Source organism: Peromyscus eremicus, chromosome 4 (assembly GCF_949786415.1).
Source record: "Peromyscus eremicus chromosome 4, PerEre_H2_v1, whole genome shotgun sequence".
NCBI classification, from domain to species: domain Eukaryota; kingdom Metazoa; phylum Chordata; class Mammalia; order Rodentia; family Cricetidae; genus Peromyscus; species Peromyscus eremicus.
Window position 1 is genome coordinate 2,865,584 of NC_081419.1, and position 286,857 is coordinate 3,152,440.

General features: G+C 47.7%; 4 protein-coding genes, 2 non-coding genes and 1 pseudogene across 17 annotated transcripts in view; 4 read left to right on the forward strand and 3 right to left on the reverse strand.

The window, feature by feature from the left end:
• Positions 1-4,549: 4,549 nt before the first annotated feature.
• On the reverse strand, positions 4,550-135,842 carry Cfap77 (cilia and flagella associated protein 77). Its single transcript, XM_059259920.1, has 6 exons — positions 135,412-135,842; positions 66,856-66,955; positions 65,344-65,569; positions 41,969-42,074; positions 33,306-33,407; positions 4,550-5,526 (listed from the first exon to the last, which is right to left on the reverse strand). The coding sequence occupies exons 1-6, from the start codon at positions 135,604-135,606 to the stop codon at positions 5,404-5,406; spliced, it is 852 nt and encodes a 283-aa protein (XP_059115903.1). The 5' UTR covers positions 135,607-135,842; the 3' UTR covers positions 4,550-5,403.
• Trnaa-agc (transfer RNA alanine (anticodon AGC)) lies at positions 38,545-38,617 on the reverse strand. The gene has a single exon. It is a non-coding gene; the product is annotated as a tRNA-Ala (tRNA).
• Positions 43,654-43,863, forward strand: LOC131908686 (cytochrome c oxidase subunit 7C, mitochondrial-like; annotated as a pseudogene).
• A 6,237-nt stretch (positions 135,843-142,079) lies between the features above and the next one.
• Positions 142,080-170,581, forward strand: Ttf1 (transcription termination factor 1). 2 transcript variants are annotated; one of them, XM_059259921.1, is made up of 12 exons: positions 142,080-142,180; positions 147,818-149,217; positions 150,584-150,810; positions 154,898-155,083; positions 156,158-156,236; positions 158,544-158,674; positions 159,364-159,598; positions 163,619-163,708; positions 164,714-164,779; positions 167,020-167,105; positions 168,286-168,463; positions 170,551-170,581. In XM_059259921.1, the coding sequence occupies exons 1-12, from the start codon at positions 142,097-142,099 to the stop codon at positions 170,567-170,569; spliced, it is 2,781 nt and encodes a 926-aa protein (XP_059115904.1). In that variant the 5' UTR covers positions 142,080-142,096; the 3' UTR covers positions 170,570-170,581. The 2 variants fall into 2 exon arrangements, 1 of the variants encoding a protein (XP_059115904.1); XR_009378678.1 differs by lacking the exons at positions 167,020-167,105; positions 168,286-168,463; positions 170,551-170,581 and having other exon boundaries at positions 159,364-159,591.
• Positions 150,907-151,038, forward strand: LOC131910162 (small nucleolar RNA SNORA17). Its single transcript, XR_009379023.1, has one exon. It is a non-coding gene; the product is annotated as a small nucleolar RNA SNORA17 (small nucleolar RNA).
• Positions 170,582-197,357: 26,776 nt separating the features above from the next.
• Setx (senataxin) lies at positions 197,358-250,530 on the forward strand. Of its 7 annotated transcripts, none has more exons than XM_059259922.1 (27): positions 197,360-197,486; positions 198,998-199,115; positions 199,976-200,159; positions 203,769-203,979; positions 207,484-207,593; positions 209,719-209,938; positions 211,325-211,444; positions 213,469-213,640; positions 213,940-214,027; positions 214,416-218,486; positions 219,937-220,036; positions 222,862-223,035; positions 225,936-226,168; positions 227,249-227,416; positions 228,205-228,361; positions 231,425-231,526; positions 231,692-231,807; positions 232,963-233,034; positions 235,334-235,483; positions 236,599-236,706; positions 239,007-239,194; positions 240,181-240,273; positions 241,544-241,708; positions 242,172-242,336; positions 244,766-244,864; positions 246,863-246,950; positions 249,499-250,530. In XM_059259922.1, the coding sequence occupies exons 3-27, from the start codon at positions 199,983-199,985 to the stop codon at positions 250,210-250,212; spliced, it is 8,061 nt and encodes a 2,686-aa protein (XP_059115905.1). In that variant the 5' UTR covers positions 197,360-197,486; positions 198,998-199,115; positions 199,976-199,982; the 3' UTR covers positions 250,213-250,530. The 7 variants fall into 7 exon arrangements, with proteins under 7 accessions (XP_059115907.1, XP_059115911.1, XP_059115912.1 ...); XM_059259923.1 differs by lacking the exon at positions 197,360-197,486 and adding an exon at positions 198,294-198,364; XM_059259924.1 differs by lacking the exon at positions 242,172-242,336 and having other exon boundaries at positions 197,358-197,486.
• A 12,704-nt stretch (positions 250,531-263,234) lies between these two features.
• Ntng2 (netrin G2) overlaps positions 263,235-286,857 on the reverse strand; it is a 58,672-nt gene continuing 35,049 nt past the window's right edge. Inside the window, exons 3-9 of one of the 5 annotated variants that reach the window (XM_059259010.1) lie at positions 276,471-276,643; positions 274,066-274,092; positions 269,784-269,858; positions 267,978-268,079; positions 265,867-266,034; positions 264,382-264,516; positions 263,235-263,765 (exon numbers count right to left, since the gene is read on the reverse strand). In XM_059259010.1, coding sequence (XP_059114993.1) covers positions 263,533-263,765; positions 264,382-264,516; positions 265,867-266,034; positions 267,978-268,079; positions 269,784-269,858; positions 274,066-274,092; positions 276,471-276,643 — 913 coding nt within the window. In that variant the 3' untranslated portion in view covers positions 263,235-263,532. Of the gene's footprint in view, positions 263,766-264,381; positions 264,517-265,866; positions 266,035-267,977; positions 268,080-269,783; positions 269,859-274,065; positions 274,093-274,987; positions 275,015-276,470; positions 276,644-286,857 lie in introns of all 5 variants that reach the window. The other 4 variants (XM_059259011.1, XM_059259012.1, XM_059259013.1 and 1 more) reach the window with 4 other exon arrangements.

A 286,857-nucleotide genomic window follows, 5' to 3' on the forward strand; every position in this document is an offset into this window, starting at 1 on the left:
TGAGACCAAGTGTCAAAGAAGAAAAAATTCTCTAGCTATTCCAGAGATGGGGAGTATATGAAAGATACCAGTTTGGGATCTAGGGATTATATACTGTAGGCAGTGGGGTGGGGGGTGGTGGTCAGCACAAGAGATGGGGTCCCACCATGATGGAAACTTGTTCTGGTCTTGCTGCTGAGTGGCACTCCAACCCCCACAGTTTCCCTTGACATTTCCAGGTGTTCTTCGGGCCTCTGCATTCCTTGGGAATGCAGATGGAACTTCCAGGAGTTCCATCTCAACACTCCCGTCCCACAGGCCCACACCTGCTGGCCCGTCCTGCAAGATGCACATCTGCTTGGCACCCCCTGCCCCCACCTCAGAAGGCAGGCCCCAAAATTCTAAGCAGTCCAGGTTGGATCCAGACCTCATGCCTCCCTGGGGCTCCTAGAATCTGTATACATACCAGGGCCAAGAAACCAGCTGGAGGGAAGAATGCTCCCAAATTCTAACTGATGGTGTTGAGGGATGGCCAAAACAGGGAGGGGCTCAAGGCGTACCTTCATGACACCTGTCCTCACACGGAACTATTGGAGGGGGTCCTCGGATGGAAAGCTAAGTTCTTCTGATTTGCATGCACCCCTAGTTTAGAAGTCATTTTAGAGGCAGATTCTGGGATGATATGTAGAACTCCCTTATTAAGTGAGTTCTAGTTTCTGTGTGTGTGTGTGTGTGTGTGTGTGTGTGTGTGTGTATGTGTGTGTAGGTGTATGTGTGTATATAGGTGTGTATGTGTAGGTGTGTGTATATATGTGTAAGTATGTGTGTGTCTGTAGGTGTATGTGTGTGTACTTGTGTGTCAGGTCCTTGGGGGCCACCCACCTTGTTTTCTGAGACAGTCTTTCACTGGACTGGTGAGAGCTGGCCCAGCAGGCTAGGCTGTCTGCCCTGAAAGCTCCAGAGATCCACCTGGATTTATCTCAACACTGGGATTAGAAGCTAGCAGACCCATGGGCTGGGTGTGGTGGCACACACCCCTTTAATTTCAGCATTTAGGAGACAAAGGTAGTCAAATCTCTGTGAATTCGGGGCTAGCCTGGTCTACACAGTTCCAGGACAGAGCTGTAGAGACTGTCAAGATGCAGGAGTCCTTATGCAAACAATTTTCTGACGTTGTCATCTCCCTACCCTGGGTTCTAGTGGCCATGAATCTGCCACCTGTGGGATTTTTGGTGGGATTGTGGTAGAGGGAGGTTAACCAAGTCAACAAAATGAATTCCGAGTCCCTGCAGGCTGGGGCCTTCACGGCCTCTATCCTGGATCAACAGGGCAGGCAGCTGCACCCCGACCCCAAGCCAGGTTCAAGTGGGAACAGGGCTTTGGCTAATGTGGCAGGATACTTGAAGCGGTGAAATCAGACCAGACCCAGATGTGGGGCTTTGACAAGCTCAAATAATTGATGAGGTCGGAAGAATCAAGCCAGCGGAGCCCAAGATGCCCAGGAAAGACTCTCCACAGACTCTGCCTCTGGCTCTCCAGTGGGTGGCGCTGTAGGACAAGGAGCTGAGGGTCTTCACTGAGTTCCCTGATCCTGAGCATGACCCATGGGGACAGCACCCAGGCGTCGTCACGGGCCCCACAGTGGCACAGTGTGCAGGGCAAAGGACAGCTGAATAAAGGAAAGACTTCAGGTGTGTGCTGGCCTAGCCCAACCACTCACTGCCTCAGCGAGGTCCTGGGGAAAGCCAGCCTGGTACTGCTGGCTCTTCTGTCTAGGCCACATTAAGGCTAACCCCACCCTTAATAACTTAAAGCCCAATTTTTGGGGAGACGGATGCTTAGGAAAATTATCTGGCTTCTGATACAGCTGCTCCTCTTGCTGAAAGCTGGCCCAATCCCAAGTACCTTTTCCTTGCTCTTTGAACATGGGCTCATCCAACATCACCCCCAGTGTGTTTTAGAACAAGAAACCAAAAACTCACGTTTATCCAGTTTATTGTGTTATCACATCCTACACATTCTTTAAGAGTCTGCTTTCTAACTCAGGGGTGATGGAGCAGGATCCTGCCTCACACTCAGGCTCAGAGGTTAGGACACTTGCTCCGGATCATGCTGCCCAATTTGCTGGCTCTGTGGCTGACCCCTTTCTCTGGCTCACCTCTGCATCTCCCTAGCCAAATGAGATGGGAGTCTTGTTTCCCTCTGGGAGTGAGAACAGGGTTCAAGCACATAGGTGGGGTAGGGCCCTTCACAGTCTTACTGCACCAGGTTCCCAGGGGGTGGGTTGCTAATGGACTACAGCATAGGTGTGTGTGTGTGTGTGTGTGTGTGTGTGTGTGTGTGTGTGTGTGTGTGATATGTGTGCGTGCATATGTACTGCATGCGTATGTGTGTGTAGGTGTGTATGTGGTGTATGTACCAATATGGAAGCCTACTCAGATTTGTGTACAGAACCCCCCAGGCCCAGGGGAATCTCCAATCAGTGGCCACAGTACAGACATCCCTGAACACCTACCAGGTGCCCAGCCCGTGACCCGTGGGATTTGGCTGTGGTCTAAGATCCCTGATGGCAGTGGTGTCCTCCCTCTGGAGCGAAGACAGACAGTAAGCCAGTAAAGAAACTGGAGTCTTTATTTAGTGGGGTCGTGTGCTGCAGAGAATCCACACAGGCAGGTGTGGATTTACCTGGGGCTGTGGGAGGAGGAGATAAGATCTGAAAGACAAGGAAGAGGCAGGTGACAGTGTGGACCTCAGGTGCAGCAGGGAGGGAAGAAAACAAGCATTGAGCCTGAGGCAGAAGTGAGTGGGGGGGGGCAGAGGCGGGAGGTGATTCAGGGACCGCTCAGGTAGGAAGAGACTCAGTGATGGGCCTGGGGACCTTCCCTCTGGACCTTGGCTTTTCCTTCAGAAGCCACAGAACTTGAAAGCCTGCTCTAGAGCAAGACTTCTAAGGAGGTGGGAAGCAGGGAGCGGCTGGGAGTTTCTGAACTTCTCTGAGTTGGGATGTAACTCAGGTGCAGGGAGCAGAGCTGGAGGGAGAGAAGGCCACTGAGGCTCCAGCTTTGAAGAAAACATCGGCAGGATCCAGGTGAATCAGAGTTCCATATTTTTCTTTCATTTCTTCCTTCCTTTTTCTTGTATTTTTTTTTTCAAGTCAGGGTCTCACTATGTAGCCCTGGCTGTCCTGGAATTCACTTCGTGGACCAGGTTAGCCTCGTACTCACAGAGATCCTCCTGCCTCTGCCTCCCTAGTGCTGGGATTAAAGGTGTGCGCCACTATGCCCAGCTTTTCTTTCTTTCTTTCTTTTTTTGGGTGTGTGTGTTGGGGTGGTGGTTCCTAGATAGGGTTTCTCTGTGTAGTCCCAGCTGTGCTGGAACTCACTTTGTAGACCAGGCTGGCCTCAAACTCACAGAGATCTGCCTGCATCTGCCTCCTGAGTGCTGATTGCTTCTTTTTTTCTAAGACCATGTTCCACATAGCCCAGGCTGTCCTTGGCTTACTATGTAACTTTGATTTTTATGCCTCTATGTCCCAAGAGCTGGGATTATAGATGTGTGCCTCTGTACCTGTTTCATGCCATGCTGGGAATGGACCTCAGGGCTTTGTACATGATGGGCAAGCCCTCTACCAACTGAACTACACCCAAGCTTGTGGTGGATGAGATGTGAGAGATGAAGGGACCTGAGCAAAGTAAGGTTTGAGCTTTAAGAGCTGGATGCATGGTGTCACTTATGACGTGTGAGGACAGAGGAAGCAGATTTGGGGAAACAGAGTGTTCTGTATATTCAGGGTTAGTTAGAGGTGAATACATGTCCCAATTCAGGCACGAGGCAGGCAGGGGCACAGGTAAGTCCTGAGAACTTCAAGTTGCCTGGGGCTCTGCGGTGGTTTGAATAGGAATGACCCCCATAGGCTCATATATTTGAGTGATTGGTCATTAGGGAGTGGTACTACTTGAGAGGCATTAGGAGGTGTGGCCTTGTTGGAGGAAGTGTGTCACTGGGGGTGGGTTTGGGGTTTCAAGTACTCAGGCCACACCCAGTGTCTTTTTCTTCCTGCTGCCTGCAGATGTGGATGTAGAACTCTCAGCTACCTCTCCAGCACCGTGTCTGCCTGCATGATGACAATGGACTAAACCTCTGAACTGTAAGCCAACCGCAGTTAAATGTTTTCCTTTATAAGAGTTGTGTGGCAGATCCAGGGAGGCTACATAGCAGGGGGGACCCTAGGATGACTGTGGCTTATAATAAGTTTTGGTTTTACTCAATAATTGGGCAAGCTACCGTAAAACATTTTACTATTAGGATAAGAATTTGTACTGTATCAAGCTGATAATAGAAAATAAAATAAAATTAAATAAAAAAAAAAAAGAGTTGTGTGGTCATGGTGTCTCTTCCCAACAACAGAACACTGCCTAGGACAGGCTCTTAGAGTCCCCAAAACTGGCCTGTCTGAGGGAGGGCATGGTGTAGAAGTTGGCATATCTTGAAAGTCTCTGTATAGCAACACCCACATCTGAAATTAGTTTCCTTCCCTTTACAGTTTGCTTTCAAATAAAGACTCATGGCGAAGAGGGCAAGTCATCTTTTATATTTAAAATAAATCAGTTTGTAATTTGTGAGGAGAAGCCAAAGGCACCGGGGAAAGATGGGATTCAGGTACTGAGGTATTCCACCTCTGGAGTCCTCCAGTCTCCTGCCCCCACACAAGGCGCTCTCCTCTGGAGGGGTGAGCGACATCCAGGTAGTCTTAAGAAGTCCATGCTGGTCTGTGTGATTGACAGGGCCACAGCACTGAGGGCGGGGGCTGGCCCTGAGTAATGAACTGCAGGCTCTTTCTGCTGTCAGGGGTCCCAGAGAGAGAATCCCACCATGTCGAGACCCCAGACATCCCCAGAAGGGCAATTAAAACTCATGTTTGGAATATGAAATGAGGGCTTTCAAAGCCTGCCGGGGTTACACTTTCTGCAGGAACATACAGGTCGCTTTTGGCGCCTGGTAGTCAGGGCTGTGAAATTGACTCATAGCCTGGATTTGTTTATTTATTTTAAAACTTCCTTGTGATTTTGGTTTATCTAGTAAGGCTTGCAAAGAGGCAGAGTGGGTCTCCTGGAAAAGGAAGAGGAAGTGGAGACAGAAGGAGAAATGGACGAGGAGAAAGGCAGAAAGAGGAGAGGAGGAGGTGGAGGTGGAGGAGAGTGAGGAGGGGGGGGTGGCTCCCTAGGCAGAGGGAAATTGGGGGTGAGACAAGACAGAAAGGTTGGGGGGCTCGGGGTTCTTATAAAAAAATAAGACTTGAATCTGAGGTCCCTGTGGCAAAGAGCTGTGTCAAAATGTGGGTGCACCTTCTGGGGTCTGGAGGAGAAATATGAGTTCTTCGGGGATTTTTCTACTGCACCAAGGAGGCTCCTCCTGTGGGGAGAACTAGGGGTGGGTGTAGTTGCCCATCCGCAGGGTGCCCTGGCGCACGGCATACTCTTCCTTGTGGGCCTTCAGAGCTCGCTGGCGATCAGCCTCAGTGGGGAATGTAGCAAGATGGGGACCCACCTGTGGACAGAGGGAAATGACAGGTGCTTGAGGCTCAGTTGAGACGGTCCTGTGCTCCCCACCCCTCCCCAAGCCTCAACCCCAGAGCAGTAATGGAAGCAGCTATAGGGGGGCGGGGGGAGGCAGAACAGTGCTGGCCCTAGCTCTGGGCCTGGGAGAGACAGGCAAAGGTAGCAAGGACAGTGGCTGCCAGGTGGCAGCAGCTCCTAGGTTGTTCTTTCCAGCTTATTGCTAGGGAAGAGGTGTGTCCAATAGATGTCACCCCACAGTGACCGCGGTTGACAATGACTAGGACCTGGCAACCTTCACATGGTGATTTTCTACCATTTAGCCCCCTCTAAAAAGAGCCAGGAAGATGGTTCAGGGAATAAAGGCGCTTGCTGCCAAGCCCGAGTTCTACCCTGAGGAACACCACATGACGGAAGATGAGAACTGGTTCCAGTGAACTCCTCCACAGGTGCATTACACACAGGTCCTCGAACACACAGACACGCAGACACACAGGCACACACACACACACATACACAGAGAGAGAGAAAGAGAGAGAGAGAGAGAGAGAGAGAGAGAGAGAGAGAGAGAGAGAGAGAGAGAGAGGTCACATTCTTTCCCCAAGGGGACAATCTAAGTTCTCCTCTCCTGTGTGGACAAGACCCTCAAGAGTCCCAAAGCCAGAGTGCAGGGACATGTCGCCTCACAATGTAGGAAAATGACAAACAGAAGGCATGTGGGAAGGCTGGGCATGTGGCTCATGCTTGCCTAGCATTCGAGATGCCCTGGGTCTCATTCCTGGCACCAAATAAAACCCAGCCTGTAATCCCAGTACAGGAGAGGCAAAGGCAGAAAAATCAGAAATTCAAGACCATCCTTATCTACACAATGCGTTTAAAACTAGCCTGGGCTACAGGAGACCATGTCTTGTCTCAAAGTAAAACAAAACAAAATAAAATGTAAGAGGGAGACAAATTTAAGAAGTGACAACTTCTGCACTTAAGATTGTGTCTTGGGACACTGGGGTGTAGCTCAGGCTGAGAGTATTGGCTTGTGCAAGGCCCTGAGTTCATAACCGATGTCACAAAGTGCAAAACTTTAAAAGGGGAGGGACCCCTGCAGAGATGCCTCCGCAGTTAGGAGCATTTGCTCATCTTGCAGAGGACCTGAATTTAGTTCCCAACACCCACATGTTCACTCACGACCTGTAACTCCAGTCTCAGGGGATCCAACACCCTCCTGTGGCCTTCTTGGACACCAGGCACACACATGGTACATAGGTATACATGCAAGCAAAACACTCACACACATACAAATAAAAACTTTAAATCTAAAACCAAAAAGAGGCAGGGTTTTATGCTACCAGCTGCTCAGCTTGCTCTTGTCTCTCCAGAAGCAGTGGCAAGCTGAGCACCTGCCTCCTCTTCTGCTGCCCCTGGACTGGTTAGTTCCAAATGCGGGGAGACCCCACCCACCAGAACAACGTCCCCAACATGGCATTCGTCCTTGGGATACCCTCAGGACAGGAAGGGTGTAGGCTCTGGCTGTCCACTGATAACTTCTATGTGTTTTCTCCCTCTCACTCATTCACATCTATTGAACACAGCTCTGGGGCAGACACAGGAGCATAACCGTGATCAAGGAAGACTCAGATGTGCCCTTCTGGAGCTGACAGTCCTGTAGGAGAGCAAGTCCCAACAACTTCCAGCCTACTTCTTTACAGTCAGCGAGGGTGGGTGACTACAATGATAGACAGCATCCTGAATCCAAGACTTGGTGGGTTCAGAGGAGAGGGCCTGGAGAAGAGACCTGGGGAGAGCCAGAAGAATGTGCAGGGCTTTTCTAGGCAAAGAGAGGGCATGCCTGCCTACCCATCTCAGTTATATCAAGTTCAAGATGGGATGGGGTGGCTGGAGTAGAGGGCCAACATGGTTTTGTACTGTCAGGAGCACTGGTGGCTTCAGGATAATGCAGGGCCTCAGACGTGAGGTCCTCATCAAGAACCCAGGCCAATGTCAGCCTTGTAGGTGTGTGTCTGGGTTAGAAGCCTGTGTGTGTGTGTGTGTGTGTGTGTGTGTGTGTGTGTGTGTGTGTGTGTGTTCCACTATGGGCTGGTGCTTTCGGAAGCCAGAAGAGTTTGTCAGATCCCCTGGATCTGGAGTTACAGGTGGCTGTGAGTCCCTGGGAACTGAACTCGGGTCCTTGGGTCCTCTTAAAGAACAGCAAGCTCTCTCTCTCTCTCTCTCTCTCTCTCTCTCTCTCTCTCTCTCTCTCTCTCTCTCTTTGGTTTTTTGAGACAGGGTTTCTCTGTGTAGTTTTGGTGCCTGTCTTGGATCTCGCTCTGTAGACCAGGCTGGCCTCAAACTCACAGAGATCTGCCTGGCTCTGCCTCCCGAGTGCTGGGATTAAAGGTGTGTGCCACCACCGCCAGGCTATCAGCAAGCTCTTTTAACAGCTCAGTCATCTCTCTCTCTCCAGCCCATCCAACTTCTATTGTGACAAGGTCTCCCGCTGCACCCAGAGCTCACCAATTAGCAAGACCAGGGGTCTGCCTGCCTCTGAAACCTCCCCTGCCCAGGGCTGGGGTAACACACATATACAACCACAAGTGGCTTGTAAACAGTGCTTCTGGGAATTACAAACTCGGGTCCTTATGCTTGGCAACAGGCACTTTACCAACTGAGCCCACTCCTCAGCATCTTCTCACAGCCTTCCTGAAGCAAAAGGTGAGAGAAAAAAACAGGAAGGAGGATGCGGGGAGTCTCCGGCTTGGAGCCCAACATGCAAGGAAACGAGTCCTCAGGGCAGCGCTGGTCCAGGGCTGGCCCCACGGGAACAGACGACAAAGAAACCTTTCCCTTCCAAAAGACAGCTGAAGCTTCTCAGGAAAGTGGTCCAGTGAGTCTCTGGGCCTTGGGCACCCAGCTGAGGGGTCATCCAGTAGCTCATTCTGAGGTCTCCCAGTCTCCAGGAGGCCTTATAATCATAGAGCCTCTGTCCCTAGTGACTGGTTATCAGTCCATTTTGCCTTTTAAAATACAAGCATTTTATTCCTAAGTGTGTTTCCATAATAGTAATAACTTATGCACAGTTTTACAAAATGCTTAACATTATGCAAAATAACTTTCCATGTTGTTATAATGTCACTGTAAAAATAATTCTCCTTCTTCCAAGAAGAGTGTTCTGTGGGGACATGGTGGCACATTCCTATAGTCCCAGCTGCTGGGTAGGCTGAGGCTGGAGTACAGACCTGAGGCCAACTGGAAAAACTGATGAAACCTTGTTTATTATTATTATTGTTGTTGTTGTTGTTAAATAGTTATTTACTCTTATTTCTTTTAATTTATTTATTTTTAGTTGCGTTGGTATTTTGCCTGCATGTCTATATGAAGGTGTCAGATCTAGGAGTTACGGCTAACTGCCATGTGGGTGCTGGGAATTGAACCTGGGTCCTCTAGAAGAACAGTCAGTGCTCTTAACCACTGGGCCATCTCTCCAGACCCTACTTACTCTTATTTTATGTGTATGGGTGCCTTGCTTGCACGTATATGCATCATGAGCATGTAGTACCTGTGGAGGCCAGAAGAGGGTGTCAGGTCCTTTTGAACTCAAGTTATAGGCAGTTGTAAGCTGCCCTGTGGGTGCTGGGAACTGAAACCTGGTCTTCTGCAAGAGCAGCAAGTACTTGTAATTTTTTTTTAATTATTATTTATTCATGCATGTGAGTTTTTGCCTACATGTATGTCTGTGCACCACATGCGTGTGCCTGGTGCCCTTAGCAGTCAGAAGAGGGCGTTGGATCCCCTGGAACTGGAGTTACAGAGCTGCCATGTGGATTCCTCTGGAAGAGCACCCAGTGTTCTTAATCACCGAGCCATCTCTCCAGCCCTGCAGCAATTCCTCTCAGCTGCTGAGCCATCTCTTCAACCCCTCAACCTTGTTTAAAATAAATAAATATGGATGATGAGATGAGTAAGGAGTAAAGGCACTTGTTGCCAAGCCCGATGACCTGAGTTCCAACTTGGACCCCCACAGGAAGGTGACAGGAGAGAACCAGCTTCACCAGGTTGTCCTCTGACCTCCACACGCATCTCCATCACACACACAATAATAAAATTTAAAACCACGTGGGGCTTCATAACACTGAAAAATAAAAGATCATTCTGAAAGAAAAAAGAAAGATGTGGCATGGCTGGACACATCTAATTCAGCACTCAGGTGACAGCGGCGGGGGGCAGAGTTCAAAGCCAGCCAGGACAGGAGATGGCGTCCTCAATTGCTCCCCACCTTGGTGTCGAGACAGGGTGTCTCGCTGACCCTGGAGCTCACCATTTCAACTAGGCTGGCTGGCCGGTGAGCTCCGGGGATCCACCTGTCTCCACCTCCTCAGCAATGGGGTTACAAGCACCTGCCACCACACCTGGCTTCTTCATGTGTGTCCTGGGGATTCCAATGTGGTACTCAGGCTTGTTCAGCAAGTACTTTAGCCACTGAGACATCTATCTCCCCAGCCCAGAATAGTATTTTGTTGGTTGGTTGGTTTTTACAGTTTGTGTGTGTGTGTGTGTGTGTGTGTGTGTGTGTGTGTGTGTGTGTGTACGAGTATGGGTGCACACAAGAGGCCAGGCCAGCTGACTCCAGCTTCCAGGGATCTGCCTGTCTGTTCCTATCTTACCATCACCTGGCTTTTATACACAGGTTCTAGAGGTCTGAGGCAAATATCTTTACCAGCTGAGCATTTCCCAACCCTGACAAGAAGACACAGAGGAGGCCATGAAATGACAGAATAGAGGTTGAAATGCTGGACCTTGGCCCAGAAATGCCAGCAGCCACCAGAGCCTAGAGGAAGAGGTAGGATGGGCCCTCCCCTAGAACCTCTGGAAGAAGGCCATACCTTGCCTTTGGATTTCTCTTCTCCAGAACTGGGAGAGAATACATTTCTATTGTTTAACCTCCAAGCTTGGGTTGATTTGTTATAGGAGCCTCAGAAAAGAACACATGCCTCAAGGCGGTCCTGGGCACTCCTGCAGGAGACGGAAGCTCCATGGACCTATTCAGCTGACTCACATCCTATAGAGAAGCCCTGTTAGAGATGTTCTTTTGTGGGGCCCAAGGAGATAACACAATTGGTATACTGGCTAGTTTTGATTGTCAATTTGACAGAATCAAGAAATCACCTGGAAAGAGAGACTCCCAGAAGGGATTGTCTAAATTGCTTTGGCCTGGGGGCATGTCTGTGGGAGATTACTTGATGTGGGAAGGCCCAGCCCACCGTGGGCAGCACCATTCCCTAGGCAGGGGATCCTGAACTGTTTAAGTGTAGAAAGAGAGCTGAGCACTAACAAGCTTGTGCTCATTCTCTCTCTGCCCTTGACTGTAACTATGACCAGCAACTTCAGGTTCTTACCTTAATTTCCCAGTAATGATGGACTGTCTGTGAGCTAAAATTATTTCTCCCTTAAAATTGCTTTTGTCAGTGAAAAAAAAATTTTTTTGAGACAGGCTTTTTCTGTGTAACAGCCCTGGCTGTCCTGGAACTCACTCTGTAGACCAGACTGACCTTGAACTCACAGAGATCTGCCTGTCTCCGCCTCCAAGGGCTGCGATTTAAAGGTGTGCACCACCACTGCCCGGCTTGATCATGTATTTTATCACAGAAACAGAATTGAAACTCCACAGTTGGCAAACTGCTTGCCTTTTGAGCATAAAGATCTGAGTTGGAGACCCAGCACCTACGTACAAAGCCAGGGGTGGTGGGATGTGTCTTTAATCCCAATGCTAGAGAGAAAGAGACAGGATCTGGGGCTGACAATCTGGCCTGCTTGGTGAGCCCCAGGTCCCAGTTAGAGGTTTTGTCTCAAAAGTTAAGGTGAGTGGGGGGGGGGTGCGGGAGAGATGGCTCAGCAGTTGAGAGTACTTGCTGCCTTTGCAGAAGACCATGAGTTTGGTTTCTAGTACCATATGGCAGCCCATAACCAACTGTAACTCCAATTCCAGGGGATCCAGTGTCCTTTGCTAGCATTCAAGGGCACAGCACACATGTGATACACTTACATACATATAGGCAAAACACTCATATGCATAAAATGAGTATATATATAATAAATATAAAATAAATTGAAACTTTAAAACACTAACACCCACACATAAAGACATGTTCATTTTGCAAACCCCACTTACCAAACAATCCCACTGAAGCAGAAACATGCATCAATCCATCCATCTAGAGTACATTTATTAAGCACTAACTGTCTACTGAGATAGTTAAGCTTACACCTCTTGGTTGCTGTTTTTTGATTTTATTGAGACAGGGTCTCTCTACATAGCCCTGCCTGTCCTAGAATTTACTATGGTAGACCAGGCTGGCCTTGATCTCAAAGAGATCCACCTGCCTCTGCCTCCTGAGTGCTGGGATTAAAGGTGTTGTGCCACCATGCCCAGCTAAACTCACCTGTCTTACCTGTCATCAATCTGAGCTGACTGGGTATGTGGGTTATGGGAAGTTCTTTTCAGAGACTGGCCACAGGCATCCCTCACCTGCTCTGCCCTCAGTAGCACCAGGCTAACTCTGGGGCAAGCCACAGCACACCACTATGGGCCAGTCCCTGCACTGGACTCACCTACAATGGGAGCTTGGGTGAGCATGCACACATAGCCCCAAGGGTTCCTCAAGGCGTGGTCTTATTTCAGCATGAGGCCTGGTCCTGGAGAAGTGTTTAAACAGGGTGGACCCAATAAAGAGAGGAGGGGTTGGATAAAAAGGATATAATTCATGTGACCTCGGGTGGTCGGTGAAGGTGGACCTCGGAGTATTGGGAGGGGAAGGTAGACTCTAGGAGGGAAATAGTGTCAGCAGAAGGAAGAGTTAATGTATCCCTCCTGGGCTTGGAACAGCCTGAGGAGTGAGGCTCAAGGGACCTGCTCAGGGGTCAGCCTGGTGGCTCTTCTGGAAGCCAATTCAAGTGAATAGAAAGAGGAGGAGACTGAGGGTGTGGCTCAGCTAGTGCTTGCCTAGCATGCAGGAGGTCCTAGGTTCCCCCAACATTGCATCAGCTGGGCATGGGGGCACACGCCTGTAAATCCTAGCACTGGGAGGCAGAGGCAGGAGGATCAGAGGTTCAAGGAAGGCTTTGGGGTTAAGCTCTTGTCTTTTTCAACGGCTCCCCTTACAAAGGAGCCACTTTCCACCCTGGAGGATCCCGTTAAGCATCAGCCTGAGAGCCCCTGTATGCCATGACCCTGAGGCCCTGTGGAGTCAATGATGAAGAACGGTGGAGTAAGGAATTCCTTCTGAGATGCTTCTAAATTAAGCCATCTGCAGTCTGTCTCTGCCTGGAGCTAAGAAACTGTAATGGCTTTGGCAGGAGACAGCTTTGCTGAGTGGAGCTCTGAGCCACTGTGAGGTCAATGCAGGTAAATAAGAGGTCTGCATGGGAACTGGCAAACTGGTAACCCTACCCCTGGTCAACAAAGGGGTGGCCCTGCTTAAAGGCAGGGTACTACACAAATCTAAACATTTCTCAAAGATGGACTTGCGAGTCTTTGCCACAGTGCCCACAAAGGAAGACAGGACAAGCCTTGCCCATGCTGCCCAGCGACACAGTTGCTAAGCACACAATTGCTGAATTACAGTTTACACCAGAGCTGTTAAATGAGACCTAACTTTATGTGGATAGGCAGGGTCTCTAGAGAGGATGAGGAACATTGCCCAGGGGAAGGGAGAAGAGAAATGTCCCAGACAGGAGAGATTAACCCAAGGTCTGAGGTAGGATGAATTTGGGCAAATGAAAGCAAGTGTGGCCTGGATCAGTGAGCCCAAGCAGGGAGCTGAGGGCAGATACCAGGGTAGATTTGTCCCCAGTGTGTGTAGGGGGCAAATTCCCTCACAGGCAGTGAATGCCCTTTGTTCTCTGCAGCTGGATTGAATAAAAGATTCCCAGAAACGGGGGGGTGGGGGGGGTGGGGGTGGTGGTGGTGGTGGCAGAATCCTCGGGAAAACAGTACACTACAGGTAGAGAACTCCTGGCTCTCCCGGAAGCAAAAAGCAGATCTGAGTCTCCAGTGAGCCTGGAGAGGAGGAGCCCGAGCCAGCCTGCCCAGTGCCCTCTGGGCTCCACCATGCCCTGCTTCCCCTGGGCTCCACCTGCAGACAGCCACACTCTTCTAATAGGCTCCGAGGAGCAGGTTCCAAACCGGGTGCCTCCTCCCTTGTGCCGTTGATGTTGCCGTAATGTTGTCCTCGGATTCACTGTTCATTCTCCTGCTTCTGCGAGTTAACAGTTGTTCTTTCCCCAGTCTCTACAGCTGTCTGCTTGGCCAATTACCCTTTCATCTGAATGTTTTTCTACTATCAGCGCGCCGACAACAACATCAGCAATTTGCCTCTAGATCTCTTCTGGCTCCTCTTGCAAATTTCGACTATTTTTACCATTCCCTTATTTATTTATTCGTTTGTTTGTTTTGTTTTGCCATCTGGACCACAGCTTCCCCTCCTCCTTTCCTCCCAGCACCCACCCCCCCACCCCCCACCCCCACCCCCACCCCCCACCCCCCACCTGCTATCCACTCCTCCTCCTTTTCTCTTCAGAAAAGGGCGGGCCTCCCATGGATATCAGACAGCCGTGGTACATCGAGTTGCAGAGAGACTAGGTACCTCCTCTCCTGTTAAGGCTGAATGAGGCAACCTGGTAGGAGGGAAGGGTCCCCAAAGCAGGCAACAGTCAGAGACAGCCCCTGCTCTTGCTGTTAGAAGTCCCACAAGAAGACCAAGCTACACAACTGTAACTTATATACCATCCCCTTTTAAAAAATGCTTTCTGAGAATATAATCGCATCCTCTTCCCCTTGTCATTCTCTTTTAACCCCCCTCAATATCTAGCCCAGGCTAGCCTTGAACTCACATTATACCTGAGGATGACCCTGGACATAGGATCCTCCTGCCTCTGCTTTCCAAGTTCAAGTACAGGTGTGCACACCACCACACCTCATTTAAAACATTTTTTTCCTTGGGCCAAGTTTATTCTGTGAGAGAGTATATATTACAGACATGTGGACTGAGATGGCCGGATCAGCGGAAGAGACTTGAGTGCAGAGCCACAGAGATGAGGTAGAGCTGGCCAGGGAAAGGGATGTGTGCCCTGTGGTGATGGAAGCACAGGCGGAAGCAATGAGCAGCTGGCTGCCAGAGTGGAGGCCTCCATGGCCAGCAGACCCAGGGACATGGGATCTGGAAGTGACATGCAGAGAGGGACACACCACTCCAGGCCCATCGGATCAGCAATAGCAGTGTCTGATACTAAACACAGGGATGTTTTAGTTGGTTGCAGTGAGGAGCACTTGCAATCCCACCAATCGGGAAGCCGAGAAGTATTGAGGTTTGAGACCAGCCTGTGTGGTCCAGTGAGACCTCATCTTAGCAAAAATGGGAGGCTGGCCACACGGTGCAGTCGGTAAAGTGCTCACTGCCCAAGCATGAGGACCTGGATTCAGGTTCCCAACAGCCGCACAAAAGCCAGGTGTGATGGCTAGTGCCTATAATCCCAACACTGGGGGAGTGGACACGGCAGAGCCTGGGTGCTCACTGGCCGGTCAGTCTAGCTGAAATGGTGAGCTCTGGGTATAGTGAGAGACTGTCTCAAAAATAAGGTGAAAAGCAGCAGAAGTTGACCTCTGCCCTCCATACAGGGACATACACAGACATAGGAGAGTGTGCCTCCTCCCATATGACACACACACACACACACACACACACACACACACACACACCACACACACACACAACACACACACACACACACACACACGAACTTTCATCTGCTAGTGGTTAGTGAGGGACTAATTGGGGCCACTTTGGGAAGAGTTGGGACTCTAAGATAGGACTTGATCACAGCCCATGAATCAGGGGGTTCACATCACATGGGAACCTAGAGAGACGTTTCAGAGTGTCCACTAAGAGTTATGTATGAGGCAGCTTCATGGTGACCATGGAATGACCACTGGAACCTGGAGCACACCCCCTTGATGGACCACGCCAATGAAGCCTGACAGACTGAGGCTGTGGTTGCTCTGCCTGCCTATGTGAACACTGCAGAGGGCCCTCCAGCATGGCAACCCCTCGCCCCATACAGCTCTTTAAATGCCAGTGAACTAAATCAAATAAAGCCATGGATTCAGCTCATCAGTGGCCCCATCCATACTGCACAGGCTGGGTGCCCGAGTGGCCAGTAGCCACTGCAGTGGGTAGGATTCTCCAGAGCAGCCCAGCTCCAGAGTTATCGGAATCAACTTGTAGACGCTTCAAAGCCCTGAGGTTGTAAGAAAATTATCACAGAAAATGGCTACAGACTAGAACACAAGCAAGACGACATCTAAAGATCTATTTTTATTTTATGTGTATGAGGTTTTTTACTTGCGTGTATGTCTGTGTACCATGTGCATGCAGAGCTGGCCGAAGCCAGAAGAAAGCGTCAGATCCCTGGAATTGGAATTGTTAGTCACCATGTGGGTGCTGGGAATTGAACTCAGGTTCTCTGGAAGAGCAGCCAGTGCTCTGAAAGACTGAGCCATCTTTGCAGCCCCACTTTAATGTGAAAAACGGAAGACACATAAAGACATGCCGTGTCAGTCAAGTGCATATGGTTTTTGGCTGCCTGAGTGTTCCTGCTCAAGGTCAAGGGCAGATAGCATTTTGCTTTCTCCTCCTCCTCTCTTGCCTGCTCCATTCTTTAGCTTGAGCCTCTGCTACAGATGGGGAGTTTAAGCAGTCACAGTGGAGTTCCTCTGGGGACCAAAGCAATCAGGATTGGCCATAAGCCCCAAAATGGTATCTTACAGCTACTTGGATAACTGTGCCAGAGACAAAGTGGTGGTGGTGGTGGGTGGTGGTCGTGGTGGTGGTGGTGGTGGCGGTGATGGTGATGGTGGTGGCGGTGGCGGCGGCGGCATGTGTACACGCCCCTCCCACACTTGCAATGGCCAGGAAAACTCAAACCCATAACCATGCTGCACACTCCTAGGCCAAGCAGCATCTCCACCGAGCCCACTAGACTCCCAGGCTCTGACCCATACCCACTGTTGCCCCCCCAACACTTGGCTCCTCGCCTTAGCCACACACACAGTCTCCAGTTGGATACCAAGCTTTCCAGAGACAGGTCTGAAGCCCGATAAGGCAGATGGAGGCTTGAAGGAAAAACAGCCAGAGTAGGAAAGAGGAAAGAAAGAGAATCCGCTGAAGAACTGGGGGGGGGGGGGGGGGCGGGGAGGGGGTGACAGCCACTGAGGTTTAGTTGAGTTTTTTAAGTGACAACTGCTCCGGTGACTGGGAGAGAGATCCTGCTGTAAAGATTGAGGGGCTGTCTGCTCTAATGAGAGACACTTGAAAATTATGGATCAGTCCCAGGCCAGTAATTTCTGTCAAGTTCAGGGCAGCTGGAGGTCAGAGGCCCCAGTAGAACACTAGTCTGGGCAAGACCTCTGTGGCGAGCAGGCTGGAGCCTCCCCTGTGATGTAGCAGGTTGTGGTTTAAGTAATTAATGAGGAGAACAATCTCTCCTGAGACATCTGGTCCCCTAAATTGTTATTCTGCTACTGGCTCCAAAAATAGACAGAGCAAGGACACAGAAGCCGACCCTCCCTGCTGACACACGCTGGGGCTTCAAAGCACATCCGACCGGGGCTGTGCAAGCAGCCTACCGCCTCCCAACAAGGGCTCGCAGCGCCGAACCACACCGTCCTGACTCACGAGTGGAGATGGGTTGGGAGAGGAACCACCTTCACTCGACAGGAGAGGGGACTGGAGTGCAGAGACAGACACCAGCCTGAACAGGTCCCGCTACTAAGTGGCAAAGTCAGAACAGGAAGGCAGGTCCATGTCTACCCACTCACCAGGCCGGGAGAAATCATGGGCAATTGTGCCTTTGAAAATGAGACTCTGGGGCCAAAGAGGTGGTTCAGTCAGTAAAGTGCTTGCAAACACAAGGCTTGAATTTGATCCTCAGTACCCACATATGAGTTGGGTGTGGCAACACTCCCCTGTCATCTCAGCACTGGAGAGGCAGAGATAGGCAGATCCTTGGAGCTCACTGGCCAGACAAAATCAGTGAGCTCCAGGTACAGTGAGAGATGCTCCCTCAAATAAGGTCAGTGAGATTCCTCTGCAGGGAAAGTGAGTTGGATCCCCAGAACTCACGTAAAGATGGAAGAAGAGATCTGACTCCACAAAGCTGTCCTCTGACCTCCCACCCAACACGGACATCACACATGTGCACGCACAGTAATAAATGAATAAAATAATTTTAAAAGCACAGAGTTGGAAAACGGAGAGAGAGAAGATGAAGAGTGATCGAGGAAGACGTCGATGTTGACTTCTAGCTTCCACATCCATGTGCACACATGTGTCACACAAACAAATGAAAGTCTACCAGGCTCCCTCCATCATGCCTTAGGATTGGCTAAGGCCAGTCTGCAGCAGATGAAAACAAAATTGGACAACAAAGCTGTTTGCTCTTGCTGGCAGATAAACACTTTGGCAGCCTCAGTCACAAGGTAGCTGTCTGTGGCTACACTTGCCACAGACGTTCAGGTCAGGTCACACTGCCACTCTGGCACATGAGGCCTACTATGTAAGTGAGATCTGAGGGCACACCCAACTCCTATAATCACAGGTCAGCCAGCACCCTGCTCTGGTGCCCACAGGACAGGGTCTGCACTGCTTGTTCATTTGTTTCAAGAGACTTGAGGGGTTTGGAAAACAGCTCAGACAACATTCACAAAACCCCAAAATGCATGGGTTCTTTTGTTCTCTCTCTCTCTCTCTCTCTCTCTCTCTCTCTCTCTCTCTCTCTCTCTCTCTCTCTCTCTCTCTCTCCCCTCTCTCTCTCTCTCTCTCTCTCTCATAATCCCAGGAATGAGAAGCAGGGACAGGGCTTGCCAATCAGCAAATCTAGCCAAATCTGCGAGTTCTAGGCCAGTGAGAGAAGCTGCTTTGAAAAGAGAAGGAGAAAAGAAAGGTAGACTACCTGAGGACTAACACCACAGCCGTCCTCTGCCCTCTACACGCATTTGTGCACACATGCGTGCACAGCCCCTCACAGACATGTACACACACACAAGAGGGAGAGACTGGAGACCTGACTATTTTCTTAGCACTCAAGTGTAGAAATCAATTATTTGGGCATATTTATAGTTTGTTGTTGTTGTTGATTTACCATCATCTCTATCTCTCCACATCTCCAAAGACACATCTAGCCCAGTAACAGTCACTCCCAACCTCCTCAGTCACCCTCAGCTTCCTGGCCCTGTGGACGGGTATGGTTCGCAGTTCATACACCTGTGGTTCTTGGGGATGGCATTTATCCCTTGGCATGATGTTTTCAAAGTCTGCCCAGGTTGGAGGCTGGACATACCTCATTTCTCATGACTGAGCTGTACTTCTTTGCATGGACAGGACGTTGTTTCCTTTGCTTGTGTATTAGATGGATGCTTGAGTTATTTCCATTATCCACTTTTTATTTATTTACTATCACAGATGCTGTTAGGAATACCTGTGTACAAGTCTTTGTGTGGCTGTATGTTTTAATATCTCTTGGGTATACCTAAGAATAGAGCTGCTGTGCCCTGTGGGACTCTGTTTAAGCCTCTAGCAAACTGCCAAAATATTTTTGCAAGGTGAGGTGGGGCATTTTTATTTCCACCAGCAACATTTGGGTGCTCTGGTTTCTTCCCAGTCTTGTCAACACTTACATTGTCACATTCATTGTAGCCATACTCATGGGTGCAAGGGCAGCTCATTGAGGCTTTGACCCACTTCCCTGGTGGCCAGTGATGCTGGCCATCTTGTGTGCTGATGGGCAGTCTGAATGGCATCTTCAGACTGTCTTTGTTCAGGTCATTTGCTCATGTTGAATTTGGGGGCATTTATCTCTTTATTATTGAGTTGCCATATAGCCTCATATATCCATAGGTGCAAGTCTCAGACAAGGCATGATTTGCTGGCCCATAACTCACCATGTAGCCAAGAATGGCCTTAAACTTCTAATCTCCAGTGTGGATTCACAGGTGTGTACTACCAAGCCCAATTTTCTTTTCTCTATCTTGAAAATAGTATTGGAGTGATAACAATTTTTTTTTCTATTTTGGTTAAGTTCAGTTTATCTGTTTTTCTTTAGTGATATATATGTATATATATGTGTGTGTGTATATACATATATATATATATATAGTTTGTTTTGTTTTCTTTCTTTTTTTTTTTTTTTTGGTTTTTCGAGACAGGGTTTCTCTGTGTAGCTTTGCACCTCTCCTGGAACTCACTTGTTAGCCCAGGCTGGCCTCGAACTCACAGAGATTCGCCTGGCTCTGCCTCCCGAGTGCTGGGATTAAAGGCGTGTGCCACCACCGCCCGGCTTTGTTTTCTTTTTTTTTTTTTTTTTGGTTTTTCGAGACAAGGTTTCTCTGTGTAGCTTTGCGCCTTTCCTGGGACTCACTTGGTAGCCCAGGCTGGCCTCGAACTCACAGAGATCCGCCTGGCTCTGCCTCCCGAGTGCTGGGATTAAAGGCGTGCGCCACCACCGCCCGGCTGTTTTCTTTTTTTAAGACAAGGTTTCTCTGTGCAATCTTAACTGTCCTGGAACTTGCTCTGTAGACCAGATTGGCCACTAACTCACAGAGATCCACCTGCCTTTGCCTCGGCCTCCCAAGTGCTGAGATTAAAGGCGTGCACCACCACTGCCCAGTGTAGCGAGTTATATTTTATTTCCTTTTGCATGAAGAATCATCTTGATGGAACATTAAAAGAAAGAATTTAGGAATACAACTAGTTAAGAGATTTATTTAAATGGCTCCTCAAAGCGTTCCCCAAGGCAACAAAGATGGATGTAGACCCTCCCTCCTTAGGTAGCTTCAAGTCACCTGGCCATGGGACAATCAGTGTGTATGTGTGGGGTGCTGGGGGGGGGACTCATCTCTCTATGGCAGGGTAAAACATAATGAATCAAGAGGCAGCCAGAGGCCAGTGGGGCCTGGAAAAGGCATGAATATGGACTCCCCAAGCCTTGTCAGTTACAGAACAGTCTTAGTTTGGTATGGGTGCAAGAACAAAATCAGGACCCAGGCATGCTTTCATAATTATCTTAAAGGAGAATGATGTGAGCCTTTTTAAAAAATGTATCTGCCTTTTAAACTGTCACAGTTGGGCTGGAGAGATGGCTCAGTGGTTAAGAGCACTGGCTGTTCTTCCAGAGGTTCTAAGTTCAATTCCCAGCACCCGCATGGCAGCTCCCAACTGTGTATAATTCCAGTTTCAAGGCCCTCAGACAGACTTACATGAAGGCAAAGTACCAATGCATATGAAATAAAAGTAAATCATTAAAAAAAAAAAAAAAAGAGCCGGGTGGTGGTGGCTCACGCCTTTAATCCCAGCACTCAGGAGGCAGAGCCAGGCGGATCTCTGTGGGGGGAAAAAAAAAACCTGTCACAGTCTTGAACAGGCTTTGGAGCAGGGGTGGAGAAGCTGTGGCCATGCCCTTGTAAGGAAAGACTGAGTTCCCCTGAGGAGGTCTTGAGCGCAGCCCCCAACCATCCCAATGGTCTTTCCACCCTGCGTCTGTCCCAGCGTGACTTTCCTGGTGCCTCCACCACTGCTTCCCTCCACAGGAACCCCAGAACCATCCATTGCCTTGGCCTTGCATCTTGCCTGCTCTTTGAAACATCTCAGCCCAGGAAGAATGTCACACTGGAAGTTGCCACTTGAGTGGGGGATAAATGTGACACACAGAGACCCCTGTCTGTCCCCATTTCTATCTCCACCTCAAGCCCCCCACCTAACACACTCATGCACACACACACACACACACACACACTAGCATACATGCTTGCACACACACCCTGGGATGCAAATGATAACCACCCACCCATCACTGTGAAGCTTGACAGAAAATAATGAGAAACACTAAATCTTTTATAAGGTCAACACTCGCCTCAGCCGAGTAGCTGTCAAACAAGAAAAGAATTTAGCGCCGGAGCCACGAAACTTCCATCGGCTCATTAAACCCAACAGGGCCCGGGCCTGGCGTGGCGGAGGAGACGAGGGGCCTTCCGTTTTGTGTCAGTAATTTGCGGTGGAGGAGGCAGAAGAAACAGCCAGCGCCAAAGGGGCCTGGGGGGCGACTGGGGAATCGTTAGCGCGCCAGGATCGGCCGCAGCTCCTAATTGGAAGCATTGGGCATTATCAACGGAGGATTTGCCTCAGCTCCCTGACAGCTCGTGGGCCCAAAATGATCGCCCACTTGTCAGCGTAAAAGACCATTAAAAACAAACCGTTTTGATTTAATTGGAGGCGGTGCACTGTGGGACCAGGTGAGGAGGCTCGGCAATCGGCTCACCCGGGCTGCACCCCTCTCCCTCTGCGAGCTGGGCCAGGCCCAGGAGCCAGCGTGGGTTTTTTGTGTGTGGTGTGTGTGTGTGTGTGTGTGTGTGTGTATGTGCAGACTTTCCGTCTTTCAAAAACTGTCTGAGAAAGGAGTGAATGGGAGACAGAGAGAACTTCACAGCTGCAGGGAGGTCTCTTTTCAATGGGCCTGTCAATAAACACAGTGACAAGCTGAATTGCTGAGAAGTGGCAGGGGTGGGGGGTGGGGGTCCCCCTTTTCAGAGGCTGCATGATAGGAGTCTGTTGGCTCTATCCTTTGGGGGGGGGAGTATCCCCAGGCCTCCAGCCCCAGGGGCTTAGCCAACCAACAAACGGTGGGATATCCCAGTGGGTACCTCAAATTCAGCTGTAGTTTGCCTACCGTTTCAGAATCTCAGAACATAGAAGGTCATGCTGGCTTATCAGTAGACAGCAAGGCTTTCTTTGTCAGCTCAAGAAAGCTAGAGGGTTAGGAGAGGAGATATTCTGGAAGAGACCTTTCTGAGGACCCTCTGTGAATTCGGACAGCCTCAGAGAACTGGACTGTCTCAGCATCGTCCCCTTGGGAGAGAGAAGGGTCATCTGGTCAGCCATCCTGCATGGTCCCTGTAAACAGTCACTCACAGAAAGACTGCCTAAGCACCCATTGGCCTCTCTGACCAATGAAGGTACCTTCACACGGAGGTACACAGAGCATTTGCCTGGATAGAGTCTCGGAGTAGAGTCACCCCGAAGCCGGGGCCCGTGGATGTGCTGTGTTGACTCTCAGATCCACAGGCATTCTCTCACACCACAGGCACTTCATAAATACTAACTGGCTCTTGTCAGTTCTCGAAGAGGAGAGGGGCATTAATCTCACTCCATCTCACAAAGCACTGATCTCATTTATTGCTTATAGCTTCTTAGACAAGACAACGCACACAGGCCCATGCAGTGCTGGAGAGGTGTGCTAGGGAGAGCCTGGGAGGCTCACAGCTGATCTCTTCCCAGACACCACTGCTCGTTTTGATAAAGGATCAAATGGGGGGAGACACTGGATCCCTGGTGAGCTTCAAACTCCAGAGCTCCAAATTTTGCTGCTGAATTTGGTCAATGGGGATTTCTTAATTACTTTCTCTGGAAATTTCCCTGGTAATGCTTTCTCAGGTGGTTATCTGAATGCACGGTTCCTCGGTTGACAGAGTCTTTGATTTTGTACTGTAAATTAAGTCCTTTGCTGTCCTGCTCATCCGGCGCCTCCCTGAACCTTATTGAGTATTCATATAGGCTGTTGAGAAGCTCCCGCAACACTGTGAGGGTGACCAGGGCCACACTCAGACATTCGGTGCCTCAGCCTGCAGGTATGGGTCTTGATGTCACTACGTCTCATACTGGAATAATGATGAGGAAGACATTCTTCCGGTGTCTTTAAGAAGAATAGAACTTTTCCATGGTCAATGATGCTAACCATGCCAAGTCACAAGTAGCAATATCAGAGCAAAGTGTCCTCAGCTAGACAGGAAGAAGGTCGACACCATGTTCGGGACAGTGTCTTGGGGAAATGTCATCAGGTGGGACTCTGCTGAGGGTCTTGGGAATAACTTTACCATTAAGTGCATTCAATAGACATTTAACTAATATTTGCTGTATAGACGAAAGGATGGATGATGGATAAATGTACACTGACAAATGGATGGAAAGATGGATGTATGGGAAGATGAATGGATACATGAATGTGTGAGTGAATGGATACCTGGGCTCATGCATGCATGGATGGGTGGATGAATAGGTGCACAGATACCTGGATGGATGAATGGATGCATGGATACATGAATGGGTGAATGGATACATGGATGGATGAATGGATTAGGAACCTGCAGTGAGACAACAGAACCCTTAGAATTCATCTGCTTTGCTCAATTAAATAGAAGTGTAAGAAGTGTTTCATTTTCTCCAGTACTTGTACCTGTCTCCTTCCCGGTGACTTGAAGGAACCCAGTGGATTGCACGTGAGGGGAAATAAGATATTCCAGAGTTGTACAAAGGAGAGCCAGCCCAGAGTGGAATTCAGATGTTCTGGGGCCCCTGAGTTGAGCATTTTCTAACTCTTGTTCAAGGTCTGCTATGTGGGGCACAAAGGCGCACACAGCTTCACATCAGCCACACTTCCCACAGCAGGAGAGACAGCACGAGCATACTGTGGGGAACGATGAAGGTACTGAGGCAGGCTAGCTGACTTCCAGCCTGGGCCCCATCACTGTCCAGCCGTGAAACCAGGAGCCTCAGTTTCTCAAATACAAAGGCAGGGTCACATGGTCCTTCCGTCCTGTGGGGTCACTGTCAGGCTCATGACTTGGCACCTGGTACCTGGCACTGGCATTCAAGGCAGGGAGGCTGCTACTATTGTGACTATGAAATGATACCCAAATCCAGCAGACTCTCCTGAGCACTCTCCAGGAAGCTTTCCCCACGGCGAATGAGTCAGGGCATGTGACAGCATCTTCAACCACAGCTTTGTTCAGAAATGTGTGGAAGTACTGTTCCAACTGACAAATCATGGCAAGGGCTAAAGGTGGAGAAGACATTGCTGAAGGCCAGAGGTCACAGTCTGGGTGGTCCCCTATTGTTCCAAGGCAGGGCTCTACTTTTCATACTCAGAGCTCTGCCCCCAAGAGCAGTCAAGAACCTGCCAGCTGTGGAAAAAGTAACTGCCTTGGGAAATTTGCAAAGCTGTCATGTTCAAGGGGGAGCCAGGGATTCAGGGGGCTTCAGAAGCCAGAAATATAACCAGGAGGTGGGAGGCAGAAGGAGACAGATCTGCACTGAACTTGAGAAAGAAGTTGCCAAGGACTGATGGGTCCCTTCAAATCACAGGGAAAGTACCAGTGGGATGGTACTGGAGGCAGGGCCTCTGGGAGGCCATTAGGGTTAGATGAGGTCTTGGACAGGAGCATCAATGATGACACTGGTGGTCATCTAAGGACCCCCCATCTCTGTCATCCCCCCCCCATGTTTCTCATATTTGGATGCAGTAAGAAGGTGTGCTCATTGGAACATGCCTGCACTGTAGACCGTGTTTCTGGCCTCCAATGCCAGCGGGCTACATCTGCTGCTGAGGCTGCCCAACCTGGGGTACTCTGTGATAGCAGCCCTGAGCAGACTGGTCCTTAGGGCCTGTCACTAGCAGGCCTGGTTCTCTTTGGAGAGCCCAGCTCGCTGTATAACAAACACACTGTGGTCACTCACCCACCCACCCCAGTAAACAAATCGCTCAAACTACCGAGCAGTGGTGCTGACCTTGACCCAGGGTGTTTTGATAACTGCTGGCCAAAGCACAAGTCTGGAGGTTGCCCCACATGCGCTGGATCAGGTCCTGGGATCTTTACTCGAGCCCAGGTGTAGCTATGCTCGAGAGTACCTGTGGGAGGAGGTGAGCAGGCCTAACAGAGACCAGAGATTGTGCTTCGCCGTGACCGTCCCCTAGCCAAGCTTTGTACGCACTCATTCCTCCTGATGGCTGTGCTCACATTGCAGTGAGGTTGGCAGCCGTGAGGCAAGTTGGACTATAGAGCCGGCTTGTGGCTTCTCAGCCTGCAAATTTAGCCATTTACCACAGTTGGTCTGCTTCCCACTTGCAACAAAGCGTCCCGAGTCTGGCATCGACGGCCTCTTTCCTATTTAGCCTCGGGGCCAAACTGCAATTTAAAAGATGTCAGAGGTTTTATCAAAGTCTATGGCTTTCAGGGCAGTGGGAAGTATGGTTTACAGCAAGGGCTTAAATCAGCCAGAGCAGGGCTGGCCACGACCCTCTGGACACTCATCAAAGCCTTACTGCTGAGTGCCTTTTCTTCCCCTCTCCTCCCCAGGCCCTGCAGTTAGCACCGCTGACCCCTGACCTCAGCTTCAGGCCCTCAGCCTTCATCAGCTCTTGCAGAGCCTGACCCTGGAGGCTGCCAGTCAAAGCCCAAGCCTCTGCTGGGCACCTTGTTGGCTATTAACTTGGGCATGTGACTGTAAGCCTGTGAGCCTTGGTTCCCTATCACCAAAGCAGGGGACTCTTTCCTGCCACAGGGTTACTGAGAGATTGCCATGAAATGGGACAATTCACAGAGGCACCAGGCTGGTTGGTACCTAGAAAGATCTTGGCATGGGGGGCCAAGGACATAGCTGTCATCGCATCCTGGGGAATTTGTCTTCACTTACTGTTTCTCGATCTGCTTCCATCCACAAGTCCTTGGTTAAATCTCCCACAATTATTTGTGTTGCTCTAAAATACCATTTCCCAGGATACCTTTGAGTAGAGCAAGGGAGGAGGCTGTGGTATCTTCCAGGGTGTTCTCTGACGCCCTTGAGGATGCATCTTCTCCACAGGAAGCCAGTGAAGGTGTGCTTGCCCTTGAAACAGCTGCATACATCTCACCAGCTTATCCACAAATGCCAGGTTTATCCCCCTAAATCATGGAACACCGTTTACCTGCTAGAACCCACCATGGGCGTCAGGCAGCTTTAAGGCTCCCATTTCACCAAGCACTTTGGTGCTTGTGGACAGAAGATGACAAGTGAGACATGGAGGAAGACACCTCAGAAAGGACAAGCTCCTCCTTGTGTCACAGGCTCCTCCCTGAGTCCTCCTCAGCTTAGGGAAGGTTTATTCCCTTGGAGATAAAGAAGACATTAAGAAACTCCAGGTCTCCCCATTCCCAAAAGTCAGCATGAGATTCTCACTGTCTTTGGCGGTTGGAGATCTGCAGCTGGGCTGAGTAGGAAGCTCAGCTTGCCTGGCACAAACAAAGTCATGAGTTCAAGCCCCAACACCGCATACCAGGTACGGTGGGGCAAACCTATAATCCCAGGGCTCAGGAGGTGGAGGCAGGAGGATTGAGAGTTCAAGCCCAGGGGTTAGAGAGACCCTTCAGCCGTTAAGAGCACATACTGCTCTTGTAGAAAGCCCGAGTTCAGTTCTCAGTACCCACATCTGGCTCATACTTGCTTGTAACTCCAGCTACAAGGGATCTGATGAGTTTAGTCTCCGCAGGCACTTGCACTCACATGTACATACATAACCACACAGACACATATAATTAAAAATAAGTGTGTGAGGCCTGCCTTGGCTACATAGTGAGTTTGAGGCCAGCCTGGGATGCATGAGTCCCTGTCTCAAGAAAAAAGAAAAGAAACATAAACATATATTAACAATGTTAAATAAGCTATCTGTATTTTGGTTAGTTTTCTTTCTTTTCTTTTTTTCTTTCTTCCTTGTTTCTTTCTGTTTTTCCTAAGACAAGATCTCACTGTGTAGTTCTAGCTGTCCTGGAACTCACTCTGTAGACCAGGCTGGCTTCGAACTCACAGAGTTCCACCTGTCTGCCTCCTGAGTGCTGGGATTAAAGGTATGTCACCAAAGCCAGCTTCTGGTTGGTTTTCAACATAAATATTTTCATACCCAGGAGGGAAAAAGAACCTTCTGGATTAAGTTGAAAATGCCCAGGCACTGGCAGGATTCGGGGGCCAGGCCTTCAGGTGGCAGCACAGGGCCTGTGGGGGGCCGGGCCCTCAGGTGGCAGCACAGGGCCCGTGGGGTGCCAGCCTCGGCTCCCTCTTGGTGTCTTTTCTCCAGCACCACTGTAGCAGGCATTCCAGACATTTCTGCCACTCCAGGTACCTGGCCACCACTCTCTCCTCTGCCCCAGCCCAGCTCTGTCCTTCCTTTCCTGTCCCATATCTTCAGCTCTGGCTGTTTGTGGACATCAATGTCACCCCCTGAGCAGGAAACCCCAGAAAGTGTCCGATTATGTAAAGTCTCCATTCCTGTTCCCTCCCAGGCAGCTCTTCTGCCCGGATCTGTTTATAACAGGACAGCTGTTTGTAGGGAGGGTGGTCGGCTGCACCAAGCTTCCAAGTCATTCTCCAGTCTCCCGATTCCACCTGTGAATGTCCCCTTCCTGCACTTAGTGCCCTTGCAGGTGACATCAGAAGATTCTTACTCCAACTTGAGAGTGACAGGTTCCTTAAAATATTCCAGTCTGAGGCTCAGGGAGGGCTGCAGATCTGCCTTTTGTCCTTCATGCTTGAGTCTTGCAAATGGGATGCCCAGGTTAGACTCCCAGGTGTCAGGGAGTGGTCCCTCTTTGTGTTAAGTTCTTTGAAGAGGTGGGGGCAGTAGGGTGGACTGGTTTGGAGACGCTCTGGGGTTTAACAGAGAGTTAACTTTGCAGCCAGCTATGATTTGTAGGAGAGCTTAAAGGTGGCAGAGAAAATCCTTTTCTTACATTCAGCAGCCTCTCCTAATCGGCTGCTTCTCCGGGTGGCCCTGCTTGGCTGACTGCAGATGCGTTTTCTTCCCTCCATCTCTAGCTCCCGTTAAGGAGCCAGAGGCCCAGGAGACCCAAGGCAGGGTTAGTCTTCCACAGAAAGAGGAGGCTGATCCCAGCGTCCAGAGCATAGGAGCTTGTAAATCAAACTGTTAGCTTAATGGCTTGGGCCATTATTCTAAAGCAGTGGGGCTGAAACCGAAAGCCAAATGAAAATATAGTCAATTTGTTCATACTTTAGTGACTGAAAGACTATGTAATGTTGGTGGAGATCGGCACTGCAGACAGACAAGGACTGGCAGGGAGGATGCAGTGTCTGGCCAGAGATGGGGCTGGGATGTGCCTTGAGCAAAGCCCTTTCTTTTTGTATGTGTTGTGTGTTGTAGGTGTGCATGTGTGCATGTGTGTGTGTGCTGTGTGAGTGTGTGGGGGGGGATGTGTGTGTGTGTTGTGATGTGTGTATATGATGTGTGCATGTGTGTGTGAGATGTGTGCATGTGTGTGAGATGTGTGTGCGTGTGTGTGTGTGTGTGTGTGTGTGTGTGTGATGTATGCGTGTGTGCGTGGGGGGGGATGTGTATATGTGATATGTGCATGTGTGTGTGAGATGTGTGTGTGTGAGTGTGTGTGTGATGTGTGTGAGTGTGTGTGTGAATGCACGCATGCAGTTGCCTGGATGATATGGTTGTCATTATAGGAGCTGTCACCACCTCCTCAGTATGGGGTTGCTGGCTAAGTAAACACTGAGTAACTAGGGACAATACCTCTCCAAACTTCCCCCACCTATCTGTGTATCTTCCCATTTGTCAGTCTTATCTATCTCGTGCTCATTCAATGGCTGGTAACTCCATGGCATTGGCAGTGGCCAAAGTTTCTGGCTCATTCACCACCATGTCCTCAGATTCTTACCAGGACCTGGCATGAAGTATTCAAGGCAGAAACTTGTGAATGAATGAGTGAATGGATGAATGAATAAATGAATTGATAGGTGAGTGAGTAAGTGAGCAGATAGATGGATGAACAAATGAATAGATGCATGCATGCGTGCATGCATGAATGAATGAATGAATGAATGAACAATCACCTCCATCCTTGGAGCAAGTATTGCCAGCTTACTGTGAGCCAGGAGCTCTGCTTAATTCTACACACACACACACACACACACACACATCACACACACACATCACATACACACACATATCACACACACACCACACACACACCACACACACACATCACACACATACACACACACCACACACGCACATGCACACACACACACATCACATACACACATCACATACACACACACATCACACACACATCACACACACACATCACACACATACACACACACACCACACACACACACACACACACACACACACACACACGTGCCCTTCCAGAGACCTTCATTAGCACATTTGACAGAAAAGGGTATAAGTCTTAGACAGGCAAAGCCACCTGACAGAGCAAGGTACCATCACTACTTGACTGCCTGACACTGGAGGCCCTCTCTCTCTCACACACACACAGATACTAGACCAGCTCGTTCTCACCTCCCTGCCACTGGCCTCCATCTTCCTCTGCTGTCCCTAGCACACACTACAGACAGCACAAGAGTCCCCATGACTCTGGGAACAGGGAGCATCAGCCCGGTGACTCTTCCCTTAGGGTGGGAGATGATGACTTCATGTCCCCCACACGAGAACTCAAGGAAGAGTCTGAGCTAGTCTCCTAATGGGGTCCTTCACCTCCAAGAGTCCTCACTCCCCCTCCCACATGGCTCCATGGCCAGGTAAGAGAAACCATGGAGCCTCAGTCCTGAGCAGGCCTCTCAGGCCTGAACCTACTCTCTCCTTTTTGGATGTGGAGATCGAGGCTCCAAACTTCCAGCCTCTCGGGAGCCCTCACAGTATGAACATCCCGGCTGGAAGGCTCCCAACCCGCTGCTGGTGTCCCTCCACCCTGGCACTGCTACCTCCTGCCAATTGCAGGACACAGAGACCAGAAAGAAGCCAGGGCCACCAGAGGCCCTGCCTGCCAGGACCACGACAGGGATGTGTCGCTGCCTCCCTTGGCCTTTCCTCACCCTGTGGTCCAGAGGTCTTCGCGGCTTCCCTCGTGGCTGGTTGAGAGGAAGCAGAAAGCCAGCCTGTCTGACACGGTGACCCAGCCGCGGGATGGCTGCCCCACCCTGCCTGCTGCTTTTCCATGTGAAAGGTGTTTAATTATTTCTGACAGAGTTCAGCCTCGACATCTGTTCAGGAGCGGGGAGGGTCCATTTAGGTTATCCATCACCGTGACAGGTTCAACTTTTTTGGAAGTGCATTTTCCCATCATAATGGCGTTAGGGTGGGGGCGGCAGATCAGCAGTGACATGCGACCCAGACAAAGACCCTCCTGGGGCTTCATGTACCATGAAACGACAGCAGGCCTGACCTGGCCCTCCAGTGCTTTTTGAGCACAGGCCCTGAGTTGGCAGCAGAGATGTGGCGGTGCTGGGGCATCTGTGTGGGTAGGAGGGTTTCGTTGTGCCTGTGGGAGGCTTTGAAAATCTTTGGTCATTCTGGGCTGGTTACTTATTCACGCATTCGTTCCAAGGGTTACCACCACCTCTTCTGTGCAGGCACCCTGCTTAGCTCTGGGGCCATGACTAGGGCCTTGAAGCTTGGCTTTTGTGGACTCACACATTAGGAAGGAAGATGAAAGTCTGTCTAGTTAATCACCTGACTGCCAGGTTGCTAAGCTCTTCAAAGGGAAGCAGCGAGGCCTGAGGCGCCCCTTGGTGATGAGGGGGGACCTGGCGGGGTTGCCACAGAGGCAGGAAGGAGTCTCAGGAGCACTTGAACTAAGGCAGCTCTATCCTCAGCATCCATACGGGTGCACTGGTACCTACAAAACTGTGCTCATCCACCACTTTGTGCTGCAGGCTCAGACAATACTGCTATTGGCCTATGTCCTACAGTGTCAGCTCTCAGGGGTTTAAGAGTCTCTGCTGGGCAGATAACACACCTGATAGAACCTGGCGCATATACTATGGTCCAGGGACTGTGTGACGGGTGACTGGGACACTAACTTGCAGGATCCCAGGGGTGTCCTTGGAAGACACAGAGGAAGGGCTTGGGGCTGGTCCTTGCCCTTCTGTCTCATAGTTAGTGTGTTATCAGCACGGGCAATGAAGGCACAATCCAAGGATGCAGGCTAGCCACTCTAGGGAGTCTGGAGATGCACCAGATGCAGACTTCACCTGCAAGGCAGGGTTAGGGTGTTTGTTCTGAGGATAAAATGACATTACCTACACACACTAGCCATACATGACACCTGCCACCAGAAAGAGTTGTCATTGCTGGGTTACTGCTTCTCCTAACAGTACCTCAGAAGTCCTAATGAGTAGCAGAGCTCCTCAGACCCCGAGACAAACCCCCTCTCTTGCAAACAGAAACACTGAATTATTTCTACCCTCGAGCTCCTGTCAGGGCTAGCTACTGTAAAAATAGAGGCCACCTGGAGGGCATCTTGTGCCTTTGGGAGCTGGGGGTCCTGGTGCCCCTCTGGCAATGTCACCCAGATGCCTACATGCACTTGGTCACTGGCATAATAGAAAGGAAAAAAAAAAAAAAAAAGGCCAAGGAGGAAATGAAAGAGAGGAGGGGCCCGGGGGAAGGTTGTGAACAAGTGAATGCAAGTAGAGAGATCTGTGTGGGACGTTAAGAGAGACGGAGAAACGGGAGGGAGACTTTGCTGTTGAGGCTCCGGCTGACAGGTGCTAAGAAGTGGCAGTGTGGTGGTGACTCCTGCCACCTCCTGATCAGTGTTCGGTCATGTTCTTTCGGTGACATTTGCCGTGAGCTCAGCAGAGGCCTGGGCTGATGGGCAGCGGGGCACATGGTCACTGACATATGTCGATGGAGGCCACTTGGGCAGGACACGAGAGGCCACATCCAGCGGGCCAAAGCAGCTTTCCCGCTGAAGCTCAGCGGCTTGTTCAAGTGCATTAAGCTCAGGAAGGCAGCCACCCCTTCACTGTCTAACTCGCAGTTTCGGGCAGCACAGCCGGGCCGGCTGGCTGGGAATATTGCTCGTGCAGCTGTCTTGATGGGACCAGGGACATCCCTCATGACCTTCAAGAAAGATTCCTTCTGCCTGGGTTGGGTACACACAGCCTATGCAGCCTCTTCCTTGTCCTGGACCCAGCATTTTCAGTCCCTCCCATTTCCCTTAGTCTGTACAATGCTACTTCTCCCAACCCCACCCCCCACCCCACCCCCACACACACCCACTGTCATTGTCCTGCTAAAAATTGCTGAATGTGTGTCTCTGCCTGGGTGTTACAGGAACACACGGGTGAAAGAACACAAGGTCAGCTCTAAAGCCAGAGCACACGATTCATTCAGTCAGCACCCACCCCACTTCTGGGAGGAACCTCAGGTCATTTCCTGCCTCTCAACGGGGTGTCATCACACGGGGATTAGCAGTGAGGGTCCAAGCTTGTTTCCCACCTGGGTACATCTTTCCCTTACACGAGGACCCTGTCACTAGAGTGATGCTTCTACCCAAGACAGCCTCTGCTTCTGGGTAGCCAGCCATCCCATGTTGAGATGGCCTGAGATCTCCCAAGACTCTGCCTCTTCCCAGCATTCTCCATGTTTCCTGTCTGTAAAACAGGTCAATATCAGCAGGTTGTCCCATGGGTGCTTATCAAGAGTCTTAGCTGAGGGCTGTTGGGATGGGGAAGCGGAGACAGGAGGATGCCCAGAAGCCTTCTGTACAACCAACACGAGAGTCCACCTGGCTTCAGGGGAAAGACAAGGAGCCACATGCAAGCTTGTTCTCACTGTAGACATCTGCACTCACATACATACATACACATATGCATACTCCCCCCACCCCTGTACACATGCTAGATACACATTTAAAAAAAATAGACTCTCTGATGAGCTAAGTGGGCTCAGAACCTGGATGGGGGATAAGTTCACGACATCAGGTCCCACCTGCTGCTGTGTTCCGAGCATCAGAAGCCCGCAGAACCCTGAGACAAGTGCGCATCAGCTAGCCCAGCTTTGGTGCAGAAAGAAGGAGATAAGAGGACCACTGACCTTCTGGAAGTGAGGCATGTGCCAGAGAGCATCCAGCTTCACGGGCGGCTTGTACTTCCTCAACTGACTGCTTCTTGTCTCATATAGCTTCCCCAGGATCACCTGGAGGCCAAAAAGGCAGTGGTGAGATGCTTGCCCTGTGACCTGGAGGCTTTGGAATCACCATGGAAACAAACCCTCTGAGCATGTCCGTGGAGTGGTCTCTAGATTGGGCTAATTGAGGAAGGAAGACACACATTGAATGTGATGTCTGCCATCACACAGCCTGGGGTCCTGGACAGAGTGGATAAAGAGAAAGTGAGCTGAGCAAAGACATTCATCTCTCCCTGCTTTCTGGTTGGTGCAATGTAACTCTTCCTCCATCCTTCTCCACCACAGATGTATCAGTGTAACTCCACCTCCATCCTTCTCCACCATAGATGCATCAGTGTAACTCCACCTCCATCCTTCTCCACCATAGATGTATCAGTGTAACTCCACCTCCATCCTTCTCCACCACAGATGCGTCAGTGTAACTCCATGAAGAAATGTATGATCCAACAGGGTGTCACTGTCCCATGGAGCAGGTCCATATGATGGCCCACCCAGGAGGAGGAAGCGGGGGTGAGTGTCTTGGGGGAGAGGGAACATGAGCTCCTTTAGAGCCTGGGAGGTCTCTACAGGGTTTCAAAGGTGGGGGAAGCCCATCCCTTCTGAACCCTGATTCCATGTCCACCAATAGGTACCAGCAGGCCCATAGTCAGTGCTGTAGTTCATGGTGTCTGTTCAGAACTGAGGTGTGTCCTTCCAAACTCAGATGGTGCAGTCCTAACCATGACGTGATTGTGTGGAGATGACGCTCATGAGGGGTAACTGAGGTTAAACAGAGTCAAGAGTGGGTCCCCATCCAATGCAGCTGGAGCCGTTAAAACAGAAACTTTTGGTTTGGTTTGGTTTTCTTCTTTTTTAAAATAATTTGTGTTGCTGGAGAACTTTTCTCTCCAACTCCCGCCACCAAGTCCGGCCAGTCTCAGAGCCCACTTATAAAATAAACACACAGACTCTTACATTATTTAAACTGCTTGGCCATTAGCTCAGGCCTGTTATTGTCTAGCTCTTACTCTTATATTTAGCCCATTTCTATTAATCTTTACTTTGCCACGTGGCTTGTGGCTTACCGGTACTTTACATCTTCCTTGTCCTGATGGCGGCTGGCAGTGTCTCTCTCTCAGCCTTCCACTTCCCAGAATTCTTTTCCTTGTCCCGCCTATACTTCCTGCCTAGCCAATGGCCAATCAGTGATTTATTTACTGACCAATCAGCAACACACTTGACATACAGACCATCCCACAGCACTTCCCCTTTTTCTTTTCTTAAAAAGGAAGGTTTTAACTTTAACATAGTAAAATTACATATAACAAAACAATTATCAAGCAAGAATTACAGTTACAATATTAAAGAAGAGATCCTATCTATCTTATATTTGTAAGTTTAAGGTTTTATATCTAACTTATCTTTTATTATAACTAAGGAAAATTGTAAGTATCTAGTCTTTAACCACATCAAAGACCTCAGAAGGATATATTACTACCTGAGAAATGGAGAAGGATATAAGCAACTTTTAGGAGTCTTGTAGGGTAGACAGAGACAGCTGGCAGCCTGGACAGTCATTCAAAGTTCTCTTGTAAAGTTGGGGCATCTGTCTTCAGCCCACAGGCCTAGAGTCTCTTATTCATTTTTCTCTGTGTCCTGTAGAATGTCTGGCAGTTTTCTCTGCAAAGCAGGAACCTGAAGGACCATTTTGTCAAGCAAAGTTCAGTGGTCACCTTTGTATGGGCCCTGCATGTCCAGTTGATCAGACAGTCCAGGCAAGAACAGTTTCTTGCCCAAATGGCTATTTTTGTCAAGGTGAAGATAAATTCCGTATGGAGTGTCTTCGATGCCCATCCTCCTCTCTGAAGTAAATCGGTGCTGTCAGGAGCAGACATGTCTCATTGTCCAGAAAGTCTAAATTTTTAAAACATTTTAAATGCCATATTCTGTAGGTCTTTGAAGTGTTTGAAGACTACCTATCTATCTGAAATATAACTATGTATACCTAGAAGACTTAACTAACATGGCTACAAATATGATTATCATAGATGACTAATTATTAATCTATTTTTTAATTATCCATTATAATTTTAAATGAGTTACATAAACATAATACCTCAAACAAGAATAGAAATATATATACAGTATAACAAAATTAAGTTTAAATTTGTATCAATAAACTAAAATCTATAGCAATGTAAAACATTTTAAACAAGTTGTTACTCTTTCAAAGTAGGTTCATTAATCTACCCTTTCATCCTATCATATCTAAACTATCCCCTTTTTTTCTTTAGAAAGAGATTGTATTTATAATCAACCTGCTTTAAATAAAAATATTGTTTTTTCTCTGTCCCACACCAGAGGGCTCTTCTGATTTGGGACACAAGAATCTCTTAACCATTTTTTTTTTTTTGAGCAATATGTCTGGGTTTAGAGGGGGAGTGAGCCAATTCCATCTCTAAAGCCAGCTTGGTATATTTGGGAATTTGGGCGTAGCTTCTCTTACTACTTCCTGCTGGAGGGGGGCGCTGTATCTTATGGGGATACAAAGAAAATTTTTAGGATTATGGAATAGTCCATGAGAGTGTATCGTCTGAGCCAGTTGACTTGAAACCATTCTGGATGTTGAATCATCTGGGCCATGGTGTCATTGGAGACCTTTCAGGGGGTCTTGGCTGGTCAAACCTGATGTATCTTAATCTGGAACAAATCCATAGTCTCTGGCTTTCTGTGGAAACAAGAGCAGAGACTCTTTTCCAAAGCAACATATCCTTATATCCAAATTTTGAAGTCAAGATACCTTTAAAATATACATTTTGGCATAACTCAACAGCTTTTACAATCAAATGTTTTTCTGTAGTTACGAATATCAAAGAGAACATAATCCAGATTCTCTGTGTGGTAGTCATCTTTACGTGGCTTATTTTTTATACTACCTTTACTGTCTCTTTAAAGACTTTATTTTTTAAAACTATGTATTTGTTTCTATAACTCTATATATCACTTTTTTTGTCTCTTTCAAGCCTACGTATCTTTTACATACATTGTAAACTATTACATCTGAATCTGTCTTATTGTGAATCTCTTGCCTTAAACTGCAGCAGCTGTGGCTGCTGGCTCCGCCCACCTCAGCTTCCCAACATGGCGGCAGTCCGCTTTCCGCCAGCTCTGGGAGCCGTAACTCTCAGAAATAGTGGGTCTACACTTTTACCAAAGTAGCATGTAGCCCAGAAACTTCTTTTTTTTTGTTTTGTACTAGCAAAGGCTAAATCCACCACATAGCTTAATGTGTTATTTGCAGAGGCCTCATTCCCACCATACTGCAGGTCGAGAGCGCACGCTAGGAACCCGCCAGTAGCTCAAACCGGCAGCTGCCGCTCATTTGAGAGAGACAATTAGGAAGCTGTTTTTAGTTCCGTTTTAGAATCTTTTTTCTAAGTTTTTAGGTGGAAACTCTTGCCACCACGTTGGACGCCATTTGTTGCTGGAGAACTTTTCTCTCCAACTCCCGCCACCAAGTCCGGCCAGTCTCAGAGCCCACTTATAAAATAAACACACAGACTCTTACATTATTTAAACTGCTTGGCCATTAGCTCAGGCCTGTTATTGTCTAGCTCTTACTCTTATATTTAGCCCATTTCTATTAATCTTTACTTTGCCACGTGGCTTGTGGCTTACCGGTACTTTACATCTTCCTTGTCCTGATGGCGGCTGGCAGTGTCTCTCTCTCAGCCTTCCACTTCCCAGAATTCTTTTCCTTGTCCCGCCTATACTTCCTGCCTAGCCAATGGCCAATCAGTGATTTATTTACTGACCAATCAGCAACACACTTGACATACAGACCATCCCACAGCAATTTGTTTGTTTTTGTTTTATATGCATTGGTGTTTTGCCTACATATATGTCTGTGTAAGGGTTTCGGGTGCCCTAGAACTGGAGTTACAGACAGTTGTGAGCTGCCATGTGGGCGCTGGGAATTGAACTCAGGTCCTCTGGAAGAGCAGCCACTGCTCTTAACCACCGAGCTATTTCTCCAGCCCTTGTTTTGTTTTTTTTGAGACAGACTTTCTCTGTGTAGTCCTGGCTATCCTGGAACTCGCTCTGTAGACTAGGCTGTCTTTGAACTCACGGGCATCTGCTTGCTTTTGCCTCCCGAGTGCTGGGATTAGAGGCATGTGCCACCATCACCCAGGCTTTAACTAGAGCCTTAGAACAAGGGGGTGGATGATAAGTGTTCTCTCTCCAGCATGTCAGGACACAGTGGAAGGTGGCCACCTGCAGCCAAGGAGCGAGACCTCAGCAGAAGTCAGTCCAGCAGGCACCTTGAACTTGGAGTCACAGAGCCGGGAGATGTTGGAGTAGTGAGGTGGGGGATGGGGAGGCACAGGCACCCGATGGGTTCCAGCCTCTCTAGGAGGCCTCCTGGGCCTGCCCCTCTGCTCCTTTACTGCCTTCCTTCCTGTAGTCTTTGTTGTGTCAGTTCCCTGGGGACAAGCCCTGGGGTAGGCTAGGGCTTGAACCTTGTCTGGCCTACATCTGAATTCTTCACGTTTCTGTAAATGTCCTGGGCACTATTGGTGGCATATGAGCCCAAGTTGTACAATGGCCTTCTCCCTGTTCCTAGAACTCTTCCAACTGTTTTAGCTCAAAAGGGCAGAGCCCCAGGCCATGGCTTAAGGTGACCTAGGTGGAAGCACATGTCTGTGACAGCCAGAGAACTGAGGGAGGGAAACAGGCCGTCTCCACAAACTCATACGGCCGAGCTGCACTGTAATGTAATGTCCACCAGGAACTTCCGGGCCCTTAGGCCGGATATTCACTCTGCCTTTTAGAACAAGACTGAGACTTTAAGTCAAAGCAGAGAGGCTGTCTAGTCAGAGGTGGCCAAGCTGGCCTTCAGGATGCAGCAGACAGCCCTGTGGTCTTTCTAGTGCTCCATTTCCTGACTAGAAAAGGTGGCCAGTGCCTGTCAGTCATGGTTCTTGTAGGAGCTGCTCATGGGTGCTTCGAACACAGTAGCTAGCCCAAGGTTCACTGTCACCAAGAACTTCATTGGGGGTCATTGCTGTCCAAGATCCTGGGTCCCCTCAGCAGCAATGCTGGTTTATAGCAGAGCCAGGTTTCCTCTGGGATGTGGGTGGTTTGGCCTTGAAAACTTATCTCTTTTTTTGGAGCTGAGGATCGAACCCAGGGCCTTGTGCTTGCTAGGCAAGCGCTCTACCACTGAGCTAAATCCCCAACCCGAAAACTTATCATCTTTTCAAGCCTGGTAAATTGTGATCAGCTCAGACAGCAGCCCCAGCCCCTGGCAGCTTCGCCGGCATGTTCAAGACAGCACGATACCTACAAAGACTTGGAGCAGGGTGCTGGAGGCACAGTTCAGCGGGTAAAGCGCTGGCCAGGCAAGTGTGAGGACCTGAGTGCAGATCCCCAGTACTCACATAAAAAGCTGGTGTGGTGGTCCATGTCTGTAACCTCAGCTTTGGGGAGCTGGAGATAGGCAGATGCCGGGCCTTGCTGGGCAGCTAGTCTAGATGAACCAGTGAGTTCCAGGTTTAATCACAGACTCTCTCTCAAGGTAAGACTGACTGAGGAAGACAGTGTTGACCTTTGGCTTCTACATGTATGTCTGTAAACCTGAATGTGTCTCTCTCTCTCTCTCTCTCTCTCTCTCTCTCTCTCTCTCTCTCTCTCTCTCACACACACACACACACACACACACACACACACAGAATGATAAGAGAATTCTGAAGCTGGCTTGCCCTTTTCTGTGTGCCTGCTCTGTGTTAGGGCATAGGACTCAGGACATTATATCCCAAATTACTACCTCAGCCTCTGGAAAAGACATACCCAGCAAGTTCCTCCAGCACAGCTACCCTTCATCCTTGAGGTGGGACCCACATCCCAGGAAGGATGCTCTGCCCATCTGCTGCAGGGCCCTGAGACCTCTGAAGGGCTGCTTTACTACTGGAGGAAAGGACCACCTTGTCTCTGAAAAATGCAGGGCACAGAGGAGAATCCGAACACATGTACCTTGCAGGATCACCCTCTGATCATAATCTCTTCCTCTTCCCCAGGACGACCCACCACATCCTCAAACCCAATACGAGAACACACAGGCTTGTTTCTTTGGCTCTTCTTTGCAAAGATTCCTGAGTCAGGGGAATTTTTATTCCACATGCTTTTTTCCTGCTCATTTAAAGAATTTTAAATATTTTATTTGACACACACACACACACACACACACACACACACACACACACACACACACTTGGGGGGATGTATCCATGTGTACAGCTGCCTGCAAAGGCCAGAGGCGCTTGATCCCTCTGGAGCTAGAATGATAGGTCATTGTAAGCCACCACACCTGGGTGCTGGGAACTGAACTCAGGTCCTCCGGAAAAGTAGTATGCTTTCTTAGCCCCTGAGCCATCTCTCCAGCTCTGTTCATCTCTTTTATCACACAGGCCTCAGCTTTGAACCCAGGATGAAGGGAAGATAGTTTTCCTCCCCTAGGCTGGTTCAACATGGGCGTCTGCTTTAGCAGGAGGGGCAGAGAGGCTCTGAGCCATGGGAACCAGCTGTTGATTAAAGTGTAACACTCTCCTGTGGAGCTACAAAGCAGCTTGGGGCAATAATGCCTCCTCCACACTGTCACACAGCGTGGTGACTCCTGAGGTAGTAACAGACTAACCAGAGGCCACTTTAAAAACAGTTCAATACTGGGCTCTCTAATGAAAACCAGGCCGCCGGGAGACTATGTGGTCCCTTCCCGGGAGGCTCCCCTGAGCCCCAGTGTGGCCCTAGAACCATTTTTGCTGTTCTCCTAGTGTTCGAGAAGTCAGCAAACGAGGGCTCCAGCTGCAGGAAGAGCCTGCACTTGACCAGAGAGACGTCGGAGTCTCCATCTCTGTCTCTTTTCTCCTTGAGTGTGCGCACGCGTGTGGGGGTGCACACACACATGCGTGCACACACCTGCGGGTGTCAGAGGCCTGTGTTTGGCGTCTTCTTCAATTGCTCTTCACCTTGTATTTTTTAGAGAGAGTTTCTCACTGAACTTAGAGCTCCCCAGTTAAACCCCAGGGATTCTTGTCAGCCCCCTTCTTCGTCAGCACTGAACACTCAGCTTTTTTTTTTTTTTTTTTTTTTTTTTTTTTTTTTTGGGTTTTCGAGACAGAGTTTCTCTGTGTAACTTTGCGCCTTTTCTGGAACTCGCTTTGTAGACCAGGCTGGCCTCGAACTCACAGAGATCCGCCTGTCTCTGCCTCCCGAGTGCTGGAATTAAAGGCGTGCGCCACCACCGCCCGGCTGACACTCAACTTTTAACGTTGGTGCTGGGAATCCACACTCAGGTCCTGATGCTTTCCTGGCAAGTATCAACTAAGCCATCTTCCCAGCCTCCGCTGCTTCATTTCCCTGAATTTCAGCATCTCCATGAAGTGAAGCAAACTAAGATCCTAGGGTGAGATGCTGACCTGATGGAATTCTCAGATGCCTGAGGACAGGACATGGGGCTCTTGCCAGCTCTCAGGGAAGGAAGTAATGCTCAATGCTGTCTGTGATTGTTGCAACATCCAAGATCTGCATGTGCTGCTTTGTTCTGCTCTCAGGTAGGATCTCTCCCACAGCCCAGGCTGGCCTCAGACTTGTTAGGCGGGCGAGGCTGGCCTTGAACTCCTGATTCTTCTGCCTCCACCTCCTAGGTGCCGGCATGATGGGTGCATGACACTATACCTGGCCGGTGCCCTACTCCCAGGGAAATCTAAAAAGCACAAAATCTGACTTGGCAGTCTGGATCAACTGAGGAGGCACCATGAACTCTCTTGAAGTCTGAAGTTTAGAATATTTTAAAGGAAGAGCCTTTGAGTACTTTAAAATGCACAGGGCAGCATAAAGAAAAGCAGGGAGTATTTTTTTGGTAAAATCTCACCAAAATGACTTCCTGCCCATTGCTAATGACTCACATCAATCGTAACTGGAGGAGTTTGGGTGCAACAGGGACCCTGGACCCCACTTCTCTGTGCTGCCCTGCCTTCTCCACACAGCTTTCCCTGCCTAGGATGTAGGATAAGGATGCCTTCTGGGATCCCGTATGAGAAGATGTGTTCCTCATGAGAGGATTACTCACTACTTAGTAACAAAACGCTTTCCTACTGTTTAAGAAAACATTTCTTTAACACACCCTTATAGACAGGTTTCCTACCCTGTCATACCAGCCAGTGTGGAGCACATGTCTGTCTAGGCTGGTGGAATGGGAGCCTAGTTTCCTCTGTAGGAAGGTCGGACAGGAGTTCAGGAAAAGATCTCCATGTAAGAGTCAATGTGACTAGGTCCTAATCCCAGCTGGGAGGTGACAGGACCTGCTGACTGGTGTCCAGCCATCTTTTTCACCATCCAGAATTAGGTGCAAGCAGAACCAGACCATCACTGAGACCAGTACAGATCTGAATTTCTCTGCAGCAGTATGTGCCTGCACCCCTGCCTCCTGCCCCAACCACATACTGACTCCCAACCACATACTGACTCCACTGATGCTGACTCCTCTCTTCCCTCCCCAAGCTTCAGCCCCTCAGAAGTGGGGGCAGGACTACCTTCTGTTTCTTCTCCAGTTTGATGGCTTGCTGAGTGGCCTTCTGCTCCTGTACCCACAGCTGCTGGTACCGATGTTGTAACAGGTCAAAGAAGGGTGTGGATGGCCTGTGGGGAGAAAGTTTCACAGAGCTTGAGGCCTGGGGAAAACTAGGGCACCCACATACGGAACAGACACCCCCCTCTCCACAGAGCACAGGCCCCACCGTCTGCAGACCACATCATCCTCCCTAGAGCCAGGAAAGGCTTCCTGTAGCACCCAGAAAACCCAGAGAATCAGATCGCATGCACAAAGTGCTCTGCAAACAGGGGGAGGCTCCACGTGTTATGTGGATAGTACAAAGATTCTGTCCTTAGACTGATGTTGATTAGGGCTCCTAGGTTCCCCGGATCCCTTTCTGCTGTGCCTCACCCACCCAGGGCTCTGCCCTCGGTCTGCTGAGGCTAGTATTGCAGAAGACTCCTGCCAAGCAGGTGGTCTAGCCTCAGTGTCTGATTTCCCTGGGAACTGCTCGGGATCTTCATTCCCAACCTTGGGGTCTGATTGTTCTGGTCCTCATCAGCAAGAATGCTGCCAAGTTGGATGAGCAAAATGCTCCCCACCCTTGGGGGTCTCTCCTCACTTAAACTCTGTCCCTGCTCTGGAGATGTTGGCTCCACATTTGTCAGTCCCACTGGCCTGGTGGAACTAATCTCAACTTTACACAAGGACCTATCTCTTTCTGAGGCAGCACTAGATGTCTTCATGGCTTGCAGCCTGGAACACTGAGCCAGTACTGAGTGCTCTGCAGGTACTGTCTGCAGGTGCTGTTTCCAGGTGCTGTCTGCAGGTGTTGTCCTCAGGTGCTGTCTGCAGGTGCTGTCCTCAGGTGCTGTCTGCAGGTGCTGTCTGCAGGTGCTGTCCTCAGGTGCTGTCTGCAGGTGCTGTCCTCAGGTGCTGTCCTCAGGTGCTGTCTGCAGGTGCTGTCCTCAGGTGCTGTCTCCAGGTGCTGTCCTCAGGTGCTGTCCTCAGGTACTGTCTGCAGGTGCTGTCTTCAGGTGCTGTCCTCAGGTACTGTCTGCAGGTGCTGTCTTCAGGTGCTGTCTGCAGGTGCTGTCTGCAGGTACTGTCTGCAGGTGCTGTCTCCAGATGCTGTCTGCAGGTGCTGTCTGCAGGTGCTGTCTGCAGGTGCTGTCTGCAGGTGCTGTCTCCAGGTACTGTCTGCAGGTGCTGTCTGCAGGTGCTGTCTGCAGGTACTGTCTGCAGGTGCTGTCTCCAGGTGCTGTCTGCAGGTACTGTCTGCAGGTGCTGTCTGCAGGTGCTGTCTCCAGGTGCTGTCTGCAGGTACTGTCTGCAGGTGCTGTCTCCAGGTACTGTCTGCAGGTGCTGTCTGCAGGTACTGTCTGCAAGTGCTGTCTGCAGGTATCATCCTTTATCATTTTAGTGATGAGGAGGAGAAGCTGGTCCCAGAGCAGTGTGGGGCAGCACTCCAAGTGAGGTTGGTTGAGCCACAAGGCTCAAAGCTAATGTAGATCTAAATCCCCCAAAGGGGTTGGGGCACTGCTCCCAGGTTGGGGCTGAGCTCTAAACAGCTTGCAAGACAGAATGTGCAGCTGCTCTGTATAGCAAGGTCATGAAGAAAGCAGACTGTGGTGGTGCAGCCATTTCTTCTGCCTCCCATGTCTGTGCCCCTCACAGAGCAGCACCATGTTGGACCAGAGTATCTGGAGGCTCACCACCTCCGTGGTCTGTCATAGCCACTATGAGAATGGCCGAGGGGGAAGAATTTGCCATTTTCAGTGGAAAACAAGTGATATTGGTTATGATGACTGTGTACTTGGATCTGGATTTGGTGCTCCTTTCTTTATAGGGAGGCACCAACTACTTAAAATGAGGATATTTAATTTATCCCTTTAACAGAATGAAGATCGTGTAAGAGATGTGATCTGGAAATTGGATTAAACTTTTGAACTCTAATTACTAAATAAAATCATTAATAAACAAAAAGTGTGAAAATGGACAGTGGCCATGTACCAAGAAAAACTCTGATCCTCAAGTTCAGTACCTGCTCAGGAGGCAGGCCTGTTGCCTATACTGCCTAGCCAGACAGGAAGTCATCCCACTGCCTATGGTGACCAGCCAGACAGGAAGTCATCCCACTGCCTACGGTGACCAGACAGGAAGCCATCCCACTGCCTACGGTGACCAGACAGGAAGCCATCCCACTGCCTACAGTGACCAGCCAGACAGGAAGTCATCCCACTGCCTACAGTGACCAGACAGGAAGTGATCCCACTACCTACGGTGACCAGACAGACAGCCATCCCACTGCCTACGGTGACCAGACAGACAGGCAGCCACCCCACTGCCTACAGTGACCAGACAGGAAGACATCCCACTGCCTACGGTGACCAGACAGGAAGTCATCCCACTGCCTATGGTGACCAGCCAGACAGGAAGTCATCCCACTGCCTACGGTGACCAGACAGGAAGCCATCCCACTGCCTACAGTGACCAGACAGGCAGCCATCCCACTGCCTACAGTGACCAGACAGGAAGTCATCCCACTGCCTACGGTGACCAGACAGGAAGTCATCCCACTGTCTACGGTGACCAGACAGGCAGCCATCCCACTGCCTACGGTGATGAGACAGGAAACCATCCTAACTGCCTATGGTGATGAGACAGGAAGCCATCCTAACTGCCTATGGTGATGAGACAGGAAGCCATCTCACTCTGTCAATTTTGCAGAAAATAAAGCTATCAACTCGCTCAGGAGATGGAGGCAGGAGAATCACAAGTTCAAGGTCACCTTCAGCTATGTGAGTTTAAGGCCAGCATGGGTTACATGAAACTTCATCTCAACTCCCTATCCTCCAAGAGTTAATTTTTAAAATTTATTTAAAAATAATTTTCAAGTTGGGTGCAGTGAGGAAGCCTGCTAGATACTGAGACCCTGTCTCTAAAAATATGTGATAATGGGGCTGGAGAGATAACAGGGCTTAGCAGTTAAGAGCACTGAGTGCTTTTGCAGAGGACCCAGGTTCTGTTTCCAGCACCCACATGGTGGATCACAACTATCTGTAACTTCAGTTCCAGATTGGATGTCCTCTTCTAGCTTTCAAGGGCACCAGGCCCTTGATACATAGCCATACATAAAAACTTAAATATATAATAATAATTAGTTAGACTAATCAATAGAAGTGTGGGTGATGCTCATTAGTGGTGGCTGAACCGGCTAGAAGGCTAATAGGAAATGCCTGGCCGATGGTCGCTTCAGCCTCAGTTCAGAATGGCCAGGCCTCAGTGCTATCACCACCACTGTGGTAAACAACCACAGCATGAGGGTGCTCCTCTAGGCTGGGGGCATTCCAATGGTGGAGTGCTTGCCCAGCTTGTGTGAGGTCCTGGATTTGAGCTCCAGTACCACAAACCAAATAAATGATCATTTCAACCCTGCTAGCGGCGGCGGCCAGCAGAGACTATTCCAGAAGCCATGCCCTGGGAGGTGTGTGGAATCTTCTGGCACACATGTGGAGAAAAGTGACCAGCCCTCCAGACCAGCGTTATCCAGTAGACTCGCCACCCAGAATGCAAGCTAGAGTCTCCTGGGGCCTCGAATGAGGGGAGAGGTGACAGCTCAGGACCAGACTTGTGACCTCCAGAGCTGTGAGGACTGGAGCTAATGCTGTCTACCTCCACCCCGTCTTCTTCCCTAACCTCCCTCACCCCTTTGTGGCAACTTGTTAAGGAAGCCCCAAGATGCTCAGGAATATGCCCTGGGAACTGCTGTCTGGGCCTGAATTGAAGTCGGAGCCAGAAACACTAGAGACAGTAATTCAGGTTTTCTCTCACTCCTGAGACTCACGACCTGGAGGGCCCAAGATGCTGAGCTGCATACAGACACCCATCTGGATGGTCATAGTGCCGATAGTTTTCCAAAGCAGCCAGAGAGGGCATCAGGAGCCGCTCAAACCTGAGATGAGAGGTAGAGACACAGGAGAAGCAAGCCCCCATGTCTGCCCAGCAAGGTCCAGAGGCTGCAAACCTCTGCCCCTGGGTTTGTTGGATCTGGTCTGTACGGCAACACTGAAAGTCTGAAATCATTGTCAACGGTTAGAGATACAGATGTCTGGGGCTCAGTTGTTGATGCTCAGTCTGTGTAGTGCTTGCTGTATAAGCATGGGGACCTGACCCTAATCCCCAGAATCTGTGTAAAAACAGCCGATGTGTTGGCATGCACTGGTGATCCTAGAACTAGGGGAAACGGGGGACCAGCAGGTCCCTAGGGCTCTCAGGCCAGCAGCCTAGTCTTCTTGACAAGCACTAAGCCAGTGAGAGACCCTCTCTCAAAAAACCAGGGAGACCTCTGAGGAATGGCACCCACGGTTGACCTCTGACCTCCACATGCAGGTACACACACGCACACCTACGTACACACACCCTACACATAAATAGGACAGTCAATGTTTCAAAACAACTTTTCAGATTGTTGTGAAAGTGTGTAAGTTCTGCCCACATAGGCCCGCATTCCCAGTTGGTGTAATTGGCTGGCACTGAGTCCCAGCTGCCGTTAGCCCTGGTTCTGTCTTCCCCGCTGCCCTGGCACTGGTGAGCTGTAATCCCTGACAGGCCCCTTCTATGAGTGAGACTGTGTGGCCTTGGAGACAACCAGATAGTTAGCCAGGACCCTAAATATCCATCCACTTCTCCAAACTATTGCAACTTGGCATGAGGGCACCAGAGGACCTGGGAATCTGGCTAAGTTGGATTCCATTTGAGAAGCAGCCCAAGGCTTTGATTCCCATAGACAGACAGTGGCTCTTTGTTCCTGCCTCCTGTACCCCTGTGGTGACTTTTATTACTTAATTATTACACGCCCCATGCCTCTGAGCAGCCTAATTTATAGCTGTGCTTTCTAACGACACTGTGTGCGTAATCTGGAAATATCTACCCCAAGAGGCTGCTCCCAGCGAACAGCCCTCTTCCCCGCAGCCCCGCGTATCCATCACTTCACACCAGCTCTTCAGCCCTCCCCTAGCCTGGCTGACCGACTCAGCGTCCTGCTCTGGCCAGCCCAGCAATTCTTATTCTCTGGAAAGAGGCAGTGGGGGCTGAGCCAAGGGGAACCTAGGATGCCGTGAGTTATGGCAGGCAGCCCTGGCCTAGGCCCTCCATGGCCACCCACAAGCTGGCTAGTTTCTGTTCTGGCTCATTAACGTGGATAAACAGGTGCAGAGGCTGGCCTGGTGTGGAGAAAACTCAGGCCATAAATTGGATGTTATCACCCCTGCATGGTCTCCAGTTTCAGAGCTAGGACTGGACTCGCAGCCATGGTCCACCAGGTTCAGCTTTCTCTTCAACTCCTGGCATTCACCCTACACTGCATGGCTTCCCCAGACTTCCAGCCCTTCTGGGTGGAGTTCTCCTTGCCAGCACATGCTCGTACATGCACACATGTCATCTCTTCTCGTATGGGCCTCAATTGTGGGGTTGCCTCCTCCAAGGGCTGGTTCCCAGCTACCCTGCCCTAAACAGCCTTGGCTAGGTGTTTTCCACCTGAGCATAAGCCCGTTCATCCCTTCTGGCCCCAGTGGAGCTCCAGAGGGCAGAAACAATTCTGTGCCTGCTGTGAACTGACGTGCTCCACCCTGCATAGACATGTGGAGGGTAATAAAGACCTGAGTTAAATCCCCTAGAACCCATGTTAAAAAAACAAACAAAAAAACACTGGGTGTGGTGGTGCACACTTTGAATCCCAGCACTAGGGAGGTGGAGACACGTCCCAGGCTGATGGCCAGCCAGCCTGGCTGAATCAGCAAGCTCCAGGCCACGGAGAGACCCTATGTCAGAAAATTCAGTGGACAGCACCAGAGGATCTTCCACACACACGTGCACGCATGTACCTACATGGACAGATGGACACACACACACACACACACACACACACACACACACACACAGAGGCAGGAAGAACGCAAGGCAGATGAGAAAAGAAAGGGAAAAGAAATCTTAGGCAAATTTTTGACAGATACATTTTCCTTAGTTTGCTCGGTACAAATTAGGCTGCATGTGTGTTATAGCAAATTACCAGATTAAATGGTGGAATCTGCCTTCAGGGAGGACGCCATCCTCCTCACAGGCGGCGTGGTGCCAGACACTGAGCATCTTAGACAGAGCAACCACCAAAACAAACCCAAGTTCTTCCACTCAAGTCTCACACCTCAAGAGGATCTCAGTTTAAACAGAAAACAAACACTGTCAGGTACACAGGAGAGAGCCTTTGAGAGTTAGAGCTAGGTGAAGACTGTTTATTCATTTAGGATTTTGAGACCGAGTCTCATGTAGACAGGCTTTCCTCAGACTCATTCTATAGCTGAGGACGACTTTGAACTTCCGATCCTCTGGCCTCCACCTCTTAAGTACTGGGCATGCCTTTAAAGGGATGAGGCAGCATGGTGGGTTTGAGCAGAGCTGGGTCACCAAACCCAGGACTTCCTGCATGCTAGGCAAGCACTCTGCCACTGGGCCACATGCCCGGTACCCCTCCTCTCTTGACCTTTCCAGGAGGTGTTGTTAGGAACCAATTACCCTATCCCCCCCGCCCCAGTCACCATTGTTGCTTTGTTACAGCTCACTTATTTATTTGCTTGGTTTTTTTTTTTTTTTTTTTTTTTTTTTTTTTTTGTGTGTGTGTGTGTGTGTTTTGAAGTTCAGCTTTTTATTGTAGCTCTTTCTAACTCCAACATGAATGATTTTGCCACAGGCTGAGGCCCCTGCGGTAACAATTACAGCTGCCCTTCCTGCACACCTCTCTTTTGAGGAGCGGGAGGGGTTCACACAGAAAAGCTTAATTATTTATCCTCACTAAATGTGCACAGGAAAGGGTGGTATTGGGGCAGCTGATGCCCAGAGAGGTCAAACGGCTTGCCCAGGGCCACACAGCACATACTAGCAGCGAAGCTGGGACTCCCAGCCTTCCAGCTACAGATGCCACAGCCCAACAAATTGCAATCTGTGTTCACCAAGGGCAGTAGTTAAGGATGAATGAGGCTGGCCAGCCAGCTACACCTGGAGGCCAGGTCCAGGGAGTCTGGCTGCTTTCACAGGAGACCCCAGACTTGCCCAGGCAATGCTTCTATCACCAGACACTGTCTCCTGGTCTCCAGCCCACCCCACACAGGAGCTGAGGTTTTAGGGGAGCTTCCCAGCTGTTCCCAGCTGACCCCTGTGGCTTCCTGCTGTCCTCAGGATGTACTGCCCCATTTCCTAAGGCGTCTCTGGCCACCTCTCAGCTGACCCCTGTTTTCCTGATCCCCAGGGCTCCTGAATATCCTCTGCTTCCTCCTCCCAGGATTTTCCTTTCCTTTGTCTGGCACCCGCAGCCCCTAGGCTGTCTTCATGGTCTGTACTCTGCACAGGGTGGTGTGAGACCATTCCCAATGACATTCTCAGTAAACAGCAAGTATCCCTGGAGACCTTTGGACTCTCTTGAGTGCAGCTGCCCAGCCCATATCCAGAGCCCAGGAAGGGGCTGTGAGAGAAGCAACCCTGTTCTCAGGGAACCCTGCAGACAATCTCATAACAGGGATGGCCTGACATTCTTAGAAAGGGTGCAGGGACTCAGGGCAAGTATCGATGTCTCATCCATGAAATCCTCATGATAGCAAAATTTGGGGTCTCTCTACCCCTGGGGGCTGGCCTTGCCTTTTTGAGCATAAACCAGGGGCTGGAGACATGGACACCTGTGGTTCTCAGCCATTCATGTTAGATCTTGAAAAACTACCCAAAAGCCATCTGGGTGGGCTATTCTATTCTGTATCTCCAGATAAGGCTTGGGACCTCCATCCCAAGCTCAGGGGCTGAGGCTGCAGGGGTGGCGGGGGAGGAGGGCAGCACAGGCCTTGGGATGGTGGGGTCTGTCCAGTTACCCAGGTATTTGAAGCTCTTCTGAGAGCAGAGGGAGAAGGGGCAGAGGAGAGATGCAGCGTGAATCCTAACTGGTCTTAATAATAAAAACCCAGAGCCAGATATCGGGGTGCTGGAAGATCAGAGAGGCAAAGGAGCCAGCCACAGTCACCTTTTACCTCACCAACTCCTCAGCCTGAAAGGGGGCTGAGCTCCTGTCTCCGCCCGCCTTATGATTCCTCTCTCCTCCCAGCCATATCACTTCCTGTCTCCACCTCCCTAGTGCTGGGATTAAAGGTGTGAGCTTCCACTACCTAGCTCTGTTTCTCTTTTAGACTGGTTCATTCTCATAGTCCAGGGTGGCCTTGAACTCCTGATCTTCCTGTTTCCTCCTCCAAGTGCTGGGATTAAAGGTGTGTGCCACCACTGCCTGGCCTCTATGGTTAACTAGTAACTAGCTGCGCACTCTGATCTCAAGGAAAGCTTTACTTGTTACAGCACAAACAAAATATCACCACAGAGGGAGCGGGTGGTGTACACAGGTCTGGGAGGGGCAGGAAGAACTGAGCCAGGTCCACATCAGAGTTGGAGAGCTTGGTGAGACTTGGGGTCCCCCAGGAAGGGGAGGAGACTGACTGCAAGGAGACGTCAGGGCTTCCAAGGAACGAAAATGTGCTCTACTTTCTCTGGATAGCAAGGCTTATAAATGTACTGATCCACAATGGGGCGTCTGCACTGGGCCCTGCTGCTTCCCCTGGCTCTGAAGTCAGCTGGGGACCGGCCCATGGATTCTCACACAGCCTCTGCTGTGGTGGCCGAGCCACTGCTAAGAGTTCTGACAAATCCTTTGCTCTAACCTGGAAGGAACCTTCAGAGAAGTCCCTTCCGGCCCTGATGCTCCACTCTTAGCCACACCATGTCACAATTAAGTCTAATGGTGCAAAAAGTGGGGAATAAATGAGACGAAAACCAGCTCTGGCTCCCGGTGTGCCTTGAGAAAGTTCAGATTCGCCCCATCAAATCCATCCTCAAAGCTTTGCGATTGATACCCCAGACCAAGGCTTGATCTCCAATGAAGGCTGGGGGTGAGCACACAAGGGAGATGGAGGGGATCGTTTGCAAACGTTAGGTTGACATGGGTGCAGTGTGGTGCGGGGTGGGTACAAATGAGGCCTGACAGCTCTGATTCGCCCGCCGCCTCCGCGCAAGAGCTCTGTGGATCAGAGGGGCCCTCTCATAGAAGCTCATCTTCATCCGCGATGCTCATTAAAACTTTGCCGAGCCCAGAACTTGGCGGGAGCCAGGAAAGTGAAGACGCCTTCTGAGGGACTTTAGGTACACATTTGTTGAAAGGTGTTTAAGAAGGAGATTCGGGTCTGACAAACTGGATTCAGTGCAGCGCTCCGTTCACAGCGGGCTAAAATAATTGGTCATCAGTGACTACTAATTCCGTTTAGTAGCCAGAGGCGATTTTTTTCTTCCTAGAAAATCAATGACAGCACGGAGGTCTGTTCAATGTGATTCCACTCCAGATGGGCCCTTCTTTCACGCTTGACGCCTCTTCCAGTGGAGACAGCTATTTTGTTAAAATAAAATTAAAATCCGTCCCTAATATGCCAGCGGCTTGCTGCTCCTGGGGAGCCAGGAGCTGTTGGCATGGGCATTCACACAGCCTCGAGGGGATGAAGGAGTGGACAATGAGCCAAGTGTGGTGGCGCATGCTTGGAACTCTAGCTATCGGGAAGACAAAGCAGGGAGATTGGTGCAAATTTGAGGCTAGCCTGGTCTACATATGGAGCTTGAGACTAGTCAACATAGCAAGATCCTGTTTCAAAAATAATTTAAAAAGAAGAAAACCGGACAGTGTTTTCCATCTGGGCCTCGCACAGTCCATGAGCCTTGACTGTGAGCCATGCATGGTGGTACACACTTTTTCTAGCACTCAAGAGACAGAAGCAGGTGGATCTCTATGAGTCCAGGCCCAGCCTAGTCTACATAGTGAGTTCCAGGACAGCCAGGGCTACACAGTAAGATCCTGACTTAAAAATAACAACCACAAAAGCCCGTAGCCCAAGGCGATGCCATCTAAAGAGACCTCTTGTCCTCTCTCACTCTTGGGACTTACCCCAGGCCCAGGGATGGCAGCGTCCAGGGATGGCCCTGGTATTCTAGACAGCACCACATTGCTACCTAGCATGCCTTTCTTCTCGGCAGAGCTGAGGCTACAGAGGGCTCATGGTGTGGCTCCCGAGGGACTGTAAGGACGTCACTGAGGACTTAGCTAGTGTTTAAAACTCCGGCAACAAGCCCGCCCCTGCGCTGGTCTGCATTTTCTTCCATTGCAAGGTCTGGGTAGCCGGCTCTGTTGGTGAAGTCTGTGAAGTCATGAGGACCCGGGTTTGATCCCTGAAACCGTGTGGAAAGGTGGGCATGGTGGTACATGCTTGTCATCCATCTGAGGAGGTGGAAATAAGACTATTCCTGGAGCTCACTGGCCAGCAAACACACACACACACACACCATAGACACTACACACACTAACACACCACACACATAGACACTACACACACACACACATACACCATAGACACTACACACACTAACACACCACGCACATAGACACTACACACGCACACACATATACCATAGACACTACACACACTAACACACCACGCACATAGACACTACACACACACACACACACACACACACACCATACATACTAACATACACACTCACATATCATACACACCACACACACACTAACACATACACTCACACACCACACACACTCTATGCACACACACCACACACACTAACAGACACACACTCACACACCATACACATAGACATTCCACACATACATACACTCACACACCACACACCCTCACACACACACCACACACACAGGCACTCCACAAACACATATACTCACACACTCATACACACACCACACAATACTCTCATACACACACACATACACACACTCACACACCATATACACATTCACATACCACACACACATACATACACACATACACAAACCACACACACATGTACACACACCACATACATACACACACATATACTCACATACACAACACACACAAACACATATGCATATATGCACACATACACACATGAGAACACACACACACGTGCGTACACACGCATACACACATTTCCATGAAGAGCACTGCAGCAGTCCCTGCAGTGTTAAGATCTAACACAGACCTCCATCCTGTACAGCCCTAACCTGGCTTCTCCTGCCCATAATATCTCGCAACCCTGTAGCAAAGCGTCGCTCCCAGGATGGTGGCGTTGCTACGGCCCACTGACATTACTTGAGTTTGCCCGATTTCACCTGCACAGTCTCATCTGCAGGTTCCACCTCTGCAGGTTCAGATGGCCACAGACCAAAAGTACATTTTTGTCTGTTTGATGTTTCCACATGTCAATACGTGTCTGAGGGGCAGAGGCAAGAGCCTTGGCAGGAGAGCATGGTTCAAGGCCTGGGCAATACAGTAAGACCATTGCCCTCATTTAAAAAAAAAAAATTTATCTGGTGCTGTTGTTAGACGAGACATGAGCTTGGGTTTGGCACAGTCCCCACCACTCCCTATTACTGTACCCAGGGCTTCCCCGTTCATCCGCAACGTCATGGCCTTGTAACCTGGTCTCTGCCTCTTTTTTTTTTTTTTTTTTTTTTTTTTTGGTTTTTCGAGACAGGGTTTCTCTGTGTAGCTTTGCGCCTTTCCTGGAACTCACTTAGTAGTCCAGGCTGGCCTCGAACTCACAGAGATCCGCCTGGCTCTGCCTCCCAAGTGCTGGAATTAAAGGCATGCGCCACCACCGCCCGGCTGGTCTCTGCCTCTTACACAACATAAATACTTCACGTTGCTCTCTTCCCAAAAGCTCAAAGAACAGTTTAGAGATGAAGTCACATCCATTTTTCCGATGTGTGCAGAGGCTGCATTAATCACACTGAGGGATTTGGAGGCGACCCCAGAGATGGCACCAGTGACTTTAAAGGAAGGCAGAGAGAGCCAAGCTGGTGTGCTGCCTTGTCTCGTGTGGGAAGGAAGCCCTTAGCCCCATGATTTGGAAAGGGACCCTTAACCACATGCTGTTCACATCGCCCCACCTCAGCTACCACAGAGCGGGCCCTGGAGTCGGGGGAAGGATGGAGAGCCCTGAAAGGTGGCTAAGCAGGATGAGGTAGAGTCTGTGTGTCCATCTGGCCTTGGAGGCAAGTTACAAAGTCCCAACACACTTTCAGGGACCCATGAAATGGTTTTTTATTTCTTTTAAAAATCAGCCTGGAATCTATCTCCCCTTACCCCAGCAGAACCAGAAAATATTATTGCAGACTTATGTGAATGGGAGAAATGGCTCCGGAAGGCAGGGATGTCCTGGGGCCCACAGAAGCCCTCCTATAGGACTGAGAAAGAGGATGGCCACCCCTCACTCCTCCAACGCATGCCAGTCCACTTTATCAGCCTGGATCAGAAGTCACCTCGTTTCTGCTGTCCAAACCGGTGACTCTAAGGAGAGAATATGAAGTATGCAGAGAGAAGGTGGGACTGGGAGATGCCTGAGTCGGTCACGTGCCTGTCTTGTAAGAACCGGGACCTGAATTTGAGCTCCAGAGCTCAGGAAAAAGAGCCAAGTGTGTGGAGCTCGCACTTAATCCCAGCACTGGGGAAGTGGAGACAGCGGATCTTTGGGGCTCTGTGGCCAGCTAGTTAACCTACTCGGCCAGTGAGAGGCTCTGCCTCAAGAAAACAAGGTAGATGGTGCCTGAGGAACGACACCCCTGGCCTCCACGTGCACACTGTCACCCTGTCACACAAACATGCACATGCATGTGTGCCTGTGTGTGTGTGCGCGTGCACGCGCGCGCGCACACACACACACACACACACACACACACACGGATGCCTGTGTCTCAGGTGGGACATTCCATCCAAGGAATCCACAATGTCCCAGGGTACGCTCCACCCCCAGACCTATGATTTTGTGAAGGTTGCCACTCTGAGCGATTCCCTACAGAGGACTCTAACCCTGCTGGCCATCTGTTTCTTTTTTCTTTTTTTTTTTTTTTTTTTTTTTGGTTTTTCGAGACAGGGTTTCTCTGTGTAGCTTTGCGCCTTTCCTGGAACTCACTTGGTAGTCCAGGCTGGCCTCGAACTCACAGAGATCCGCCTGGCTCTGCCTCCCGAGTGCTGGGATTAAAGGCGTGCGCCACCACCGCCCGGCCCCATCTGTTTCTTGTAGGAGCTGAGGAGGGCTGGTCAGCCCCGACGCCCAGACTCCTGCCTTATGCCTTGGCTTTCTGTTGTACAACAGGAAAGGGCGGTGACCAGGCCCTGGCAGGACTCTGAGAGCTAATTAGATGCCAAGATCTCTGGGCTCACAGATTACTTCTTAATTGTTTGTGGGTTTAACATAAGAGCTAATGATGGAGGGGGAGGTACCATCACAGCGTAGCCCTGACTTCTAGATCGTCTAGGGGGTCATTTGCAACTTGTTAACATTCGTCATCAGGGTGATTCAATTAGCAGCTCCCTGGCACAGGTGTCCACCCCCAGGGTGGCAGAGGCCTTGGGCTGAAGTGGGAAGGAAGGTAGCTGAGAAGCATGTTCTCCAGAGGGCTGGGAAAATTCACCATGGGGGCTCCTGGCACCTGGGGGCAAGAGGAGAAGCAGCCTATCACCCCTCCAAGAAGGGAGGGAAGGGTAGAAAGGGCAGTGTGCAGGGGGAATGGAAACTGGTTCTCACCATGCAACTCACAGCAGTATGACTTTTCTGTACCCTGTGTTGCAAGGGAGCAGCAGCCTCTGGATGGTGTGGAGAGGAGGATGCTGCAGAGGGAGAAGAAGCCCGCAGCTGGGAGCTTGGTCCCTCGCCCACTTTGCACTGGCCTCCAGCTCTCAGGGAAGCCTAACTGGGAAAACCTGAAGCAGGGCTGGCAGCCCAGGATGCAGAAGCCCCGGGAGGAAGCAGCCAGCCTTGTTAGCGCTGACCTTGGCACCCAGCAGCTCCTGATGGATGGGGTTCGGCCTGGACAGGCCCCATGGGAGCCGCAGGCGATCCATTACAGGCCCCCTGGTCCCCATACCGCAAGCAGCAGGCTGGGGATAAATCTCTGTCTGGGCAGCCGGAGAGCCAGAGGGGAAACAGCACCGTATGAAAAATGTCTCTGTCCTGGCTCTAGCTACAAAGCTCATGAGAAAGGAAAGGAGGGAGCACCCCAAAGAGGGAGGAACCCCAAGTGCAACCTTGTCTTAGGCCACTGCTCAGTCTGGACCCCATTCAGCCTGAGTCCCTGGAGATACAGATTCGTGGAAGCCTGCAACCTTGAGGACAAGCGACTCCTGCCCCTGCTGGGCAGCTGGACAGATTCAGATGTTAGCCAGAACTACCACCTCTGGAATCCCCTGTGACCTTTCATGAGAGAATAGAACTCCATGCCTGTTTCCTGTGCTCACTCCAGGAGCTGGCCAGAGTTTCAGTGGCTTTGCTCCAGCGAGAGCTGAGTCCTCAGAAGTGAGCTCAGGGTCGTGCTAAAAACTGTAACCAGTTGTTCCCAGCACATCTGGCTGTTGGGGGTCGCACAACTGCACCAGGCCACTCCCATCACCACAATCGCAGCTCAGATGAGGAGCAACGTTCTCCCCTGGGGTCTTGCTCTGCCTCTTGGAAACCTGTGTGTACAGTCACCATGGAGGAGGCTTGGCTTAACCCTGGCACTATCACCAACTGGCTCTGTGGCCTCGATGTTTCCTCACTGACAGGGAGGTCAGTTCCCATTCATTAGAATTGGGAGCAGTCAATGAGATCGTGTGTTGGAAATGCTCGCCACTGCACTCAGGGGTCACATAGGGAAGACAGCGGGAACACCAGCCGGGAATGTGGCCCGCAGAGTCAGTGGTCCTCGTGTGGGTCTCTGAAGCCCCTCCATTGTCTCTGTCATGGCCTCGAGGAGTTGAGTTGAGGCCAGATGTGGTGTCTTCTCGGCATCTCTTCCCAGTCAACTGCAGGACTCCATTCCTGGCCCTCCCTCCTTGCCTCACACACCATCCTGGCAGCTCCCCTCTGGCTACTGTCCTGTTAGCAGATCTTCTCCTAAATGTTAATGCCATCGTTATTGTCTTCTTTTTCTCCTCCTCCTCCTCTCTCTCTCTCTCTTTTTTTTTTTTTTTTGTTTAAGAGGTCTCATATAGCCCAGGCTTGCCTTGAACTCCTTATGTAGCTGAAGATGACCTTGAACTTCTGATCCTTCTGCCTCCACTTTCCAAGTGCTAGGGTTACAGCCATAAATCACCACCATGCCTGGTCTTATCTAGTATTGGAGGTGATCAAACCATGTCAAACAAGCGAACCACCAAGTGAGCCATCGTCCCCAGCTCCACCTGGCATTTTTTAACGTGGCGCTCCAGGTATGATCCGAGCAGCAAGGGGTCACCTCCCTTGTTTTTTAATTTCTTCCTCTAATGCAAGCCAAGGGACACAGTGTCTGAGGCAGCACCATGCTGCGCACCCGTCAGCAGAGTCTGTGAAGTGACAGGAATGCCTGGCTGTTCGGTCCCTTCTCAGAGTCTCAGGCAGACAGACTCTCAACTTTCAGTCACTGTCCCGAAGCCTGAAACAGACCGGGACCACATTTTTCCTCCAACAAAAACTTAGCCAGGACCTGTGTGTGCCAGCCAGAGACTAAGGCTCTGGTGTCGTTTTTCTTTCTTTGCTGTGTTGGGGAGGGAACCCCAAGTGTCACTCACAATAGGCCAGTGTCCTCCAGACTAACAATGACCGCCTCAGTCTTCTGGGGCCTGAACAACCAGAAGGGAAACTCAGCCGGAAGCTGAGGTGCAGCTACTGTGGTGTGAGGCCAGCTGGATCCTGGGAAGGACGCGCGGTTGCTCTCTCCTCCCAGCTCCCAGCTGGGTCTTCCCAGGTCTCCTGGCTCCCTCTTGCGGTCAGCCAGGCCCCTCAGCAGCCACAGAAGCCTGCCTACGACATCTAAGCATCTCCCCCCCTCCCAGGACTTTGGGTGTCTGGCTTGGATCTGGGTATTGGCTCCTGCAGAAGCAAAACAAGGCAGTGTGATGGATGGGCCCACCATAAATTTGATAAATAAATCCGCTTGGCAGAGAGATTCACAAGGCCTGTCAGGCGGGCAGCACTTATTTAACTGCTATGAAACTTCTTCCATTCTTCACTCTTGTCCCTCAGGCTGGCGATGCCTGAGGACAGGGTGAACAGCACTACAGAAAGTTGGAGGTAGTAGTCACTGCTTCTCATTCCTCCACCACCCCAAAGCTTTCAGCTCCCTGATCTGTCTGTCCAGATCAAACCAGCGGGATGAGCCAAGGCCTCTGTAGAAGTAATGCATTGCTACAGGCTCCATGTTCGGATCCCAGTGTGGTCATGTGATCATGCATTCACTCAGCCAACATTAACTGAAGGCCTCTTCAGCTAAGAGCTCTAGTCAGAACTGGAGATGGCGAGATGGGCAGAGGCAGGCCTGGAGTAGCCAGTGTGGTGAAGCCTTGGAATGTTGCCTCACAGAGTCTGAGTCTGTTGGATGTGGAAGTCAGGAGAGGAGGAAGAGGAAGGGGAAGGAAGCGACGAGTGTGGTGTGGTCCCTAGCCCAGGACTGAACTGGAAGGTGGGGAGCCTTTAAAAGGTAGAGCCTAACTGAACATCAAGTAAACCTCTCCCCGTCCCAAGCTGGTTAGCAGCAATGTGCCACATTCAGGGGGTCGGGGGGACCTCACTGAGCTCCGTTATGTTTAGATGGAGTTCTGAGAATTTTCAGGAAATCTAACCTGCTGTCCTGACCCCAGGGAAAGTCCAGTGTCACCCTCTGCCATGTCACCTCTGCCTAGTGTCTGTTAGTGCCTCTGTCCCTGTCACCCGCATTCAGGCTACACCAGTTCCCAGCCCCACTGCAGAGCAGACCCAGGCAAGCGAATCTGCCATTCCAACCCTCTGTCCCCTCTCTGAAAACATGAGAAGCTAAAGATTCTAAAGGGAGACACACACACACACACACACACACACACACACACACACACACACACACACTGACACTGTACTGTCACTTAGTGAGGATGTAAATAAGGGTTTCCAATATGGAACAGTGACAGACAGGTGTGTGTACAGTTCATCTGTCCTGTGATCAGGGTACCCTTTGCTGGCTGAAGGATGATGGACCCCACTGGTGACTCTCCCTGAGTGTGGCATGAGGCGGAGCAGTAGGAGAGCCTCAGCTGTCTGGACTCCACCAGCTCCGGCTCAGGCTGTTCCCTGGCTCCACATCTCTGACTCACTGTTACTGAGAACACAGGACCAATTAACAGCAGGAACAATTAAGATATGCGGGAGCATGGGCACCCCCTCCCAATAAGCCCTTATTAAAATACATTAATAATTAAGCAGGCCTTTAATAGCTACAATTCTGGCCTGCAGACATGTCTCTGAACAGGCCTCAGGATGCAGCCTGCTTTGAGAGCTGTGTTATGGCCTTCTGTACTGGTGATGAGGTTTGACAATCCCACCCTGGCTGGAATGCTGCCATGGGACAGTGAAGCAGAGCTGGAGAATTCCCAGTGTTTCCCAGCTGACTGCAGAGGTGAAGCCTTCCCAGCTGGGGCCAGACCCTATACAAACCCTGTACCCCTCATGTTTCTCTTTGAGATAAAGCCTGACCCTCCCTCTCAAGGCCATGGGGTGTACAAGCTGACCCTGCCACAGAGGAAAATGGCAGTGGTTAGCTTTGTGTATGCAAAACACTCTGATGTCTAAGTGTTAGAACAGCACTTCAAAGGACAAGAAGGGACCATGGAGAGCTAAGAGATCAAGAATAGACATGGCAGGACAGCTGTGATGTCTGCACTTGGGGACAGGGGTGAGGGGTGGAGGCAGGAGGATCAGAAGTTCAAAGCCATCCTTGCCTTCATAGCAAGTTCCTGGCCAGCCTGGGACACATGTGATGCTGTTTCAAAACATCATATTAAAGCAATTATCAGTCCTCACCAGAACAAGACCCCTAAGACAGACCTGAGAGAGGCCAGGCTAGCAAGGACGGGATACATGGAGGGCATGGGTTCTGCGCAAAGCACAGCCAGTGGGGTGGTAAGACCCAACTGCCCATGTCTCTCATTAGTCTAGAAGCACAGGAAGTCCAGTGTTTATGTGCAGTTCTGCCTTGTTTCTTTTTAATGAAGCAACTCATTCAAACTTTTGACACTGTGTGTGTGTATGATATGGGTATGTGATGTGTGTGATGTGTGTGGTGTGTGATCTGTGTGTGTGATGTGGGTATGTGATATGTGTGTAATGTGGGTGTATGATGTGGGTATGTGATGTGTGTGTACGATGTGTGTGATGTGGGTGAATGATATGTGTGTGTGATGTGTGAGTGTTATGTGGGTATGTGATGTATGTGTGTGATGAGTGTGTGATGTGGGTGCACACTGAAAATGCCATGGCACAAACGTGGAGGTCAGAAGACACCCTCAGGTGTTGGTGCCTGCCTTCTACCTTGGTTGAGACAGATCTCTCGTTTGCCACTGCTTACACCAGGCTAGCACACCCTGGAGCCCCTCCCTCAGTTTCCTCTGGTCTCTGTGGGAGGGTTGCAGGAACAGATGCTTGTCAGGTTTACATGGGTTCTAAGGTCCAAAGTTGGGTCTTCACTGGTGATTCCCAAGCCTTCTCTCCAGCCCTCTCTCCTTTTTAAAACTTACTACACGAGACAAAGAAACCTCTCTGCCTTGTCCCTGTCCCTCCTCCTCTTGTGCCCACAGATCATGTGGCCCTGTCTTCCAGGCGCCTGCTCAGAGTTCTGCTTTTTTAGGGGGTCCAAGACTGATGATTACAAGGCACCTCTCCTACTTAAAAGTAGGAATCTCACCACCGAGGAAGTAACTGAGGGATTCCAAAGTTGGGCTTGATGCCCACGTGGCACAGGAGGCTGCATGAGCCTGAACTTGGGGGTGTCTGGCAAAGAGGGGTACACCCGTGGGAAACATAAAAGGTAGGGTCTGCATTCAGCCTTTGCACTCTCTAGGATTTCTTGCGGTTACCATGGCTTAGCACGCTGTTTCCCACTTGGTGTATCTAATGTGTCTGAGACTTTGTTTTAACGCATCTTACAGGAATGTAGGTACTGATCATTTACTTCATTATTTATTTATTGGGCCAAATCACTCCCACAATTCTTTTGCCTTCCAGTATAATCTGATTTGGTTTTCAACATGCTTTTAAAGTGAAGAAATAAATACAGCGGAGGCTTGTTAAAGGTGATCACCAGGGAATGGGCCTTGAACCCATAACTTTAAAGTAATAGCCCCATTACAGGGCGGGGCGATGGGTTTTTAACTGTTCCCAGGCATTTAAGTCAGAAGGGTGAGGGGCTTACCACACAGTCTGGGCAGCTCCAAGTCCTTCCTGAGGCCATTTAACCTCCATTTACAAAGAAATAAAGCGAAATTGATGCTGATCAGGCCGGCTGGGGGATATTTCTGATCCATAAAAGCCCTCTGTCTGCAATTTGTGGAGTGGCCCTGTCACATGGGAAAGGCCTCCCTGATAAAGATAGAGCTTTATGGCCCGATACTCACGGCTAACAGCAACCTAATGCCACATTTTCATTTCTCTGCAATTAATGTTAATGTCGACTACGAAATTGTCATTAAATACCATTTTAAAATCCATTCAATTTGCATATGCAAAGCTCATTTACCATCACAGGAGATGCAGCAGGCACTTCATCACGTCTTTGCCCTGGAATTGTGGCCACTCCGTTTTATAGCAATTTAAGATTTTTATATTGGGAACTGATGATAATGCATGGCCTTTTTGAAACCAGCTGACTTGAAGGATGGAAAGCTGAAGCCCCCAGGGACCAGAGGTTCTGGGTGTCCATGCCATGCCTACATTAGAAAGAGGGAGACCCTAAGGAGGAGCCTCAGATAAGGAGCCTGCCACCTGACTGGAAGCCTGGCTCCATCAGCGGCAATGCTGTGTGACCTTGGAGTGCTCTCCTCACCTCTCTGAACTCTCTACTTCTCCTGTTTTCAATAAGAGCTCCCAGTCAAGTGATTGCTAATGTATGTTCTAATATTAAATGTTTCAAATAGAAGTCTACTTAAGAATCTGAGCCAAGCTCTGACTTGTATGAATTTGAGGAGGTCAGTTAACCCCTCCCGAATTCCTGTGGGTAGATAGGACCTCTACTAGTCTCCAGTGAATGTCTAATGAAGATTTATAGAAAAATGGGGAGAGAGAATGAGGTTACTGGTATGGCTCCCCTGTTACACAGGAGGAGGGAACAAAATTCCCAGTGAAAAAGATTGTCAAAACTCAAGACACAGCGATCACATTCTAGAAGCCCATATATAAAACAGGAGAAAGTAGGAAGAAGTTCAGAGAGGTAAGCAGAGCTCCCAAAGTCACACAGCAGGTAGTTCACTGAGCTGAGCTGAACCAAGCTGGCAGGCTCCTTGTCCAGTGCTCCCTCCTTTGGGGACTTGGGAACAGAGACAGAACTGGTACCAGAGGCTGACTCTTGACCCAGACCCCTGATACCAAACTGTCTTGAGGATTACAGGATGGGCTACCATGGTAACTCTACAGTCTGCAGATGAGGAGGGCACCTTCACGAGGTTGGACTGCCATGATCCAAGAACCCAGGTGATCAGTCCAACCCAGAAGCAACTTTCCCACATGTCTCACCATTACCACATCGTAGTGGTGTTTGCTCCACCTGTGACCTTGGGCTATAGGGCCCGAAGGAGGCCGTGCTTCTTGTTGTTGTACATGACCTCTTAAAAAGAGAGGAGAGAGGGGTCACAGAATGGGCGGAACACTCCTTAAAAATTTCCTGCTTCACTGAAAGCTATGCTGAAGACTCAAACCTGTAGGCTGAAGATAGACGCCCCAACATTACAGAGGAACTTAGGATGACTGTCCAAGCAGCCAGATGTCTCTGTCATTTCTAGAATTATGAAAGTTGCTTGCAATGTACTTCCTGTTTACTCAGATAATATTATATCCTTCTGGGGTTTTGATGGAGTTGAAGACTAGATAGTTATAGTTATAGTTTTCAAATATAAGATAGATGATAGAATATTTTCTTTAATTTTACCAAATACAAATAGACTAGATATTATAACTGTAATTCTTGCTTGATAACTGTTTTGTTATATATAATTTTACTATGTTAAAGTTAAAACCTTCCTTTCTGATTAGGCAGAAAAGGGGAAGTGCTGTGGGATGTCTTTCTTTATGCTGTGAATATGTGTGGCTCCCACTGGATAATAAATAAAGCTGTTTTGGCCTATGGCAAGAAAGCTTACAGCCAGGAGGGAAATCCAAGCAGAGAAACAGAGAGAAAGGCAGAGTGGGGAGAGTTGCACCACCAAAGGAGCAACAAGATACCAGCACACCAGTAACGCCATGGCCATGCGGCAACATATAGATTAATAGGAATGAGTTAATTTAAGATGAAAGAGTTAGTAAGAAGCCTGACCATAGGCCAAACAGTTTGCAATTAATATAAGCCTCTGAGTGATTATTTTGTAAGCAGCTGTGAGACCTTGGGTGGGAGAGATTTGTCCAGACTGCTGGGCAAGGCAGGACCTAAGAAACTTCTGTCTACACCACATTCCAGGTTCTAAGGGTGGTGTGCACAGAAATGCACTTCTAATGGGAGGTTGGCATGCTAATGATAAGGGGCTGCTGGACTGGACTCTGAAGAATGAGAGTGTTTTTGTTTTTTTTTTCCTGGTGAGATGGTATGAACTGAAGTTCCCAGGAAAAGCTGCTTGGGTATTAAACATTCTACAAGGCTGATTGACTGACCTTAAGGATTGCAGAGAGTTGGAATTTTGCAGGCCCAGAGCCAGATTTTCTTGGGCTATTTTTAGCCCCCTTTTTAGGCCTTCCTTGCCCACCTGTGTCTGAGCTAACAGCCTTTCGTAAGGTACACACAGAACCCCTCTTCCACCAACCCAAAGACTAAGAATGTCGCCAGATGGCATCTGAGGCCTAAGCAGAGGCTTCCCTGCTAGGGAGCTGGTGGACTTTTGGGGGTGAGTTTCAGTTTGGGAAGAGAAGCAACAGGAGGGACTGTGGCTGACAGTGACAGGAATGTGCCCATCCCTGCGGGTTAAAATGATAGGTCTCGTATTGCATGATTTTACCACAATAAACACATAAGAGGAAAAAGAGATTCCAGCCAACCAGCAAGCAACAAACAAAACAGGAGAGGAGTGGTAGAGCCAGTTCCTGGGGGCAGGGGATTGGGTTCCCTGAACTGCCGAGCTTGAGCCCATGGCCTTGCCTGGAGTCAGGGTGACATGGGTACCCATAATGCACATGAGCTGATGTAGGGGAAAATATGGAGAGAGTCACTCTGATGGAGGCCAGCGTGAGTCTGCAGAACTAGGGAGGTCTGAAGCGACTGATCTGAGCTCCAGAGTGGTCATGTCTTTGCTGTAGAGTCTATGGCACTGATATTGGCAGTGACCCCTGTGGTCTATGTGATCATAGGACCAGAGAGCTCGTTTCTCGGGGTAACCCATGCTTCCGGGGTACAGGCTAGATTTTCTGCATTTGTCTGACGGTTTGCAGCAGGAGGGCTTTCATTTCATAAGTCAAACACTAATAATACAGTTTACCATGGAATAGTCAACCCAACAAGATTTACTTTTATTTTATGTGAGTGAGTGTTTGCCTGCATGCATGTATGTGCACCGTGTGTGTGCAGCGCCCACAGAGACCAGAAAGGGTGTCAGGTCCCCTGGGAACTGGAGTTACACATGGTTGTAAGCCCCATGTGTGTACGTGCTGGGAACTGAACCTGGGTCTTCTGCAAAAGCAACAAGTGCCCTTAACCACTGCCGAGCCATCTCTCCAGCCCCCAATCTCCTCGCTCTTGGGTTACATTTTGAATTGCATCATCTTAACTGCGACACAGCTCATGTGTGCCGAGGGCTCACTGTGTCTAGCTGCTATAATTGAGTCTTCAATGAAGTTAAGTCTTAAAACCTCTTAGCAAGGAGGCAGCAGGCACTGCTGTGATCCCACTGTACAGGTACGGGAACTGAGGCAAGGCTCCTGGCTAGCCACGGTCCAGACTCAAGTCCTCATACTTTCGCGGCAGGCACTTGGCTGTCTGAGCCCTCTTTCCAGCCCCAGTTGGTAGATTTTGTTTTGTTTTGTTTTGTTTAAGACAGGGTCTTATGTAGCCTAAGCTGGTCTCAAACTTATTGGCAACATAGACAAGAATGACTGTGAATTCCTGTCCTCCTGCCTCTGCCTACAAAGTACTCTGATTCCAGGCATGTGCTACCACACCTGACCAATGACCTTTTATGAGAAAAATCTTTAGCCAGTGTACAACTGTTCCTGTTCCCTGGTGGTCTTGTCACCCTCATTAGCTACAGAGAAGGTAGGAGCTGAATTCCCTGACCTTACCGTGAACGGATCCCAAAGGTCACGTTGGGAGGGGCAGGGGGTGGCTCCTTCTGTCGCCGCTCTTCCTGGTCGCTGATTCGGATGTCATTAAGTTCACGATAGAGCATATTTTCCCGGGCAGTCACCAGGCCAGCTTTGACAGCCCCACGGTTCATGGCAATATAGTTCCGGGTCAGCTCATGGGGGCATGTGGGTTGCTGCTTAAACACATTCCAGTGCCCAATGGCTGCAGGCAAGGAGACAACAGGAGGGTGGGTGTCAGTGGGAGGAGAGGGTACAGGGTTCCCATCACTCCCATCACAGGGGACAGTGCTGCCTGGCCCTGGCCAGCAAGGTCTCCCAGAGACCCCAAAGTGGGCATGTGATGGTCAGCTTTAATTGTCAACTTAGTTTCAAGGAGAGATTGTCTATATGGGGTTAGCCTATGGGAGGTTGTCTTAACTAAATTAATTGATGTGGGAAGATCCAGTCCACTGTGGGTGGCACCGTTCTTAGGCAGGGGGTCCTGGACTATATAAGAGTAGAGAAGTCAAGCTGAGCACAGGCAGGCATGTGAGCAGGTGTGCATTCACTCTCTCTGCTCTTGACTGAGGATGTAACATGTCCATCAGCTTTATGCTTCTGCCACTGACTCCCATGCAGTGAGGGGATCCCCTGTAGCAACCTGGGATTGTGAGCTAAATAAGCCCCCTTACTCCTTAAACTGTTTGTTGTCAAAGTTTTGTTCATTTGGTTGGTTATTCCCTAGACAGGGTTTCTCTGTGTAGCTCTGGCTGTCCTGGAACTCGCTCTGTAGACCAAGCTGGCCTAGAACTCAGAGATCTTCCTGCCAGTGTTGAAACTAAGGGTGTGTGCCACCACTGCCTGGCTTTGTTGTCAGAATATTTTTTTTCTTTTTTTTTTAAAGATTTATTTATTTCTTACGTACACAGAAGAGGGAGCCAGATCTCATTACAGATGGTTGTTAGCTACCATGTGGGTGCTGGGAATTGAACTCAGGACCTCTGGAAGAACAGCCAGTGCTCTTAACCTCTGAGCCATCTCTCCAGCCCCTGTTGTCAGAATATTTTGTCACAACAAAAACCAAACCAGTTTGGTTTGACTTTGGCTTTGACTTCCAATGGGACCTCGGGGGTTGGCCCTGAGACTGTTCGGTGCTTACTTCTTGGTAAAGAACAAGGACAGCCACACTGGGGGAATCTTTGATGGTCCCCTACCCCTCACTCCTGAACCCCCCATGGCTCCCCTCTTTGGCCGTGGTCTTACCACTGGGACACCAGCTCTTTCCCTCTTTTTTTCCCTCTGTCCTTGCCAAACAGCTTTACCCAAGCTGGCTGAAAGTGGGGTGTGAGTCTCTCATCCAAATGAGTCCTCTCGAGTTGGGGATTTAGCTCAGTGGTAGAACGCTTGCCTAGCAAGCTCAAGGTCCTGGGTTCGATCCTCAGCTCCAAAAAAAAAAAAAAAAAAAAAGAGTCCTCTCCAATCTCTGTGCTCCCAAGGACATCCACTCACCTTCAGGAACCCCTCCATCCAGCCCCCGGATGTAGAGTCCGTAATTGAAGTTGATGCCAGGCAGGCTGCAGCTTCTCTCCCGAGGCTTACCAAGCTCTGCCTGTCGGGAGAAGAGGACTGAGGTAAGGGGCGGAATCTCAGACTTAGCGGAAGTGAGCACAGTCTCCCCCGGCAGTAGGGGGCTGATAGGGCTCTTCCTGTGAGGGGCAAGCAAGCTGCACGTGGAGTCCTGAAGCATCTACACAGCAGAGCAGCTAGCTGAGTCTGGAAGTCCAGACCCATTATCCTGGAACAAGAAAAAAGTTCAAGAAAACTGAAGGAGGTGACAGGACACTGTGGACACTGCCTACTTGCTGAGGACAGCCCCAACAGTGCACAGGTGCCCGCAGGGAGCCACTTCCTCTTGAGTTCTCACCTGGAGGCGGGCATGGGAACTCACTGTCACCCTCCTGGCATCTGGATAGTGAACCCTACCTTCTGGGTGTGCAGAAAGCTCTTCCAGGATGTCATCGCTATCAGCCACAGACCTCCCCCCATTTTATAGACAAATCACCCACAACTCCTAAGGGATGAGGAGTCTGTCCAGGACAGGCAGATTTACACACACACACACCCCATTTATTTTAAAGCTTTTTAGACATGTGAACATTTTTAGACATTCATCACATCTGTAGATTGTTAAACAAACTTGGCTGCTAACAATATTTGATTTGCTGGGAGGTGGTGGCGGTGCACGCCTTTAATCCCAGCACTTGGGATGCAGAGGCAGGTGGATCTCTGTGAGTTTGAGGCTAGCCTGGTCTACAGAGCAAGTTCCAGGACAACCAGAAAACCCTTTATCTGTGGTTACACAGAGAAACCTTGCCTTGAAATACAATAATAATTTTTGACTCTAATCTTCTAGTGGGTGGGCATAGCTTGACTAGCAGGTGTCTGCAGGGACTCAGTATTTCTGATTTTTCTCTAGGTGGGCAGTTGTCTTGACAATGGACCACTCTATGCTTTTTCCTAGGACTGGCTTCTTTCTTAATCTCCACACCTCTCTAGAACGGAAATTCCCTGAGGCTGGAGGCCCTGCCCTGTCAAGCACACAGAGCATCTCCTACACCTTCTTCTTCACATGTGAATGCTCTCCTCTGGTTCCTCCCATGCCTGCGCTCATTCACTTCTCACAACCATCTAGGGCAGTGGTTCTCAACCTGTGGGTCACAACCCCTTTGGGGAGTCAAACAACCTTTCACAGGGGTCGCCTAAGACCATACATTTACATTAGGATTCGTAACAGTAGCAAAATTACAGTTATAAAGTAGCAATGAAAATAAATTTATGGTTGGGGGTCACCACAACATGAGGAACTGTATTAAAGGATCGCAGCATTAGGAAGGTTGAGAACCACTGATCTAGAGGCTCAGGGCTCATCACCCCCACTTTTCAGATGGGGAGCGTGAGACTGCATATGGCCATGGATAGGAGGGGCAGAGTCTGGGGGGAATCCCAGTTTTCTGTCTTCAGCCCATGAGCTGAGTAAATGTCAGGGCCATGTGGCTTTCTGGTGCTGTCAGTCTGTGAACTGTGGACACACTCTTGCTGGTGTATTCCTGGTCACAGGCTGAGAGTACCCCCTAGTGGCTGGGATTATGTCTCCCAGGATCTGCCCATGTTGGGCCGTTCTGAGGACCTGGCAGCTCCCAGCTTACGAAGTGTTCCATGGTGTCCCCCAGCTTGTTGGGGTGTGGAGGAGCAGAAGTCAGGGAGTGCCCTTCAGGACTGCTCACAGCTCTGGCTAGCTGTCTAGGACCTCACCTGCAGCCCTTGCTGCCTCTGAAACTTTGGCTGTAGCCCTGCGGCTGAGGCAGAGTATCCCCACCATCAGCTGATGGACCATTAGGTGTCCTGGCTCCATCTCCTATACTCCTGGTCGCCATTTACCCTTCCAGCCCTCTCTCCACTGCCACACCCTCATTCCCAAACTTAAAGTGTCCTCCCCCTCATCTGAGTGTCTGTACTTTCCTGAAATGGGATCTTTTGTAACATAAGCTGGCCTCAAGCTCACTGAGACAAAGATGATCTTGAATTTCTGATCCTCCTGCCTCCACTTCCCAAGTGCTGGGATTCCAGGCTTGAGTTGACATGCCCAGTTTATGTAGAGCTGGGGATCAAACCCAAGGCTTTGTGCATGCTAGGCAGTATCATTCTTACATCCTCTCCCACTCATTTGGGGCTTGGAAGTACCCTTCTTCACTGCCAGGAACATACATACTAGGCCCTCTTGTATACGGGTCATACAGTCCCTGAGGCTCCTCTTCTTGGTGACACATGGTAGGTGTGCAATAGATGCTTAAGATAAAAAGCTCCTTGGGGGGGTGGAGTAATAGCTTGGTGCTTAAGAGTGTGTACTGCTCTTGTAGAGGTCCCAACCAACATTGGGAGGCTTGCCACTGCTTGTAATTCTAGCTCTAGGGGGATCTGATGCCCCCTTCTGGCCTCTATGAGTACTGCAATCAGGTACACATACACAAATACAGACACATACATTCACATAAACAAAAATAAATAGGTTTTTTTTTTTTTTTTTTTTTTTTTGAGAGATGGTTTCACTATGTGGCCCTGACATGCCTGGAACTCACTATGAAGACCAAGTTGGCTTTAAATTCATGGAAAGCCAGGCGGTGGTGGCACACACCTTTAATCCCAGCACTTGGGAGGCAGAGGCAGGCGGATCTTTGTGAGTTCAAGGCCAGGCTGATCTACAGAGCAAGATCCAGGAAAGCTACACAGAGAAACCCTGTCTCGAAAAACCAAAAAAAAAAAATTTTTTTTTTCACAAAAATCTACCTGCCCCTGCCTCCCAAGTGATGGTATCAAAGGTGTATACCACCATGACAGGCTAAAAAATAAATAATCTGTAAAAGCCTCTTGGGAGAAGCCTCTGGGATGGCAGTCTGGACAGGTTCCTTGATGCCTTTCAAGGTCATGGTCTCCCCAAAGCCCATAACGGTATCTCCCACAGCATGCTGCGCCTTGACAGCATCGCTCTGCAAAGGCAGACACACAGGGCCACATGCCACGAGAGTCCGTCATGTGAATGCCCAGAACAGGTGTCCACAGAGGCAGGAAGGTGTGAGGCTTCTGGGTCAGGGTTGGATGGTGAGTGAGGGATGGTGGGGCTGACTAAGGAACAGTTCCCTAGGAAGAGAGAAAAGCGGTTAACCCAAGAGCCGTACATCTTACACACGGAGAAGAGGTGAACTGGGTGCTATGACAATTACATCTCAAACAAAGCCATGGGCGAAGTGTGAAGGAAAGTAGTTAAGTCAGCAGTTGCCCGGTGTTTGGCTAGCTCCACCCCGTCTCCTGGAGGCTGTGTCTATGGGGGCAGTGATGCAGTGTGTGTGTGTGTGTGTGTGTGTGTGTGTGTGTGTGTGTGTAGGGATGGGGGGGATGCATGTGTGCTTGTGCGTGCATGTGCATGGAGGTCGGGGAGAACCCTAGGTACCATCCTTCAGGACACTTTCCACCTTGGTTTTTTTTTTTTTGCCACAGAATCTCACTGAGCCGGTAGGTTGCCCATTAGGTTGAGCCTGGGGATCCTCCTGCGGCCTCTGCTTCCCCTGCACTGGGCCCCCAGATATGTACCACCACGTTCACTCTGCATGAATTCTGGGGATCAAACTCAGGTCCTTGTGCTTGGAGGGCAAGTACTTTACCAGCTGAGCTATTTGCCCAACCCCTTTTGTTTGTTTGTTTGTTTGTTTGAATAGTCACATTTTTAGAACAATATATATGGATTTTTAAGAGCGTGAAACAACTCAGTTGATCTTAACATGACTTGAAATATGTGATCACATATTTATAGGTTACATTTGGTTTCCCCCAGTACCCAGCAATACAGTAGATGCTAGCAAACACGGCTTGGATAAGGGCATGAATGAACCAGGCCTGTGGTAAACCAGGTGCTAACAAACTCACACATACTGTAGCCAGCTTTTTTGGACTGCCAGTCCCCAAATCATGACACGGAGACTTATTATTAATTATGAAAGCTCAGCCTTAGCTTAGGCTTGTTTCTAACTAGCTCTTATAACTTCAATTAACCAGTTTCTATTAGTCTTGTGGCTTTTACTCTCTTCCTGCATGTCCTGATTCTTCTGCCTTTCTTCTTCCTCGAGACCTCTCTGTCTCCAGAAGTCCTACCTAACCTCTTCCTGCCTAGCTATTGACCATTCAGCTCCTTATTAAACCAATCAGTGACACATCTTCACACAATTTGAAGAAATAGTCCACAACAACACACTGGATAGCATAAACATCATTAGTTCTTTCTAGATGCTCTAGAAAGGCTGGGAAGCCCCAGATCTAGACAGCAGCCCATTAGGTCTGGGGAGGACCTGCGTCCCTAGTCAGCGAATGGCTACCCTTCACTTGAAGCCCCACAGGAGGAGAATACAGACCCAAAATTCTCCTCTGCTTCCTCGAAGGGCACAAATTCCACTGTGAGCACCCCGCCCCAGACCTGACTGTCTCCCCGAGGCTCTGTCTGTCAATACCACTGGAAGTTAGAATTGTCAGGAGTGAATTTGAAGAACACAGCACACCTCCCCATGGAGTCTCTGTTCTTCCCACAAGCAGCTGGCCAATCCTTTCTCTACCTCTTCTTCCACATCTCAAATCTCAGACCCCAATCTCCCTCCAGAGCCAGGGGTTCTGGGTTCTAGGCAGGCACGTTGCTGTGTGGTTTGGTTTTAAATTCCTTCCACATAGCTCACTTTGGGCTATAGATGAAGCTCTGGCCTCTCGCTTGTTTATGAAAACTGGTGTCGCCAATGACTGCTGGGAAGTTAATTAAAACATGGCTTCTCTGCAAGGCCTTGCCTCCCTCAGGGTAGGTGCAGGTGGGCCGACTTCCAGCTGGAAGAAGAACAATGGACAGATCGGGAGCTGAATGCCACCTTCAGCAAGGGGCAGGTGCCTCAGTCTCCATGCTCTGCAGACCTGTTGCCTGGGGCTCAGCAGAGAGGGACTTCTGGCCGCCAGAAATCACCTTGGGGCGGAGCTTGCTTGTATTTACTCCACAGATCTTCAGTTTGCTCCTTTTTTACACCAAGCCCTGTGCTGTGAGGTCTGAGATCAAAGTAGCCACATAGCTTTGCTCTTCAGAAGTGAACTGTCGTACAGAAAGGACTCAATGACAGTCAAGAGCACCAGCCGTGCAATGAGGAATGCTCAGACGCTTCACCTTAAAACCTCCAAGGCTAAAAAATGAGACAAGTTATTTGTGACACGTGGTCTGACAAAACTCGTGTTCATCCTATATAAAGAGCAGTCACAAATCAATACAAAGGAAAAACATGTCTGTAGAAAAACGAGCAAAAGATTTGAATAGACACTTCATTAAGAAGATGTCTGAATAGCCAAGGCCCACACATTAAGATATTCAACCTTGGCAAAGCATAAAATAAAAGTTCAATGGCACTGTCAAGATCTGAAGCAATCAGAACACTCATGATCTGTGGGACTGTGAGCTGGCACAGCGTGGGAAACCTGGTATTAGCTATTAGAGCCAAGCGTCTGCCTAGCCTACGATCTGATCGTTATGTCGTGGATAGCCACAGTGGCTCGTCCTCACTGTCAACCTGGCTGGATTTGCGGTTCCCTGTGAGGCATGCTTCGAGCGGCACCATCCTGTGGGCAGCAGACCCAAACTGAATAAAAAGGAGGAAGCTAGCTGGACTCGTGACTCAGCTTTCTGACTGCGGATGCCACGTGACCAGCCACCTCACGCTCCTGTCACCATGCTTCCCCACCATGACGGACGGTGCCCTCAATCCAGGAGCCAGGACAAACCCTTCCTCTTCTAAGTTGTCCCCCCCCCCCCCCCCGCCCCAGGGTATTTGGTCACAGCAACACGAAAACAGCAGACACAACACTGGAGAAGTACGTGTGTGCACACACTCCGAGACATCTGTAAATGATACTAACAGTTCTGCGCAGGTTAGCGCCAGAAGCCCTACCTCACCCCCACCGAACCCCGACTGCACCCCCGCCGCACCCGGGGCAGCTATCACAGGTATCACAGGACAGCAGCAGTTTTCCTTTCTTTCTCTTCTCCTTTCCTTCCTTCCTTCCTTCCTTCCTTCCTTCCTTCCTTCCTTCCTTCCTTCCTTCCTTCTCTCTCTCTCTGTCTCTCTCTCTCTGTCTCTCTCTGTCTCTCTCTCTCTGTCTCTCTGTCTCTCTCTCTGTCTCTCTGTCTCTCTCTCTGTCTCTGTCTCTCTCTCTCTCTGTGTCTCTCTCTCTCTCTTTGTGTGTGGGGTCTGTGTCTGTGTCTGTGTGTATGTTTTGAGACAGGGTTTCTCTGTGTAGCTCTGGCTGTCCTGACACTCGCTATGGAGACGATCCAGCTGCCTCTGCCTCACAGCCATTCCCAGACTGCTCTTGATACTGTGAGAAGTCCAGGCTGAGGCTATTGTCTGACATGCGGACTAGTGGAGAGAGACGTGGAAAGGCCACTTCGGAAAACAGCGCTTAGATCGGCTGGACGTGGGATGGTTACGTCTTACTGAGTCTGATAAAGTGGTCAGGAAAAGAGAGACACGTGTTTCAAACTGGCATTTTCTGGAGAATCCAGCAGGCATCAGGGAAGGCAGAGGAGCCCAGGGCAACACAGGGGCTTCCTGGAAGCAGAGGGCCCAGCTAGTGCTCTGCAGCCTGACAGAGGGGACCCTGGGTCCCTCCCTGGGCTGTTGGACACCAGCTGAATGTGGCATGGTGTGCTGGGGGGTGGGGTTCTTGACCCTGAATGCTAGACTAGGACAAACAGGTGGTGACAGGTGTCTGAGACCAGCTGCCACTGTGCTGCAAGGAGACCTGAGGCCTGGCGGTCACCTGCTCTTCCATGGCAACCTCACTCTGACATCTGTGGAGCTGATGCCACTCAGTCACAAATCTCAGCTTTGATGGGCCATGTGGGTCCCCAAACAGCCTGCCTCTCATATTAGGAAAGGACAAGAGATGGCCACTTGCAAAAGAGGTCTCTGGGCCAGCAGTCAGGCTGGGCTGTGGAAAGGTCCTGCGCAGGCAGCCTGGCAGCTTGTTGGGCCTTGTGGATGTTGGGAACACCCTCCCCAGACGAAGAACTGGCATGCAGTCTTTAGTGAAGAGAAACAAGGAAAAGAATAAACATTTATTATCTCCTGTGTGCAAGGCGTGCATGGTGCCCTGTGAACTCGGAGAATGCCTTATGTGGGGTTACTCTTCCCATTTTACAGATGAGCAAACTGAATCTTAAAGAAGTCTGGATGCGGGGCTGAAGAAATGGCTCAGTGTTTAGAGCACTTGCTGCTTTTGCAGAGAGCCTGGGTTCAGTCCCCAGTACCCACACCAGGCAGCCCACACCTGCCTGAAAGCCTAGCTATAAAGAATCTGTCCCTTCCTCTGACCTCCTAGGGCACTGCATACGTGTAGCATACACTCACACACAGACACGCATACACATGAATGAAAATAAAATCTTAAGAAAACAAATGGAAGTCTGTATCTGATCCAGTCTAGTAGTAAAGGGGTGAGCTGGATTAAAGTCACCTCTCTGTCTTAGCACACACAGCCCCTCACCCCTGTAAGGGAGGATATGTCTTTCCCACTGGACAGATGGGAGACAGAGGGTCAGGAAGAGAATAAAACTAAAAAAAAAAATCCTATCCGTCTCAAATCCTGCCTTCCTCATTCTTACAACTGACTTTTAAGACAGCTCACCCAAGTCCTTGAGGCCTGCAAGAGGCACATCTTGGCTTTGCACGTCAGAGAACTGTGAACTATCGGAAGCCACTTCAGCATGGCTCCCTAACCTTCATCCCTCATCCCAGGGGTGTTCACTGCAGGGAGCAGAATCCCAGCCCCAGACTGGCCACCCAGCCCTCCCCAGCCTCCTTCAAAGCACTCTCTCCCAGAGTTTCCTCTGTCACTGAGTGGCTTGGCTGGAATACAGCTCTGGGTGACAGCTGTCCCCATCAGCTGACAGCTTCATTAAACCTTATTAACATGTCATCCCTCTCCGCCTTAGTCCCATCCTCTGCTCTAATTAAAACCATCTCTCTTCCCGTCCCAGGGGGTCCTGGGATTCTCCCAGTCCTTCTACAACAGCAGCTTAACTCCAATTCCCCAACACAAGGATCGGAGCTCTGAAAAACCACCCCCCAGCCCTTGGTCGGCAGCCCCGGAACTGCCTAAGGCTGGTGGCCCTGTGAGAACCACAGGCACCTCCCCCAGGCAGATACAGGTGACGTTTCCCACGGGCAACTGCCTCACTCTGAAGTTCCCTGGGACCTGAGAAGTGGCTGCGCCTTGAAGCCCAAGCACCTCATACCCTTTTATATCCTCAGTGAGTGTTCATTTCCAGTCAAGTATGTGAAAACAGGTGCCGTTGGCCGGCGTTGGCACTTGGGTAGTCCAAACTGAATTTGCTCTAGACAGATGGGGAGATGTGTTCATTTTCCAAAATGGCACAAATGTGTTTATTTATGACAGGGAGATAGATGCCTGAGTTCCAGACCCACCTTAGATGTCCATCCCAAGAGAGCGAGCCCCCCAAAGCATCAGCCGCCCTCACTTCCTGGTTACCACATACAGTATAACCTGTTAGCTCCTTAGCCAGCATCTAAACCAAACAGACGCTTGGTCTGGAACTGTAAAGCCTCCCCTTCACTATCCTGCATCCTATTAGAACTGAGAGAGGTGAAATCCCAGTTACTGCCCAGTAGTTATTAAATAAATATCCGCATACCGTCCCATTTCTGCATACATATGCACACACATACCCTGTGCCTGTGCTCAGGGTAGTTCATTACTGTAAAACAACTTAAGATCTTCCAATGAAAAGCACAATATAAATGCAAATTGTGATCGCTATTAGCATAGGGATATTTATTTATTTCCATAATGAGAGCCTCAGATAAACAATCACGGGAAGTGAGGCACATTATGCATCAAAGGACCCAGGCAGCCTGGGCTTTGAGTGGTATGCATTGTCTGAACACTGCATAATGATACCAGAAGCCACACACCGGAAGAACACATCCACATATGATCAAAGTTGTGTAAGATAACATCAAACAAACCAAAAAAAGGCTCAGCAGGACTCAGCATTTTACATACATCACCACCATCCAGACATCATGTTTTTTTGTTATTTTTTTAATGCTTTTCTCTTTCTTTCTCTTTCTTTCTTTCTTTCTTTCTTTCTTTCTTTCTTTCTTTCTTTCTTTTTTAAATACAGGGAGGAACAGAGAAGCACAAATGCTGTGTGAGGGTATATGGCTAGAGATGTCACTTTTCTCATTAAAAAATAAGAAAAGGCAGCTCAGTTGGAAGAGGGCTTGCCGAAGGTGCACGGGCCCTGGGCTCCATCGCCAGCACCCCATGAAGCAGCTGTGGCGGTCCACATCCCATAATCTCAGCACTGAGGAGATGGAGGAAGGCAGGAGCAGGACGTTGGGTCCAGTTTGGTCTCCAGGAGACTCTCTCAAAGTAGCAACGTTTTTTAAAAGGACAAAAAGCAGGATCTCTTATGCATGTATTTTATTTTATATTATATATATATATTGAGACCAGGTGAGACGCTGGTTTCATCACCACACTGCAGCCCAGCGATGGGAGGACCAAGGTGGCCAGAGTGGGCTCCATGTCCCTGGAGTTGTCTATGCCCCACCCCATATCCTCACCCACTACGCCTCCTCAGCAGAGAAGTTCCTGGACCGAGCCCAGCAGGCGTGCTCAGTCAGCAGGGATTGCCTGCCCACTGGCTGCTCACATCTCCACAGTGCCTCTCCAGCCCAGGTTTGGGACAGCAGGCACACGACTGCTCCAGACCCCTAGGTCCAGCCCAGCCACCCCATTCAAGCCCTTCCCTGTTTCTCGTGGCCCTGGGCTGCCTGAACCTCACGGCCTGCCTACCTGGCTGCCCGGCTGTTCCCCAGAGCAGCCAGCCTCCCTCTGTGCGCCCCCAGCTCAGCTCTTACATCTGATGTATGGCCCTCGCCCCGTGAGGCGGTCACGGTGACAGAGCCCTGGTGCTCTCTCCCCTCCCCCTCGACAGCTTGAAATCAGGTCTTTCATTTGCATTTACATGATCTCGCTGTGCAGCTTATGAGATCGAGAGATTTATTTGCTACTTAGCTTGATGCTTGATTACACACTCAGAGAAGGCAGCGGCTGGGAGAGTGTATGGATGCATCTGCCCAGAGCCGCAGCCTCTGGGGGCCGGTAACTCAGCAGCAGGTTTAGGTGGATGAGGGGGGCACAGATTGGAGGGGAAATGCTAACAGGAGACAGTGGAAGGAACTATCACCATAGTTTTTAAGGCTTTTTCTTTAAGTAATGAAAATGGCTAGATGTCACTCGAGATTATGAAGAGACTCAGTCGTTCCTAAGAGGCCTTCCATTGTCTTGGGTAATGAACTTCCAGAAGCTTCTCTCCCAGGAGGAATAGGAAGCTCTAGAAAGAGGCACATGTGGATACAAGGAGTCGATGAGCAGGTCCCCTGCTCATATCCACTCATAAGAATGTCTGAGACCAGCAGCTCCCCAGCCATACCTGTATGTCCATAACCTGGTCATGACGCAGACCCAGGAAGACACATTCTCTACCTGGCCTCCACCCATGGAGACACAGAATAATGGCAATGCAATTCTGGGCAACAGGCTCTTATCAGAAGAAACAGAGGAATAAAGCAGCCACACACACACACACACACACACACACACACACACGCACACGCACACGCACACGCACATGCACACGCACGCATGCACGCACACACGCATGCAATCTCATGTGCTTGTGGGTTATGAGCAGGTTGGGTGAATTCTAGTCCCCAACAGGCACACTCCTGCTGTCCACAGCTGGGCGTACTCAAGGCAGAAAAACTCATTTTCCTGGCAGTCTGCGCCTGGCATGGTGAGGATGGAGTTCACGGCTGCCAGCCTGTCCCCTGTCACATCATCCAGATCCAAGAGGAAATCATCTGGCAAGTTCCTGGGACACGACAGTTTAGTGATTGAGAATGAGCTGAGGCCAAACCACCCGAAGTGCGGTTCTGGCTGCCTGACTCCTTGTGACTTTGACCAAGTTAACCTCCAAGCAGTCAGATACTTTACCCATGAACCAGGCTCAGGGGTGCTTTCAAGCCAATCAAGTTCTTAGCAGAGGACTTGGTGGGTCCTGAATAAAAAGTCGTATTTACACTGGGTGGCGAGGGCACATTCCTTTAATCCCAGCGCTCGGGAGACAGAAGCAGGAGGATCTCTTTGAGTTCAAGGCCAGCCTGGTCTACAAAGCAAGTTCTAGGACAGCCAGGGTTGTTACACAGAGAAACCATCTCAAAAAACAAACAAACAACAACAAAAATCTTATGGGAATAACCAACTGACATCTACTTTGACTTAAGACCCACTCCACAAGATGAAACCCATACCCAACACTGCTTGGATGACCAAGAACCTGAGACTAGATAGTCCAGGGACCAAGAGTAAAACCAAATACTATTGTTGTAAAGAAGAAGGAAGAGGCGAAGGAAGAAAGAAGGAGGAAGAGGAGAAGAAGAAGAAGAGGAAGAGGAAGAAAGAGAAAGAAAATGGCTTCTAACAACAATCTGTTGTGCTCCTGGATCAGAGCCTTGCTCAGTCATCATCTGAGAAGTTCCCATCTTGCAGCAGATGGGAACAAATGCAGAGACCCACAGCCAGACATTATGAAGAGAATGAGAGAGCCTGGAACACTCAGTCCTAAATGGGATGTCTCCATCAAATCCTTCCCTTCAGGGCACAGGAAACTGTGGGAGAAAAGGCAGAAAGAGTGTAAGAGCCAGAGGGGATGGAGGACACCAAGGAAACAAGACCCTCTAAATCAACATGATCAAGGCACAGATGAATTCACAGAATGAAGCAGCATGCACAGGGCCTGCATGGGTCTGCACAGGGCCTGCATGGGTCTGCACCATGGAATCCAAGAGCTGAGAGGAGAGTGGACACATGCCCCCATCCCTAACCCAGAATCAATCTCCAACTGATCACCACTTGCAGATGAAAATTTAGTTTCCTCCAAGGCAGTCTCACTGGGGAAACAAACTATTCTTAAGGGCAGGCTGGATGGATGCCCAGCAGTAGATGGCCAACAGAAAATGAACTCAATGGCATCTTTGGAGGGTCCTTGTCTCATAATGTTATATCAGGGCTCTCTTTTTGTTTTAAAAAAAAAAAATCGTTATCTTCTGATTTTTTTATTAATATACATTTTTCTTTCCTCTTTTTACCCTATAAGTCCTTTGCATATATATTATATGTCTGAGTTTAGATTTCTATTGCTGTGAAGAGACACCATGACCATAGCAACTCTTATAAAGGAAAAACATTTAATTGGAGTAGCTTTCATTTTCAGAGGTTTATTCCATTATCATCATGGTGTGACATGGTGGCATGCAGGCAGAGATGGTGCTGGAGAAGTAGCCGAGTGTCCTACATCTTGCAAGCAAAAGGAAGTGAACTGAGACACTGGGTGTGGTTTGAGTTTATATGAGACTTCAAAGCCTGCCTCCAACAAGGCCACACCCACCCTAACAAAACCACACCTCCTAATAGTGCCACTCCCTTTGGGGGGCCATTTTCTTTCAAATCACTGCATTATGGCTTCCAGTTTAGTGTTTCTATGGAGTCCCTGAGTATGCAAATAAGTAGGCCTCTGTTTCTTATGCTTTCTCTTAGGCTCATTTCCTTCTGTTTGTTTTTGTTTTTTGTCCAGTTCCAATGTGTTAGTTTTTATTTTGTATTATATTAATTATATTATATTATTATCTCATAGAAGCCTGTTTTTTATTTTCTCTTTTCTTTCTTTTCTTTTCTCTGTGCATCCTTGGCTAGAATTCACTATGTTGAAGGCTGGCCACCATCAGCATAGAGTCATGGGTACAGCCCAACCACCCCCCTGTTCCCTGTATCACCCCAGACACTGTAGATAAATGACTTCCTCTCAGAGGACTACTATCCCTTGTGGCTCAGAGGAGTTTAGGGGTAATTCAGGTGGATAATGAAGAGAGAAGACATGGGGGGGGGGGCTCATGATGAAGCCCCTCATCCCGACCTAGCCAGGAACGCTCAATGTCATGCTTTGCACATGACAGTCTCCATACCAGACTCCACTTGAAGGCCTTCAGAAAAAATCAATTGATATATGTGGGTATGGTGACACACACCTGTAATCCCTGCACTCAGGAGCCTGAGGGCAGTGAGTTGAAGCCTAAACTACACAGGGATAACCTGTCCCAGAAAGCCAAGGCTTGGTGATGGAACCTAGTGGTAGAACACTTGTCTGCCATGGGTAATACATTCCATCCCCACTACAGAAAGGAAGGAAGGGGAGGGGAGGGGAGGGAAGGGGAAAGAGAAATAAGAGAAAAGGAAGAAAGAGATCCTGGCTGGAAAACACTGAGAGTGTGCAGCACACAGTAGGTAGACAGAAGCCAGGAGGTGGGGTCCTTCGGTGTCCTTCCACTTCAGTGTGACACTATTTTCACAGAAGGAAGAAACCCTTGGAGGTGGCTTGGATTTAGAGACCAATGTGGAAAGGGAGGTCTAGGTGAGGAGGCACGGGCAGGGTGAGGTCTGAGGAAGCAGCGCCCGGCATTTGGTCAGCTTGGCCACCAAGGGTCAAAGCTGGAGGATCCAGGAGAGAGCAGATTTTAGAAAGAGACTCCCTATAAAAAGAATGGGGGAGGGGGGTGTGAAAGAAAGAAAAAAGCCGAGGATGATCTATGTACATTTCAAAACTTAAAACAGAAATCAAAGAGAAAGTGAGCTGTTTTAAGTTTTGACAGCTGCAGGGATCATCCTGTTTGGACACTGTATTTATGTTTTCGTTTTCTTTATAGATTCATTGAAAATCGCATCATGTAATCGGGAAGGAAAATGTTCGGTGTCCCCCCCCATCTCCTCACAAACCCTTGTTCCTTCCCTAGAACAGATGAACCGCCGGCGCTGCCGCTCCTGCTTTGATGTATATTTCATAAGAGCTCATTGATTGTAAGTTTTATTTCCATGTCAATAAAAAAGTGGTATTGTAATGAATGGGAAGGAGTTTAACACAAAACGGCAGCTGACCCGTTCACAGAGTGTAGTGAAGTTCAGAAAGGGGAGAGAACACTGGCTGATAAGGCGGGGACAGTGGGAGCGGGGGCCAGGTCGGGGGAACCTGTGGTGGCTGGTTTTAACCCAAGCTGGGGAGGCTCAGAGGCCAGAGGCCTGCACCTTCTTCTTTGCAGCCTGTGGGATTGTTTTGTGATGGGATCCTCTAGGGATGATGCATGGCCCTAAGGAACGTAATGGAGGCAGAGACGGCCACCACAGAGGTTGCATGGGTCACTGTGCGTGTCTCCTGGGTGGGAGTGGGGGCAGCTTCTAAGACATCTCTTGGTTACTTGGAGGAGGAGGGTTGTGGGAATGAGTTCCAGGATTTGAGGGCTAATCCAGGAAAAAGATATGACCACATTGCAAGAGTGGGGAGCCCCTCCTAGCTTACACTGTCTAGCATTGAGGGAACTTCTGTCCACTAATGGGGGAAAGCACGTTCCCCCAAGGAGAGGGGCTCAGGCTGGCTGTGTATCTGCTGTTGTGGCGGGGAGTCTCTGAGCCTAGTGTTCCCATGAGTGTTGGTAGCTAGGGCCTTACAATCCTAAGAATTGGGCTAAGGCTGCAGCTCAGTTGGAAGAGAGCTTGCCTCGTATGCACAAGGCTCTGGGTTTGATCCCCAGCTCCTCATAAATCAGGTGGCACACACCTGTGTTCCCAGCACTTGGAAGGTGGAGGCAGGAGGAGCTGAAGTTCAAGGTCATCCTCAGTTACATAATGACTTTGAGGCTAGCCTGGACTATATGAGACCCTGATTCAGGAGACAAAATAAATAAACAAAATAACCCAAAAAACCTAGAGACAAACCAGAGCCTTAGTCTACACAGGGCTGCCCTACCATGCCAGTTTCTTACAGCAGACCCACAGGCAGGTTCTAAATGGCTAAAATCCTGCTTGCTTGAGCAGCTCTTAAAATAATTGAAAGTGTAAAACTTTGAGTTTGGTGCCTGAAGGCTTTTCAGCTACGGAGTCTCAGGGAGGAATAAAGCACAAGGGATGCGTCTTGTGCAGCAGGGAGTCAGGAGCTGTCGGAGCCACCACCCCGCTCTTAGCTGTAGCCTGCCTACACCCTCTCCTGCTCCCCTCCAACCATGGCTCCTTTCTGGGTTTTTCAGAAAGCTTGAACCATTCCCCAAGTAAAGTCTGTAGTCCTCATTCATCCCTGGGGCTCCCAAATGCCTCACTCAAATACCACTGCCCAGGGAGAGATGCTCAGCCTTTAAAAGGACTTGTTGCTCTTGCAGGTTCAGTTCCCAGCATCCATACAGTTGTTCACAACCATCCATAACTCCAGTTCTTGGGGGTCTGACACCCTCCTCTGACCTCCCTGGGCACTACATGCCTGTGGTGCACATATATCCATGCAGGCACACACTCATACACATGAAAATTAAATTAAGTTAAAAATAAATAAATACCCTAGATAACACTGTTAGGGGGTGCCCCTGGACTCTGCACCCTGCTTGAACATCCAGCCCATGAAGTCACACCCCAGTAGCCCCACACTTCAGTCTCTTGGGCAGTGGTTTCTGCAGCTCAGGCTCAGCTGCAAGAGTACAGGGCAAGCCCCTTTCTCTTACCACAGGATCCCAGAGCCTGGCACATAGTAGGTATTCAACAGCCTTCCTGGAGGACTGGTGTGACTGAGGGACATGCTCAATGCATTGGCTAAGACTTTGGAAGCTCGTGGACAAAGCCCACTACCTCCCAGGTCTAGATCTTCTAAAATAAGATGCATTCTTCAGGTTACGAGGGAGTCAAGCTTGGTTTGCCCTCCTCTTCACCGGTTCTCATACAACACAGGCTGGCCTCCAACTCTATATAGACAACGATGGCCTTGAAACTCCACATCCTCCTGCCTCTGTCTCCTGAGGGTAAAGTAAAGGTTTCCGGGCAGAGAATGAGCAGCAGTGGCATCTTCTTGCCTTGATGAACGAGGCTGACAGGGGTGGATGGGGGTGGGTAAGAGTGTGTGTAAGAGTGTGAGAGTATGTAAGTGTGAGTGTATGTGTAAGTCTGTAAGTGTATGGGGGTGTGGGTGTGGGGGAAGCTAATAGGAAGGGCAGCTCCTATTAGCTCCAGGTGAGCATGGCTGCCTCACCTGTCTTCTGCCTCAGCCTTCCACCGGTAAAATGGTAAAATGTAAAACTTCCAACTGATCTCCAGGACCCCATGGACGCTGTCACCCTCTTTCTGGAGCTTACCTGAACCCCCATGATCTAGAGCCCCATCTTTTGGGTCTCTATCACCTTGAACACATCACCTGCTTCATTCATTCAGGAATTCTGAGCTGCACTGTGAGAGAGTCTGTGAGTGACCAGATCTGGGGCCTGTGGCAACACTCTCATCCCTTAGTTGGTGAGTATCTGAACATAACCACAGACCTTAGCACTGTCCAGGCTGTCTCACAGACCCACAGACCCATGCCTGGGACTCCAGTGTCACCTGGTGATGCCAGCCAGCCCATCATGGTTGGAAAGAAAAGATTAAACCATGCAAGAAAAAAATCCAAGTTCCCCAAATATGCTCAGGGTGATGGAGCCACAGGGTGATGGAGCCACAGGGTGATGGAGCCACAGGAACTAAGGGCAAGGGGCCGCTCTGCCAGTGACCTAACGGGTGGCTTTTCACTGTTGCAAAATAGAGGTAAAGACTTCAAATGTGTACCCTGACTGCTCCGTGTGAAAGCTGTTGGTCTGTAGCCCTCCGTCCTGAAAATGACCAGGTTCTGTGTTGCTCTACCAGGAAAGACTTGAGAATGAAGTCCCCACCTGCCCCAATATGGTAAGAGATTCCAGTGGCAGCCTTGAGCCAACATATAAACAGACAGGTTGGTGCCACAGAATAATTTTCCTCTTCCCTGCACCAAATCAGGGATGCTAATCAGCCTCTCTGGCTGGAGTGAAGGCTACAAACGGGCGGAGACCAGCCTGTAATTACCAAAATAGAAAAAGAACAGCATTTTGTAATGAATGACAAGCGGCTGAGTGGAAATCTAATTTGGTCTAATTAAGCAGCCTTTTGTGAGGATTTGTCTTTAGATGAAAAGAGAGAGTAAGGAGATCTAAATGCAAATGAAGCCCTTCTTTGGGTTTTAAAGGGCCAGCGAGATGAGTGGCTTGCTCTGGCTTGGCTTCTCCATCAGGCTGTACGTCTTTCCACAGCCTCAGGTCCATGCTCAGTGAACCTGCCTTGGTAGGACCTGGTGCTCTTTTGTTCCCGGCCTTTTATATCTTTTCACACAAGACACCTTAACGAGGCTATCAGGGAGCTTCCTCTATTCAGTAGCAAATCTCATTTCACCCAAAGAACCAGAATCCAGGAGTTTGGGTGATGAAAGAAATCTGTCTTGTTCTTTGGAAGCCCAAAGGGCTCAGCACACACTCAGAGCCATGGGCACTGAGGGATCACTGAGGGGAAACCAAGTCCCCTCCTACTGCCTCACCCTCAGGGAGAGACCTGCTGTCACCTACGACTCCCTGGGGGCTTCCAGGGTGTCCATTTCTCTAGCTCATCTCTAGCTGGTCATCTGGCCCAGGCTGTTCTCCTTGTCCCACTGGTGACAACAGAACAGAAGACCCAGATGCTGCCATGAGCCTTTCAGCCATGTCACCACATCAAAGGGAGCTGAGGCACGGGGGGGGGGGGGGGGGGGGGGGGGGGGACACGGGACTGTCATTCGAACCCAAGACCATCTTCAGCTCTGATAATTCACTAGAATGACCCACTGAATGCAGAAAAGCCACTATATGTGGAGTTACACTCTGTCATACAAAGACAGACAAGAATCAGCAACAGAAAAGGGCATGTGGGACAGCAGCATCTAGGAAACATCAATCAGTGGCTTCTCCTTCTTGTCCCGGGTAGGCCAAGTAGCATTTACTTTGCTCAGCAGTGAGTGACAACATGCACAGGGTTGGCCACCAGGGAGGATGACCTGAGCCTTGGAGTCCAGGATCTTTGTATGTGTGGTACACATTCACATACCACATACATGTGCATGGGCACATTTGTACATTCGTATGGAGGCCAGAAGTTGACATCAGATGTCCTCCTCTATCGCTCTTCACATTATTTTTTCAGACAGAGTCTTTCACAGACAAGATCTTTCATAGACAGGGTCTTTTTCACATACAGGGTCTTTCACTGACAGGGTCTTTCACTGACAAGGTCTTTCACAGACAGGGTCTTTCACAGACAGGGTCTTTTTCACAGACAGGATCTTTTTCACAGACAGGATCTTTCTCTGAACATGAAGCTCACTGATTCAGCTATTTCATCTGGCCAGCAAGCCCCAGGATCTTCATGCCTCTGCCTTCCCAGTATTGGGATTGCAGGTGCACATGATGCCAGGCACATGCATGCTGGGGATGGATTCAGGTCCTCATGCTTATGTGTCAAACCCTTTACTGACTGAGCCATCATCTTAGTCTCAGAATCCAAGATTTTAAACAATAAGATTTCTTTTTATTTCTTTGCGTGTGTGTGTGTGTGTGTGTGTGTGTGTGTGTGTGTGTGTGTGTGTGTGCAGGCCTTTGGAAGCCAGGAGGTACAAGATGCCCTGGAGCTGGAGTTATAGGCAGTTATAAGCTGCCTGACTTGGGTGCTGGGAATTGAATTCAGCTTCTCTGGAAGGGCAGTAAGAGCTCTGAACCACTGAGCCATTTCTCCATCTCTCATTCTCCACTGAGAATCCAGAATTTTTTTATTATTATTATTAAAAACTGGTACACAGACATGGCTGGCCCCTTATGAGGCTGACTTTTGATTCTGGTCCTTCCAGAGGTTAGCTGACATTGTGTGGTCCAAAGCCCCTAATACAAATTACCCTGCTACCCTGGACCAACTAGTATGAATACAGACCTTTAAATTAGGTAGGATGAGATATTATTGGTCACCACCCAGCAACTGGGCTGGGGTCAGAGCTTTATTGGGAATGTCAGAGTGCAGGCACAAAGGCCTGCTAGGTTACCCCAGAGTACATGATGTCTGACGGCATCTCAAGTGGACACGGAAGCAGGACAATGCTGGCTGGCCCCGCACCCTGACCCCATCTCTATCCAAATGCTTTTCTTTGTGCAGCTGTTTGGGATTTTTCATGTTCTGGGCTAGGACAAACTGAATGACTGTGACAGTGGGTGGCTGTTGTAATGACCCCAGCTTGGCCACAGCCTCTCCTTTGTAAAATCAGGTCAAAGTTCCCTCTCTAGCCTGCCCTGTACACAGTCCCTCCTCTTCCTCATCTTCCTCTTCTCTTCCTCTTCTTCCTCCTCCTCTTCTCCTCATCCTTTTGTTTTGAGACAGGGTTTCAAGTAGACCAGGTTAGCCTTGAACTCACTCAGGGTCAGCTGAAGATGGCACTGAATTTCTGAGCCTCTTGCCTCCATCTGCCAAGCACTGGGATTACAGGCATGCACCACCACCCCTGGTTTATACAGTGCTGGGAACAGAATTAGAGCTTCGTACATGCCAAGCAAACACGACCGACTGAGAGCTCCATCCCCAGTCCCACGCTTCCTCTTTCTTTCTGTATGTTTGGATCATTCTTGCTTTACCCCTAACTGTCTGTCTGGCCTGCAAAGGACCCTAAAGAGGGAGCTAGGAGCAGGGCCTATGCTGAATGTGGGGCAAAAGAAGGCACGGAGCACTGTACAGAAAAAAATACTCAAATGTATCTATGGTACTTCAAAGTCAGAAGTCTAGCCAAGGTATCAGCTTCCTTCCCTGCCTCTGCCAGCATCCCTCGGCCCTCAGCTCCTGACCACATCATTCCAATGTCTGCCTATCTTACAGGACTCTACCTCAGAGTGTGTGTCTCAAGTCCCACTCTCTTTTCTCTGTCAAAACATCTTAGATGGAGTGTGGTATCCTAAGAGCCTTAACTGATGACATCTGTAAAGACCCCATTTATCGATAAGGTCACATTCATAGAGATTGGAATTAGGAAGTGGACATATCTTCTGGGAGGACACTATTCAACTCCCATATCTCCAACCACATGGCACCACAATGCATAGTCCACTACTTTTCAGGGGAGGTTGTACAGTCTGAACGGGGACAGCGACTCCGTGGACCCTCCTAGTGCAGTGGCCAATGCAAGATGAATGACCACTTTAGAATCTAACCTCCTCCAAAATGGTTCCCTGTAGAGACGCTGCCAGCCCAGTTTCATGCGAATTCTTTATTCTTCCTGACCTCAGGGATGGATGCCCTTCCCTCTTCTGTCTCATGCTCCTGGTGTCTCCTTGATGGGGGGGAGGGATACAGGGGAAATCCCAGACATGTTATCTGCTCAGCTTCAAAGTGGAACTCCCCAGCATCCCCTCAGCAGGGTAACGTGGCTTGGGGCTGTGATGAGCCCTGCATTCCGATACCAAGTGGCCTCCATGATGCCGAGGGTGAACACAGCCATAAGATCAAGAATGAAATCACAGTTCTGACCCAGATTGGCTTCCCAGATGCTGCTGTTCCTCCCGGCCCTGCAGTTGCCTGGGGAATCCAACTGTTCTTTGCTGGATGCTTGACAAGTACGGTTTTCAAGGCCAGGAATGAGGCTTTAAAGGACCATACCACTTTGCTAGACAGCCAAAATCAGTTCCTCCTTCCTTGAGGACCTCAGGCTCCAATGATGTCACCCACAGATGACAACACCTTCTCACTGGGTGAACTCTATTCACACAACAAAATAGTTAAAAGGTTTTTATGTCTGAGATGACATCACCTTCATGTGAAGCGACCTGGGGAGGTCTGTGCATTTTACTATTCTACAGCCCAGAATTCCCACAAGAAATCAAATATAAGCTCTTTAAGAAGCCTTAAATCATTTTGAGCTTTCTTATTGACTTATTAAAATGCAGCTTAGAACACGCCTTCACACGATCCTTTTACAAGGGTCAGGGATATAACAGTTGAAGGAACATGATTAGAAGGTCGGGTGGGAAAGGCAGAAGCGGTCACACCCAGCTTGGTCTATTATTTCAGAGATAACGTCCCTGATATTTCTGGTAAATCCTGCCAACCTGCTCTGAGCCCCAAAGCTGGTTTTGCCTGAGGTAGCCCCACACACCCACTTGTCACCACCTTGATAGCCTGCTAACCATTCTCTGTGCAGAAATACTTCCTGCTGGGACCCCTCTCTGTTTCCTTTGCAACTGGACCCCAGCGGCTTTATCTGTGAACAGCCCTCTGGTTCTAAGGTAGGACTTTCTACAAGGCCTTTGTTACTGGCTTCAAAGGGCTTGGAACATTTGAGGGGCAGCCTTTGATCCCTGCAGACTTGAGTGACATGAACCAGCCATGAAATGCCAGGCCATGTTTATCCCATTTCACTCCAGTGTGGATCCTCCCTGAGGTGAAGGAGATCCAGGGCCACAGCTGAGGTGTGACCGAGTGAGCAAATGAATTGGGTGCACAAGGCTTTCACGAGAGTATTGACTGAAATAGATGAGAACATAGAGGGGAAGCCACACTCTTCAAGGCAAGGTGTCCACCACACTCCACTTGTTCCTCCCCAGACCAAAGATGCAGATCTGGGGGTGGGGGCTCTATTCCTCCCCAGCTGGATAACCTTGTCAAGGTCATCAGGGGTAAGTGAGGGATGCCAAAAAAAAAAAAAAAAAAATGCCTCAGAAAATTTTCTAAGACTCTGATGAGAGAGTTCCTGCCAAGCATGAGACTCAGCTTGCTGACTATATGGGTCCAAACTGGGAAATCAGGACATTTCACATGGTTCACAGAAGCCTCTACCCTGAACTTGACATGAACTCTAGTCTAGACTGCTGTAAACGTGCCATGTTAGTGGTGGCATCTGTGCACTCTGGCCACACATGTCATACAGCGCTGGAGTCATACAGCCATGTTAGTGGTGGCATCTGTGCACTCTGGCCACACATGTCTACTATCTGGAGTCATACAGCGCCTGCCACATCATTACCTGTGCTGCAGACTGGCCTTTTCATCCCATAACAAAGAGCCTGGTGAGTAAGTGCCGAAGGAAGCAGCCCATCCACCCACACAAGCCTGTGGGCCCTCGGGACACACACTTCACAGATTGCCCTGGGTCATCTGTGGATAGTAAAGGCGATATGGAAGCGAGACACGATCCCAGGTCCCCAGGTTGTGATTTCCTGAAGAAGAGAAAAAGAAAGACTGTGGTCACAGAACAGAGACTGTGACCACTCTTCTAGGCTCTGCTTGTGTGTCTACCAAGACTGGTCAACTGCTTGAAACATGGTTGCCTGGGAATGGCCCATGCCACCATGGCCACTGCCGCACCCTCCTCCTTCTCTTCCTCTTCTCTCTTCTCTTCCTTCTCCCTCTCTCCTTCTCTTCCCCCCTTCCTCCTCTTGGCTATTTGAGACAAAATTTCCAACAACCCAGGCCAGCCTCAATATGCCAGGAAGAACCATGAACTCCTAGAACCCCTAATCCTCCTGTCTCCACTTCTCTAGTGCTGGAGTTACAGATAGACCAATAGCTGGGTTTTGTCCCTGTTCCTGTGTGTGTGTGCGCGCGCGTGCATGCGTGTGTGTGTGTGTGTGTGTGTGTGTGTGTGTGTGTGTGTGTGTGTGCATCAAGTCTCTCAGATTCCAGGTCACCATATCACAGAGAGGATATCAAGAACATGAAGGAATAAGGACAACCAATCACCTCTGGATGGTCACCTCAACTTTCAAGTCCCACATCTCCTTCCAGCACTTATCAATAAGGGGACCTGAATAAGAGGCTACTCCAGAGAACCCAAGTGTCCTCATCTGCAAGTGGGGCCCAAGGGCACCTCCTTGCTGGGTCACTCAGTGTGTCCTCGGTGCTCACTAAATTACACTGGCTATCGTAGTTCCTGAATACTGGTGTTGCTAAAACATCTTCCTTAAAATGATGGAGCAAATGACAGAATTCAAGTCAGGCCTGTGGCTAGACCACTGTCATTCTCCTGCCTTTGTGGCTTCGGTAGTTATTAAGTTGTTACCTCTGGGGGTGACTCCGAGAGGCTTCCCAGGTCTTCTCTCTACAATTTTTGCAATTTCATTGGAATCTCTAATTATTTCAAAACCAGAAAAACAATTTTTTTAAAAGACGGGCCAGTAAGACTCCCTACATACAGCAAAGAGTATATAGAGGTGCAGATATATTCATATTTTCCAGGAACTCCATGAGCCTCTGTCGGCCCCCACCCCACCCCTGTTCGACTGCCTTGGTATTTTCCTTCATTATGCTGGCGCCTGAGAAGTAAACCTCTCTAATTTCCTACACCACAGCTATTTATTTAAATGCTAACTCGCATTATGAAGTGATAATCCACACGCGCAGGAGATAATTTATGAAGCATTTAAATTAAGAGCAGCAGCTAATTGGGAGCATGTGTCTTATAAGCCTTGCTAACACCAGAAAACTACAAATTAGGGGGAACGGAGGGCGCTTTTATCTTGCCTTCACCTTCTTTTGTAAGGTGCTGGCGGCTTGGGGGGGGGGGCAGTGCAAATATCTCAGATCACACAAGCGGGTCCACCTGCCCCTCGGGGGCTGTGTCCCTGCTCAGTCCTGGAAAGTGTGGGCTCCTCCCCTGGCTGCTCCTGCTAACACAGCTTTGCTACGTGCTCTCAGGAAGCCTCTCAGCTCCACTGTAGAGATGTGCGTGTGTGTGTGTGTGTGTGTGTGTGTGTGTGTATGCATGCGTGGCCAGGACGAGGGCTGCTAGCTGGGCACCATGACACGTGTCAACATGAGAGGCAGAGGTAGGAGGATCACGTGAGCCCAAGAGGCTCAAGGTCAGCTTGAGCAGCAAGATGAGACCATTTTGGTTTTGGTTTTGGGGGATGTGGCTTTTTAGACTTTGGACCTATTCAAGAAAGGGAAGAATGGGCCAAGGTCTGGAGAACCAAAAAAGGCAATGGATTATGAAATGTATTTTATTACGTTTATTTATTTGTGTATGAAGGAGGTGAGGGGGACACACACCTGCCATTGCTTGCTTGCATAGGGAGACCAGAAGACAACCCTGGGGAGTTCAGTTGTCTCCTACCATGTGGGCCCAAGGGATGGAACTCAGGTAGTCAGGCTTGGCAGAAAGCCCCACTACTCACTGAGCCATCTTGTAGGTCTTCATGTTGATTTTTTTTTCTTTTCAGTTTTTCAAGATATGGTTTCTCCATGTGACAGCCCAGGCTGCCCAGGAACTCACTCTGTAGACCAGGCTGGCCTCAAACTCAGAGATCCACCTGCCTCTGCCTCCCAGGTGCTGGGATTAAAGACATGCACCACCACCACCCAGCTTATGATGCATTTTTTAAAAATACTTGTATGACTGTTTTACCTGCATATATGTCTATGCACCATGTGTGTGCTGGAGCCTATGGAGGCCAGAAGAGGGTGATGAATCCCTTAGACCTGGAGTTACAGATGGTTGGGAGCCACCATGTAAGGTCCTGGGACTGGACCCAGGTCCTCTGCAAAAGCAGCCAGTGCTCACCTTTTCAGCTCCTCTACTTCGAACTCTTCATTTGACAAGAAGCTGCCTTGGTTTGTGTATTCAGGTGAGAGGTCAACATGAACAGACAGGTGCTGTGTGTGATACGGGTGCTTGTTCATGAGGCGTGTGCGCGTGTGTGCATGTGTGTGTGTGTGTGTTGGTTTTATCTTTTCAAAATCCATCAGATGAGCAGCTGTTCTGTGGGAGAGATGTCACAGGGGTCTGGAAAGATGGCCCAGTGGATAAGAGTGTGTGTTGCTCAAACATGAGGACCTGAGTTCAAATCCTCAGCATCCATGTAAAAAGTCAGGCATTCACTTGTAAGGCCCGAACTGCAGGGGCAGAGACAGGAGGATCTAGGGCTCGCTGGCCACCAGCCTAGCTCCAGGTTAAGTAAGAGACCCTGTCGCAAGGGAATAAAGAGGAATGTGATAGAACCCATATTTGATGTCTTCTTCTGCCTCGTCACAAGACCTCATCCAGCTTTTTTAAAAGGGGATTTTGGAGAGCAAACGCAGGTCTTCATGTGTGTATGGCAAGGACTTGGCCAACTGAGTCATGATTTTATACTGACTGCACACTGGAGAGCTGAAGTCATTCTGGAAATTAATGTCAGCTGTTTCTTCCTTCCCCAGACATCGCACAGCACCTGTGTGGCTCGTTTTACGTAAGCAGGGTACAGTTTCCTCCAGAGCTGTTCGTTCCCTCCCAGAAGGCAGTAAGGATATCACAGCCTTGAAGACGGGTGCATCGGAGCGGAACCTCCTGTGCTGTCTTGTCCCGGGTTGTACCTGGAGCCTTTTAACCTGCCTCAGCCTCAGTTTCCTCATTTGAAAAACAGGGACTCTGGGAAGCCATCTGTCAAGACACCCAGCATGATATCTGGAGCCATGCTATAGGATGGCACGCTACCTACCTATTGGCTGGACAATGAGCATGTTCCCTTTATTTTATTTATTTTGTTTTGTTTTGCTTTTTTGAGATAGAGTTTCTCTGTATAACAGCCCTGGCTGTCTTGAAACTCGCTTTGTAGCCCAGGCTGGCCCCCATCTCAGAGATCCACCTAGCTCTGCCTCCCGAGTGCTGGTATTAAAGGTGTGCACCACCACACCTGGCTTTATGTTTCCTTTAAATGTGAAATCAGGAACTGCTTGTGTTCAATTTAGATAGCATTTCCTAAGGAAGCTTAGGAGCAGACGGCTTTTATCATCTATGAGTGAGAAACTAGCCTTGCATAGGGAAGGCTCAGGGAAGGTGAAGTAGGCTGGGCCAGCACACAGGGGAGTTTGCCTCTGTCCAGGACTCCTGTACAGCTCCAGCTGAGGTCAGAAGCTGAAGGCCATTCTCTACTTGGGTTTCCTTGGGGTTAGAGTAATGAGTGCTTATGATGCCTGTGTGTCCAGAGTAGAGTTTAAAGCCTTCTAGATTACATCAGGTGGATTTCTGCCTATTCCTAGCAGCTCAGTTTGCAGGTGCCAGGCACTCTGGGGCTTGACATCTGTCACAGGCCTAATTTAACTCTTGACTCCAGGCCCAGGCCAGCTTCCAGAAGCTCCCTGGCTGGGTGTGGGTGATGCCATGGGGCTGCCTCCAGAAGCTCCCAGGCTGGGTGTGGGTAATGCCATGGGGCTGCCTCCGGCAGGACATCCCTTCACCCCTGTGCCACCATCTTCCATCAATTAAGTTGCCGCTTCCTTGCTCTGTGTGTCGCTGGGGCGTGGGGGGGGGGTGTCTTCTATTGGAGTCAGGTTGTCCCTGCAGTGGAGTGACTTCAGTAGGTGGCAGTAGGTGGTAGGAACCTGAGAAAGCCGGCTTCCTTCAGATCTCCAGCTGGGTGGCGTAGAGGGACAGTCAGCAATGCATCCCAGCCTCCTTCTGAGAGCGAGCAGGTGAAGATGGCCCAGGCCTTTCACCCTGGCAGCAGGTTCAATGCCTGCAGGTAGTCATGTGTGCAGGATCCTTGACTGGCTTGTTGCTGTCAAGCACCTTCCCTGAGTCCAGTGGCCCCAGCAGCTGGCAGGAGACTGGGTTGGGGGACAGATGGAAAGACAGGAGAACACAAAGGAGGTACAGAGACAGGATGCACAGACAAGATGGCTGCACAAGGCTGGGGTGGGATGGCAGGTGGCCATGGGATTGAAAGTTAGCTGACCTGTGCCAAGGGTCATTCTCTCTCTCTCTCTCTCTCTCTCTCTCTCTCTCTCTCTCTCTCTCTCTCTCCCCCCCCCTCTCTCTCACACACACACACACACACAGGTGTAGCCTTGGCTGTCCTGGAACTCACTCTGTAGACCAGGCTGGCCTCGAACTCATAGAGATCCGCCTGCCTCTGCCTCTGAGTGCTGGGATTAAATGTGTGTGCCACCACCGCCAGGAGTCAATGGTCATTCTCAACACCTTCATACCTTAAAACATGGGTACTCTGGGGGCTAGAGAGATGGCTCAGTGGTTAAGAGCACTGACTGCTCTTCCAGAGGACCCGGGTTCAATTCCAAGAACCCACATGGCAGCTCACAACTGTCTGTAATTCCAGCTCCAGGGGACCTGATACCCATGGCAAAACACCAAAGCACATAAAATAAAAATAAAGAAATGTTGAAATAGCAACAACAATAAAAACATGGGTGCTTTGTGGCCCAGTGGCTCCCCTACTTAGACTTCACGTACATGTATTCTGTCCAGCAGCAGTGTGACCTTGAGGACTTGGAAGTGACATATGCAAATGGCCATTGACAAGGCAGTCTGACAGCATAGCCAGGTAATGGGGTGAGTCCAAGCTATTCAAAAAGAGGAAGAAGAATGTGGGCTGGAGAGGTGATTCAGTGATTAAGAGCACTGGCTGCTCTTGCAGAGGACCCAAGTTCAGTTCCCAGCACCCACATGGTGGCTCACAACCATCCATAACTCTAGTTACAAGGGATCTGACGCCCTCCTCTGACCTCTGTGGGCACCAGACAGGCATGTGGTGTATAGACATACATGCAGGCAAAACACCACACACATAAAATCAAACAAATCAATCTAAAAAGGAGGAAGAGGGAGCTAGGCATGTTGGGTGCATATGTCATTTCAGCCCTTGGGAGGCTGAGGCAGGAGGACAGGGAGTTTGGGGCCAACCCAGACTACACAGCAAAACTCTGTCTAAAAAGTGCTTTCTATGCAAATATGAGGACCTGAGTTTGCACTCCCCAGCACGCACATAAAAAGCTGGGCACAGCAATGAGTCCCAATAACTCCTGTGCTGGGGAGGTGGAACTTATGGGGAGCCCTGGGGCTCACTGGCCGGTGTCACCTAGTCAATAAGCTCCAGGTTTAGCAAGACACTCTGTCTCAAAAATGAAGGTAGAGAGCATTAGAGGAAGACTTCAACCTTTGGCTATGACATGATACCAGTTTGTAGAAAAAAAAAAGCAAACACATACAGAAAAGAACACAGGAGCACTTGCATATACTTAGGAGTTTTCTGAAGTAACTCAGAAAGTACCCCCCTCCTGTTACCCCTGGGAAATGGGGCTGGGTTTCCTCTCCTGTCCCAGGGGAACCCTCTCCATTTTTGCTGCTCCAACTCCGAGCTCTATAAACGAGGACAGACACTGAAGCGCAGACTCACACTGGGAATTGGGAGGCCGGCTGTGTGACAGTTACTAATCGCTCCCTCTCTGGGCCTCTTTATTCTTCCCTATAAAATGAAGGAGCCGGGATGTTCAGTAAATAGATATTAGGTACCTGCCGTGTGCAAGGGACCACAGAGTCCTCTCCAGGTTTCCTTGATTTCTCTTCCTCTTTAACATTTGCAGAGGAGGCTGGAAAGGACCCTTGGGGCTTTTAAAAAATGCTTACTGCATTCTGAAGGACACAGGCTCTAGCACAGCCAGGGGAGGGTTCCCAGGCACTGCTCTGTGAGGCAGATGAAGCCTCACAACAAAGGCCGCCATGGCACATGCAGGAAGCTTGTCTTTAACAAAGCATTGCCCGTGCACACCAGTAATTGCCTTGTTAAGGCCATCGGTGTCATCGTTCATCGGCCGGTCCCCAGAAGGGCCCAGGGGAACAGTTCTGCCTCTGCTAAACCAATATTCCCCACAACAGCCCCCCCCCCCCTGCAGTCCTCCCCTGCAGTTCCCGGTAGAATGAATCCTCTGTCGCTCTTTGCTGAATGATCATGAAGTCATGATTAAACCTCGAGATTTATAGCTTGCTTGGGCTTGAGGAAGCAAGCTGCTCCCGCTGCTAAGGCGTGCCCCCCTTGGCTACCAGGGACAAGGCAGGAGGGAAAGTGCCATCCTCAAGCCAAGGGAAGCCCGCTGAGGCAATTACAGTGTGCGCATTAGCCAAGCGGCAGCCAATGTCACCGGCCCTGCCATCACGGTGGCAGGTGAGAGCAGAGCCTTGCACACACCTGTTCTTGCACACACATTGTGTCTGATACAGCTTTTTGTCTAGACTAGAATTCTGTCCCTACTCATGTGTCCCAGCTGCAAGCTCTCCTGCTCTTGGAGCAGGACCCAGACCTGTGGGGCCGGAACATCATGAGAGGTTACTGTGGTCAGAAAGCAAAGATTGCTACGACCACATGACTACATACTGCACTCTTGTCGACCGTCACAACACCCCAGGCACTGTGCCAAGGGCTTCACGTTAGTGAGTGTTCATGTTATTTAATTCATTCACATTTTTATTTAGGTAGGAAATTGCAAAATACAAAACCGACCCATATGTATATGTGTGCGTGCATGCCTGTTCACGTAAGGGGTACATGTGTACACACATGATAGGGGTCGATGGACAACCCCTGGGAAGGGGTTAATTCCTCGAGCACCATCGACCTTTTGTTTTATTTTTGAGACAGGTTCTCTCATGGGCTGGAGCTTGCCAAGTAGGCTGGACCAGCCAGCTAGTGAGTCCCTGTGGCTGCTGGTCTCCACCTCCCCAGCACTGGGTTTAATGTGCCCAATCCACCACACTCAATTTTTTCTCTTTACATGGATTCCAGGAACCAAACTCAATCCTCATTTGCAAGGCAAGCACGTCACTGGTTGAGCCACTTCCCCTGCCTCAGAACTAACCTTTTCAAACGCACGCTGCAGTGCCGTTTAGGACATTCGCAGCTTGGCACAATGATTCCGTCTCTATAATGCCAACGCTTCTTTCCTTTTCTCATCATCCTCGAGGGAAGTCCTATACCCATGAAGCAGTCACCCATTCCTGAGGCCCAGCAGCCACTTGTCTATTTTCAGTATGGATTTACTTGTTCTAGATATTTCTTACAAATGACATCATCTCGCACATGGCTCTGTCTTGTGTTCTTGCTTTGGTTGGGACGTCTCTGAGGCTCGCTCTTGCTGTGGTGTGGACCATTGCCCTGGGCCTCTTCAGTGCTAAATTCTATTCCTTAGTGTGGATGGACCACACTGTGTGTCCAGCATGTGGGCATCCAGCCATCTTGGAGTAGTATCATCGTCATTATATTATCATCATTATTATAGCCACTATCATCATTCCAAAGAGGTTCTGGATAATCACATCATCTCCCCCAAGGCCCCAGGACCCTTCCAGGCAGAGGAAGCAGATATGGTCAGGCAGCCCGACTACTGTCCTATCAGGGACTGGGACAGGAGCTGAGGTCACAGCCAAGTAGTGGGCTACAGCATGAAAGGAGCATAGGGGCTTTTCTGCCACACCCCAACTGGTGCAGCCAGAGAAGTCCTGTGACTTCCATGGGGTGGGTGGTGAACCCCTCTGGTGGATGAGGTCCACTCAGGGTGGACATCAGAAGGCCTGGAAAGTCAGGAGGTTCTTGAAAGGGTTTACAAGTATAGACACTTGCACACTCTCATGTATATACATATGCACACACACACACACACACACAAACACAGAACCTCACATACATATATATGCACACACATACTCTTGCATGCACATGGCCTCACACATACACACACATACACACACACACACACACACACACGCATACACTGACACACTCACTCTATCCCTTTGGCTGGATCAGACAGACACACAGGGATAAGTTAGTTGACTCTGGGCTGTAAACTGAGCAACCACAAGGAAAGGAAGGCACATTTATATGGACTATCTGCTAATTTTTGCCCTAGGGAGGTTTCCTTCCCAGATCTGGTCTGGTTATCAAGTCTGCTCAAATTGTCACCCCTGGCTGTACTTGGGAGACAGTGTGACTTCAAAAGGGCTCAGCTGTTTCCTGGTTTTCCTCCTGGCTTTTATCTTCTATATGCACCTCCGTTTGCCTGTGCTGCCTGAGAGAGACCGGCTGCCGAGCTAACAAAAAGATGTAGCACAGAGATTGGCTTCTTCATTTTCCAAAGGGCCTGAGTGAGTCTGTGCCATCTGGTATGATGGCCACTTAGGTGCCCCCAGCCGCTTTCAAGTGCTCAGTCAGTACCCCTGTGTGGTAGCCTCTTGAGACAGAGGAGAGAACGTAACCCACCCAGCAAGTCCTATTTTGCTGAGCAGAGATCATTGTTGGGGGTGGGGGCTAGAAGATGATTCAGCAGTTAAGAGCATTTGCTGCTCTTCCAGAGGACTAGAGCTCAATTCCCAGCAACCACGTCAGGTGGTTTACAACTGCCTGTCACACCAGCTCCTAGGAATCCAATGCCCTCTTCTGGACTGTGTGGTCACCTGCTCTCATACATGCACATACACACCACTCCCAATACACACACATATACATAAATACATAAATACATAAATACATAAATAAACAAATACATACATACATACATACATACATACATACATACATAAATAAATGAAAGAGATAATTATTAAGAGTGGAAGAGCTGGGGAGACAGCTGAAGTTCCCCGTGGTGTGGCGAGGAGTGGGGAGGGGTGCTGAGCCTCCCTCCACCCTGCAGGGAAACAGCTAGAGAGGTTGGTGGGGGGCAGAACTCATCTCTGCAACTGTCCGCAGCACTTTCGAATGACTCTGTTCCTCCCGGCCAGGTCTTTTCTGCCATGCGTGGCTCCCATGTGAGAGAACATTCTGTCCACTCTGACTTAGGGCCTGATGGCATTTTCATGGCCTTACCCTAGATGTCACAGACAAGAGGTGATGGTGCTGCCTTGAGTCAGGCGGAGACTCATCTCAAGCTCCTCTGCTGCTCAGAGCTGCAGAGAAAATGGGACCATAATCCAGGACGAGAGAATAAGGTGCAGAGTCTTTGGAAAAGAGAAACCTTGCTGTGAGACTTCTAACTGTGCCTTCAAAAGGCAGAGGTCTGGACTGCCAGATTAATTGGATCCACCTTGAAGACACAGGCAGGCACCAGGAAAGCAGAGTGATGTTTTAGTGAGCACATGCATGCACACACAGGCACCACAAACACACACCACACACATATGACACATACCACTCACACACATACCCACACACACACCAAACACCATACACAGATGTACAGACACACACCATACACACCACATACCACACATACACACACACCACACACTATACACACATATCACACACACACACACACACACACACACACACACACACACACACACACACACTTCCAGGTGCTCTCCCTGTGATGCTTTCCCTTCCTTTTCTCTCTGCTTCCTGGAGAAGCCAGCAGGAGCAGTTTGTTTTCAACTGCTGCAGGAGACTTGAAATATGACGAAGGTGGCGCAGGGAACGCTCCCTCCGGCCCTGCCCCGATGGCACGCGCACAGACATAAAAAGCAAACACCATCAGTAACCTGTCGCCGGAACCCGGCAACGAGGCGGGAGTTTTTCTCCCTGCCGGGGCTGTTAGCGGCAATGCATCTCCCCCTGCACTAAGCACCGTCTTTCCCAAGGCTGCATTATAGTGATTTATAAACCCCATTTCCGGGGAAAACGAATAGATCAAAGCGAGGAGAACAGGAAAGGCGACATGAGCAGCTGGCAGAAGATATTGAGGCATGAAACAAAAACACAAGTGAAAAACCAGGCGGTGGCACGATCCCGCCACTCTGGCGGCACTTTTATCAGAAAGATATCATAGCAGAATCTCAATTTTCATCCTTTTTTCTCTCTGCCTTCATAAGGTGGGGCCTCCTGTCAGTGGCTGGCGTTTGGTATCGGCTCAGGAGCATGTGTGGAAACGGGGCTGTCGGGATCCCACGGCTCGATCCCACGGCTCGATGTGGGGTAGAGGGTTCTGCCAGGAGGAGGCACCAGCCCTGGCATCATCTCCCTCACTTGCCAGGGAGGAGCTGGCCCATGTCAGAAGCTCAGTCAGCCCCCAAACGCATAAGCCCATGGCTGCTTTCACAGTGGGGCCCACGCAAGGGTCTTTGTAAGGATCTGCCTGGGACCTGCGTAAAATCTGTGACTACAGCAGTGGCCATCTCCCACTGCCTGGGCAGTGACCGCCCACAAGGAGCTGATGGGACCTGGGGAGGAGGCTCAGGCAATAAAGTCCCTGAGCTCAAAATTCAAAACTCACAGAAAGAAAAAATCAGTCCTGATGGCACATACTTGTAATCCCCACACTGTTGGAGGGAGAGAGGAAAATCCCTGGGGCTCCCTGCACAGTCAGCCTAGTCTGCTTGGTGAACTCAGACCACTGAAGACCCTGTCTCAAAAAACAAGGTGGATGGTGCCTGAGAAACGACATCTGAGGCTGTCCTGGAGCCTCATCATAAACATGCCCACTTGTATATGTGCACACATAAAAGTATGCACACATACAAATATGCACACACATGATCATTCACTCACCAACATTAACACACCAACACACACACACACACACGCACACACACACGAGAAGGAAGAGTCAGCCTCAAGGCAGAAGTGAGCAAGGCTCATCCGGAGTGACTTGCTCTAGGAATCCTAATGGTAAAACTTGGGTCGAGTGTGAGAACACAGACAGCCCAGGGGCCAGGACTCTGCACAGGAATAAAAGACATGGCCTCTGCGTGGTTTCTTTAAGAGGTTTGGTGGAAGGCATCTCTAGAACCTGGCGAGATGCTCAGGAACGGAGGTGTCCTAGGCAACCTTCAGGGCGGGTGAGTCAGCCCCAGGTCTGGGCTTGCTGAGTAGGGAAAGAGGAATGGGACATACTAAGGGCACATCAGACGGGAAGACTAGGCTGAGAGGCAAATCAAGCTCCTTAGTAACCTGCTTGAGAATGACCTTCCCTGTTTTTGGCCAGCTAGGAGCACATGAAAGTATGTTATTTGGTAGTTATTCATTCATTGGCTGTTCCCCCCCCCCCATCAAAATGTAAGCACGAGAATGACGCCTGTCTGCCCCCTTCTTCCCCTTCCCCGGACCTAGAGAGCACCTGACACACAGTAGGTGCTTGACAGAAACTCAGTGGGTGAGCAGATAAATGCATGCATGTCAGGCTCCATGCTCACACCTGCCTTTTAAAATCCCCATAGCAACACTCTTAGGAACATTGGATTGGCCCTGTTCACAGATGTACAAGCCAAAAGGGGGTTCGCAACCTGCTTATGGTCCACCATCAATAAGTGGGTGAAGACAGGCCTGTGGACCTCAAAGCCAGCACTCTGGCCCCTACATTTGAGAGCCTCCCTACAGCCCAAGGTTAGAGCTTAGTGTTTCATGCTAGCAACTGCATTTGGGGACTGGGCAGAGAGCCCTGTGTGCTCTGGTGTCTTCTAGGGTAACAACCCCACGAACTACAAAGCGCTAATGGGTTTCCCTGTGAAGACTTCACCAGGAATGAAGCTACATGCATAATAAGACCTAACAAAGGTCTTGACCAAGCCTGAAAAGGGAGCAAGGAAGCTGGCCAGTCTGATCCAGCTGCTGCCATCCCCAGTTCACAACCCATGCTGAATTTTCCTGAGAAGTCTCATTTATCTGCTTCATTTTTAAAGGCCAGCCCAATAAAACAAAATCTATTGCCTGGCTGTAACTAGGCAGAATTTGCATGTGGGGTCGTGACATTTTTGTGGCGTCTCACTTTGGGTGACCCCGGAATGTTGGAAGTGATCACTCATTTTTGACTCAAAGGGACTTTAAGAGAAGTGCCAGGGCACATGGCTGGGGGCAGGAGCTAGTTTAGCTCAAGGACTGAAGCCCACATGACCAGCTAGCAGCAGAGCCACCAAGCAGCTGACCATCTTGGTCCTCTCCATGATAAAAGCAGCACTGAATAGTGGCTGAACCTACAGGGTTCTCTCTCTTTCTCTCCTCTCCTCTCCTCTTCTCTCTCTGTCTCTCTGTCTCTGTCTCTGTCTCTGTCTCTGTCTCTCTCTCTCTCAGAATTTTTTATTGTTGTTGTTTTTGTTTTTGTTTTGTTTTGTTTTGGTTTTTTTTGAGTCAGGGCTTCTCTGTGTAATAGTCCTGACTGTCCTGGAACTCACTCTGTAGACCAGGTGGGCCTCGAACTCCCTGAGGTCCACCTGCCTCTGCCTCCTGAGTGCTGAGATTAAAGGTGTGCACCACCACCACCCGTCTGCGCCACCACTGCCTGGCTCTTTCTCAGAATTTTATAGTTATTTTCATTTTTATTTATGTGTATGTGCGTAGGGTGTCACATATGTTTGGGTACCCATGAAAAGGACGTTGTATCCCCTGGGACTAGAGTTACAGGTGTCTTGAGAGCTACCTGATGTGAGTATTAGGAACCTAACCCAGGTCCTCTGCAATAGCAGCAAACACTCTTAACCACTGAGTCATCTCTCCAGTCCCAACATCTGTCACTTTTCAGAGACCAACATGCCAGCTGTATAATCTGGATTGTTCATTTGCCTAGCTGAAGTCTTCACAGCTGGGGAGATGCTCAGCAAGCACAATGCTAGCCTTGCAAGAACAAGGACCCAAGTTTGATCCCCAGGGCCCACATGACACAGGGCAGGTCTCGGGAGATTGCAGCCAGCCAGCCTAGCCTAAGCATCAAGCTCCAGGTCCAAGTGAGAGTCTTCCCTCCCCAAAAAGACAAACAGATGACTCTTGAGGAATGACGCCCAAGGTTGCCTGTGGCCTCCACACACAAGTGTGCACAGTGCATGCACAGAAACACACACACACGCACACACACACACACACACACACACACACACACACACACACACACACATTTCTAGAAACAGACAGGCCTTCCAGCAGTGTTTCAGACAGCATCCTATCAACTAATCACTCAATCCACAGAAAACAGGATTTGTTGATGGGTTTTCCAGAACACACTTGCTGCTGAACAACTCGGAGACTTCGACTCCAGCAGCGGTCCCCTTCAGCTGCAGGCAGGAACCTTGGCAATATCCCGGTGCATCTGATGCAAAGAAAATCTTAATTCTACTCTATCCACACAGCAAAGCAGAACCAAAATTTCACCCTGAAAGCTGAAAGAAAAGAGCCATCATGCTGTTGGTTTAATATTGCAGAAAGCGTCCGGGGTCTGTGGAGGACACACCACTTGCCATGTTCAGAATCTTATCTGACTTTTAAAAGATGAATTACAAACCTCCTGGAAGTTCGAGTTTATAATTGAAATATTGATAAACTCTTTCCCATAAAGCAGCTGCTAGATTCTGCATCAGTAACTAGAAAATACACACAAAAATATATATTATAATAATGTTTTTCTCTGTTTAGCCAAGAAATACAGCAGCAGAGATTATTGCTTACAAAATAGAAATGCCTTTCCTCAAATTGGATAGGAAAAAAATGAACCCTTATAAATTACGATGCCCTAAATTCCAAAGAATGTGCATCAATTGTTGGGGGTGTTGTCGCTGTCCCTCTGGACAGCCGGCTGATTGGGACTGTAATTTATAATTATTGTGTTCTGGTGTAGATATGAAGGCTGACAAAATGCAAATCTATTAGCAGAAACATCTTCCTTTCTATGAACCAGGAAGGGACAACAATTCCAAAAGAGACCGCCATAAATTACAAAAGGAAATGAACAGTTCTACTATGCTCACAAGTCAACACAAAAAGGTAATTAAGAAAGGAAATGCCTACCCCCCAGGCCTTCTGCATCTTGCCACAGAGACTATGAATTGCCACAAAAACAGCTGGGAAGGCATAAGATTGGGATCTATGCCTTGGGTTTCTGGCCCCACCACAGGCTGTAGCCCTTTTTGTGAAGGCAAGGTACCACCAGTGTTAATTTATAAGATTTGTGTGTGTGTGTGTGTGTGTGTGTGTGTGTGTGTGTGTGTGTGTGTGAATGTGGCATGCACACGCACATGCTCGTCTCGTCTTCCTTCCACTTGGGCTCCCTGAGTGTTGTGAAGTCCAAGACCTTCTGGGCAGGAGTTAGCTCTGGACCTGACCCCTGCACAGCATGAGGCACCAGCCCACTGAGGGACATGTCACACTCATGAGTGTCTCCACTACATAGCCAGCTAGACTCTGCCTTCCTGATAGTCCAGCAGGAGCTGAGTCCCAAGCTTCAGCTCCCTGCACATTCCTGACCCCTGGTGGAGGACCTGGTGCTGGCAGGAGCTGAACAAATGATTCTTTGGGGAGCAAAACAGAGGAGGTGGCTTCTTAAGACCAGAAACTCCTGATCAGATTTAACTCTGGCTTTTCCTTTCCTTCACCCGGGCCATCCCGATCTGGCTTATGGAGTGCTCACACACACACACACACACACACACACACACACACACACACACATACACACACACACACACCAGGCCCCCAGCACTCCAGGTGACCAAAATGCAGACAGGGTGCTCTTCACACAACAGGGCCAGGGGGACTGGAGCTGCCTGTCCCAAAGGCCTCAGCTCACACCAGTACATGCCACTGCAGGGCTGTCTTGGGAGCAGGTTTCATCTGTCTTAGGAAGACCCTCAGAAGAATTCTGCCACAGCCCCTTCACTATAGCTCAGAGCAGCCTGGAGGAGACAAGCACATATTCTGACCAGCCTTGAAGGCCTGGGGGGCCCTAAGAAGCTTTAAGTGGAGGGAGTGGAAACAGACTTAGTGACTCCTGTCGAGTGTGGGGATGGGAAGAGGTCTGGGGCAGGTGGAGAGATATGATAGGAAGTAATTATGAGTATCCCTGGGGGGCGGGCAGGGCAGAGGCCCTGACATTACAGGGACGGGGGAGATGCTACAAAGGGTCACAAAGGCGGGAGGAGAGAACCACAGAGAGGACACACACTAGTGAAAGTGATTCCCGAGTGCACTCCACATACGTACACATACATATAGACATGCACACATACAAACACACACACATGCACACACATACATAATATACGACATGCACACATACAAACACACACATGCACATACATACATAATATACAAATACATATATACATGCAAACATTCACACACATATATACACATTAACACAGACAAACACATACACACGCCCCTCACAGTACACAATAAGTAAATCTGTCCACAAAACTATGACTCTCTGAAAGGCACAGGCCTTTGCTCTCCCGATTGACTGTTAAGCCTTCAGCGTGCAAGAGCAGCATTCTGGAAGACCCACTCACTGTTCACGGGCAACAGAACCCTGATCTATGCACTGACAGGCTATAAGTGGGATTCTCCCCTCTACGCTGTCATTGACACAGCTGCTTGAGCCAAATCCTGCTGTGCATCCTCCGCTCTTTCCCCCACACCCCCTGCCCAGCCAGGCTACTCAAGCCCTCCCCAGTGCCCCCATGCCTACCTCTCCAATCAGGATCACTCTGTAGCCACAGGGTCTTGCAGAACATCACATCAGCTCATTTTACAACCCCACTTAACCCCTTTAGAAGCACTCCGCAATCCACAGAATCTGAACAAGATTTCCAAGCAGGTGTGTTGGGCACGGTCGTGGGCTGCCAGACCACTAGCGCTCACTGCCTGCTCTTGTGCTCAGTCATTAGCTGTGTGTTTACCTGTTACCGATCCTCGTCTCGCTTTCCCATCTCTGAAGGGGAAAACAGGAGGGCCTCCCTACAGAAGCTTGGTGCCTAGGCACAGGTTTTAATGGGCTCTGGCTGCCCTCACTGTTTATGTTACTCATGGTCCGCAGCTCCTCTCCAAACCAACTGCAGAGCACCTGGACTTCTCACCCAGGCTGAGCACTCTTCCTGTTTCTCCATGCCATATTTCCTTTGCCTGGAATGTCCTTCCCACCACGTTTGCCTACCAAACTCCTAGGCACCCTCCAAAACAACACTCAAGCACCAAAGTGAAAAGGACTGGCAGCTGCAGGCCTTGGAGGGCATATGAAGCACCCGGAACCCTCCCACACTACAGGTGGGAGCAGCCATTTTGGAAAACAGTAAGAACAACTGCGTGGAGTTAAACTAACAGTTATTAGGGAAGCTAGGACTCTCCTCTGCCCTCTCTTTACCTAGTGGATATGAAAGCACTTGCCCACAAATGTCCATGCGGAAAGTCTTCAAGGCATTGTTCATAACCACCCCAGTGGTAGCCAGCCAGACACCCACTGCCTGGGCGAATGAAAAGTAAACTGTGGTATGTCCATACAAAGGACAAGTACTCAGCAATAAAAGAAGAACAAAGTGCTAATAACATCAAATGCCAATGGAAGAAGCCAAGCCTAAGATTGTCCATGCACTGTCTCCATCTACGGAAGGTTCTAGAAGAGACAAAGCTGTAGTGGCAGCAAGTCGTTCTATATCATCTGAATTACTCAAATTAAGCAAACTATATCCTCACTGTGGCTGGAATATTTTTTGCATTTTGGAAATAATACCTTACATCAGGAGGGATACATTTGGAATTCACCCTCCAGACTGGGTCCTTGGGAGTCCTCTTGCTCTGATTCACTTCCAGGCAGCCCCATCCTTGTCACATCCCAATTGTAGGGCTTTACCTGCAGTTTTCCCATGGGATGTGGTGGGGCTTGGGTGACGGTCTGGTGGCCCTAGAGGCAGGCCCTCAGCTCCCGTGGAATACCACGGACTTCACTAGCAGGGCACTGCGTCTGCCCCTCATTTCCTCCTCAGAGCCAGGAGATGTGAGTCACTGTCCCAGCTTTATGTAAAGATTCCGAGCTGGGCATGGTAGTGGAGCCCCAGCCTAGACTGCACAAGGCAGTCTCAGCACCGAGAGAAGCCTGAAGGTGGAGCCATGCTAAATGGACACCTGCCAGCATCAGACAGCTGGGTATGGAGTTGTGCTGCAGAGACCAGTCTGCCAGTCTGAATGACAGCCGAGGACTGTCCAGACATAAAGGACCACGGGAGCTCTCCTTTCCTGTCTCTTCATCCGAGGCCACAACCTTTCCCAGGATTACAAGTAAAGATGTGTGGCATACATGTGCTGTGTGTGTACATGTGCGTGTCTGTATGTTCTCCATCTCCATAACCTCCGTCCCCATTTCCAAATTAAACCAAAAAGCTAAATTAGTCTTTGGCCCAGAAGACTGGGACTATGTTGCACACAATGTAGCACCTCCAAGTTGTCATCTAATTAAGCCGTGCTCCCAGACAAAGCACCTAACAGTGTCACTACTGTCGATGGCGGCCACCACCACTACCACCCCCCACCCCTGGTACACCCCACTACAGAATATAGCAGCTCAGCTCACCCCCCACCCCTGGTACACCCCACTACAGAATATAGCAGCTCAGCTCACTGCAAAACAAATACCATAGCTGTTGGGTAAACTGCATGCCTAAGCAGGCCTCTCCTTCGGCAGGTGACCTTTGAATGTTGCTGCACAGCTTTATAGAGGAATATTCTAGGGCAGGTCCTAGAAACAGCGCAGGTTGATTCTTTAATCAACCCTGTTTTCCAGTGTGTTGTACCTTTTGGCAGTCTAGAATATCCCTGTCCAAGTTGGGGGCATAGCTCAGTTGGTAAAGTGTCTGCCTTGCAAGTACAAAAACTCAAGTTCAGTCTCCAGAGTCCACATATCCAGGCATGGGAGACTGGAGGATGGCTCCGTGGTTTTATAGAGGTTTACAACCGTCTATAACTCCAACTCCAAGGGATCCTTTGCCTCTGGCCTCTGTGGATACCTGCACTCACATGCACATAACCACATGCGCACACACACACACACACACACACACACACACACACACTTACATATAATTTAATAATAACAATCCAAGCTAGGTATGGTACTTTACATGTTCTAATCCCAAAGCTGGGGAAACAGACAGGTAGATCCCCAGGATATTTGATGTGACCCAGGCCAATGAGAGGACCTCCCACCCTCTCTCTCAAAAATAAAAATGGAGTTGAAAAGGTGGATGGTACCTGAGACTGTCCTCTGGCCTCCACATATACATGTGCACACTCGCTCATGCATCCACACACATGGGACAACTTGTAGAATTGAAGCCCAACTCCCACTGAGTTTTTAGAATCCAAGCCTTTAATGCAAAGGACGTCATAGAAAGGGACAGACTGCGGGCAGGGACAAAAGAGGGGAGGAAATGTTCACTGGTTCTGACACTGTGATGTAGCCATTGTGGAAAACCCTGTATGAGTTTGCCCAAAACTTAAAGATAGAGTTACCTACCATATGACCCAGTATTTTAGTCCATGTTCTATTGCCATGACTATAGCAACTCTTATAAAGGAAAACATTTCATTGGGGCTGCCTTACAGTTTCTGAAATTTCTATTATCCTCATGGCAGGAGGCATGGCAGCATGCAGGCAGACATGGTGCTGGAGAGGTGGCTAAGAGTTCTACATCCAGAGATGCAGGCAGCAGGAAGAGGAGGAGGCTGGGCCTGGCTTGAGCATCTGAAAGCCCAAAGCCCACATCCAGTGACACACCTCCTCCAACAAAGCCACACCTCCTCCAACAAGGACATAGGTCCTGGTCCTTTCAAATAGTGCCCCTCCCTATGAGCCTATTGGGGCCATTTTCATTCAAACCACCACACCTAGCAACCCCCCTTTTCGGAATCTCTCCAAAGATAAAATCAGTAGCTCAAAGACACCTGTGCTTCCATGATTCTTCCAGTCTTAGTTACAAGATATCACCATGATATGGAAGCACCATAAGTGCCAGTCAAGAGGTAATTGAGTGAAGAAAACCGGGTGTGTGCACACAGGGAACACCATCACCCATCCTCAGCAAAGGAAGAGGTCATTTGCAGCAACATCTTGCTAAGAGAAATAAATGTGGTGAAGAAAGGTCAATACAGCCTTATGATGGTTTTAATTGTCAATTTGTCACAATCCAGAATCACATAGGAAGAGTCTCAGTCAAGGATTTGCTCAATCGGGTTGGCTTGTGTGCATGGCTGTGGAACGTTGTTTTAAATATAATAATCGATGCGGGAAGATCCAGCCCACTATGGGCAGCACCATTCCCTAGGCAGGGAGTGAGTTCTGGACTGTGTGACCTAGAGGTGGCTGAGCACTAACAAGTATGCATTCTCTCTCTGCTCTTGACCGTGGCTGTGACAGTGGCTTCAAGTTCTTTCTGTGGCATCTCTGGAGTTGAGAGCTAAAATAAACCTTTTCTCCACTAAAATTGCTTTTGTCAGGGTGTTTTTATCACAGCAACAGAAACACAGCTAGGACAGACATGATCTAATTTAAACGTGGGATTTTCTTTTCTTTTTTTTTTTTTTTTTTTTTTTTTTTTTTTGAGACACGGTTTCTCTGTATAGCCCTGGCTGTCCTGGAACTCACTCTGTAGACCAGGCTGTCCTTGAACTCACAGAGATCCACCTGCCTCTGCCTCCCAAGTGCTGGAATTAAAGGCATGTGCCACCACCGCCCGACTACATTTTCAGGAATCTCTTCTCAGGAATCTCTTCATCTGCTTTTCATCACTGACTACCCAACAGGTGGCCCCTTCTGCGGTTACAGCACCTGAGAGCACAGCAGGGGGTTAAAGAGAGGCCTGCTCACGCACGCACACACGCACACACGCACGTGGAGTAACACAATGAGAATGATGGCCAAAGATCAACACAACCCAACCAACAGGGCATCCAGATCAGAAGGTGGAGAATGAGGCCTGACCCCCCCCCCCCCCCCCCGCTGTGACTAGAGCTCCTCCTCCCCTGAGGGCACCCCAGAAGCACAAGGGTGGGTGAAAGGGATGAACTGGCAGAGGCTCTTATTGGCTGTGTTTTCAAAACAAACCAGTAACCTGGACACTCATGTCTAGGGACCCATCGTTGACAACTGTTCATCAGGGGATGGAGGATGCTCTGACACGTACGTCTCCGTTTTTTGTGAGATGGAAAGGGGTTCTGGAGCTGTGCAGCGGAGACGGCTACAACATAGAAATGTATTTGCTGCCATTGAACTGTACACAGAAAATGGGTCAGATGGAAATTAATTTCCTTTTGACGTAAGCTTCCAGTCCAGGCTGGCCTTGAACTGTGGATTCTCCTGCCTCTGTCTCCCCGGGGCTGGAAACACAAGCATGCATCACCATGTCCCACAAGACAGCAGAGTTTATGTCAAGGACATTTTACTGCAATTCTTTTTTTAAATTAAAGGGAGCTGGGGCATTGGCTCTGTCTGTAAAGTACTTCCCCCATAAGCATGAGGATCTGAGTTCCGATTCCCAGTGATCAAGTAAAGCAAACGAACAAACGAACAAATAAATGTTTTGTGAAAGGCAGAGGAGGCACTCACACCTGCAATCCCAGCGCTAGGGAGCAGAGGCCGGAGGTCCCTGGGGCTCACTGGCCAGCCAGCCTAGCCAAATCAGTGAGCTCCCGGTTCAGTGAGAGATCTGTTTCAAAAAAATAAAGAAAATGCCCAATGTTGTGTTCATACACACGCATGCACGCATGCATGCACGCATGCAGGCATGCTCACCTGCATGCACAAGCAACACACAGAGACAATTTTTAAGAAGGGGGTAGAGTCAATAAGCAAAGGAACTAGTATTTCCCCTGCAGTGACAGCAGTAACACCTCACTGACATGAACCCTGCAAGACTTGGGGTGACATGGCAAGGCCCTCAACCAGCCCACAGGGCTTCTCGCCCTCACCATCTTGCCTTGGCCATCTCTCCTGAATCTGACCTTGGGTCTTCCCGGAATCTATGCTAACCTGGAAATGGATCCCGTGCTTGCTGTGACACATCGGATGAGTCCAGAGCCTGTCTGCTTCTTCACTCCGCTCGATCTCTTTTCTGGCAAGGATCCAGCCCATAATTAGGCAGCCTCCCAGAGGAGGCAGAGTACTTCCTGCCCAAATGACAAGCTGTGGATTATGCAGATCTTTCCAGATGTGGCATTTGTCTCCCTGGCAATGCTGCAGGTGGCTTTAGGTTTGCTTGGCTGGAAAGCTCCATCTGATGCCTCATCCTCACAAACGCCTCCCTCCATCGCATCTGCGAATGCCCAGGGCTTCCGTTGGCAAACTCGCTTTCCTCTGCTCTGGAAGGTCCCCTGGGTGGCAAGCAGCAAGGGGAAGGCTGTTGATGAAGGAGGGGGGCACGCTGAGCCCTTCGCCCTCACGGCTGCTCAGCTCTCATCTCTGGGGTGTCCACGCACCTGCATCTAAGGCCCCGGAGACCCACTACCACCTCCCCGGAGCCCACTGCTAAGTTGACAATAAATGGCTGGTGAATGAACTCAACGGATGATTGGATGAAATGGGCAATCAGCCCCGAGCTGATGCTGATTCCACGAAGCAATATGGGTACAAAACGCACGCTTTGCAAACCAAACGAGCCACTCTCAAGTGCCAATATCTGCCATTCAAGTGTGCCTGGGAGTTCATGCATGACTCTTGGAGGTCTGTTTTCACGATGACTCCCTGAGTGAAGCCTCCCAGCCACACTGTTTTCCCTTCTCAGAAACAGGTCTACCAAGTTTGTGGTGAACGTGGGAAAACTGCTACCCACATACAACCAAGTGACGGAACTGACATCTTGACAATTCAGTAATCTAAGCTGAGTCTTGCTGCTTCGTGAAGGGATGGTTCACCAAGAGAGTCTGTCTCACATGTGAGAAACTCACAGCTGTTTTAAACTGAAACAAAACTGAATGAGTATGAATTCCATTGATAAATAATGAATAAATGGTGTTACATCTAAATTTTAAACATCTGTTTATTTTGTGTGTATGTGTGTGCACACACACATGCACAAGCCACAGTACACACGTGGAGGTCAGAGAACACCTTTCAGGAGTCACTTCCTGTCCTCCCACCACACAGGTCCTAGAGATTGAGCTCATGTCGTCACACTTGGTGACAAGCCCCTTTACACCCTGAGCCATCTCGTTAGCCCTCCAAATTGTAAAAATAAAATAAGATTTTTAAAAGGGCTGGAGAGCTGGTTCAGCACTTCTGAACACTTGCTGCTCTTGCAGAGGACCTGAGTTCGGCTCCCAGCACCCACACAGTGGCTCACAACCATCCATGACTCCAGCTCCAAAGAGTCTGATCCCTACTTCTGACCTGGGAGAGCACCAGGCACACACCGGTGCTCAAAGACATGTGCAAATAAAACACTCATCCACATAAAATAAACAAATCTAAAAAAACAGTCTTTAAAAAGAAAGAGAGAAGTGTGGAGGGAGGAAAGAATTGGTGCACACTGCCCATGCTCAGCAAGGAAGGCCAAAACAAATGGCTAATGTGTGGTGTGCAAATTCCACTTCCATTTACTAAACTGGGCAGGCCTACCCCTCTATATAGAATAACTATGAAGGCCAGCCCCGGTGGTGCGCACCTGTAATCCCTGCACTGAGAAGGCAGGGGCGGGTGGATCTCTGTGAATTCCAGGCCAGCCAGGGCTCTACAGAGAGATCCTGTCTAAAACAAACAAAACAGAAACAATCTGAGATAAGGTTTCTGGAAAGTGATACAGGATAGATTATAACAACACAGGTATGTTTTTCTCTTTGGATAAATGCCACCAGGATACTAATGTCACTCTGTCCAGATGAGGAATACCACCCACACACCCCAGGATTCCACTTGACTGTGTGGCTTCCCTGAAGGTTTGCAGACTCCCAGAAGAGAGCACAGGCTTTGTTGGTCTTGGTCCCTGTGCTCCTACTACCTGGAAATTCCCAGGACCTAGTCAAGCAGGTGCCAGATAGGTGACCGGCTACCACCCACCGAGTATCATTAAGCCTGAGCGAGAGGCAGAGGGTCTGGGGCCAGCCCTGAGCTTCTGCACCTGATTACACCTGAGGCTTTGCTGGATGTGAGATATCTTAATGTCACGTTTCTAACAGGGCTCAGGGTGTGTAAGCCACTGTCCCGGTCCCGATGTCTACCCTTGAAGGAGCAAACACCAGGCATGACAGACTCCCTACCCCCCACCCCCGCCCCAGCCTTGTTTTAAAAACAAACAGCAGCTTCCCAATGTGCTCCAAGCTTTTGAACCTGGTGTTTGTCTCCCTCTAAGTCCCTGCTCACTCTCTCCTCCTCCCACGGAGGCCGACTAAGCCCTTCTTGTTGTTTCTTGGAGAAGGCTGATTAAGGTAATTGGCAACTTTTTCCCGTGATTCCAAGGTAAGCTGTCATTTCAACGTCCACTCCAATTCAGAACACCCATTTTTCGATGTTTTCTTCTCTGCTGCGGGAGAAGAGAGGAGAGGGGATCTGTGGCCCCCCAAAGAAACACGCTCCTCGTCTCCCTTTGTGTTTCTGAGCGTGTAAACTCAGCTGGAATCACAGCTAATAAATAGGTCATCTTGTACTTTCAAAATAAAAACATACCGTATTTCAGTGGAATAGCGGCTGTACGTTAAAAAGCTGTCAGCTTCAGTACAGTTTCCCTGAACCCTGCACTGCGGAGAGATGCCTTGTCACTCAGAGCCCAGCGCGTTTTTACTGAAATATCTCCTTGACTGCGTAAATAATGAGCAGAACTGCATGGAAATATCCAGGCCCACAGCCACCTTTCTCCACTCTCCCGAAGAAGCCATATGCAAATGACAGGCGGAGGGGTCCTGCTTGTCCACAGTTCACTTTGAAGACAAAGGTGGCCTGTCCCGCCACCCCGCCTGGTATTGCGTACTTCGGGGGCAGTGCGGGGGGGGGGGGGGGGTGTAAAGAGAGGGAGTGACGGAAACAGCCATCTCTGCGAGTTTTGAATCAAGGAGGCTGGACTGCTGCCGTTCAACAGCTATTCATTCAGCACTCAGGGGCTGTGGCAAAAGAAAGAAAGAAAGAAAGAAAGAAAGAAAGAAAGAAAGAAAGAAAGAAAGAAAGAAAGAAAGAAAGAAAGAAAGAAGGAAGGAAGGAAGGAAGGAAGGAAGGAAGGAAGGAAGGAAGGAAGGAAGGAAGGAAGGAAGGAAGGAAGGAAGGAAGGAAGGAAGGAAGGAAGGAAGGAAGGAAGGAAGGAAGGAAGGAAGGAAGGAAGGAAAGAAAGAAAGAAAGAAAGAAAGAAAGAAAGAAAGAAAGAAAGAAAGAAAGAAAGAAAAAGAAAGAAAGCCATGGGATATATTTGCTAAAAAAGAATGGCCCAGACCCCAGGAGGTGTTTATGACAACAGGCATTCCACACACCTGCAGGGCTCACGACACAGGTTTAAGAATTGCTATAGGCTCTCCTCCTTGTGCAGGTCTTGTTGAGGTGAATGCACTGTTGAGATTTCCTGGGTACGGCTTTCCTCCTATTGCTTCACAGCAGATGTCCTGGTCCCTGGCTCTTATAATCTTTCTGCGCTCTCTTCTGCAATGTCCCCGAGCCTTGAGTGTGTGGATTGTGTTGTAGATACGTCCATTAGGGTTGGGCACCCCACAGTTAGTTTTTCTTGGGGTTCTTTTCTTTTTTCCAAGACAGGGTTTCCCTGTGTAGTCCTGGCTGTCCTGGAACTCACTCTGTGGACCAGGCTGGCCTCGAACTCACAGAGATCCACCTGCCTCTGCCTCCTGAGTGCTGGGATCGAAGGCATGTGCCACCACTACCTGGCTTGCTCTTGGCATTTTTACCCGGTTGTAGATATCTGCTGACATGCTATCATGGATAGAAAAAAAAAAAAAACTCACAAAAGTCCCACCGGTGGATGAAGAGCTACAGGCATTTAAGGGATTCTGAGAGAGGGAGATTAAGTTTTCTCCATGGTCTTCTGTGTTCATTTCAATCCTTTACCTCCCCCTGGAATCCTGGATAACATCAGCAAAGGTCATCACCACCCACTATGCCCTGGACAGGGGAAAGGAAGGAGGGGTGGATTTGAGTCCATGCCCCTAGTACACTCTTCTGCAGGTGAGCCAGAGTGTCGCGGGGGCTGGAGCATGTTAGTTACTCTTCTCATTGCTGTGACCGAACACTCAACAAGAAGTAACTTCAGGAAGGGAGAGTTTATTTTGGCTCACGGTTTGGGAAGACACAGTCCTTCATGGTGGAGCAGGCATGGTAGCAGGACCACGAGGCAGCTGGTCCCGTCCCAGCCACAGTTAGGAAGCAGAGGGTAACAGGAAGTGGGGCAGAATGTGAGGATGGCTATCAAAACTCAAGGTCCACCCCCAGTGACTCATTTCCTTCAGCAAGGCCACATCTCCTAAATGTTCCACAATCTTTCAAAACAGCTGGGGACCATATGCTCAGACACACGGGCCTGTGGGGACAGTACACACTCAAACCTCACTAGAGGCCATTTATGTCACAGGTGCACTGAGGCCAGCAGGTGTTTCCCCAAGTCTAATCAAGGGTATAAAGTGAATTAGGTTATGGTTTGCTGGGTGCATTCATCCCCGCCCCTCTTTCCAACTCCTCCTGTGTCCCCCTATTCCCTTTCAATTTCATGACAGTTCCTTCTTCTTCTTCTCCTTCTTCTTCTTCTTCTTCTTCTTCTTCTTCTTCTTCTTCTTCTTCTTCTTCTTATTCTTATTCTTATTCTTATTCTTATTCTTATTCTTTTATTGTTGTTGTTGTTGTTTGTTGTTGTATGTGTACAAATCCACCCCTTGTTTCTTTCCCTTGTCCAGTGCATAGTGGGTGGTGATGACATCATTAGCTGAAGTTATCCAGAATTTTAGGGCATGGTAAGGGGTAGAAATAAGCACAGAAGACTCTGGGATTCCATTCACGGGATTGAAGGAGGCGGACATGCAAGACGCTGTTAAACTCAGTATTAAATGAACTCTCCATCTTTCTTGTCAGAACCAAATGCTGAAGAGAGTCTTCCATCTTAGCAGACTCCTTCCAGTAAACAGACATCTCGATCTGCTGGGCCACCTGTGAGGAGAGCAGAGCTTTCCCAAGTAATTGGGACTCTTGGAGGTGGGTAACGGAAAAGGACCCAGATGACTTTTATTTGCTTCAATACGAACAGAGCTCTTCTAGAACCCCCACAACTGCTGTAATTGACAAGTGATGATACAACATGGGTCACTAGTGATCAGCTTGGTGTGAGGCTGGTGCTGTACAGGGCAGTGATGAAGGGGACCAGGCTTGTAGTAAATCAAGACCCCCCTCAAATGGAAGTTATGACATTAAGTGAATAGATAAGTGGGTGAATGGCAGAGACGTTTTCATTAACCCACTCACTTTCTGTCTCATGAGCCTTCAGCAGCAGAGAAAGGATTGTTTTAATTAGCGGGGTTGAAAAGTCCTGCACTGGTGGCCATCCCTCCTGCTGTTCCCAGGATTATCCTGTTGGTTTATCAGTACAATGACAGAGCATCACAGCCCAGGATACCACCTGGGAGGCGACAGAAGCAAGGGGTCCTCCCAGTTCACGCCAAGCGCTTTCAAACTCTTCTTCCTTTGGGCATTTAAGTCTGATTAACACACAATATTGGGCTTTATCACACAGCTCAATATCCTGCCACTAAAGATCCCATTCTAGCTTGAGATCAGCTGTGTATCCTTCTGACTCTCCTTCTGTGTCCTGGGCTGTTTAGGCAAAGCAGGAGCCTGATGAGTGACCGTGATCAGGATTTCAAAGTCCTCATTGGGATTTCTTTGCTAAAAACTCAGCCAGCAAGGCTGGCCCCTGCCTATACATACCTCCACTGCTCCCAGGCACTGAGTGGCCAAGAGTACAGTGTCCTTGACGTGAATTGTGCATCAATGGCACAGAATTATGTGTCTCAGTGAGGCCAAATGCAAATGCATAGTTTCCCCCCACCCGTGTGCAGAGATGGTTATGCCTTCCTTCACAGAGAACCTATCTTTAAGTCTTAAAGGACCTTAAGTTTGAGTTGAAAATAAATCTAGACATTTGTAGGAATGCCAAAGCTACTGTTTACTAGGAAACAGTCTCCCAGGTGCTCATTAAACCGTTTGTTTATTCGCTCATTCTGCATTTATTGAGCACCTACTTTACGCTGAGCACTGTAGACACTGGGAGTGTAAAGATCAAGAGGACCCAGCTTCTACCCCCAAAGCAAACTTTTCATGTGAGGGGGGAGGGCAGTAAGAGAAATCCATGTTATAACATTATGGCAGGAGACGTCAGGGGTGCAGAAAACATCTCAGAGCAGGGATGGAGTGCCCAAAGACTTCCAGAAGAGAGGACTCTGAGATGGTTTTTACAGATGACTGGAGAATGGCACCTCGAGCCCTAGAGGGCACAGTGGTGCATAGAGAAACCACATCAGGTAGGGACAGCAGCCTGCTCACTGAGTATCGTGACAACTGGGTATCCATCCTTATAGTGGTGTCAAGGTTTAAAGTCTTGCAACAGGGGAGTGCTGGAAAGAGCATGAACTCTGCCTCTTCTATCCATGGGTTCTGTAGCCACAGATTTAACCACTCACTGATAGAAACTACAAGGACCTGTTGTGAACATGCATAGACATATTTTTCTTCTTATCATCATGCCTTAAACAACTATCTACTTAGCATTTACGTTGTATTAACTATTATAGTTAATCTAGATTTTACTTCAAGTGTATGGGAGATCTGGCAATGTAGTTCAGTTGGCAGAGTATTTGCCTAGCATGCACTAAGCTTGGGTTCCATTCTCAGCACCACGTAAGCTAGGCATGGTGGCATTCAGGAATGGAGGCAGGGGGATAAGAAGGTCAAGGTCATTGGTCTGTTACACAGGGAGTCCAAAGCTAGCCTGAGCTGCATGGAACTATGTCTTAATTACTAAGTGGAAGTGACAAGCCACCCCACAGCCTCCTTGGCAGGAGGTACAGGCAGGCACAGAGGGGGCAGGCCCCAGAGGCCTCAGAGCCAGGTGTGCCTCAGTCTCAGGACCCAGAACTATGGCAGGACAGGAGATGGCCCTGTTTCTACCTCTCCTTGCCATGCTTGAAAGGAACCTCACTACCAGGGTCATCCAAGCGTCCTCATCCTCTCTTTCTAGTCTAACACTCAGCATCTCTGGGCAAGGAGTCAACGGAGAGTATCAGGGTTGACCTGCATCTCCAAAGCCTGTGTGTTAAAGTCCAGACTCCCACTGCCTTAAGATGTGGCCTAATCCAGCATGCTTGAGAGAATGTCCTGTGAACAAAAGTGTGGCATCTATGTGCTGAGGAAAGAGCCCTGAGACTCTGGCCCTCTGGCCACCTGAACCATGAAGCAACCAATATCTGTTTTTGTTTTTGTTTTCTGAAGATTTATTTATTTTATTTGTATAAGTGTATGCCTGCATGTATGTCTGTGTGCCACATGCATGAAGTACTCAGAGAGGCCAGAAAAGGTTAACAGATCCCCTGGACTTCCCAACAGTTGAAACTGCCATGTACCCACATGAAATCCAGAGCCTCTGCAAGGACAGCACATGCTCTTAACCACTGTGCCATCTCTCCAACTCCTAAATTCTCATTTATTTATATTTTTTTAAAAGACAGGGTCTCTCTATGTTGCCCAGCTGGTCTGAAGCCCTCTAAGTAATCCTGGGTAGCCTAGAACTCACAGAGATCCACTTGCCTCTGCCTCACAAGTACTGGGGTTAAAGGTGTGTGCCCCCACTATCCCACTAAATGTCTCTTTAAGCCACTTGTTCCTTTACAATTTGCTATGGACCTTGGGAACTTAGAGGAGAAATTGCTAGATATAAAAACGGTGGGAGAATTTTGAAAAATTATTGTATATTAGTTAAACAAAATATTGGGTTTTATTATGATGTTTTTGACATGATCTTATCTACCTCAATTGCTTTCCTTTGTTCCTGTCCATCCCCAACGGGTTCCCTTTCTCTTCTCATACAGTGCCTTTTCTACTTTATTTTTAAAATATTTGTATTGACCTTTTGACGCTCTACTTTTGTGTCTTTTTTCTAAAATATAGGTTCCATGTGTGAAAGGAAACACAGCACTCGTCTGCCTGAGTCCAGCTCATTGTGCCTGCCGTAACGACTTTTAGTTCATCCATTTTCCTGCCAATAACGTGACTTCCTTATGACTGAGTGATGGTCCATGGTGTATAAGTACCACACTTCTTCCTCTATTCATCTGCTGATGGACACCCGGGCTGGTTCCATCAGCCCACTGTTGTGACTGGCCCAATGGAAACGGGTGTGCAATGTCTCTGGAGCAGGGTGCTGACTTTGATTCCTTTGGGTATATACTCAGGAGTGTTGTAGCTAGATCATGTGATAGTCCTATTCTTAATTTTTTTGAGGAACCGCCATACTGATTTTCAGTATGGTTTACATTTCCACCAGCAGCATAGAAGGGTCCCTTTTCCCTGCATCCCATTCAATATTTGTTGTTTGTTTTCTTTTTCTTTCTTAATTTTTTTCTAATTTCATGTGTATGAGTGTTTTGTCTGCATGTATGCATCTGTATTTCATGCATGCCAGGTGCTCAAGGGAGCCATAAAAAGCATCAGACCCCCTGGAACTGGAGTTAGAGGATGTTTTGAGTAGGCGTGTAGGTGCTGGGAACTCTGGAAGAGCAGCCAGTGCTCTTAACTTCTGAGCTGTCTGCAGCTCCTGTTTGTTTTCTTGATGGGAGTCAGAGAGCCCGGGGAGTCGATGGTGCAGATGGGCTTGGGGCTGGGCTGGCACCAACAGGCAGAGGTAGGTGGGAAAGGGGAGAGGACAATGGTCAAACACGGGGAGGTCCTGTTGCAAAGGGAGCTGGGGTCTGATCCACAGCACCCACACAGATGCTGAGCTGCCCTGGCAGCCGCCTGTGACCCCAGCACTCCTGGAAGCTAGCTGCACTAGGAGACTAGCTGGATAGCGAGACTGAGGAAACAGGCTCTGGGTTCAGCAAGAGACCCTACCTCAGCAAATACAGTGGAGAGTGACGGAGGAAGACACCCAGTGTCCACATCCAGCCTCCACTAGCACACCCACACATATGCAAGCAGGCATACACACATTAACACACACCACACAAATACATACAAAGACAATTTTTCGGTTTTTAAAGAACAGTAAACAGGGTGAAAGGAGGTCTTGCTACCTCGTCCCAGGAAAGAAAAAAAAAAAAAATCCTTGCAGCAGACAGAAGCAGGGCCCCTCTGATGCTCAAGATGCCGCTTCTGAGGAGCCCGACTCTGGGTGAGGCTGGCCCACCTGTATTCCCCAACACACTCTCTGCAGCCTGGAAATAACTCTGCGGCAGGCTTTTTATATCGGTGGATTTTCCCATTATTAGCCAGCGTCTTGTTTCTATTTAGATTAATAACCATGTAATGATCACCTTTGCTGATTTAGATGGTGTCATTTTAAGAAATTATGGGTCTATCCATCTCCTGTTTCCCCTTTCCCTCTGCCCTCCTGGAATTATTCCCGAAGAAGAAACCAATTAATAGCAGCTTGACTGCTCCAACGCAGCCCTCTGTACAGTGTAGCGATGCCTAATGGAGTTTTAATTTCCCCGTGGTGAGTCAATATTTACTTTAAGAAAGAAAAATGTCACCATAAACCACTGCCCCCAATGAATTTGGTAGCACAAAGGGTGAGCGGATTTTTTTTTCCTCTTTAGGCAAACAGGGATGGAGAGCTGCAGGAGGTTGGGAGTGGGGGTGGGGTGGAGATGAGGGGGAACCACTTGAACAAACACAGTTGTGGAAAGGATGGTGGTTATTAAATATTTTGCTTTGCAAATGTAGATGACTGTCGGGAAGTCAACCACAGTTTAAAGGGCCTGAAACTAAGTCATTACAATACAGAAGAGCAACAATTTATTCCATCCTTTCAATAACTTGTGGGGAGCGGAGAGGAAGGTGTATTTCAGGCATTCCCTACTTGAAGCCGGTACGGTACGGCTGTTTCCCACTTTTCCCCCAACTAGGCTTGTGTTGAAACCAAATTCTACTTTTTACAAAAACTCATTAAGACTTTTCAGGATTGTTCTGGGATATAAAGTTCCAAGACACTCTCTCTTAGTCTGTCCAGAAACGATGTAGCTCATTGTACTGAAAGATAGTTTCATTTCCCAACTCAAAAGCTCTAAGAAGAATCTGCCTTGCCAAATGAACATTGTATACGGAACTTGTCACAATCCTTTCTCCTGACACAAATAAAAGATAACATTGGCTGGCAAGCATGTAAAACAGCTATGACAAGGTAGCAAGGAGAGACAAAGAAACACAGATTTGGATTCTGGTTTAGAAGCTGAGAGGAGGAGGGGTCCTTGGCAGAATGACTGACCAGCTTGCAAGTTGCAGGTAATAACAGAGCAAGCCACTTCCATGTAGACTTTTCAATGGTATAATGACCCCTCATCTAATTAGCCAAAACATGACAAAAATCTCAACTTTTATAGCAGTAAAAGCTGCCAGGGAGAAGATCACCCAAGTGACAAGGCTCTTCATTCAGAAGTTTGCCAGTGCCCAGGGTGGCTGTAATTATGAGTTCTAACACGGTGGGAGATTATTCTGAGTGTATTTAAAAATAAACAAGGTAAAGCATCACACTTTCATTAGATTTGCGCTCATCTCGTGTCGGTGACTTTCTCCCCCTATTAAAATTGTTGACTGAAGGCTGTTATCTGTTTATCATCCCAAAATTACATTTCTGTTCTCTTAGGGGCTGTAGCCTTTAAAAAAAAAATCACATTCGGTGTCTAGTTAGTAACAAGAAAAGACTCCTAAAACTACAATTTCAGAGGAAAAAAAGCCACAAGCAAGAACCCCAGATTGTACCCCCGAGTCCCCAAAGGCATCACGCTTCTTTGTTCTGCTAAGAAAAATTAACCTCAATCTCAGCTCAGGGTCCCCAGGTTGATTACCATAGTCATTTAAATACTGTAATCTCATTTTCATCCTGGGGATAAGGGGAGGGGGGAGCACTGAGAAGGGATTGGGGAGTAAGGCTGGAGAGAGAAAGAGAGCCAGGGAGGGGAGAAACCGGAATAAATTTATCTGACAAAGGGATCGTGCCTTTCCGCGTACAGAACCTATTTCGGATCCTTCCACTTGATTGGAAAAGTTGATGAAGTTTAAATGAAGCAGAATTAGAACCTCAGGCTGCCCGAGTATTGACGGGGGAGCCTCGCAAGAATGTGCAATTCAATAGCCACGGTTTGCGCGGAAGACAAGGGAGAGGCCTAAATGGTATAATCTTCAATCGCATCGAACATCCACACTGACAAGGCAGGGTAATGAGTTAGGCCAGATCAGGCCTGTTGGTTAAAGAAATTAATCCCTCCCGCTGCCCGGAGACAGGCTTTGATGCCTATTGTGTGGCCCGACCCAGTCTATCTAAATGGAAACTAACGGCCAGGGCCAGCACCCGCTTTTCATTGCTGAGACTAATCTGATAACAATTTGCTTTCTCTGATTAGGGAGGTAGAGGGAAGAAGGGACCGGACCGTGTGTGGGAGAAGACGAGGAGGGCACCTTCTCTTTGAGAGGGGGAGGCCATTCCCAGAGGCTTGGATAGAGCTGTGGCTAGAGACAGCCCAGCTCCAGGGCCAGCGGATACACACTCTTCAGATGACCCCCAGGTCCAGGCTTTCCTGAGTAACCAAAAAGCCATGCTGGTTTTTGGTGATGCCTCTAAAATGTAAGTGGTGTCACTGCCAGTGCAGATTCTGAAGGCAGTCCTGACCCAATCCCAATGTCCTTTGCCTAGGTGACTGCCCTCTGGTGCCTTTATTATGGCGTGCATGTTTCCCTTCCCAGGGTGTCCACACTCATGAAACCCAGCTTCTCCTCTTGTCTGGCCACATTTCCTATCTGACCTTCCTCTCAGCCATCCTGTTAGTCCCTCTGGACCACCCCAGGTACCAGCCTTCTCTCTTCCTAACTCTTGCATCTCTGTGTAGTCACCCCCAAATTCATCTGTGTTAGTATTGCTTATCTGCCCAGCCAGATCGAACTCTTCTGAAAGCAGATAAGGCCTCCATAGATGAGCCTGCCTCTGTAGACAGATCCAGACATAGATAACATGGATGGATCTGCTGGATCCCTCTGTCCCATCAGGACAAAGTTATCCCCTCAGGTACCAGGCAGTAACACACATCACCTGACAAGCTGTGAACTCATTCTAGCCACAAATGCCAACCCCACCATTTGCTCTCTGTGTGACCTTGGGGATGTTACCCTTACTGAGCTCAAAATACAGACCTCGCAGAGCTGAGATGAAGTATATGAAAACTATGGTACTGAAGGGGTCAGTGTGCAGATCAGTGGTAGAGCACTTACCTAGCATAGGGACACCCTGAGCTCCATCCCCATCATGTATAAAGAGGAAAAGGGGAGGGCAGGCCATGAGTTTGGGTACATTTGGATGGGAAACATATATAAAGAAAGCAACAGTGACCGACCACCTGGGCAAAAGATGCTAGGATCGTGTTGGTAGTCTACCTTTGATAGCAATGTGTGTGTGTGTGTGTGTGTGTGTGTGTGTGTGTGTGTGTATGTGTCTCTGTGTGTGTGTACGTACATATGTACATGCTCATGAACATGCATGTATATGAAGGTCAGACACAACTTGAGGGAATCAGTCCTCTCTTTGCACCACGTGGGACCTAGGGATTGAACTCAAAGCTGTCAGGCTTGGTGACAAGCACCTTTACCCACTGCGCCACCTCAGCACCCTTGGTGATACCCCTCAACGTCTTCACGGCATGGCAGAAAAGAAAGATGGAAGAGAGGGAGCAAGGGAGGGGACGGCTCGACACTGGAGAGGCTCCTGATGCGTGGCAGCCGTTGAAGCCACCCAGTTCTTCTGATTTGGTTGGTACATTGGTGTGGCCTGGTGCTCTGGAGTCCCCGCTCGGCTTGGCTGGTTCCTCTGGCTGACTTCAGGCAAGCCGTGTGAGGCCTCGGCGTCACAGCTGTCACCTGGGAACAGGAGTCCTGCCACCCTTTAAGGTTGTTGCAAAGGCACAAGGGACGTGATGTGTCAGAAGGGCCATTTGGCTCAGCATGGAGTGTTCTACTGAGAGGTCAGTAGGTCCGATGGGTCTCCAGTCAAGAGAGCAAGGTTCTGTGCTCAGGCTCTTCCTTGAATTCCCACTCGGAAGAAGCCAAACGCAGGAGCACCCTGCCACCAGGGCTGCTGGAGGAGGCCTGGGGCTCTTAGGAACGTGGGCAGATGCTTGCTTTCCTTTTGGAAGAGGAATTCCTAAAAGATTTACTTAAGCCTCTGAATTCATGCCCACTGGGTGCCTCCAGAGCAGGCAAAACCTTCAGTGACAGTTTATAAAGCTTTTGGAAGCAGCCACAGTGCTTGGCCCAAAGGGACCTGCAGAACCTTTCCTGAAGGTTCTCTCAAACAGCTGGTGACATTCGGAGCGTTTCAGACTCGGGCTTGTTGAATTTGCAAAAAGGAAACAAATCGAAGATTCTAACCCTAAGCCATCAGTGAGGCACATGTCCTGCTATCATCTAGCTCTCAACATCCAGCCTGAAAAGAGATCAGGATGCAACCAACACGCCCACTTCAGCAGTCACACACAGTGACCTGCAAGTGTGCACACACACCTCTGTCTGTCCCTAGTTGACCAACTCTCCTCAGGGCAGGAGCAAGGCACAGACATGAGACTCTTGCTGATTTCTGGACCTGGCTCTGGAGCCTTTGCAGTCTATGTCCTTTTTTCCTTAGCTTTGGGCTTTTCAAGTCTTTCTAGGCCAGACTTCCTACACAGCCTTATCTTAGCCCTTCCTGTCTCCAGGGCCTCATGGTGGACACCTTGCCCTCCTTCTCCCGGGCTCCAGATTATCCCTGAATCTGCTTTCACAAAAGCCTCTTACTTCGCCTGGAATGACCTCCTCTCAACAGCTACCAAACACAACACGAACGTTACTCCACTCTTCTGAGAAGGTCAGGCTTAAAAGCCTAGAAGTGGGTCTAGCCTCTGGCAGCAGGTCCCTCGGCAGCCTTGTCCTGAGGAACACTGGGCTTACTGTCCATTCTCCAAGGCCTCTCCAAGGCCTGTCTGCTACAGGGACAAAGGCCACCTTGTCCTATGAGGTGCCCCTGGTGGACAGACAGCTAGGCTCAGACATGTGGCAAGTGGCTGAGCATGCACAGTCAGTGTGGGCTCAGGGTGGCTTCGGGGGTGGGGAGTGGGAGGAGGAGTCAGGTCAGGGTTCAGGAAAGAACGAGGGACTTGAGAGATGCACCACCACGTAGACCACGAAGTCATCACTGTGGTCCCAGGGCTGGGCACACCTAACTCAGAGGAAGTGTATGGCACTTAGTAAATGAATGAATGAGTGCACAAATGAGTGACACATAGCCAGGACAGGAACGGAGGACTCTCCAGTATAGCTACCCAGTGCCCGCTCCACCCCATCCCACCACATGTACACTATCCCCTCTCCTGGAACACTTGTCTCCCCGAGTCGAACACTGGCTTACCCGGTGATTAGTGAAGCTCCAGCTTCAGGATCACTCTTCCAAACTCCTGAGCATGATTTCTGCAACTACTTCTCATTTTGTATTCCAGCAACAGGGCTCACTTTGTAGAGTACTTGCCTAGCATGCACAACGCCCCAAGTTCAATCCCCACCCAGTCAAAACCAAGCTTTGCAGCACATGCCTGTAATCCAGAACTCAGGAGGTGGAGACAAGAGAATCAGGAATTCAAAGCCATCCTTGACTACATAGTGAGTTCAAGACCAGTCCTGGTAACATGAGACCATCTCAAAAAAAAAATTTTTTTAAAAGAGGGATCCTAAAACTGCCTGAGCTTCAGAATCCAATTCTGTTCTCACCTCTCCAGCTCCCTGCACACACCTTCTGCTCTTCCTGCAAGACCTTGCCTTCCTTCCCTGCTGCCCACAGCCCTGAGCAGAGACCAGGTCATCCCAACTGCCCCTACTCTATCTTCTAAGCCTTTGCTGTAGTTTCTTGTCTATGAGAGCAATACCCAGATCTGCACCCAGCCCTGCACCGGCGCGTAAGGCATGCTCAGAGAGGAAGCGTTGGCTAACGTGGCGAACAAATGGCTGTCATTTTCTACCTCTTCCTTCATAGCACTCACAGAATCAGTGGAGGGCCGTCCTTCTCCTGGGAACACAGGCACAAAGCTGACTGTGGTGGGACCTCCGCCCAGTCCAGGCTCTCGCCAGCTGCCCCTCCCCCGTCCGTACCTAAGTCAAGTCCAGCTCACTTGACAACCCCAGCCCTTTCTGTCCTGACTCGACTTCTGAATGTGGTGCCTTGACCGCCCTCTCTTCCCCTTCCACCTGCAATAACTTGGCTATGGTCTTCACAGACAAGTGACTCCCCAGTCAAGACCATCAGCCCACGGGACACAAATTTTCAAACCCCTTGTGTTTCCACATCCTAGGACGTTAAACATTTGCTCACTGACTGCTGTCCTCATCAGCAATTTCAAATGCCTACCATAACCAAAGAGAACAGCAACCAAAGCCCAACCTCTGTCGTTGGGTTGTTCTGTTTATTTTTGCAGTGCTAGGAATGGAACCCAGGAGCTCACCAGCTAGGCGAGTTCAAACCCTAAGCTACACCCCAGCCCTCAGCTTCTGTGTTCTTCAAGGACCTGCTAGGAGGCAGAGGGAAATAGAAATGCGGTTCTAGGGGCGGGGCAGCTCACAGCTGGCTGTAACTCCAGTTCCGAGGGATCTGATACCTTTATGCACATAAAATAAAGTTCAATAAGCCGGGCGGTGGTGGCGCACGCCTTTAATCACAGCACTCAGAGGCAGAGCCAGGCAGATCTCTGTGAGTTCAAGGCCAGCCTGGTCTATAGAGCGAGATCCAGGAAAGGCGCAAAGCTACGCAGAGAAACCCTGTCTCGAAAAACTAAAATAAACAAATAAATAAATAAAGTTAAATAAATCATTTTTTTTAAATGCAATTCTACAAAATCCAAACAGTGGTATATTAAGGTGTGACATGGCCTAATTCATTCTGGTCCACTAAAACAAACTGGTGGAGCCAGCAATAAACTTCATAGTCACTCACCAGAAATGCCACAACCTCTCTGCATGCTCTTTGGGCATCCCAACTTTGTGACAGGCTGTGACATCCGAGTATCGGCAAACTGGGTGCAATGGTCCAGTTTAGGTGCTCTAAGGTCACATGCAAGTGGCCAGCCACCTGGCAGCAGTGTGGCCATCCATACCTTGAAATCAAAGAGCTTCTAAGGGTGTACTTTTATTCTCTTAGACAAAAACACAAAGACTGCCGGGCAACACAAAGACACTTAGCTTGCGTGCTTCTCAGTTCACTGGCCTCCCAGATAGGCATTGTTCGGCTCCTATAGAAGATCAAAACTCCCTCTTTTGGGGTCGTTATGTATTTTCTGCAATCCTTTTGACAGACCCTTCCCCCTTCTGGGTGTTGCTTGCACTGAACTTTGGGCTCATTGACCCGTGTCTGTTTCTTGACCCAGCCCTGGTGTGCCTTCAAATCACTGGGTGGACCGTTACAGCTGTTTTCCTCCTAAAGCTTATTCCTGCTTCCCTGAAACGCGGTATTTTGTGCCGCCGCCGCCGCAAGGAAAGCGTAGGTTCTGCCATGGGGTGCTGGCCCACTATGAGTTTAATTTTCCTACTCTGCACCAGTCCTACATTTTAAATCTTAACTTAGTTCATGCAGAGTGAATCAGGACCCTGGAAGTTTATAGGGCAGGGACACAAAGCTCATATACCAGTCAGTGATTGCTCAACAAACCAGTCTCTCTGCTAATGAGTTTACTTAATGAGTTATTGAGCCCCATGGTAAGGTGGCTGAAAAAAAAATTGTTTTTTCTTAAATTGCAACGCGGGCAGGGATTGAGGCAGACGAGCTGCAGACAAACATCACTAAGGTGAAGAAAATAGATTAAAGGGAGCAATTCAAAAGAGCATAGACCATCAGGGAGGAGAGGCAGAAGTGAGCGTTGTGAGATGCAGTTCAGACTGTTTGGTCTCCGTGAGTTTACATTAGACTTTCAAGAGGCTGTGGTGAACAAGCCCCGCTTTTGCTTATGGCTGCTAGTTCAAAGTGTCTTAGCCCCCAAACTGTCGACATTTGGAGACTGACTCCTTGTTGCAGGTGGGAGGGGCTGATTTCACATTATGACAAATTGAGCAGCATCCATGACCTATGCCCACTAAGGAGCACCTCCTCCTCAGCGTCACTAATGCTTCTAAAAGTACAGACCTGAGAGTCCATTGATCTCTGAAGTCTGTATCGCTGAGTAAAACTGCCCCCCTCGTTTTAGAACCATCAATGTCATCCAAGTGTTTTCATATTTTCTATGACGTAGCACCCCATTTAAACCAGTCTTCGTTAGAGCCTGGACACATGGGTGAGGTAAGTCCCAGCAGTGGTTTTCATCGGGCCTAACCAGGGTGCGCTGTCAGCCTCTAGGGTGCTAGGGTAAGAAGGTCTGGGTTGAGTGACAGATTTGCTCAATTACAGCCCACACTGAGCTAAGTACAACACTTGGTAAACGTGTCTCAGTGTAAGGTCACTGTGTTTAGACTCAACGCTATTTTTAGATTTAAAGAAAAAGTATGCGCGTGTACCTGTGTGAGCTTATGTGCACTCCGCGTGTGCAGATGCCTGAGGAGGTCAGAAAAGGGAGTCAGATCCCTTGGGGCTAGAGCTACAGGTGGTTGTAAGCCACCCCACGTGGGTGTTGGGAACTGAATCTCCGTCCTCTGAGAGATCCCAGTGAGGGCTCTTAACCACTGAGCCATCTCTCCAGCCCTCAATATTTACCTAATATCAACAGCTGGAAACACAAGGGTTGCCTTAAGGAACAAAAGTATTTGCCATGAGGAGCACAGAAAACCAAAGCACTAGCTTTTAAAGTGCCTTCTGGGGGAAGGCATGGCTAGGCACAGCCTAGTGATCCCATGGAATCCTCGTTACTCTCCCATGACCAGGTACCACTTCTGGTCTCCTCACTGACAGAGGAAACTGAGTCTCGGAGATAACACCCCCCCCCACCCCGGGGTGGCAGAACAAGAAAGTGGCTGGGACCTGTTGGCTCCAGAATCACACTGCTGGCCTTTCTCTCTCTAAGGGAGCTGCAGTTTCATGCCTGCCCAGCCACGCTGGAACTGTGAACTCATTCGCACTGATGGAAGAACTCGAAAGAGGAACCAGGGGGCATTTGCGTGTAAAGTTGAGCTGTAAGCGGTGGGCAGCAGCTGCTGGGAAGGTTGGTTTCCCTGGCCTTTGTTGGTTTGCAGCAAACAATGAGAGTCTCAGCACAGTTGTTGTATTATCTAAAGCCTGCTGGAGGCGGCACAGTTTTAAAGGTGCTGTGCTGCCTTTAGTTCTGTCCAGCCACCCTGAAGGTCACCAGACAGGAGGGAGAGTCTAGCAGGCCCGTCGCTGGGTTTAACACGTCCAGGTCTCAAGGGCTAGGACAAAGTTCTGTGGCAGTTGCCTGCAAGAATGGAAAGTCTCGGGGGCTGGAGAGATGGCTCAGCGGTTAAGAGCACTGGCTGCTCTTTCAGAGGTCCTGAGTTCAATTCCCAGCAGCCACATGGTAGCTCACTGTAATGGGATCTGGCGCCCTCTTCTGGCATGTAGGCAGAACACGGTATACGTAGTACATAATAGATAAATAAATTTAAAACAAACAAACAAACAAACAAACAAACAAAAAGAATGGAAAGTCTCAGGTCGGGAAAGGCCCGGTATATTTACAAGTCTCCCAAACAGGAATGCAAAGGCAACAGCCAGGAACTAGACCTCAACACAAGCTCCAATGTCGGAGAGCCCACGTGAGTGTCCGTGCGGGATGCATTCAGTGATATTTGTCTTCTCCTTAAGCTTTTAAAATAAGATGCAGGACTGGAGAGATGGCTAGTGTGAGAGCATTGGTTGCCCTTCCAGAGGTCCTGAGTTCATTTCCCAGCACCCACATGTGGCTCACAACCATCTGTAGTGGGATCTGATGCCCTCTGCTGGCCTAACATCACACATGCAGATAGAGCACATAAAAAATAAACACATTTTAAAAAAAATAAAATACAACAAGGATGATTCAAGTGAGTGATTGGTGTCTATTATTTTGTGGTACTGGGTGGGGATGGTGTGCAGGGATTCACACACACTAGGTACAGCTCTACACCCCAGTCTAGATGCATTTTTTAAAATAGGCCCAATCCTTTATGAGATCTCCAAAGTTTCTGGATCCCCTAGAATGGTTTGAAAACCACTGCAATAGAAAACAGGGTTTGAAACCAGAGAGATGGATCAGCACAGAACTTACTGTGCAGACATGTTGACCCGAATCCTATCCCTGAAACCCACACATGGGAAAGAGAGAACTGCCTCTGAAAGGTGCCCTCTGAGCACCACATAAATGAGTAAAAGACGAAAGAGCCTGACTTACATAGAAATCAACACTTGTGTCCAGAATGTTCTGAAAAGTATAGGGAATGACCTCTAACTCATCCACCGAGGTCTCAGAGTTCTTCCTGAAGGAACAGCCTTCCCTTCAAGGCCCAGCAGTGTTCTGAGGGTCACATGATCAGAGGGTGGCTGGGGTCAGTAGGAAGAACCCCAGTTCTGAGGTCTTGTCTTCATTCATGTACCCCCTTGTGCTAAGAGACAAAAGAGGAAGGTGGTTCTGCAGCTAGGCCAGGGCAGCTGTCCTGGGGACTGCAGTGAGGAGCCAGTGGAGGGGGCAGCTGTCCTGGGGACTGCAGTGAGGAGCCAGTAGAGGGAGGGGGCAGCTGCCCTGGGGACTGCAGCGAGGAGCCAGTGGAGGGAGGGGGCAGCTGCCCTGGGGACTGCAGTGAGGAGCCAGTGGAGGGGGCAGCTGCCCTGGGGACTGCAGCGAGGAGTCAGTGGAGGGAGGGGGCAGCTGCCCTGGGGACTGCAGTGAGGAGCCAGTGGAGGGGGCAGCTGCCCTGGGGACTGCAGTGAAGAGCCAGTGGAGGGAGGGGGCAGCTGCCCTGGGGACTGCAGTGAGGAGTCAGTGGAGGGGGCAGCTGCCCTGGGGACTGCAGTGAGGAGTCATCTACTACTTGATGAGTTCCAGGTTAGTGAGATCCTATCTCAAAAAACAAGGTTGATGGCTTCTGAAAAACACCACCTGATGTTGACCTCTGACCTCTACACACATACACAAACAGACATGCACACAGGCACACACACAAGAAGAATGAGGGAGAGGGAGAGGAGAAGGGAGAGGGAGGAGGAGAAAGGGGGGGAGAGGAGAGGAAGAGGGGAGGGAGAGAGGAGGGAGAAGGGATGAGGAGAAGGGGAGAGGGGGAGGAAGGAGCCGAGAGAACAAGGATGGATAAACCCAGAGCAGTGCATCCAGCCCAGACTGTGCCACAGGATGGTTTTTAATTCCTCACTAACATTTCATTTCCCCTATTACACTGTAATTGAATGTAAAGGCCCTGAGCGATCACAGCCATATCCTCTTCAGCAGACAAACCACACACAATATTTTCCCACCATGTAATGAAAACATTGGTATCTTTGCGCAACTGGGCTCTGGACAGGCTGCCTTCCTAATGCCCATCTCTGTCTCCGTGTTTATGTTCGCCAGCATTAATATTTATTAGAGACGTTAGGCTATTAGTGGGCATGGTGTGCTTGTCTGGCTTTGTAGAGCATCCAATTTGAACACACTTGCTCTGGATAAACACTTCCTCGTGCTGGTAATGATAACGACTCAGCGCAGTACTGAGCCTTATGAACTAGAACTTGAGTTGGCATGAGCAGCCCCTAAGGCTTGGAATCTGAGGAAGAGTGGAATCACCTCCTACAGAGGCCTGGCTTTTCCAGTCTCCTCACCCCTGACATGGACCTACTTAGGGCGCTCTGTCCCCCAAACTGAATGCCTTGGGCTTGTAGCTCACTGGAAAACTCAAGAGGAGGTACCTGTGACACTGCCTTACTTATTTTGTATGTGTGCCTGTGTTTTGCATCTGTGTGTACCTATATGCCTGTACATATGATTCTGTGTGTGCCCGTGTATCTCATTTTTCCAGGTAAACCCTAAATGGCCAAGTCCCTGTGGACAGAGGCTGAGTTCTGAACTTGTTTTTATGCCCCCCACTCTAGCTTAGGATGGCCCTCAGCACCAAATAAACGTTTAAGAAGTCCTGTATTGCTCATTTTTGCAGGGACACTGAGTGAATGATGCTGGGTCAGACTCACTTGTGAGCACTTCCCATTGCCTGTTAAACAGGATGTGGCACACCTGGATTGCCCTTGATTAATTAGTCATGACTTGTGGCCAAACCAGCATGAGGTTGTAATTCAGGAGCCTGGAGCCTCCTCCCACTTCCAGGTCACACAGTAGCATCCCAGGGTGAGCGGCTTCCCCTGGTTGGAGGCCTCCCTAAGCCTCCCAAAAGGAGACACTTTTGATGCCAGCGAATTTCCTTTTAGCCTCAAATGCTTGATTCTATTACTTTATTTTACAAATGTGCGCTCTTCTTATTTGTGACATAAACCCCCACAGGAAAAAAAAAACAAAGTCAGTAATAAATTATGAAAAAAATCAGGTACCCTGATCACTTGTACTTTCTGAGGGTGCTGGATTCAATCAATCCCACCTCTGTACAGCAACCTGCCTCTCCGGGGCGACAGAAGACTCAAAGCTGTCAGTGGAGCAAACCGCGCACTCTCTCCCCGTAATTGTATTGACAGGCTATCAGCCAAGCCGCTGTGTTGGGAATGGTACACCCTGACAGGTTTTGTGAGGAAGCCTGGAAGGCTACTGTGGCAGGGTTCTGTGCTCAGTCTCCGGATTCTAGGGAAAGGAGAATCAAGCGGGGCGAAGCCAGGTTCTTTCTCAATTTAATTTTATGCTTCCCACAGAGTCACATTGAAAGGAAAGCTGGCTGGCTGCACATCACTCGACAATGGAGAGGCCCTTGCCAATGGAAACTATTTACATTATTTTTGTGGTTGCATGAAACACCATTCTGACTCCATTAACTGCCACCAAACAAGCAGTTTGCTTGGGTTTCAGCGAGGTGACCAGTTGGTGAGTGTTTGTAGATTAAAAACACCTGCTTGCAAATATGAGGTTTTTCCTGTTTCCTCTGGTTGCTGTGGCATCGTGAAGGCATGTTTTTGAATAACTGATGCATATATGTTCTGGTAAATTCCATGGGTGGGAAATACCAGGGTTGTATTTGTTCAGCTGCATTTGAAGTGGGGAAAAAAGAAAAAAGAAGAAGAAAAGAAAAGAAACAAACAAACAAACAATGCTGAACCTATCCATGAGGGGAAACAATGTGAGTGACAGCCTCCCTGTGTGGTGAAATAAATGTTGCCAGGGTGCTGTATTCCTCTGATACAGATGGGCTTCTTCAGGTTCAGGGAGAGACAAAGCTAAAATACAACTCAGTTCCCATAATCCCAAAGACACCGGAGTCAAGCACACTCGTGATGAGGAGGCATTCACCCCGACACTGGGGCCAGCAAAACTAGCAATCCCCATAAAGGACCTACAAGTCAAGTCCAGTAGAAATGATAGAACTGTATTTTTTTTTTTTAATGTTCTGGAACCCTAACTACTTTTAATATTTCCATTTTCTTTAAAACCCAAAATCTCAATGTTTCAGGATTTAGATATTCTTTATGTAGAGAAAACTGGGCTGGGACTCAGTGGTGTGGCTTCTAAGCCCGCTCTGGCAGAGCAGCTTTTGCAACCAGGAGCGGCCCCGCTTCCCTTCACGTTCTCTCTCTGCCAACTTTTATGCAGGCTGGGTTTTGACGGGAGATCTTACAGGAATGGGTAAATATTGAATGTGGACATCATCATCCTAACCGCCACCAGTGCTTCACAAACAAGGACAGAGTTGGAGGGAAAGCCTGCCCCCTGCTGTCACTTGTATGACAGCATCCCAGGCTCTGTCACCAACGTGCACCAGGACATGGCCCCTGCAGATGGTGGCCAGGGACCAAGACAGCCTGAAAACAGAACCCCATTGCTGGATCAATCATCACCAATACTTTTTAAAAAATGATCATTGCTAAACTCCAGCTCCAGAAACAAGGATGGAATTCATCCTGAAGGCTGTTAAGCTGGTGCCACCTACAGGCCAAATGCTGTTATAGCGGGGGGGGGGGGCAGGGAGGAGAGAAGTGTTTCATGTATCATATTTACATGCATGTAATTGTAGTTTACACACCTATATGCAAATACTAAACATATAGTGTGATATATATATAACATGCTCGCTATACATATATACATGTATAATGCATGCGTATGCAGATATACATTATAATGTGTCACTTGGAGTGAACATTACAAAGAATTCACTGTGGAAGTGACTCTATAATGCCCTTCATCTCATGTTTAAGTGGGAAGGAGCTGCACACTAGTGACACCTGATTAAAGCAAAGTCAGATCATCAGAGCAGCCACTGATAGGTGGTACTTGACTCTGTCCTTGGCCTAGGACAGTGAATCCCAGCTATCTGTCCCAGCTGTCTGTCCCACCCACCTACTGAGATCAGTTCTCCAAGAAGTAAGCGAAGGATCTGTCCCACTGTGGAGATATCTCAGAGGGCCAGAGCTAAGGATGCTGCTGCACCCATACAGCACCTAACTTCTGTCCTCCTGGGAACATTAATTAGCCCAGAAAGGTCCAGGAGGGTCAATGTTTTCCCAGGAGTCAAAGAATGCAGCCAACTCCAGCACAGTCAAGAAAACCCAGGGAGGGAAGGAAGAGAGAAAGGAAGAAGAAAGAAAAGGAGCCAGGCGGCAATGGCGCACGCCTTTAACCCCAGCACTCCCAGGTGGATCTCTGTGGGTTCGAGGCCAGCCTGGTCTACAGAGCGAGATCCAGGACAGGCACCAAAACTACACAGAGAAATCCTGTCTCGGAAAAAAAAAAAAAAAAAGTAAAGGAAAGGAAAAGCGGGGAGGGAAGAAAAAGAAAGAAAGGGAGGGAGGAAGGAGAGAGAAGAGAGAGAGAGAGAGACAGAGAGACAGAGAGACAGAGAGACAGAGAGAGAGAGAGAGACAGAGAGAGAGAGAAGAGAGAGAGAGAGAGAGAGAGAGAGAGAGAGAGAGAGAGAGAGAGAGAGAGAGAGAATGAATCAAACACCACCACTCTGGGTTCTAATCAGCCTGAAGTCAGAGAAATCATGATTGCTGAATCCATGGATACCATCAGCGCGCCCATCACCCTCCACACCCCGAACCCGGGAAACTGAAAGCATTCTTGCATTCTTAGAAGCACACTGCCCTCTAGTGGCGCAAAGTAAATTCGCTCCATGACTACCTTGACAACCACTAAACTTCAACTCGACTTTTCCTGTCTCCCTAGGCAGAGCAGAGCCACGCCCACGTGGAGTTTTCAGCCAGGCGGGAAAACAGACTAAAGTACAAAGGGCCGGCACTGAAAGGGAAGGTGATTTAGCTACAAACGATGCTCGCATGTGAGTGCAGGCCCGGCCTCATAGAGAGTATTTACACCTCCCACCCGGAGCACCTGCTGCACAGTAGACCAGAGGTGGTGAGGAAAGTGGATCTTGGGGTGGCAAGGGCGTGAAAGGGTGCCTGCGACCTGTCACCTCATGGGTTCATCGAGCCCCTCAGGGATTGCCCTATCCGTAGTCTTTCCCAGTCTCTTCCGCGTGCCACTTAAGGACACATATGCTTAGGGACTGGCCGCGACTGCCGACTGTCCAGGACTGTCCCACCTAGAGCTGGTTTCTGACACTGCGCCTGGACCCCGGGCCCTGAGGCCAAAGGGCTCAGCAACTGGAACCCATAGGCAGCATCGGTGCCCGGGGAAAGGACAAGCGCGCCCGAGCGCTCACCTTGACGATGAGCGGATTCTGAAACATGGAGTCACGCACGACCCCCAGCCTCTCGTTCTCCATGCCCGGGCGGATATCGGCCACCGTCAGCGGCCGTCGGGGCGGCGGGCAGATCTGGCTGACCGTGCGGCGCACAGGCTGCTTCTTCTTCTTCCATCGCGTAAGGTCTTTCCGGGGCTTCCCCGGACCAGGCATCCTGGGGACTTTCGAGATCAGACCCTGGATGCAAGCCCACAGAGTTCTGCCCTGTCTGGGGACCCTCGTCCCATGCGTGTTGCTCCGGGCTGCACCACATGGACCCGGGGGTGCACCCCGCAGCGGCCAGGGAAGCTCCGAAGTGGAGCGCGCCCACCTGCGGAGCCCCCGCCGAGAGTCTAAACCTTGTCAGTTCTTTGGAGTGATTTGGGCACCTTGCTGCAGACTGAGAGAGGGAAGAGTATTTAGACTACCCCTTGCGAAGAAGTGGAATGGCCCGTCTCCTTGGCGACGGGACGCCAACGGCTCAGGAGCTTCCAGTTTTCTTTTTTGAAATTCTCGGCAACCCACAGAGACCTTTTAGAATTTTCTCAAGTCGACATAGGAAAACCCAAGAATCAAATCTAAGTTGTGTTAAAAGCGAAGAAGTTCTAGAGAGCCATTTATTCTTGGCTTCCGCTCTCTCTCTACCCATCCTCCTCTACTCAGAGTTCCCTCCCAAGCTTGCTCCAAGCTTACACACACACACACACACACACACACACACACACACACTCCCCCGATATTGCACTAACGTGATGATGTTGCAATAGAAATAAGCATCCTAGGCTTGATGTCAATGCTAACCCACCGGTTGGTCCCAAGCCAGTTTCTCTGTTGGATTCTTCTTCCCCCATCTTTGTGAAGTGGGTGGAAAGAAGAAGAAAAAAATCTCTGAATTAGACCAATAGTGTCCAACTCTACAACCAAATTGGGGGAAGCTGAAAAACTCAGGCTTGATTCACTCAGTAAGAACATCTGAAAACACTGGGCTGGAGAGATGGCTCGTGGTTAAGAGAGTTCAATTCCCAGTAACCACATGGTGGCTCAGAACCATTTACAATCGGATCTGATGCCCTCTTCTGTCATGAAGATATACAGGAAGACAGAACACTCACATATATAAATCAATCAATCAATCAATCAATCAATCAATCTTTTTTTAAAAATGGGGCCAGCCAAGCCTAACACAACTAGTTTGATTCTCAGGGCCCATATGGTGGAGGGGCATGCCTCCGAGTTGTCCTCTGACTTCCCCACAAATGCTGTGGCACATGTATTTACAGACACACACACACACACACACACACACACACACACACACACACACCAAATAAATAAATAAATAAATAAATAAATAAATAAATAAATAAATAAATAAATGCGAAGCATAAAAAAGACCATCTGGAAATAGCACCTGAGACTATTCTTAAAAGTCTACCAACCCTACAACCTGAAAAAAAAATTTAAAGGGGGGTGGGTTTTTAATTTTTATTTATTTTATGTGCACTGGTGGTTTTGCCAGCATGTGTGTGAGGGTGTCAGGTCTTGTTCCAGGAGCCATGTGACTTCTTCGGGGGACAAGGCACAAACAAATTCTCCTTGTGGCAAGGCTCTGGAGAACCTGACCCATTTTGGCAAGGCCGATGGATAGTTCTCTCCATAATTCTAGGCATGACCCCAGGAGCATATGTGCTACCTGCTCTCCTGGCTTTCTTTATAAAAGTCATATCACTGGCGGCCTCTAACTTCACTTTTCTCAGAGCTATGGATAAACTAGCCACTACAAAAGGAATGCTTCCCCCTGATGATGCTTCTCTGGGTGATGTTGTTAAAAATATACACAGTGGACCTGATTCAGCCCCTAAAGCCTTTGATGTTTCAAGTATGACCATGAATTCAGGCTTCTTAAGAACAGGATGTTGCCTTTCCAATGCACCTTGTGACTAGCCTGAAAGAGCCACAGTAGTTCACGACAATATTACAAATTTGTATAACTGTTCTGGAGAGAATAATTTTAACCACAGGAGTCTAGAGGAAATGCTAATAAACCGATGATATCAGGAGTTAAAGGGAACAGTCTAGGAACAGGGAATGAAGCAGAGTCATAGAAACCCATAGTACCGTCATTTCTAATAGCTGTGCCAATACTGTAAGAAGTTGAGAGGAGGGAACATGAGAACAAGGGATAAGCAGTGCCAACTATTTTTTTAAAGATTTTTTTATTTATTATGTATACAGTATTCTGCCTGCCTGCATGTATGTGTGCAGGCCAGAAGAGAACACCAGATCTCATTACAGATGGTTGTGAACCACCATGTGGTTGCTGGGAATTGAACTCCGGACCTCTGGAAGAGCAACCAGTGCTCTTAACCTCTAAGCCATCTCTCCAGCCCAAAGCAGTGCCAACTGTTAAGAGTAAGTTTTCAAGTTGTGTTGCCTATAGGATAAATGAGAACGCCTGGAAGAGATAGACTAGTACAGAATGTAGAAAGAATTGATCCAGCTACAGCTGGCAAGTTGATTGTAGGAACTTAGACCTTACCAGATGTAAATATTAACCACTAGAGACAAAACTATCTCTCACTCTGCATGATGTTGTAACCACAAATGCTGCCAATTGGGCACACTGTCCTACCCGTAGCTGTGCCTAGTTAGAAAAGTTCCTTGTGGCTTGCAACATTGCTCATGCTTCTAACATTAGCTATGAATCAAGTAGGTAATGGTTACCAGTGAGAAAGTTGGAGGATGGAAGGGGCAAGAGGTAAAGGAACAAACTGATAATTATTATAACTATTATTAGACACATAAGAAAACAAATTTGATTGTAAAATTGTTCATAAAAACTGTTGAAACTGGCCGGGCGGTGGTGGCGCACGCCTTTAATCCCAGCACTTGGGAAGCAGAGGCAGGCGGATCTTTGTGAGTTCAAGGCCAGCCTGGGCTAAAGAGTGAGTTCCAGGACAGGCTCCAGAGAAACCCTGTCTCACAAAACAAAAACAAAAACAAACAAACAAAAAAACTATTGAAACTGTATAAATAAAAACAGCCCAGGCTATCTGGGGCCACTTGTTTGAAACAGGTGGTCACAGTTTCTTTGTCGCACCAACTTCACATATCCATCCCAGGTCATTGGACCCATCTGGAATTAGGCTTCCAGTAGTCTTGGAGTTACGGACAGTTGTGAGCTGCCATGTGGATGCTGGGAATTGAGCCTAGGTCCTCTGAATGAGCAGCCAGTACTCTTAACCACTGAGCCATCTCTTCAGCCCCCCCAAACTGAAATTTTTTATTTAAAAAGAATGCAAGCCTGCTGAAAAGTTAAAACTGGGGGGGGGGAGGGGCTGAAGAAATAGCTCAGAGGTCAGGAGGACTTGCTGTTCTTGCTGAGGACCTGGATTCGATTCCAAGTACTCACTTAGTGGTACAAAACAGTCAGTAATTCTGGTTCCAAGGGATCTGACGCCATCTTCTGGCCTCCTCAGGTACCAAGCACATATGTGGCATACAAACACATATGAAGAAAAACACTCATACCCATATATTTTTAATGAAATACAGTGAGTTCGATAAAAACCTGAGGACCTCACCTGGATTCACAATCCTTTCCCTCTGTCACATTGCCATGCATTTGAGCAGGCTCATATACATGCACATGAACACACAAGTGCACACACACACTGCTGAGTTGCTCGAAATTACCTCAAACAATAATATATTATATATTAGTTCCTGTTCTGCTGATGTGCTAAAACACCATGACAAGGAGCCACTTAGAGAAGGAAGAGTTTATTTGTGCTTATGGTTCTAAAGAGGAGATAAGCGTCCATTGTGGTAGGCAGGCATGGTGGTAGGAAGAAGCTGCTGAGACCTCACATCCGGAACCCCAATATGCAGGAGGGGGGAAGAAGGGAGAGAGGGAGAGAGAGAGAGAGCACACTGGGAATGGCAGGAGGCTTTGAAACCCCAGAGACCGACTTCCTCCACTAAGGCCACACCTCCTAGACCCCCCAAAGAGTGCCACCGACTGGAAACCAAGTGTTCAAATAGATGTGGCTAGTCTCATTCAAACCACTGCAGATCCTAAAGACCTCATCCTGTATCAAGGGCATTTTCTTTGGGGGATATTTTTAAAAACTTATTTCACAATTTCATACATACATACACTACACTTTGATCATATTATCCTCCTGTCCCTCTCTCCATCTGCTCAACCCTCTCTCCTTGCCAACAAAACCCTCTTCTGCTCTCATGTCTTATTTTGTGCCCCACTGAATTTAATTAGGGTTGCTTGCCTGAGCACAGGTGAGGACTGATTAAGAGCCGTTGTCCATGGCTGTACAGTAAGGCATAGCCCCCCCCCCGCCTCCCCCCGCACCCCCCCACTAACTGTCAAGGGCACTTTCACACATGACCATGTCCTTATAATGTCTATGGATAATGAGAGGGTGTGGTGGCTATTCTTGGTTGTCAACTTGACTATGTCTGGAATGAACTACAATCCAGAAGTGGAGGGCACACTTGTGATTGGGATCTTGAGGCTGGAAGACACACCTTTAATCTGGGCCACACCTTCTCCTGGAAGCCTACGTAAGGGCAATGGGAGGAAGAAGGGTTCGCTCTTCGCCTGCTTGTCCTCGCCTTGCTAGCACATCCATCCTTCGCTGGCATTAGAACCCACCTCTTCAGGATTCCAGCATATACAGAAGACCAGCTGAGACACCCAGCCTCGTGGGGCTGAGCAGCTACTAGATTCTTGGACTTTCCCTTCACAACTAGCCATTGTTGGACTGCGGCCTGTAAGTCATCACAATACATTTTTTTACAGAAAAAAAGAGAGATTCTTTTTTTAATTTATTTACTTTATGTGTATTGGTGGTTTTGCCTGCATGTTTCTGTGTGAGGGTGTCAGATCTTGGAGTCAGACAATTGTTAGCTGCCTTGTGGGTGCTGGCAATTGAACTCAGGTCCTCTGGAAGAGCTGCTGGTGCAGAGAGATTCTTTCCATAAGTTCTGTGACTCTAGAGAACCCTGACTAATAGAGGGTACCACTATGTAGCCCTGGCTGACCTGGAACTCAGAGAGATCCAGTTGCCTCTGGCGCCTGATTGTTGGAATTAAAGGCATTTGTAATGATGCTTAGCATGTCCACAGCTCATTTATAAAAACTTTTTAAAACTTTATGTGTGTGAGTGCTTTGCCTGCATATGTGTTTATCATGGACTGGGAGAGACCAGCTCCCACAATCTACTCAGGGTAATGAAAGGAATGCCCCAGAGTAGCAACGGTAGGAAACTTTTTTTATCTGGGGGTAATTAGGAACAAGTTTTACTCTATCTATCACACTTTACTCACTCATTCTTTCACCCATTCACTTCCTCACACTTCTCTCATGCTTTTTCTTCATCTCTCATCCAGCACACACACACACACACACACACACACACACACACATACACCACTCACATTCTCCAGCAGCTCTTGTCATGAAGTGTCGAAGCACAGGTGTGTAGGTTCACACGGATCTGTGGAAAGAAGACTCAGAGGCACCTTAAGAATGAATTTAGCCTTCGAGGCTGCAGGGGTCCAGCCTCTAAGGACTGAAGTGTCTTAAGGACTGACCCCTTTCCCTTCGCCCAGGGCGTTTTTATTTTTCTCAGTATTTACAGTTTAGCCAGTTGATTTCCATGTGCTCAAAACAACCTGAAAGAAGCTCCCAAAAATACAATGCCAAGTGCAAATTCCTCAATTTATCAGGTACCACAGTTTGCTGGGTTTCCTGAACCAGGTTTTGCATGGGCCTTTGTATTCTTAGGAGACTCTGAGACAAGATTCATGTGGGATGACAATAGAAACAAAGGATGGATTAGGATTAGGTGCTACTCTCCGGAGCCCAGGCCAGGAAGTAGCTCAGCAGGAATGCAGCCACAAGCTCTCACATAGTTCTACACGGCCATTTCCTCCAAACTGCCGCTGCTGCTCCCTCACTGCCAAACTCGGGACGATTATGTTACATTTTCAGGGCCCTACCCATTCTCAAAATACAAGGTAAATCACATAGTTTCACTTAGGCTAGTAATGTCACATCGATCCACGCATGTACCTCTAAATTGGTGAGGAATACTGGACAGTAAACAACTGGCTGAAACTTGAGCGGTCAGGGTACATACAGAAAGGGAGCTCCTGCAAGGACTATGTCTTGATGTAAACAGTCTGCCTTTGACTTAGCAATAAACAACATCTGGGAATTAGTCTTTGTGTATATTCTGAGGGGGGGGGGCAGCTTAATCTGTTTTGGGTTTGTTCTAAGGTCTTTGCGAAATGTGTAAAGGACTGTCTTTGAGAGTGAGAATACTGCTACTTTGCTGTGTCTAAATTTTTTGCCCCCCCCCCCAATTTATTTTTTCCTATAAGCTAAGTTTTTTGGGTTTTGTTTTGCTTTTTGAGACATGATCTCACTGTGTAATCTGGCCTCAAACTCGCTATGTAGATCAGGCTTGCTTCGAACTCATCTGCCCCTGCTTCTGGGGGCTGGGCTTTGCCTGGCCCGATTAATTAGAGGCGCACGCTTTTAACTCAATTCCATATATGCCTGTTGCGGCGGGACTATAGACAAGCAACTACGCATGCGTCCAATCCTTGCATGCCGCCATGTTACTATGGCAGCCGGATGCGGAGCGAACCGGAAGTCAGTACAGTACTTCCGCCTCCATACACTTCCTGGTTGGAAGACGAGGGGCTATATTATCACCGGGTAGGTTGGACGAACTTTCGTTGTTTGAGCTTCTGATTCGCGAGTGTGGCGGGTGGCGGCGCTACGGTCTCGTTTTGTGCCAGGCCGCGGCCTGAGGCGGATCTACGCGTTCCTCCCCGCCGGGGGGTGCCCCGGGACCCAGGCCGCGTGCGGCCTGCGGGATCTTTCCAATGTGTTCCTCGGGTCGCCGTCCCGGGGCACAGCCGGGTCAGTGCTGAGGGTGGTGAGGGTAGCGCGCGTGGGGCCGCAAGTGGGAATAAGTGCATTTCCGTTCGTTAGATGAGCCGGAGAACATCTCGGCTGTGGATAATACGCTTCGGGAAGGTTCCCAGCTGTTGGGGAAGCCTGTGTGCTGAAGGGAACGTGGGACTCAGCTAGGAATCAGTGAAGGCATAGTGCCTTCCAAAGACAGAGGATTGCCACGGGGCCTGAAACCAAGGCAGAAATGAGAGGCATGGGCTAGACCACATCATGAGGAACTGAAAGCCCCGGAGATCTGGAAGGATGTTCATTTTATCTGAAGAATAACACAGACAGACAGACAGACACACACACACACATACACACACATTGAGTATAAGGAGATGACTCAGCAAATAAGAAAACTTGCTGCACAGCTGAGGACCCGAGTTCGAATTCCCTGCTTCCCACTTACCCTTTGGTCCTGCGCATTTAGTGAGGATAAATAATTAAGCTCTTCTACATAAAACTCTCCTATTCCCCATGAGAGGGCAAGGGTGTGGAGAGATGGTTCAGCAGCTAAGAGCACTGAACTTAAAGCACCGAATGGCTTGTTGCTTGTGCAGAAGATCTGGGTCTGGTTCCTAGCATCCAGATCTACATAGTGGTTCATAACCATCTATAAATCCAGTTCCAGGGACCTCCACGAGCACCCAGCAGACACAGGCTGCACATACATGCATGCAGGCAAAACACTCATACACACAAAATATAATTTTTTTGTTTGTTTGTTTTTTGAGACAAGGTTTCTCTGTAGCCCTGGATCTCGCTTTGTAGACCAAGCTGGATCCGCCTGCCTCTGCCTCCAGAGTGCTGGGATTGAAGGTGTGTGTCACCACCACCCGCTCTTTTTTTTTTTTTTTTCCTTTAATAAAAGCAAGGTTCAGGAAGGGTAGCTGTAATTGTTATTGAAGGGGCCTCAACCCTTGGCAAAAATTTAACTGAGACTGAGAAAAAGCTCAACAGCCACAAAAAACAAACAGTAACTAAGTGTGCTGTGACAAGACGGATGTGGAGTTAACAGGGAAACTGGCTCCTGAAGACGACTTCTGAAAGGGTAGGAACCAGGGAGCACTGGCAATGTTGCCCAGTGGTTAGAGTGTTTGCCGACCACATCTGTTTCACAGTTTAGCCCTACCCCATTTCAGGTGCTTCATAGCTTCTATGGCTAGTAGCTACCGTGGGGGCAGCCCAGATCTAGAGAAACAGAATCTAGTATTCAGGTCCCAGCTGCAGACTGGTGGCCTGTGATTAGAACACAGCCCATTTCCTCTGTCTGTTCTCAGTTCACTAGGGCAAAGCATCAACTCAGTCCTAAAAAAAAAAAAAGTGCACTATTTTGAACCATGTAAGTATGTAAGTATATTACCTAGTTGTCAAAGTTAAAATAAATATTTTAACTTTATTTTATGTGCATTGATATAAGGGTATCAGATCCCCTGGAACTAGCGTGAAAGACAGTTGTGAGGTGCCATGTGGGTGCTGGGAATTGAACCTGGAACCTCTAGAAGAGCAGCCAGTGCTCTTAACTGCTGAGCCGTCTCTAGCCATGCATGTAATTCTTTATGCACTGGAGGGGAGGGTCTGAGGCAGGGCGTTGTGTGATATTTTGTTTGTGTTCTGACAGATAAAGCTTGCCTGGAGATCAGAGGGTGGAGCTAGTCACTAGGTAACCATAGAGGCCAGGCAGTAGTGGCTCATGCCTTTAATCCCAGTACAATTGGGAGGTGGAGACAGGAATATAAGGCGGATAGAGACAGAATCTCAGTGGCCCATTTGGTTTAAGAATTCGTAGAGATAAAATGTTTCTAGTGACTGCTTCTCTGATCTTTCAGCTTTCACCCTCGATATCTGACTCTGGGATTTAATTGATAAGACTAATTAGGATCACACTTCAGCAGGGTCTCAGTATCCCAGGCTGGCCTCAAACTTACTGTGTAAGTGTGAAGGACCTTGAACTTCGGATGCTCCTGCCTCCACTTCTCAGTACTAGGTTACATGTACCTGCAGCTACAGCAGATTTGTGAGATGCTAGGGATTGAACCCATGACCCGGTTTGTGCTAAGCAAGCATTTACCAGCTGAACTACATCCCTACCCCCTGTTAGTATATTTATCTCAAAATTCGTACACCCTGTATGTCAGTATTGCCTCAAAATTTTTGCCCTTATATGCCGTGGAGTTTTCTTGTTTTGCTGGTCACTAACAAGGCTCATCTACTCTCTTTGTCAAAGGCCAGTGACCCTGCCTGAGGTCTGTGGATATTAGTGATGCCAACGTGAAGCTCACTTCACTCTAATGAAGAGCTGGGTCATGGCTTCCAGGTAGTGGAAATAGAGGGAGCAACCCACACAAGCTGCCTTCCTTTGTGGGATCTGAGTGTACTAGCAGAGGAGATAGATGTTAAGTGACTGAGTGGCTAATTGCTAATCTTTAAAATTACAAGTGCTGCCCGGCGGTGGTGGCGCGTGCCTTTAATCCCAGCACTCGGGAGGCAGAGCCAGGTGGATCTCTGAGTTCGAGGCCAGCCTGGTCTACAGAGCTAGTCCAGGACAGGCTCCAAAGCTACAGAGAAACCCTGTCTCGAAAAACAAAATTACAAGTGCTTCAGAAGAAGCACAGATTGCTGTAAAAGAATGAGAAAAGGGAACTCTCCTTTTTTAACATAATACTGTTTTTGTTTTGTTTTGTTTTCAAGGCAAGATTTCTCTGGGTAACAGCCCTGACTTTCCTGAACTCACTTGCTCTGTAGACCAGGCCTGCCTCTGCCTCCAGTGCTGGGATTAAAGGCATGTACCACCAGCTCCTGGCCTTAAATATAGTACTTCTGGGAGAATTTTGTAATTCTTTGAGAAATTGAGTTTGATCATTTCATCCCCACTACTTGCCCAGCTCTTAGATCTACCCCGTCCCTCTCTCCCGATTTCCTGTCCTCTTTTGTTTCCTTTTTGAAAATTACCCTTCCAGTCAGGTTTGTGCTACCATACACTCTGGTGTGGGCCATCCACTGGAGCCATGCCAGTTTACCAGGGACCACACCCTCAGAGAAAACCCCCCTCTCCCTTCCCGGAAATCTGTATCACCTCAAGTAGGAGTGGGAGCTCATTAACCCCTGCCCTCTGCGTTTGAATGTTCACTGGCTTGATTTTGTGCAGGCAGCTACATACAGCTGCCTTGAGTTAGCAGTGCAGCGGTCCTGTCATGCCCAGAAGACAAATGCTCCAGTTCTCCCCAGCCTAGACTCGCATGATCTTTCCCCTTCTTCTGAGATGGCCACAGAGCCTTGGAGCGTGGGCAAGGGATGTAGATGTCCCATTACTCCGCTAACACTTACTCTCTGTACTCTTTTTGTTGTTGTTGTTTGTTTTTGTTTTTCGAAGGAATGTTTCTCTGTGTAGTCCTGGCTGGCTTTGAACTCACTCTGTAGACCAGGCTGGCCTCGAACTCACAGAGACCCATCAGCTTCTACCTCCCGAGTGCTGGGATTGAAGGCATGTGCCACCTTGCCTGGCTTTATTATCTGTACTTTGACTAGTTGTAGGTTTCTGCATTAACTGCTGTCCACAACACAAAAAATTTCTCTGATGAGGTCCGAGAGCTGCATTAATCTATGGGTAGAGAGGTACAAATGTAGAGGCAGTTTGATACTGTGTCCATTTAGCACACTAGGTACACACCCTTTTTTTGGGGGGTGGGGGTGGCGCACGCCTAAATTTTTTTTATTAAATTTATTTATTTATTTTTCTATTATCAGCTTGATACAGTATAAATTCTTATCTTAATAGTGAAATGTTTCATTGAGGCTTGCCCAGTAATTGAGTAAAACCAAAACGTTTTTTTTTTTTTAATTATTTTATTTATTATGTATACAGTATTCTGCCTGCATGTGTCCCTGCAGGCCAGAAGAGGGCACCAGATCTCATTACGGATGGTTGTGAGCCACCATGTGGTTGCTGGGAATTGAACTCAGGACCTCTGGAAGAGCAGTCGGTGCTCTTAACCACTGAGCCATCTCTCCAGCCCCCCAAAACGTATTATAAGCCACAGTCATCCTAGGGTCCCTCCTGCTATGTAGCCTCCCTGGTTCTGTGGGTTGCAGTCTGATTGTTCTTTGTTTTATATCTAGAATCCACTTATGAGTGAGTACATACCATGTTTGTCCTTCTGGGTTTGGGTAACCTCACTCAGGATGATATTTTCTAGTTCCATCTATTTGTCTGCAGATTTCATGCTATCACTGTTTTTCTCTGCTGAGTAGTACTCCATTGTGTATATGTACGTCTTTTTTTGGGGGGGGGGCGTTTCAAGACAGGGTTTCTCTGTGTAGTTTTGGTGCCTGTCCTGGAACTCACTCTGTAGACCAGGCTGGCCTCAAACTCACAGAGATCCGCCTCTCCGGGAGGCAGAGGCAGGCGGATCTCTGTGAGTTCGAGTCCAGCCTGGTCTACAGAGAGAAACCCTTTCTCCAAAAACTAAAAGGAAAACAAAAAATAGTAGTAGAGTCACCCTGGAGCCTTTGAGCTCTCTAACCATGGGCTCTTGGCCAGATTTGCAGAAGCAAGCCTGTTGGAGCAGGCCTTAAAACCACTTAGACAGCAGTTGGCTACCCTCAAAACATCCGTGCCACCGCTGCACCCATAGGCACAACTTCCTCTGCCACTCATTGTAGTTCACAGGGCTCACGACTGGGTAATGTTGTGATTTTTCCACCCAGAAACCACATAGCACTGCTGGTACTATGAGAGCTAGCCAGCAGAGAGGAAGCTTCCTGGTCAGTACCAACTTGATATAAGAGGAGGCTTTCGTAAAGAAGTCACCTTCCAGCCAGGTATTGTGATGCACGCCTGTAGTCCTGGACAGAAGAGACTGAAATGGGTGGACTCCAGCAAGTGGGGGAGGCAGCCTGGGCAACATAGCAAGACCTATCTCAAAGCAAAGCAGTCTTCTAGCCAAGCTCACAGGCAGGCCAGGGAGCAGCAACAGCACCCAGGAAACTGGGAAGCAGCAGAGATCCCAGGAAGAGCCAGGAAGGACTCAGACATGTTGGGAGGACCACAGCAAGTACATATCACAGAAGATGAGTTCTGTGAGTGGCATGTGGTCTAGGGTGTGCAGGGCAATGTTATTTCCTGTGAACTGGGAGGAGGTGTGTGTGTGTGTGTGTGTGTGTGTGTGTGTGTGTGTGTGTGTTCGAGAATGTGTATCATAAGGGCAATGGGACAAGGCAATGTGAGTCACAGTGAGCTTCCTGTATATTTTGAATAATAGAAAATTTATACTCATGACGGCAGACTTGTCATTTGTCATACAGTTTTGTTGGACTATGCTGTCACCCCTGCCCCCAGACTTACGTTTAAAATGCCAAAATAAACCATTGTTGTCACGTTTTTTCTAAAAGAATAGGATGGAAGGAGACTCAAGCAGATTTAAAATCCACACTGCAGTTTTTTGCAAGAAAAAGAAACAATCTTCTGTGTCTGAGGAAAGACCCCAGATACCAGCCCCTGAGAGCTTGGAGAATGAGCATCCTCACCTAGCCAAGAGGAAGAAGAGGAGGAAGGAGTCCCAGACACCAGCCCCTGAGAGCTTGGAGAATGAGCATCCTCACCTAGCCAAGAGGAAGAAGAGGAGGAGGGAGTCCCAGACACCAGCCCCTGAGAGCTTGGAGAATGAGCATCCTCACCTAGCCAAGAGGAAGAAGAGGAGGAGGGAGTCCCAGACACCAGCCCCTGAGAGCTTGGAGAATGAGCATCCTCACCTAGCCAAGAGGAAGAAGAGAAGGAAGGAGTCCCAGACACCAGCCCCTGAGAGCTTGGAGAGTGAGCATCCTCATATAACCAAGAAGAAGAAGAGGAAGGAGTCCCAGACACCAGCCCCTGAGAGCTTGGAGAGTGAGCAACCTTGGGTGTCCAAGCTGGGGAAGAGGAGGAAAGAGTCCCAGACACCAGCCCCTGAGAGCTTGGAGAATGAGCATTCTCAGTTGTCCAAGCTGGGGAAGAGGAGGAAGGAGTCCCAGCAACTTACTTCTTCCCTTCTGAAAAATTCAGAAACCTTCCATAAAGCCAAAAAGACCACTTCTACCCATAAAAAGAAAAAGAGAAGTAGTGTTTGGGAGGTGGATGTGGAAACAGGGATCATCCTTGTAAATAAAGAAAACATGGAGAACCTGCTCGAGAGTTCTAGAAAAGATGTGGATATTGTTTATGTAGATGTGAGCCAGAAGTTAGCAAAAGTGGACAAAGCAGAGGAGCTGCCCATTGTTGGGTCCCAAAATCATGACCGTCAAGAGCTGCACAGTGACGTTCGGAGCAAAAAGAATCAAAAGCATCCAAAGAAAGCTGCATCCTGGGATGCTGTACAGGGAAACCAGCCTGAGAGCATCACCCTGCCCCACTCAGAATCCTTGTCTTCTGTGGATCTAGAAAGCAAAAGCACAGAACTAGCAGTGTCTCATAAAAAAACGTCTAAGGAAAAAGTGTTCGGGAACCAGGAATTGGGGGCCACGCCCGAGAGTCTTGATAACGCACACCCTGGAGGAGAGGTTGGGACTGAAAAAAGTGAGAGGGTCAGAGGACCCCACAGTACCAGGAAAAAGTCTAAGAAAAGGAAGGATGATGCATCTGCTGCTATGGCCACCTCTAGTGACAATGTTGCGCTGCTTGACAGCAATGCTGAGAATGCCTCTGTGGATTCATTAGAAGGCACTGGTGCTTTGAGGGAAGAGGATGTGGACTGCAGACCAAGGAAGCCAGAAACCCAGGCTTGTTCCAGCGAGAAGCATGCAGAGGAGATGCAGGGGTGAGCTGGGAATGGGGTGTGTCTTGCGTGTGCATTCGAAATGACAGAAACCATAATAATATGCACATTTAATTGAACCATCTCAGCAGACAGCTCATATCTTCATGTGCAAAAGAAGGTAGTTAAGTTAGATTTTCACTGAGATCTATCCTACCTGATGCTGTAAGTTTGAGCCATTTTAAGACTTACCAGCCATGTAGATTGCCTGGGAGTGTGTGTGGACGTAAGATTACACTGAGGATTCTGCGAGCAGCAAAAGCTTCAATCTCTCGCATTGGATCTCACGCAAGGAACGTAGCTACGGTTACTTATCTGGTGCTATGCAGGTATACTGTGTAAAGAACTGATATAGGGAGATTTTTCCCCACTTGTAGATCCTAGACTTGGGACAGATTTTCTCTTCCCATTCACCCACTAACTTTTTATGTTTGTTTAGTAGTCTGACTTAGAAGTTTCATATGAGTGTTAAATGGGAGTGTTGTTAAACACCACATGGGATGGTAATGATAACAGGTATGGGTCCTTCACATTGTCCTGTGTACTGTCTTACTGGAGACATTGTCAGAACACTGATCATGAGGCAGGAATATGCAGGGCTGTAGCTCTAGCTTTCCTTGGACCACAGGCCCTATGAAAGTCACTAACTTGCTAACAGGTAGACAAGATGGTTTAGTTCCCAGTCCGACAGATACACTGATATGCCTGAACATATTAAGAACAGACAGAGGGCTGGAGAGATGGCTCAGTGGTTAAGAGCACTGTCTGCTCTTCCAGAGTTCAGTTCCCAGCAACCACATGGTAGCTCACAACCATCCATAATTCGATCCGGTGCCCTCTTCTGGTCTGTAAGCATACATGTAGACAGAATACTGTACATAATAAATAAATAAATAAATATTTAAAAAAAAACAGAGTCTGGCATTTGGTGAAGAACTGGTGAAAGCAACTGGGATGGATACATAAAAAACTAAGGAAGAAATGAGGCCCCTAGCCTGTGCATCAGGAACAGCTACAGCTGGGTAAACCCTGAACACTGAGTTAGCTGCTTAGGAGCCATTGTATTCTATAACTCAATTCTTTGGCAGGGAGAAGTATCTGGTTCTCAGTAGAGATAAAAGAGAGATTTACTTCTTAGAACCAAGGGTGAGAAATAGCACATAAACAAATACTAACTGGTGGAATGGAGTTACCTTCTGTCCACATGTACCCATCTAATGTCATCAGGTTGCATAAAGAGTTTGAAAGTTAGGGACTGAATGACTCCAAGGTGTAGTCTAACTTCAGTACTTTTCTAGACTAGCATTCAGGAAGAGCTGAAAAGGTGTTAGCTGAAGAGATGACTGCTGGTAACTCAGTTTCCCCTTAGGTTAGAATCTACCCATGAAGAAGAAAGCAATTTGGAATCAGCCAGCAATTCTGAAACAAGATGTATGTCTGAAGACGGGAGGGATTCTGAAGAGTCGGATGTGGATTTGGGCTCTGCAGTGAGACAGCTCCAAGAGTTCATCCCTGATATACAGGAAAGGGCAGCCACCACAATCAGACGCATGTACCGGGACGACCTGGGGCGCTTCAAGGAATTTAAGGCACAAGGTAAGCTTTCCAATGTGCAGAGCAGGCGGCAGCTGCTTTTGTGAGTGACTTGGATTTCTGGGCCCAGGAGAAGCATCCTTTAAGAAGATCTAAGATCCTGCCCCTAGGGGCGTTGCATGTGTGGCTGCCGTGTTACATGTGCGTCAGTAGGTGGCAGAGAGGAGAGAGGCTATGTCTACGCTCAGTGTTCTGACCTGTGAACATCTGAATGATTAGTAGCCTAACAGTCCCTGAAGCTGGAGGTGGGACTGCCCTTCCCGGTGGTTGACTGGTTTAGGAAAGCCGGTGACAAAGCTCTGCTCATGGTGTGGACTTGATGCCCAGTGCCCAGCCGTGGCCCATTGAGATCCAGGAGCCAGGAAGAATAAGGCCTACCTTTTGGTCACATGACTGATCAGGACAGGTACAGATGTGATCTAAATTAATTTTAATTTAGATCCTAAATTACATCCTAAATTACAGACCACATTGTGTTAGCTTGAACTGTTCCTTCAAGACTGAAATGAGATATGTGTAGTAGCACTAGAGGTGGAGGGCCCTCTTAAGATCCAGCATTTCCATCTAACTAACTGCACGGGGCCTTAAAAGCCTTAGAATCATGGATGGGGGAGAAGCTAGCTGTAGGTGCTTGTGACACAAATAAACTTGTTAATTCTTGAAAAAAAAGGAAGATCTAAGAAGTTGCTGGGCAGTGGTGGTGCATGTCTTTAATCCCAGCACTCAAGAGGCAGAGGCAGGTGGATCTCAGTGGGTTCGAGGCCAGCCTGCTTTACAGTGAGTTCCAGGACAGCCAGGGCTGTTATATAGAGAAACCCTATTGCGTGCATGGGGGGGGGGGGGGCGCTATAGATCTGAGCCTGTGTGTCACAACTGAACATTAGTTACTGAGCAGTTGCTCACTGAGGAATGTTAAAAGTGGCCTTTTAAAATGTTTCTTCATTGCATGATAGTGTGTGACATAGGACTCTTTCCCACAAGTGTGCAGTATACATTGAGTGAGGAGCTTCTGACTTTGGGAGCCAAGGCAGTTGGAGAGTAGGAACAAAGGGTCAGACTCACATGGCACAGCCATGTCTGAATGGAATGGCAGAAGTCACAAAGCCAACACAGCAGCTTGACACAGACCTGGCAGAGCTGAGCCGCATGATGGCTGCCATGCCACCTTTGGTTTTCATCTCCACCTGTTGCATACTTGGGGCACTTTTAATATTTGTACAATTTGGGGATGTTGGGTTGATGGAAAATCCCTTATGAATCATTTATGCCTTCTCCCAGGAATGCTGCTTCTAAGCTTACCCAGGTAAGTCCTGAACATACTATCCCCCCCACACACACTTTTAGGGAGATATCCTTATCTATTTGAAGGTCTTCCTTACGCCTTGGAGGTTGTGACACAAGAAGAAGCCAGAGGTCTCTTCATGAGGCTATGAGACATTCTTGAAACAGCTGTCCCTGTACTTACACTGGAACAAGATATTCAAAACAAGCCGGGCGGTGGTGGCACAAGCCTTTAATCTCAGCACTCGGGAGGCAGAGCCAGGCGGATCTCTGTGAGTTCAAGGCCAGCCTGGGCTACCAAGTGAGTTCCAGGAAAAGGCGCAAAGCTACCCAGAGAAACCCTGTCTCGAAAAACCAAAAAAAAAAAAACCAAAGTAAATTCAAAAAGGTCAACAAGATTCGGTGAGCTAGAGTTGTCCACAGTTCAGATTGCAAGGCTCTTCCCACTGTACACTCAGACAATTACGTGGCATACAACTCTGCCCTACATAGAGACATATTGATAAGTAAAGTATGGAGTGGGAAGATGATAAAAGTACGAAATGTTAGGACCTCCCTCTCTTAGAAGTTAGCTCTTGTAGAGCCACTATAATGTCATATGGCCAAGGAACAACAGAATGCCAGGATTAGACATATAGACCAATTCTATAAAGATATAAATGTGAACATTGATTGTATTATGCCAGAATTTGAATAATAACTGCAGCAATTTGGCCTGAGGATTTTTCCTGGGCACTCTGACCACTAAGAGTTAATAATACACTGCTTGGGACATGGCAAAATGCCCAGGGTGGTTGAAGATTTTGTTTTGGTCTAATGTCCTTGAAGCAACCAAAACAACCAGCCTGAGCACAGGCTGCCATATGCCTCTAGATTCTCAAAAATTGGGTTATGGGGTTAATGAGTAATAATGATAACTCTGTTTATTAATGATGTCAAAACTTGAGGGGAAATGATTGGAAATGATAACTCTGTTCTGTCATAGTTTATTAATGATGATTAAAAGATGAGCAAAAGGAAGTGAAACACATGTCCAAAAACAAAAATGATATGATCTTTGTTTTGGAACATCATAAATGTATCCCTGCTAACTAAATTCTGTATAAATAAAAAAACCACTCTGACTGCTAGTCAGTCAGGCTGCAAGATTCTCCCGACCACCATGGCCTGGCTCACTTCCTTCTCCTGCCGACTCCTTACATCCTCTGCAGGACCCATCCACTGCCCGGGATGGCTCCTGGCACACACACAACCCAAGTACCTCATGTGGACACAGTTACAGAGCAGTGTTGGGGCCCCCTTTACTGTATTCTGTCTTGAATCATGAGGTAGGATCATGAGGTAGGCTAGGCTGAGTTCAAACTCAATCCTCCTGTCTCAGCTTCCCAAGTGCTGCAATGAACAAATGTGAATCACCATGCCTGGCTCCACATCTAAAGTACTGGGTTATTTATTTAATTTTGTTGTATGTATGTATGTATGTATGTATAATAAACTTAAAACCAGGTCTGAGGATATGGCTCAGTTGGTAGAGTGCTTGCCTAGCATGCACCCAGTACTAGGTTTGATTCCCACCACCCACGTAAATTGAGTATGCTGGTGCATGTCTGTAATCCCAACACTCAGGTGAAAGCAGGAGAATCAGAAGTTCAAGCCCATTCGTAGCTACATAGGGAGTTTGAGGCTTGCCTGAGCTACATGAGACCCTGCCACAACAAAACAAAACATCTAAAACCAGACAAATAAACTCTTGGAGTCCCCAGCTCTGCAAAAAGAAAGAACAATGGACTATTTACACAGTTGATCCTTAGTGACTGGATGAGGACCAGGAGTTCAGTGTAAACTGTCTTATGTCTTGTCAGCCCTGGCCCTGACTTGTGTTTGTTCAGCAGGCTCCTGCTAGCCCTTGTGAATACCACTTTCAAGGAGTTCAATGGCATGGAGGTGGGGTGGGCTTCTTTTAGATTCTTCTTCAATATTGGCTGGATTTTTAATGAATGTCTGTTGCTTTTAATATAACTTTTAAACTTGATTGAGGAAGCAAGCAAGTCGCTGTGGAAGAGGATGTCTAGGAAGACTTGGGGAGAGCTATGGTGTATACTAGAATTGAGGATGGGGAGCTACTCGGTGCCAAAGATCCCAGTGGGCTGCTTCCGCAGGCTTGTCCTGCTGCCCCTGGTATTCTGGGCCCGGGAGAGGCTCAGTCAATAAAGTGCTTTTTGCACAAACATGAGGCCCTGAGTTCAGTTCCCAGAATCAGGGTCAAAAAGCTGACCATGGTGGCCTGTGCTTGGAACCCTAACTGGGGAGGGAGGGGCAAAGCTCCTGGGGGCTTGCTGGCCGGCCAGCTCTGCCTGCTTGGTCAGCAGGAGAACCTATCACTGAAAAAAGGTAAATCTGAGGATCAAGAGCTGAGGGTGGCTGGACGCGGTGGCTCACACCTTTAATCCCAGCCCTCGGGAGGCAGAGCCAGGCGGATCTCTGTGAGTTCAAGGCCAGCCTGGGCTACAGAGCGAGATCCAGGAAAGACACAAAGCTACACAGAGAAACCCTGTCTTGAAAAACCAAAAAAAAAAAAAAAAATACTGAGGGTGACCTGTAGTCTACACACATGTCTACACACACACACACACACACACACACACACACACACACCACACCACACCACCACTGCCACTATCACCACCACCACTACCACACCACACCACCAACACCACCACACCTCACCATAGAAAAGAAGTGAATGTGGTGGGTTTGCTCTTATTCGTCATTGACAGTACATACTTTCTCTCCCTCCCCTCAACCCTAGGTGTTGCTATTAGATTTGGCAAATTTTCTGCTAAAGAAAATGAACAAATAGAGAAAAATGTGCAAGAATTCCTGTCCCTAACTGGAATTGAGAGTGCAGACAAGCTGCTGTACACAGACAGATATCCAGAGGAAAAGTCTCTGATCACCAACTTAAAACGAAAGCATGCATTCAGACTGCACATTGGTAAGTAGAGCAGTGGACTCAAGCACCCTCAGCCCGCTGTGGTGACAAACACTTATTTTGAATCCTGTGGGATTTGCAATTTACCCATGTCTCTCAAGAGTCCTGCTTCTATGGATTTTGTGAAAAAGTGAATCATCTTCTATCTTGTCTGCTTGGCAGTAATTATGATTTAGTTTCTTGTCCCGTCTATCATCCTTCCATGCATCATAGTCTGCATCATAAGTGCTTTGAGCTGGATCCCTGATGGTGGGTACTGCTGAGAAAGTTAGGAGGTCAGTAAGGCCTCCAAGAAAGACCCCAGAAGCTTATGGACAGTACAGGTTGGACACAGAGTTGTTAAAAACAAAGACACAAAGTTGGGAGAGTAGAGAGGAGGCAGCAAGTCTTGGAGGACGTAGGGAAAGGGGTTGGGGGTGAGTATGATCAAAATACATTGTATGAAATTCTCAACCAATCAGTTTAGAATATTGTCTTTTTTTTTTTTTTTTTTTTTTTTCATCTTTTCAAGAAAAGGTTTCTCTGTGTAGCCCTGGCTGTCCTGGAACTCACTCTGTAGACCCGGCTGACCTCAAACTCAGAGATTCACCACCCTCTGCCTCCCCAGTGCTGGGATTAAAGGCATGCACCACCGTGTCTGGAAAAAAATAAATTAAAAAAAAAAATCATTAAGTGACATCAGGTCCCTCGTGAAATAACCTTTTTGAATTTGAAGACTGTAATTTCACATGCGTTTCTAGGGAAGCAAGGTGATGGCCCCTGGAGAGTGGGAGACAGGGAAGGCTTGGCTGGGGAGAGGTCTGTTTCTCACTAGTGCTCCCCTAAAATCTTGCTGAAATGGCCATCTAGCGAGGGTCTTGAGTGGACCCTCGAACCCAGTGTGCACCACACCTAAAGGCAATGTTAACTGTGTGTCTGCTCTGACAGTACAGGCGTGTGAAGTCTCAGCCTCTGCATACTGCTGCACATAAGTTAATTGTGTCACAAAGGGCTCCGTGGGGTTACTTTGGCATCTGTGACCATGTCTCACATTGGCCACCTGCCGCCTCTCTGACTCTGTCTTCTAACTATCTGTAGGGAAAGGCATCGCTCGGCCCTGGAAGCCTGTGTACTATCGAGCAAAGAAGATGTTTGATGTGAATAATTACAAAGGCAGGTAAGAAAGTCTCACTGCTTGGGCCAGAATTGATCCTGATGTCAACAAACAAAATATCCACAGCCATGGTGAGAGATGAAGATCACAAAGATCGCTGCATTGAAACTTAGCCAGAGATTGGTTAGATATAGGCCTTTACGATTCATCTCATTCCTCCTTTAGTAAGCCCTGGGGAATGGTCTGTACCCAGTGTCTCTTTTTCTTTTACCTGGGCGTCAGCACTGGGCATCTCCTGCCTCTTGCATAGTTATCTCCAAGTGCTGGGGCTTCTCTCACCACAGCGTCCTCTTCTGTCTTGGCACATTCAGTTGGGTTTTCTGTAGATGTTTGAAGATGCAGGTTAGATCACACGGTGCAGTTCTGTGGTGCACGCAGAATGCTTGACATGGTTCACACTCTCTTTTCTCCTTCTCAAATAAAGTCCCCCAGCTTTCATTTGTGTCCAACGTTCTAAATTACTTTTGAATTACATTTTAAATTTGTTTTGTGTGCGTGCTTTTTAAGTGAGTGAGGAATCTGACCTGAGTCACTCATTCTGACGTGGCCATCATTGTACCTGCTGGGTCAGCCCTGCTCCTCCCTCTCTCCCACTCCCATTGCCCACTGGAGCATACTCTCACCCACAATTTTTTAATCTAAAAAAAAATGTATTTGTATGTATGTGTGCACACCACATACATGCAGGAACGTGCAGGGGTCAGAGGAGGTGTCTGATTGCCTAGAACTGGGGTTTCAGACTGCCTTGAGCCACCGTGTGGATGCTGGGATCTGAACCTGGGATCTCTGCAAAAGCAGTAAGTGTAGCCAGGTGTGATGGTGCACGCCTTTAATCCCAGCACTTGGGAAGCAGAGGCAGGAGCAGGAGAGGAGGAAGCAGTTCGAGGTCATCCTGGTCTACATAGCAAGTTCTAGGACAGCCAGGACTACATAGAGAGACCTTGTCTCAAAAAACAAAAGAATAGTAAGTACTCTTAGCCACTGAGCTGTCTGTCCAGCCTTAACCCACAGTTCTTGTCCTTTTGGTTGTGAGCCTGTCCTTTTACTACTGAGACATCTGTGTCTGTTCCTCATAGTCCCTGTTTGTGGTGCATTTTCTGTAGACACTGGAACACGATTATGCTAGAGAAATTCCAGGTCAAAGGTTGTCACTACTCCACCAGACCTTTGTCTGGCCATAGTAATGACATAAACCACCGATTTCTCCACCCCCACCCTGGGTTAAGATTTAGAAATCTGCCGGGCATGGTAGCACACACCTTTAACCCCAGCACTCCGGAGACAGAGGGGAATGGATCTCTGTGAGTTCAAGGCCATCCTGGTCTACAACGTGAGTTCTCAGAAAGCCAAGTCTGTTATACAGAGAAATTCTGTCTCAAAAAAAACCAAACAAGACCAAAAAAGATTTGAAAATCTAAGGTTATGAAAATTGCTATTTCATTGCTTAAGTATTTATGGTGTTTAATCTCAAAGTTTATAATAGCTTATACTACTTAGATGTTTAATGGAATGAATGCAGGCACATATTTATGTTAAGCCCAGAGAGAACAATCTGACAAGGCCCCTTCCTCATGGGCCTTGCCTCCCAGCTGTGCCATCTCCTGTAGGGCCACCAGCCACGTGGAATCAACCGTATTGCCATATATGGTGAGAGCAGATGCTGTGCTGGGTTAGAATAGAAGTCGTGAATGCCCTCCGACACTGACTCCTAGAAGTGTTGTGCCATGCACTTAGGTGGATCCTGGGCCTTGGGCTTGCCACACGTGCTGAATAAGGGAGTCACATGCCCAGCTCAAAGGAAGCTTGTTCTCATGTTAATCTTACTAATATTAAGTGAAATGAATTCTTCTTTGTGGGGGAGTGAAGTGTGGCTGAGTGGCTTCCATGATGTTTTGGTTGACAGCAGTCAGCACTGGTCTAGAGGAAGTAGTGTGATGCAGGGGTCCAGAGACAGCTAACGACAGGCCTACAGCAGTGTAGGAGAAGATGCTCAGAGAGTGGGACTCAGCCAGCTGGCCAGTGCAGCTCCCTGCAGGGTCCCGTCCAGGGGGCCTGGCCAGTGGGTGGAGAGAGCCATGTCCAAGCCAGCACCGAGGCTGTGGGCTAGGAAAAGGTTCAGCTGGCTTTCTCTGGCCACTGAGAGATTGATCCAACCCTCTGGCTCTGGCTAGCTGTGACTAAGGGCATGATCATCGGTGAAATGCTATGACAGGCAGCGAGGGGCTCCAGCCATTGGTATTAGGGTTATGGCTTCCTGTCTGCCTGCCGCTTTTCTGGAGTAGCGCCATGAGGTACCCTCTCTTCTATCAGGTACAATGAAGAAGATACTAAGAAGCTGAAGGCGTACCATTCCCTCCATGGAAATGACTGGAAAAAGATCGGGGCCATGGTGGCCCGAAGCAGTCTCTCTGTCGCTCTGAAGTACTCTCAGATTGGTGGTCGTAAGTGGCCTGTCTTACTGTGAAATAAGCCGATGACTGAGCCAGTGTGCAGAGGTCTCTGTGAGCCCATTCTTAGTACATGCTCTCTCTGTTAGTTCGTTTGACTTCTTCGTGTGCAGTGAATAGCTGCTTTTACTCCCTGGGCCTACTGACCGTGCCTCCGTGTAGCATGAATCCATTTGCTTATGCTGATACTCCAGAAGCTGGCCAGGAAGGAGCCTCTGGGAGGGAGATTTTGCTCCAGAATGTTGGAGCTTAAACTAGGTAGAGTGATATACCCTATTAATCCCAGTACTTAAAGAGACAGAGGCAGGCTGAACTGTGAGTTTGAGGCCAGCCTGGTCTACAGAGCGAGTTCCAGGACAGCCAGGGCTACACGGAGAAACCCTGTCTCCAAAAGACAAAATAAAATAACTTGTCAACTATTTTAGGTTGGTTTGATTGAGCCCATGGTTTTCTGGAAAGGGCCTGATTTATCATCTTCTATTAAGTGTGTGTGCGTGCGTGTGTTTTTTTGAGACAGGGTTTCTTGATGTGTAAGTAACAACCCAGCTGTCATGGAACTCGCTCTGTATACCAGGCTGGCCTCAAACTCACAGAGATCCTCCTAACCCAGCTATCATCTGCTTTTTAATGTGCTTAAAAACAAATAGATGAGCAACTGCAAGGCCATTTCTTTATGTCTGCAGATAGAAACCACGGTGCTTGGAGTAAGACAGAAACCCAGAGACTAATCAAGGCTGTGGAGGATGTGATCCTAAAGAAAATGTCTCCCGAGGAGTTAAGAGAACTGGACTCTAGACTCCAGGAAGATCCCGAGGGTCGCCTGTCAATCGTCCGGGAGAAACTGTACAAGGGCATATCCTGGGTGGAAGTGGAGGCCAGAGTGGAGACCAGAAACTGGATGCAGTGCAAAAGTAAGTGGTAAGTGTGAGGCTTCCCTGTGTTTCCGTCGGCGTCTCATCTGTCTGGCGGGGGAGGTGCGCCCACACACTGGCTCTGCACAACACACACTTTCGAGACCTCCGGCCTGCTGCACCAGCTTCAGTCAATACCTGAGTGTGCCTCGATGGACAGCATGCAGGAGTGGAGCAGCTTCTGGGCAGGGGTCATTTCTTCCTCCCACAGAACTTAAAGACAGGCTTCGGGTGGTGTGCACCTGTGAATCCAGTACTCAGGAGGTTGAGGCAGGAGGATCTCATGTTTGGGGCCAGCCTGAGTAGATGGACTTTGACTCTTGACTTTCTGTCTTTATTAGGTAGGAAGAACATTTTTTTAAATTAAAACAGCTTTAAGGAAGTACTCTCCATACCCCATATTGTACTGTGTATCCCTGGAGGTTACGTGTCCGCAACACTGAAACAAATGATAGAGATGATGCCCGGGGATGTCACCCTGTGGCAGTGTAGCTTGGCCTTGCTTGTGCTGAGTTCTAGGCCAGCGGCTGCTCCTCTGCAGCGCCGTCACGTCACCATCATGCTCTCACTTAGGTTCCTGACGACCGTAGACAGTTTGTTTCCCTCCGCCTGCTGTCGCTTCCCCAAGCCCTGGAGTGGTGATTCCTCCTGGGCTGGACCCACGCTGTGTCCAAGGCACGTGGGGACTCTCCCTTCCACATGAGGAAGATCCACAGGAGTGCTTTACAAAAAGTAGACTCCTGCTACCCAGAGAAACCCTGTCTCAAAACAAAAAGCAGACTCCTGAATTACACTGGCCTTTCAGTACCTTTCAACTTGGGGTATTTGGGTGCTTTGTTTTGGTTTTGTTCTAGGGTTTAGACCCAGGACCAAATGCATGCTACGTAAGTGCTCCACCACTGAGCTAAGTTCCCCAGCCCAGTGTGTGTTTAACAGACTTCTCTGCTCGGGGAAAGAAACTCCAGAGCACAGGTAATGTTGGGAATGTATAGAGTATGGAGGAAGTGGGACCCTTTCTACTCTTACATTTTAGGGTACAGAGGAGAGTAGGTTCTGAGCCTCAGGTGGAGAGTGATATATCAGTGTTGGGAGGGGGTGACTAAGGGCTGTGCTGCTTCAGATGTATAAAGTGTGTTTAATGTGAATAGAAAAATAGCCTCAACCCCGGGGCAGGTCGTAACTTGAAATGAAATCGAACAGTGTGTTTCATCTATAACTAGTGGTTGGAAAGAGCAGTGTGGATCAGCTATGTGTGTGTTATACTTGGCTATACTTGGCAGTACAAGCCTGTCATCCCAGAGGCTGAAGGCAGGGGTTTAAAAGTTCAAAGCCACCCAGCTATGTAGCAGGACAGTCTCAAAAACCGAAAGAAAAGGATGAGAGAGGGGAAGAAGGGAAGTGAGGGAAAGCATGCTCATGGAAGAAGTGATCTGTTAGGCTGCTGCTGCTGCATCGTGCCCTTTGAGAGCAATCCTGTTGTGTGTTCTAACTGCCGGTGCTCTCTCTGGTCACAGACAGCCCTTTCCTCCACCACCGGCTTCAGGCACCTGGAGTCAGCACATCAGTTCTCACTACGTTTAGCATTAGGTGTTCAGAGGCTAGTAATGGGAACAAGAAAGCTGACTGTTGTTTGTTCGTATAGTTATTTGTGTTTTACATGTTTGCGTGTTTTGCCTACATATATGTCTGTGTACCACATGCATGCTTGGTACCCTCTGAGGTCAGAAGAGGGTGTTGTATCTCCTGAAACTAAAGTTCGGAAGAGTTGTGAGCCACCATGTGGGTGCTGGGAATTGAACCCAGGTCCTCTGGAAGAGCAGCCAGTGTTCTTAACCAATGAGCCATCTGTCCAGCCCCAATAGCCACCTACTTACAAACAACCACAAAGAGCATTTGCAGCTGGGCGGTGGTGGCGCACGCCTTTAATCCCAGAATTCAGGAGGCCGAGGCAGGCAGAGCTCTGTGAGTTCGAGGCCAGCCTGGTCTACAGAGTGAGTTCCAGGACAGACAACCAGGGCTGTTATACAGAGAAACCCTGTCTCAAGAAGAAGAAGAAGAAGAAAAAAAAAGGCATTTGAGTAGTATACTTCAGCACCTGTAATTAGGCTTATTCCTTTTCTTTCAAACATTTCCTTTCACCGGGCAGTGGTGGTACACGCCTTTAGTCCCAGCACTCGGGAGGCAGACACAGGCGGATCTCTGTGAGTTCGAGGCCAGCCTGGGCTACCAAGTGAGTTCCAGGAAAGGCGCAAAGCTGCACAGAGAAACCCTGTCTCGAAAAACAAAAAAACAAACAAACATTTCCTTTATGGGACTCTCGAGAGATGGCCCAGTGGGCAAAGCATTAGAACCCACGTTCAGGTCCCCTGTGTCCAAGAGTAAGGTAAGAGCAGTAGCAGAGTACAGCCAATGGTAGCGTCTGGCCTCCACGTATGCGGCACACACTCACAAAATTTCCCAGAGCAGAGAAATCAAGCCAGGGTCAGCCCCCTAGATCCTCCTGATGGATACGCTTAGCAGTTCCAGATTATAGGCTTACGTCTTCCCAAAGGAAGTCGTCTACTCTATGGGAAGAATCAGTTCCAGGGTGTATGTTGGCTCTGTTACTAGCAGACCGTACACCCACAGCAGGCCCACTAACTCCACAGACCCCGTCTGTCTGAACTCACAGGAGCTCCCCAGTCTCCCTCCTGGTGCAAAGGCTTACAGCACAGGTGCCCTCTGCTCAGGTCCCTGCGGTAAAAGCTTCACTTCCTGCAACACCAACAGTCTGGAATGTTCTGATTAATCCACGATTAATTGTGGATTAATTAAATAATCTAAAACAGTCTTATTTCCACTAATACGATATCACAAAGGAGAGCCAGTGAGTCGGCTCAGGAACTGAAGAGGAAATGTGAAGGTGGTGAGGGCCCCTAGTCCAGCCCTGACGTGTAGAGTGGACACTTGACGTGGACTCCCTTGTGCCGCAGTTACGCCAGCGTGCTGCCACATTGAGAAAACATTCATAAGATACTGTGCTTCTCAATTGAAACGTTCTACTTTTACAGAACGGTAAACGTTTACATAGACGGTTTATAGGATGTTCCACTTTCATAGAAGGGTTTTTCATCAACCTATATGCATAAAACCAAAAATTGTCATTTATCGATTTGAAAAAAGTTTCCCTACACAGATTTTATATCACAAAATAGACCCTCTCATCCCCATTGTCCACATTAAACAGTCATGACCATCTGTCCATTTACTTATTTCTGCCGAGTGAATGAGAGCAGTTTATGTGCTAAAAATGCGGTGATTCCCCTGCAGGTTTTACAGTAGGCAGGAAAAAAACGGTCCACGACGAGACAAGAGTGAAACTCGGCTCAGCCCAGTTTTACTGTAACTGGCACTTCTAGAGTCTGGCCCAGACTCTAGATCATTTTACTTTAGCCATATTTAAGCACAGAACAGCTTTTGAAAAAGTATTCAGATAACAAGTAACTCAGTCCTAAGGGCACGACATTTTAAACATGTTTACACTGAGATTTCTTACAAAGTCCATCTGGCTTCTTTTACAAGAATGGGTCCTGTTGACTCAGAGAGAGTGGCCAAGATTTGGAGTCTGGGGAGTTTGACTGTGGTAAACATGATGCCTGTGGATGTCGGGATTGGCCTGGCCCTAAGATAACACAGAAGTCACGTAGGCTGTTGTAAATCACAAGTGACCTCACTCCTAAGAGTGGGTTTTATGGTCTTACAGCAATGCTCAAGATTTAGGGGGAGAGGTCTGGGATAAGTAAAAACATAAATTCTGGGAGATAAGGGCAGAGCCTGTCTCTTCAGAGAGCAAAGGCTCTCCAGGTTGTAAAAGGACATCATCCCTGGCATTCCAGGAAGAGCAGCTGAAGAGGTGAGCTGTGTCTAACTTCCCTGACTTCTCCAGTGCTTATCTGCACAAGGCTTTTTGCGCTCTACACTAAAAATGTAGGAACTATGTACTACTTTTTAAACTAAAAGTCAACTACATTCTCCCTCTTCCTAACAGGACAGAGATTCTCACCAAAAGGATGACCCATGGTGGGTTCGTGTATCGTGGGGTCAAAGCTCTGCAGGCCAAAATCACCCTTATTAAAAGGTACCGAACTAGGGATGGGTGCTGTGTGAACCACTAATTGTTAATCCAGAGACGATGCTGTTGCCTAGACCCACCTTCCAAGTGTGTTACAGTGGGTGTGTGGCCTGCCTTTCTGAGTCTCTGTTGACCAGTTGTGAATGAGGCTGATAAAGAGAAGTTACCTGTTTCCCAGTGTGGAAGTGTGAGGGACAGTACATGGTGGCCATACTGTGTACTCAGTTCAGATTGTGAGTTTAGTCACAGAGCTGTCCCTATGGGTGTCTGTTCCCGTCCACTGGGATTGGTGATGGGAAAGACAGCCCCTACACCGCAGTGACACTGTTGGTGCAGCTGTTGATTGGTTTTGTCCTGAGTCCCTCGTCTGTGCAGAGTCCTCCCCACAGTATCCCAAGGGAAGTGGAGGCATGAGGATCTCTATGACACCTGTGAGTCTGGCAGATATAGGCTTATGTTGGAGTAGCAACAAGAGCATCAGAGGCCGTGGTTGTGACCATCCTGTCCGGCTTCTTTGTCCCAGTACTCTGCCATGTTTCCTGTGTTACACTGGCTGGCTGTACCCTTCAACTGCGGGAGAGACAGGTTAGCAGATCTGAGGAGACATCTCAGGTCAGGCAGAACTGGGGTTCTAGATCTCACCACTTGGTAGTCATGACAAATTGAGTCAGTGAGTCGGTGGCCAGTCCCTAAGCTCCATTTACTTGTCTGTAGAATGGGGCTGATGCCGCACCCATACCGTGGCGCTGAGGGTTACTGTGCATGAGTAGTACACATATATGATGCTAACAGTGTCTTAAGTAGGAGGCTTGAGTACAGTGTACTGTTCCTGAGTGGCTATATTGAATGGAAAGATGCTTTTCAGCTCATCTTCATAGTCTGCTCTCTGACCGTGGACTGACCTTGGCCTGGGGGACTGGAATAAGATGGAAGCCCTTGGCCTTTCAGCTCTTGGTAGTCTGTGAGTCTGTGGAGGTGGATTTTACTTGAGATTTTTATGTTTTCTTACAGGTTGTATGAACTAAATGTGAATGATGCTAATGAAATAGATTGGGAAGATCTTGCTAGTGCCATAGGGTAAGACTGTTTACTGAACATTAAGCTTATTCAGTGGTAGAAAGCTTTTAAAATGATTTTTCTTTATTGTGTGTGCATGTGTCTGAGTGCGTGTGTATGGTGCACACATGGTGATCTGAAGACTCGTGTGGAGACCAGCCTCGGATTATCAGGCTTTGTGGCAGACACCAAGAGACGACTTTAATACATGACTGCCTGTCACATTTTCGAAGGCCTAAAATTCATGTTGTGTGTGGACTCATGTATGAGTGCAGAGAGGTGGGTGGAGAGATAGCGCAGTCATAAAGTGCTTGCCACTGGAGCACAAGGATCTGAGGCCAGCCTCACCACATGTCACAGCTGGACACAGTGTTGGCATCTGTAACCCCAGTGCTGGGAGGGTGGATCCCCGAGCTCCAGACTGTCTCAGAGGCTAAGATGGACAGTGACAGAGGAAGACTTGAGACTTGGACCTCCAGCTCACCTCTGAGCCTTGTGCTTCACGCTGCTTTACTTCTGCTGTGTTCTGTGGCAGGATCTTGCTGTGTAGCCAGATTGGCCTCAAACTCACCATCTTCCTGCCTTCAACTCCAAGAACTGGAGAGTTTTTTAGGGCTAGCAGTGCCAGCCACATCGTGAAGCAGTGGAACAGTGGGGTCAGTTGTCCAGTTTTACACATTCCCTGGTAATTCTCACCTGCAGCCACTGAGGGAATCAGAGCAGGAACTGGTGCAGAGTCCAGGAACACGGCTTGCTTCCCATGCTTTCTCAGCCTGCTTTCTTGTAGCACCCAGAGCCATCAGCCCTGGGTTGACCCCACCCACAGTGGGCAAGGTTCTCCCACATTCAAGAGACTGCTCCACAGGCTTGCACACAGGCCGATCTGGTGGGGGTGTTTCTCAGTGGAGGTTGTCTCTCCCTAAGTATTTCTGGTTCGTGTCAAGTTGATAGAAACTAGCCAGCACGGTTTGGCTTTGTTTTATTTTATTTTTTTTTTTTAAGCCAATTTTGAAGCAAGCTTTAATTAAATACTGGCCAGGTGGATGGGTTCTGACCAGGTCCATACCCAGGTTCCCAGGAAATGCGACTTTGTTTTTATTTTTTAATAGAAAATAGATTACATTGTCCAGAGGAAGGGAGGCATGAAAAGAAGCTGTGAGTAGCCTCCTGCCCACAGGAAGCAAGCATCCGGGTCCCTTCCCAAGAGCTTTGTGCAAGAGGCCTGCTGGATCTGGACCATGGCCTACCATCAGAGCTCATGTTGATAGTGCACTTTTCTCTCTCCACCTGAAGGGTCACCAGAGACCGCCTTTCAAAGACCCAGCTTTGACTGTGTCGGCCCTTACAGTTGTTCCTCCTTCCCCTGCTTTGCTTGCTGTCCATCCATCCATCCATCCATCCATCCATCCATCCATCCATCCGTCTATCCATCCATCCACCCATCCACCTCTCTCTCTCTCTCTCTCTCTCTCTCTCTCTCTCTCTCTCTCTCTCTCTCTCTCTTTCTCTCTCTCTCTCTCTCCCTCTCTCTCTCTCTGAATCTGTCTCTCACCTAGTCTTACCTTATAGCTCAGGCTGGCCTTGACCTTGAGATGACCTTCCTTCCTCCACCTCTTCTCTTTGCTGTTCTTCTGAGTTTATTTTTCAGCTTCTTGAGAATTCTTCTTTTCTAATAAGGTCTTTTCCTAAGCGCTGCTTTATCAACAATGCCTAGTAGTTCTTAAACTTTTATCGGTTTACACAGATAAAAGAACAAATGGACCTCTATATACCCACCACTCTCTTCAGAAACTGGCTGTGTCTGGCCAGCTTAACTAAACTTCTTTGTCCACCTCCTCTGATTATTGTCTTTTTTTTAGTAAATTATATCTGCTTTATAGCCTTGGTATCCTTCAGCATTTGAAAAGTCCCTTTGAGTATTTCCATTTGGAAATCAGTAATTCTGTTTCTAGAAGTACATTCCATAGAATCAACTCTCAATGTGTATGGCACTAGTTATATGCAGAACAACCCCCTGTGGTAGTGGGCCCGGTGATAGGAGAGGGGCTGAGGGTGCAGCTCGGCTGGTCTGGTGCTGCCTAACTGCTCATAGCCCTGGGCTCTGTCCTTCGCACCGCGTGAACAGGGAAGGCAGGAGGATCGGGGGTCGGCCTTGACTGTCTAGTGCGTTCCAGGCCTGTGTGGGATACATGAAACCCTGTCACAAAAAGAACTGATGGCATTTGCACTGACTTTTTTTTTCCCACCTTTCCTTTCTAAAGGGATGTCCCTCCACCTTTTGTTCAGGCAAAATTTTATAAGCTGAAAGCTGCCTGTGTTCCTTTTTGGCAGAAAAAGACTTTTCCAGGTCAGTATTACAAATCTTTGTCTAGTTAAGAGTATGGTGGTGTCCGGGTGTGGTGATCCCAGCAATAGGGAAGCAGAGGCAAGGGAATCTGTGAGTTAGAGGCCAGCCTCTGCTACACAGCAAGGTTACATGGGCCACATGAGACCCCGTCTCAAACAAAAAAGGTAGGTCCCTGAGTCTCCTCCCTTCCCTTCAGGCTGAGTCCAGGAGCTCTGACCAGCTCGAAGGACAGTGTGCTCTGCCGCCTCTCAGCAGTATTGTGCCTGGAGCCACAGGGCAGGGCCACTGTCCTGAAGAGTATTCTAAAACACTGCCGTGCACTCTGCAGACATGACTGCGCAGCGCACCTCCTTGTTGAGTCCATGACTTCAGCCACTTTCTTAATGCCTTCAGTCTGTTTCCTCCTTAGAAAGACCGACGAGAGGGAGTTGGGGGATTGTCTCAGTGAGGTGTTTGCTTTGCAGCTGTTTGTGCACCTGGGTTTGGACCACCAGCAAGCACAGGTGAAGCTAGGCAGTGGCAGTGCACACCTAGAGTCCCAGTTCTGGAGACAAAGACAAGAGGCTCCTAGAGCTCCCTGGAGGGCCACTCTAGCCAAAGCTACAAAGCTACAAAGCTACAAAGCTACAAAGCTACAGGTTCAGTGAGACCCTGTATCAAGAAATGAGGTAGAGAGAATTGAGGAAGCGCTTGACATCAACCTCTGGCCACCGCACCTATGTGCACTTGTGTGTATATCTGTACACATGTACTCACAGAGACATGTACACATATGTACACCAGAGAGAAGTGCCCTGTGCCAAAAAAATCAATAAGGATAGAATAATGTCTGCCTCATAGGATTGTTTCAAAGCTGCATAAGAGACTGTATCTAAATTGGATCTTAAGCTGAGCAGTGGTGGCACATTCCTTTAATCCCAGCACTCGGAGGCAGAGGCAGGAGGATCTCTGGGAGTTCGAGGCCAGCCTGGGCTACAGAGTGAGTTCCAGGACAGGCTCCAAAGCTACACAGAGAAACCCTGTCTCAAAAAACCAAAAAAATAAAATAAAATAAAAAATAATAATAATAAATTGGATCTTACATGTGGTAATGGGTGCTGGGCATTATTGTTAAGGTCCTATGTCCTTCAACCTTAATTGGAGCCTTGTACAAATAATTCCAAAATGACTTCTTCTGCAGAGATCATTGACTACTTGTATGAGACCAGTCTGCCTTTGCTGAAGGAAAAGTTAGACAAGAAGATGCGGAAGAACAGCAGCCAGATCCAGACGCCCTCAGCTCCCAAACAAGACTTCCTATTCAAAGACATCTTCTATTGCGATGACGACAGTGACGGGGAGGGCTCAGAGGAGCCCGGGTAAGCGCAGTTCTTGTCCTGTTCCTTTAGTCTGCTGATGCTTATGCAGTCCAGGCCCCATTGGTGCTGTTACTCTGGGCCTGTGAAGGCAGCAGCGCATTGTGGTTAACGTGACAGGAAAGTCATTTGCCTCATAGCCAGGAAGCAAAAGAGAACAAGGGGATCCCACAGTCACTTTCAAGGATCACCCCATTCCCTAAAGAACTCCCAGGAGGAACCACTGACACTGCCTTAGGGGTAGGGTGGGGTCCAGATCTGACCAGGCAGGAAGATCTTTAGTCCTGATATCTGTTAAAAATGGGGTGAGCCAGGTGTGGTGGCACACACTTTTGATTCCAGCACTCAGGAGGTAGAGGCAGGCGGATCTCTGAGTTCAAGGCCAGCCTGGTCTACAGAATGAGTTCCAGGACAGCCAGGGCTACACAGAGAAACCCTGTCTCGAGGGGGCAGAGGGTGGCCAAAATAGTATGATGGATGGATGAGCATTAAAACACATTGGGGAGGGGCTGGAGAGAAGAGATGGCTGCTCTTCCCGAGAACTGGTGTTCAATTCCTGGCACCCACACAGCAGCTCACAACTGTCTGTAACTCCTGTTCCAGGGGATCCGACACCCTCACATACATGCAGACCTTCATGCAGGCAAAACACCAGTGTACATAAAATTAAAAAATAATAAATCACTTAAAAAAAACCACATTGAGAAGAAGACTTGGCCAGTGGAGTGCTTACTCACAAGTTCACAAGTATGAGACCCTGTGTTGGATCCCCAGCACTCACATAAAAAGCTGAGCCCAGGCATGGTGGCATATGCCTGTCACCTACGCTTGGACTATGGGAACAGGAGGATCTCAAGGACTAGGTGGCCAGCTTAGTCTAATCAGCAAGTCACGGGGCCCAGTAAGAGATCATACCTAAAAAAATGAGGTGGACAGCACAGCTGAGGACTAACACCAGTGATTGTCCTCTGACCTCCATATGCACATACATGTGTGGTCTGAACACACATGCACATCTTTAAAGGTGCTGGTATTCGGGGTTGAGGATTTAGCTCAGTGGTAGAGTGCTTGTCTAGTAAGCACAATGTTCTGGGTTCAATCCTCAGCTTAGGGGGTGGGGGGGAAGTGCTGGTATTCACATTAAAATCTGGGAGGTAGGCACAGAGGTCCTTGTACTCACAGAGAAGCACTAAGAGAACCAGAATGTTAATCATGCAGGGCTGTCTTCTCAATGGAAGAGATAAAATCAAATACTCACATTCCATCCAGAAAACTAAGAGTAGATTTTTAAAAATTTATTTATTATGTGTACAGTGTTCTGTGTGCATGTACGCCTGCATGCCAGAAGAGGACACCAGATCCCATTACAGATGGTTGTGAGCAAACATATGGTTGCTGGGAATTGAACTCAGGACCTCTGGAAGGGCAGCCAGTGCTTCTAACCTCTGAGCTATCTCTCCAGCCCAAGAGTGGTTGTTAATGACCTGGTGACCTTTTTGCTGTCTGTGGAGGCAGACCTCACCCTAACTCCCCAGAATGATTCTTCCAGACTCTTCCCTCCCTAGACCCTTACCCATCCTTAGGGAGATGTCACACGTACTTTATGGCCTGCTGACCTCTATGCTATGGGACAGAGACCACAATAGATTCTAGGACTTTCAGCCATGGAACCCACCCTCATGGTCACATGTACTCGGTAGAAGAGTCTCTATGTAGTCACACCTTAAGCTTTGTTGTGCACATGGAATTGGACTGATTGTTGCCTGGAAGCCTTTTCCCAAATTGTGCTGTGTTTTAAATATACTGACAGTGAACCGCCTGGCATTAGACTCCCCAAAGTCTGGTTAAGGTTGACGAAGTCAGTCTGCACCGGGTTTCACTTGCCCGTGTGCCACTTGCAGGGACCCGCTCATGTGACTGTGAGAAGTGTGACTGATTGAATCCCTCTGTACCATTGTCTTGGAACATGTCCACTGTTGGTCCCATTGAACCGGAGCAGCCCCTGGCCCTGCAGTTGCAGAGAACAGTCTATGCCCAGAAAAATGAGCAAGCTGTCCTTTCCTGACGGGTGTCGCTCTGCTCTCTTCCAGTGCCCCTGGTGTGCAGTGACTGGATCTCCTCTTCCGCAGACTGGACCTCCTGCTGTGCATCACCTCTTCTGGGTGGACTGCTGGTGGCTGTATCTGCTGGCACACCTGTGTTCTCTGTAGAAGCTCAGCTGTCAGTCTTGGAAGAATCTGAACAGCTGGGCACAGCTCCCACTGTCCCTCTCAGGACAAGGTGAAAGGGGGGCACTTCTATCAATCAGGAAAGCAAAACCAGCGTAGGCATTTCATAGAGAACTTTCTGCAGGGGTTTAGGTAACAAAAAGTGTTCAAGATCTGTTCATGGTGGTGCACACTGCACTGTGGAGACAGGCAGAGGGGTCACAAGATTGAGGTCAGCCTGAGTTGCATAGTGAGACCTTGTCTCAAGCATATACACACACAAGTTGTTAGATGGGATGCTGGAGCCAGCAGGAGGCATGTATTGCCCAGAGAGCAGGCAGGCCCTGCAGAGAAGTGTGTCGCCCTGCAGACCACCCCAGTTTCCCCGTGCTCCCCAGGCTGTCTGCTGCTGCTGCTGCTGTCCTGCAGTGGCCCGTGGCCCTCCACCAGCACATCTCTCTGCAGAGATGTGTCCATGTGTGACCTTAGCAGAACTCTGCTTCAAGGGAGTCTGGGATACCAAGTGTTCAGACTTCTGTCCCATCTGTGCTGGGGAGCACAGAGGAAGGAAAGTGTGGCAGATTACACCCTATACTGTGTTCCCATTGGTGCCTCTCCGCAATCTACTGCCCCTCTACAGCTCTCAGATGTCATTTCTATGGCACCATTAGAAGGTGGGCTAGACCAACCACAGGAGAAGGGGACACACTAAGAGGGGGGCTTCTGCTTGCCACTATACCCCAGCACTGCATAGACCTGCAGGTAACATTGAGTAGTCGGGTGGTGCACATGCATGTCTCCAGCACTCAGGTCGGGGTGAGAGGATTGGGAGTTCAGTAGCAGGTTCTAGGCCAGCCTGGGCTGCAGAAGACCCTGTCTCGAACAAACACACAAACATTGAGTAAACGATGCTGTCTTAGTACATGCTTCTCTACCTAGCCTCATCTGTCCCTCAGACATTCTAATCTCAGTGCTGACAGGACTAACTTATTCCTACAGAAATAATAGTGTTAATGTATAAACCAATGCTGTTTGTAATAGAGAAAAGAAAAATATTATTCTTTAATAAGTATGTTAAGTTATGGTATGATTCTAGAATGGAATATTATATGGTAAATTAAAATGATAACAATAGATTTGATTGACATGAAAGTTTATTTTTGTGAAATATTTCAAAGGAGTATGTATTTTCTTAATTTTGTAAAACGTAAAAATAAAATTGGTTGTTATACAGTTGTGTGTGGAGTGACCTGAAGACAGCAGCACGCTGCACAGCTCACACACTAAAGCCCAGAGACTCACGGCACTCTGAAAGCCTTGGGGAGCTCCCAAAACTAGCTGTAGGACTCGGCCCAGGACCACAGCTCCCCACCTGGGGTCTGCAGCTCTTTGCATGAAGGTTATCCCTGCTCCTCAGTCCCCAAGGGTGGGCTTCTGGCCTGGCTTTCTGGCTTTCTTTGGGGGCCTTTTTGCCTACACAGGATGGCCTCACGTCCACAGTTCTGCCTCTGAGGAAGCAGCAGTGTCTCTTCTGCTCCTGTAGTGGCCCTGGCTGCTGTTCCTCAGGTCCAAATGAGGGTTCATGTTGGGCAGAGCTGTCAGCATGGCCAACAAGATATGATTGGCTCAGCTCTGAAGTTGGGCGTAGCTGAGAAGGCAGTGCCCCAGTAGAGTCGGGCATCAGTAGCAGAATGGGCTGATGGGCTCTGAAGAAGCGACTCACAGAGTGTGTAATGGCTGGAACAATGGTGTTGCCCAGGAAGCTTGTGTGCTCTGTAAATGTTTGCTTTTTATAACCTTCTCCTTGCCTTTCTCCAATACTGCCAACCCCCTCAAAGGAAGCTACCTAGATCTTACCGTTACCACCACCCTGCCTGCCCCTGCCCTGTCCACACGCCAGCTGCTCCTGGGGTTTGGGAAAAAATTGGCCAGAGTGTGTGTGCGTTAGGACAGAGGTTTTGGGGGCAGGTTTGAGCAGACTTGTCTGATAGAGAGGGCAGAAAGGAAGGGAGTCTTAAGAACTGGTTTAGTTGCTCAGTCCATGAAGATTTCATGACAGCCCCAGTGTGGAGCAAGTGCAGAGGAGATGTCAAGTTCAGAAGTGAAGAGTAAGCTGAAGTGAGCCGTGCTGCCAGGTCAGTGACCACCCCCAGAAGCCAGAGTAGCACAGGCTCAGAGCCTTCTCGGTCATCTGCCTTTCACTCCGCCTCTCAGCTTTTGTCAACACAGCTTCCATGAACCTACAGACTGCAGAAACACGTCAATCAGCCTGGGACACCTGGATGCCACACCACACCGGCACCAGCAGAAGTCGAAGGCCTCGGGTATGTGTGGTGCCCACTTAACGTGGAGGGAGACATGTATGCCACATTGTTTATTTCCTGAAATACTTCCCAGCCTCTCTTCATTCAGCCCTTCAAGTCCCTTCACCTGCTCCCAGCCGAAACAGCTGTGGGTGACCTGTGGCTGGTCTTCCCTTTCTGTACATGTCCTACATCCTCTCCCAGTGTTCTTCACTGTTCGGAGCCCTTCTGTCTTCCTCCCTACACCCCAAGAGCTGGGTATTCTGGAAGACTATACCTCAGCAGCTGGTTTCACTGCAGTGGTACCCGCAAGTCTCCACCAGAGGGCATTCCTAAAGGCTCTCGCTATGACGCTGGGCAGCCTGCCTCCGATTTCACAGTTAGCATCACTTCATAGACCTAGCCCTTCCACATCATCTGTGGTGCTGAGCGAAGCCATCAGCCATTAACTCCCACTTTCCTCCAGGGACCAAGATGATCTCCATCTAAGCCTAGGCGGATCTCTATACCCAAGTCCTGCAGCCTACACCCTCACAGTCTCAGATTTTGACCCTATGCTGATCTATCTCCTAAATTCTCAGAAAACTGACCATGGTCACACTGTAAACAAGCTCTATTATCAGTTAACGTGCATGCGTGCATACACACGCACACACACACACACATACACACAGTCAACTCTGCAAGGAATCAGCTGGCAGTATCTGCTACGCCTCTCTGGCTACATTCAGTTATGAAGTGTGATATTCTTCGAGTCTCACTTGGGGCTCTTGGGAGTCTCCCCACACCTCAAAATAGTACTGTATCCTCATGGTTAGATTTGCCTCTGAACCTTAGTTGATCTGCTTGCTATCTCCATTCAAGTGTTTCTCCCAACCCCCACCCGAGTGCTTCCCATTTATTGTGTATGTGAATACGCAGCTCACAGGTGGAAGTCAAAGAAAAACTTGAAGGAGCTGGTTGGTCCTCTCTTTCCATGGTGTGGATCCCAGAAATCAAATTCAGGTCATCAGAATTGGTGGCAAGCCCCTCTACCCACTTGAGCCATCTCGAGCCTAACATTGCAGACCTCCTGATGCATACATCCCCTTCATGACCCATCCCCAAGCTTCCTCATTTTTGCCAGTGATACGGTTCCTATCTGGGTTAGAAGCCTGGAAGTCGTCTCTTTCATCGTGCCCCAGTCCCACCTCAGGCCATCAGTGAGCACATCCCGGAGTCTACCCCTTTGTTCCAGCTGTCCTTGCAGCTGCCCTTTTTCTGTTGTGATGACAAAACACTCTGACCAAAAGCAACTTGGAGCCGGCCACCACTTTGGTCCCAGTGCTCAGAAGGCAGGGGCAGGTGGACCTGGGAATTCCAGGCCAGCGAGGGCTACATAATGAGACCTTGTCTCAAAGGGAAAAAAGCAACTCGAGAGGGAAGGGTCTCTTTGGATTTCACTTCCAGGTTACAGTCTCCCATTGAAGGAATGCAGGGAAGGAACTCAAAGCAGAAACCGTGGTACGTCACTCACAAGCCAGTGCTCAGCTAGCTTTCTGATTAACCAGGACTGGGGGAGTTAGTAAGTGGGCAATCAGGAAAACGGCCAGAGAAAGAAAGGTAACATCCCCACCTGGGAAGGAGCCAAGCTTCCCACACAGCATCTGCAGTGCCCTTAACAAGGCCATCAATCAACCAGGGCTGTTCTCTGGACAGTGAGGTGCTTTTTCTGGTTCGGGCCAACAACAGCATCCATTTGGGGGTATTTTCTGTCTGGGCCAAGAAAATTAAATGAAATGGGAGAGCATCAAGGGAGAAATGGTCCAGGGAACCTTTGGAGACCAGCCCAGAGACCACTGGGCAATCCACCAGATTTGAAGACTAACCCTATCCCTACAGGGCTTTTTTGCTATTGTTGCGGGAATCTCTTTAGAACAAGCACTACCAGCACCATAGGAGTAGAAGAGGGGAGATGTCACTGGAGGCCAAAGCCAGGACGCCTCCTGAAAGGCTTTGGTATCAGGTCTAATTTGCATTCTCATTTTATACTCTAGGCCACAAGGTGGGGTGAACTAGCAAGTAAGACTTTACAGAAGAAGATGTGGTAGTCAGCTGGTGGTTAGGGGCAACAACCCAGCTGTTGTTCCAGCTGTTTCTCCAGGCCGTTCTGTTCCAAGTCGATGAACCTAATAATCAGTTTTTTTTGTTTTTTTTTTATTCTTTACTACTTGCTTTCCACTTCAGTGAACTCCACCTTTTCTGAGTTTTGACTTCTTTCCCCTCCCATGTTCAGTTCTTTGTTCATCCTTGGGAATAACGTGGACTCCTAGACAGCCAGCCCTTAGCTCTGACACCCCCTCAACAGGACTCCTGCCTAGGGATGGTTCTGCCCACAATAGGCCAGACCCTCCCACATTAATTAACAATGAAGGTAATCAATTACTTACAGATATACCCACAGGCAGTCCTTCAATTGAGACTCCTTTCTTGGGTACTCTACATTGTATCAAGTTGACAAAGCTAACCAGGACAAAGGTGAAAACATAAAGCTAATTAATCTCCTCAATAAAAAATCAGGAGTCAAATATTGGGGTAAGAACCTGGAAGATTAGAGAACAGGGAACAGCCGCCAATTGCTTTCTATCTCTCCAGTTCCTCTGTCCAAAAGGGCCAAGATCCTCTCTCAGCCTCTTAGCACTTCCTGACTCCTCTCTGTACAGTCCTCCAAACCCCTATGGTCAGCTAATGGCTGGCCCCACCCTTTGACTCCAAATAAGCTTTATTTGTCAGAACACAATCAAAATATCACACAACACAAGGGTTCTCCTTACTTGTACTAGGCCAGCCCCTTAATTAGGTTTCCACAAAATTGAAGCCAAGTTCACCCCCACCCTCAGGACTTGGCACTGCTCTGCTTCCTTTTATGTTTACAACATTTGATATGGGTCCTGATTTTTGTTCTCTTACTCACTGTGAGGCTCCTGCCTAGAGATATGCTCTGAGGAGACAGAGGCTCACTTAGGCTGATCCCAGCACCAGAACAGTGTCTAGATTGAATCAATGAGTGTAAGGGATGAATTGATGGAGCCAGTTTGGCAAACAAAATACTGGCAGCCATGATGAACACCATAAAGAATTATAGGGGCTATCCTTGCAGGGTAAATGAGTGAAGGCCAATAGCTCAGGCTTATTACTAGCTAGCTCTTACATTTAAATTAACCCATTTCTATTAATCTATGTATTACCACATGGCCCGCAGCTTTACTAGTTCTCTAGAATCTTGCTTCTTGGATGGCTCGCTGGCATCTCTCCCAACTCATCTCCCTTATCTCAGTCCTCAGTTTGATTGTCCCGCCTAACTTTATCCTGCCTTGCTATAGGCCAAACAGCTTTATTATTAACCAATGAGAGCAATACATATTCGCAGCATACAGAAGGATTATCCCACAGCATTTCTCTGTGTAGCCTTGGCTGTCCTAGAACTCACTCTGTAGACCAGGCTGGCCTTGAATTCAGAGATCCACCACCTGCTTCTGCCTCCCAAGTGCTGGGCCACCACCTGGCCCCAAAAACCAACTTTTAGATGACATACTTATTAGCTATAACTTGGCCACATCTGGAATCATCTATAACCCAAGCTGCTAGGCACTCCTGAGAGGTATTTTCTTAATCCTGTTATTTGAAATCTAGGCCATCCATCCATCCATCCATCCATCCATCTATCTTTCTATCCATCTATCCTGTTACTACAACCAATATCAAATCCAGCATCTTCAGGATTCCAACAGAGACTGAAGACCAGCAGCTCTCCAGGAACTCTCCAGGACTCCAACACCAGATTAGGATTGCAGACATTCTGTATCTTGGACAGAAAAATGACCAATTCTCACCCTTTTGGTTATGAGATAGCTGTTGTTGAAATACCTGGACCACACCCTGTAAACCGTCTGATAAATCCCCCCACCTTTGTTTTTTAAGATTTATTTATTATATATACAGTGTTCTGCCTGCATGTATGACTGCAGGCCAGAAGAGGGCACCAGATCCCATTACAGGTGGTTGTGAGCCACTATGTTGTTGCTGGAAATTGAACTCAGGACCTCTGGAAGAGCGGTCAGTGCTCTTAAAAACTGAGTCATCCATCTCTCCAGCCCCTAAATCCCCTTTTGAAATATATGATCAATTCTGTTCCTTTAGAGAACCCAGACTAATACAATATTGGTGGGCCAATCTCATAGGATCCTTAAAAGAAATGCCTTCCTTGCCAGTTGGAGCAATCAGCTCCACAGTCTACCTTCTTGGGGCACTCCCCAACCCCTCTTACCCACCAACCACCCACCCCCACCCCCACCCCCACCCCCCACCCCTGTCCTCAGAGCACTTGCTGGCACACACTATAAGTATTGTGGAGAACAGGAACAGAGACTTCCCAAAAGGGGAGGATCAGGACAGATTGTCACCATGTACAGCCTCACCGTGCTCCTCACCCAAGGCAAGCCAGTAATCAATGCAGGACGGCGGTGAAGAAAGAGCTTTGTTGGGGGCTGGAGAGATGGCTCAGAGGTTAAGAACACTGCTTGCTCTTCCAAAGGTCCTGAGTTCAATTCCCAGCAACCACATGGTGGCTCACAACCATCTGTAATGAGATCTGACGCCCTCTTCTGGCCTGCAGGGATTCGTGCAGACAGAACACTGTATATGTAATAAATAAATAAATAAATCTTTAAAAAAAAAAAAAAAAAGAAAGAGCTTTGTTATGCTGAGCTGGCTACTGAGCACAGTACCTCTCTCTCTACAGACCAGCTTGTCAGAGACTGAATTAGGGGCAGTACCTACAGGAGATGGAAGGGAAAAGCGGAGGCCCTTCCTCAGTCAATTGCCTAGCTTTAATGTGCTTTTCAGTTCTGCAAATCTCAGGAACAAAGATCATTTGTCTCTAGTTTGCCTCAGTGTGGCTCCTGGTATAGTCCATAATGGCCTGGGGGGAGGGCACAGCTGCCCCAAAGGCATTCAAACTCAAGAAGACAATGACCAGGAAAAGTTAAATAGCCATCTGCTGAGAATGATACACATCCTAATCAAAGTAGCAAAAGACAAAATAAAAGTTGGGCATGGTGGCACCTGACCTTGTCTCCAAGATGTTCAGTTGGAACCTCTAGCTCATCCCTGCAGGATCTGGAAAGCCCATTCCTATCTCTTCTCTCTGCAAACCCTGCCCACTCAGAGAGTCTCCGAACAAAGGAAAGGCATCAAAAAGCCCAGTTCTGAATTCTTGGCGGCTGCAGCAGCTCCTCCTCTGAAGTTGCCAGCTGCCCCAAGTCCTCACATAAAGTGCTCATTTTGGACCATACTTAGGCACAAACCCAGCTTGTGGCAGACACATCATCACACCTCACCTACAACCTATAAAGTCTCCTTGCTTCCTTGATTCAAAGGCCTCAATATTTGGGACTGGAGAATCTGCCTGGGAGTTGCTTTGTGCAAACAAACCTGTTATTATACTTCTTTCAATTCAGCTTGATCTGGCTTACTGCATTGGCAGAGAAACCTATTATGGGGGCAGGGTGTAAACAGAAGCTGGAGTTTTTCTGTCCCAATCACCTGTTCCCAAATAAACACACAAAAGCTTATATTAATTATAAAGTGCTTGGCCAATAGCTCAGACTTGTTACTAGCTAACTCTTACATTTAAGTAACTTATATTTCTATTTATGCTTTGCCATGTGGTGGTACCTTTATTAGCATGGCATATTCATCTCCTGCTCCCTCTGCATCTGGCTGGCAACTCCTCACTCTGCTCTTCTTCCCATCATCCTTAGTTTGGTCACCCAGCCTATACTTCCTGCCTGGCTACTGCCCAGTCAGCGTTTTATTAAACCAATTTGAGTGAAAAATCTTTTTTTTTAATTTATTTTTAATTTTTTATTTTCTAAGATTTATTTATTATGTATACAGTGTTCTGTCTGCACATATACCTGCAGGCCAGAAGAGGGCACCATATCTCATTACAGATGGTTGTGAACCACCATGTGGTTACTGGGAATTGAACTCAGGACCTTTAGGAAGAGCAAGCAGTGCTCTTAACCTCTGAGCCATCTCTCCAGTCCCGAGTGACAAATCTTTACAGTGTACAAGAGGATTATTCCACAAGGTGTGTGTGTGGGGGGGGCAGAAAACCTATTAAATAACACACAAACAAAAAATGTCTCAAAAGATTATTGATCTGCTGCAAGAGGGTCTTGAATGCAAGGATAGCCTGGACCACATAGGGAGATTTTGATCTAAAAAAAAAAAAAAAATAGCCTGGGACAGTGGCACACACCTGTAATACCAGCACTGAAGAGGTTGAGGCAGTAAGACCAGGAGTTCAAGTTCATCCTTGGCTGCATATCAAGCCCAAGACCAGTTTCAGCTATATGAGATGCTATCTTAAAGACCAAACAACAACAAAATAATTGAGGATCATCCAAAACCATGGAGGGGCTGGACAGGACACACCAAACACATGAACATGTACACACGTGTGTACACACTACCTACAGATGACAAAATAGAAAAGAAGATTGGGGGCTGGAGAGATGGCTCAGCGGTTAAGAGCACTGGCCGTTCTTCCAGAGGTCATGAGTTCAATTCCCAGCAACCACATGGTGGCTCACAACCATCTGTAAATGAGATCTGGCGCCCTCTTCTGGCATGCAGGCAGAACACTGTATACATAATAAATAAATAAATGTTTAAAAAAAAAAAAAGATTGGACAGATGGCTCCGTGGCTAAGCATTTATTGTTCAAAGGACCTGGACTCAGTTCCCAGCACTCATGTCATGATTACCACCTCCTGTACCCAGTTCCAGGGTATCCTACGCCCTCTTTTGGTCTTGTTGGACACTGCATGCACATGGTGTACAGACACACATACAGGCCAACGTTCATACACATAAAATAAAAGTAAAGAAACCTTAAAAACAAATAAACTGGTAGTCTAGAATAAAAATCTTTAACCAAAGTGAAGGCAGTAATGAAAAAATTGAGCAAAAAAAGGCTGTGTGGTAGTGCATGCCCTTAATGCCAGCACTCAGGGGGCGGAGGCAGGCAGATCTATGTGAGTCTGAGGCTGGTCTGGTCTACATAGTAAGTTCTAGGCCAGTCTAGGCTAAATAATGAGAATGTCTAAATAATAATGTCTCAAACAAACAAAAAATTGAGGCCAGCCTGGTTTACAAAGTGAGTTCCAGGACAGCCAGCACTGTTACACAGAGAAACCCTGTCTCGGAAAATAAATAAATAAATAGATAGATAGATAGATAGATAGATAGATAGATAGATAGATAGATAGATAGATAAATCAGTTGATCTTATTAATTATATTAAATTTAAATAGATTATGCTCTTGAACTATAAAATATAAATTGACAGATTTGATTATAAAATAGTTATGTTCCAGGAGAGGCTCCAAAGCTACACAGAGAAACCCTGTCTCAAAAAACCAAAATAAATAAATTAAATTAAGTAAAATAAAATAGTTATGCACTATTTATGAGACATCCACTGTTTTCTTGTGCTGTGTCTGAGTTTGGCATGAGTTGTGGGATGAGTTAGGAAGTGTTTCCTAATGCAGGCTTCGAGTACAATGCAGCCTTTCTCCTTCCACTTGTGCTGGCCCTGGGTCCCAAGGTGGCAGGTACTCAGTGGTCACCAAAGTCGACCTGAGACAGTGGCTCTGAGTTCAGGAGAGAGAGAGAGAGAGAGAGAGAGAGAGAGAGAGAGAGAGAGAGACTGACTCGCGAAGGGTTTCTAAGAGGAAAAAGCCATCAAATGACTTTTTAAATTTTTTTAATGGGACCATGGCAGAAACTGGACAAAAGCTGAGATAACCTCTTTTGAGACTAAATTCTCTGGCTATCATGAGCAGAGCCAATGGAGGACCCACACTGTAGGAGTAACTCCGCCAGGGAGATGATTTTGCAGTACTCATGCACTGCCCACACAGTTAGGGGTGGCTGGAACCCCCCTCTGCCCATCTCTGTCTCCAGCTTTGACCTTGATGGTGAGCTAGCTGCTAGTCACTTGGCCGACATTATCTGTCCCCTGACTTTGCAGGTGTCTCAGTGCTGTTAATTACAGTAAGCGCTCTGTTCTCACACTTTACTGACCCCCTTGTAGCTTTACAGGGAGAGTTTAAGTCTATCCCAGCCACCAAGGTGCCAATACCTCACATTTAGCTCCTTGTCTATAAGGTGGTCTAAAGTGGTCTCCTATTTACTTGGGATTTAGTCCGTTACAGTTAGCTGCGTTCAAAGCAAGAAGATAAGAAAGGACAGTAGAGTCTTACATACCTCTCTCTGGGGCTTGTGGGATGGGGGGAGGGGGCTGCTGGTGCTGGCCTAGAGCACTGCCCCTCCTCCTCTTATCTGTCTAGTTTGGTTATCTTCCACCCAGCTTTACAATCCCTCCTAGGCATCTTCCTCCTCCATGCTCTGGACCTCGCTCTGTTAAGCCCTGTCCTTTGTTCTCACTGAGGCATGTGTGAGTCACTTGCAGTTGTCACCGGGGGCCCTTTTCCCTTTCTCCCTCAGAGAGCAGTTTGAGAAATGTGTATTTCCTGGTTTGTTTTCTGCTGCTGTGATAAAAACCGACTTGCGGGGTCCAGTATTTCAGCTTACAGTCTCTCAGCAATGGAAGCTAAGGCAGGAACTGCGGCAGAGCCCGTGGAGGGACCTGCTTACGGCTTGTTTTTCCTGGTTTGCTAGGCTACTGTTTTTATTACAACCAAGGCCCACCTGCCCAGGGATGGTATTGCTCACAGTGGGCTGGGCTCCATCAATCAGCAATCAAGAAAATGCCCCACAGACGTGCTCCCCAAGCCAGTCTGATGGAGGCAATTCCTCGGTTGAGTGTCCGTTTTCCCAGGTGTGTCTAGGTTTGAATCAAGTTGACAAAAACTGTGAGTCCTTTGGTCCTGGCAGTCTGGCCATCTCTTGATTGATGGTTTTTGTGTACTGAATCAGTGCCTCTGTTCCATGGCCTCACAGATGTTCTGTTTCTTCTCCAGTGAGTTTTGACAGTTTGTGATTCAAGGATTTTGTTCATCCAGGTCTCCTGCTGTGGCGGCATTTAATTTGTTCCTGTGGGATCTTCCCCTGGGTAGAAAGTAAAGTAGGACTAGCTATTCAGTAAAAGAAAGCTGAAAGCTGGCTGCAGACAGGAAGTGCAGGCGGCGACTGTTCCACAGACAGAGCAGGCAGGGTTGGGTTCGATGACCGGAAACAACAGTGGGTTCAGAAGTCAAAGGCAGAACAGCCCTGGAGTCAGGGGGTCTGCCCGCCCTGACGGCATCCTATTTAAAGGGGGTTCACTGGAGTCTGTTGGGGCAACTTTCCGTGGGGAGAGGCGAGCAAATGTCTTCCCCCTAGGACACCCACAAAGGAAGACCAAAGAAAGGATTCCACTCAAGTCTAGTTTAGTGACCCAGCGAGTTTCTTAGAGCCACATACAGAAGGAGGATAGCATCATAGAAATAAAAAATAAGCTGGACGGCGGTGGCTCACGCCTTTAATCCTAGCACTCGGGAGGCAGAGCCAGGCGGATCTCCGTGAGTTCGAGGCCAGCCTGGTCTACAGAGTGAGCTCCAGGACAGGCATCAAAACTACACAGAGAAACCCTCTCGAAAAACAAACAAACAAAAAAAGTGAGCTCATGTTTTCATGTTTAAGTGTGAGGCCCCATCTCAAAAGAATAAGGGCCGGGCGGTGGTGGCGCACGCCTTTAATCCCAGCACTCGGGAGGCAGAGCCAGGCGGATCTCTGTGAGTTCGAGGCCAGCCTGGGCTACCAAGTGAGTTCCAGGAAAGGCACAAAGCTACACAGAGAAACCCTGTCTCGAAAAACCAAAAAAAAAAAAAAAAGAATAAGGTAGAGGGCTGGAGAGGTGGCTCCAGAGGGAAGAGCACTGGCTGCTTTTGCAGAGGACCCGGGTTTAATTCCCAGCACCCACATGACAGCTCACAGCTGTCTGTAACTCCAGTTCCAGGGATCTGGTGTTCTCTCCTGGACTCCTCAGGCACTGCACTCACGTGCACATATATACATGCAGGCAAAACACTCCTACAAAAAAAATAATGAAGTAATAATAGTAAAAAAATAAGGTAGACCAGGGGGTAGTGCCCCACCTTTAATCCAGCACTCAGCAAGGGCAGAGGCAGATGAATCTCTGTGCGTTCAAAACCAGCCTGATCTACAGAGTGTGTTTCAGGACAGCCAGGGCTACACAGAGAAACCCTGTCTCAAAAACCAAACAAATAAAAGGTGGAGAGTGAGTGAGGAAAACGCTCCACTTCTGTTTGCATGCACTTATGCCCGCATACACACACGCACCTATGCCTGCATACACACACGTGATTGTGCCTGCATACACACATGTGGCTAGAGTTTTCCTGCCTGGCCCACCTCAGGACAAATCTCTCTCACCTGCCAGTCCCACAGCCACTCAGACCCGACCAAGTAAACACAGAGACTTATATTGGTTACAAACTGTATGGCCGTACCAGGCTTCTTGCTAACTGTTCTTATAGCTTAAATTAATCCATTTCCATTAATCTATACCTTGCCACATGGCTCGTGGCTTACCAGCATCTTCACATGCTGTTTGTCATCATGGCGGCTGGCAGTGTCTCTCTGACTCAGCCTTCCACTTCCCAGCTTTATTCTCCTCCTTGTCCCACTTATACTTCCTGCCTGGCCACTGGCCAATCAGTGATTTATTTATTGACCAATCAGCAACACACTTGACATACAGACCATTCCACAGCACTTCTCCTTTTCTTTCTTTTTTTTAAAGGAAGGTTTTAACCTTAACAAAGTAAAATTACATATAATTTGGGAATTTGGGCGTAGCTTCTTTTACTACTTCCTGCTGGAGGGGGGCGCTGTATCTTATGGGGACACAAAGAAAATTTTAGGATTATGGAATAGTCCATGAGGCTGTATTGTCTGAGCCAGTTGCCTTGAAACCATTCTGGATGTTGGATCATCTGGGCCATGGTGTCATCGGAGACCTTTCAGGGGGTCTTGGCTGGTCAAACCTGATGTATCTTAATCTGGAACAAATCCATAGCCTCTGGCTTTCTGTGGGAACAAAAGCAGAGTCTCCTTTCCAGAGCAACATATCCTTATATACAAATTTTGAAGTCAAGGTACCTTTAAAATATACATTTTGGCATAACTCAACAGCTTTTACAATCAAATGTTTTTCTGCAGTTAAAAATCCCAAAGACAACACAATCCAGATTCTCTGTGTAATATTCATCTTTACGTGGCTTATTTTTTTATATTAATTTTACTGTTTCTTTAAAGACTTTATTTTTTAAAACTATGTATTTGTTTCTATAACTGTATATATCACTTTTTTGTCTCTTTCAAGCCTACGTATATTTTACACACATTGTAAACTATTACATTTGAATCTGTCTTATTGTGAATCTATTGCTTTAAACTGCAGCAGCTGTGGCTGCTGGCTCCGCCCACCTCAGCTTCCCAACATGGCGGTGGTTTACAGCCAGCTCTGGGAGCTATCGTGGGTCTATGCTTTTATCCAAGCAGCGTGTAGCCCAGAAACCTCTTTTTTTTGTTTTGTACTAGCAAAGTCTAAATCCACCATGCAGCTTAATGTGTGCCACTTGCAGAGGCCTCATTCCCGCCATACTGCAGGTCGAGCGCACACGATAGGAACCCGCCAGTAGCTCAAACTGGCAGCTGCCGCTCATTTGAGAGAGACAATTAGGAAGCTGTTTTTAGCTCCATTTTAGAATCTTTTTTCTCAGTTTTTAGGTGGAAACTCTTGCCACCACGTTGGACGCCACTTGTGGCTAGAGTTTTCCTGCCTGGCCCACCTCAGGACAAATCTCTCTCACCTGCCAGTCCCACAGCCACTCAGACCCGACCAAGTAAACACAGAGACTTATATTGGTTACAAACTGTATGGCCGTACCAGGCTTCTTGCTAACTGTTCTTACAGCTTAAATTAATCCATTTCCATTAATCTATACCTTGCCACATGGCTCATGGCTTACCGGCATCTTCACATGCTGTTTGTCATTGTGGCAGCTGGCAGTGTCTCTCTGACTCAGCCTTCCACTTCCCAGCTTTATTCTCCTCCTTGTCCCACCTATATTTCCTGCCTGGCCACTGGCCAATCAGTGATTTATTTATTGACCAATCAGCAACACACCTGACATACAGACCATTCCACAGCACACACACGCACCTATGCCTGCATACACACATGCACCTATGCCTGCATACACACATGCACTTGTGCCTGCATATACACATGCAATTGTGCCTGCATACACACATGCACTTGTGCCTGCATAAACACATGCACCTATGCCTGCATACACACATGCACACATACACCCATACACAGGTGTGCACACATGCACATACACACAGGTCACTATTGGACAAGGTCTTTACTTGTACATGTGGCCTAGCTTATAAAAACTCCAGGTTCCCCCTTAAAGTAGAAGGCACAGGTGCAAGGGACCTAAAGTGTCCTTCATGGACCCCAGAGGGCCAAGCACTGTCATACTACAGTCTACAGCTTGATTCAGGATAGATGTGCCTTATTCTTTTTAGCTGTTGGGACTTTACTGATCCAAATGGATACCACTTAGGGATGTTTGCTGCTGGACACTCATCGGTCACCAAAAGCCAACCTGTGACAGCTGGTGCTTGTATTCATTGGATCATGCCAATGGTGATTAAAGATGCAGACAACACAGAAGTAAACAAACCAAACAAAGCAAGCTTTGTGGAGAATTAAAGAAATGTGGGGCCGGGCAGTGGTGGCGCACGCCTTTAATCCCAGCACTCGGGAGGCAGAGCCAGGCGGATCTCTGTGAGTTCGAGGCCAACCTGGTCTACAGAGCGAGATCCAGGACAGGCACAAAGCTACACAGAGAAACCCTGTCTCAAAAAGCCAAAAAAAAAAAAAGAAAGAAAGAAAGAAAGAAAAGAAAAAGAAGAAGAAGAAGAAGAAGGAGAAGGAGAAGGAGAAGAAAGAAAAGAAATGTGGGAAAATAAGGAAAAGTTGAGGAAGTTGAGAGGGAACCCAAGAGGAGGAAAAAAAAAAATCACTGGCCTGTTTGCCAAGGAGATTTTCTTTTGGTTTATTCTCTGAACACACTGGGGGATAAGTCAGTTGGGGATGGGGTGACACACTCTGTGCACATTCTTCCGGCCCAGCCAGTGAGATAACCACACCATTTACATATGGCTCTCCTAGTTGGGGTGATTGGAACCCTTGGCTCTGCCACTGTCCCCTGCTGTCTTTTTTCACGTTTATCTGGTCAGCTTGAGGTTGTCACTTGGGTCTTTTGCCTTCATATGTACAGGGAGCTAGCTTCCACCTCAGTTTATTGATTCTGCCTTCCCAGGGGTCCAGTGGCCTCTCTGTTCTTTCCATCTGGCACAATACTTTCTCATAAGCCCTTTTTCAGTTAAAGAAAAATAAATATCCGTGGGCATGGTGGCACATGCCTTTAATCCCAGCACTGAGAAGGCAGAGTCAGGTGGATCTCTGAGTTCAAAGCCACTCTGATCTACGAAATAAGTTCCAGGATAGCCAGGGCTACAGAGAAATCCTATCTTGAAAAAGAAAAAAATAAAACAAAACAAAACACTTCATAAAATCGGTAGGCTATTCTGCTTTTTCCCCCTTCTTTTAATGAGTATGGGTGGCTTTTTTCTTTGTTTTGTTTTGTTTTCCTTCAAGAAAGGGTTTCTCTGTGTAGTCCTAGAACTCATTCTGTATACCAGGCTGTCCTTGAACTCACAGAGACCTGCCTGCCTCTGCTTCTAGAGTGCTGAGTGCTGGGGTTATTGGCATGCGCCATCACTACCTGGTATGTCTGAGTGTTTTGCCTGCATATGTATAATCTGTGTACCATATGCGTTCATGATTCCCTCAGAGGCCACTGTTTTGTAGTTCCGGAGTCTGGGAAGTGGTGCAGTGAGGCCACTTCTCTTAGGTGGCCCCATCTGGTTGTGCCCTCACACAGAGGAGGGGATAAGCCTTTTGTTCCAAGAACCCCAGTTGCATTTGAGGGCTCTACCCTGAAGGCTTAGTAGTTCTGAGCCCCACCTAATACCATTCTCTGGGGATTAGGGTTCCCATTCATGAATTTGGGACAGACACAAAGATGCAGCCCAGACACCAATCTTGTTCATCTTCTGTTTCTGTTCATTGTCTACATTGTTTTGCTGTTCTCAAGTTTACCTACACTCTTATCGCTATTATTTACTTCCTCTGCTACCTTGACGTTTCCTTGGTTCCGTAGCTCTTCTTGAAGGGTGGAGTGCTTTGAGGGCCTTCCTGTGTACTTACAGCTTTTTTTCTCCCTTAAGCCTCGAAAACCAGTAAATCAGCAAGTTGCTGAAGATGACGGTCTTTATAAAATATGACTATGGAAAAAACTGGATATGATGGACACACGCTTGGAGAAAGTCAATGTAAACTCCAATTCATTTTCACACAGGAAAAAAACTCAAAAGCTGAAACCTTGAGAGTTCTAGAAGAAGAAATACAAGGTAAAATGCTTTTGAATTTGTAAGCAGGATACAGGAAGTGATAGAAAAGTTAGACTTTGTTAAAATGTGAAACTTCCAGGTTTTAACATACTGTCTCCAACCTGGGGCTGCTGGCCCTGCCTGCAGGGTGCCTGGCTAGCTGTGTGAGACCCTTGGCTCCAGTTTGTACAAGAAAGAAAGAGAGACTGTTAAAAACATAAAAATTCAAGCAACAGGGATGGTGGCACACATTTTTAATCCCAGCACTAGGGAGACAGAAGCCAGCCTGGTCTACATAGTGAGCAGCCAGGACAGCCAAGGGTTACATAGTTCAACCCTGTCTCATTTAAAAAAAAGTCACGCCATGATGTGGGGGGAAGGGGAATATTTGCAACGAATACCAGTAACAAAGACCCTAGAATCCAAAAGTGCATAGAGCTCTTACAACAATGAGACAGATGATCTGATTTTAAAATGACCAAAGGACTCATGCAGACCAAAGAAGATATTTAATGACAACGGGACATTCTGCATCACAGGTTACTAGGAAAGGATATGAGTTATGAGTTGAGTTATAGTTCTTCTTTCTCTTTCTCTCTCCCCCTCCCCCTCTTTTTTTTTTTTTTTTTTTTTTTTTTTTTTTTTTTTTTTGAGACAAGGTTTCTCTGTGTAGCCTTGGCTGTCCTGGAATTCCCTCTATAGACCAGGCTGGCCTTGAACTCACAGAGATCCTCCTGCCTCTGCCTCCCAGAGTGCTGAGATCAAAGGGTGAGCCACTACACCAAGTTCAGGAGTGTTTCTCATTCTTAGAATGAATAATAGTAAAAAGATTTACAATAGGAAGTGACAGCCAGGAGCACACACTCATAACAGCACATAAGACAATCCTCTTCAAATGAGTTGATAATGTCCATGCAGCCAGGCGGTGGTGGCGCACGCCTTTAATCCCAGCACTCGGGAGGCAGAGCCAGGCAGATCTTTGTGAGTTCAAGGCCAGCCTGGTCTACAGAGCGAGATCCAGGAAAGGCGCAAAGCTACACAGAGAAACCCTGTCTCGAAAAACCAAAAAAAAAAAAAAAAAAAAAAAAAGAAGATAATGTCCATGCAAAAACACAGCTCTCTCCTCAAAGGGATAAAAGATAATCTATTCTAGAACCAAATATGAGTGATTATAGAGCCCACTAACACAGATTTATTTACATTACCCCAAATTCCATGTTCCAACATCAAAGCAATTTCATGAAGCTTTTGTAGCAACAAAACAAAGAGTCATAAATTAAAGCAATTTTAAAACACATTGGTAGAAAGGTTAAGAAAGTAGTTACAGCAAAGCAGAGAAGCCTCTGCTGTAGGCCTCTGGGTTGGTGTAAAGCAGGACTTTGTTAATGTGTTCCAAAAGGTTTTTATCTGTCGGTCACAGGATGTTAGGTCTGCATAGGGGGCTAAAGATCCTAAAGACAAATTATAATTAGGCTCTAGATACAGCGTTCCAACCTCTTCACAGGCACTGACACTGTCATCAGGAAGTACATCAGTTTCACAGAAGGTTCCCTTTGAAGGTGTCACTGCTTTCTGGGATTTCCTTCTAGACAGCTTTCGGCTGTGTAGACCTTGCTATCCTGAAACTCACTCTGTAGACCAGACTGGCCTGGAACTCAGAGAGCCACCTGCTTTTGCCTCTTAAATGCTGGAATTAAAGGAATGTGCCACCAATTTGTGGCTTCCTGGGAATTTTTGTCACTGTTAAATTTCCAACCCAGAACAATGGGCTGAGGTGCCTATTTAACATATCAAACCAGACCTGGCCTCCAGGTTCTCCTAGCATCCCTCAGTCCTTACCTGTTACAGTATATAGCTGGCATATGACACCCTCTACCCGGAACTCTCCAGCCCAGGGGCTGGGCTGCCCTTCCCCCAGAGGCTCTTTCCTATACAATCCAGACATTTTGGTAACCTTCCTTTTTGTACCTTTGGCCTCCTGACTGCGGCACCTGGTTCCCCTCTCTCCTCTCTTCCTTCCCTCCCTCCCCCTCTCCCACACAGCCCAGCTCAGCCTGGATATGACCACTGTGGATTGTCGCAGATGTCCCTTCCTCTATCTGTGCTCTCCCTTTAGCTACAATAAACCTTCTCCTCCACCAAACCTAGGAGCAGCCATGCCCTTCCCTTTCCTTTTTATTTCTGGTTTTTGTTTTGTTTTGTCAACAATAGTTTCCTATAAGGTTAATGTGTTTGTTAGGAGCCTCTATCCTGTAAGCTAACCAGTATAGCCATATCTAAGCTCAATAAAAACATAGACCCTTTAAAATACTTGTTCACTACTATTCATCATGATTTCTTTTTTCTTTTTTTTTAAAACAAGGTTTAGTTTTATGTGTATGAGTATTTGTCCTGCATATAAGTATATACACCATGTACATGAGGTGCCCACAGAAGTCGAAGGCTTCAGATCCCCTGGAATTGGAGTTACACCACCATATGAGACTGGGAACTGAACCCATGTCCTTTGAAGAACAGCAGGTGCTTTTAGCTGATAAACCAGCCTGCCTCCATCTTAGAAGGTGTGGCTTTGTTGGAGGAAGTGTGTCACTGTGGGGGTGGGCGTTGAGGTCTCCTTTGCTCAAGTTGTGCTCTGTGTGACACACAATTGCTTCCGCTGTCTGCAGATCAAGATGTAGCACTCTCAACTCCTGCTCCAGCACCATGTCTACCTGCATGCTGCCATTGCCACCCAATATGAATTGTAAGGCAGCCTCAATGAAATGTTTTCCTTTATAAGAGTTGTTGTGGTCATGGTGTCTCTTCATAGCAATAGAAACCCTAACTAAGACAGCCCTCTTATAGCAAAACCAAACTAGGTTATGTCCTGTTTATGATTAAATCTGTTTTCCAAGGGTTAAGCTATGCCCCGCCCCCACATCTATAACCTTAACTACAAATGATTCTGCATTTCTTGTTCCAGGTAATGGCCCCTATGCCTTTGTTTTATAAGGCAGTTATGTGCTATGACCAACTTACTCTGCTTCTGTAACACTAATTATTTATCTGCCAAATCCCCTATTTTGAAGTTCCCTATGCCTGAGCTATAAAAACCCAATCTTCCCCATGTCCACAGCCGATCTCTTGAGCCCCACCTTAGCGGGAGACAGCCTATGCACACGAATAAAGCTGGCTTTAGTTTGGCTGTGATTTGGGTCAGTGGCCTTTCTCCTCGAATCTATGGAGTTACCATAACCACTGACCAATAACTCACAGCCCCAATTCACAATAGTTTATTTGTAATGCTCCTCCAACCTGTTGTAGCCCAAATATTCACTAATAGATTGTGACAGGATGGGTGATGGTGCACACCTTTAGTCCCAGCTCAGAGAGGCAGAGGCAGGCTGATCTCTGTGAGTTTGAGGCCAGCCTGGTCTACAAGGTGAGTCCCAGGACAGCCAGAGCTGTTACACTGAGAAACCTTATCTCAAACAAACAAACAAACAAAGGGGCTGGAGAGATGGCTCAGCAGTTAAGAGCACTGGCTGCTCTTCCAGAGGACCCAGGTTCACTTCCCAGCACCCACATGGCAGTTAACAACTGTCTGTAACTCCAAGATCTGACACCCTCACGCAGACATATATGCAGGCAAAACACCAGTGCATATAAAATAAAAATAAATAATTTTTCAAAATGTGACAAGGCAAGACAGTGACAGTGCAGAGCTTCCTCCATCTTGTAATCTTGCTGAGGCCATTTCAGGTTTAACTAGAATTTGATCTCCTTGATAGAGAATCCGGAGGAAAATTGCCCAGCTCTAATATAGGAAACTGAGGTCAAGATGCCCCAGCTAACTTATCTTAGCTTCTGTTAAACTGTTTGCTTGTGCAAACACCTCCCCCCCACCCCCCCAGCTTCAGAGTTAGATACCAGGATGTGGTTTTTGCCTTTAAAAGCCTCCTGTGCTGGGTGGTGGTGGCGGCGGCGGCGGCAACAATGATGAAGACGACAACAACAACAACAACAACAACAACAACAACAACAACAACAACAACAACAACGGCGCACGCCTTTAATCCCAGCACTCGGGAGGCAGAGGCAGGCGGATCTCTGTGAGTTCAAGGCCAGCCTGGACTACCAAGTGAGTTCCAGGAAAGGTGCAAAGCTACACAGAGAAACCCTGTCTCGAAAAACCAAAAAATAAAAATAAAAAAATAAAAGCCTCTTGCTCAGCCTGGCAGTGACAGCACATGCCTGTAATCCCGGGGGAGGCAGAGGTATGAGATCTCTGTGAGTCTGAGGCCAGCCTGGTCTACGGAGTGAGTTCCAGGACAGCCAAAGCTACACAGAGAAACCCTGTCTGGAACTAAAAAACAAACAAACCACAAACCTTTTGCTCTAAATGCTCACAGCTACATTTGGGTCCCTAAACACCCAAGTGCAGTTCCATCCAGCTGGATAAACACTTTCAGTTGGCTATAAACTGTATGTGAGGTCATCTCTGGTGGGCTCCCTGTAACAAGAGGAATAAAAAAATCAAATTGTAGTGCACTCTTTACTGAAACCTGACAATGGAAATGAATGACACATTGACATCTATGATGCTCATGTATTATGTTGAAAAGTGACAAACACAAGAAGACACAACATAAACTCCAAGGATGTGGAGTTCTAGCTCAGGCTGGGCAACTCTGTGGTGAGAGAAGTAGTGGAGACCGTCTGAGCAGCAGTTATGCTGGGCAAGTGTGGAGAATAGGGGGTTACAAGATGGCTCCAGAGCATCTTCTGGGATTAAAAACTCTCTTCTTTCTTTTTTGTTTTTTTGAGATAGGGTTTCTTTGTGTAGCCTTGGCTATTCTGGGACTTGCTCTGTAGACCAGGCTGGCCTTGAATTTGAAGATTCACTTGCCTCTGCCTCCTGAGTGCTGGGATTAAAGACCTACACCACCACTGTCTGGCTTTAAAATGTTTTAAGATCTTGCCAGGTGGTGGTGGTGGCGGCGGCGGCGGCGGCGGCGGCGGCGGCGGCGGCGGCGGCGGCGCACGCCTTTAATCCCAGCCCTCGGGAGGCAGAGGCAGGCAGATCTCTGTGAGTTCGAGGCCAACCTGGTCTACAGAGTGAGATCCAGGACAGGCACCAAAGCTACACAGAGAAACCCTGTCTCAAAAAACCAAAAAAACAAAAAACAAAAAAAAACCCCAAAAACAAAAAAACTGTTTTAAGATCTTGACTGGAGACAGTTACACAGAAGTATGAAGTTGAAACATGTCAAATCAGAAATCCACATATTTCATTTATATATAAATCATATACAGAGTATACGAAAATATGCATGTAAATTTGACAACAGTGAATGTAATATGAAACAAAAGGAAAATGGTGAGGAAATTGATAGAAATTATTGTAAAACACACAGTAATTTCTTTGGAGGGGACCCATTTCAAATAGAAACAATGGCTTTTATATTGCCTATTATAATGCAAATAATGTACCATTCAGCCACTTGACCGAATATGTAAAATGACCAAACTTTTGTGTGTGTGTGTGTGTGTGTGTGTGTGTGTGATACTTTTTGTTTGCTTTTTGAGACAGGCTGACTATGTAGTCCTGACTGGCCTGGAACTTACTTTTCAGACCAGGATGGCCTTGAACTCATTAGAGATCTGCCTACCTCTGTCTGTTTTTTTTTTTTTTTTCAATGAAAATATGACATATAAAACTCATAATACGGGAGCTAGAAAGATGGCCCAGCAGTTAAGAAAGAACACTGACTGCTCTTCCAGAGACCCTGGCTTGATTCCCAGCACCCACAATGTGACAGGGCAAGACAGTGCAGAGCTTCCTCCATCTTGTAATCTAGCTGAGGCCGTCCCAGGTTTAACTAGAATTTGATCTCCTTGATGGAGAATCCCGTGGAAAATTAACCAGCTCTATTCTAGGAACCCAAGGTCAAGATGCCCTAGCTAACTTATTTTAGTTTCTGGAAAAACTGAATCAAACAAACAAAAATAAAAGAAACACAAAGCAGAACAAAACAAAACAAAACAAAAAACCCTCTTGGTTTAAATGCTTGAGGCTACACTTTGGGCTGGACTACAGACTTTCAGTTGGCTATAAACTGTGTCTCAGTGGTCATTTCTGGTGGGCTCCCTGTAATAACATGGTGGCTCACAACCATCTCCAGTCCCAGGAGATCCAAAGCCCTCTTCTGGGCGTTGTGGCACATAGTCATATACAGGTAGCCACTCGCATATACACATAAAACAAAAACAATAACAACAAAACCCCCCAAATATGCATCTAAAAATGAGAACTCAAGGCTGACCATGTAACTCAGTTGGTAGTTTGTTCCTAGAATGAGTCAGGCCCTAGGCTTCATCCCCAACACCAGGTAAACCAGGCATGGTGATACACACCTGTAATCCCATCACTTGGGAGGTAGTGGCAGGAGGTTTTCCTCTGACACATGGCAGGTTCTGGACTAGCCTAGGTGACATTTGATGCCAATGGCAGCCTCTTGGCAGCAGCTACCTGACTGCGGCTGTCCATGCACCTCTGTGGACTGGCCTTCTCCAAGCCCTTTGCAGGATAGTGGTGATGGACAGTGCAGGCAAGGGCAAGAAGCAACAGGCTGTCTCAGACCTTAATCTAAGCAGGGGGGAGGCAGGCGGGGACAGGGTGCTTGCCCAGAGTTCAAGGCCAGTGGAAGCTACCTAGTGAGTGCTCAAGCCAGTCTCCAAACAAACAAAACAATTTTCCATTCACAAATTTGTTGTTGTACTTTTGTTGTGATGAACCAGCCTGGACTTTAAAGCCGTCTTATAATAAAGACAAACTAGGTTCATTCCTGTTTATGATTCAACCTCTGTTTCTCAAAGACTAGGCTACATCCCACCTATAACCTCAACTACAGATGGTTCTGTACTATCTGTTTTGGGAAAGAAACAGCGACCAAGTCTTTGTTTTGAACCATCTTTGTTTTTGACCATCTTGCAACTCTACCTTTGTTTCAAAAGGTTTTTTTTTTGGTTGTTGTTGTTTTTTTGGTTTTTTTTTTGGATTTTCGAGACAGGGTTTCTCTGTGTAGCTTTGCGCCTTTCCTGGATCTTGCTCTGTAGCCCAGGCTGGCCTCGAATTCACAGAGATCCGCCTGGCTCTGCCTCCCGAGTGCTGGGATTAAAGGCGTGGGCCACCACCGCCCGGCCTTCAAAAGGTTTTTATGACCGCCTGTTGTTAGGATCGCCTCGTTATGTTCTGCTTCTGTAATCCCATCTATTTGCCTGCCAAATCCCATTTGGAAATCCCTTATCCCTGAGCTAGAAAAACCTTATCTTGCCCATGTCCAATGCTGACCTCTTGAACCCTGCCTTAGGAGAGGCAGCCCGTGCACCCATAAAAAAGCTTGCATTAATTAATTGATTGCTTTAATTTGGCCTTGGTGATTTGGGTTGGTGGTTTTTCTCCTTGCCTCTTTGGAATTAGCATTTGTACATGGTTTGGGCTCCTCAACTCCTTAGGGTCAACTTTATTTAGCTGAAAAACAATATATTTTATTCTTCAAAAGCTTTATGTATTAATGCATATTGATATTTCTTCCTCCAACTCCCCTAGTGCCCCCTCTCTCCCAGCTTCATATCCTCTTTATTTTTCTTTGTTATTAATCCGCCTGAGTCCAGTTAGAGCTGCCCACATACACGTGGGGGTGTGGCTATCCACCAGGGAACAAGCCACCTACCGGGTTCACATTCCCCCAAAGGAGAGTGACTGACTCTTCCTACAACTGCTATGAACTGCCAATAGCTTACCTGATAAGGGTGGGGTCTTGGGGTCCCTCCCCTCCCCCACCAGTGCTGGGCTTTTGACTGGCTTGACGTTGCTGGTAACCATAGCTACTGTGCGTTCATGCCTGCACCAGTCATGCCAAGTCCGGAAGTCAGCGTGCCACAGCTCTCCTTCCCGCCTGCTGATTCTTACATTCTTTCTGCCTTCTCTGAGTCTTCGCTGGTGTGAAGTCGGTGTAGAGGACGCCCTACGTCTGAGTACTCATTTATACTGGGCCCCTGCACCAGTTATGAGTCTCTGCGGTAACTGCTACCCACTGCAAGAAGAAGCGTCTCTGGCCAAGGGTGAGAGCAGCATGAATCTTCTCCGTGGGAATGGGGCATCTGGCCTTCTCCAAACTCCTATTGGGCTTTTTGAGATAAGGTCTTGCTCTGCATTCTGCCTGGCTTGGAATCCACTCTATAGCCCCAGCTTGCCTGGAACACCTGCTGATCTTCCGGCCTCCTCCCAAGTGCTCTGATTGAGGGTAAAATCCAATTATGCAAAGCTAAAAGTTTGTTGGGGTTGGGGATTTAGCTCAGTGGTAGAGCGTTTGCCTAGCAAGCGCAAGACCCTGGGTTCGGTCCTCAGCTTAAAAAAAAAAAAAAAAAAGGGCAAAGTTAAAAGTTTGTTACATTTTTTATAGATAAAACAAGGATTGGAAGAGTATAAAGAGCCACAGAGGCTTCAGAGACATTTTGTGGGCTGTAGGAAATAGTTGCCTTCGTTTTCAAACACAAAAGTAGTAAAAATCATGCTTTATGACTGTGTTGGTATAAGGACAAATATACGGTTACATGGAAAATATCTTTGGCAGCCTAAAACTTTTTGGTCCTGATTTCATAAGAAGACAAAACATTTTTGTACTCCTTATAACTATTCTGGGGCGTCCCCAGGTATAGCTACCCTGTTTTAAGGGTAGGTCCACCTCTTCAGAATTCAGAGTATTTTGTTTTTAATTTTTTGCTTTTCATTTTATCTTTATGTACGACCGTCTTGCTTGCTTGTATGTGCATTGCTTTCGGTGCAGTGTCTGAGGAGGCCTGAAGAGGGCATCTGTTCTGATCACATAGGACCGGGTTTGGAGACCTGTGAGAGTCGGTTACAGAAACTGAACTTGGGTCCTCTGAAAGAACAGTAAGTGTTCATAACTACTGAGGTATTTCTCCGGCGCCAGACTAATGTTTCCTTTTTTCCTTTTTTAATTTATGTGCATTGGTTTTGCCTGCATGAGGGTGTTGGGTACCCTGGAACTGGATTAGACAGCTGTGAGCTGCCCTGTGGGTGCTGGGAATTGAACCTAGTCCTCTGGAAGAACATCCAGCACTGAGCCATCTCCCCAGCTCCAGACTAATGTTTCTTTTTCTTTCTTTTTTTTTTTTAAACAATTTCTAGAGTTTATTTTATTTTTTTAAGATTTATTTATTTATTATGTATACAGTATGCTTGCAGGCCAGAAGACGGCACCAGATCTCATTACAGATGGTTGTGAGCCACCATGTGGTTGCTGGGGATTGAACTCAGGACCTTTGGAAGAACAAGCAGTGCTCTTAACCTCTGAGCCATCTCTCCAGCCCCCCAGACTAATGTTTCTTAAGCTCAATGAGTAACTTAGCATTTACGTTCTTTCATATGTAAAACAACATGGTCAATAGCTGAGATCTGTAATCTGTGTAACGAATTCTGAAAGGCTCTGTATCAACAGGGACATGGAAGTTCGGGTAGTTCCTATCATCTCATTTCCCCTCATTTCTGAAAATTTCAGTTAGGTATGCAGAGCCTTGGTTTTTTAAAAAAGTATCACATCTATGTGCTATTTTAAAAACCATTCATATACATTATACTTTTAATTTGAAACCGTCTTTTCAACTTTGATTTTGATAGAAACCTTTGATGAAAGGGGGAAAAAAAAAACAACCCAAAAGGCAAGAAAATAACGGTTGGCCTCGTGCTGGGCTTCACTCCTGCTTCCTGATTGGCTAAAGCCCCTAACGGTAGAACCACGCCCCCTTCTGGAACGTTCCTTCGAGTCTTACCCTCGTGCTTTTCACGCCGGCTTCTCATTCGCGTTAAGGTTCTCCGGGGTAGGACAGCCTGATCCACCGCCACCTATTGCCTTGTTCTTTTCTGCGGCGTTGGCGATGGAACCCAGGGCCTCAGTGGGCTAGGTAAGTGCTCTCCCGAGTTACCTCCTCGCTCCTGCCCTTTTTTTTGTTTGTAATGTTTTTTTTATTTTAATTTTTAAATAATTTTTTGGTGACTGTAATGTAGGCCTCAAATTCGCTTTGTGTAGGATGCTGGCCTTCAGGTTCCGGTCCTCTGGCCTCAAGTGCTGAGCTTGTAAAATGATTTTACCATCATGCGGGGCTGAGAAAGAGATCTTTTTCTAAATTCCCGTTTCTGCGGGCAGTGGTCGTGGGCGGCCCAGCTGTCCTCGGGGGATCTGGAGTGACCGCGTTCTTCCCTTAGCGGGACAAGGACTGAACCGTGTAGGCTTTGCAGGGGCCTGCCTGCAGGTGGCGCTCTGCAGGACCGATTTTTTGCCTCAAGAGAACATTTTAATGTCTGGGTCTCTGACCGAAAGAGAAGAAAGCCGTCTGAGGCGCCTCAGACGTTAGGAAGCGGAAGAGCCGAACGGAAACGGCTGGTGGGGAAGAAAGTGTCCAACCCGACCGGGGGCGGGGCGGAGGGCGGGGCGGGGCAAAAGGCGGGGCGGGGCAAAAGGCGGGGCGGGGCACGGCTCGGCAGCTAATTCAGAGCCCCTTCGGGCGGGAGCTGATGGGTCGCACTTCCCCTTCAGCCCGGAAGTGACGGCAGCGCTCTGGCCTTTGCCAGGCCCGTAGCTCCCCGCCGCTGCTCTTCCCATGGCCCGCCCCCTTGGCGCACCAAAACAAGAAGGCTGTGGCTAGGGCGGCCCGGGGGCGGCGCCCGCTCGCGCGGCGGCAGCGGGTTGGGCGAAGGGCTGTGCCCAGCATTTCCGCCTGCGGCTTTTCGTCGGACCCGAGGCATGGAGGTGGGCTAGCGCGCTGCAGCAGGGCCGAGCCGGGTGAGAAGCGCGGGCGCGTGGTGGGGCGCGCGGCATATTGTCGCTGGTAACTCGCGCGCTGCGCGCGGCCCTCGGGAAAGGGCGCCCACTCCGACCCTACTTTCGGGAGAGCAGCGCGCCACCGGAGCTGCGGCGACCTCGGGCGGGCAGTGCTTGGTGCTTCCCGCAGGCCAGGCCCGCCGCGGGAAACCTGCCCTTCAGGCTTCAGCGCCGCCGGCTCTGGGCTGCGATGCACGGCCAGGGCGCCTAGCAGAGCCTTGGGACGAGGGAGGTCTCTGGGGAAGGGGCCGGCAGGATGTAGCCCTCCGTCCAGGTGTCGCTTCCGTACGGGCACCGGGACGCGTGCCCCGCGACCCCAGACGTTGCAGTGCTGACGACCTCCCGCACGCCCACTGCAGACACGACCAAATGCCCACCTGGCCCCCTATGGGGGACAGACAGCCCCTGGAGGAGTTAGGGCTGGAGGAGTGTTACAGCGCTCCCCTTCGTGCACCGTAGTGTGTTTGTCTGCAGATGTGTCGTCTAACCTGACCGAGGTAACTCATCAGGTGACACTGTGCAAGGTTGATGTACGGCCCAGGTATCTCAATGTAAGGGACACTTTTTCAGTTTTTATTTCATTTTTAATTTCAGAAATGTTCTTTTTGGGGGCCAAAGTGTGAGTATATCTGAATGCAGAGCCTCATCTATTCACAAATAAGCCCAGCATTCTCAACAAAGAGGATCACTTCTCTGTAGGACATTTGCCAAGGTAATTGTCTTTTTAAAACAATCACTTTTTTTTTTTCAGTTTTTTTTTTTTTTTGATAATTATCGGAGTACTGGAGTTAACAAATATAAAGAATAGATCCGTACCCTGACACTCCCAATTGCTCAGGTAGGGGCACACAAACAGAAATCCAAACCACCTTGATCAGGAAAGAAGGGAATAAAAACGTGAAGGATAGAGGAGATTCTCAAAGACCCTGGAAGAGAGACAAGTCTCTCAGATTGCTGACATTCAAGGTTACTATGTTTATGAGCTATTAGGAGTTTATAGTTGGTTGAAGATCGGTGAGTATAGGGCAGCAATTTGTTTATATCTTGTCAAATAGCAGAAATAATCTTACTATTTCTTGTGTGTCTTACTATTGATATAGATTTATATGTTTTTTTGTTTTTTTTGTTTTTTTTTAGTTTCTAGAAGTTTCCAGAACTGCTTTTTAGGAATATGAAGGTTTTTTTTACCTTTTTAAGTTATTGGAAGACTTCAGAATCTGTATCTTGAAGACATTAATTTGTGTCTTTCTCTGATTTTGCATCAGTACTGTGTAGTTTCAACCCATTTGGCACATAGTGGCATACCCATTATGGTGTTGTGACTAACAGAATGTGTTCAGGTTTTTTGCTGCTGTTGATCAAACCCAGGGATTACATGAAAGACAAGTACTCTGCCACTATGCTTCACCCCTGCCCTGCTTTCAGATTTGGGTTTAATCAATTTTGATAAGATGGCCAGCAAAACATTTTAGAGGACTTGGATCACAAGCAGAAGGTATGCCTGTCGTACATAAAGAATAAGTCTTGAGTGTTAATTTTCCTCCTTTTCAGTGTCCTCTTTTCCTGTTCTAGGTACAGAATGAGCACATGCTGTTGGTGTACTCCAGGTGGTCCTTCCACCGTTGATGTCCTAAAGTGCTATGCATCTAGCACTGGCTCGAGTGAATTTCAAACAGCTGATGAAGACCTCTGCTACTGCTTAGAGTGCGTGGCTGAGTACCACAGAGCCAGAGATGAGGTGCCATTCTTGCATGAGGTAATTTGCAGTAGCCCCTAACCAGGAAGATAGTAAGTGGAGCTGTCAAAAGCATTCAGGGAAATGGTGTTTGGGTTTTTTTTTTAAACATTTATTTATTATGTATACAGTGTTCTGTCTGCATATACACCTGCAGGTCAGAAGAGGGCACCAGATCTCATTATGGATGGTTGTGAGCCACCATGTGGTTGCTGGGAATTGATCTCAGGACCTCTGGAAGAGCAGCCAGTGCTCTTAACCTCTGAGCCATCTCTCCAGCCCAGGAAATGGTGTTATATGACTAAAGCTTTGAAATCTAGTACAACTCTAGTATCTAACTTCCCAGTACATAACAGTTGCTGTAAATCCTGACTGATGGACTTGAATGAAACTTTATAAAAGTACAGTTTTATGTCAGTTGTAGTTATTTTGGCATAAAAAGTTTTACAAAATATTGTCTTTTTTTTTTTTTGGTTTTTCGAGACAGGGTTTCTCTGTGTAGTTTTGTGCCTTTCCTGGAACTCACTTTGTAGACCAGGCTGGCCTTGAACTCACAGAGATCCGCCTGGCTCTGCCTCCCGAGTGCTGGGATTAAAGGCGTGCGCCACCACTGCCTGGCTTTGTTTTTGTTTTTTAAAGATTTATTTATTTACTATGTATGCCTGCACGCCAGAAGAGGACACCAGATTTCATTACAGATGGTTGTAAGCCACCAATATGCTTCCTGGGAATTGAACTCAGAACCTGTGGAAGAGTAGCCAAAGCTCTTAACTGCTGAGCCATCTCTCTAGCCCTTGTTTTGTTTTTTATTGAGATGCTTATAAACTCTAAATGCAAGCATGTTAGGTTTATTACATTTATCTGAAGAAGAATACATGTACCATATATAAGGAAGTGTGTTTGGCATATATGATGTACATGTCTGTTTTTATGTGTGCATGTGTAAGCCAGATGCACACATCCAGGTGTTGGATGTCTTCCTTGATTGAGCTCCACCTTCTATTTTGAGACAGTCTCTTTACTGAATGATTTAGGTAGGTAGGCTGGCTGGCTGGCGGGCCAGCTCCAGGGATCCACCTGTCTCATCCTGGCACTCAATTACAGATATGCTGGTGCACCACCCAGCTTTTTAGATAAGAGCTAGGGATCGAAATTCAGGTCCTCAAGCTGACAAGGAAAGTACTTCACTGAGCATCTCCCCATCCTTAATTTTTAGGCTGAAACTATCCCATGTCTTTGTGCATAAACTTAAAGAAAAGTATCCCCCCACACTCCTTGAGACAAAGACCAGCATCATACTCGATATGTAGCTAAGGATGACCTTGAACTTCTGGCGGCTTGTCTCCACCTGAGTACTGTTATTTCAGGCATGCACAAGACAAGAAAAGGCCTGTTTTCATGCCTTTGACAAAGAAGCACCAGCTGCTTCTCATTTAGTTTGGAATAACTTATAGTTAGTTGATATATTTAGATGTGTGTATAGCAAGACAGCCCGGTAATGTGTAAGTCTCTCATTCTCAGTACTCAGGCTGTAGAGGACCCATTTTTAAGGACTTAAAAAAAAAAAAAGTCACATAGGTAGGTCTATCTTGTTTGGCACTTAGATTTACTATACTGTGTAGCACGAATCTTAAAAAGTCTTATTAATGAAAATAATCCTGGAGCAAGGTATTGGGGTGAATGCTGGAAGATCAGAGAAGCAGAACAAGCCACAACCACCTCACCTCGCCAGTTCCTCAGCTGATCCTGTTTCCTCAAACTGGAAGCCTCTGTGTCCTCATTTCCAAATGGATCTCAGCTGAACTGCTGCTCTAAAGCCTAAAAGCTTAACCAGCCTCTAGTTCCAGGTTTTCATGCCTTATATATCTTTCTGCTTTCTGCCATCACTTCCTGGGATTAAAGGCGTGAGTCACCATGCCTGGCTGTTTCCAGTGTGGCTTTGAACTCACAGAGATCTGGATAGATCACTGCCTTCGGAATGCTAGGATTAAAGGTGTGTGTGCCTCCATTCTCTGGCCTCTGTATCTAGGGGCTGTTCTGTTCTCTGACCCCAGATAAGTTTATTAGCGTGCACAATATTTTGGGGAACATAGTATCACCACAATACTGTATTTTTACAAGTTGAAGGTTTTGTAATCTTGCTTTGAACAAATCTTTTTTTTTTTTGGTTTTTCGAGACAGGGTTTCTCTTTGTAGCTTTGTGCCTTTCCTAGAACTCACTCTGTAGACCAGGCTGGCCTCAAACTCACAGAGATCCACCTGGCTCTGCCTCCCAAGTGTTGGGATTAAAGGCGTGTGCCACCACCGCTCAGCACTTTGAACAAATCTAACCAGTAACACTTTTCTAGGAGCATGGATTCAAATCCTCTTTTTGTGTTACCTTTTGTAATTCTCCTATTTTGAGCTTTTCATTGTCATGTTTTGGTGATTTGTGATCACTGATTACTGATGCTGCTATTGTAACTGTTTTGGAGGGCTGTGAATCATACTCATGTAAGGCAGTAAGTGCTCTAATCAGTAAATGTGTGCATCCTACCTGCTTTATTGACTGGACATTTCCTGTCTCTTTTCTCTCTCCTTAGGCATCTTTAGTTCCTGAGATAACAGTTTTGAAATTAGGTCACCTACAGTGGCCTGATGTGTTCAAGTAAAAGGAAAATAGCACATCATCTCTCAGGCAGAAGCTAGCTGTGCTTAATGAGGAAGGCATGGTGAAAGCCAAGACATGCTTAAAGTTAAATTTTACTACCAACTTCTATAGCTAAGTTATGAATGCCAAGGAAAAGTTCTTTTTTATTTGAGACAGGATGTCCAGCTCACATTGCTCTCAAACTCCCTATGCAGCTGACGATGACCTTGAGCTTCTGGACCTCTTGCCATAACCTCTCCTGTGTTTGGATTTCAGGCCTCTGCTATCACACTCAAGTCTATAATGCTGGAGATGGAGCACAAAGTTTCATGCCTGCTAGGCAAGCACCCTTAACAGCTGAGCTACATCACAGCTCTTGACCTGTTTTTGCTTTTTCAAACTAAATTTAGGGGTGTGTATTCACGCACACACACATAGTATTTTTGGACTGAAATTAATTTCAGTGTTGTAGTGGTAGAAATTGAACCTCCAAGTTATGTCTGTGTATGTATGATGTGTGCTAGCTGCTACTTTAAACTTCTAAATTAGTTATTATCTTGGTTTTTCTTTTTTTTTTTTTTTTTTTTTTTTTTTAAATTTATTTATTTATTATGTATACAGCAGTATGACTGCAGGCCAGAAGAGGGCACCAGATCTCATTACAGATGGTTGTGAGCCACCATGTGGTTGCTGGGAATTGAACTCAGGACCTCTGGAAGAGCAGTCAGTGCTCTTAACCTCTGAGCCATCTCTCCAGCCCCTTATCTTGGTTTTTCAAGACAGGGTTTCTCTGTGTAGCCCTGCCTGTCCTGGAACTTGCTCTGTAGACCAGGCTGCTCCTGGAACTCATCTGCCTGCCTCTGCCTTCTGAGTGCTGGAATTAAAGGTGTGTGCCACCACCACTTCTAAATTTTTGTACATAGAGGAAAAGGCTTTCTACGGGAAACACACACAGCATATTTTGCTAAGATAAAAAACACTGTTTTCATCTTTTTTTGTAGGTTTTATGGGAATTAGAAACCTTACGCCTCATAAATCACTTTGAGAAGTCTATGAAAGCAGAAGTTGAAGATGATGATGAATTATATATAGTAGACAACAATGGAGAGGAACAGCTATTTGACTGTAGTGGCCAAGATTTTGAAAATAAACTCCGAGTTCCTCTTTTTGAAATACTGAAGTACCCTTACTTGCTTCTGCATGAGCGTGTTAGTGAGTATCTTTTTCTTTTTTTCTTCTGAGACAGGGTTTGTTTCTTTTCTTTTCTTTTTTCAGAGCTGAGGACCGAACCCAGGGCCTTGCACTTGCTAGGCAAGCGCTCTACCACTGAGCTAAATCCCCAACCCGGGTTTGTTTCTCTATGTGGCCATGGCTGTCCTGGAACTTATTCTGTAGACCAGGCTGGTCTTGAACTCAAGAGATCTGCTTGTCTCTGCCTCCTGAGTGCTGAGATTAAAGGCATGCTCCACCACCACCCAGTGGCGATACAGACTTTTTAGACGAACTCATTTCTCTACAGGACTCTGCTGTTCATTATGGATTGTTAGTAGCAGGCCTAGCCTCTGTCCACTACATGCTATGAGTCTTCTCCCTTACCTTGTTATTGTCACAACCAAAAATATCTCCAGACATTGTTGAATGCTCCTTGTTAAGAGGGGAGGGGCAAAACAGCTCTGAAGATCAGTGGCCTCTAACCCAATGATTCTCAATTTTCCTAATGCTTTGACCCTTTAATACAGTTCCTCATGTTGTGGTGACCCCCAACTATAAAATTATTTCCTTGTTACTTTCTAACGGTTATTTTGCTACTGTTATGAATTCTAATGTAAATATCGGATATACACGATATCTGATATATGGCCCCTAGGGGTCAATATCCACAGGTTGAGAACCACTGCTCCAACCAGCTGTGGTATATACTTGGAATGCCAATACTAGGAAAGTGGAAGCAAGAATGTCCCTTTGGTCACATAAAGACCTCCAGGCCAGCCTGAGTTGTATGAGATCTTCTCAAAGCAAACAGAAAACCACACAACTGGTCTGTAGCAGTTTTCATCAATTAGTCGGCGTGGCATGTTGTGGTGGTTCCAGTTTGGGTCTTATATTTGCGTTTCTTACTAGGACTCTTAGTCCAGGATGGCCTTGAAATCAAAGTCCTGGCTTAGCCTCCTGAGTTGGGATGAGAAGTGTGGGCGAACATATTTACCAGGTATAAAGAAACCTTAGAATATCTAATATCTAGCTCATATATTCTCAATAGTTACAGATGTGGTTTGGGGCCAATTTGTTTTAGAGTGACTAGGGACAGTACATTGAATTTGGTTATTTATTCTCTTAAGACAAAATAGTTCACTTGCACACACAGGTTTTTTTTTTTTTGTTGCTGTAATGGGGATTCAACCCAGAATCATGCATACCTTAGTCATGCATGCTCTATATTCCTAACCTGCTTAGTATGTCTATTTTGAGACAGCATCTTATTAGTTGCTTAGGCTGGCCTTGAATTCACTTTGTAGCCTAGGCAAGCTTTGAATTTCTGATTCATTAACTTCAGCCTCCCCAGTAGGTGGAATTATAGGCTTATACCACCAGGCCCATCTATACCTCTTTTTTTTTCCATGTTACTTGAGACCATATAGTTCTATAAATATAAAACACACTTTATGCATTTTTAATTATCTTAATGATTTTTTTCGCTCTTATTTTCTGTATCCTCTGTAAAGTAAATACAAATATTTGATTAGATAAAGCTGTCTTTTTGAGACAGGGTCTCTCTTTGTAGCCCTGGCTGTCCTGGTACTTACTATATAGACCATTCTGGTCTTGAACTTAGATTTACCTGCCTCTGGAGTGCTGGGATTATAGGCCTGTGCCACCAAGCTCTCTGTGCCATCAAACTCTTTTGATTAAATTACTAATTTATGTATCTAGATTTTTAAACTAAAAGCCTTTTAAACATTTTCATTTAATATTTTTTATATGGGTGTTTTGCCTGCATTTGTATCTATGTTTCCACATATGTGCCAGTACCCAAGGAAGCCAGAAGAGGATGTTAGACTCTTTGGAACTGGAGTTAAAGATAGTTGTGAGCCACTGTTGTGAGTGCTTGGAATTGGATCCCAGGTCCTCTGGAAGAGCAATCAATGCTCTTAACAGCTGAGCCAACACTCCAGTCCCTTAAACATACATTAAATAATAATGTACTCATAATACCAGGGCTGGAGGATGGCCCAGTAGTTAAATGTGCTTGCTGCTCTTGTAGAGGACCTAAGTTCAGATTCTAGTATCCACGTGGCAGCTCACAATTATCAGTAACTCCAGATCCAGGGGATCTGAACCCCACCTCCTTCTGATCTCTGGGTATAAGGCAGGCATGTGGTACACAAACATGCATTCCTGTAAAATACTCATATACATAAAGTATTTTTTATAATTTATTTTAAGTTTTTAAATTTTATGTACATTCATTGTAGCTAGAGTTTTCCTGCCTGGCCCCTAGTCAGGACAAATCTCTCTCACCTGCCAGTCCCACAGCCTCTCAGACCCAACCAAGTAAACAGAGACTTAAATTGCTTACAAACTGTATGGCCGTACCAGGCTTCTTGCTAACTGTTCTTACAGCTTAAATTAATCCATTTCTATAAATCTATACCTTGCCACGTGGCTCGTGGCTTACTGGCATCTTCACATGCTGTTTGTCATCGTGGCGGCTGGCAGTGTCTCTGACTCAGCCTTCCACTTCCCAGCTTTATTCTCCTCCTTGTCCTGCCTATACTTCCTGCCTAGCCACTGGCCAATCAGTGATTTATTTATTGACCAATCAGCAACACACTTGACATACAGACCATCCCACAGCACTTCCCCTTTTATTCATACTTTGCCTGCATGTATATCTGAGGGAGTTGGATCCTTTGGAACTGGAGTTACAGACAGGCATGAGCTGTCTGGGTGCTGGGAATTGAACCTAGGTCCTTTGAAAGAGCAGCCAGTGCTCTTAACCTAGTCATAATTCCCCCTCCAAAGCTAACTACTATTAGTAGCATACTAGTTTTTGAAGCTTGACAAATTAACATTGACTTTTAAATCTAATAGAGGAAGTTAATTGATGACTAAGTGAAATTGAGATGACTAGCCATTAGGAGAAGCACTCTTGTTCTTACTCCAGTCCAGGTGGACCAAATATCAAATGCAAGGCACTGGACCTATAACCATGCTTCTGAGATATTCTTTGGAGATAATTATACAAAGTATAAATATATGTTTTAGTACATTTTATTTTATGTGCATTGGTGTTTTGTCTGTATGTATGTCTATGTGACGGTGTTGGATCCCCTGCAACTGGAGTTATAGTTGTGAGCTGCCATGTGAGTGCTGGGAGTTGAACTTGGGTCCTCTAGGTCTTCTGGAAGAACTGCCAGTGCTCTTAATCCCTGAACCATCTTCAAGCCCCATGTTTTATTATAGTTTAAATAAGAGGACTAGTCTATGCATGATGATAATGAACAGCAGTCTGTCAGACTGGAATGTAACTCAGGATGTTTACCTAGTATACCTCAGGAACTGAGTTTGATTTCTAGTACCTCAATAAAGAAAGTCTACCAGTAGGCAACTACTGTTCCAACAATTACACCATCAGTGTTTTTAATGCCTTAGTTTCAAGAAACTTGAGCAGTAGTTCAATTTAAATACTTTACTGCCTTTTTTTTTCCTGTTTAGATGAACTGTGTGTGGAAGCACTTTGTCGAATGGAACAGGCCAATTGCTCCTTTCAGGTTTTTGACAAATATCCGGGCATCTATTTGTTTTTGGTTCATCCCAATGAAATGGTGAGTATGAGTAGTAGGCAATGCTAGTAATTGGCGTTACTTTGTATGGATTAGGTAGTTTTACCATGTAGTCTTAGTGTGTATTTTGTTTAAAATATTGTTTAAAAATCTTCACTCTTTTTCAGTTATTGCATTTAAGTAAAATTTTATATGATTGAGGATGTTGTGAATTTAAGAGGATAGGGGAACACTGGCTGATGGGTGATATTTGAGTTTAAAAGACAAGAAGGGAAGTAGTTTGATTTTCTTTCAATGTTTCTGTCATAGTCAGGCTGTCTGGTTCTGTGATAAACATTGACCAAAAGCAACTTTGGAAGGAAGAGATTTATTTCATCATACACTGCTACATCACAGTTCATCAAAGGAAATCAGGGCAGGAAGTCAAGACAGGAACCTAGAGGCAGGAATTGAAGCAGATAGCATGGAGGAATGCTGCTTATTGGCTTGTTCAGCTATTTTCTTGTACAACCCAGGACCATCTGCCCAGGGGAGAAGAGACACTTACAGTGGGCTGGGTCCTTCCATGTCAATCATTAAGATAGTACCTATAGATTTTTTGGTTTTTCGAGACAGGGTTTCTCCATGTAGTTTTGGTGCCTGTCCTAGATCTCGCTCTGTGGATCAGGCTGGCCTCGAACTCACAGAGATCTGCCTGGCTCTGCCTCCTGAATGCTGGGATTAAAGGCGTGTGCCACCAACGCCCGGCTAAGACAGTACCTATAGATTTATCCACAGGCCAGGTTTATGGAGGCATTTTTTAAATTAAGATTCCCTTTTTCCAGATATATCTAGGTCTGTGTCAAGTTGACAAACTTAACCAGCGTAGTGTTAAACTGGACTAATGAAAAATTCTTGCTTTTCTCACTTGGTTGCTGAAACACATGGAAATAACATTTAAAATATTAATTTTTCTAATAGGGAGATTGAAGGGGGAGGAATTGTAGGAGATAAGCTGGAACAAGAAAAGTTTCTAGGTGCTAGAGATGAAGAAAGACATATAAGAACAGATGCAGAGATTACCCCTAAGCATGGAAATGAGACATAGCCTACACATACAGACAGTTCCATGCACACTAGCAGTTAGAATGGAGTCACTTTTTTAAGGCAATTGCCTAGACAGGCTGTTCTGCCAAAATACGGCAAGCAAAGAGGTTTTGTTTTTAAACCTCCAGCGAAGAAAGCATACTGCTGGGCGTAGTGGCACATACCTCTAATTCCAGCACTTGGGAGGCAGAGGCAGGTGGATCTCTGAGTTCAAAGCCAGCCTGTTCTACAGAATGAGTTTCAGGAGAGCCAGGACTACACAGAGACACCTTGTCTTGAAAAACCAAACAACAACAATAACAAAAAGCATAGTAATTGGCTTTCAGTCAAAATGATGGTGAATTTATTTCCTCTGTTCTAAACAAATGATAGGAAAAGTTCCCAAAGAGAAAGTGAGGGAGTCAGACTAGGTCTTTCTGTATGTAGGCCAGCAATGGAAGAGAAGCACCGAGTAATAAGTGGTAGAATCCTGTAGTCCACGAATAATTTATTATGTATGGTAATAGAAATTAGAAATATACTCAAGAAAACAACCAGAACCTCTGGAAAGTTAACACCGAGTGGTGGTAGGTAGCACATGCCTTTAATCCCTGCACTCAGGAGGCAGAGGAGTGTAGATCTCTGAGATTGAGGTCAGCGTGGTCTACAAATCGAGCTCCAGGAGAGCCAAGGCTCCACAGAGAAACCCTGTCTTGAACAATCACTCCCCTCCCTGCCAAAAAAAAAATTGACTTATAAGTCTTAAGTAGATTGCTTCTAGTATACATACCTAAAATATAAGGGAACAGAAGAGATTGATGGAATGGATGGAAAAAGAATTACAGATATTTAAAATATAAATATATTAAATAAACTAGATAATAACACAGGATACATTCCTGCTAGTGTTTAAATCAATGAAAATGACTGTTTCATATGATTTGATTTGTTCAAATCAGGATCAAAGAAGGTCCATACATTGCAGTAATAATCTCTTGATGTCTTCTGAAATCTCTACTATATCTTATGTTGCTCAGTGTAGACCATAGTTCATTGAATAAATTAATGAACTTACAGTGTTATTTATAATACAATTATTTAGGTTCGGCGATGGGCTATTCTGACTGCAAGAAACCTGGGGAAAGTGGACAGAGATGACTATTACGACTTAGAGGAAGTTTTAACTTGCCTTTTTAAAGTCATTGAGTTGGGACTTTTGGAAAGTCCAGACATTTACACATCTTCTGTGCTTGAAAAAGGCAAACTGATCCTTCTGCCTGCACACATGTATGATACTACGAACTACAAAAACTACTGGCTAGGTGAGTATCGTTCCTACACGGACAGGTCTTCCCTTGTGTTCTGAGCATAGAGCAATCTCTGAGCAATTTCCTTATTACAAGATTTCATGGTTTCCAGTACTTGTTCCCTTGCCAAATTAGCTTAACTGTTTTATATTGTTGGACCCCAAAGTTTAGGGTCTCAAGTGGGCGCCCCAAGAACCCAGACTCCAGTCCAGTTGATGCAATAGACGAGGAATTTATTAAGCTTCTATATAGAAGGGCTCCTCTGCTCCCAAGAGCAAGAGTCGCATCTTACTGCAGCCCCATGGGGGTTTTTAAAGGAAAAACCCACAAAAGCCATAAGATTACAATTCCCATACAATTTCTTTTCACAAGAGCATGGTCTGATCACAGAGTGGGTACAGTCACGTCCACATGTACATTCTTCCTGAAACCTCAAGGGGGGTATCAGGGCAGGAGTGGAGTTTACAAAGGTCACAGTGGTCCTTCCTGGAACACTTGCAACTATCACAGTCACAGTTGAGCACATCTCTTAACAGAAATCTTTTTACATTGTTATATTGTTACAGGGGTGATTGAGTCATGTGGCCCTTGGAACTAGATTTTTAGTTTCTCATTTCCTGGTGCTTGAAGTTTCTCTTTTCCTGAGGCTTGGGGGTGTAAGCCTGAAGGGCTAGGGTCTTTCGTTATCTTATTAAACATCATTTATTGTAGATGTCTTCCAAACAAGTACATTTTCAAACCCTGGCAAGTGAATCTTTTGTTTGAAGTAGAAGTGTCAGTGTGATGGTGATTGTTACCTCTTTTTTTTTCTTTTTTCTTTTTTTTTTTTTGGTTTTTCGAGACAGGGCTTCTCTGTGTAGCTTTACGCCTTTCCTGGAACTCACTTGGTAGTCCAGACTGGCCTTGAACTCACAGAGATCCGCCTGCCTCTGCCTCCTAGTGCTAGGATTAAAGGCGTGCACCACCACTGCCCGGCTGTTACCTCTTTTTTATGGTGTAAGTATTTTCAGGTGGTGAGAGAAGTTAGCATTGTCTGTCATTATTTCATTAATTCAGTTCTTTAAAGTTCCAGGTCGTAGTTGGTCACGGGTTTTCTTTTTAGTGGTATAGGAACTGTACACAGCACGTGTGAATGTTTGTGTCATCTTGGGTTTTGTGAAGTACAAGTTGTGTGGTAGTCATCTTAGAAATCACCTTCTACCGTGGCTAGCACCGATGACCTATTTTACACTAGAAAAAGTGTCAAGTTCTGTTGTTGGGGAGCGGTGCATGAAGTATAGCAGACAGGGGAGCTGGATTCTGTTGTGCTTTGACTTCCAGCCTTGCTTTCTTTCTGCCAGCTTAGAAAACATTTAGCATAGTGTTATTTCATCAGTTCGGTAAACTGGAATAATCTTACAGGTATTTGCATGTTGCTGACTATTCTTGAGGAGCAAGCCATGGATTCACTGTTGCTGGGCTCAGACAAACAGAATGATTTTATGCAGTCAATCCTTCACACCATGGAGAAGCAGTCGGATGGTAATATACTTTACTTGCTAAATGCTTTTGAATACTATGATGGTATACTATTAAAAAATGTTGGTAACTGCCTGGTGGTTTTAATTCCAGCACTCGGGAGGCAGAGGCAGGCAGATCTCTGAGTTAGAGGCCAACTTGGTCTACAGAGTAAGTTCCAGGATAGCCAGGGCTACACAGAGAAATCCTGTTTCCAGGGGTAGGGGTTTGGAGGAGGTAGGGGTGAGTGGGATATAGTGTCATTGTTATGGTTGTAAGCACCTAAACACTATGAGTAATAGAGTAAGCTACAGTACTGCCTCCAGAGTACTCTAGTAGTTAAATTAACTAGGAACATTAACATAGGATTGAATCTAGTAAGGATGATTAGGAATTTGATAGGAAGTGCTGTTGGGGAAGGCATTCTGATATTTGCAAAAGCCATTGATTTGTGTTGGCTACAAACTGATTATGGACATAATGAAAAACAAAGCTGGGAACAGCAAAATCTTAAGTTTTTAACTAAGACGCGTGATGTTGAAGAATCACTGAAGGTCCTTAGCCAGGACCAGTATCTTCCCACTGTGTATCTGAGAGAGAGGAAAGTCATAAATGGACACTTCATGAATAGGAGGAATTCCTACATGTCAATGAGAAGTGGACAGTAAAGAGATAGAATGTGTATGAAGAGTCCTTACTGTTGACCAGAAGTTTTAATCCTTAGCATGATTATTACATATGGCATGCAAAATTAAGGATCTTGCTGAAGCAGAATTTCATAGATTCTGGGCTTTATTAGGTCCATAAATAATATTTCTCATTCTTTTACTCTTTTAAACAATATTTAGAGTGAGAGAGAAAGAGAGAGAGAATGTCAGGGCAATTTCAAAAGTCTGTTCTCTTTAACATGTGGAATCTGGGGATCAGAATCATGTCCCTGCTGTGGGATGTCCTGAATGCTATAAATATATGTTGCTATGCTTGATTGAAAAATAAAACGCTGATTGGCCAGTAGTCAGGCAGCAAGTATAGGCAGGACCAGCAGAGAAGAGAAAAGGGGGGAACAGGAAAGCAGAGTTAGAGAGACGATGCCAGCCGCCGCCATGACAAGCAAGATGTAAAGTACTGGTAAGCCACGAGCCACGTGGTAACTTATAGACTAATAGATAATGGGTTAATTTGAGATATAGGAACTAGATAGCAAGAAGCCTGAGCCATTAGGCCAGTTTAAATAATATAAGCGTCTGTGTGTTTATATTATAAGTGGGCTGTGGGACTGTTGGGGCTTTGCAGGAGCTGGAAAGAAACTCTCCAGCTACAGGTCCCCGTGCTTGGCAGCAAGTGCCTTTACCCACTGATCCATTGTACTACACCCCCCCACCCCCCCCACCCCGCTTACCATTTGTATAAGCTTGTGGGAGGGCTTAGATTGTTTTAGGCATGGCAAAATGGTGATGAGGTTGCATTTACTTAGACTGTTCTTTTGCTCATCAGTTTGTTTCCCATTAATTATTACTTATTTTTGCAAAAAGATGATAATTTTAGAACATTTTGAAAGTATGCAAGCTGAGCATGGTGGCATGTGCCTTTAATTCTAGCACTTGGTAGGCAGAGAGGCAAGTGGATCTCTGAGTTCCAGGACAGCCTGGTCTACAGAGTGAGTTCCAGGATAGCCAGGGCTACACAGAGAAACCCTGTCTTGAAAAACTTTATTTAAAAAAAAAAAAGAGCCGGGCGGTGGTGGCGCACGCCTTTAATCCCAGCACTCGGGAGGCAGAGCCAGGCGGATCTCTGTGAGTTCGAGGCCAGCCTGGGCTACCAAGTGAGTTCCAGGTAAGGCGCAAAGCTACACAGAGAAACCCTGTCTCGAAAAACCAAAAAAAAAAAAAAAAAAAAAAGAGAGAGAGAGAGAGAATTGCCAGACACCACTTTAAATTAATTGCTATTTTGCTATCAGTTTTGGCTGACCAAGAATATTTAATTCTCAATATATTTTAGAATTTTTCTTATTTTTTTTGTAATTTAGAAATTGCTGTATTTTATTTTAGATGACAGCATGGATCCTTTCTGGCCAGCATTACACTGTTTCATGGTGATTCTGGATCGCCTTGGATCTAAAGTGTGGGGTCAACTTATTGACCCTATTGAAGCATTTCAAACCATCATTAACAACGTGAGCTACAATAGAGAGATCCAAAATATAAGGAACAGCTCCATAAGGTTGGTTAAGTGTCAGAATTTAAAAATAACACATTGTGCCGGGCGTTGGTGGCGCACGCCTTTAATCCCAGCACTCGGGAGGCAGAGCCAGGCGGATCTCTGTGAGTTCGAGGCCAGCCTGGGCTACCAAGTGAGTTCCAGGAAAGGCGCAAAACTACACAGAGAAACCCTGCCTCGAAAAACCGGAAAAAAAAAAAAAAAAAAAAAAAACACATTGTAACTGATTTACCAAGGAGACTTCCTCCTTTCTCCTTCAATCCCTTCATTTTAGTAATTTCTATTTATTCTTAATATTTAAGGACCAAGTTAGAACCGGAGCCACATTTTGATGATATGGTGACATGCAGCCAGATTGTCTATAACTATAACCCTGAAAAGACCAAAAAGGTATATAACATTTTAAAAATTGAAGTGATACTTAGAGACAAGTGTTTTGTGTAGTGACTTGGGTGCTGACTCTGTGATGTGTAGCTAGTGTGACTCCACTATTCCGTGAAGGCCCTCTTGGAGAACTGATGCATTTCATTCACATGGGGAACATGAACTCTAGCCACAGAGGAATATTTCGATAGAAGTAGTAGTAATCAAGCCAACTGATGGGAAGGTTGAAATATGTGAAGGTGTGTATTTTCATTTTTTTGAAACAGTTTTATATAGTTCATGTATAGTAGAGCAGAAGAGTAAAGCTGCAGAGTGTATTCCTTTTCTATAGTTTGGATGTTGATACTTACCATGATACTTGTTTATCTGAATGTTGATTATTTTTTCATTTTAGGATTCAGGGTGGAGATCAGCCATTTGTCCAGATTATTGTCCTAACATGTATGAAGAAATGGAAACATTAGCCAATGTACTTCAGTCAGATATTGGTCAAGATATGCGTGTTCATAACAGTACTTTTCTGTGGTTCATACCTTTTGTTCAGTCACTCATGGATCTTAAGGACTTGGGTGTGGCTTATATTGTAGAAGTTATTCATCATCTATACTCTGAAGTCAAAGATGTCCTCAACCAGACAGATGCTGTGTGTGACAAAGTCACTGAATTTTTTATTCTGATTTTAGTGTCTGTGATTGAACTGCATAGAAATAAGAAATGTTTGCATCTGCTATGGGTGAGTTCCCAGCAGTGGGTAGAAGCTGTTGTGAAGTGTGCCAAGCTTCCTACCACTGCATTTGCACGGAGTTCTGAGAAGTCACCTGGAAGTACCCCCAAGGGAGCAGCAATAATATCATCATTGGCATTGCATTCAGTGCCCTCTAACTCTGTCCAGCTTGCTTGTGTCCAGTTGATTAGGGGTCTTCTCAAAGAAGGTTATCAGCTTGGTCAGCAAACACTTTGTAAGCAGTTCTGGGATAAACTTAACTTATTCCTTCGAGGAAATTTATCTCTGGGTTGGCAGTTGACTGCTCAAGAAACCCATGAGTTACAAATGTGTTTGAAACAAATAATTAGAAACATAAAATTCAAGTTGCCCCAATATAGCACTTTCGGGGATCCGACTTCTACATGTAAAACTCCTCCATCTTTTAAAGAAGAAAGTGAACAAATAGACAGGAAGCCTAAAAAAGGCATTTATTGCCTGGAAAATTATAGCCCAACATCTTCTAAAGAAGCAGGGAAAGCTGACCGTGATCAAGTATTGATTAAAGCAAATAGTAGAGAAGAGGAGGGCATCAAGCAGCATTACGTTGATTTGAATGAAGGAGAGCCTCTTCCAGCTGAATTGTGGTTGAAGCAGGAGAGGGAGGCCCCTTTTTCTGGAAGTCATCAAGAGCAAGTTACAATAAGCACAGAGAAGTCTGTAAAAGAAACCTCTTCACATTCACCACAGAATAATACTTTAAGAAATGGCCCAGAATGGGGATGTGACAGAGGAGTCATATTATTAACACGTTCATTGACTGATTCTCTGGAAAAGGTATCTACATCAAATGAAGGTGTCTCATTAAAGGATGATACTGTTGGTAAAAACTCAAAACCAAAGTCTAAAGCACAGAAAGATGAAATTTGTGCAAAGTTATCACATGTCATAAAGAAGCAACACAGGAAAAGTACTTTGATCAATAACACTATCAAGCTAGAGGGAAATACAGCTGTGCCTGACCTTGAGAACTCCTGTTCAGGAAGAGAGAGAGGAGTTCTAAAGGAAGATGCTATCACCAATGATGTGTCTTTAGACCCTGTTCTGGATGATGAACATGGTGAGCAAAATTTTCAAAACAGTTCATTGTTAAAAAAGAAACAGTTTAAAAGTGAGGAGTTCTATAATTCTGATGAAAACAAATGTCAAATCCAGAAACAGCATGCTACTGATGATTTGTTACCATGTACAGAAGTTACTGATACATCGGTGAAGAAAACTTCATGTGAGAGTCCTGTAAAGGTGGTAGTTGAATCAAGAGATAAGGAAATGAGAAAGAGTACAGTGCTGACTTCTAACTTGGTACAAGGACAGGTGCCTCATGGCAGTAGCAAGCCTTTGGTCACAGGTTCTCAAATAGACCTCTGTAACATCACTTCAATAGCTCAAACCACTGTTATTCAGTTCCCATCAGGGTCAAGTAAAAGTCCATCCCAGCTACAAAGAAAAGATGATGGAAGATGTTTGACAGCTAACCGAAACAGTGCTGACACTTGCCATGGGCAGATTATTGTTATTTCGGATTCTGATGAAGAAGAAGATGAAAGAAGTCATGGTATTGAGAAACACATCAAACAGGGCGAAGCATGCATGGAGAAAGACTGTCCAGAGCAGCATGGTTCAGTAGTTAATACCAGTGTGGAAAAGCAGCTTATAAAGGAAGAAGAAACAAAGTGCCCAGTAGAATTTGAGGACTCTGAATCTCAGGTTTTTGAGTTTGAAAGTTCATTTGAAGTGTTTTCAGTTTGGCAGGATCATAATGTAGACAGCAAGAACTCGCTTCACAAGGAAGGAAAAAGCTGTGTAACTCATGTAGCTGATAGTACAAACAATTTGGGTTCTGGTGCAGACTCTGTGTCTGAAGAGGTTGTTAGAAATGAAGCAGAGGATGTTGAAGAACATGCAGAACCACACAGTATTTCTGCTGAGGAATTTTGTAAAACTGAAGCAAAAAAACATAAGAGAAAACGATGTGACAGAGTTACAGCTGAAGATCCTCAGAGGCCTTCATCTTCTGTAACATTTGAGCGATTGGCTGATGACAGAGATCTTGCTGGAAGCGATTTAAAAAGTACAGAAATGGGGATATCGGCTCCCAGTTCAAGTGTTGAGAGAGATCCTACAGTTTCACTGATGAAGTCTACAAAGCCTCGTACTCACTCGAAACCTGTTAGGAAAGTTCCGGCTTCTAAGGTTATTAAGAAAACTCATTTAGACACCAAAAGAGGACAGAATAAGAGTTCATGTTACATCAGTTGTAGAACATCTCCTGCTATTGTGCCGCCAAAGAAACTTCGCCAGTGTCCAGAGCCAACTTCAACGGTTGAAAAACTTGGCCTGAAAAAAGCTCCCCGGAAGGCATTTGAGTTGTCCCAGAGGTCTTTGGAGTGTATAGTCCAATTACGTGACCATGGTAAGACTGTTGGAGTAGTCAACGCCCCCAAAAAGACTAAATTAATTCCTCCTCAGACTCTTTCCATCAAAAACAATAAGAAGCTTCTGACAAGTCAGGATCGTCAATTTCAAAGGCTCATGAGATCTAGATCACATCACAAACGAGACCTTGATTACACTGCAAGAACAGTGTCCCGTACAGTACAGGGTTCTGACGTACTTGTACCAGACTCTGATGGGCCAGCTAATCATAGAGGGAATGAGCCCCCTGCCAACAGTAATGAAAAGCAATTAGCAAAATGCATGCCTTCCAAACCAGAAGTGGCAAAAGCCATTTCTGATCCTCAGGTGACTGATATAGCTTATCTTGTGAACCAGTGTGAGTCTAGAGTGTTAAGTGGAGGAGTGCCAACAGATGTGATGGTCTCTACTCCAGAGGAGCCTGTGGGTGAAGGTTCTCTCACAATGCAAGTTGGAGAGGTGGCAGCTGTTAAAGCTGCTGAGCCAGAATCAAGTAGTGATACAGATGATGACAATTTATTCCTAACCCAACATGATCCTCAAGATATGGATCTGTGCTCCCAGATAGAAGATGATAAACCGATTGTAGTGGCTTATAAAGATACAGTTCAGAGAGAGGAGTCTGTAAGTCAGCCTCATTTGGAGTCTTTAAGTGTTACAAAGTGTAAGTACAAAGACTGTGTTGAAACCACAAGAAACCAGGGTGAATACTGCCCAAGACACGCTGAAGTTAAAGCAGCAGATGACAATGTGTTTCGTAAACCTGGCTTACCTCCTAGGTCGTCCTTGAGACCTACTACTACCAAGATATTTAGCTCAAGCAGTGCTTCACGAACTGCCAATCTTTCCAAGTCTTTGGAAAGTACCATACTTCAGTCAGTACTAAAAAATAAGTCGAGTGGAGCACAGCCCAATTTGAAGGTGACACCACCCACTTCCCTGGAGTTTCAGAAGCCAGTGGCTGAGGTGAAAAGTTTAAGCAGTATTTTTCATTTTCAGACTCCTAGCAGTTCCAACAAACAGAGTCACAAGCTCATACTTAGTGAGAACAAGCCTATGTCAGCTGCTTCTCCGGTGAACATTCTCTTGCCATCGCAGTCCATTTTTGACACCTTCATTAAAGAGGTCTTAAAATGGAAATACCAAATGTTTTTGAACTTCGATAGATGTGGTGCCCCAACAAGTCTCTGTCAATCTATCTCAAGGCCTGTGCCCGTCCGATTTCAAGATTGTGCAGAGTATTTTAATGTTTTTCTCCCTTTGATTATATTGAATGCTTTTGAAACGGTAAGTATGCTTTAGTTCTTTGCCCCTCTCTGTAGATGAAGATCAGAGAAATGTTCATGAGCATATAGTCCCATAAGCTTCTGTTTGAATATGTACTCATTTCAGTGAGAAGGTATTGAACGGCTTTGAGTTGGTCAGTATTTAGACCAGGGGTAATTATACACACTAGTTTATTTCTTACACAACATCCTTGGTTGTTGGGTAGAGAATAAATGGTAGAAAGGCTAACAGATCCAGCAGACCACTTAAGGTTGGTAACAGCAATTTGGGGAGAGAATGATGGTAGCTTTGTTTTGGTAGTAACTGTGGAGATGGAAAGACTATAGATACACTTTAGAATATATGACTTACTAGTAGAAGTTCAAAAGATGATCCTGATTTGAGCCTTAACCTGGTTAGGTTGTAATGTTTACTCTCCCAGGATCAGGGAAGAGCCTCTTGAGTACACCTCCTCCCCTCATTCCTGGGCTGGAGTGGCACATGGCATGAAAGCCCCTGCTGCATGTTTCTAGCCAAAAGTGATGGATAGTGTGAAGGTGGGGTGTCACTCCTTTGAGGAGTGACTGCTTAGTTAACTTTGTGCAGAAACAGTTCAGCACCAGGAGTCACTGATGAACAGTTACACGAGAGGAATTGAAGGCCAGTTGCAGATGTAGCTACTTCAGTCAAAATGTTATTATAAAATAAAACCCTTCCTAAGGCCCCAGAGGTCATTTTTTTTTTTTAAGTGTTAATAGCCTTTTTACACTAGTAGCTTCTTTTGTAAATTTTGGCTTAGGATCACCAAAGATTTCTGATACTTACTTCTGAGTTTGAGGCTTTGGAAGACCGGTGGATGTGACATATAGAAACTGACAGGCCGGGTGGTGGTGGCGCACGCCTTTAATCCCAGCATTCGGGAGGCAGAGGCAGGAGGATCTCTGTGAGTTCAAGGCCAGCCTGGTCTACAAAGCAAGTTCCAGGAAAGGCGCAAAGCTACACAGAGAAACCCTGTCTCGAAAAACCAAAAAAAGAAAAAAGAAAAAAAAAAAAAGAAAAGAAAAGAAACTGACAGGAAGAATGCTTGTGCCAATTCCCAGAGATTGAGATAAATGTAGGTCAAATTGGTCTCATTGTGAAGTAGGTACTAGCAGCAAGATCTAGCAGCAGCTGATGCTTCTGCAGTGAACAGTATCGGGGCCACAGGTGACTGCTGAACATAAAAAGCTCAGGAATAGTGTTCTTAGCCTTTAGACGTTCAGTTATCAAATATAACCAAATGTGGCTAATGGCGGCTGAATTGAACAGGTCACAGTTGTGAACAATTCTATTAAACCACACAAACTGAGTTTTGGCCTTGCACTTGGGATTCTGTTCTACTTTCCCTGTAGCTCAGTTTGGGACACTTGGCTGTGTGTAGTGGCTTTCAGTGTGTTCTTTATTTCTTAGTTTGCTTTTTTGCTTTGTGTAGGTGGCACAGGAATGGTTCAACTCTCCAAATAAAGAGAATTTCTATTACTTGCGTTTACGAAAATTTCCAGCCGACTATAAAAAATACTGGGAGTTTATGAGTAAGTTCATATACAACTTGGAATATATGATGTGATCATTGGAAATTTCTACTTGAGAAGAGATGCCAGGGACTGGTAAGGTAGCCCAGTGGGACAAGCACTTATAGCCCCCAGCAGAGAGGCTGGCAGCAGCCAGTGATCAGATGAAGATAGCCATGTAAATTCATCTCATTTAGCTCTGTTATGATGAGACATTAAGGCAGAAACATCATTTGAGATAAAAGGAACTGCTCAGAAGTTCAGTTAAGCGGGCATTTTAGTGCGTATGTACATGATACACAGATACATGAACATCTAAAAAGTGAACATTTCATATACACATGACTTTTGGTTTCGGGTTTTTTGAAACAGGGTCTTGCTATATCACCCTGGCTGGTCTGGAACTCAGTAGTCAGCCAGGCTGGCCTCACATTCACAAAGATGTGCTTGCTTCAGCCTCCTGAGTGCTGAGATTTAAGGTACATGCTATTACATGGCAGCACACCTGACTTTTATACTGTTAAATCAGCAAAGAGGAACAATAATAAATTAATAATAATTAATAAATAAAATAATAAAGTAAAATAATAAAGTAAAATACAATAGAAATAAGTGACTTCTGCAGCAAATATACAATATAATTAACCGAGATCCTAGTACATTTATGGTAGAACTGCCTTAGTAGTTCTTGAACTCCTGTGTATTGTGAGTAGAGCAAAAATAGGAGAATATTGATACAGTTAGGAAATGACTCTCATGGGAGGAAGGTTAATAGAGTGGTGTAAGGTGATGAACCCTGGCATTTTAGTTGGAAGAACTTATTTTCATATAACTTTGGAGTTTAAAGAGATGTAAAACTTACAGTAGAGTCCACATACAGTTTTCAGTAAACCTTTTCACATGTTAACACATTGCATACGTGGACAGTGATGAAACTAGGGGCTAGTGTTGCTGTAATCCTGAGGATGAGACCTCCTTTATATCGTAGCACTTGTCCTACTAAAATCCGTTTTCTGTCCTGGGATTTAGAGTCCAGACAGCTGTAGTCGTGCTGTCTTGAGCCCTCAGCGTTCTAGAATAGTTCCTTAGCCTGTCTTCACTGTGTGTCTTTGATGCCTAAAAAACAGTGCCCCATTAGTTTGTAGAACACCACCTTTGTGTCTCCCAGATGCTACCTTAGACTTGAGGTTTTGTGTTTTTGGTAAAAATAGAGCAGAAGAATGGCTTTTCTTGGTGGAGATTGATTCTGATCCCTTGGTTGCTGTGTATCTTATGTGAAGTTACTGTTTTCCATCTGTAATCAACAACTTGTCTAGGAGCCTTTTCTTCCCTGTTTTTTTTACTTATTTTTTTATTTTTTATTTTTTTTTCTTTGTTTTGTGGTCTGGGATTAGAACCCAGGGCCTTAGCATTCTACTACTGAGCTATACTTCTAACACATATTTGAAGAATTTTCTTGTTCACGATAGTTTTCACAACTCCAAATATGGCTAGGTTTATTTCAGCATTTTCCTCTTGTTCGTTCTTTCGTGTGTGTGTGTGTGTGTGTGTGTGTGTGTGTGTGTGTGTGTGTGTGTGTATGGATGGATGGATGGGCGGGCGGATGGATGGGCGGATGGATGGATGGGCATTTTGCCTGCATATATGTCTGTGCCCCACTTACATATAATGCCCCTGGAAGCTAGAAGAGGTTGTTAGACCCCTGGGACTGGAGATACAGAGTTGTTAGCTGTCATGTGAATGTTGGGAGTTGAATCCAGGTCCTATGGAAGAGCAGGTATCCTAACAACTGAGACATTGCTCCAGCTACTATGTGCCCAGCCTTTTTATGTGGGGTCTAGGATCAAACTCAGGTCCTTACTGACTGATTTACCTCCCCATCCCCTATATGATACATAATATTTTTTGGTTTCTTGAGACAGGGTTTCTCTATGTAACAATCCTGGCTGTCCTGGAACTCACTCTGTAGACCAGGCTGGCCTCACACTCAGGGATCTGCCTGCTTCTGTCTCCTAAATGCTGGGATTAAAGGCATGCACTGCCACTACCACCTGACTCTTTATATATATATAAATTTTTTTTTTTCTTTTGGTTTTTTGAGACAGGGTTTCTCTGTGTAGCTTTGCGCCTTTCCTGGAACTCACTTGGTAGCCCAGGCTGGCCTCGAACTCACAGAGATCCGCCTGGCTCTGCCTTCCGAGTGCTGGGATTAAAGGTGTGCGCCACCACTGCCCAGCCTTTATAATTTTTAATTCTCTTTCTTTTTTTTTTTTTTTTTTTTCTAGATAAGTTTTCTCTTTGTAGCCCCTGGTTATCCTGGAACTCTACAGATGAGCCTGCCTCAAACTCAAAGAGTGCTGCCTGTCTTTGATTAGAGTTAAAGGCATGCCCCACCACCACACAGTTGATTTTTTTTTTTTTTTTAAGCCTGCTGACCCCAGTTGGTGGTACCTTTCTGTGCCTGGGTGTAGGATCATCCACTGGGGTCTGTGGAATCTTATCAGTGTCCATCCTCCTAAAGAAAAGTGATCCTTTCTCCCTTCGCAGCTATCAACTTCCAGTAACTCCTCAGCTAGTGGTGGGATCTTTGGAGCCTCTCTGCTTTCATCGCTGGAGTTTTGAATTGCCTTGATCTTGTGCAGGTCATGTGTAGGCAATCACAGCTGCTACTGTTAAAATACTGCAGTCAGTATTTTAAGTTTTGATTGGCTTAGATCACCCTTTCAATAGATATACGGAATCCATCAGGACTTTATACTTTGGAACTTAGTACAAAGGTTTAATTTCTTAAAAGTTGATCTTGAATTCTGTTAAGAGTTATATAAATGCTGATTTTTGTTTCATAGTTTACCTGGAGGAATCTGAACTAGCTAAACAGCTTCATCCAAAGGAAAATGATCTGGTGTTTTTGGTTCCTGAGAGACTAAATAGAGAGAAGAAAGATATGGACAGGAATGGCATGCAAGATCGAAATGGCTATTACTGTGGTTATGTTCATAAGTTTCGTCGTACTTCAGTCAGTAAGTTAATGTGTCAGCAAGGTGATGGTCTCATTTTCTGTACATTGTGCTTCCTTAGTCCTGTTTTTGTTATATGCAAGGTTAATCACTTGCCATTTAGAATTCTTCTATTTTTCTACTTAAGATCCTGAGTTTACTGCTTACTATTAAAAACTTTTTTTAAAATTATGTGTATGTAATTATGTGCACATGAGTGCAGGTGACTGCTGAGGCCAGACATGCTTGATCCCCTTTGCTGGAGTTACAGGCAGTTATGAGCTGCCTGGCATGGGTGCTGAGGAACCCAACTCAAGTTCTCTAAAGAGCAGTATATGTTCCTAACCGCTGAGCCATCTCTTCAGCCTCAAGCTTTGTTTTAAAGTCCTCTTCTGATGCACTCTTCCATCTGTCTTTTTTTTTTTTCTTTTTTCTTTTTTTTTTTTGGTTTTTTCGAGACAGGGTTTCTCTGTGTAGCTTTGCGCCTCTCCTGGAACTCACAGAGATAGGTAGCCCAGGCTGGCCTTGAACTCACAGAGATCCACCTGGCTCTGCCTCCCGAGTACTGGGATTAAAGGTGTGCACCACCACTGCCCGGCCCATCTGTCATTTTTACATATCACTTTCAAGTTATCTGTTTAATAAGTAAGTCACATTCCAACCTTAGTTTTGTGACTAATTACTAATTAGAACAAACAATTTATTATAAGCAGCTTGAGCTTGGAAATGACTGTTCATCACTTCCATCCATTGCATTGCAGTGATTTCTTCCTTTTAAGAGCTTCTGTCAGGGTTGGGGATTTAGCTCAGTGGTAGAACGCTTGCCTAGCAAGAGCAAGGCCCTGGGTTTGGTCCTCAGCTCGGACAAAAAAAAAAAAAAAAAAAAAAACCACTTCTGCCAAGCAATGTGTCTTTATTTTTTTTTCACATTTGTAGTGTTCTCCAAAGGTGGTCACAATTATTCCTTGTTAATAAGAGAAGCCATGGTTCAAAAGTATTATGTAGCTAAGATTACAATCCAGAATTGCAATCTTAGCTACATAATACTTTTTTTTTTTTTTAAGTAGGCCTCTGTATGTTCCAGCTGTTTTTGAGCTCTTGGGTTCAAGTAATCCTCCTGCCTCAGCCTCCTAAGAAGCTGCTGCTATAGGTTGTATCACCATGCATGGTTCAAAACCTAGTTTTGGTTTACTGTGAAGTCTACATTCTTTGTGAGTCTGCCTTTTTGACAGTTAAAACACTAGTATTCTTACATGAAGAGAAGATGATTTCCTGATTCTTCAACCTTATTGCATCATATTTCAAAATAGCATCCCACCATGCCACATTCTAACTGATGTGCCAAGTTTAGCTTGTTTCTTTTCTTGTTTGTTTTTTCTAGACAGGGTTTCTCTGTGTAACCCTGGCTCTCCTGGAACTCGCTCTGTAGACCAGGCTGGCCTTGAACTCAGATCCACCTGCCTCTGCCTCCTGAGTGCTGGGATTATAGGTGTGTGCCACCATCTCCTGGCTTAGCTAGAGTCTTTGTGTACAGGATGTGTGGAAGATTTACAGCAGTGATATGTGACTTAATTTTTGCTTTTGGCTCTTGAAAATGGTTAATATTTGCCAAATTTATAATCATCAAATTTACAATTATCTCCTTTCCTGAAACTCTTTTAGTTCAAAACTGTTGGATCCCTATGTTTGAAAAGCTATAGTTTAAAGCTTTGTGTTCATTTCTGGTCCTTTGTGTCTTTCACAACCAAATCAAATTCATTGCAGATTGACTGATGGTTTATGTTCATTGCATCCTACATCCAGCCGTCATGTCTATCACTTTTCCTATAACATTTTATTCTTTTTGTTTCGTTTTTGAGGCAGATTTCTCTGGGTAGCCCCTGCTTGTCCTGGAACTCAGAAATCTGCCTGCCCCTGTCTCCCAAGTGCTGGGATCAAAGGTGTGTGCTACCACACCCAGTGTCTAGCACTTTATTCTTGGTTTTTGCAGTAGGAAGAATTTTTTTTTTTTTGTTTGTTTGTTTGTTTTAGTTTTTCAAGATAGCTTTTCTCTGTGTAGCCCTAGCTGCTCTGGTACTCTCTTTGTAGACCAAGCTGGCCTCGAACTCAGAGCTGCTCCTGCCTTTGTCTCCCGAGGGCTGGGATTAAGGGCATGCACCACCTCACCCATCTGGGAAGTGATTTTTTTTTTTTTTAATGTATAAGGTAGAGCCTGTTACCTGTACAGAGACACCATATGACTTTTACCTAACAGAACAACATTCTGAGTCATTGCTGTGCTACCCAGAACTCTACAAAAATACATCCCATTTTGTTCTCTGGATCTTGTAAGACATGCCTCCCTACTTTTCCTTCTCTCTGTTCTAGCTCTGCCTCACTGTATGTGTCTGACCTACCCCCAGCACACTTACACCTCCTGGTCTCTGTGCTGGTGAGCCTTTGCTTCTAGCTCTCTCTTCCTCCAAAGGGCAAAGCTTTCTTCCTTACGTCACATCCCTGCTCAGTGTCATCTCAGGAAGACACTGACCAGCTCGTCCACCTCTGCGCCCCCCATTCCTTTCTCGTCCCATCTCTGTTTCTCTATAAACACTACTGTCTGATATAGTTATTAGACATTTTTTCTCTGGAGGACAGGGATATTGTTTGTTTTTGTTTTCGTTTTTTAAACAGTGAAAACTACAGGTTCATCTCATTTGCAACAATCCCACACAGTTCTCTACCAGCCATTGAAGTGTAAAACTCACTCCACAAAACCCAAGACCAGCTCCTGAACTGTGAACAAAAATGAGAATTTTACATTTAGTAACTATATATAAGTGATTTACTTAAGTACATCATGTAAAATCCAACTAAACACTGGTGACTAACCTTTTCAGTTGTTTAGCATTACACTGATGCATTGCTTTTCTCCTCTTTGATTATAGTGCGCAGTGGAAAAGCTGAGTGTTCCTTGTGCATCCAGACACAAGATAACTTGCCAGCCAGCCTAAATGAACTTACGAAATGTATTGTAATCAGTTCTCTGGTAACTACACAGAGGAAATTGAAAGCTATGTCTCTATTGAACAGTCGGAACCAGTTGGCCAGAGCTGTTCTAAATCCAAACCCCATGGACTTCTGTACAAAAGACCTATTAACTACAACATCTGAAAGAATTGTGAGTGCTGATTTGAATGAAGCCAGGGAAAGTGAGAGAACTTTTTATCAAGATAGTTTGAGCTGCTGAATGGTCCTGTGTGCTTACGCACAGTGGTGTTTAGTTCCCTTCAGTTTTTCAAGGTGTACAAGTAGGTTAGCTTATGTCAGGGTAAATGTAAGACCATAAAGAGGGGGTGTCAAAAGAGCATCATTCTGCCTGGTGGTGGTGGCGCATACCTTTAATCTCAGCACTCAGGAGGCAGAGGCAGGTGGATCTCTGAATTCAAGGCCAGCCTGGTCTACAGAGTGAGTTCCAGGACAGCCAGGGCTAAACAAGAAACCCTGTGTTGAAAAACAAACAAGTGCCATTCAACTGTTCTTCAGCATCTGCTTCAGTGTTCGCTGAGTGTTCACCGTTTGGGAGTTGTTCACTGGTTTTGTGGCATGTGTTTTGCGTTTGAATAGTTGGTGGAGAACTGTGGGATTGTTGTAAATAAAGGGATGAACCTGTAGTTTTCACTGTAAAAAAAAAAATGTACATATAGTTCAGAAAATTAGCAAAGAAATGTAAAGGGAAACCAATATTTCTAAACCTTCATTGTATGCTTAGGGTTTCATGTTCATTATCCAATCGTTTTGCACCTTGAAGGAGTCTTAGTTTAATGAGTCAGAGGTTAGGAGTATGGCTGTCCAAATTGAAAGTAAAACTGAAGTTTAGACTAGTTCTGGCTGTGAAAACTCTTTTCCACTGTGTGACATTGTATTTGGAAAGAAATTATCTTAAAGTCCTTCACTGTCTAAGCAGAGAGTTGACTAAATAGAAAAAAATCAGAATAATTAAAGAAAAGCTTAAGAAAATTTATTGTCATATTTGTAAGAAGCACAAATAAAACCACAATTATAAGTGGGTGGGCCGAAGCTTGTAGATGCTAATTAGTAACCGATTAGGTTTTCTGTAGTTGTGAAAGTGGTCCTTAGGTCAGTCACTTAGACACTTACTTTGTTTGACATAGGCTGGAAGAAAGTTGAACAGATGCTGTTCATTCCTTCTCCCATGTGCCGTCACAGAAAGAACTCATTATACACATCTTCTCTGTAGATTGCCTACTTAAAAGACTTCAATGAAGACCAGAAGAAAGCCATAGAAACTGCATATGCCATGGTGAAACACTCACCATCCGTTGCCAAAATCTGTTTGATTCATGGACCACCTGGAACAGGAAAATCAAAAACCATTGTTGGTCTCTTGTACCGCTTATTGACAGAGGTAGGTGTGATACTATTAGCCTGGACTTGGCTTGACCTGAATTAAGAGGCATGTGGGTATTAAAGTGCCTTTTCCCTTTACTTGTGTATTTTAAAAGATTTGTCATTATTATTACTGTTTTTAATTTTGTCTGTATGGGTGTTTTGCCCACATGTATGTCTGTATACAGCATGCATGCAGTGTTTAAGGGAACCTAAAGAAGATAACAGATTCCCCTGGAACTGGAGCTGCAGACAGTTGTGAGCCATGATGTGGGTGCCAGGAACTGAACCTGAGTCCTCTGGAAGAGCAGCCAGTGAGTGCTCTTTACTGCTGAGCCCTCTCTCTAGCCTCTTGAATGTAATTTTGAGGTGTAGAGCATCCAAACAGCTGTAATACTTTATACCGGAGAAGTCTCTTTTTTTGTTTGCTTTTTGAGACAAGGTTTCTCTATGTAACATCCCTGACTGTCCTGGAACTCACTCTGTAGACCAGGATCTCTTGAACTCCTAGAGATCCTCCTGCCTCTGCCGCCCGAGTTCTGGGACTAAAGGGTGTGCCACCACTGCCTTGCTTGCTTTTTTTTTTTTCCCTCTGGTACTGGGATTGAAGCCCAGTGTCTGTGTGTACTCGTGCTGTGCAGTGTAGTCCTGCACCACGTGCCACAGTAGCTTTCATATTGTGGGAGGAATAGACACTTTACTTTAGCCATTGGGAGAACTTGCCAGCATTCTTGAAAGCAGGAGAAAAAGATTTGAATCCCAAGAGTAAAGCTCATTGTTGTTTGTCTGCTGTGTGACAAATTATAGAACCAGAGGAAGGGCCGTTCAGATGAAAACTTCAATGCCAAAATCAAGCAAAACCGAGTCCTTGTGTGTGCACCTTCCAATGCAGCTGTTGATGAACTTATGAAAAAAATTATTCTTGAATTCAAAGAAAAATGTAAAGACAAGAAGAATCCTTTGGGTATGATACACTCTTGTTTTTGTTATTTTTCTTTTCATCTTTATTTTCCTTGAGAATATCTGACACTGTCTTTTATCAGTTAAGATCAGAGTCAGTTGCAAGTAACAGAAATTCCCCGCGCACTAGCTTAAGCACAATAGACATTTGCTTCTAGTTCAAAAGGCTTAGGGGCCGATTAGTGTGGGCTTTGGAAAACCGATTTCTTTTGTCCTGGTGCTTTACTGTGACCTCCATTCCTTGGTGTATCTTGGTGAGGGACAGCTGCTGCGTCTACAGTATCCCGTCCCCGAGAATGAGGAGAGGTGAACTACGAAGGGGACAAACACATGAGCTCTCTTTTGAGGAGGGTTCCTAGATGCTGTAGTATCTATCATCTCTGTTTATTTCCCTTTCGCTGCAAATTACATGGGGCATGTCTGTTTCTGAGAGATGACATATTGTGCCTTTCTTTGCATGTGTGTACCTAATAGAGGGTTCGTTTCCTCTAAAACTTACTACACTATCAGTTTACAGCCAAACTTTTTTTTTTTTTTTTTTTTTTTTTTTGCCATGTATTTGTTGTGCGGTTGTGAGGGTAGATGCCATCCTTCTATCCTGTTCTAACTCTTTAAAGTACCTCCAATTCTGGTAACCTTAAGCTGACCCTGCAGTCCACTGACTGGCTCTTAAGCCATAGTTTGGATAGCACTGTAGCTGCATGTGCAGCCAAGAGGTATGGCTGCTGATGCTGTGCTTGGTGTGGTCTTAACCGGTGCAGTAGCCGCACACGGGAAGCTCATCTCCCCACAGTGGACGCCTGGACTGAAATATGTTTAAGTCCAGGTTAGCCGCTGTGGGAAAGGTAGAAATAAACTAACAGCCTACAATTTTGTCATTGGATAATAAACTATAAATTTTTTGCTTTTCTTTTATCTCTGTTGAAATGATACAGACTTTTTATCCTCCCTGTCTCTTTGGTCAGTCATAATGGTATCAACTTGTGAATGTCATTACTCTGTGACAGAGTGCTCGGTTGCTAATGTGTTCTTTTTAGGACTTTGAAGTTAGTGCTCATAAATGAGAACAGCCAATAATTCTTTTTTTGTCGTAAGACAGATTATTTTATACAGTTTGTTACTTGTCTTGATTTATTATTGTGTTGATTTATTTTGTTCTTTTTTAACAATGAACAAATTTTCTTTTTTTTTTTTTTTTTTTTTTGGTTTTTTTTTTTTTTTTTTTGGTTTTTTTTGTTTTTTTTGTTTTTTCGAGACAGGGTTTCTCTGTGTAGCTTTGAGCCTTTCCTGGAACTCACTTGGTAGCCCAGGCTGGCCTCGAACTCACAGAGATCCGCCTGGCTCTGCCTCCCGAGTGCTGGGATTAAAGGCGTGCGCCACCACCGCCCGGCAACAATGAACAAATTTTCATCAATTGTTAAATGTTTTCAAGAGTCGGGTTCACTCAGCTTCTCAGTAGTTTTGAGTAAGTTTTGCTAATTCATATTTTCCAAAGAGGAAAATTCTACTTTAATTTTAGGTTCTTAGGTACAATTATTCATTACATTTTTTGTGGATTTTTTGTTTTGTTTTGTTTTCTTGACAGAGTTTCTCTGTATAGTCCTGGCTGTCCTGGAACTCACTTAGTAGGCCAGGCTGGCCTTAACCTCAAGAGATCCACTTGCCTCTGCCTCTTGAGTGCTGGAATTAAAGACATGTGCCACCACTGCCCAGCTAGAAATAAGGGGTTTTAGTTTTTTTTTTTCTTTTTGAGACAGAATTTCTCTGTGTAGTTCTGGCTGTCCTGGAACTCACTCTGTAGACCAGACTGGCCTCAAACTCACATAAATCCGACTACCTCTGCCTCCTGAATGCTGGAATTAAAAGGTGTGCACCACCACCGCCCGGCGAAATAAGGGTTCTTTAAGCCTACATTTTACTGACTGTAAATTATACTTTAATGATGATAATTTAAATAGCAAAGTAAATGGCTAACCATCTGCCACACCTCTTCCATCACCCTGCTCCAGCACCCAGGGAACCTACGGGAGCTCCATGCTTCCTAGGATGGTTTTTAATTCTTATCTGCTTTTGGATTTTAGGAATTTCTCTCTTATATTTTTACTAGTTCATTCTGTAGTGTGAATGATGTCCATTTTAATGTGTAGAACATTTCTGGATATTTAGTATGAGTTCCAGATAATCTTTTCCATCTTTCTGGTGGATACCCAGTGACTCTGGCTATTTTGAAACCTTCAAGTAGATGTTGGCTAGAGAAGGTGGCCTCACATTTATAGAGAGAACTGAACTAGGATTTTTAAAAACCTTGTATTAAAGGTAACTGTATTAATATGCCATTCCTTCACCATATATTTGTTGTTGAAAATTTGTACTAAGTGTGGTACACATGCCTATAACCCAGACTTGGGAGAAACAGGTGGGAGGATTGCTAGAAGTTCCAGGCAATCTGGTCTACAAATTGAGTTCCAGGCCTGCCAGGACTACATACAAGACCTTGTCTCAAAACAAGTGTTTGGGGCAAGTAGGGGGTCAGGGGAGATTACCAAGTAAGATTCTATTTGAATTAAAATATATAATAATAAATAGTTAAGAAAACTTTGTTCTAGTTGTAGTGGTACATGCCTTTAATCCTAGCATCTGAATTGATTATTCATTCCTCATATGGAACACTGTATAGAGAATAATTGAGAAATGTCAGCATAACAATGTGAGTTCTGCATGCACTATCCATGTGACCTTCCTAGCTTGTATTGACTGAAGTGGTAAGGACTTGCCTTACAGCGTTATTATCTAGAATATCTGAAAGAATGTGTGAGAAGTCTTTTTTTAGCTCCTGGCATGCAGTTACAGTTTGTACTACCCTTCTCTGACTCATATGGAGATGGGTTTCATTAGTAATGTCCTTATTACTTTTGTGTCTTTTCTGTGTAGTCCTGGCTGTCCTGGAACTCTCTGTAGAACAGGCTGACTTTGAACTCAGAGATCCATTTGCCTCTTCTTCCAAGTACTGGGATTAAAAGTATGCACCACCACTGCCTGGCTAAATTTTGTGTCTTTTTATCAACAGGAAATTGTGGAGATATAAATTTAGTACGACTGGGCCCAGAAAAGTCTATTAATACAGAGGTCCTAAAATTCAGTTTGGACAGCCAAGTCAACCACAGAATGAGTAAGTGCTGGCCTGTTCATTGGCGTTCTGCTACCTTTTATATGACAAAGTAATGAGGAGGGGCCAGAACTAGTCTAGCTTTGAGAAGGAGTTTTCCTTCTCATTGTATTTGTGTATGTATGTGATTTTGTTAAAATTAACATGTGATTTTAAAATTTATAATAGAAAAAGACTTGCCTTCTCATATTCAAGAAATGCATAGAAGAAAAGAGTTTCTAGATGGTCAACTCGATGAGCTTTCTCGCCAGCGAGCTCTGTGTCGAGGTGGGCGGGAGATGCAGGTATGGACACTTCCTCACTCGGACCTTGCAGAAGTGGCTTAGACATGAGCTAGTCAATGGGTATGAGATATGGTGTGAGTCCATGAATTATGCTGAAGTAGTGTGCCTAATGTCAGGGTTAGAGCTCTTTTGTGAAATAAAAAATACCGTGTGTTTTCTAGACCACACCTTGTGTGACAGTTTTTCAGCTTGATTGTGGCTCTAAAGCCTCATCAGATCAGAGTAAACAGACATGTGGTGTGTTGCAGTAGAGATTTATTTACAAAAGTAGATGGCTTATTGTACTTATTAGGCACTTTTCAGTTGGTGAGTTAAACCGTTTTAGGGGCTGGAGTAAGGGCTCAGTGCTTAAGAGCACTGGCTGCTCTTCCAGGAGACCCAAGTTTGATTCTTAGCACCCACATGGCAGCTCACAACCAACTGTACTTCCAGTTCCAGAGAATCTGATGCCCTCTTTTGGTTTTCTCAGACTCTTGGCGTACATGTGGTATAGACATACATGCAAGCAAAACAACCATACATATAAATAAAAATAAAAATAACCAACATTTCTAATTAGGTTGAGGAAAAAGAATTTGCTGGCTCATATTCAAAGTCAAGAGTGATTTAGCCTCAGTGTGGTTGGATCAAGAGCCTTAGCTGTTAACATTTTGCCACCTTTTGATTATCTCCTTTGCTCTGTATGTCAGCCATTTCTTTTCCGTGAGAGGACAAGTGCCAGTATTTCTGGGCACCACCGCCCAGCTTAAAATACCATGCATCTATTCCAATGATACACTTTGATTAGTCTCTGGTTGCCAAGCAGATCTAATCCCTGGTTTTATTTAGGGGAAGGATGTCATGATTTCCCATGCCTGCATTATGTGTTCATCATGTGGCAGGATTGTTGAGTTGTGTGTGAAGCGCCTTTGACAGGAATGAAGGAATGATGCTCCAGGGTTTGAGGTACTAGGCAGACTGCAAATGTGGAGCACAGGAGACAGAACTCTGTCCCCTAACTGTACAGAGCAGGACTAGGACTTGACTGGTAGGGAAGAGAGCACACTGTTGTAGCAAGTTCACGTGTAAGATGTTTTCCACTCTCCTAAGGTGTGAAGTGTCTGAGAGCTTTCTAAAGTGCTCGGTTTTCATAGTAATGTTCAAATTTGTTTTCAGAGGCAAGAATTAGATGGACACATTGCCAAAGTTTCAAAAGAAAGGCAAGAGCTTGCTTCAAAAATTAAAGAGGTAAGTAGTTTACCTGTAGCGTCTTACTTTCTTTACGATAACAGTTCAGAGAACATAAGGACTGAGCTTTGTTTGGGTTTGTTTTTTGTTTTTTGGGTTTTTTTGTTTTTGTTTTTGTTTTTTTGAGGCAGATTTTCTCTGTGTAGCCCTGGCTGTCCTGGAACTCACTGTGTAGACCAGGCTGACGTCAAGATCCGCCTGCCTCTGCCTCCCGAATGCTGGGGTTAAAGGCATGAGGTTTGTTTTAAAAACTATTTAACATGAAAATGGAACCTGCGAAAGTGGAAATGTTGGTGTTTTTCTCTTAGGTATGGTCAATATTAAACAGTTTCTTTTTTCACCAACTGCAAATAGATAATTGCTATCAAGAGTAGTTCAAGAGACTAAGTTAGTAGATACTGAGAAAGAAAAAATAGGAATGAACCACATCTGTAAGTTAAGTAAGAAGGTAGCAACTGTGGACTAGCATGTGCTCCATTATAAATATAAGTTGAGTGTCATTGGGATATGGTTTGCATAAAAACATACAACCCCCGCCCCTTCCCCTTCCTAATCTTGGCTTAGAGAATAAGCTTTTTGTGCTTGTGTTTGAATCCTGTATCATGTACATTTGATTCTTAGTTCTGCGACACCCACCTACAGTCCAAGGATGTCTTAGCATGTAACCTATGTATGTTGGCCTTTATGCTTTAAATTGTCTCCTTAGAATATCTAATGTCATGCAAATTTTTTTATATAATACTTTTATTTTATGTGCATTGGTGTTTTGCCTGCATGTGTGTCTGTAAGGGTGTCGAATTCCCTGAAACTGGAGTTACAGACAGTTGTGAGCTGCCGTGTGGGTGCTGGGAATTGAACCCAGGTCCTCTAGAAGAGCAGTCAGTGCTCTTAACTGCTGAGCCACTCTCCAGCCCATCATGCAAATTTTATATACATAATTTTTACACTGTTATTTTAGGGAATAATGGCAAAGATTGTACATTTTTAATGCAGATACATTTTTTTTCTAGCCAATTTCTGAGATGGATGAACCTTACAGATTTAAATCCAGGTACAAAGAATAGCTGCATATCTGGTTATCTTTGGGTGTAAAAATATCAAGTGTGGTTTTTTTGTTCTGTTTTGGTTTTGGTTTTTTTGAGACAGAGTTTTTCTGTGTAGCCCTGGCTGTCCTGGAACTTGCTTTGTAGACCAGGCTGACCTCGAACTGCTTCCCAAGTGCTGGGACTAAAGGCCTTTGCCACTACTGCTGGCTATCAGATTCTTATTAGACTGATTGAAGGTAGACTGAGTCAGATTTGCATCTGGATGATCAAAATGAAGCTGTAAAGAAATCAGTGGGTTCAACTGGACAGTTTAATGATGACATGGTTTGTGTGTTTTTGACCAGAGATAAACACAGTTGAATTTAATGTATATTTTCATTAACAGTGTAAATAAATGATCTCAATGTGGTGGTGTTGTGTTCCCCAAAATATTGTGCACCCTAATAAACTTATTTGGGGTCAGAGAACAGAACAGCCACAATATTAAACATAGAGGTAAGGTAGTGGTAGCACACGCCTTTAATCCTAGCATTCCAGAGGCAGAGATCTGCCTGGATCTCTGTAAGTTCAAGGCCACACTGGAAACAGCCAAGCATGGTGACTCACGCCTTTAATCCCAGGAAGTGATGGAGGAAAGCAGAAAGGTATATAAGGTGTGAGGACCAGGAACTATAACCTGGTTAAGCTTTTAGGCTTTTAGCAGCCATTCAGCTGAGATTCATTCTGGATGAGGACTCAGGCTTCCAGCCTGAGGAAACAGGATCAGCTGAGGAATTGGCAAGGTGAGGTGGCTGTGGCTTGTTCTGCTTCTCTGATCTTCCAGCATTCACCCCAGTACCTGGCTCCAGGTTCATTTTTATTAATAAGAACTTTTAAGATTCGTGCTACATCTCTAAATTAGTATTTGTTCATGGCTATTGTGAACTTCGATATTCTCATCGTATGTCTTCTGTGGGCCATTAGATAACCATGTTTGGGGGGACACTCACTATGGTGATGGCTAAGAGAAGAGAACCTGGCAATGCTTTAGCACTGGATCCAGATTGCCACCTCTCCTAAAACTCAGCATTACATTGCCTTAAAGTCCACAGTGGATTTATACAGAGGGATTTCTCCTGTTTTCGAGAGCCGCGGCCTCCCCTTTTTATTGAATATTTTTATGTCACGTGAACAAAAAGGTAGATATTTAATAGTAAAAATAGGACTTACAGGATTTGTATATAACTAAACGACGTTATCTCTTGTTTTCCTAGGTTCAGGGACGCCCACAGAGAACACAGAACACCATCATCTTGGAGTCTCACGTCATCTGCTGCACGTTGAGCACAAGTGGTGGTTTACTGCTCGAGTCTGCTTTCCGAGGGCAAGGGGGTGTCCCCTTTAGTTGTGTCATTGTTGATGAGGTCAGTGGGCGCTCGGGTGCTCAGTGTGACCAGTGCTGGGAGGAAAAGTTGTGGGGGAAGTATGAATGCTGAAGTGTGGATAGAGAGCAGGTTTTTACTAATCAGTCACTACTCTTTCCCTGTGCTTCTGGAGAGTGAACCTCCAGCCTTGCGAGTTAGAAACCTCTACTTCCTCAGCTCTTAGCTGCTGTGCATGTATTCTCACACAGTGAACCATGCTGACAGCCTGCTACAAAGTGAGGATGGTAGTCCTCTGGGCAGGGTTCTCGCCAGCACTATCCTGGTGAGCTGCCGCAGCTTCCCTGCTAATTTTTGAAATATTTATGATTTCGGACAGCTTTGGCTGCTGCAGTTTTAGCTGACATCTTTTATTTCTTCTTGTCCATTCACTGAACATTGATTGTATACCTACTGTTACAGGCTAGAACGGAAGTCAGACGACAGAAGAACTGGATCATTAGATACAGAGAATCAGTCTAGGAGTTCCCATACCCTATTGTAGATATGTCAGTTATGTGTGAGAAAATGAAAAAAGGAAAAGTGGAAATGATGAAATAATTGAAAGTAATGTTATTGAGTTAGAAAGATGGGAAAAAGACAGTTATGCCTCAAGTAATATCTGAATTTCAGAGATGACGTTGTAAAACGGCTCTGTTGGAGCTCCCAGGCTCCAGCTCAGGAGGAATGCAGCAGGCACTTAGGATGTACACAGCCTTCTTGTTGGTAGCTGACTCCACAGTTAAGGTGTCTATGGTACTTAAGTTCAAAATACTGGTTAGATTGTTTAAAAATTGTGTTTGGATAATTTCTGTTTTATAATGAAATCTTTTATATGTATATGTTTTCATTGCTATATCTTCATTGTACATGGTACAATGTCTTACATAAAGACATTTTCATATAAGTATAATATATTTTGAACTTTTTTTTTAATGCTTACTTTTGATACCTGGTGGAGAGGAGGCTGGGATATAACTCAGTAGTAAAGTACTTGCCCAACACATATGAGGTCCCGCATAATTTAAAAAAAGGTTTAGCTGTAGTAAGGGAGGACTTTGTACTTTTATGAGTATTAGAACTTAAGGCTATTTCTCCTTCTGTACTTTCTTCCCAAGGCTGGGCAGTCTTGTGAAGTCGAGACACTTTCTCCGCTTATCCACCGCTGCAACAAACTTATCCTAGTAGGAGACCCCAAACAGCTCCCTCCCACGGTCATTTCTATGGTGAGTGTTTCTGTTGTTGATGTTGGAGGGCCTGCTTCTGTTTTTGAGAGAATGAGTCTGTTTTGAATTGAGGGGAAAACTAGGAGATGACAGAGAGAAGAGAGAACTGTTATTTGAAGTGGCCAGGCATGACTGTGCGTGTCTGCAGTCCTAGCAGTCAGCAGGCTGAGCAGGTTCTCATATGAGGCCTGCCAAGGATACACGGTGAGACCTTGTCTCAAAAGAAAGGGAACATCTCTGCAAATGTCTCTTTGTTCATAGTTGTGCTTCTGAGTGTATGGGCAAGAGTTTCATAGACAGGAAAACCTAAGGGTCACTTTGCAGTACCACAGGCTTTCCCTGCTTGAGGGGCTGGATCTGATTTGATAAAAACACAAAACATGTAAGACAGCTTTAGAATGTAAAGACACCCCACCACCACCACATGCTCTACATACACTATGTATTCCCAAAGCTGAGGAAAACATAAGGAGGCATGATTTGGAAATAGATGTCCAGTTTGGGCAATTTTTTTCTTAAGTAGTTGAAAAAATGTCTGCGCCCCTCACATCCGAAAACGCAGATGATAACAAAAGAAAATGTACTCACTGAATCAATTGTGGAAGACAGTGCTGACATGGTCCAGTCTGCCTTTTTTGTTTTGTATTTTCCACCACGAGACTTGTCTCCTGGAAATAAATGCATATCTGAATTAGGACTCAGTAGTTGTTTGGGACAATTTAAATAGCCTTATATTGTGGTTTTGAAATTTAATAGTGTTTTTGTTTTTTTGTTTTTTTTTTTGTTTTTTTTTTGTTTTTTTCCGAGACAGGGTTTCTCTTTGTAGCTTTGCGCCTTTCCTGGAACTCACTTGGTAGCCCAGGCTGGCCTCGAACTCACAGAGATCCGCCTGACTCTGCCTCCCGAGTGCTGGGATTAAAGGCGTGCGCCACCACCGCCCGGCTGAAATTTAATAGTTTTTTATGCAGAAAGGTGGCCTCATAATCTTAGAGAAAAGATCATTTTCAAAACATTTCTGTCCCCCAATGAGTGTGTTGTTTTGGTTGTTGCCATTTGTTGTTGACTTTGGATTTATTGAGAACGATGGTACAGTTTTGTAGATAGACATGAGCACAAGTGCACAGCCACCTTGGGGCAGAACTGCTGCAGGAGCTTTGCTTGTGAGGACGAGGGAGAGGGAGCAGGAGCTGCGCAGTTTTCAGGTATACAGGCTCTGAACCTCCCGAAAGGCCACAGCATGCAGGGAAGATATTGCTGATGGCTCAACATTACTGTCCTGATACTTGGTAAAAACAGCAAGAATGATAAGATCCAACTATTTGTGCTTTTAAAAATTATTATACAAATAAAAGAAGCTTACTGAGGAAAAACTTATGATTGCGAAGTTGATTTTTCACGTGTCTTTTCAAAGTATTTTTGTGTGTGTGTAATAATTCCTATTTGGGTGCTGGGAATCAAATCTGGGCCTTTTGCAAGAACAAGTACTCTTAACCACTGAGCCAACTCGATAGTGCATTTGTCCCTTTTTTGTTTGTTTTTGGTTTTTCCAGACAGGGCCCAGGTTGTCTTGGAATTCACAGGTAACCACCTGCCTCTGCCTCCTGAGTGCTGGGATTAAAGATGTGTGCCACCACTCCTGGCTTACTTGTATTTTTTTAAAACCACTTACTTTCTGGAGATAATTACTGTGGAAAATTTAGTATTTTTTAAAGATTCTGCCAAGCATTTGTGTGTACATTTATTCATTTTTTTTCTTATTATACATTGAGTGCCATCATGATCCAAGTACTATTTTCTTTTTAATTATTTATTTGCATTGGTACATCTGTGTGAGAGTGTTGGATCCCCTGGAACTGGAATTACAGGCAGTTGTGAGCTGCCATGTGGGTGCTGGGAATTGAACCCGGGTCCTCTGAAAGAGCAGCCAGTGCTCTCAACCGCTGAGCCATCTCTCCAGCCCCCCCTATTTTCTTTATTATATTTCTTTTTGTGGGAAATATTGAGACAGAGGGTTTCTTTTTTCATTTGTTTGTTTGCTTGCTTGCTTGTTTGGTTTTTCAAGACAGGGTTTCTCTGTGAGCTGTCCTGGAACTCACTCTGTAGACCAGGCTGGCCTCAAATTCAGAGATCTACCTGACTCTGTCTCCCATATGCTGGAATTAAAGATATGCACCACCACTGCACTGGGCTCTTTTTATTTATTTATTTATTTATTTATTTATTTATTCATTCATTCATTCATTCATTCATTCATTTATTTATTTGGTACAAACTCTTAAATACTTTTTTCTTTATCTCAGAAAGCACAGGAGTATGGCTACGACCAGTCGATGATGGCACGATTCTGCAAGCTACTTGAAGAGAATGTGGAGCAGAACATGATTGGCAGGCTGCCGGTTTTACAGCTTACCATTCAGTACAGGATGCATCCAGACATATGTCTCTTCCCTTCTAATTATGTTTATAACAAAAACTTGAAAACAAATAGGTTGGTGTCCTATATTGCTTGTATAAGCTTGTCCTGTTTGAAGGGTTAGCTGCTTATGAAGAAGTCTTGGCATAAAAAGCATAAATCAGGGTGGCTGTATTAGCTGATATGAGTAATCCTGTTACTTGGGAAGTTGAGGCAGGAAGATTGATGAGATTTAAGAGGCCAGCCTAGGGTACAGAGTAAGACCCCATTGGGTGGGGGCGATCAGCTTAGATTTTCAATTTGAAATGATTTTTCTCTAATTACAAATTCTATATTGATTATGTCAAATACAGAGAGATTGAAAAGAGGGGGCAGGGTGGTGGTGGCACACCCCTTTAACCCCAGCAGTCAGGATGCAGAGGTAGGTTGATATCTGAGTTCGAGGCCAGCCAGTGCTACACACTCTGTCTTGAAAAATAAAAAAGAGGAGGTAAAAGTTGCCATATTTAATATAATCCAGATCAATCACTGGTAACTTCCTGGCCTGTCTTGGGTTGGTGTTGCTGGAGAGTAAAGCCAGCTCTTAGCCATGCTTCTGTGTTTGCCCGCTCGCTCTAGAGGCTGCACCATGTTTCCCCAGCCCTGGTGGTTTATCTCATGTGCTAGGTTGTGAGCTCCTCTCGAGTCATAATTGTGTAGATCTCTTTCCTTGGTACCAGAATGGAAATAAAATCCAGCTGAGCATCTGGGATAAGCTCTTATCCTTTAACTTTTTCCTGGTTCTGTCTTTCACAGAAAAAAAAGTTAATGATATAGTATGTACTTTATTTATTTATTTATTTATTTATTTATTTATTTATTTATTTATTTTTTGAGACAGAGTTTCTCTGTGTAGCTTTGCGCCTTTCCTGGAACTGCTCTGTAGACCAAGCTGGCCTTGAACTCACAGAGATCCACCTGGCTCTGCCTCCCGAGTGCTGGGATTAAAGGCGTGCACCACCACCGCCCGGCTTAGTATGTACTTTGGAGCATATTTTCTGAATATGGTTGCTTTTCTGTAGACTGACTGAAGCCGTCCGATGTTCATCTGAGTGGCCATTTCAGCCCTACCTTGTGTTTGATGTTGGAGATGGTTCAGAACGACGGGATAATGAGTATGTTCTCCCTCTTCCTTCATTCTCCAGTAATGGGCTCAGAATTATTAGGCTGTAAGCTTTCCCATACATGTCTCTCTAGTACCAGGGCACAGTCATTATCACTATCTGTGTTGATTGCTTCCCCTTTTCTGTTTAGTTGGGCAGTACTCTCAGGTGACCGGTAGTCTTTGAAAGATCATAGAAAGACCCCATTGTAAGGTGATTGTGGCATCATGGGAAGACAGGCATTAACTAGATAGTCATTGAGATGAGTTCACTATTCCAGGTGGGCTAAGTGCAGTAAAGATGCATCTGAATTAATGCGCATTAAGGGAGTAGATAGTGGCCTAGTGGGACCGTATTTTAAGAATTTTGAGTTGTGAGTGAATGTGTTGGGTATCTATAAAATGACAGCAAAGTGGGGTGGGTGGTTATGTTGGTAGGTAGCAAATATCAGAGGAGCCAAGCTTTGAGTAGAGGAATTAACAGTCTGGAGGTAATGTTCATTAACGTGTGCATAAATACTGCCCTGCTATGGGGGGAAATATGAAAAAAAATGCAGATTCTAAGATCAGAATAGGACATGGGAGGGAACATTCCTTGAAGAAGTGAAAAATACAGAGGAGTTTGCATGTAGAATTGCAACTGAAAGGTTTATGTGGCACCTATATGGCACCTTCAGAAGTAGAGCAGACGATAAAAGAACTGAGCCCCAAGTACATTACAGGCAACAAGGAACTTGACTTGGATAGAATCTCAACCTTGAGGAGTACCCAAGGGCTAGGAGAGGGAGCTGTCTCCTTAGGACGTATTAGTATAGCTGATAGCATGTCAGTGGTTAAGATTTAAGACTCAGGAGAACAAGGGCCCATGATGCTGTGGGTTGGATCTAGTTTAGTAGTGAAAGGACACACCTATCTGAGGTCTGGGCTGGAAGTACAGGTTATGGAGCCAGCAAAGAGGATAATGGCAGGATAGGATGACTTTTGTGCTGTTCAATCCTGGCAGACCATATGTTCACATTTAGTGGTCTGGGTGGTATGTTTTCAGTTGTGTGGTCATTGGTTCAAACTTCAGTTGACTACAAATTCCTTTTTTACAATCACGTCCTAGATTTATATATATGAATAGTTACTATTACATTGTCTTGACACTGCTGCCTGACTAGAGGGGAAAAACACCTATCTATGTACTTTTTATGGTAATGGGAAACAAACTAAGTAGAACTAGTGAGCAATTAGACTGCTGTGAGACTTGATACACTGTCTTCTTTTTCCATCTTGTTTAGCTCCTATATAAATGTTCAAGAAATAAAGTTGGTGATGGAAATAATTAAACTTATTAAAGACAAAAGAAAAGATATTTCCTTCCGAAATATTGGCATAATAACCCATTACAAGGCTCAGAAGACAATGATCCAGAAGGATTTGGAGAAAGAATTTGATAAGAAAGGGTGACGTATTTTTACATGTATTTCTGGTGTTTATAAAGGTTGAATTAGGTTTTTTCTTAACAGTACTGGGGTTGAATCGGGGTCTGTACATTAGGCAAGTACTCTAAGCATCTCTAAGCTATATTACCCAGTTCTCTTTTTTATTATTTTGTGACTGTCAGTAAGTTTCCCAGGTTGTCATTGAACTTGCTATCCTCCTGCCTCAGTCCCCTGTGTACTTGGAATTACAGTGCCTCCAGGCCCTGCTAAGATTATGTTTTTGTCTCCTTACCTCTACAGTAAAATTATAGATTAAAATCTGGAAGTCAGTGTCAGGTGTGTGGTAAGAAACATGTAATTCCAGCACTTGGAAGGTGGAGGCAGAACGATCAGTCAAGGTCACCTTGGTGCCATAGTTTCCTTTCCCCATTGCTGTGACAAAGTACTCTGGCAAAAGCATTAAAGGGTTTATTTCACCTCACAGTTTATTACAGCCCATCATGATGGGGGAGTCAAGGCAGCAGGACCCTGAAGCATCCAGTCAGAAGAAGAAGAGCAGTGAATGCATGCATGCTAGTGATGAGCTCGATTTCTCCACTTTTACACAGTCCGGGATCTCCTGCGTAGAGAATGGTGTCACCCACACTGGGTGGGTCTTCCCAACTCAACTAACATCATCAATAGATAGTCCCTCAAAGACTTGCCCCAACCCATTTCTTAGGCTATTACAGCTTTTACAAGTTGACTATTATTAATACTAATTATCACACTCTCTATACAGTGAGTTAAGGATAACCTGGGCTACATGAGATCTATCTGAACAGAATCTGAAGAGATGACTCAGTGGTTAAGATTGCACTTGATAACACAATTATGAGGACCAGAGTTCAGATCCCAGCATTTAGGCAGCAAGCTGAGTGTCCAGTATACTTCTCTGTAACCCAAGCTCAGAAGTAGGCAGAGACAGGAGGATCTTTTGGGGTTTGGTGGCTTTCAGCCTATCTGAGAAAGCATGAATGAGCTCAGGTTCAGAGAAAGACCCTTTCAAAGACTAGGCAGTGATAGAAGACACCTTTGCTCAGGTGGCCACATGCACTATGACTCTCAAAGACACATACAAAAATCTTTTAAAATACCAAAACTATTTTAAGCTTTTTAATCTCGCGACACAAAAAAACTGACTTTAGAGAAAATAAAAAATCTGAAGAGACTATATATATATAGCAAGTAGAGCTAGTATTCAAAACTCCCAGTGATGAGAAACTGGGGTTAGACCTGTCTACTGAGTTCCATCAGCCCGGCAATCCAGAGTTAGCACTAACACAGCTGTGTGCCTATAATCCTTGCATTCAGGAGTCTGTGGCAGGAGGATCTAATTTTAGACTAACCTGGGCTGCATAGAAAATACTGTATCTGAAAACAACAACAGAAAGCCCAGTAATACTTAGGACTTTAAAAAGGCACAAGAACACTTTCTTTTTTAAAAACAAAACAAACAACAACAAAAAAAAAAAAATGCATTTTTGTTGGGGGCTGGTCCACAATGGTATGCACATGGTCAGAGGACAACCTTCAGTAGTTGATTCTGGGATAGAACTGAGACCATCAGACTTGGTGGCAAGCTGCCTTATGCGATGAGCCATGTTGCCAGCTCCAAGAACACTTTGTAATTCATTTTATGACATCAAACCCGGGAAGGTGTTCTAAGAGCCACAGGACTGATAAGCACTCATGATTGCAGATGTGAAAATGCTAAACAGACAGCAGACTGAATTCAGTGTATATTAAAGGGACTGTACATGATGGCCAAGTGAAATTTACTATCCCAGAGTGCAGTGTTGGCTCAGCATATTGATAGAATAAGAGAAGGAAGCAGGATATGACATCTCACTCCTGTAGCCTCCATACTAGGGAGGCCAAGGCAGGATGATCATGATGAGCTTGAGGCCAACCTGGGTTGTAGAATGAAGACTGTCTCAGAGAACAGTTAGATTGAGAAGGTGACCCATATGCCATACCAATAGATAGAGAAAAGGCACTTAATAGAACCTATCATCTTTTACAACTGAAAAGGGCTGCAGGGAAAATTTCCAATTTGATTAAAGGCGTCTTTAAAAAAACACATAGGTAACATTATTCCTTGACGGTTCAGCAGTCCTGTAGACCATGAAGGATGCTTGTTCTTCTGTTGTCCATGGCAGTAGAGGTTCTAGCCAGAGCAAGATTTTTTCTTGTGTAAGTCTGTAATTCAGCATGGTTATATTTATAGATTCATCAACGAAGCTGCACAAAGAAAACTCTTAGGGGGATTAAGCAAACAAGTTTAAGAGACTTGTAGAAAACAAGATCAATATATAAAAATCTGTTGTTAGTGAGTAGTCTGCAAAGGAAGTAAAAACAATCCACTTAAAATGGTGCCAAAAATAATAAAATACTTAGGAGTAAATAAAACCAAAGTAGTATAAGATATATCTCCTGAAAACTAGAAAATCTGTTAGAAGAAAAAATGTAAATACCCAGGACATGGAAAGCTAGATGGTCATGGATAAGAAGACTCGGTACAGTTCTGGTGGCGGTTCCCCAAAGAAGACGGTGCTTTCGGTCCCATGATTCCACTGCCTCTTTACAGAAGTCATCAAGCTGTAGAAAACTCTACCAGGCTTAAGGGAACGTACATAAATATGTATGGCCTCAGACGAAGAGGTGGTTTCTTATGGACTTGATAACACTAAGAATTGGGGTTCAGAAGATGCTGTGAGAAGACTGGAGAGAGGAGGATGTGCTGACTCAGAAGCCTGAAAGGACTGTCTTATTGGGATATAGAATGAACCTTATAACTCAGTGTAGTTTTTGCCCTCTGAGACAGGGTTTCTCTGTAGTCCTAGCTGTTCTGGAACTCCCTCTGGAAATCAGGCTGTTCTTGAACTCAGAGATCCACCTGCCTCTGCCTCCTGAGTGCTGGGATTAAAGGCATGTGCCACCAACACCTGACATCACAATGAAGAGTTTTAAATACTGCTGTGTATGTATATTTCACAATTTTACATTTTTTGGTAAACACATGCCTTTCATAAATAGGCCTGCAGAAGTGGATACAGTGGATGCCTTCCAGGGCCGGCAGAAAGACTGTATAATTGTTACCTGTGTCAGGGCGAGTGCTGTGCAAGGGTCAATTGGGTAAGTAGCTCACATTGCTTTATCCCTTGTTGAGAATCAGCTCTGTCATCTAGATCCACCAGCAACTATCATTTGCTTTATTAATTTTCTTTTGTTTAAAACTGTTCTCAACCTGTGGGTAGAGGTCAAATGACCCTTTCACAGGGGTCACATATCAGATATCCATCCTATCAGATATTTACATTATGAGTCATAACAGTAGCAAAATTACAGTTATGAAGTAGCAAAGACAATTTTATGGTCAGGGTTTACAACAACATGAGGAACTATACTAAAGGATCGCAGAATTAGGAAGGTTGAAAAACCACTGGTTCATTTTGGTAAAGTGCTTACCATATACAAGCATGAGCCTGGTGTCAGCCTCTGGTCTCTACATGTGCGCATACACACAACCTAGGTAACATCTTGAAAATGTCTAAATTGTGAAGTAGATGATCTGTGAGATGTGCTTTTCCTAGTGTTTTGTATGTTGACACTTTTCCATAGGGTGTCTCTATTGTTCAGTAAAACTGATGTTCGTAATTGATTTAAGTGTGTTTTGCAGAGATCTGTAATTGTCATGGGGTACGTGCTACACAGTTTTTCTAAGGGTTTGACCTTAAGTACTGTTAGTTTACTTACTGAAGATGTTAAGGATGCTTTTGGGTCGCCACATTGTTTTGTTTTTTTTTTTTTCATGAGTTAAACAAGTTAGAGATTTGAGACAGGTGTAGATGGCACATGCCTTTAATCCTAGCACTTGGGAGGCTGAGGCAGGCAGATGTCGGTGAATTCGAGGCCAGCCTGGTCTACAAAGCAGGTTCTAGGATAGCCAGGGCTACACAGAAAAACCCTGTCTTGGGGGGAAAACACACACACACACACACACACACACACACACACACACACACACACACACACACACACAAAAACCTGCAAAAATTAGAGATTTGTTTAGTCTTAAAATAGTGATTTAGGCCGGGCGGTGGTGGCGCACGCCTTTAATCCCAGCACTTGGGAGGCAGAGCCAGGCGGATCTCTGTGAGTTCAAGGCCAGCCTGGTCTACCAAGTGAGTTCCAGGAAAGGCGCAAAGCTACACAGAGAAACCCTGTCTCGAAAAAGAAAAAAAGAAAAAAAAAAAATTAGTGATTTAACAGCATTCAGCATTAAAAAAAAAAAAAGTCTTTACACTCTTATAAATTTAGAACATGATAGGTATATTGGAAATAGTCCATCATGTTGTTTTGAAATAAAGTCTTCATCTCTTGTGTAAAAAAAAAAAAAAAAGTAATTTATTTAAAATTTTACCATTATCATGTACTCATTATATTTCTATATTGATATATTTGTGTATTTCTATACTAGTTGCATAATAGTTTATTACTTTAAATATAACTTAAAATTTTAAAATAAGGGATCAAAACTGTATGTTTTTAGTTTAGTTTTGTGTATGTGCACTTGGTTAGGCTGGTTTCTCAGAATAGAAGTTGGATTTTCTGAAAGAGCAGCAAGTGCTCTTAACTGTTAAGCTGTCTTTCTAGACCTTTTTCAGATTTTTTTTTTTTTTTTGGTTTTTTGAGACAGGATTTCTTTGTGTAGCTTTGGGGCCTTTCCTGGAACTCACTATGTAGCCCAGGCTGCCCTCCAACTCAGAGATCCGCCTGCCTCTGCCTTCCGACTGCTGAGATTAAAGGTGTTCGCCACCACTGCCTGGCTAGATGTTTTTAAGTTTTAGATTTCATTGTTAATTTCTAGTGTTTTATCCAAGTCAAAATAGGGACTCTGAACAAATATGTTAACTTGGAAGTAAAGCATTAAGGGTTTGGTTTGCTTGATGTTTTAATGCCATTGGCTTCTGTGCTGGGTACCCTGAGTCAGGGCAGCTAGTGAGGAAGCCCTCTGACTAGGAAGGAAGTGGGAAGGGCTCTGGAGAAGCTGCTGCAGTACTTCCTGCCTGCACCCTCTGAAGAGATGGGTGCCATTCTGCATACAGAAGTAACTTTCCTGTTGTTGCTTAGATTCCTGGCAAGTTTGCAGAGATTGAATGTCACCATTACACGAGCCAAGTACAGCCTTTTCATCCTTGGACATTTGAGGACTCTGATGGTAGGTACACTCTGGGGAGCTACAGGGAGTGCCACGTTTATCCATTGTTAGCTGTTACGGGTTTGGTTTGGTTTTTCGAGACAGGGTTTCTCTGTGTAGCTTTGTGCCTTTCCTGGAACTCGCTTTGTAGACCAGGCTGGCCTCGAACTCACAGAGATCCGCCTACCTCTGCCTCCTGAGTGCTGGGATTAAAGGCGTGCGCCACCACAGCCCTGGCTGTTTTGTTTTGTTATGTTATGTTTTGCTTTTTTCCATCAAAATGGAAATAATTTCTCAGTTACAAAATAAAGATTATTAAGTCTTCCAGCAACTTGGCTGTGAGCTTTTGTGTACATATAAGCCATTCTTTCTTAGCTCAAGTGCAGGTATATATATATATATACATACACACTAGGTTTTCAACGTGACCTATCTAAAACCCTGATGTGTGCATCAGTGACAAGACTGAAGAGGGTTTGTCAGTCCACATACCAAGTGGTAGAACAGAGCTCAGCAAACAGTCGTGTGCGACATGACTCCAGAGAGAGTGCAGGAACATGTGCGACATGGGCCACAAGGGTGGCAAGTCCTTATTCTGTTAGGTGAGAGGTCTGACCCAGAGCCTTTCTAAGTAGAAGACTCCTCCAGTTTTTGTGGGGATATAGTGGGAGTGAAGCCGGTGGGAGACAGCTAGCTAACGTGTGCTTCCTGCTCAGCCAGCTCATCTAAGGCTCACAGTGTCTTGGTGCTTTTGAACTTCAGGTTGTGAGTCTTGTCCTTTAATGTCAAAGCTCTCTTGCCAGTCCAATAACTTTTTGTTGTTTTTAAAAGTGGTCATCTGAGCCAGGTGATGGTGGCACACACCTTTAATCCCAGCACTTAGGAGGTAGAGGCAGGCAGATCTCTGAGTTTGGCTTGAAAAACAAACAAAACAAAACAAAACAAAACAAAAAAGTGGTCATCTGAAGAGAGGATCCAACCAACTCCACTTGTTTTTCTTCCCTCCCTCTCTTGTTGATAGCAGCCCAGAGCATTCAGATACATCTTCCCATCTCTTAGCTAGATCTCTGGTCTTTAGCTGTGTTGTTTATGTACCCTTTGAAAGACGCTGTAGTCTCTTTAAGTTAATAAGGAAAAAGTTTTATCATAAATATTGCTAAAAGATTGTTTCTAACATATTTTAAACATTGTCATTTTAAAATAAAGTCTTGAGGGCTGGAGCCATGGCTCAGTGGTTAAAAACATTTGCTGCCTTTCCAGAGGAGAAGAGTTTTGTTCTCAGCACCTGTGTTGGGTGGCTAACAACTGCCTATAAGTAACTCTAGCTACAGGCAATGTAGGCCCTCTTTTGGCCTCTGTAGGCACCTGCACTGACATATACATATACCCATATACAAACAAACACATATAACACAAAAATAAGTAATAAACCCTTACTGATGGGCTGGAGACTGTTCAGTGTTGTAACACTTGCCCAGCAGGTGTAAGGCTCCAAGTCCATCTCTAGCAACATTCATACAACATAAGCAAGAGAAGAGTACAATAATAGAAAGATTCATGGCCTGGAAAGATGCTCAAGGGTTAAGAGCACTGGCTTCTCTTGTAGAGAACCCAGGTTTGGTTCCCAGCATCCACGTGTAAGCTCACAACCTATAACTTCAGTTCCAGGGGGGCTGGAGAGATGGCTCAGAGGTTAAGAGCACTGGCTTCTCTTCTAGAGGTCATGAGTTCAATTCCCAGCAACCACATGGTGGCTCACAACCATCTGTAATGGGATCTGGTACCCTCTTCTGGTGTGTAGGCATACATGCAGGCAGAACACTGAATATATAATAAATCTTTAAAAAACAAAAAACCTTCAGTTCTAGGGAATCTTAACACCATCTTCTGGTCTCCATGGACACCATGCACATATGTGTTGCATATACATACATATAGGCAAACAACCATACATTTTTTAAAATTTAAATGACAGAATATCTTTGGAATCCTCCCTGAGAAGATTAAAATGTTTTAGTCTTTTGAGGCTTGAGAAGTCTTTAGGAAGCCAGTAAATGCTGTGGGATTTCTTCAAGAACAGTCATATGTGGTCAGGAATTTGCCTTCTGAAACCAAGTCTTAACTGTTAGAATGTCAGCCATGGCCAGGGACACGTGGTCGTCTAGATCCTCAGTATGCAGAGGAGCTAGCCACTGGAGGAATGTAGCCACTGTGTACTTGAAGTGGGGTTGGTGTGTAGTGTTAGTTAACATACGTTTAAACAGCTCAGCAGAGCTAGGAACAGCTAGTGGATCTGAGGAAAAGCATCTTCCTGTGTTGCCAGAACGGCAGAGATGAGGGGAGAGTTTCCTTGCAGCTGGCCCGAGCCCTGGCCTTTCGGTTATACCTCCTGACCGCTGGTACTCGAACTTCTCTGTCACTCTTGTCTGCTAAGCGAGTGGTACATTCTTGGGAATCTGTTTATCAGACTACACTTGTTTGTTCAAAAACAGAAGTTGGACCCCATGTTTCCCCAGCAAAATGAGTGTTTCTGTAGGGTGTGATTGTTTCTCTCTCCTTTTTGTTTCAGGAAAACCAACATTGGAATGAGCTGATTCAGGATGCTCAGAAGCGTGGGGCCATCATTAAGACCTCTGACCCAAACTATAGACATGACGCTATGAAGATTCTGAAACTGAACCCTGTGCTGCAGAGGAGTCTGACCCATCCTCCAGCCACTGCCCCGGAGGCACCCAGACCTCAGGGTGGCTTGCCCAGCAACAGGCTGGACAGTGGGCTTGCCAAGACATCTTTTGCTGCTGCTCTGTACCACACACCCTCTGATGCTGTCTCTTCAAAGGAACCTGAAAGGTCGTCTCTTCAAGATCGACTTCGAGATCCACGACTGCATAGGAGATTGGATGCTGAAGCCAAGGGAGCATTCTTGAAGGATCCACAGCCTGCGAGCCCTCAGCTCCCTGGGGTAGTCCATCTCCTGGGAGAGCATGGCTTTCCTGTGCTTTTTCAGGACCTGGGTTTTGTTGTGCCACCATCCACTGCCATCGTCGCTCCTCTGAGCAGCCACAGGTCTCCTCTGCAGGCTGAGCCTCCACCTGCTCACCCTGCTGCTCCTTCCACAAGCAAGAGGAAATGCAGTGACCCAGACTCTGGGTTCAGTCACAGAAGAGAGCCCGGTGAAGAGGAGAGGCGGGTCTCTGTGACTCACCACATGCTGAGGAGCACTAACTGGGACAAGAGAGGGCTAGAGCAGGACAGCAGTGCCAAGAAGAGGCGCTTTCTATAGTAGCTCCTGGTGACGTGACTGTCATTCACAGGTAGCGAGTGGCACCATGCAGATAAGCTGGGTTTATACTTTTGTTTCCTTTGAAGAGTCTGTTAAAGAATGGAAATACCTTCTAACCCTTGGGCTGTTGGTCATCTTCAGTACTTTTTACCAGTTGTATACACTTGGAGAGGGCGTTTGTGTACCTGTAATGTCTTTGAGGTCAAAAATTCAAAATGTTGGGATCTTTTGTTCTGTAGAAAAGGTCAGGTCAGGTGAATGCTGTAAAGGTTAAACTGTGAGTCTGTATAGCAATACAAAATCCTTTTAAAATGTAAACTGATAGATCACATTTCCTTCTTCTGCTTCAAACAGTCATTTTCCAACAGAAAAACTTCATATTTAAAGAGAGTGAGGAGGAAGGGTCCTTTGAGCCACTGTGTGGTGGACAGATTTCTTTAACAGCCTCAGTATTGGGAATTAGCCAAGTTCGTACCAGTGGCCAGTGTCTCTGACTGTTTAAAGAATTGCTGGAGTCTCCTGGACCTTCAGAAGGCAGCATGTTGGGAACTGTTGTCACTTTGAGACAAGACAGCTTGGCACAGGACGTTATTGTGACAAGTTCATTTACCTATATTAATGTATGACTTAGTTTTCTGGCTAAATTCCTTGCCCTTCTCAGGACAGAAGAATAATTCTTGAACTGTCAGATGTTCCCAATGTTTTATTAGGTTGGTGTAACTGCTGAGCTGTAGACATGGTTACCAAATGGAGGATTTGTACTGGCCTGGCCTAGAAGAGTCCCTTCAGGTTGCTTGTGAAGGCTTGAGGGTTGCCAGGAAAATAGAGAGTGGATGCTTTTGGAGGGATTCCGTGGGAGCTGCACAGAGCAGAGCAGATAGGCAGATAGTGTATCTCAGGCAGGAGAGATACTCCATGAGAAAGAGAAGAGCTGCCTCTGGGCTTCAGAACCATCCCATAGATAGGAGTGTTGGGTCACTGGGGACCCTCAGCCTCCATCCAACCTGGTGTGCCTGTGAGAGGCATTGGAGTCAGCACAAGGGCAGGCTGCGTAACCAGTCAGGTTTCCAAACCTCCATGTAGAAGAGCATGTGAATGTGGGCTTTCTAGTGACTACTGTATGCACAGCCCATTAGCTGCTTTGAGGCGGAAAGACATCCCTGAAAATTAATGTTCACTGTTTAGAATTTTCTTTGTCATCTGTTCTTAAACAAAAGGGTTTTGCGTTAGAAATTCTGCTGAAGCAGGTTTTATTTGTTAAGAACTTTGAAAAAAGCCGGGCGGTGGTGGCGCACGCCTTTAATCCCAGCACTCGGGAGGCAGAGGCAGGCGGATCTCTGTGAGTTCGAGGCCAGCCTGGGCTACCAAGTGAGTTCCAGGAAAGGCGCAAAGCTACACAGAGAAACCCTGTCTCGAAAAACCAAAAAAAAAAAAAAAAAAAAAAAAGAACTTTGAAAAAAAACAGTGTACATTTTGCCAAGTTTCAGTACTTAGTTTCGTAAGCTGTCTCTGTGTCGGTGTCTAGACCTGTACCCTCCTGTCTGCTGGACACTTGTAAAACTAGGGAGCAGGCACCTTCTCATAGTGAGTGCCTCAGCCTCCTGGCTGTACCCAGCTAGGTGGGAAGTAAATCCATTCTGGCTAGGCCAAGGGTTAAATAAGCCTCCTGCATGTGACATTGGCAGGAAACCTCACTGTCACTTGAAATGTTCTTTCCTGGTGTCTTTGGGAAAAAGGGCTCAGTTTAGCAGGGATGTGACCACTAAGAAGGCCAAAAGTGTGCTTCTGAGGGGGCATGTCAAAACAGCACGGCCAGGGCAGTTCCCACTCTGCTCACGTTACCACTAGACTAAGAAACAAGTTTTTAAAAAGAAGTTTCTCCAAAACATGTAGTTGGCTGCCACCGAGTGTGGTGTAGGATAGCATGTGTTTATCTGCGGGCTCACTGTTAACCACATCAGAGGATGTGAGGTCTAGGAGGGTCCTGACACCGTTTTCTTTTGTGAGTGTAAGAGCTGCTGAGATTAGACTCTGGCCAGGGCCTTGTCCTTGTATCCTCCTTTCCAGCAACCAAACCTTGCCTTAGAACACTCTCTCAACAGAATGTAGTTGTGTGGCATTAGATTTGGAAACCTTATTTATTCCAGTTGGTAAAGGTATTTGCAGAAAGTGTTTGTCATGTCAAGTGGCCTTTCCTGAAGGCACCATCATGAGTGGTTAATCCTGACAAGATGAAAAGTTCACTTTGTCCTTTCTGTGGTTTAAAGAACATGCCCTGACTGCTTTCAAAATGTTCTTTCAAGGCTAATTATTACACCTGTCTTACTTTGCTTCTCTTTGATTTACCACAGTTTGTTCAGTTATGTTTTCATGAATTAATCAGGAGCACATTTGAACAAGAACATGTGAATAACCTCCTGTAAATGAGTTTTATAGCAAGAGTGTACTAAACTATTTTCTAAAATTACTTGTGCACATTAGGAATCTTTCTGTAGCTTTGTGTTTTGTATGCTCTGGATTCATAACTGAACTTTGACAAATAGTAAACCTGTTATCTTTGTTAATACCTAAAATTTAAGAGAAAATGGCAGAATGAAAAGCAAACAAAACTGACATGGGTTAGAAGAATTGTATGTTCCTGAGTTAAAGCAGAAGGTGCTACCAGGCGACCTTTCACTCTGCCAGCTCCCAGTTTAATTGCCTGCCCCGCCCAGTCCCCCTGTCTTTGTTCCCAGGTCCGCTTATGAGCCTCCCCGATGCCACATGGACATCCTGTAAGTTACAGCAAGTTCACCATTAGGCTGGGGGTCAGGAGGGTGGGGACAGTAGCAAATGAGCAGTGACCCCTGAATTTCTGAGCTGATGGATTTGGGGCACAGCTCTTGCAATCTCAGTTCTCAGGTGTCTCCATGGCACAGCCAGCATTGGAGTCTAGCTCTATGGGGTCAGCAGGAATAAGGGTCCCATAGGGGTCTGTACATCATCTCTGAGTCCTTGGATGGGGCCCCCAAGAAAAGTAAATGGGATATTTGCTGTTTATTCAGATGAGAGGTTTCCACAGTGATGCTGCAGGGCCAAGGGAGGAAAGTGAAATGGCCCAACTGATTCTTCCTGCAAGGAGCCCATGTCATCGTGCAAAACCCTTGATTTTCCTGAGCTTTGCTCTTGGCCGTGGACACTGGGCTTGGACATCTGTAGAAAACCACGGAGACAGGTTTCTACCACTTCCTAAGCTCTCTTGTGCTCCTTGTTCTAGATAGTGATTTTATTACTCTGGATGTTTTCCCCTGTTACCCTAGTTCTGGGGATTGAACCCAGGGTCTGGCACATGTTAGACAAGCACTCTATCACACCCCAGAGATTTCCCACCCCTATTTGAGACGGTCTCACTATATGGCCTAGAACTTACTCTGTAGACCATGCAGAACTCAGAGATCCCCCTGCCTCTGCCTCCTAAGTGCTGGGATTAAAGATGTCCCCGTGACTCCTGGCTAACTACCCCATTTTACTTTTTAACAGTAAAGGTCAATTGCCTTTATTCTTTTTTTTTTTTTTTTAAAGATTTATTTATTATATATACAGTGTTCTGCTTGCATGTATGCCTGCATGACAGAAGAGGGCACCAGATCTCATTATAGATGGTTGTGAGCCATCATGTGGTTGCTGGGAATTGAACTCTGGACCTCTGGAAGAGCAGCCTGTGCTCTTAACCTCTGAGCCATCTCTCCAGCCCGCCTTTATTCTTTTAAGATATATTTTTTAAAATTTTCAGATTCTGTGTATATGTGTGCATCTGGGAGACAGGCATGTGCAGGTACATGTGGAATTTAGAGGCATCAGATGGCCCTGGAGCTGGAGTTACAGTTTGTGAACTGTCAGACTGACGTGGGTACAGGGAACCTAATGCAGGTCCTCTGCAAGAGCAGAAAGTGTTCTGAACTGCTGAGCCGCGTCTCTAGCCCTTTATAATAAAGATAAAGAGCACACACCAGTTAGCTAGCCAATCCCTCTTTACGGTTTTTTGGTTTTTTTTTTTTTTTAGATTTATTTATTTACTATGTATACAGTGTTCTGCCTGCACGCATCCCTGCAGGCCAGAAGAGGGCACCAGATCTCATTATGATTGGTTGTGAGCCACCATGTGGTTGCTGGGAATTGAACTCAGGACCTTTGGAAGAGCAGTCAGTGCTCTTAACCTCTGAGCCATCTCTCCAGCCCCCTCTTTACATTTTTTATTACATTTGTGTGTGTATGTGTATATTGTGTGCCATATGTGACTGAAAGGGCAACTCTCCTTTCACTGTGTTGCTTCCAGGAATCAATCAGGCTGTCAGGCTTGGCAACAAGCACCTTTGCCTCCTTAGCCGTCTCACCAGCCCAGATGTTTGGCTTGTGTGCCATTAAAAATTTCTCCAGGAAGGAGCTGGGAGTCGAGAAGGTTTCAGCACCCTTGGTCTCGATGGTACAGTTCCCGCAGTCTCGCCTCTCTTTGCCTGGAGCCTTGTGAATGCAGCTGCTACAGTCTTCTAGCTGAAGGCCACTGAAGCGGAGGATGCTGTCTCTTCCTGCCCCACCCCACCCCAAGGCCTGCAGGGCTAGCCTTTCTGCAGAGAGTATACATCCCGTCTTGGGTGGGGGGAGAGTGGTGGGTGGTGGCTCACATTCTCTGCCCCTTTTCTCCTAGACTCTTTGTGGGTATGTGTGTGTGTGAGAGCCTTTAGAAGTGGTGTAGTTCCAGTGTGAATCATGTATCCTGTCCATTTCCAGTGTTCTGCCTTGCTTTTGTGACTTTTCACTCCTGTCTTTGGTTATATAGGAGGATTTGCTTTTTGTTGTTTTGGTTTGGTTTTGGTTTTTTGGAAACAAGGTTTCTCTGTAGACCAGGCTGGCCTCAAACTCAGAGATCTGCCTGCCTCTGCCTCCTGAATGCTGGCATTAAAGGCGTACACCACCACCGCCAGGCAAAGAATTTCCAGGTAATGTCATTTACCATATCCATCTAAAAGCAGGGAAGACCTTTTCCATTTGGGAATTTAAATAATCTTTTGTTTTTAATTATATGAGTATGGGGGTGGGGAGCAGTGGGTGTGTCCACATGTGTTCCAAGAGGCCTTGAATCCCCTGGAGCTGGAGTTAAGGGTGGTTGTGGGTACTGAGAATTGAACCTGGGTTTTCCGCAAGAGTAACAAGTACTCTTAACTATTGAACCATCTCTCCAGCCCTTAAGTTACATTTTATTTATTTTGTGTGTGTGCATGCTCACACACCATAGTACTCGTTACTTGTGGAGATCAGAGGACAATTGTGGTACTCGTTACTTGTGGAGATCAGAGGACAATTGTGGTACTCGTTACTTGTGGAGATCAGAGGACAGTTGTGGTACTCGTTACTTGTGGAGATCAGAGGACAGTTGTACTCGTTACTTGTGGAGATCAGAGGACAATTGTGGTACTCGTTACTTGTGGAGATCAGAGGACAATTGTGGTACTCGTTACTTGTGGAGATCAGAGGACAATTGTGGTACTTGTTACTTGTGGAGATCAGAGGACAATTGTGGTACTCATTACTTGTGGAGATCAGAGGACAGTTGTGGTACTCGTTACTTGTGGAGATCAGAGGACAGTTGTGGTACTCGTTACTTGTGGAGATCAGAGGACAATTGTGGTACTCGTTACTTGTGGAGATCAGAGGACAATTGTGGTACTCGTTACTTGTGGAGATCAGAGGACAGTTGTGGTACTCGTTACTTGTGGAGATCAGAGGACAGTTTACAGGAGCCAGTTCTCTCCTTCACCCCTGTGGGTCCTGAGATTGAACTGAGGTAGTAAGGCTTGGCAACAATTGCCTTTGCCTACTGAGCCATCTCCTGAACCTTAGTGACTCATACTGACTGAACTCATTCATGGCATCCGTGTGGCATCCTTTCAGCACAGCACAGGGTGATAGGCACGTTTATCCCTTAAGGTGGCTGTTGGAAGCCTTCACTGCACTCTACCAACTGTCTTGAAGTATTCAGCTGGTGGTTGTCAATGCTGGTTGCTTATGCCATGTAATATGGAAAACTATCCTTCCTGCTCCCCCACCCCAGGCTTGTACCAGTGCCCACCCTCCTATGCCCCCTTCCCATGCCCTAATGATACTTTTTGTTTGTTTGTTTGTTTGTTTTAAGTATTACTGTACAGTCTTAAGAAAAATAACCTGGCCGGGCGGTGGTGGTGCACGCTTTTAATCCCAGCACTTGGGAGGCAGAGGCAGGCGGATCCCTGTGAGTTTGAGGCCAGCCTGGTCTACAGAGCAAGATCCAGGACAGGCACCAAAACTACACGGAGAAACTCTGTCTCGAAAAACAAACAAACAAAAAAAAAAAAAAAAAAAAAAAAAGAAAAAGAACCTGGCTGAGCAGTTAAAAGCACTGACTGTTCTTCCAGAGGACCTGGGTTCAATTCCCAGCACCCACATGGCAGCTCACAGCTGTCTGTAACTCCAGTTCCAGCGGATCTAACACCCTCACACAGGCAAAACATAAAAATAAATTATTAAAATAAAAAAAGAAGAACCTATGTTGGGTAAGAGTTCATGGCTGTCAGTATTCTATTGCCAGGGCCCCAGCAGCCCAGCCTCTGGGCTCTTTTTCAGTCCAGCTGTGGAATCCACCTGTATCCTCTGGAGTCCTCCTCTTCCTAGAGAAAAGTGTTTCTAAGCCAAGGTCTAGGTCCAGGCATTCCAAACTTCCCTGCTCTTCTTTCTGGAGCTTTCTAGAACTGAGCTCAGGAGGAGCAAGGAGAATTGTGTGTCAGATGTGGGGAGATGCAGTGGGAAAGGCCCGAAGAGTATAATTTCCCCCTTCCTCCCCTCCCCCATCTTCCCTTCAGTCTCTTTGTCTCAAGGTATACTGTTTTCACCCTTCTTCCGGTCTCATTGCCACATAATACGCTGTTGAGCATGCCCAACAGAGCCTGCATCCCTCTAGATTATAGGTCAGTGTGAGGGGGACTCAGGCCACTCCCCCGGAATAGTCCCAAGACATTAATGCAAACCTGGTCTTTATTGCTCAGCATGGATTGGCTGCACTGAATTCATAGCAAGATAGGGGAATTCACTCACGACAGGGTCTCACTATGTAGCTCTGGCTGTCCTGGAACTCACTCTGTAGACCAGGCTGGCCTCGAACTTAACAGAGATTTGCCTGCCTCTGCTTCCCAAATGCTGGGATCAAAGGCATGCGCTACTATGTCTGGCATGATGGGGGATTTTAAATAGGCATGTGGATGTTGGCCTCCATCTGCGATCTCATTCCCGCCCTGGATGCACGGGGACCCCGGATGCTGGTCCCAGCCACTGCCAGTGCCTCTGGGAATCAAAGATGCCCCCACGTCTGCATCTCCAGCATGTCATCTTGGCCTGCTCTTGAAGCCCTGCCACCTGCTCCTGGGCCAGCCTTGTCCCCTGTCACTGGGTTCTGGGTCTCAGCCAGGCCCTGGGACCTTTCAAGAGCCAGCCCTGCCTGGCCTTCATATCCTTCTCTACAGCCTGTCCACACCTCTTTGAGGATTTTTGGGTCAAGCAGAACCTTGAAGGGACGAGGGGCAGGGAATGCTGCTGAGCAGTGGAGGGTCAGCAGAGGCTGGTAGGCCATGCAAGCAGCCAGAGGGACAGCCACATGACTATCTGTGCCTTCCAGAAAGGCCACTGGGAGTTTTTATCCTCGGACCTCCATTTCCTGGTCACCCACTGTCCCATCCACCCTTCTCTCTGACCTGCTAATTTCCCCTGCCTAGTTCCGAGCTCCAGTCTATATAACATGTGCAGGAGAGCAGCCTCACATCTGTAATCCCTGCACTCGAGGCCGGGGAAGGAGGCTTGCTAGGAGTTCCAGGCCAGCCATGAAGAAGTAAGCAGAGGAGTTCCTGCCCTGAGGGTTCTGGCTGAGCTGCTCCAAACAGGGTAGCCCAGGAGCAGGGGGATCACTTGGGCACAGAGGCCTGCGGTGTCTCTGTTCCTGGGGAGCACGAAGGCTGGGCAGCTGCCTGCATATAGGAAGGGGCAGGGCAAGTGGAAGGCCTGGGCCATATCAGCCCCCAAGGATGCTTGTGTGTTGTGCCTGGAGCCTGGCACAGTGGTACATCAGAGAAAAAGAGCAGGGGTGAGGCTATGTCACATGGCAGGTGTGGAGGTGACGTGACGGGTAAGCAGACCATACAACAGTAGATACTGATGGTTGGCTTTATGCCAGGCGTGTTCTCAACCCCACAAGTGTGAACTCAGTGACTCAGAGATATCCCTGGGAGACCAGAACTATTGTCACTGTCGCTTTTCACAGATGAGAAGACAAGAGATAGAGTGACTGAGTCACTCAAAGTCACACAAAGTGTAGCTGTCAAGGCCAGCTTCCAATCCAGGTGGCAAGCTCCAGGCCCTTAGCCTGGGCTGCCACCTTTGCCTTTTAGCCACCCTTGGCTTGGCCAGCCACATAGGCACTGGTCAGCTAATGGAAAGTGCCCATCTCAGCTCCTGGCTGTGTCCCAAGGGCCACCTGCCTGTACAACTAAGGTTGGAACCCAGCTGGCAGCCTGCAGCCTCCTGCCTTGGGTCTGCCCTTTCAGGACAGCGAGTTCTCCATTGCCACCAGAAACACAGCCATGGGGGTCAGGGGAGCGGGGGGCCAGACCCTGTCCTCACAGAGAAACATACAGCTGTTGGGGGCCGGAGTCCCTCTGCCACCAGCTGAGGCTGAGAGGGAAGAGGGAGGGGGCCAGGAGCAAGATGAAAGGCTGCATTAGCCTTTCTTTTAGGCCTTCAGAGGGCCAGGGAGCTGGCCCAGTTTGTGCTTGCCAGAATGAGGACCTGGATCCCCAGCACCCATGAAAGAAGCTGGGTGCAGTGATGCCCACCTGTAAACACAGCACTAGGAAAGCAGAGAGAGATGGATTCCTGCAGCTTGGTGACAGCTTGACTCGCTGAGTTTAGCCTGACTCGCTGATTGGTGAGCTCCAGATTCAAGGAGAGATCTCAAAAGCCAAGGCTCAGAGGGGAAAGCACCTGTCACCAAAGGACCTGGATTTGGATCCCCAGAACACCCACAACACACACAAACGCTGGGCAGAGTGCCTTTGTAATCCCAGCATCCTATGGGATTGGAAGGAGAGACGAGACTCATTCCTGTGGGGGTGCTTGTTATAGAAAATACTAGAAATAACTATCAAAAAACATTGATAGTTATTAGCTCTGGATGGAGACTCGTGGGTAATTTTAACTTAACATGCTCACTGTCCTGGCACAAAGGAGGCAGGAGGATCAGGAGTCCTCTGCCAGCCTGGGCTGCATAGCAAGCCTTTGTCTCAAAATATACACATATTTTGTTAGCTTTTTCGTATTTTCTAACTTGCTTGTAAATTGCAATGGGTGCTTTCTAAAAGAAAAATAAACCAGTAAAGCTGTTCTTATCAGGGCCCATCCCTTTAACAACTCCCTCCTAAGATGAGCTAGGATGGGCTAGGTTCCTCATGCTGGGGAGCCCGGCCAGATTCACTCCAATTCCTCCCAGACCTTCGAGCAATGTGAGCTGCTCCCCAGGCACCCATAGATGCCTCATAACTGTGAAGCATGGTTGGAGGCGAGATCGCCAACGCAGCAGTTCTGTTTATTTAGGGGGCAGGGCCAGGGCAGTCTTTGTGTAAGGGGTGCATTCTCCTGGCTCTCAGCAGTCAATGGGATGAAGCCAGGCTCCCCGGGGATCCCCACTCAGGGAGCCAATGGGGGTTAGAGACCTGCAGAGGCAGACAGGGTTTAGGGGCAGGCTCGCCCATTCCTTAGCAATCATGATTTGAGGCCTCTACTTGCCCCTCTCTAAAATGAACCATCCGTCCCTAACACAATGATTCTCAAACTAGGGCAACTCTGCTTCCGCTTGGGCACTGCTGAGATACCTGTAGATGTCACCACTGGGGTCGGGGCACTGCTGGCTCCATCCCCGCACGAGCCCTGATGCTTAGGGCCGCTAAGAGCTGCACAGCCTGCAGGGTCGTCAGAGCCAAGATGAAAGCCCGGGATAAGGGAGGGATTAAGGGCAGGGCTAACATCCTAAACCCTGCATGGTGCCTTAGGTGGGTGCTGCTATGAGCTCCGCTGGGCAAAGGGTGCTTCCTCCCCTGCCTATGCCTTGGGAACCAGACATCAAAAGCTGGGCTGTGGCTTCCCGCCTGGGTGACCTTGTTTTCTCCTTCGTTCCATGATCTGGAAGATGGCAGAGTTTTCCAAATGGTTCCTGGCAGTGTTTCCTCTACCCTCCAGCCGAGGTCAGGGCCTGAGCGGTCCTTAGGGATTGGGCCTGCCATGCTGATTTACAGTGCACTGCACCAGCTCCAGAGAAGACTGGCTGGTCCCGGGGATGCTGACACAGCAAGACGAGCTGAGAGGTCATAAAGGACGGAGTGGGTTCCCCTCTCCTCCCAGGCCCCTCCAGTGTCCTGGGACACTCCCAGGTGACATAAAGAAAGGGGTATGTATTGCTAGGTGGTAGGATCAAATGCCTTTAATCCCAGCACAGGGGAGACAGAGGTAAGTGGGTCTCTGTGAGTTCGAGGTCAGCCTGGTCTACAAAGCAAGTTCCCAAACAGGTTCCAAAGCTACACAGAGAAACCCTGTCTCAACAAACAAACAAACGAAGAGAAAGGGGTATGTGTGTGTGGTAATTATTGGTGTTGAGCTCACAGCCTCTTTGCAGGGACTTGGCCCCACTGTAATCATAGCTCCTTAACAGACCCAGTGACCGCCTGCTGGGCTGCACCACCCTTGCTCAAGACAAGAGCTCTGCCATGACAGCATTTCTGTTCCACATCCTCACCCAAGCCATGGGTCAGGCCAAGGCTGGGCCCTTCCCAACCCCTGTCCCAATACCCCATTTCCAGATTAGAACTTTCCTGAGACCCTCAGCCTTTAGTAATCTGTGTGCATGTTTGTGTCTGTCTCACTTTGCTTCTGGGGGTGGGGACCTAGATCATCAGGCTTCTAACCGCTCCTGGATCCTCCTTACATTCCAGCATTCCAGTTCTCTTGCAGGAAGGTGGAACTGCATCTGCTCACCCTTGGCTCCCCTACTGAAGGTGGAGGCTGGCCCTGCTGTGGGGAGAGGTGATGTCCCTGATTTGTGTGATGAACTGGGTGTTTTGTTTTCTCTCTGAACTCAGTGGGCTCTAGATGTCTAGATGTCAAGCCAGGAAGGCCAGGTACTTAGGTACTGGCAATTCTGCCTGAAACAGAAACCTCAATTCCCACAGCTTGCCTGTGGAGTGTTTATTCTTTCCCCCACTTTCAGAAGTTTGGGTTGCAGCCTGGCTGGGTCTTCACAGAGGCAACTTCTGCTTTGATCCACCATCCTAAAGCGGTGTGTGTGTGTGTGTCTGTGTGTGTGTGTGTGTGTGTGTGTGTGTGTGTGTTTGTGTGTGTGTTACATTCATGCTCAGCCAGATGGCTCCTGCCTCCACCCTGCAGACTGAGCACCAGGAGAGAGGTGGGAGAGGGGCTGAGGCCCAATGTGGCCAGGGTTGGGGGAGGGGAGGGCTTCCAGGAACTTTCTGGAAGTCCTGTCTGTCATTTGTGCTTATCTCTTATTTGGCCGAGCTGTGTCACATGATCTTTCCCTTCTACAAGAGCCCCAGAGATGTTTTACCTGGGCATCTCGGGGTTCTGTAGATGGAGCCAGGGACCTGACAGAAGCCCCCTTAGAGCTTGGAGCTGACGCCTGCTGGTGCAGGAGATCAGAATAAAGAGTGACCAGTAGGGGGCGGCATTTGGCCTCAGTCAGCCAACCATCCGTTCTGTCTTTATCTCTTGTAAATCCCACAGCCCAGCTACGTTCAGCACTATTTTAGCTTTGCTTCAGACTTGAGCAAAGGCCTGGGGACAGGACGGCCTAGAGAGGACAGCTGGCAGATAAAAGGAGGGGACACTGTGGGAGCAGCGGGGCAGTTAGGAACCAGGACGAGGAGCGGAAGGGATGCTTGGAGATAAACGGGAGGGGAACCTGACTTCCAGGGCAAGCAGAGGAGGGGAAACCCCCAGATGGGCCAGCTGCGGTGACCTGTTGGGTCCTCACACACCAAGCACCTAAGCAAGCAAGCAAGCAAGCAAGCAAGGAAGCTGGTGTCGTGCCCACCATGGGCTTCGATCGGTGGGCCGGCAGGGAGCAGCTGGGAGTAACACAGAAGTGAGTCACCAATCAGCACGTGGTTCAGCCTCTGAGAATGCTCCCTGAGTTACCTCCCTGGGGCTTCATAGCAGATGCTCTGAATTTGGGGGGGAGCTGTAGGAAAAGGGGGGCACCTCTGTTTGGAAAAGTACCTACCAGGTGGTGGCCAGCAGCCTGGCCGAAGGTGAAATTTTGTGTGTGTGTGGGGGGGGGGGCGGGGGGATACCAGGAGAGGACAGATTGGGAAAGAGTGGTCCCAGTAGGGAATTAAAGGTTTTTTGTGGGTTCCTCTCTTTATCCAAACCTTCCGGAGTGTCTGTCAACACAGAAAGCAAGAGGGCGGAGGCAGCTGTGAACTCCCTTTACTGTGGGCTTGTACACCATCAACCACCCTCAGTGACCAGCTCCCACCTGAGTCCCTCCTCACAAGGGACAGTGGATACAAACAAAATAGTTCTCTAGAAAACAAGGTTTCCGCCCCTCCCTGCCCTTTGTCCTACCCCTCCCTCAGACAGTGAGTTCCTCTGTCTCCAGGCCTCCTTGGGGGCCTGGGGTCTGGTGAGTGCAAAAAAAAAAAAAAAGATACAAAAGAGAATCAAGTCAGCGACTAGAGTTGTAGGCAACTGGAGTTCCAGGTCCGCTGGCTGGTGGTACCAGTCAGGAACAGGCGCTGGGGTGTGCGCAAGAGTTCTGTGTGTGGGGGTGGCAGGACCTGCGGGTGTTGGGATGAGCAGCGTTTCTTCCCGGTCCCTGTCTCACCGCCAGCAAAAGAAAGGAGGAGGAGGGGGAGGAGAAAGAAGTGGAAGAGAGAGGAGGAGGAGGTAGAGGAGGAGGAAGGAAGGAAAGAAGAGGAAGAGGAAGACGAAGAAGAAAGAAAAGAAAGAAACAAGGGAAAAAGGAAAAAATGATAGGGACGTTGGGTCATAAAAAAGAAAAAAAAAACTGAAAAATCTCAGTCCGCCGGGCCAGGGCTCCACAGCGCCCCCTGTGGGCGGCGAGGACAGTGCCGGGCGGGGCTGGTGAGCGCGGGCGGAGCAGGGAGGGCGGGAGGACTCTGCGAGTAGCACCTGGGAGGAGCTCGGCCGCACCCGTGTCGCCGCCGGGCCCGGGACCCCCGGACCCCTAGAGCGGACTCAGCAGCCCAGGCGGACGGCTAGCCCGAGCAGCAGCAGGCATCCGAGCAGGGTGTCGGGGCGCGGGGCGGTGCCTGGCGCGCGGTCACAGTCCGGGCCACCGTCATCAGCGAGGTCGCAGCGGGGCTGCTCGCAGCGCACGCCGGTGTAGCCGGGCGGGCAGGTGCAGCGCTGGTTCTGCAGGCAGGTGCCGCCGTTCAGGCAGAGCAGCTGGTCGTCGTCGCACACGTTGGCTGCGGGCCGGAGGGGACAGTTGAGGCAGCTGTGGGGAGGGACTGAGCTTCTGCAATGGGCAGCTGGGTCCCCCTCCCCCATGCCCAAGTGGGGCTCGCGATGCTTAGGACGCACACCGTGAGAAACATCCCCTGCTCGGTGGGACCCAGCCCCTGCCTGTCTCCCTTCTGTGAGCCCTGCTCTCCCCAGTTCCTCCCGGGCAGTGGCGCGGCTCTCCAGGAGCACCTGCTGTCTGCCTCCAGAGCTTTGCCTACTCTACCGCAGGTTCCTGGAGCGCTCTCCCAAACTATGTCCCTTGGGTCTCCCCAAGCCTTCATTTCTCTAGCGCAAACTGCAGCGCCCTCAGCCAACTCCAGCCAGCTCCCCTTCAAGCCCCCAGCTCCCCTCCTTGCAGGCTCCCACTTGCCACAAACTCCGCCCACTGAAGACCTGACAATACCCACTTGAGCCCCACCCACCCACTTTGAACTCCTCCAGGTTGCATGAGGCCCTTCTTGTGGCAGCCACTTGCTAGAAGCCCACCCCAGGCCGCAGTAGACCCACGTAGGCCCCTCCCACCATGCTGGACCCCTCCCCCAGCCTGAAGGCTCCACCCTCAGGGGCTGGTCTACTCACGGTAGCATCCCTGGCGCCAGTAGTGCGTGGGAAGGCAATCGTCGCACTTGGGCCCCACCGCGCCCTCTCGGCACTCACAGAAGCCTGTCTCGTTGCAACGGTCGTGCACAGAGCCGATCTGGTTACAGTTACATTCTGGGGTGGGGTGGGGGGACGACAAGTGCATGGGGCACGTGCAGTCAGAAAGGCCTGTGCGCACCTTCAAATGAGTCCTGCCCCAGGCCCAACCTTTATACCCCGTGTTTATATATCTCTTAGCTGGGTCTCTGCGCTCCCTGGCGATGCTCCCTACAAGAGAGCTCGTGGCTGCGCTGCAGTGGGGACGGACTGCTGGGGCATCCACATGGCGAGAGAAGGCTCTATAGATTTTTCCTGGCATCCAACACCCTTTTCCTCGTCCCACTGTGAGGCCTGGACCAGTCCCATCCCCCTCTCTGCACAGCTGAAAGGGGCCGATTCTTTACAATCCCAGACTAAGAGTGTGACAGGTGACAGGTGTCTGTCCAGGAGGCTGTCTTGTGTGTGTTACCCTCCCCCGCAAGGCCGGAGGAAGAGAAGCTAGAGGCTTACCTCTCCTCCCAGCCTGCCCTAGCTGGTTTGGGGGGAGGGGGAGTGTGTGTGTGTGTGTGACTGTGTGTAGGGTCTGTGTGTCCCTGACCCCCAGTCCTTGAAGCCCAGTGCTTGGCCTGAGACGGAGACACAGACAGACAAGGAAAAGGGGCACCTCTAATCACATTCAGAGGCCCTGCCCTGTCCCTGCAGCTGGCCCTGTGTGACGCTGGCAACACAATTCTGTTTGATCACTTTAGCGTTGATGGAATTATCTGAAGGCCTCAGCCGTGATCCAGAGTGACAGCTCTAGCTTTGCAACTGAGCGGGCCAGGTGGTGCTGCTGGTGGGGGATGGGCAGTGGTCCTGCTGGCTGCTGGCTAGGATCAGCAGCCCGCAGGCCTGAGACCTGGCCCCTGCGGGAGCCAGGCCAGGAGACAGGCAGTCCTAACAGCCCTTCTATGCTACTGGGTGTCAGTTGGGGGCTATGGGTTTGGCTTTTAGGGTCTGTTCCCTGTCCAGGCCCAAGGAGCACCATGGGACTTCTCTCCAGAAAAATCCGATGCTGGAACAGAACACAGGAAGAGCGGGTGCCTATGAGGGCAGGCACAGCTCTGTAAGGCTGGCTCTGAAGATGCGCAGGACAGTTTCAACAACAGAAGAGAGAGAGAAACCACTCACCTAGCCCACCCCCCAGCTTTCTGAAGAGCCCAGAGAGGACAGAGGACGGGCCGAATGTGCACAGCAAGCCTTCACTCTTAACTAGTGCCTCTTTGTTTCCAGTGCCCATGCAGGGTTGGGGGTCACAGCAGCAGATCAAAGGGCTTCTGTCCCCAAAGATGCTCAGATGAAGAGGGCCTCCCCCTGGAGTGTCTGTCCCTCCCCACCCCGTGACTCCTCCCCGGGTCAAGACCCACCCCCGCAGCTGGCGCTCACCAATGCAGACATTCTCATCGTCCAGCTCGGCAGAGCCGTTCCTGTAGTAGCCTAGACGGCAGTGCTGGCAGTGCTGACCCCTGGTGTTGTGTTTGCAGCTGACGCACGTCACCACGTTCAGGAAGTCGATGTAGCTGCAGCGGTTGGAGTGGCCGTAGCACTCACAGTCTGGACCAGCCGAGTGAGAGAAACACCAGTGGTCAGTGAGCATTTGGGGGAAACTGAGGCATACAGAGAAGGACACACCCAAGAATATATATAGGGAAGGTTGGGGGAGGTATCTTTGGGAGAAGGATCGGGAAGGGGCTCCAGGTCAGGACATGATAAAGCTAGCTCTGCCAGCTTTGAGTCCCCAGGAGGCCTGTGGGCAGGGACTTGGGGAGGCTAGGGCATGCTAACACCTGACTGGTGTCAGAGCAAAGTGCTGTCTGAAGGATAGCCGTGTGCTGGGGCTGATTAGCAGTTGACTCATGCAAGGGGGTGGGGTTGTACTGCAGGCCGAATTTGCAGAGGGCAGTGCCAGAGTTCCATGTTTTCCATAGTCTCCTCAAAGACCCATGGATGAATAGAGTCATCCACAAACATGGACATGATGGAATGGGACAGAACCTTCCTCCCATGCTGCTTTGGAAGAGGGAAATTGGCTACTGTCCCTGTCCCTGGAAGTCCCTGCAGGACCCCTTCTTACTAGCCAGAACTCCCAACAAGCTTGATGAGCACAGTATTGCTTAGTTTCAGCAAGACTCTGAGCATTATCCCCTGGCTTCTTCTGGTCCCAGCCCAGCTTTTGAATCTCCTTGCTTAGTTCAAACCAAAGGAAGCTACCTCTGAGCCATTGTGGGACCGTTCACAATGCCTCCAAGTATTTTTGGTTTAGTTGTTTTGAGACGGGGCCTCGTGTAGCTCAGGCTGACTTTGAACTCAATATGTAGCTATGATGGATGACCTTGAACTCCTGACCTTCCTACCTCCACCTCCTGGGGTTACTGGTATACAAGAGTTAGTGCTGTGCTGGGGCTCCAGCCCAGGGTTTATTCCTGTGTACCAGGCAAGCGCTCTACCAACCAAGCCACCTCTCCAGACTGCCACGCGCATTTCTTTCTTTTTTTCCTGAGACAGGGCTTCTCTGTGGTGTAATGGTCCTGGCTGTCCCGGAACTCATTTTGTAGACCAGGCTGGCCTCAAACTCACAGAGACCCACCTGCCTCTGCCTCCTGAGTGCTAGGATTAAGAGCGTGCGCCACCATGCCTGGCTCACTTGCAGTTCTTAGGTTGATTTTCCAAATTCTACTCCCATGACTGCCTGGGTCAAGGTTCCTAGGAGCTGGGGTGGCAGAGGTTAATGTGGAGGGTCTCTTTCCCTTCTGCAGGATGGCTCACCATGCCATTGAACATGAAAGCTGGCCACCATCCGAGCCGCTGTCCCTAGAGGACTTCAGTTCTAACTCCTTCTATTTCTCTTGTTTACTGAGACAGGGTTTCTTTGTGTAGCACTGGCTATCCTGGAACTAGCTCTGTAGACCAGGCTAGCCTTGAACTCAGAGAGATCTGCCTGCCTCTGCCTCCTGAATGCTAGAATTAAAGGTATGTGCCACCACCGCCTGGCAGCTCCCTCTCTCTGTGATGAGCAGGTGCTGATCTGGTCCCCATATGGTTAAAGACACAGAAGACCCTGGAGAAATGCCTTTGAGATACATCTAGGAGAGTGATGGGTTTCCTGACCCATGGGTCTGCCTGACCTGTCCCTTCACCTGGGCCCTCCAGAGACATCGAGGAGGTGAGGCATCCTCCAAATGCCCCCAAAGAGCATTGCCAGTGACCTGAGTGTCCCAGATTCTACTCCAACCAAGACAAGCCCCTGGGCCACACCTCCCAGGGGAGCCGGGTCAGGCTATTTGTGGCGCAGCTTCCCCTGCCATGTGCCTGCCCACTGTGCTTGAGTTGGCTTCTGACTCATCCCTGCTTTCAGCTCCCTTGGGGCCGAAGCTGCTTAACCTTGACCCAGCTATTCTGGGAGGGTTCTCTGAGTTGGCACCGACTAGCTCTGTCCTGCCTTGTTTTTCTCCAGTGAACTGGGGAAGAGGTGGGAGGCCAGGCCCAGGTCAGCTTACCTTGAAATTCTTCAATGGGTATCACTTGAGAAGATCTGGGCTTGAGCTGGAAAAGTGTGGAGCCCTTGGCTTGAGAGGGGACAGCAGCCGAGAGAGCCACAGCTTAGAGAGACGAGAAACAAGTGCTTACACCTGCCGTGGTCCATCCACCAGGGCAGGCCATTTGCACCCAAGGAGACCAAGACTTGTGAGTGCCTCCTCAGGCTGGCACCAGGCAACCCTTTCAACTGTTCACATTTGAGGCAGGGAGAGACCACAGGGTCCTCAGGAGTGGAGTGAGATTCTTCTCAGAGTCCCAGGTTGAAGCCTTGTAGCAATGAGTGCATACCCGCTGCCTCTGGTCCCCCAGGACACCTCCCCATCTGCTGGACCAATCCTCAAATACCTTCCCCTCTCCTAACCCCCCTCCCGGTACTAAGGCATTTGCTGTCACTGAGAGATATTTGGATGATTGAAAGCAAATGTCACTGCCCTTCTGCTCTCTCCCTCTGTCCCCCAAACTCCCCTGGTCATCAAATTCTGAGTCTAAACCTGGCATTAAATACTGCATCTTGGGGCTGGAGAGATGGCTCAGTGGTTAAGAGCACTTGTTGCTCTTGTAGAGGGCATGGATTCAGTTCCCAACACCCATGTGTCAGCTCTTAAACTGTCTGTAGCTCCAGTTACAGAGTTCTAGAGGGTCCACCACCCTCTTCTGACCTCCGTGGGCATCAGGCACACATGTAGTGCACATACATACGTATAAGCAAAACACTCATACACATAAAATAAATATTCTTAAACAGTTTTAAGACTCCATCTTATTCCCTTCTGAGGACAACTTTCTGTTCCAGCTAGGGTGGGTCCTTTGCTGTTCTTGGATGTGACTCACAAGTGTCATTAAGCCAAGAATGTAGGCAGCCCTCGCTTGCCTGGAATTCCGTCAATGCCTAACCCCATTCTTAGAGGTGAGCATGCTACTACCTCAGAGAAATAAGTTTCTGAGCTTCCTTCTAGGACTTTCTGGCTTTTCAGTGGGGCTGGAGCAGGAGATGACTAGTGTATTTGTCACTAGAGAGGATTGTTGCTTGAAGGACCTCTAGGATGCTAGAAGCCAGTTCCAACCCTCCCTAGTTGTGCAATAAATTGCCAGCAGAGGGCGCTCAAAGCCTGGCTCATTCATCCCTGGTGCTGGAGGGGCGCCTGAGGTGTTTGATGGGATGGGGCAAGGACAATAGGACCTGACAACAGGTCATCTGGGGGCAACTGAGGACAACCTTCCTTCTGAAGAGAAGCTAGCTCATGAACATCCGCATATGACTACAGATGAGCCCCTCTCCTGGGTGTTCCCCAGCAGCTGACCTGGTCCTGACGGGCGTCTACATGGCTCACACCCTCACTTAACTGGCACTGTCCACTGTTAGGCTAAGTCTTTGTCTCAGGCTTCTCCTGCCACCTTTACTTATTCAGAGACACCCCTATCCTGAGCCCTGCCAGCTGCCCAGGTGCCCTGTGACCCCCACATCGTGAGGAGGGAGAGGAGGGTTCCTTCTACGTACTCTGAAGCCCTCGGGGAAGGTTTAGAGACATTGCCTCCCGGCTTCCACTGTGGACAGAGTTGGGAGTGAGGGTGAGGGCAGCTGCCAGGCCCTTTACCTCGTTGCTTTGACTCTTGAGGTCTCTCTCCCACTTCTTTTAGTTCTTGGGGTCCCCTCCTCCCCAAGGCCCACCATATAAGCCTGCTGCCCCTACGACAGAGGGAGGGGTCCAAGGGTCTAAGATGGAGCTTCCAGGGTCTCAGGCCTGGCATAGGCCCTGCCCCCATACCTTCTGTACTGGTGGACACTTGGGGCCAGAGGGAGCTGTCCCCAAGGGGGGTGACAGAAGGTGGCTTGGTCTGCCCTTGAGAGGAAGAAGAGAAGAAATCAAGTCATGTGAGGGATGGTGCCCCCACCCTCCCAGAAGCCCCTGTAAGAAGCGACACTAAGGCTCTGTCTACATTGGCCAAAAGACCTGGCTCCAGATTGACTAGAGAGGCAGCGTCTACGCTATGGCAGCCTGCAGAGGAGTGCACACGCTAGAAGCCGGACGAGAGGAGGCCCCCATGCCTGAGGCTCTGTGGGCTTCCACAGTCCTTCCTTCACTGGGGCAGCCTTCAAAGACTCTTCCCTCTCTGTGTGGTTTCTGTTACAACTTAAGGGCCAGTCAGAACAAGTCCTGTGTGTGAAACCTCAGGCTAATGAAGTGCTGGAGGACAGTGTCCTGGCCAGGATGCTAGACACATTGAGAAAGGTTCTAGAAGGTTCCCCAGAGTGTCCTCCGATGTCTAACTCGCCTTTCTGATCACTGTCCTTCCACCTTCTGATCCTTGGCTTGAGGATTAGGGGACCTCATCATGGGTCACCAACTCCTCCACCCCCAACATTCAGTTCCCAGAGCTGGACACAAAGCAAAGCGTACAGGCAGCAATCACTGCCAGATTCAAAGGACAGAACTAGGAGAAGGTTGTGTGTGTTGCCGGGGTAGGGGTAGGGGGGGTAGACAGGGGGGAGCTGATGCCTTTCCTTTTGGAAATGGATTACCCATGGTGGTTGATAGAGGAAGAAAAAGAAATTCTAACAGTTAAAAACGGCGGGAGATTCCCAGCTGGGAGCCTGGGGCCTTTGGACATCAAATTGACATTAATATGGTATTCAATGAAGAGACAAGGGCCGCAGGACCCAAATTGGCAAGGGCTTAATTAGAGCCCTGGTAAATCCACCCCGAAGGCATCTTGCTTCTGAGCTTGGCTCCCCCCACCCCCACGAGGAGGCTGGGAAGGATTAGGCGCTTCAGCCTGGCTTCCAGCACAGAGCTGCCTTCCAGACGGCTTGACATTGGCAGGACAGGGAGACATCTGGGGCTCAGGTTTCAAGGCCCAGCTGGGCTGTAGCCACAGAGGTCTGAGAACCTGGTGGGAGGTGCTGGGTCCAGGAAGAGAAAGTTTCTGCCTGGGTTTTTCTGGGACGTGCTCAGGCGTCCTGTGTTGTGTGCCAAAGGTCCTTTGGGACCAAGAACCCATGCTAGTGAGGTCTTAATGGCTGGACCACTTCCAAGCACCTGAGACTTCAGGGCAGTAGTCCCATGTGGTAGAAGGGGCGGGGAGTGAATGGAGTCAGCCTTGTGCTCCAGCTTGGCCTGTGTGTTTCCTGGGACCCTGGGAAGCTGTTTCTGCTTTTTGTTAAAAAAAAAAAAAAAAAAAAAAAAAAAAACAGCTTTATTGAGGTATAATTTGCATGCCATAGCTGCAGGGACTTCTTCCCAAGCCTCAATCCCCTCCCCAAGTGAGACTAGCAAGAGAACACTGTGTAGCCAGCCAGACACCTGAATGCAATTGGCATGCAGACCGAAGGTATGCCAAGTGTTCCAGACTCTGGGTACAGGCTTCAGTGGCCACGCAGGAACTAAGGATGTCCTAGATGAGAAGGTGCAGGCTGCTGGCTGTTACCTTAAAGCCACCTCCTCCCCTTAATGCTCAGCCATCCAGCACAGGGCTCAGAATGTAGATCTGACACTCATTGGGAGTCTGCTATTGCTGTCTGGAGGATGGGTATGCCTCCTGCTCACTAGAAAAATCCCGGAGTCAGCCAGCCGTGTGCTCCAGGAGGACTCTTACAACCAGACCCCATCCTTCTTACAACCCAGACCCCGTCCTTCTAGAGTGACCTCACTGGGCTCCCTGTCTTCTCACATTTAACTTCCAACTTCAGTCTGCCCCACACAGCTTCCAAGTGGGTGCAAGGTCCCTAGGTACCTGACAGACAGTGCCTATCCGCCCCCTCCCCCTGCCCGGGGACCACTGGTCAGTGGCAGACAAAGCACTCCGCCCTTTCCTGGATATTTTTGCTCCCCTCTGTCCTTCACAGGCTCAACAAAGTGCAAAGGTCTCCGGAGACAGCTAGGCCTCAAAGCCCGGATTCCTCCACCTCAGAGAGGTCCCTGGCATCAGCAGGTTTCCTCTGAAACTCTTCATCTCCTGACCCAGTCCCCACAGAGAGGAGAGGTTCAGAGAGACCTGTCCTGTGGTCCTGGTGAGGTGACGTTCTCACGGCTGTCAATGGACCTGGAGAGGCCACCCTGCGCAGCAGAGACAAGATAGAGTGTGGGGTTGATCCCCAGCTGCTGGAGGGATCTCTGTCCTCAGATGTCACCTGCCAGGGGCAAGGAGTGTCTAGGCAGGGGCAATGGATGAGAGAGAAGAAAGGTCCAAGGAACAAGGGGCCCCCACCGTGTCTCCCTGAGGAGGGTGGGGGAGGGATGTGCTACCGGATCTAGAAGAAGGTTGCTTGGCCGCCATCTTGCTGGTACCCTCTGGGAGGAGAGGAATCTTTTTAGATTCCCAGCATCTGCAGTGGGCTAGACCTGGCAAGACTTTCCCACATGAGTCCAGAGGGCCACACCAGGATCCCACGCCACGTGCATGCACAAATCCTGCTTTGGGAGGGCAAACAGCCACCCAAGTCTGTAGTGGGCAGGTCCGCGTGTAGCTGCCCCTGTGGTCCCAGCTGTGAGGCAGGAAGGTGGCCTGGGCTTGTCTCTGCTCACAAATGTTTAGGAGTCTGGTTCCTCGCAAGGTTCCTCCTGCACTGATCTCCCTCACTAATTGGGCTCTGTTCTCCCCACTGGCCAGCACCTGGACAGAGGATCTAGGAGATAGCCAGGTAGGGACAGAGCCTGAGTTAGCTCCATCGATGGATGACAAAACATGTCTGAGTGACAAGACACCATCTCTGACTGACTATCCAGGTGGACTTGCTGCCATAGGCACTCTCCTACAAGGTCCCCTGTCTCCTTGGCTACACTGGCCTCTGGACCCTTCTTTAGCATGCTTGGAGGAACAGGAAGAAGATTATTCCAGGAGCATCAGTGGTTGCCTTGGCTAGGACACCTGACTGGGACAGTTTCCTGAGATGGCCTGGGGACCTCCTCAGCCAGTGCTTTAATGGGGCTAGGATGCTAACAGTTTCTACTCTAAGAGGCAAGCAAGTGTCTGCTCTTCTCTGGGCGAGGCGGGGAAAGAAGTCAGGGAGCAGGCATCCCTGGGTGTATTCTCATACCTACCTGTGGGCTGTGGGGTGCTGGGGACTGTAGGGACTTGGATGGTAGATGTGGAAGGGGTAGAAGTGATAGGACCCCTCCTTGTGGCCTCAGGGGCCATAGGGACTTTGTGGGCAGGACCTTTGCTGGACCTGCTGGTACCTGGCAAGACATGGAGAAAGCAAGAAAGGATGGAGTAGAGACATCCTAGGGAAGTCTTCACTTGCTTTGATGTTGGGGGCAAATACCAGCGATGCCTGCAGAGGTCAGTTTCCTTCTGCCCACTAGCATCCCAGAAAGGGTCAGTCTGGCTGAGGCAGGACAGTCAGGCAGGGCATGTCCCCACAGAAACACGATGGAGGGTGATGAAGTCCTTGGGAACATCCTTGAAGCTTGGGGTCTGCCACAGTTTGACAATGACAAGCCCTTTCCTGCTGACTCTTGGAGTAGGTAGATCTTTGGGGGCAGGGGGTGAGTTTGCAATGTTTAAATGAGACGCTACAGTGCCCTGCTTTGCACAGCCACCTGGCTCCACTAAACACTTAGGAGGACCATGTGGATGGGAGCTGGCAGCCACCCACATCAGATGCCCTACCCTTCTTAGGACTTCTAAGACACCTGCACTCTTGCAGATGTCCCTCCCCAGCCCGACATGCCCTAGACATCCAAAGCACTGGGATCAGAGCTTGCTCCCTCCAGCTTTCTGGCACAGCAGGCCAGCTGTGGAGACTGCCTGGAGGAGGTACCAAGTGGTCAGACTCAGGACAGACACCGCTGCTAGAGAAGGCCCCCTATTCCCGGCTGTGTACAAAGGACAGAATGGAGTGTGGAAGAACAGGGGCCAGGGGACCACAAATGCACAAAGGCCCTGTCCTTCTTCCAAAGCAGCATGAGAAAGCTCCTAGGAGACCTGGGGTGAGAGGCAGTGAAGCAGATGGGTGTGATGAGATGTCGTGGGGAACAGAGGCCAGGCCCCTTCATGGCCGCTCTCCAGCCCCAGTCTTGTACGGAGTGCAGAGTGCGGCATACTTACTGCCAAAGGCGGAGCCCGCAGCAGCACCTGTAAGAGCACAAGAGGGTAACAGTGTCAGACATAAGGCCTGCCCCCCTCCGTCCCCCCGGCACAGGACATTGTACAAGGCAGGGGAGCCTACAGAGGCGTCCTCCAGCCCTACTAAAGGGAAGGAGACTTAGAGGGCCTGAGAATCTGCCAGATCACAGGGGCAGCCTCTGGGCTCACACCTATGGGGACTCTCACCACTGACTGTCTGAAGGCTGCTTTTAGTCCAGAAGGAACACTGTGAACCCTTTCTTCCCCAGGACACTGTGACAAGCATCCCCTCCTGTTTAGTCCCAACTTTCAGGATCCCTAAGGCAGGATAATGTCCTCATGGACAGAGACAGCAACAGGGAACAGGAGGTGTGGCCTGCTGGGAGATATGGTAGTGCATGAGGCTGAATCAGGCCTCTCAGTGTTCTGTGCCTCTGTAGGGAAGGAAGCCTGGGGCTGGTTTAAGCAGTGATGTCACCATCCCTGAGTAGAACGGTTACAGTCACAAAAGGAAGGAGTCCACCACGGCTTTTCCCTAGTTGGTTCTGAGAAGGGACCTTGGTGGGGACAGTGGGCTACATGGGGCATGTGGTCCTCCTGGTCCCTACTCCAGTCTTTACCTACACACACCTCCAGGTACCACATGCATGAGAGCCGCAAGAGCTTGCGAGTGTGGGAGCTGAGAGCAAGGACTCGTAGATGCTAGAAGTGGGGTGCAGAGGCAAGGTGACCTCAGACTTTGGTCCTGAGGGTGAGAAAGGCACAGGCCTACAGTGGGACAATCCAGTCCCAAAAGACTGGATGCAGAGGACTTTAGCTTTGGGGATAGGGAGTGAAGAGGGAGAGGGTAGGGTGATCTCACAGGGGCCTTGTATTTGGGGGGACTGACAATTTAGGGTTTCACTCCCAAGGCTTTGAAGTAGGTGGGCACCTCGGAGGGGGTGCTCCCTGTGATTGTAAAGAGGAGGTCCCAGGGAGGAGGTAGACAGAGGGAAGCAGGGGTGAGGAAGGGGAAAGTTCCCAAAGCAGAGAAGAGATAAGACGTACAATAGCCACCCTGGGGTCTGTGAGTCTGTTTGGTAGGACATGGGGACAGTGGCCCCTTAGGTGATCTGCAGGTCTTGGTCCATGATGGTGGAGGTGACAGGTGGGAGGTGGGGAAGGAACCAAGCAGAAGTGATGGGGGTGGGGGACGGCTGTAGGACAGATGGAGGGGGACAGCCCACCAGTGAGAAGTAGCAACAAGGACTAAAGGAGGGCTCAGGAGACAAAGAGATGAGGAGAGGCACCCAGGAGGAGGGAGCTGGATCGGGGGCAGGCCAGCAGCCCGCCAAGCCCCCTCTGTGCCTTTGAAGACCCCTGAGTGCCTCGCGGTGCCTGGAGAGTCACCCCTTCAAAGGCTTGTCACAGTGCCGGCTGCAGCCCACGCACGCCACGCCTGTCACCGTCTGCCTGCTGCAGCCTTCAGCTTTGATCAGGCTAAAGCCACATGAATCTTTTAGGGGTGAGGGAGGGTGCCAGATGGGACATGTGGTTTGGGAACTACGTGGACCTGGCTTTGTCACTGGCTCCCATGCTGGCTGGGACTGGGTGTGGAACCAGGAGGGCACTGGGCTGGCTGGGCCTCTGGGTGCTCATCTGGGGGGTGGGTGGTAGGCATGGCACTGCCATGGTATTGTAAGGGCTCAGGGAAGCCACGTGTGGCAACTGATCCTGGTGCAGCCTCAATCCGAAGCAGGTCATTTGGTGCATTTCATGTATCAAGGGTCTGAGCAAGTAGCCTAGGCTCGCCTCTCTGTTTGCATCCCAGAGACCTGTGGGAGCTGTGATTTCATGAAGCTTGTTCTGGGGTCCCCCATGCACAAGGGCAGACGTGTGGGGGAAACTCTCTCGTGCTTCCCTCAATAGCTGAGTGAAGTGGGGACAAGACTGGGCTGAGAGCGGGGCTCAGACACGCGTCTCAAAGGACACTTGTGCAAAACGTGAAAGTTAGCGTTTGCTGGAGCTGGGCTGGGGGTGCAGTGCCAGAAGCACCATGTGACGTGCTGCATACACCCCATAAGCACTCGCTGTTAGGGGCATTCGCCTGTACCGCCCGTCCTGCATCTCCACGGGGTCTCCTGCCCTGCCCTCAGAGTGGAGAAGGGTGGCAAGACGCTGAGAAGCCCAAGTTGGGTTGGCCCTGCCTGCGACTGGTGCTGAAAATACAGACATGGAGGAAGGCAGCTGGGGGGTCAGCATGTGTGTGTACCACGCCAGCTGCCCCTCCCCTGTGTGTGTGTGTGTGTGTGTGTGTGTGTGTGCGTGCAAGTGCATGCAAGTGCACACGTGAGCCACAGTCCTGGGGCACAGGATGAGGACCACCACTGGGTTGGCTGCATACGTACAGGCGTTGGGAGAGCCGTGGGGCAGCGGCAGGTAGGAGCCAGCTCGCCAGGCCCGGGTACGGAAGTTCTTCTTGCACTTGCCACAGTCGGGGCCTGTGGTGTTGTGTTCACACTCGCACTGCAGGCTGCCCTCGCGCACCGTGCACAGGTTGGCGTGCAGGTTGCACTTGCACCTGAGGAGACCAGAGCATGGGGGAGTTCAGCGAGCTCCAAGGCAGGTCACTTGGCCTCAGGCGAAGGCACGAACTCGGGAGCAGGAGTGGCCAGGACTGTGCTGGGCTGTCCTGGAAGGGACGCTGGAGACCAGAGGTTCATCGCACACTCAGACTCTCCTTCAGGACAAAGAGGGCAGACACCCACTCCCGTGGTTTGGAGACCTCTCCCAGCCAGGGGTGCTCTGGACCCCCTGAGGTTGGCTCTGCTGCCCTCTGTGGATTCCTGGACTTCTGCTCTTGGGTGGCGAGAGACTCCCTTATGCCAGACGTTTCAGCAACCTGACCAGCTTAACTCCTTTTTATATTAACTGGTTAATTAATTTTTTTTGAGACAGGGTTTCTCTGTGTAGCCCTGGTTGTCCTGGAACTAGTTCTGTTGACCAAGCTGGCCTTGAACTCAGAGATCCTCCTGCCTCTGCCTCCTGAGCGCTGGAATTAATTAAAAGCATGCACCACCACTACCACCAGGCTTATTTTTTATTTTTTTGAGAGAGCATCTCACATAGCCCAGGCTGGCCTTGAATTAGCTATATAGCCAAGGTAGACCTTGAACTTCTGATCTTCCCATATCCACCCCCCAAGAGCTAGGAGTATAGGTATTGGCTGGCACATGCATTTTTAAAAGTTAAATTAATCCTGTGTGTGTGTGTGTGTATGTGTGTGTGTGTGTGTGTGTGTGTGTGTGACAGCATGGGAGTGAAGGACAGAGAATAACATTTTGGAGATGATTCTCCCTTCCAATATGTGGAGCCTGGGGATGACACTTGGGTCATCTAGCTTGGGTCCAGCTGCCTTTCCAGGCTGCACCATCTCTGCATTCCAGCGCCACAATATCTCTCTCTCTCTCTCTCTCTCTCTCTCTCTCTCTCTCTCTCTCTCTCTCTCTCTCTGTGTGTGTGTGTGTGTGTGTGTGTGTGTGTGTGTGCTGGAGATTGAACCCAAGACTTTGCACACACATGGTGAACCCTCAACCCACTAAGCCACATCTCCATGCCCACCTTAGCTCTTACTGAGGTGGGTAGACAGGTGACAGGTAGTGAGCCCCAGCAACTCCTGTCCATACAGAGTCCTGGCTGAAGGATACAGAAGACCCAGGCACTTGAGGGTGACAGAAAGACCTCAGCTCCTCAGCGCTGTCAAGTCACCCACACATGTATTATTCACCATTTATTCAAATATTCATAGGCAGCTCATCATTGTGCAAACTGGTAAATAAAGGGGAAGCAATAAGCATGGATTCTGCCTGTCCTCCATAAGCTCCACCTCAGGGTAACCTAACATCAACGAGGGTATATTCCTTCTTACAGAAACACTTCATGATAGGACTGGGGACCCCCAGTCGGGCAGTGGCGGTGCAAGCCTTTAATCCCAGTACTCAGGAGGCAGAGGCAGGTGAATCTCTGTGAGTTCGAGGCCAGCCTGGGCTACAGAGTGAGATCCAGGAAAGGCTTCAAAAGATACACAGAGAAACCCTGTCTCGAAAAACCAAAAAAAAAAAAAAAAGAACTAGGGACCCCTAAGAACGGAAGGCTGCAGGCACTGAGCCATAACAGCTCAGACACAGCTCGACACAAACAGGGAACTTTCTAGATCATTCACCACTGGAGTGGAACTTGAATCAGACCAAAATCTGTGGCCGAAACGCCGAGGACAGAGCCCCGCGCTGAATGCCACCGAGTAGGATGCAGCCCACACAGTGCAGGCACGCACTTGGCTGCTCGGTGATGGGTGGCAGAGGGTGAAGACGGATACCAAGGAAGGGGACCCCAGCAAGCCCTGGGGGAACCCTGAAGGCTTGTCAGTCCAGGGCCAAGTGCGCACCTGGCTGGGCCGTGGTGGAAACACACTCAGATGAAGGCCAGGTGTACCTAGAGGGCACATGGCAATTGATACCAAGGGCATTTATGATATCACTACTTAGCCGCTGTCACGATGCTGTAGAACACTGGTTCTTAAAGTCTCTGTCTCCTAGAGAAATCCAGAAATATTTACAAGTGCAGTTACGGGACCGTTGGAGTGACTTTTGGGTGAGGGAAGGGCCGCACAGCAGAGACACCGAGGAAAAAGAAGCCCTCAGATGGTTGCTGAAGCGGGAGGCTCTCTTCGTGTGTGTGGGGGGTGGGAATGTGAAGTTCTTCACAGCCCAAAGTCAGAGAGAGCTCACAGGATGGTGCACACCTGCCACCCCTGGTGTTCAGAAGGCTGAGGCAGGAGGATCTCAAGTTTCAGGTCAGCCAGGGCTACGGAGCCTTTGTCCAGAAAACCCAGCCAAACCCACAAAATTCGTGGGGAGTTGGGGAGGCAAGCAGGTGTGTGTGAGCACAAGCCTGCCTTTTCCTGAGATGGGCAGACTCCCAAGATAAACTGTCGATATTTGGAAAAAGCAAATTGCCGACTGGTATGCTGAATGGAATCGTATTTTTTTTTTTTTTTTTTTTTTTTTGGTTTTTCGAGACAGGGTTTCTCTGTGTAGCTTTGCGCCTTTCCTGGAACTCACTTGGTAGCCCAGGCTGGCCTCAAACTCACAGAGATCCACCTGGCTCTGCCTCCCGGAATCGTATTTTTATCAAAATATGCAAGGAAAAATCTTTCTAGGGCAGCAGTACTGTGGCTGGAGTTGGGGAGTTAAATGGTTGGTAAAGAAGATGGGGTTCCCTGCTCTGATGGGCTCCGGGTTAACTAGGAAATGATAAGAAAAGGTCAGTGGTGAGTGGGCAGTGCCAGGGGAGGGGGACAGAAGGGGAGGACAAACAGTGCACAGGGCGTTTCAGGACAGAGAAACTGGGCCTGAGGAGGCTGTGACAGAGGCGTGCCAGAGTTCCAGGGAGCCTGGCAAAAGCTGGACTTCAGTTAACAAGTGTGCCCACGATGGTGACAGCCACACCGCAGAAGTGTGAGATGGTGAGCCTGTCACGCACTGTAGGGACAGGGGTACTTAGGAGCTGGGGCTGCCTTCCTGCCTGTCTGCAAACCTGCTCCATAAACAGCAGGGTTAGTAAGTAAGGGCCGGTGTCCAGCTCCTCAGTTAGGCTTGCCAACTGTTGTGGGAAATTCTACCCAAGGGGCTGCTGACTTAGTCTGGGGGCCAGAAAAGGGCTCAGGAAGAACATCTCTGAACCCAAGTCTGAAGGACAGTCTAGAAGGGGGGAACCTTCTAGAAAGAGCAAGAGCATGAGGAGGTTCCTGGGATGGTGGTGGTTGGGGGTGCCTTACTGGGGCACAGTGGGCTAGTTGACATTCTACAGCACTATGGCTGCTCTGGGCACATGGTTGTGTCTGGGCACCAGAGCCAAGGCTGGAAACCAGCAGGCATCTCGGGTCCCTGTCATACCTGGTGACAGCACCGTCCCATAGAGACTATGCTGGGATCTGTGGAGTGGCATGCCAAGCCCTGGGGTCTATGCTCAGCGTGGGCTTGGGGAAGATGTCTGCTGAATCTTTTCCTCTCCTCATGTTCCCTATGCCGGCCTGGGCTGAATGATGCTCCGTGTTTTCAACACCCCACTCCTTACCTCCTCCCAGGAGGCCCATCACCCCTGACCTCCTCACGCCTACACTTTATACAGCTAACGCTCCTTGGAATTTCAGCCTGGTCAGACCCTTCATCATGTCTTCTTTTCTCTGCCTCTCTCTTCCTTGCGTCCCCCTCACCAGGAACAGGGCTCACCAGGGGAACACCTTCTGGGGCAGGGATGTGGGAAGCAAACCCCACCAAACACCCACTATCTGCTGGGCTGTCCAGGCTGCTTGCCTTCCACGGCCTCCTGCATTCACGTCATCCTGATATGTAAGAGAATTTAGGGTACAGGAGGCCCCTATTTACGTTTTTTCCCTCAGTCTTTTGACTTTACAATGGGCAGAGGCATACCCAGGTGGCCATTTGAGTTCTTATCCAGAACTCAATAAACTTCAGCTATTTGATGGTTTGTTATAAGATAAGCTTAGTGTGTGGTGATTCTATCCAACCATGGCTAATTAATGGGAATGTTGTGAATGTGCTTAAGGTAGGCTACACTAGGTTGTGATGTTCGGTTGATGAGGCTCCATCAGACCACAACTCCATTGGAAATTAAAGTGCTATACATTCAAGTGATGGAATATTACACAGTCATGAATGCACATGTCGAGGACTATTTCCAGCTGCAAGGACCATTCCAAATGTGAGGGCGAAAGGCCACAGTTCCCAGATGCTCTCATTCTGCTCTCTACTGTCACCTTCCTCTTATAGATGAGGACATGGAACAGAATCCAGCTCCAGAGGTCACAGGGTTCACACAGGATAGAGCATGGATTATGACAAAGGAAGACACCAGAGTGCTCACAGTGAAGCCCCCAGTTCTATAGCCTAGTGGAGAACTCATGCCTGTAATCAGCACTGAGGCAGGAGGATTGCCACAAGTTTAAGGCCAGCCTGGGCTATGAAGTGAGTTTCAGGTCAGCCTGAACTACATTCTGATACCCTGTCTCACCTCCACCCAAATTACACACACACACACACACACACACACACACACACACACACACCACACACACACACAACACACACACACACAACACACACACACACACACACACACACACACACACACACACACACAGCCTGTATCCTAAAGCCCAAAAGAAAGACAAGTGGTGGAAGGAGGGGCAGGATTACAATGGTTTCTATTTTCTTCTCTGTCAGTTTTCCTCTCCAGACATAGTCTTGTGTATCTCGGGCCTCTAACTCCCTGAGTAGCTAAAGATGACCCCAACTTCTGATCCTTCCTCCACCTCCAGAGTGCTGCGATCACAGGCCAGCATCACTACCCAGTTTGTGCAATGCCGGGGAATGGAACCCAGGGCTTCATGCATGCCAGGTGAGCGCTCTATCCACTGAGCCACATCCCAGCTTTTTAGACTCTCTAGGTTCACACTGACACACTCTTTGGCAGAGCGGAGGATTTGGGTGCATATGGCAACACTTTTCCAAATGATCTTGCAACATGAATCACATAGAACACACTGGTCCAAATCATTAGAAGGTCTGGATTAGACTGGCCTATACCATAGCTGTTTTGTACTGAATACTGATGCAGGAGGGCTCAGTCTATGGTAGGCAGCACCATTCCCTGGGCAGGTGGGACTTTATAAGGATGCTAGTTAAGCTATGTTAGTCTGCTGGACTCCTGTGGCGGGAGGTAATCTTGTGTGAAATCATAAAGCCTCACTTCATGCTTGAACTTCTCATAATGATGAACTGTGACCTGGAAGTGTAAGCCAAAGAAATCTTTTCCTCCCCAGGTGGCTTTGGGCAGACACTGTGATGGTGATGTCAACTGTCAACCTGACAGGACCTAGAATCACCCAGGGCCTCTAGGCATGCCTGTGTGTGTATGGGGGTGGGCTGGGATGGGGGTTCATCTTGATTGCATTAGTTGAGGTGGGAGGACCTGCCCACTGTTTGAGGTGAGAAGACCTGCCCACTGTGGGTAGCACCATTCCCTGGCTGATACCCTGGAGAGAAGAAGCTGAGCTGTAGCGTGAATTCATCTTCATCTCTCTCTCTGCTTCCTGACTGTGGATGTGATGTGCCCAGCTGCTTTAGGGGCTGCCTTGACTTTGCGGCCATCATGGATGGTCCTCTGGAACTGTGGGTCAGGAGAAACCTTTTCTTCCTCCAATTGTTTTTGTCAGTGTGTTTTTATCGTAGTAGCAAAGACACAAAGACAGACATGTAGCCTGTGTCATTTCACACACACTGTCCTCCTGCTGCTGGCTCCGCCCTGTGAGTTCTCACTGCGGCTCTGACCTAAAGGGCAGAGCACGAGAAGCCAGCTCATTCCTCCAAAGGTGCAGAGGTGGGTGGCAGGCACTGGCTGGCGTTGTAGGTTCTCTCTCTTGGGAACACTGGGCCCCAGGAACCTAGGGTGTCGGAAATCCATGTAAAAGAAGGTCCCACGCCTGAGCCTCTTGGGTCAAACATGCAGTGCCCCGACACCCCGACAACCCAATCCACAGTGCACGTTAGTGTACCAAGGTCTCTGACAAGTCCTTTGGGAAAGAAACTGTTTGACTTTGACAGAAATTTGTTTGCAAAATGTATCTGACCTCCAAAGGTTTCATTTCCCTTTTTCTTCTTCTGAATTCTTATTTAACACCCTGCTGAGCCAGCTGGAGAGGAACCCCAGTTGTAGAAAGCCAGGGGTAGATTCCACACCTTGGGCCTGAGGAGGGGATATTTTTAGACATCAGCTACGTAGAGAAAAGATTGCCATCAACTTTGGGTGATAACATTGACCTTGGCTCATTAAAAATGCATAAAAGATCAGCTGGGTTTGAGAAGCGGATTGTCTCCATGATAACAGGAAGACTGGCCCTTGGAGCCCAGCGGCCTGAGTGGCACAGGAGGGGCGTGGCTTGCCCAGGGCCATGCAGCGGGTCCCTCCCTGACCTTGGCTCTGCTCAGGCCCCACCCTGCCAGCCCCAACCCTACCCCGTCTTCTGCTAGAACACAAAAGGCATCCTGGTTTTGGCAGTGCCATGGGGAGCGGAAGAGCTGCCCTGGCTGGCATAAAGGAGGCCGCCCAGAGACGATTGGCCTAGACCATCCTAGCTAATGGCAGGACCTCCTCATTCCCCTGGCTCCACAAGTACCTCTGGATGACATCGGCTCTATGTGTGGGTGGCTTCGCTGGCTCTCCTCCTTCCCTCTCTCCCTACCTCTGTCTAGCCTGAGTTCTGACCTTGCTTTCCTCTGGGCCTTTGCACATGCTGTTCCCACTGCCTGGCCCCTGCTGCAAAGCTCTTCCCCTTTCCCAAAGCTAACACTTGGAGGCAGAGGTAGCAAGCTGAACGACAATGTCACTTCCTCGAGGAGGCATCTGTCAGCTCCATTTCCCATCAGCCCTGCTATGCCTCAGCATCACTCCTCAAAACACTACCTCAGAGCTGCTTCCTATAGTGGGGTGCTTGAGGCAATTCGGGAAGATAATGCATGAGAGGTTAAAGGTTAAACGCAACCCTACTTACTCTAGGATATACACGCAAAAGAAATGACGCCTGTTCTCAAATTCCTGCATCCCAAAGCTGGAGACCACCACCCCAATGCCTATTTACAAATACATGAAATGTAGTGTATACGGAAAACAGAATATTATTCTGTCACAAACGAAGGGAAAATGCTCGTTCATATCGCACCTGGATGAACCTTGAAAACGCGACGCTAAGCAATGAATGTGCCAGACACATTGCATAAGTCAGTTCCACTAGCCGTCTGCAGAGGCCAGCCTGCACAGAGGAGAGCGGACCAGTGGGAGATGGCTGGGCTTATGGGGAGAGTGGGGACTGTGGGCAGCAGGATTTCCTCCTAGGTGGTGAAATGTCCTAAAATTGCTATGTGTGCTGGCACACACCCTTTATTCCAGCACTCTGGAGGCAGAGACAACCAGAGCTCTGTGAGTGCTAGGCCAGCTTGGTCTACATAGTGAGTTCCAGGTCAGCCAGGGCTATACAGAGAGACCCTATCTCAAGGAGGGGTGTGTTTATTTTTGATGGTCTCATATAACCCAGACTAGCCTCAAACTCCATATGTAGCTGAGGCTGAAAACTGTTTAATTACATTTATCTATTTTGTGTGTGCAAGTGCCACAGAGCAAGTGTGGAGGTCAGAGAACAACTTTCAAACGTCACTGCTCACCCAGGCATCAAACTCACGTCGCCAGGCTTGGTGGCAAGCGCCATTCCTCTTGCCCTCTATGACTCTCAAAGGGCACTGATTCACACTTTAAATGGGTGCATGCACGGTGTGCAGTGTGCAAACTCTGTCTTAGCAGAACTGAGGAGCGTGAATAGCATGTGGGTGAGTCAGGTGAATGGCGGCAGCCACGGAATTGGCTCAATAGCAGTGTCTGTCCATCAGCCATCAGAGACTTGTTCTCTCTGGCTTTCAAAGGTCCAGGGTAAAGACAAATGGCCCTGAAGTTCCCACTTGGAGTGAGAACCCTGAGAGCTCTTTGTAATCCTTCCCCAAATATGCAAACCGGAAAACTGAGGCCTGAAAAGTTCTGAGGACCCACAGTGGGCTAAAGGTGGTACCAGACTGGGAGTCCAAAAGTCAACCAGACTCACAGCCGCTCTCCATGGCTGACCACCCGGTGGCCCTAGAGTCAAGGTAGACCTGAGGAAGTTCAGCAGTGGGCGGGGCTTCTGCCCAGCACAGGTATGCATGTTATCAACCAGCCAATCTGGGTTTCCATTTGCTCATCTGTAGAATGGGAGCAAAAATCTCCTCTGTGTCTAGGTTGTCAGAGAGGCCAACACTGGCCACTTGTGAGTGAAGAAATGATGGACAGGAAACCACTGCGTGTCCAGTGGTACATGTCCAGTGGCACATGTCCAGTGGCACATGTCCAGCAGCACATGTCCAGCGGTACATGTCCAGTGGCGCAGGCACACGTACACAAGGCAGCAAGGACACAAAGCCCTCTGCACACAGTAGGTGCTCACTCATGGAGGCTAGTTCCTTCCTCTTCCTTTCCCAGAGCCTGGGAGGAAGTGGCCCTTCTTCCTGGGCCCCGCTGGCCACTTACTGTTGTGGCCAGAGGAAAGACCTTTACCTTGTCTCAGTTTCTTAATCTGTAAGGCACTGAGAAGGTGGTGCATGACAGTACTCCCATTCCACCCCATACTGAGGAGGTGGAGGCAGGAGGATCAGAAGTTCAAGTCATGCTTAGCTACATACAGAGTTGGAGGCCAGCCTGGGCTACTCAAGACCCTGTCTCAAAAGAGGAAGTGACGGAGGGAGTAATTAAAAAACACATGTTCAACAAATGCTGATCCCATTTCTGGCAGCGAGCAGGCAGGGCCTGAGGTCTAATTGTCTGGCTCTCAGACAGACATGAGCTCCCGGAAGTGCAGCTGTCCCACCCCACCCCAGACACAGACATCCCTCCCCCAGCTCAGGCCTGTGTCCTGTGATTTTCCTTTTCTAATCTAGAAGACCCTTGGGAGATGAAGTAAGGAAAATAAATAAGCAAACGTGTGAGTAATTCAGAGCCCTGCTACCCACCAGCACCTGCATTAATAACTGAATCCGGAGAATACCCATAAAGCTTCACCCCTCCGCTTCGCCTGGGGGAGAAGGCAGGATCCCCACAGGTCAAGGCCATCACTCAGGTCTCTGGGGAGCAGCAGAGGGCTGTGGAGTAGTTATGCAGCCTGGCCTTTCTGAGCAAGCACACAGTAGGACCTTGTTGATTCCAACTTCATGTCCAGACCTTGTGGGTGGTCCAGGCCCCCGGCTGCCTCCTGGGTTCAGGAGCTGCTCCCTCATCCAGGACCACTTCTCCCAAGGGTCTCTTAACTGATTTTGACCTTGAGAACCGTTCACCAGGAAACCATGGCCCGGCTGCCTTCCCTTCCTGCTAAGTTCTTCTCAGCTTAGCCATCAGAATAAATTATTAAATCCTGAAGAAAGGGACAGTGTGTGTGTGGGTAGGGGTGGGGGTGCAGCCTGCAGGACCTGCCGGGGCAGGTGGATACTCCATTCCCGTCCTGACGGTTAGGAGGGTGGGGCTGAGGGGGGCTCACTCTCTCAATGCTGACTCAGCAGCTACCTTCTGGTCCAGACCTCGTGGTTGATTCGCTGGGTGACCTTGAAGAGTTACTTCTTTGGGTCTCAGTTATGAAAGGAGCGGTTGACTCAGACCTCGGATTTTCAATCTTGTCATTAAAATTTCCTAAGTGCCTAACACACTGGCGGACTACGGAGCAAGCTCTTGACTTCTGTGAGGAGGGGGGGATGGAGGAGGGAAGGGAGAGGAAGATGGAGGAAGCGGGAGGGGAGAGGGGGGAGGAGGGAGGAGAAACAAGAGGAGGAGAGAGGAAGGAGGAGGGAGGAGGGAAAATTCAAATCCTAGCCCCGGTGCTGTGCAGACATGAAGGCCAGGGTCTGGGTAGCCAGTGGCCTGTGGACCTGGCAGGTGGCTCTTCTTACGGGAGGAGATAGCCTGGTCTATGCCGAGAGCTGGGCTCAGGCTGGCAACACTTGCTATGATTGAGAGCCAGCAAGCACAGGGGCCAGTGGGGTGAGGAAGCTGGACTTCCCAGCCTTTCATGGTGGCCCCAAGGGACAGCCCCCACGTGTCAGTGGCCAGCAGACACCAGAGCAGATGTGACTGGCTTGAGGCCTCTAG

Coding starts and splice junctions, on each gene's coding strand:
- Setx (XM_059259922.1), top strand. CDS start 199,983: ATGAGCACATGCTGTTGGTGTACTCCAGGTGGTCCTTCCACCGTTGAT. Junction 214,028..214,415: donor ACCCTGAAAAGACCAAAAAG/GTATATAACATT, acceptor TTTTCATTTTAG/GATTCAGGGTGGAGATCAGC. Junction 227,417..228,204: donor TGTACCGCTTATTGACAGAG/GTAGGTGTGATA, acceptor GACAAATTATAG/AACCAGAGGAAGGGCCGTTC.
- Cfap77 (XM_059259920.1), bottom strand. CDS start 135,606: ATGCCTGGTCCGGGGAAGCCCCGGAAAGACCTTACGCGATGGAAGAAG. Junction 65,570..66,855: donor GGATGGAGGGGTTCCTGAAG/GTGAGTGGATGT, acceptor CCTTGCCTGCAG/CCATTGGGCACTGGAATGTG. Junction 5,527..33,305: donor ACATGCCTCACTTCCAGAAG/GTCAGTGGTCCT, acceptor CTCTGTCCACAG/GTGGGTCCCCATCTTGCTAC.
- Ttf1 (XM_059259921.1), top strand. CDS start 142,097: ATGCGGAGCGAACCGGAAGTCAGTACAGTACTTCCGCCTCCATACACT. Junction 159,599..163,618: donor ATGCAGTGCAAAAGTAAGTG/GTAAGTGTGAGG, acceptor TCTTCCTAACAG/GACAGAGATTCTCACCAAAA. Junction 164,780..167,019: donor GATCTTGCTAGTGCCATAGG/GTAAGACTGTTT, acceptor TCCTTTCTAAAG/GGATGTCCCTCCACCTTTTG.